This window comes from Oenanthe melanoleuca, chromosome 13 (genome assembly GCF_029582105.1).
Source record: "Oenanthe melanoleuca isolate GR-GAL-2019-014 chromosome 13, OMel1.0, whole genome shotgun sequence".
In the NCBI taxonomy this organism is placed as follows: Eukaryota; Metazoa; Chordata; class Aves; order Passeriformes; family Muscicapidae; genus Oenanthe; species Oenanthe melanoleuca.
In genome coordinates, this window is record NC_079347.1 from 4,531,465 (window position 1) to 4,752,418 (window position 220,954).

At 50.3% G+C, this 220,954-nt stretch overlaps 3 protein-coding genes across 4 annotated transcripts; 1 reads left to right on the forward strand and 2 right to left on the reverse strand.

Annotated features, from left to right (window-relative positions):
• The first annotated feature begins 4,935 nt into the window (after positions 1-4,935).
• SH3PXD2B (SH3 and PX domains 2B) lies at positions 4,936-63,855 on the forward strand. The gene is given in 14 exon segments (XM_056502632.1): positions 4,936-5,091; positions 13,937-14,017; positions 25,422-25,497; positions 32,753-32,829; positions 36,756-36,847; positions 45,217-45,242; positions 52,422-52,556; positions 53,830-53,934; positions 55,635-55,752; positions 57,582-57,808; positions 58,185-58,234; positions 58,375-58,500; positions 59,220-60,542; positions 60,544-63,855. Coding segments are annotated over 14 exon segments (2,613 nt in total). The 5' UTR covers positions 4,936-5,019; the 3' UTR covers positions 60,649-63,855.
• Positions 63,856-65,046: 1,191 nt separating this feature from the next.
• NEURL1B (neuralized E3 ubiquitin protein ligase 1B) lies at positions 65,047-185,858 on the reverse strand. Its single transcript, XM_056502643.1, is given in 6 exon segments — positions 65,047-67,590; positions 68,277-68,402; positions 69,512-70,219; positions 72,838-72,961; positions 72,963-73,399; positions 185,717-185,858. Coding segments are annotated over 6 exon segments (1,683 nt in total). The 5' UTR covers positions 185,760-185,858; the 3' UTR covers positions 65,047-67,345.
• A 20,001-nt stretch (positions 185,859-205,859) lies between these two features.
• Positions 205,860-208,602, reverse strand: DUSP1 (dual specificity phosphatase 1). Of its 2 annotated transcripts, XM_056502647.1 has the most exons (4): positions 207,976-208,602; positions 207,731-207,879; positions 207,396-207,615; positions 205,860-206,909 (listed from the first exon to the last, which is right to left on the reverse strand). In XM_056502647.1, exons 1-4 carry the CDS (start codon positions 208,343-208,345, stop codon positions 206,539-206,541), a joined length of 1,110 nt encoding a protein of 369 aa, XP_056358622.1. In that variant the 5' UTR covers positions 208,346-208,602; the 3' UTR covers positions 205,860-206,538. The 2 variants fall into 2 exon arrangements, with proteins under 2 accessions (XP_056358622.1, XP_056358621.1); XM_056502646.1 differs by having other exon boundaries at positions 207,731-208,435.
• Between the last annotated feature and the right edge of the window lie 12,352 nt (positions 208,603-220,954).

Here is a 220,954-nt window from a genome sequence, read left to right on the forward strand (position 1 = left end):
ACACCTGTGGGAGTCCAGGGTGCTCCCCTGGGTACCTCAAAACCCCCCTGGCAGGATCTCAGAGGTCCTGCCATGGTGCTCAGGATTCCTGGGAATTGCATTTAAGTCCCTGGAAAAATTTTCCAGCATCGCAGGAAGAATTACAAGTCCCAAAAAACAAGACCCTGCAGTTCTTTAGGAGCCTCTCCCGCTGCTTGGGGCAGGGACATCTTTGCCCCCAGCTGAAATTGGGGTGGAGCTGAAGCAGAGCAGCCGTTCCTGGGATGAATTCAGGCTGGGATGGTGCAGGGCTGACCCTGCTCGGTGAGCAGTGAGTATTGCACCCTGAGAGCAGAGCTCTGCTGCCTTCTGAATTAATGGCTTTAGCAGCAATCTCAGACAGAGCTTCAGTTCCCGTGTTTTGGTGGCACAGGGACCTAGAGGAGCCTTCCTGTCTCTTCCCATGGTCAGGATGAAAAAAAAAAAAAATTCATGTTTTGCCCTGTGGGTGCAGCAGGAAATCTCTGCCTCACCCCTGGGCTGCTCAGGAAAGCTCCCACCACAATCCCAAATGTTTGTTCCCTGCTCAGAGCTCCTGCCCTGCTGCTGTCATTGATTCCTCTCAAGGACACACCACGTGAAATAAGGGCAGCCTGGGCACCAGCCCACAGAGCTGGTGTGGGTTTACCCTCAGTTTTGGAAGGTTTTTGCCAGAAGCTGCCAATTTAAGCTTGGATTTCACACAGGGAACTGGCACTGCTGGCAGTGTCCCCCCCAGGTAAAAGTGCAGGGTGTGAGTTCAGCTGAGGTGCTGGAAAGGAGATGGAATTGGGAGTGGAAGGTTTAAATGAGCAGGGAGAGAAGGATGAGCAAAGCCTGAGGGTTCCTGTCTCCTTGCTCCACAAGACAGTGTGGACTGGAGTAGCTGAGCACACATAATTAATCATTTTATTTATGTACAGCAGGACTGCACTGTCTCCTGGGACACCCTGGACTCACTCAGTGTATCCCAGGGAAGCAGGAGATCTCCTGGGAATATTTAACTTCATCTGCTTGTCCTTGGCAGTGCCTGAGGGGAGCTTCAACCACGAGGATTTAACATATTTATAAGTATATATACAGTATATATATTCCAGAAATAACTGTTAACTACCATTCTGTCCTGCACTGAAAACAGAGCGACAGTAAAAATATTTTTTTTCTTTTTAAAACCAGAGCTGACAGCCCTGAGGAGTTCCTGGTGCTGCAGCATTCCCTGAGATTTAGGTCCTGTCACATCTGGGCTCCAAACTCCTCTGGGCTGCCCAAGGGCTTTTGCAGATGCTGATGAGGGAATTCCCTGGGGGAAGAAAAGCAGGGCAGGCAGGGAGAGTTTGGAGGTTTTTTGCTTTCCTCCCACGGCTCTGAGCTCCCTTGAGAGTCATCTGCACCCTCTGAAGGGTTTGTTGGTGCCCCTCTCCTGGCTGGGCTGGGGCTGGACTTTGGGAGCACAGTCCCACCCTGGACACTGGATGTGATTTCCAGGCTGGCAGGAGCTGCATGTTTGCTGCTCTTCCTCTGGATTTTGGGGGCACAGTCCCACCTGGACACTCTGGATCTGATTTCCAGGCTGGCAGGAAATGGATGTTTGCTGCTCTTCCTCTGGATTTTGGGGTTACAGTCCCACCTGGACACTCTGGATCTGATTTCCAGACTGGCAGGAGATGGATGTTTGCTGCTCTTCCTCTGGATTTTGGGGTTACAGTCCCACCTGGACACTCTGGATCTGATTTCCAGGCTGGCAGGAGATGGATGTTTGCTGCTCTTCCTCTGGATTTTGGGGTTACAGTCCCACCTGGACACTCTGGATCTGATTTCCAGGCTGGCAGGAGATGGATGTTTGCTGCTCTTCTTCTCCCTCACTAGATGGCAACACACTGGAGCTCCTGAAGGGCTCTCTGGGTTTTTTCCCTGGGTTTGGCACTCTCTGTGGCACCCCTTCCAGCAGATCTCTGCTTCTCTTTGGGGTTTCAGTACTTTTGTTGTCCTCAGGAGTTTCCCAGGGCTCCCCCATTTGAGGGCTGAGCATCCCCTGTGTGGGTTCTGTGCTCCCTGGGCAGGGTGCTGCCAGCCTGGCTGTGATGGGTGGCACCTAAACCCTGCAATTCAGGGGTCACAGCAGTGGAAAATCATTCCTGCTGCCAGCTGAGAATCAGAGAGATCCAGCCCTGGTGGAACGGGAAATCTCTGGCTGCAGGGATTTGTCCTCTCTGGGGGCAGGAGCATCACTTTTGGGTGATTTTTGTGAGGTGGCTCAGGGAAGATGGATGCATTTGTTCTGTGCACAGGGAGGACATTCAGCCCCCTGGCACAATCTCCCAATTCCAGAACTGCAGAGTGAGCAGCACTGGGCTCTCCACGGCAGGATGACTGCAGTGCTCCCTCTGCAGCCAGGGCTGGTGCTGGGCTCTGCTTCCTCATCCCACTCCCTCCCTGACACCAGCAGAGCTCAGGGGCTGCCCAGCTGTGCCCAAACAGCTGGAATCCACCCACAGCCCTGCAGAAACCCATTTGCCCACCTGAGCCTGAGGGATGGTTTCTCAGAAGTCGTTTGCCCTCTTGTTTTAAATTGCTCAGCTGATCCCGGCAGGCACAAGGGAGAGTGCACAAGCCTGACTTGTGTAGGTCCTGACCTCTCCTGTGGAGTTATTTTATCACAGTTATTTTATTTTATTTGGCTTCATGAGGCTTCCCTGCTGGTTAGGGCAGCAGGGGATGAATGTTTATCCTGAAACTCCCCCCAGCCTCACCTGCACCACCCAAGCTTTTTGTGGATTTGCTGCTGCCACATCTCTGCCAGGACTCCCAAACCCCTCATCGGGGCTCCCTGACAAATCCTTGCAGATTCCTGATGAATGACCAGGGCACAGCAGAGCCCCAGGCAGGCTCTGCCTCTCCTCAGCCATTTCTCCCCGGGAGATGATCTGGTCAGCCTGCAAAGATCACTCCCCTCATTAGACTTGTTAATTAACCACAGGAGCCATTTTGCAGCCTGAGCTGTGATTCTCTCCAAGCCCTGCTGGTTCCTGGGTGCTGCAGGGCCCAGGAGTGATGGAATCCCTTCACAGGTCAGGGGGGAAGGCAATGCTGATGCTGAAGTGCTTCTCTACCTTAATTCTTCTTGTTAGCGTGTGAAGACCAGGAATTGTTTCATTCCTCTCCTCATCAGCTTTCTCCCTTGCTCCACATCTCAGTGTACACTCCCTCTCTTACCAGCTGCTTTGGGAATTTTCCTCACCATCCTCTGGAGGATATGTGCACCTCTCAAACTTTTAAACTTCCTCTTCTCCAGCCTGGACACTCCACACAACATCAGGAGCTGCTGTTCCAGATGTTGGTGCCATCCCAGGCTCTCCATGAGCACTTCCAGCATCCCACATGAATGTGACAATGACAGAAGGAAGGGAGGATTCCACAGCTCATCTCCACATCCTCCTGCCTTCAAACCACTGGGTGTGACCTGGGGGTGACATGCAGCTGCTCCAGTAACCCCAGCAGGCACCAGGGAGGTCCCCAGTGCCCTGATGTCCCCTTCAGACAGCCCAGCAACCCTTCTGCAGCCACCCCTGCAGGGGCACTGTGCTCTGGGGCTTTGCTGAGGGGGAGGAGGATGAAGATGAGCCCTTGGGGAGGGGCAATAAAGCACTGGCAAGCTGCCTGCACCTCCATTAATTCTCTGGGGTGGCTGGAGCAAAGTTAATAGTATTAAAAAGGGCCACATTTAAGGAACCGCTAAGGAGTGAGATGAGTTGTTTATGATTAAATTAAATTCGTATGAAAACTAATGACCTGCCAGTGTAAGCCTTGAGTAACTTTATAATGCAATTAAAAGCCCAACGGGGGAGAGAGCTGTGGTTCTGGCACGTGTTGAGCTGCTGGGAGAAGGAGGCCACGGGGAAGGTGCAGAGAGGAGCCTGGGCAGTGCCCTGCCCCTCTGCGGGCACAGCTGGGTGCACTGGCTCAGCTCCTGGCTCACAGGGACACAACCGTGGGCTGGTCCAGCTTGGAAGGGACATTAAAAATCGTCCCGTTCCATGGGCAGGGACACCTTCCACATCCCAGCCTGGCCTTGGACACCTCCAGGGATGGAAGTTCCCTGGATAACCTGTGCCAGAGCCTCAGCACGCTCACGGTGAATTCCTTCCTGCTATCTAATCTTAACCTACTCCCCGTTTGGAGCCGTTCCCCCTCCTCCTGTCACTACACGCCCTTGCAAACAAAGTCTCTCACGCAGGTATGCGGCTGGGCTGCCCTGAGCGGGACAAACCTTTCCCTGCTCGTTTCTGCCTCCTTTGGGGATGGGACAAGAACCGTCCACGCCGGGGTGCAGAACGCGCACGGGGCGAGGGAGCGCACGCACAGGTAAGGGGGCACAGCGGGAGAGGTTAGGGGCGCACCCTGGGAGAGACTGGGGGCGCACCGGGGGAAGGGCTGGGGGCGCACCCTGGGAGAGACTGGGGGCGCACCGGGAGAAAGGCTCGGGGCGCACCGGGGGGAGAGGATCGGGGCGCACCGGGGGAAAAGATCGGGGCGCACCGGGGGAAAAGATCGGGGCGCACCGGGGGAGGTTGGGGCGCACCCGGGCAGGAATGAGGCGCACCGGGAGAGGATCGGGGCGCAGTGGGAGAGGATCGGGGCGCAGTGGGAGAGGGGATCGGGGAGCACCGGGGGAAGGGCTGGGGGCGCACCAGGGGAAAAGATCGGGGCGCATCGGGAGAGGTTAGGGGCGCACCCGGGTGCACCGGGCGGAGAAGCTCGGGGCGCACCGGGAGAAGTTAGGGGCGCACCGGGGCAGGAATGAGGCGCGCCGGGAGAAGCTCGGGCCGGCCGCCCCTTTAAGCCAGCGGCGCTGGGGCCGTCCCTCCGGCCGGGATAGGCCGGGCCGGGGCCGCCTCCCGCCCCCGGAGCGGGCGGCGCGGGGAGGTTCGGCCGCGCTGCAGCCTCCGGTCCCGGCGGCGAGCGCCAGAGCGTCCCCGCTCCCCGAGGGGCTCGGCAGCGGCGATGCCCAGGCGGAGCATCGCCGAGGTGAAGGTGCTGGACGTGCAGAAGCGGCGCATCCCCAACAAGCACTATGTGAGTGGCCGAGCCCGGCCCTGGGCGAACAAAGGCCGGGCGCTGCCGGCCCCGCTCCGCGCAGAGCTCCGGGAAGGGAGGACGGAGGAGGAGGAGGGCGGCAGCGCTGCTGGGGTGCCGCTCAGGGGTGTCCCGAGGGGGTCCCACCGTGCCCATGCCAGCGTGGGGATGCTCCGGGGATGCCCGCGGCCGGGGGATGCCCGGGGGATGCCCGAGGGATGCCCGGGGGATGCGGGCGGGGGTTGCGCACCCCGGTGACGCGTCCCCGCTTCTGCAGCTTTGGCACCGGGGCCGTGGGACCTGTTGGTCGCGGAGTCCCGGGGCAGAGGGACCACCCGGCTCCTGCTTTCTGCTCCCTGGATAGTGCTGGGTCCCTAGGAAAGATCCCTGTGTCCCCTGCATCCTGCGTGCTCCGCGGCATCTTCCAAACTCTTGTGGGTTTGTCTGTTTTTGAAAGTGGTTTTCTTTCTTTTCTTTTCTTTTCTTTCCTTTTTTTTTTTTTTATTTTTATTTTTTTTTATTTTTTTTTTTTTAAGATTTCAACTTCGGTGTGTTTCCAGGCACCCGTGGAGAGCTTGCGGGTGAACCCTGGCAACAGCCATAAAACAAAGACCGAAATTTCCTCCCTCCCGTTCTGCCGGGGTGACCCAGTGACACACTGCTCGTGGCACATTCGCACATGGGGGTTGTGCAGATGTGGTGTTTGCTCTGGCTGGGACCAGCTGTCAGCAGAGCCAAGGTTTCAGAGCTCTTGGGCGATCAAGGGCTTCTCCAGGTGCCCTCGGCTGGTTTGTGGCGTTGAGCAACAATTGGAGGAAAGCTGGGGGCAGGAGGGGAGGGCAGAGGGGTCTCCCCTCGCATCGGGGATGTGGCGTGGCTGCTGCCGCCACCCCTTTATCCCCCCTCCTTCCTGCTGCCTTTCCTGGAGCTTCCCCAGCCCTGGCTGAGCCCCAGATGTGCCCGTTCCGTGCCGTGCCCGTTTCTGTGCCGTGTCCCCGCGTACGTGCGGAGCTCGGTGCGCTGCTGTTTGTCTTGGATCCGCGCTTTCCCCGCCGGGCTGGGATGGGCTGGGATGGGCTGGGATGGGCTGGGATGGGCTGTGGGGCTGCTCTGCTCCCCTGCAGCCCCTCTGTGCCCGCAGGACCCGCACCCCCCGACCCGCTTTGTGCGCTCGCCGCGGAGAGCCGGGTGGAGTTGGGCACAGCGCAAATAATCCCTGTGAGGCTGCAAAACTGGGGCAGCGCTGTTTTCTGAGCGGGGTGGCGGGGCAGAGGGTGGGGACAGCGAGCAGGAGCTCCGGGAGCGCTGGCAGAGGCGCTGGGTGACAGCTGTGCAGCTGCTCCGCGGATCCCGCTGCTCCAGCCTTGCCCTGGGCTTGTCCTGGACCCAAATCCAGCTGCAGGAGCCAGCGTGGCTCGCTGAGCCCAGGGAGGGGCCGGCAGCTCGCAGGCAGCGCTGGAGTCAATGGGAGGAATCAATAGAGCCAGGCAGATCCACAAAGCCAGTTAATTATATGAAACCAAACCTTTTTTTTTTTTTTTTTTTTTTTTTCCTTCCCCTCCTCCTGCAAAGAGAGGGAGAGGCAGCAAATCATGGCTGAATCATTTGTGGCTGCTGGCACAGCACGAATCCGTGTAAAACCTTTGCCCTCTGCCTTGTCCCATCACACAGATGTGCCCTGCTCCATCCTGGGGCAGCACTCCTGTCCCTGGGGAGCTGCAGGACCAGCCTGGCTTTTCCTCCTCTTGCCTCTGTGATGCCCTGCCCTGCATCAGCCACAGGCTTCTCTGTGCTGAACAAAGCTGTGGTTGTGTTGCTCCTCAAGTTATGAATTCCACTTTCCCAGCAAAGTGAGATCAGTGTTTCAAAGTCCTCGTTTCACCTGCAGTGATGGGACCTGGCTCTATTCAGGCTGCTGGGGTTTGCTTTTCACCTGGGTAAATGATACAACAAAAATTGCATTGCCTGAGACAAAAAGTTGTTTGTTTTGCAGCTGTGCTGTGAAGCAGGAGGCACAATATCTCCCCAAACTGCAGGACAAGGACCCAGCAAGGTTTGGTGGCTGGCACAGGTGCTGAGCTGAGTGTTGGGGTTCAGCCCTCAAACTCCACTTGTGTTTTTAATCTTTTTTCCATGGGCATTACCTGGCAGGGGCATTGAGGGATGATCCTTGTGCAGCCTGTTATCCAAGAGAAAAGGGGGCTCCATCCTGCAGGCAGTGGCTGAGGTGACATTTGCAGTGCCATTTCCCCAAAATATCCCAAATCCTACGTGAAGTGATCACAGCTCAGCTGCCAGCGAGGGCTCCGGGGCCATCCTGCAAATCTGAGAGGGAAAAGCCCAAGAGTAAAGTTTAAAAATAATCATTGTGAGAGACAGAGTAGCAGACTGTCATTTTTCTGGTCTGGCCAAGTCTCTGATAAATGAATGTTTATTCAGAAAAGACCCAAAACAAAGCCATAGTTGAAACAGACTGGATTTGCCTTTAAAGGGCTTCAAGCAGGACCTTTTTATAGTATTGTGTTTGTTTTTCTCGAGTAGAAGCCCTAAAATAAAGCTTTTTCCTACTAAATCCAGATTTGGTTTTCTTTCCTTTGGGCATTTCATTTTGTTACAGCTGCAGTGTGTGTGTTTTCTATGTGTTAATAGCAATGCCATTGAATCCCATCTCCATTTCTGCCTAGCAGGAACATTTCCATAGTTATATAGGTTTAAACAGTTGTTCTGGAGCACCATCCAAAATTATATATATCCATTCAACAGCATGTTTGGGTGGGTTACATTTTTGGGAAAGCTGGATTATGTTCTCACAGGACTTCCATTCAAAGCATGGAAATGGGAAATATCCATGAAAAAGGGAAATTTAAACAAAGTGTGCAGCACACATTTATTTTGCAAGGCCGGTGAACAAGATGGCAAAACTTTAAACAAGGTGAAGATCTCATTTGTGGCAGCTGGGTTGTGAAAGTAATTAATGAACAGTGTGTGGTGGGATCTGGCTGATGAGATCTACAGCTATTTTAGAACAAATGTTTTTAAACCATGTTCAAAAAGTGAAGGTGTTACATATTTTTGATGTGGAATTTGTGATGGATTGGTGTGCGTGTCTCCTCTGCTCTTGTCCTGGTGAGGCCATTTGAGGTTTCATTCTCCTGTAGCCCAGCCCCAGCTTATCTGGAGCTGATTATGGAGTGTTTGAATGACAAGAGCTGCCAATCTGCAGCTCCAGTGGCTCTTTAGTGCCTTTTATTTCCAGAGCTGAGGTATTTCTGAGGCAATGCCCCATGGACTGTGTGTTGTGGGTGCCCAGAGCTCGGTGTCCCCTCGTACAGCTGAGTTCCTCCTGTGGATTTTCGGTGTTATTCCTACCCTGGTGAATCACTGTGGTTGTTTGGCTTCCAGAGGGGGCCAGGGGATGACTTGTCACCCCTGGGAAGGGTGACCATGCCCTTGGAATGTCCTGTGGGCTGCTGAGGAAGGAGGAGGCTGGCAGGAGTGTGAGGTCTGTGCTCTGTGCTGTCCCCACATCACCAGACTGGGAGTGACAGCGAGCCAGGGGAAGCTGCACTGTGACTCCTGCTGGCCCTGGAGGTTTGAGGCCTTTCTCAGCATCCTCAGTGCTGCATCCTGTGCCTTGTCTCATCCCATTTCCTGGCAGCTGCATGATGCTGTCCCAACAGGCAGGGTGTTTTTAGGAATTTTTTGCCTTATCCTTGCTCTGCTCCCCACACTCACCAGTCTTTCCTCCTCACCTCTCAGCAGAGTGAGGGTTCACTGGAGCACTCTTAGCTTGGTGGATTAAAACCAGCACTCAAACTCAAACTCTGCTTTGCTTTTCCTCCCAAACCAAATTTCTCAAGGCTGTTGAAAAGCTGGAATGTGGAAAGGCCAAATCCTGCCTGGCCCTTGGCTGCTGAGGCAGGAGCTGTGAGTGGGAGCTGATGCTGGGAGCAGTGATGGTTCCAGCAGTGATGATGGTTCCAGCTGTGATGGTTCCAGCTGTGATGGTGGTTCCAGCTGTGATGGTGGTTCTATCAGTGATGGTTCCAGCTGTGATGGTTCCAGCTGTGATGATGGTTCCAGCTGTGATGATGGTTCCAGCTGTGATGATGGTTCCAGCTGTGATGGTTCCAGCTGTGATGGTTCTATCAGTGATGATGGTTCTATCAGTGATGATGGTTCCAGCAGTGATGGTTCCAGCTGTGATGGTTCTATCAGTGATGATGGTTCTATCAGTGATGATGGTTCCAGCTGTGATGATGGTTCCAGCAGTGATGGTTCTATCACTGATGGTTCCAGCAGTGATGGTTCCAGCTGTGATGGTTCCAGCTGTGATGGTTCTATCACTGATGGTTCCAGCTGTGATGATGGTTCTATCAGTGATGATGGTTCCAGCTGTGATGATGGTTCCAGCTGTGATGATGGTTCCAGCTGTGATGGTTCCAGCAGTGATGGTTCTATCAGTGATGATGGTTCCAGCAGTGATGGTTCCAGCTGTGATGATGGTTCCAGCTGTGATGGTTCTATCAGTGATGGTTCCAGCTGTGATGGTTCCAGCTGTGATGGTTCCAGCTGTGATGGTTCCAGCAGTGATGGTTCTATCAGTGATGATGGTTCCAGCAGTGATGGTTCCAGCTGTGATGATGGTTCCAGCTGTGATGGTTCCATCAGTGATGATGGTTCCAGCTGTGATGGTTCCAGCTGTGAGCTGCAGCTCTGGGCCCCCCCTGCCCTCTGCCTGCCCCAGCTCTGTGACCTTCATCCCCCCAGCTTTGCTCTGGAGGGTGTCTCTGTCTCCCAGCCCCGTGGTGTCACGGTGGGAAACAGGAACCAGGAGAACCCACAAGTGTGGCCCTCGTGTGACTGGGTCTGTGTTGGTGGCTGAGGGGTCTGAGCAGGCTCTGCTGGGGTGTCCAGCCCTGTGTGGGTGCCCTTGGCACCCCAGCAGTGCAGTGGGGTGCAGGTCAGAGGATGAGCTGGAGCTGCTGCTCTGCAGTGCTGAGGATTCTCCTGCCCTGTTGCCCAGCTCCCTGCAGCCCTGCCTGCCTGTTCTGCCTCTCTCTGCCATCCCTGCTGCCCTGCAGCTGCTGCTGGAATCCTCTGTGCAGCAGGAGCCTCCTCCCAGCTGCCCAGCCCCAGAGCAGGAGGGAGGGGGTCCCACAAGCTCTCTGCTCCCTCTCCTGCCCCCAGCTTTGCCATCCCATGGCACAGCAGCCCCATCTCCCTCCCAGCCCTGCATGCCTGCAGCAGCCAGGGCTGGTGGAGAGGGGCCAAGCACAGCAGCTTGGTGCCAAGAACTTTCTTTGTTTCCAGCCACCTCCCTCTTTTTCTTTTTCTTTTTTTCTTTTTTTTTTTTTTTTTTTTTCTTTTCCTCTTACAATTTCCCCACTCCCTTCTCTGTATTCAACCCCCTCTGCCTTGGCTGGGTCACTCACTCCTTGGCTTTCTCTGCCCTTTGTGTTTCTCCTGTGGTGGCCACAGGGAGGGTCAGGCTCTCCCATCTCCCCTCGTCTCAGGGTCGGGCCAGCGTGGCTGAAATCAAAAGTCTGATGCTTGTGACTGAAGCTTTTCCTCTGGTGAAAGATGCTTTAAATATGTGGAGTTTTCCACAGAGAAGTTTATTGTGGACCCAGGACCACACAGGCTTTGGGAGGAGCTCTGCAGGACTCTGGAGACTGTTCTGTCTGGAGCTGGGGACCTTCTCTGCTGTCCCTTCCCAGTGACCATGGTGTTTTCCCCCTGCCCATGTCAGTGTGGGCACAGGGAGGCTCTGGATGCCTCAGAGGCACCAGGGAAGGCTGTGCCGTGCCAGGAGAGCTGATTTTGGGATGGCTGAGCTGCTGCTGGGCTCCAGCTGGCACAGCTGGATGCTGCCCAGCCTGGGATGGACTTGCTGCCAGGCAGAGTTCCCTCTCCACATCCTTTCCTGTGGGATTTTTGTGTTCCCCCACAGCCAGCATGCCGTGAAATCTCCATAAAAAACTTTGCTAAACTCCTGCAGGAGGAGAGAAACCCAAACTGCAGCTCTAGGCTTTCCTCACCTTCCCTCTGCCTTTTTCCTGCTCACATTTGAGCAGCCCAGGCTGCTTCCCAGTTGTGCTGGTGTGTTTATGCAAGGAGCCCAGAGTGATTCTTCTGTGAGGTCACACAGCCTCGTGTTTAAGAACGGGAAACTGGTTCTGTTATTTTGGTTTGGTTTTTTTATTTTTTTTTTTAATTTTTTTTTTCCAGTATCTGTTCTTAATTTCCTTGCCTCGAGTCAGCAGTTTGAATCAGCTCCTCTCTCTGTTCTGTGGGACTTTGTGCCTTTTTGGGAAGGGCAAAACCTGGATTTGGGAATGGCTCTGGTGCCCTCTGAGTGGAATCCACCAGGATCCACTGCTGTGTGCAGCCCCAGGGATTTCCAGCAGCCCTGGGTGGCTGGCTGCTCCCAGGGCTTGCTGCTTCAAGAGGAAAAGAAAGAAAGAAAAAAAAAAAAAAAAAAAAAAAAAAGAAATCTCTGGCTGCCCTTTTCAGATTCTCTCTGGCTTCTCCTCCCCTCTGTCCCCGTGACTCCCGTGGCTCTGGATGTGTCTGAGCTGGCTCCTGCAGCCTCCCAGAGCTCTCATCCTGCCCAGGAGGGATGTCCTGGATCTGCCTCTGCCCTCTCCTGTCACGAGTGTCAGGATCCCTCTCAGCTCAGCTCTGCCTGGCTTGGCCAGGTGCTGTTTGCATTGCTGACAGTTCAGTTCTCAGCCCCGTGCTGGGACAGACCAGGCTCTGGGATGGTTCTGACCCTTGGGGCTGTTGGAAGATCCACAAGCAGAGAGGAAATTGGATTTCTTTAGGTTTTCCAGATCCCCAACTCCCGTGGGTTTCCCCATTTCTCTCCTCTCCAGGAGCAGGTTGAGGAGATGCCCTGGAGACCTTCCTGCCCTTGGGAAGGGATGTGCTGGCCCCTGGGGATGTGCATTTCAGATGAGCCCTGAGCCCATCCCTGAGTGCAGCCCTGCTGTGCCTCCAGCTCCTGCCTCCCTTACCCTGAAGAGCTCAGAGTTATTTTGGCTGGAGAATATCCCCATCCTGATTAAAAATCCCAGTCTAATGAGCTGTTGACTCCAAATAAAGGCAGGGTAGGAATAAACAGTGAGGAGAAGTTGGCTCCTGCTGCTGCCCCAGTGCAAGGCTCTGTCCAGGCAGGCAGCCAGCAGTGATATAACCCCAGCAGAGCTGGATGTGCAGAAAACTGGGAGATCAGAGCTCCCAGCCCCCATGAGCTCATGCTGGCACGTCCTGGGGAGAGGGTGAAGGAGTTTGGACCTGTGCTAACACCAGGTTAACCCTTGGTTTGCTGGAGGGGCGCTGCACAGCTCCACAGCTGCAGCAGATGTTGGCTTGGAGAACCCATCTGTCCCTTGTGAAATCTCAGGTTCTTCGTCTCAAATGAAGAGTTTGTGAATGGAAGCAGAGCAGGGAATGGCTGCAGACTGAGGAAGCAGGTTTGGGTGGGATTTTGGGAGGGGATTCTCCCCTGGAGGTGCCCAAGGCCAGGTGTTTGATCACCCTGGGACAGTGGAAGGTGTCCCTGCCCGTGGGAGGGGGTGGCACTGGACCTTGAAGGTCCCTTCCAACCCAAGTTCAACAAAAGTGGAGCTTGAATTACAGGTTTGAACACAGGGAAGTTATTTTAGCCATAAGAACTCGATCCCTCTTGCTGCCTCATTTTCTGTCTGAATTTGGGAGGATTCCAGTGGGAAGAGTTTGTCACCCTCAGGCTGGTGGCTCAGGCTCTGAGCAGCAGAGTGAGATCTGGGGTAGATTTTCAGGGCAGGATTTGAGTAGGTTTGATAAACTCAAATAAATGAGTGTTGCTCTGTCCTGGTGTTTGAGCTTGGACACTGGTTTGGGATGTTGGTCACGTTCCAGAATCTGGAAAAAGTGGGAAAAACCTTGTGAAACTCCTGAGGGATTCTGTTTTAAATACCAAAACATCAGCTTGTATGATGCTTGATCCTTCATGCTTGATTTTGCTGGCAGAAATTCTGGCAGGTGCCTTCAGCTGGGCTTCTGAACATCTTGGTCCTTCTTCAAGGAACTGATATTGAATTTCTGGTGGAAATAAGGACTTGAGTTAGGAGAAAATAAAAAAAATAAATTCTTGATTCTGCTCAGTCAGTCTGTTGTCAATTTGAGATTTGTATCACTTGGGTGTTCCACTGGCACCTCATCAAGGGTTATCTCTGCTTTCTGTGAAAAACAAGATCAGGAATTGCCTCATTCTGTGATTTGCTTATTGTCCTTTGCAGAATTAATGATGAAATGGGCTGGGTTTGGTGTTTTGCTTTGCATTCATCACCAGTCAAAGCCTGCTCAGGAGGTCTGTGGATAACCTGCAGTGGCTGAGGATGATTTTGTGGCATTTTGAGGATCAGGATGCTGATTTCCACCCCAGCAAGTGTTAGAATCCCAGACAGGGGGAGTTTCAGACCTTTCCAAGGGCCAGGCTGGTGCAGGTGCTGCCCTTGGATCTCAACACCCAATTTGGTGCTGCAGCTGTGAATGGGGTGGCCAAGGTTCAGTTGTTAACTCCTGTGTCTGGAGGGATTTGTGCTGAGTTTTTACACAGAGCTGTCACTTCACATTCAATGTGTGCCCCTTTCAGGGCCACAGAGCTCAGTTCAGCACTGCAAATAAACACTTGGTTAAGCTGTGGGGCTCAATAATTCAGATTTTGGTGATGCTGAAGAGATCTGAAGCGTCCCCCTGGTTGTCACCCAGCTGTGGGGAGCTGCACTGGCAGCTTTTTTGGGTTGTGCTGGGGATTTTTTGGGCTCCCATCTCTGATTTCTGCCTCTGTTCCCTGCAGGTTTACATCATCAAGGTCAGCTGGTCCAATGGAGCCACAGAGGTCATTTACCGGCGGTACAGCAAGTTCTTCGACCTGCAGGTGGGGAATCTGCCTGGCAGGGGGGAGCTGAGCTCACCTGAGCTCACCTGAGCTCACCTGAGCTCCTGCTTTATCTCTGCAGCTGCTGGGGGCTTATTGAGGGGGGGTTGCTTGCTTTGGGGGAGGATTTTGTTGGAGTTAGGTCCAAATTCCATTCCTGGCTCTCCCAACTGCTGCCACTGGGAAACAATTGGATTCCCTGGAGCAGCTTCCCCACCCCCTGCCAGCCCAGAGGGCAGCAGCTGCTTTGGTACCTGAAGGGAACCAACAGGAGTGATGGAAAGAGACTTTTTACAAAAGCATGAAGTGACAGTGATGCCCTGAGCTTTAGCTTTTATACACAGGACAACAGGAATGGCTTCAAACTGGGAGAGTGGGTGGAGATCAGATATCAGGAGAGAATTCCAGGCCCTGGCACAGGTGCCCAGAGAAGCTGTGGCTGCCCCTGCATCCCTGGAAGTGCCCAAGAAGAATTGGATGGAGCTCTGGGCAAGCTGGGGTGTAAAAGATGTCCCTGCCCATGGCAGGGTGTTGGAACTAAATCATTTTTAAGGTCCCTTCCAACCCAGCCATTCCATGATTGTGATTTCATTCTCTCTGGTGCAGGAGGGAGCCAGGAGGAAGGTGGAAGTGGAGGGAGGAGGCTGGAGAGGCAGCTGGGACAGGCTGGGCTGCAGAAACCCCAGCCCTGCTCTGGGTGAGCAGCAGAGGGTGTTTTCCACCTCCTCCTTGGTGGAGATGAGCCAAGGGGTCTGGCTGGGCTTGTGAGCCAAAACCCAAACTGAGCTGCTGGAACAGAGAGCAGAGGAGAAAAAAAATGCACAAAGGGATCTCTGGGCTGGCAGCAGCTGCCAGAGGGGCTCTGGATGCCCTCCTGGGCTGTTTGGGTACCAGGGCAGGAATTTGGCACCCCAGACCCTCCCAGTGGGGCTGAGCATCCCTGGGGCTGTTGCAGAGGGGAAGGAGGAGCCAGGCACAAACTCTGCTGCAGTTCCAGCCTCCCTGGCAGTGCTGCTGGCTCTCCCAGCTCTGGGATGGGCACAGATGCTGCTCTCCTGTCCCCAGCCCCAGGAGTGCAGGGGTTAAAGCTGGGAGCAGCTGCTTGTGTAACCAAGGAAATATGAAAGTAAATAAACAAGGAGCAGCTGTTGGGCAGCAGCCAGGGCTGGAAGGAAATGGAGTTTGAGCTTCCTTCTCTGCAGCATCTCATCTCATGGTGCTCCACGGTGGTGGCCCAGCTCTCTGCTGCAAGGGGGGCAGTTTTGGGGTGCTTGGGGTGTTTTTTGGGGTGCTTTGGGTGTTTTCTGGGTGCCTCCAGCTGTGCTGTTTGCCTGGGCTGTCCTGCCTCCCCTCCATCCTGGCTGGAGCTGTGCATGTTCCTGAGGTGGGAAACATCATCACAGGAGCCAGACACTGCAAAAAACACCTTTAGAAACAGAGATAATTTATAAATGCATCTATCTGTATGTCATGGTGGAGGAGGGAAAGTTTAAAGCAGACATCTCCCCCCTTCGCTGTTCCCTGCAGCTTTTTCTTGAAAAAAAATGAAAAAAAAAAACCCAAAAAATTCTAACAACCACTCCTTTCTGGCTCTGTTGAAAGAATGAAAGGAGCTGTGGTTTCCCCCTTCCTTCCCCCTTATCACACATGCTTCCTGGTGTCCTTGTTTTAAACTTGTGCTGCAGGACAGTGGAAATTGGATGGAGAGGAGAGGAGTGAAACAGATCCTGTGAGCACAGTGGAAAAAAATGCTCTGGGTAGGATTGGTAGCAGTGACTGCTGCCATTGCTGGAGGCCTTTCTTGTGTGACTCTTGGATGATTCTATGCCAATTTTAGCTCTTCAGGCAGAAGTTTTCCATGCTGGAAATTATTCATGCCTCTGGTTATAAAAAAAAAAAAAAAAAAAGAAAAATTCCACACAGTCCCCCCCAGAAGATAAGTGTGGGACTGAAATGGTTCAGCTGCTTCTGCAAACAGCAAGAGGGGAAAATATTTTTTCCTAGGTCCAGTTCTGATGATCTTTTTGATGTGCTGGAGGAAGAATTGGAAATTTGAGTCGCAGGTGATGTCTGTGTCAAGAATCTGTCTGTTGTGTTATCCAGGGAAAATCCATCCAGGTTTATCCATCCTCCCAGCCTTGAGCAATCCCAGCACATGCATGTTTGGGTCAGATATTTGTTCATTTACTATCAGTGTTCCCAGTGGCTCTGGCTGCATTTCCATGCTCCTGTCAGAGGCTGAGCAGGGTTTGTTGTTTCCAAGCTTGGAGGGAAGGTTGGTGCACCCTCCTTGGCAGGGACCTGGAAACTTCTGGATCCAAGGGGGAGAGAGGAGCTTGGTGGGGCTGAGGAGATGCTGAAGTTCACTGTGAGTGGCTGGGGAGTTTCTCCTGATATTCCCAGAGGGGCCACAGCTGAATCATCTGTCACCTTCCATTGTGGGTAAACAATTATTGCAGGAGCAGGGCCAAGGAAAACAGGAGCAGATAAGTGCTGACAGCAGAGCCAGGGGGCAAAGTGTCCTCCCCTCCCAGGCAGGCAGGAAGGACACTGCAAACAGCCTGAGCCAGGAGTGGAGCCTGCAGTCTGATTCCAGAGAATCCCTGAGGATGGCAGAGAGCTCCAGGATCAGACCAAGCTGTGCCTGATCCTTGTCCCCAGCCCAGAGCTCTGAGTGTCACCTCCAGGAATTCCTGGGACACTCCAACCCTCCCTGGGCAGTTCCATCCCTGAGCTCCCTTTCCATGCAGAAATTCCTGCTGTTCCCTCTGCTCCTGTCCCTGTTCCCTGGGAGCACAGCCCCATCCCCCTGGATGTTTGGGACAGGTTTCCCCAAGGCTTTTCCCCTTGCAGATAAAATCCTTTCCTTCATTCCTTGTCCCAGCTGGGGCTGCAGCAGAGGGTGATGTTCTGTGGCTGCTTTTCTGCACAGAGGTTTCATTTTGAGGCCAGGGTTGGAGCAGAAATGTGCTCACTGCACAATTCAGGGACAGAAAAACTGGGAATTTGAAGCAACATTAGAATTAGCTCTGGCTCTCCCTCCCATTCCTGTCTGTCTGTGCATCCAGTGTGTTTCCCAGTCCCCTTGTTTTTCCATATGTTTAACAACTCCTTGCTGGAAACTCTCAGCTTTGACCCACCTGGAGCTGTGTCATCTTGGAGAGAGTCCTGCAGCCCTGGGGCCAGCAGCTTTGTGTGGAGCACCAGAGAATAAATAGCCTGTTGAAGTGGTGCCTGCTTGCATGGGAGAATTGGCAGCAGGCAGTGCTCTGTGCCTGCCATGTCCATGAGGAGCAGGGCCTGGCCCTTCTGGAGGGGTTCCTCACCTGCAGAGAGCACACAGGCTCCAGGGAGAGTCCCAGGGAACCAGAGGGGTTTGAAATAATCCATAATAATAATAATAATAATAATGGGCTCTGAAGACTGGAGCTGGCACACAAAGAGGAATTGTTCTCATCAGCTTGTTGCAGGCTTGAAAAATTAAAATGAGCCTCTTGCTTCCATTACTGTCATCTCAGAGCTTGCCTTCCTCTGTCTCCTTCCCTTCCTCCTCCACTTTTTTTCCTCCTCCTCCTGCATTACTTGACCCAGACTCCTGGCAGGAGTTTTCCAAGGTGAAGTGAGTGTTATCTTAATCTGGAGAGCAGAGAACAGCTGAGCAATGTGTCCCCAGCAGCACAGGGCTCCTGCAGGTGGGAATGGCAGCCTGGATTCCCTCTCCTGGTTCCTGGCAGCCTCTCTGATGGCCAAGCCCTGGGGCAGCTCAGCCAGGCTGTGGCTGCAGGGGCTGCATGGTTTTGTGTGTCCAGGGATGGTAAACACGGCTCTCTCTGGAGTTCTTTCGTAACAGGAATCTTATTTCAACACTTTGGGGTTTTTTTTTTCTTTTTTTTTTTTTTTCCTCCAGGGTTTATGGAGTTCAGCAAAATTCTGAGCAGTTGTGTGTGCAATGAGCTTTGTGGTTTCACCCTGCCACAAAAATAATTCAGCAGGGTCTTGCTCTCAGGCAGCTGGATCAGGAAGGGCAGGCCCTGTGTGACTGAGCACAGGGAGAAACCCACAGCTTCCTCCAGCCAGGGTCCTGCAGAGTGCACCCAGAGCCAGAGCTCCAACACCACAAGGGTAGGAACAGTGAATCCTGGAACTCCAGAGGAGAACAGTTTCTATTAACAGTTTCCATTAAATAAGGGCTTTTCTGTTTGCAGAAGGAAAAACCAATCTTTTTCCAGCAGGGTATCACAGACCTTCACTCTCCTCCTCTCTCTCAAAGAACATGCACAGCCCCAAGCACTTCAGCCCAGTTCAGAGCTGGCTGCTCCTTGGTTTCTCTCTCCAAATGTCTCCCATTTATAGCACTCAGCCTTTGGCAGCAGAGCTGGTGCATTCCCCAGCTGAGCCTCCCCCTGTGCCTGGCAGCCAGAGCTGTGCCTGCCCTGGCCAGAGCAGCTGGATTCCCTGAGCCAGGACACACAGCAGTGCTGCCAGTGAGCCTGCAGAGAAATCACCTTCAGTTCCTGCACCAAACCTGTGTCCAGCCCTGCTGGGAGCAGCAGCCATGGCTTGTTCCAGGCTGGGAACAGCAATTCTTGGTTCTTGGTTTATTCCAGGCTGGGAACAGCAATTCTTGGTTTATTCCAGCCTGGAATAGCACTCTATGGCTGTTGGTTCATTCCAGACTGGGATCAGCCCTCCATGGTTCATTCCAGGCTGGGATCAGCTCTCCATGGTTCATTCCAGACTGGGATCAGCTCTCCATGGTTTATTCCAGGCTGGGATCAGCTCTCCATGGTTCATTCCAGACTGGGATCAGCTCTCCATGGTTTATTCCAGTTTGGGACCAGCTCTCCATGGGTCATTCCAGTTTGGGATCAGCTCTCCATGGGTCATTCCAGTTTGGGATCAGCTCTCCATGGTTCATTCCAGGCTGGGATCAGCTCTCCTTGGCTCCTGGTTCATTCCAGACTGGGATCAGCTCTCCTTGGCTCCTGGTTCATTCCAGACTGGGATCAGCCCTCCATGGTTTATTCCAGACTGGGATCAGCCCTCCATGGTTCATTCCAGACTGGGATCAGCTCTCCATGGTTTATTCCAGGCTGGGATCAGCTCTCCATGGGTCATTCCAGACTGGGATCAGCTCTCCATGGCTCCTGGTTTATTCCAAGCTCCCCTCCCTCTCCTTTTGCTCCAAGTGCTGCTCAGTTTGTTGTGAGTCCATCTCTGCCAGTTCCCTGTGGATGTTTCCTTGTTCCCAGCTGCACCCAGGGCAAAGCAGGGCTGGCTCCTGAGCCTTTCTCTGTTCCTGCATCCCTCCCTGCTCTCCCAGCCCTGTGGGCAGCACATCCCAGGGGAAACAGCCCAGGGCTGGGCTGGGAGGGAGCCTGAGTGAAACCCATGGAGCCAAAGAGATGGGAGGGATAAAAGCCCTGAGGAGCTTTAGAGCTGGGGTGCTGACAATCCAGTGTGGATGTTTTGGATAGTGCAATGGTTAAAGGTTTTCCTGTTCCCTCTCTCCCTGAGCCAGCCATGAGCTGATGCCCTCCCACTCCCCAGCTATTTATTACTGCAAAATCTCTGGAGATTCAGCCCCTCCTTCCTCCCTGCCCTGGTGGCCCCTCTCCTGCCCCTGCCAGGCTCTGTCCCTGGGGTTCCCTCTGTCCCTGGGGTTCCCTCTGTCCCTGCCTGTGCCCTGGGGTTTTGGGGAGCTTTGGTGGCTCTGGGCTGAGGTGAGCCCCAGCCTGTCTGTGCTTTTAATCTTTTAATCAATCTAACACTTGGCTGGTGGAAAGACCTGCAGTTCATATCATGTGGATCCACAATGAGCCAGTTTCAGGCTGGTTGATGCTGCCTGGGGAGAAGCTGAGGATGGAGAGCAGTAAATCAGTGTGGAGGAGAGCTGTGGCTCAGAGGGGGGGATTTTCAGTGGAATTTCCAGGACCTGTTTCTGTTGTTAAATCCTCCTGGGACAGCTCAGGCTGCTCTGAGCACCCACCTGGGCTGGGAGACAGAAATAAGAGCTGAGCTCATTGCAGGGGGAGGTGATGGAGCTGGAGGAGTTTCCCCACACTCCTGATTCCCTCCTTTCCCATCCCTTCCAGGGGTGACATCAGGCTCTCATTTTGAGGAATACCTCTCTCAGAGAGGAGTTTGGGTGTGAAAAAGAGGATTTGAGACCCTTCTGGGGCTGATCCCCTGCCCCAAAGTGGCAGAAAAACAGTTTGGAATTCCTGGAGAGGCAGGAAGGAGGAGAAGGAGGTGAGATCTTTGTGCTGAAGGTTCAGTTCAGGTTCTTCAACTCTTCTTCACTCTTGCCCTGGGCACTGCAGAGCATCCTTGGTCTGAGGTGTCCAGCCTTGCACAGTGCAGCTGCCAGTTTGATTTGGGTATTTTTTTAGGGAATGATATTGCTGGAAAACGGAGGAAATGATTTTTAGAAAATTAAATGGTGGTTCTCCCTCCCTGTGTGGGGATTTCTGCTGGCAGCAGGCATTGCCCCTCTGCTGCCCTGGGCTGGAAACTGCCAGGGGATCCAAGATCTCAGAGTTCTCAGCCAACAGAACTTTGCAATCCCATATTTTTTTCACTGCCCTAAAGAAGTTTCTGTGCTCAGCCACATAAAGAGCTAAACCAGCTGGGAAGCTCCTCAAAAGGGGAGGAGAGTTTAAATTTGAGAAAAGAAGCTCAGTTCAGCCTGTATAAAATATTCTCTTGGTGGTTTTTTTTTTTCACTATTAATATTCTTAAGAAAAGCTTTCTCCTTGATGAGTCACTTAAAACATTAAAAAAAAAAAAGCCTTTTAATTTCAGCAGTTCAGATTGAAGCATTAATTGTAATGAATCCTCACCTGCTGATCTTTCTTCTTGGCAAATCAGCATTTTCCAGTTCTCCTCCCACCTGCCCGAAATAAAAAAAGTCCCTTGGAAGGTTCCCAGGAGCTCTGAGGTTTCCATCTGGGGGGTGACAGCTTTGCACCTGCCCACAGGTTTTTAGCAGGCAGTGAATTTGGCCAGAGGCTCCCCAGAATTTCTCTTTTTGTGTCCCTGGGGTGAGGTGACACTTGGAGGGGGACAGAAGGGGAAATAGATGGGGAAAAAAGGAAAATAGATGGGGAAAAAAGGAAAATAGATGGGGAAAAAAGAGAAATAGATGGGAAATAAGGGGAACAAGGGGAAATAATAGATTGGAAAGAAGGGGAACAGAAAGGGAAAATAGATGGGATAGAAGGGGGTCAGAAGGGGAAATAGATGTGAAAAAAAGGGGATAGAAGGGGAAATAGATGTGAAAAAAGGGAAATAGATGGGAAAGAAGGGGAACAGAAGGGGAAATAAATGGGAGAAAAGGGGACAGAAGGGAAATAGATGGTCTGCAAGAAGAGGATGGTGAGGCTGCTGTTGCTGAGCTTTTGCTCAGCTCAGACTCTGCCTCCTCCTCTGTCTCACCGTGTCTGGGCCTGCCCAGGTTTAGAGGTTGGCATTAATTCCAGGGAAGGAATGCACACTCCTCATCCTGAGCTGGGCTCAGGTCATTCTGGGCTTTTGGGGTCTCTGTGTGACCCTGAGGTGTTTCAGGGGGCTGGCTCTGGGTGTGAGGTGTGAAACTGGGTCTGCTGGGAGATGAGAGCACAGCCCTGCCCCTGCCCCCCATGAACTGGGGCAGATTTGCTGCTGCTCCTCCACTCTGTTTTCATTTCCACAACAGAAACTAAAATCTTGCATTCCCAACCTTCCTGGCCTTTGGGAAGATGCTGGTTTGGGATGTTTTGGGATGTTTTTGGGTGACCCATCTGTGCAGGTTTCCTGCTGGCTGTGACATCCCCAGCCATGGCTCTGGTGGTGGCTCTGTGGATTTTGGCACCAGGGCTGATGCAGAGGTGCATCCTGTGTGACACAGCCCCAGCTGTGCTGCAGGGATGTTCCCATGGCTCAGAGCAGCAGAGCCCCAGAGCTGCTGCTGTGTCACTGGGGTCATTCCCACAGCTGGGTTATGGTGCAGGTCCATGCTCTGCTCCTTTCTGGGACCCCAGTGCCAAACAGAGGCTGCAGTTATCAGAAATTAAATAGGAAATGGATTAGGGAAGAAGTGTAATGAGCAGAGTGACTTCCAGGGCTCAGCACCAATGGAGTGGCTTCAAACTGACAGGGAGCAGCTTTAGATGGGATTTTGGGAAGGAATTGCTCCCTGGGAGGGTGACAGGGGTGCCCAGAGCAGCTGTGGCTCTGGCAGTGCCCAGGGCCAGGCTGGAGCAGCCTGGGACGGTGGAAGGGGAGGAACTGGATGGGTTTTAAGGTCCCTTCAACCCAGACCAGTCTGGGATCCTGTGGAGCACTCAGAGCTCTCCTGCCTGGCCAGAGGATCCCCTTCCTGCCCAGTTGGGTTTGGGCTCAGTTTTCCTCAGCCCAGACCTGCAGGTGTGAAGCTGCCACGTCCCCAGAGCCCCCCCAGCTCCCTGGGCAGGTCCCAGTCCAGCTGGGGTGTCCCTGGAGTGTCCTGGGGTGCCCCTGGTCAGTCCTGGGGTGTCTCTGGAGTGTCCTGGGGTGTTCCTGGAGTGTCCTGGGGTGCCCCTGGAGTGTCCTGCCCCCCTGCAGGAGCTGTCCCAGGCACCAGTGTGTGCCTGATCACTTCACAGGAAATTTCTCCTGCACTGGCAGCTGCTGACAAGCTGTGTGGCCCTTTTTTTTTTTTAATCCCCACCAACCTCAGTTATTTCTTTTTTTTTTTTTTTTTTTTTGTTGATTGCTGAGCAATGCTTCAAGTTTTCCATGAGGATTTTCCCATTCCAGCCAGTGTGATGCCATTTCCTGGTGCTGGGAATTGCCTGAAATGCCCTGGAACTGCTCACACTGCTCAGCTGTGTCACTCCTGCTGCTCTGGGCACCCCTTGGCCATGGGATGGGATGTGACACCCCCACATTTGGGATCTGAGCCTGCTCCTTGTCAATCTTCTCTCCTTGGCTGCTCTGGGGTGTTTCACCCCCTGTTTGTTCAGCAGCCCTTGAGGATGGAGGGGAGACTGAGCACCAGGAGCCTGTGAGTGCTGCCAGAGCTCTCCTCTTCCTCTCCTCCCCTCTCCCTCTCCTCTCTCCTTTGTCCCTCCTGTCCCCAGGGGCTGCCACCCTGCAGGACCTGTGTCCCTGTCCCACCTCACTGGGATCTGTGGGACACTGGTGAGCCCAGTTTGGGCACTGGTGAGCCCAGTTTGGACCCTGGCACCACAGGGATGGCTGTGGGGAGCTGGGCAGTGTGGGTGAGCGTTCATCTCTCCCCATGGCTGTCTGTCTGTCTGTCTGTCTGTGCTTCCCCAGCCCTCCTGCTGCTCTCCTCACAGAGTCCCTGTGATTGTGCCAGACTGGGAAGCCTTTTGTTCAGCTCCTTTTCCCTTCCCCTTGGCTGCTCTGCTCTGGATGGCTGGCCTGGCTGTCAGGGGTTAGGGCAGCTCTCCATTGCTGGAGCACAGAGGAGCAGTGTGGTTTAGGCTGAGCCTCTGCCAGTCAGGCAGAGCAAACCCCAGAATCCAGGGTGGGTCAGGCTGGAAGGGACCTCAGAGGGTCCCTGGTGCCACCTCCTGCTGCAGCAGGGCCATCCCAGAGCTCAGGGCACACACATCTGGAGTATCAGGGGAGGAGAGTCCATCCCCTCTGTGCTGTCTGCTCAGGGCTGGGCACTCTCCAGGGAAATTCATCCTTCCTGAGCACCAGCTCCTGCCCATTTCTCTTGTCTCATGCCACAAATCCTCTTGGAAAGGAGAAAAATCTCTTCCCCTGGCCTGTGGAAATCAGAGCACAGCACAGCTCATCACCTGCTGCCACTGCCCTTGAGGCTGGGGGTTTGGGCAGGGATTTCTCCAGCTGGGAAATGACATGTCCTGCTCCAGGCTGGGACCCTGGGGCTCACCCTGCCTGCGTGGGGAGCTGTAAAACCCCCAGCACTGCTCCTCCAGCTCAATTTTGGGCAAAACCTTCTGCCTGCCAGCAATCCTGCTGGGCAGGGCCATTCCCCTCTCCCTGGGATCCCCTGCAGCACTCCTAATTGCTCTAATTAGGACATTATCTCAGGAGCAGCTCTCTGCCAGGGCTGTTGGTACAAAGCTGCTTTTCAGAGGCTGCCCATCCCTGGGGTTTGTTTTTCCTGTATTTTCCTGTTTAATGGGCAGGGAGTTCTCACACTCTGCCTCACTCCAGACATTCCTGGGTAAGGAGAACAGCTCACTGATAAGAGAAGATAAGATAAGATAAGATAAATGTGGATGGATGTGCCCTGGGCTGGATGCCCCACTCCTGGCTCCAGGGTGTGGGAAGCTCTCCCTGCTGCAAAGGGCTCAGTAAAAACTGGGGTACAACAACTTCCCACGCCATAAAACACCCCAAAATCCTTCAAACTCATCCACTCCAACCTTTTTATTTTTCCTTCTCTGTCACAAACACTTAAAAATAATCTTGGAAGGGGAGAAACAATAGATTAATTGTTGCTGGGGTGGTTTGTTTTTTGTTTTTTTTTTTCCCCTTCATTTTTCTGCCTGGGCTGGCTGAGAGCAGCTCTGCCATGTTTTGTGTGTGTCTGCAGCTCTCCTGGCCTGTCTGCCCATCTCCCCAGGATTCTGGCTGTTCTGTTTGGAGGGTTTGTGGAGCCTCCCCATGCCAGGACCCTCTTCTGCTGCCTCCTCCTGGGGTTTGCCACTTTCCCCATCCCTTCTCCAGAGCTGGGGCTGCTCTCCTTGGCTCCCCTTGGCTCTCCTTGGCTCCCCTTGGCTCCCCTTGGCTCTCCTTGGCTCTCCTTGGCTCTCCTTGGCTCTCCTTGGCTCTCCTTGGCTCCCCTTGGCTCCCCTTGCCTTTCAGAGCAGTGTGACCACCTGTGCTGCATCCCCATCCTGCAGAATCAGCAGGGAGCCCCAAAACCTGGGACCCTGCCTGCTCCTTGTCTCTGCTGGCACCCCTTGGCTCTGCAGCTGATTTTTTTCTCTGTTTTGTGCTTTTTGTGTGTGTGTGGTGCTCTGGGGGAGCCCCCAGCCCCAGGCTGGATTTCTGTGGATCTGTGCTCCAGGATCTGTGCTCCTGGATCTGCCTCCCAGTGTTTGAGATCCAAGCTAAAAAAAGTGCAGCTACTGCCTGTGCAGGGCTGCAGGCTGATTAGACTTTGCAGGTGCTCAGGATGCTCCAGAGCTTCCATAAATGCTGAATTATTTAGGCAGAGAGCTCCAGCAGACAGTCAGACCCATTTCAACACCCTGGGCAGAAATCCTGGGAGACCCTTGAGATCCCTGCCCTAGGGAAACCAAGGGAAGCCAATTTTCCAGAGGAGGGAATGTTTGGAGACCTGTGAGCATCTTGTGCCTCCTCTCCTGGGCAGGGTGTGCAGTGTCCTGCACTGAACCCCTGACTTGCCTCACCTCTCTTGCATTTCCTTTTCCAGATGCAGATGCTGGACAAGTTCCCCATGGAGGGAGGCCAGAAGGACCCCAAGCAAAGGATCATCCCCTTTCTGCCAGGTAGGAGAGGGGCTCAGCAAAATCCCTGCTGGCTTTGGCAGCTTTTCCCAGCCTGTGTGGGAGCACACACATATTTTAGCTTTTTTCTGAGCTACAGCGAGTTTAAAACCTTTAAAACCTCTGGGTTTGTTAGCAGCGCTCCCAGTGAGGGTTAAATTCTGAATTAGGGAATGTGAGACCAAGAACCCCACAGGGACAGCACAGAATTGCTGATTTCCCTGTCCTGTGCAGCTCCAGGGGACTCTCAGGGAGAACAATGGGATTCCAAGCTCAAAACCAGGATTTCTGTGCTGTGCCACATCCAGCAGCAGTGGATCCATGCCCACAGAACTGATGGGGTAATCTTTGTGGAGTGGGGATTGCTGGTGGTGGAAAAAAGAGCCCTGAGATGCCTTGGGAAAATAATCAGCTTCTCTTTGACCACAGAGTTGTCTTTGCCCCATCCCTGAGTAGTAAATGAGGATATATAGGAATGTCACAGCACCATAATCACTTCCAGTGGCTGTCAGGTCTGTTTAGAGCAGCCCTTTGTGCCTCCTGCCTCTTCTAGAAACACAAAGACCTTTGTGGGCTGTGCTTTCCTCTCAGTGGTGTGAAAAAAAAATAAATTAAAAAATCATTTCCACCCCTTTCTGAGCAAAATAATCTGGTCTGGGTTTGTGATTCTGGCATTGTAACATCAGCAAAAGCAAAGCTCACCTGATTTACAGCAGAAAAGCCTTTGCTGTACAAGTGATGGAAGCCAAACTGGCAAAGGGCATCACTTGGAAAAACTGGAGTTGTGCTTTGGCTGTGCTGCACTTACAGAAAATTCCCACCAAAAGGCTGCTGGTTTTGGAAGGGAAGCCTGGTGGGAGCTCTGCTGCTCCCACTCACCAATATTTGTTTCTCCTTGGTGTTGAAATAGTTTCCCTTTGCTCAGAAACAAGTCACTGGGATTTCCAGTGTGGGAAAAAGGGGGTGGAAACTGCTGGGAAATGAAGGCTGGGAGAGCTGCAGGAGCCCTGGGCTTCAGGGAAATTGAGTTTTGGGGTTGGAATCGTGGTGCCTCTGCTCTCCAGGCTCCTGGAGCAGCTCAGTGAGCCAGAGCCTCCCAGGGAGGTTCAGCAAGCTCTGCTTCTGAAAGGGAAAGAAAGTTTCACCTGGTTCTTTTAATGTTTGCTGGCTGAGCTGGAGCCTGATTCCTTCCTGGAGCAGCTCTTTGCCTTCCCAGTTTGGGATGACAACAAATTTTGTTACAGCTGGAGCCCAGCTTTGTGTCTCATCCAGGTGAGCTCAGCCTGGGACTGTTTTCCTAAAAAAAAAAACAAAAACAAACAAAAAAAAATGTTTTCCTGGTTCTGTCTCCCTAGGCTTGCTGGGGTTTTGATTGTGTCCAGCTTCTGGGAATGCTGGAGTTTGTTCCCAATCCCATTCCAGCAGGGGAGGTTTGGCTGCAGGGGTTTCCTGTGTGCTCTGCCCTCTGGGAGCCCCTTGCAGAGAGCAGCATCAGGCCTGGTGGCCACTGCAGCTCCCAAAAATGCAACCCTGGCAAACCTTGGGGTGTCCCAAGCTCAGGGGCACACCACAGCCTGGGAAGGGTTTGTCTGTCAGGTTTGTCTTTCCTGGAATGGGAAAGAGTTCCAGGGTTTCCCCACATCACAACACCCAGCCCCAGGAGCTCTCTGTGAGTGCTGCCCTTGAGGATTTGACTTTTTATGGGGAATTTCTGGAGCCTGTGGCCTCTTGAAGCAGCTCTTTGATGCTGCCAGAAAGGGCTTTTGTGAGGGCAGGTCCTTCAGCCCACTCAGCCCTTGGAAATGCAGAGCTGGGTCTGCAGAGCAGAGCTTTGGGCCAGGGCTTGTCCCTCTCTGGCTGCTGGGGTTGGGATTTTCCTGGCAGGGCTCCTGCTCTGTGCCTGGAAAGCTCTGCTGCCACACAGGGGGAGTTTGGAGCTCTCTGAGCTGGCCCTGAGCCCCTGGCAGAGCTTTGTGAGCACCCAGCCCGTGCCTGGCACCAGCTGTGCCCCTGGCACTGCTCTGCAGCAGCTGGAGAGGAGCAGAATAATTCCTGCTGGAATTCCCACCCTGCAGCCTGGGATGTGACAGCCTGGAGACCCCAGCAAAGAAGGAGCTGAGAAAACAAATGAGCTCAGCTGGGCTGTGCCAGATCCTTCAGGAAACAGCTTTTTTAGCCTTTTTTTGCCTTTTTTTCTTTCTTTTTTTTTTTTTTTTTAAGGAACGTGGAGCTTTCCAAGCTCTGTGCAGCAGATCCTGGCCAGTTTTCCTGCCCTGCTGGAAACGTGAGCCTCAGCAAGGAGGGGTTGCCTGAGGCTGAGCTCACTCTGGCTGTAAAATTGCTTTTTAGGAAGATTTAGCTGCGGACAGGAGTGAAGTCACAAGAAGGGAGCAGGAGAAAAGGGGGTTTGGGGAGGTTGTTTTTAAAAGCAGAATTAGTTCATCTTTCCTGCTCCCTTCCCAGCCCACCAACCTGCTTCCCACCCAAAAACTTGGTTTTTTTTTTCTCCCAGAACAGCTGTGGGGCTGCTTTAGCTCCCCACAAAACTCTGTGGAGGCAGTGGGGGAAAACTCACCCATTTCCCAGCTATGGTGCCTGACTTTGCTCAGCCCTGCTGCATCTTCCTTTGAGCTGGAGATGGGGAAAGGCTCCTAATTGTTCTTTCCTGCTCTAATAAGTTGAGATCTGTGCTGCAGCAGGCTGGGAGGGCACAGAGCAGATCTGAGAGTGGGATCTGCAAACCCCATCTCCCATTCCTGACCCCCCATCCCAGCAATAGCTGCCTGCTCCAGGGGCTGGGATTAATTATGTGTGCACTCAGGGCTGCCTGTTCCTCTGCAGAGAGCTTGGAACCCGTGCCAGGGCAAGTCTGGATGTGATTTGAAAGGTGCAGAGAAGTGAATTCTTTCCGAGGGGGGATCCTGCAGGGTGAAGCAGGAGGCACAGCTGCTTTTCCACTGCTGGAATTCCTGCCTTGCTGCACAGCTGGGATGGCCAGGGCTGTGTCTGGGGTTCTGGACATCCAGCCTGTGGCTCCACAGTTTTGTTCTTTGAGGTCCCTCTGCCTTTTTTACTTTTTTTTTTTTTTTTTTTTTTTTTTTGTTTGGTTTTTTTTCCCAGCTTCTTGCTCCCAGTACAACTCCAGCTCTGCCTGGAGAATTCCCACAGGAGGGAACAATTTGCAGAGCCCTGTATCCCTGTTTTTGTTTGTTTGGAGAGATTAACCCCTCCTGTGTCCTGCCTGCTCTGTCTCACACTGCTGGAGACACAAACTCCTTATCAGCCTTTCCCCCAACATTTTCTGACACTTTTCAGTCCCAGTGAGGGCCAGGCTGCATTTTTAGTTTTTTTTCCAGCCCCATTTTGGGAGCTGCTCCATCAATTTTTTGCTGTGGGTCAATCAAATCAACTTTGATTACCCACAGAGGAGTTTGGCTCTTCCACTCCTGGGAGAGCAGATCCTTGCTGGCACCAGAGGAATTTTCATGGCCAGACAGAATACCTTCTCTTTTCTTTGTGGGGATTAACAGGTTTATAAAGTCCAAAAAAAAGCAGGCAGCACATCCTGGAGCGTGGGTGCCTGCAGAGCCATTGTGTGTTAGTGCTTTATCTCAGCTGTCTTGTTCCAAAATCAACTTGTTGGACACATTCCTGGGTGATAAATGCTCAGTCCTCTCTCAGCTTTGTTTGTGTGAAGGACAGTGTGTTTTACCCACTTCCTGCTGGAGGGAATTCCTGCTGCCAGCAGGGATGGAGCCTGGCTGCTCTGGTTGCTCATGCATGACATTATCTATGTAAATAAGAAAATCTAATTATTTCTGAGCCTTGGGATTGTGGCAAGAGAGAGGAGCTGGGCAAATGGAGCCTGACCTTTGCAGCTGATGGAAAACCCCATTATCAGCAGAGCTCCCTTCAGTGTCCTGTCCTTGTTCCTGAGGCAGGAGCAGCTCTGGGAGGGCAAAAATGAGTTTGGAATCACAGAGCCAGGAAGGTTTGACCTTGGGACCTCATCCCACCCCTGCCTGGACACCTCCCACCATCCCAGGCACTTCCAGGATCTTTACAGGTTCTGGAAGCAGCCAGAAAATCCCCAGGGGATGGGGATGAGGTGCCCCTGGAGCTGCAGATGGTTCATGTGCTCCCTGCCCCTCCATCTCCTCGTTTCCCTTGTTCTGCTACCCCAGAGTGAGCTCTGGGCCAAGGAAAACACACCCAGGGCAATCTGGGAATCTGGGAATCTGGGAATCTGCATCCCCCTCACCCTGCAAGTTGCCCACTTTCCCTTCCAGGAGGAAAGTGCTTTCCTGCTCTCCCCTGCCTGTCAACTCAAGGGTTTCTATTGCTGGATTTGGCAGCACTGAAGGGGCTGCAATTATGTTAATTAGGCATTTTGATTAAAGTCAGCTTTTTGTTAGAAAATAAACTTCCTCGTTGAAAAATCCAGAGCAAATGGAGAGAGGAGCTGGATTTCCTGCTGGTTCATATGCTCCATGCCTGGGCTAATTTAAGATCACTTGTGATGAATTTATTCCCCCAAACTGTATTCTTTGTGTTATTACTCACTAGCATATGTTTGTTAAACATTTCAATATTCCCACACCCAGAGCTTATTATTTCAGCCATTTGTAACCTACCCACCCATCAGTGATTTCATTTTGGCAGAGCTGGAACCAGAGCAGCCACTCCTCAGCCCTGCCAGCAGAACTGGTGTGATCCATTCATCTTTTCAGCAATCATCATTCAGGCAGAATCCTCAGCAGCAAACACACTGGGATTGCTGAGGCAGAGGGAAAACTTGATCATTCTCTTGTCAGATGGAAAAGAATTGCTCAGGGCAAGGAATGGAGCTCCAGCCTGGGTGCTGTTCCCAGGCTCCTAACCCTCAAAACAGAAAAAAATAAATGAATAGAGGGGGATTTTGTTTTTACTCCATCACAAAGCTGCCAGATCTGGTTCTTTTTGGCACAGCTTTAGAAGGATTGCAGTGTCCCATCAGTGTCCCAGCCCAGAAATGAGGAGCAATCCTGGCCTGAGCCCATCCCTGTCACTGCAGGGCAAGGATGGGGCTGCTCTGAGTGGATTCACTGTGTGCTCCTTTTTCAGAGCATTAACTGAGCCTTGGAGGGAGGTTTGGCTCCTCCAGAAGGTTCTTGCTCTCTGCAAGCTGAAGTTGGCTCAGCTTTAGTCCCTCTCTGTTTCAACAATGCACTGGCAGCTTGCACAAGTCACCCGTGGTGCAGCTCCTGGCCAAGCCAGGGAGAAGCACAGGGGGTGACCCAGCCCTGGGTTTGAAATTGGGATAAATCACCCAGCCCTGCATCTAAAATTCTCATCAGTGACTCAGCCCTGAATTTAAAATCGGGATAAATCACCCAGCCCTGCATCTAAAATTCTGATCAATGACTCAGGGCTGGATTTAAAATTGTCAGAATCCTGTGTCCTGTTCTCAATAGCATCCAGCCCCTGGCTTCAGCCATCCCAGGGCTCCTGAGAAGACCCTCAGCCATGGTGTGAGTCTCCTGGTGCTTTTTCCCTGCTCTCGTGAGGTTTGCAAGGATGGACTGAGGGGATTTGGCTTTGATAAATGAAGGGGTTGTTGCTCTCCTTGGGTTCAGGGATGGGATTGAAAACCCAAATAAGCACAAAAAAGACTTTCCTGTGGTTTTGGAGATGCCAGGTTGAACTTGAGGGAGCTTCATCACCACCCACCCCCCAAACCATGATTTTCCAGGGGATTGTGTTGCAGAGCAGTGCCAGTTCCTGGAGCTGTGGGAAGCGGTCAGAAATCCTGCCAGTCCCAGCCCTTTTGATCAGGGATCTGTTTCACTGCCTGCTAATGGCTTTTGTCTGGTTAAAGCAGAGAAGCTGTGCTCTGAGAGAGCAGCTTGAAGCATTTAGGACTCATTAGGCTTCAAAGGAAAGAGGCCTGTACCATAAGCCAGAGGGGAGGAAAGGAGTGAGAGGATCCCATTAATGGAGAACAAAAATAAACCCCAGACAGGAAGGAAAATTCTATAGGTCTGACTCAGAGCTGCAGTCTCAACACTGTGGCTTCCAGGAGCTGCACAGGGAAAAACCCTCTGGCTTGGCTGCTGCCCACAGCAGAGCTGGACACCTGGGCAGTGCACAAGGCAGGAGCTGCCTTTGCAGGGATTTCATCCAGCCCAGGCCTGCACACCAGCAAACAGACAGGAGTCAGGCACCTGCTTTGATGGGGGATGTCACAGTGCTGGGACACCAGGGGCTGCTCCTGGTCATTGTCACACTGCTGGGACACCAGGGGATGTTCCTGATCATTGTCACACTGCTGGGACATCAGGGGATGTTCCTGATCATTGTCACACTGCTGGGACATCAGGGGCTGCTCCTGATCATTGTCACAGTGCTGGGACACCAGGGGATGCTCCTGGTCATTGTCACACTGCTGGGACACCAGGGGATGTTCCTCACCATTGTCACACTGCTGGGACACCAGGGGCTGCTCCTGATCATTGTCACACTGCTGGGACACCAGGGGATGCTCCTGATCCTTGTCACACTGGAGACAGACCAGGGGGATGCTCCTCACCATTGTTACACTGGGGACAGACCAGGGGGATGCTCCTGATCCTTGTCACACTGGAGACAGACCAGGGAGATATTCCTCACCATTGTCACACTGGGGACAGACCAGGGGGATGCTCCTCACCATTGTCACACTGGGGACAGACCAGGGGGATGCTCCTGATCCTTGTCACACTGGAGACAGACCAGGGAGATATTCCTCACCATTGTCACACTGGGGACAGACCAGGGGGATGCTCCTCACCATTGTCACACTGGGGACAGACCAGGGGGATGCTCCTCACCATTGTCACACTGGGGACACACCAGGGGGATGCATTTTGCTGAGTTTCCTCTTCTCTCTCCTGGAATGTCCTTGTCACCTTTACCTGTGCCTGATTCTGACAGGTATTTCATCTGTGTGAGGAAATGGGCTTTTTTTGGGTATTGTGCTGTGGATACTGTGAGAGCTGGGGAAAAAAAGAAGGTACTCACAGGAAAACAGGAGAGGAAGAGTTAATAGCCAAGCTAGCAGGTGGCAAACGTGTTTTGGTGAGAGCGAGTTTACCAGAGCTGTCACCTTCCTTGCACCAATGACATCCCTCCTGTCCTCAGCTCTGCAGTTTAGTCTGTAAAAGTGTGGTTGATTCTTTGATAAAATTGCTTTCTCCTGCCTGTAAGGAAGAGCTGTTGCTGTATCCCCTCTGTGTTCCAGGGAAGATCCTGTTCCGCCGCAGCCACATCCGCGACGTGGCCGTCAAGCGCCTGATCCCCATCGACGAGTACTGCAAGGTGAGGGGCTGGCAGCCTCAGGGCACGGGTGTGCCATCCCTGCCATCAGTCCTTTGGTCCAAACCCAGCCTTGGTTTGGCTTTTCTGTCCTCATGGTTCATGTGAGTGTGGCTCAGCCCCTGCTATCAATCCCTTTTTTTATTCAAACCCACCCAAAGTGGTTTAACTTTTCTATCCTTGTGCTTCATGTGAGTGTGGGTCAGCCCCTATCAATCAATTTTTTTTATTCAAACCCACCCATGGTTTAGCTTTTCTGTCCTCATGGTTCATGTGAGTGTGGCTCAGCCCCTGCTATCAATCCCTTTTTTATTCAAACCCACCCAAAGTGCTTCAGCTTTTCTCTCCTCATGCTTCATGTGAGTCTGGCTCAACCTTTACTATCAATCCCTTTTTTTGGTTCAAACCCACCCATGGTTTAACTTTTCTCTCCTCGTGGATTCATGTGAGTCTGGGTTATCCCCTGCCATAAATCCCTTTTTTAGGTTCAAACCCACCCAAAGTGCTTCAGCTTTTCTCTCCTTGTGGGTTCATATGAATGTGGGTCATCCCCTGCTATCAATCCATTTTTTAATTCAAACCCACCCAAAGTGGTTTAGTTTTTTTCTCCTCCTGGGTTCATGTGAGTCTGGGTTATCCCCTGCCATAAATCCCTTTTTTTATTCAAACCCACCCAAAGTGCTTCAGCTTTTCTCTCCTTGTGGGTTCATATGAATGTGGGTCATCCCCTACTATCAATCCCTTTTTTTACTCAAACCCACCCAAAGTTGTTTAGTTTTTCTCTCCTTGTGCTTCGTGTGAGTCTGACTCATCCCCTACTATCAATCCCTTTTTTTAATTCAAACCCACCCAAAGTGCTTCAGCTTTTCTCTCCTCCTGGGTTCCTGTGAGTGTGGGTTATCCCCTGCCATAAATCCCTTTTTTTATTCAAACCCACCCAAATTGCTTCAGCTTTTCTCTCCTCATGGTCCATGCTGGGGGCTTGGAGGGGGAAGCCCACTCCAGTTTGCACCCTGCTGCTGGGCTTTTCTTTTTTTTCTTTTTTTTTTTCCCTTCCTCTGTGCTTTTCTCCAGTTTCAAAGCAGAACCAGCTCTGGGAGGGCTGGGCAGGACCTGTGTCCATCAAGGTCCAAGGCTGTGTCCATCCCCACAGGTTTGGAGTGAAATTGTCACAATCAGGACTTGGTTTGAAGGACTCAGCTCCTCCAGCAGAGCCTTTCCTTTCCCACCTCCTGTTTCATGTAGCAGACAGCACTTGGGGCTGTGGGAAACAAACTCCAATTATTGGTTACAAAAACAGGGTAAGATGACTTGTACCTCAAAAAATTGTTGGAGCAGAGAGAAGGCTGAGACAATTTGCTCCATACTCTTGAAGGATATAAAACTGAAATGTAAGAGAAATTTTGATTTTAGGGCAGGTTTTTTTTTTTTTTGGCAGGGGAAACAAATTCCTGAAGTCCAGGATAAATTATTTTCACACAAGTGAAAATCAAGTGTGTCACATCTGGCCATGTCAAAGAGGAGCATTAGCACTTGCAGCAGCCATGGTAGGGCTGGTACCAAAAATCCAGTCTGAATGGAAATTGATTTCCAGTTGTTGGAAATATCTGCAAAGGCTGTAAAATCCATGGGAGTAGATGGGAAATGGAAGAATATCTATTCCTTAGTGAGGGAGGTGTGGCAGTGCTGTGGGATTTGGGCCCCAGCCAGACCATGGCAGTGATGCTGTGGCTGGAATAACAAGTGCAGGGATGGAGATGAATTAGGAAATGCATCTTGGCAGCTCTGCAGAGGGGCTGCAGACAGGAATCACTGCAGATGAGGGCAGAGTGATGGAGGTGTGGTACAAGGTGTGCTCTGAGGGAGCTGCTGCTGCTTGGCCCCTTTCTCCAGAGCCACTGAGCTGTGTCACACAGACAGACACGGCCATAAATTCAATTTTGGGGAAGAAAACGTCCCTCAGTGATAAAAATGCTGCAGCTGCCTCTTCCAGAGAGATGCCATTAGTGGCATAAAATATAATGAAGCCATTTGACTTAACAACTGGAACATAATGGCTGATGTTACGTGAGGCACTCAGGGAGCTGTGCTCTCCTCTGTTAATGCATCACCCAGGAGTCACCAGCTCTCCTGCCTGGCCTTGAGCTGCTGCTGTTACCAGAAAGCAGCTGGGCTGCCCAGGGGCTGCAGAGATGGCAAATCAGCAAGGAATGAGCAGAGAGAGCTGGGGGAGGAAGTTTCTGCTTTGTTGGCATCTCCTCTGAGGGATGTTGGGTGTCTTCATCCTCTCTGCAAAGGGCATGGCTGAGATTTGGGGTGGAAGCAGGAAGAGGAGCAGGAGGGGAATCACTGCTTTCACAGCTCCTGGAAAATGTGGCAATTTAAAGTAAAGAGCAGGAAAAGCAGTGAAGGAATCAGGGCAACTGGTAAAAGCAGTGAGTTGCTAAATGAGAATTTAAGCAGCCATTGGCAAGGAGAGGGAGCAGGGCCTGAAATGTCTTCCCACCTCTCCAGTTTATTCTCTTTGTGTTCCACATCTGCTGGTCTTTCTCCTAGTGTGGGATATGCCTTCCTCCTGCCTTAGGGTTTTGAGATTTTTTAGGGAGGTTGATGAAGGACTGGTGATGTTCTACCCCAGAGAGACTGGTGGCCCACTGCAAACACTGCTGCTGGGGAATGATCCTTCCTCACTGCCTGCAAGATGGATTTTTAATCGGATTTTTAATCCAAGAAGGATCCTCTGTCTGGTCCTTTCTCCCCCCTTTCTGCAGGCAGCAGGGTGGAAAGGTGACTTTGCTGTGGCTCCAACACCAAGGCCCAGAACTCTGTCCTGATGGCCACTGCTCTGGTGGCAGGGCCAGGGCTGGGACCCTCTGCAGGCTGCTTGTGGCCAGCAGGACAGCAGGGTGGGCTTGCTTCAGAACACCCTGGAAAGGAGCTGGGGGCCCTGTCTCCCTCCTTGTGTTCTCTGGGACCTTCCCCTGCTCTCAGAGGGCACAGAGCCTTCTCCAGGCCACAAAATCCCAGATTTTGGCAGGGGGGAATCACTGAGATCACGGGATGCTGGAGCTGGGGAGTGGTGCCACATGGGAATGGCATCCTTGCAAAAGCTGATATTTGAACAGCCCTTCCCTGGGCCCAAGAGCCGAGGGGGAGAGGTTTTCTGTCTGCTGTCCCATGATCCTGGCCCATCATTAGTGGTCTGACAGTCTGCTGTGCTGGCACTGGGCTGCCTGGGAGGGTTTGGGGCAGTGAGGAGCCACATCTGATCCCTGTGGTCACCCCAGGGCCCTGCAGCTGTGGCTTTGTCTCCAGGAGAGAAATGAGGGGAAGTTTGCTCTGCTCACGCTGCTGTCACGAGGCTGCTGGGCCAGCAGACAGAGGGGAGGGGGAATTGTGCAGAAAGCTGGTTATAAATCTGCTCCAGGCAGGGCTGCAGCTCTGCTGCCTGATTTTAATGCTCCCTTTTTCCTGGAACTCTCACCCTGCAGGTCCCACTGCTGGAGCTTCTTTACAGGAGATTCCTGGAAGGGAAGGAAGCAGAGGGAATTCTGCATCTCCTGCCATTGCACAGCAGCCCCCCAGCCCTGTGCTGTGTTTTTCCCTCCCCATGGCCCAGGGGAGCATTTTTGGGATGGCACTGGGAGTCTGCCACTGCCCAGCCTTTCCCAAGGATGCTCCACGCTGGGAGCTGAGCTGGGAGAGTGCAGGGACACCCCTGAGGCTCTGAGCTGGGGCTGGCTGAGCTGGGCCTGGGCAGTCTCTGCCTGTCCCTCAGTGGTGGGGGGGCTGGAGGGGCTCCCTGGGTTTGCTGTGCCTCTCACCTTTGGGGCCCCTCCTGTCCCAGGCCCTGCTCTCCCAGGGGCCCCCCCTGGCTCCTTGCACAGTTTTGGGGTTTCCCATCACCGGTGTCTCTGTTTGCTCCCCAGGCTCTGATCCAGCTGCCCCCCTACATCTCCCAGTGCGAGGAGGTGCTGCAGTTCTTCGAGACACGGCCGGATGACCTGAGCCCCCCCAAAGAGTGAGTGGGGAGGGTGGGGGACACTGGGAGGGTGTGGGAGAAACTGGGAGGGTGGGGGAGAAAATGGGAGGGTGTGGGAGAAACTGGGAGGGTGAGAAACACAAACTGGGATGGTGGTGAGACACAAACTGGGATGGTGAGAGACACAAACTGGGATGGTGAGAGACACAAACTGGGATGGTGTGAGGCACAAACTGGGATGATGATGAGGCACAAACTGGGATGATGATGAGGCACAAACTGGGATGATGATGAGGCACAAACTGGAATGGTGGTGAGACACAAACTGGGATGGTGGTGAGACACAAACTGGGATGGTGGTGAGACACAAACTGGGATGGTGGTGAGACACAAACTGGGATGGTGATGAGGCACAAACTGGGATGGTGATGAGACACAAACTGGAATGGTGGTGAGACACAAACTGGGATGGTGAGAGACACAAACTGGGATGGTGTGAGACACAAACTGGGATGGTGTGAGGCACAAACTGGGATGATGATGAGGCACAAACTGGGATGATGATGAGGCACAAACTGGGATGATGATGAGGCACAAACTGGGATGGTGTGAGGCACAAACTGGGATGGTGAGACACAAACTGGGATGGTGTGAGACACAAACTGGGATGGTGTGAGACACAAAATGGGATGGTGGTGAGACACAAACTGGGGTGGTGTGAGACACAAACTGGGATGGTGTGAGACACAAACTGGGATGGTGTGAGACACAAACTGGGATGATGATGAGGCACAAACTGGGATGGTGTGAGACACAAACTGGGATGGTGGTGAGGCACAAACTGCCTTGGACTTGCTGATATCCACTGGTGTCTCTGGTGTCCATCAGCAATTCCCTTGTGAGTCACAGCTCTGGGATTTGGAGACTTTGATGGAGAGCAGCTCCATGCAGCTCAGGGTGGGCACCTCTGCCTCCAGAGGGGGAGTGGAAACATTTCTCTGGGACCCCACTGAGTGTTGGTCTCTTCCTGAGCCCCTTTCCACTTGCAAATACCAGTCTCAGGAACATGCTCAGCCTGCCAATCCTCACTTCACACATTTAAACACCCTCTGCCTCCTTGCAAAGGCATTTTCCCCTCTCCATACCAAGGCTCCAGAGCCTCCACACAGGGAATCTTGCCTGCCTTACACAACTCTGTGGTTCTAAGTCTTGTGACTGTGAGCTGCTCTGGCCAGGAGCCTCCCATCTCCCACTAATCACGAGCATCATAAATCTGAGCAGCCTCCTCATGTCCTGCTCTGCTGCTCTCCCTGTCCCTGCTGCCTGTGGCACAGCTCAGCAGAGCCCGAGTGCTGGAGGAGGCTGATTGATTGTGAGGGGAAAGGCAATAAATTGATTTGACACCATTCTCTATTGGAAGGGTGTGGAGGTAGATAAAGGGATTTTGTTTTTCTCCCCTGAGCCTGTCAGGTCTCAGTGTGGTGCTTGGGTGGACTGCATCTTCTCCCTGGAATTCTGATTATTTTCATTCCCTCTCTTAATTCCCCCTTCCCCCATCCCTGCTTTCCTCCTTTGGCTTGGCCTGTGATCATTTCATCATTCCTCCTGCAGCTCGTGGTCACTGCTCTGAGAGCCCCAGAGCCCATTAACTAATTGCTTGCTGTCACTGATGCTCTCCTCTGTCCTGCCCAGCCATTGCTCACCACTTAACCTGGGTCATCCCTCAGGGAAGGTCATCCTCTAGGGAAGGTTATCATTCAGGGAAGGTTATCATTCAGGGAAGGTTATCATTCAGGGAAGGTCATCATTCAGGGAAGCTCATCTCTTAGAGCTCATCCTTTAGGGAGGGTCACCCTCAATGGAAGGCTCAGCTCAGGGACAAGCAAGGGACACCAGGACAAGATGATCTTGCAGGGACATCACAGAGGGGTGTATCATGGGGTGGGGCTGTTTTGGGATGTGGGGCTCTGCCTGTGCCCTGCAGGAGGAGGAGCTGCTCTGCAGCAGGAGTCAGCCTGCAGCTGAGGGAGCTTTGGCCATGGGGTGGAAGGGCAGCCTCAGTCTCACACCCACCCTCCTCTCCTTTATTTTGTGTTCTAGGCTGAGCCAGAAACGAGGCAGGGTGGGCAGGGGTGGGGAGACCTTTGTGTGCTGAGTGGGGCAGCCCTGGGAGCTGCAGCTCCCACCCATGAGTGCAGTGCCCTGTCACCTCCCTGCCTGGGCTCTGAGGCAGAGGGGCTGCCTGCAGCCCAGCCCCAGACTGTTCTTGTGCTGGGACAATCCACAGGGTCCTGGCTGCAGAATTCTGTGTGTTGGTGAGTTTTGGCCATTGCAGGGCTGGGGGGGCGAGTGGGTGATGCTGAACCCAGTGGTGGTTGTGCTGCCTCTCCTGCCTGTCCCTGTCCATGGACAATGTTCTGCTCCCTTTTCCCTTCCATGGACAATGTTCTGCTCCCTTTTCCTCTCCATGGACAATGTGCTGCTCCCTTTTCCTCTCCATGGACAATGTGCTGCTCCCTTTTCTCCTCTCCATGGACAATGTTCTGCTCCCTTTTCCCTTCCATGGACAATGTGCTGCTCCCTTTTCCTCTCCATGGACAATGTGCTGCTCCCTTTTCTCCTCTCCATGGACAATGTGCTGCTCCCTTTTCCCCTCCATGGACAATGTGCTGCTCCCTTTTCCTTCTCTTCATGGACAATGTGCTGCTCCCTTTTCCTCTCCATGGACAGTGTGCTGCTCCCTTTTCCTTCTCTCCATGGACAATGTGCTGCTCCCTTTTTCCTCCATGGACAATGTGCTGCTCCCTATTTTTCCTCCTCTCCATGGACAGTGTGCTGCTCCCTTTTCCTCTCCATGGACAATGTGCTGCTCCCCTTTTCCTTCCCTCCATGGACAGTGTGCTGCTCCCCTTTTCTCCTCCTCTCCATGGAGAATGTGTTCTTTTCTTTCTGTCCCCCTCCATAGACAATGTGCTGCTTTTCATTCTCCTCCTCTCCATGGACAATGTGCTGCTCCCCATTCTCCTCTCCATGAGGAATGTGATGCTCCCCTTTTTCCTCTCCATATAGAATGTGATGCTCCCCTTTTTCCTCTCCATATAGAATGTGCTGCTCCCTTTTTCCTCTCCATGGACAATGTGCTGCTCCCTCTCCTGCAGCACACAGAGGGACTCAGTGGGTGCCCCTGGTCCCTTTGCCCCAGCATCTCAAGGACATCCCCACCCCACTCCCAATGCCAGAGGGGTATTTATTAGCTACAATTCAAAATGCTAATGAATGAAAGTCCTTGACTGTCTCCTCTGGAGGGGCTGGGAGCCCATTCCCGAGGCCTGGAGTGCTGCCAGCTCAGCAATAACGAGATGGGAGCTGTGATAGACGCGGGGCTGGCTTTGGCCGGATGTCATCCTTCATCCAGCAGATAAATACTGTGCTCTGGGAGCTTGAGAGGGAGCCAGGCCATGAATGGAGTGGGGGAGAGGGGAAAAAAACAAAAAAACAGCAAAAAACAACAACAACAAAAAAAACAAAACCAAACCAAACCAAACAAAAAAAAAAACAAAAAACAAAACAAAAAAAACAACAAAACAAAACAAAAAAAACCCCAAACAAACAAAAAAGAAAAAAAACAACAAAAAAAACCAAAAACAAACAAAAAAAAAACCCAAAAAAAAAAAACCAAAAAGCAACAACAAAAAAAAAAAAAAAAAAAAAAAAAGGAAAAAGGAAAGAGATTTTTCTGCTGGGTGGCTGAAGGAGGGGGAACAGCACTGCTCATCCACTATCACTTCTGCTCACCCCTGCCCACGAGGGTGGCAGTGAGGGGACGTGCCTGTGGGTGCTGTTGGACCCACCCTGTGCTGTTCTGTCCGGGGTGCAGGTGGGGCTGCACCCAAGGGTGTCACCCCAGGGTGTCAAACCCTGCCAGGGACACAGCTGGCTGCAGCCCTTGGAGCTCTGCTTTAACTGCAACCCTTGGAATTCTGCTTTAACTGTATTTCTTGGAGCTCTGGTTTAGCTGCAGTTTGTGGAATTCTGGTTTAACTGCAGTTTGTGGAATTCTGGTTTAACTGCATTTTATGGAATTCTGGTTTAGCTGCAGTTCATGGAATTCTGGTTTAGCTGCAGTTCATGGAATTCTGGTTTAACTGCAGTTTGTGGAATTCTGGTTTAGCTGCAGTTCATGGAATTCTGGTTTATCTACAGTTTATGGAATTCTGGTTTAACTGCAGTTCATGGAATTCTGGTTTATCTACAGTTTATGGAATTCTGGTTTAACTGCAGTTCATGGAATTCTGGTTTAACTGCAGTTTATGGAATTCTGGTTTAACTGCAGTTCATGGAATTCTGGTTTAACTGCAGTTCATGGAATTCTGGTTTAGCTGCAGTTCATGGAATTCTGGTTTACCCACAGTGTGTGGAGCTCTGGTTTAAGCTCCAAGCCCCAGCCTGTCTCAAGTTGAGGAAAAGGCTCCAATTCTGACTTTATTCCTCTTCCTTCCACCACTGCTCCCAGCTGTAGGATGTCACACCAGGGGTGGGATGGCAGGGGAAGGTGAAGCCCTCCCTCCATCCCCTCTTTCCTCATCCCAGACTTCCCTCGTCCTCCAGGAGAGCAGAGGGGGCTGGCAGGGTTTCCACTGGTGGCTTTTGTGATGTGGCTTTTGTGACTGGAACTCCTCCACTGCTTCCAGCCCATGTGGGTCAGAGTGAGCCTGGATCCAGAGGAATTTGTGAAGAGCAGTGAGGGGAGAAGAGAAATGGTTGTGGAAAAAGAAATCTCTGGAAAGTCAGCAGTCTGGGGGATGTGGGATTTTTTCTGCTCAGCGTTGGATGGAAGCCCTGCAGCTTCAAAGAAGAGAAATCATCACATTCCTGCTCCCCTGTCTCTCAGCAGGTCTGCCCAGCACAGGATGCTGAGGTGGGAGGTTCTGTGTGCTCCCTCCCACCCTGCTGCAGCTCAGAGCTGGTTTCAACCACAGCAGAGCTGCTGGAATAAACTGGGGCAGGCTGAAGGGCTGGGCACTGAGCCACTGCTGAGTCAAAGCTTTCAGCTGGATTTCAGCTGTGGGATGTGAGGGAGCCCAGGTTAACTCTGGAGAAGCAAGGCCCTGATAGTTATTAACAATTTATTGATATTAATTGTAATATATATGTAAATACCTTATAAAAAAAAGGCCTTGTAAATTCAAGCCTTATTACTCAGCTGAGCTAATAGCTGGCCTAAAGAGGAACCCAGCAACTTTTCCTGAGAACAGCAGAAAACACTTGTTCTCATCAGGAAGAATCCTGAGACTGAAACAGTTACACCTGTGAAAACTCTCCTGAATAGTTAAAGAAAAACACACAATTTCTTAAAAGAGACATTTGCACATAGGCACCTCTTAATCAAACAGATTAACCAGTTACTGACCAGTTAGAGATAGACACAATTCTTTTGTAAAACCCTGTAAATTAGGGTGTGAAAATAACCCAAAATCTTCTTTCACTACATGAACAAGGGCATATCTCATCTCATTTCTATCTCTAACACATTCTACAGCAACAATTATTAATTATTACCAAGGTATTAATATGGCCAAGTAGGTTTTTATTAATTTCCCACAGTTACAAGTGGGATGTGGTGGGGAAGGGGCTGTTCCCAGAGGCTGGGGGTGAGAAATGAGAAACCCCTTCAATTAAAAGCACTTTCCACTGGGATTTTTGGGGAGCTGAGCAGCCCATCATGTATAAACACTTAAAAAGTTGTTGCTTTGGCCTTTGTCCCTGCTCTGGGATGGAGGGGCTGCAGGAAGCCACTCAGGAGCTTTTGCTGGTGAGCCCTGAGTTGGTTTGGATCAGGATTCCTGAGTTGGTGCTGTTGGTTTGGATCAGGATTCCTGAGTTGGTGCTGTTGGTTTGGATCAGGATTCCTGAGTTGGTGCTGTTGGTTTGGATCAGGATTCCTGAGCCCTGAGTTGGTGCTGTTGGTTTGGATCAGGATTCCTGAGTTGGTGCTGTTGGTTTGGATCAGGATTCCTGAGTTGATGCTGTTGGTTTGGATCAGGATTCCTGAGCCCTGAGTTGGTGCTGTTGGTTTGGATCAGGATTCCTGAGTTGGTGCTGTTGGTTTGGATCAGGATCCTGCTGGCTGCAGCTCTGGGGTCGTGTCCTGCTCTCCAGACAGATCCCAGCTTCTGCACCAAGTTTGTTTTGCATTTCTCCTGATTGCCACGTGCACTTTCACCAGGAGTTCAGGCAGATCCCAGAACAGCCTCCTCCTCTCTTTCTGCTAGAGCTGCCTTTCCTGGATGGCAGCAGACAGAAATCCCAGATTCCTGCAGAGTCCCTGCCTTGTGCCAGCTCCCAGGACAGAGCAGTGGCTTTTCTGAGCTCCCAGGGCAGGTTCTGAGCTTGGCCAGCTCTGCAGTGCCCTGGGGTGTGGGGACAGGGTTTCCTTTCAGTGCTGCTGGAGCATTTCCTAAACATCTCTTCTCCCAGACAAGGGCTCTCTTGTACCCCATTCCTCCCCTCCATAACCTTTGCAAACATCTCCAAGCTTGCTGCATGCTTAGGAGATGAACCCTCTTCTCCTGACAGCTATTTTGGTGGCATTACTGTATTGCAGCAGGATATTTTTTTTTACAAGAGAGGGTTTTTTTTTTTATTATTTTTTCATATGAGGGAGATGTTTTCTCAGAATGCTGACCTCAGATCCCTTTTGATGTGGCTCCTGCGTGGGTTTGCAGCAGCTGGAGTTGTTCCCCTTGTGTTGGTGCTCCAGTTCTTCACCTATTCCAGGAGCTGGCCACAAAATGTGGCCCAAAGCCACATTTGGGGACACTTTTTTCCTGTGAGTCCCACTGCAAGATGGCTTTTTCTGTGTGACAATGTCCCTGCAGCTCTGGGACCTGCCTGACCCAGCAGCCACCAAATGTACCTTAGGAAAGAGTTTAAAAACTCAACCCAGCTTGTAACAGCTCTTCTTTAGACCTTGGTTTATAATTAATGACTTTTAATTAACATTTCTTGCCTGAATTATGACCTTGCAAGTCCATGAAGAATTTCAGTGTCCCCAGCATCCTGCAGTGAGTAGTTTAGCAGGTGTCTTACAAGGCTGTTGCAAAGCAGCCTCGTGGTGTTTGGTTTTATTTCACCTCCCATTCTGCTCACTTTGCTGAGCCCCCATCTCAGCCCTTCCCACCCCTGGATCCACAGGGATGCTGCCTGGAGAAGATGCTTGAGAAACCTGACTCTCTTTTCCTAAAAAAAAAAACAAACCATGGCATGGGGGAATTATTGAATGTGCTGAGTTCTCCTTGTCAAAGTTTCTTTTCAGGGGATTCTGAGGTTCTTGAAGCACACTGAGCTGAGCTCACTGAGACTCTGGAGTGGGCTCAGAGCTTTGAGTGGGGCTCCAGTCACTCAGGAGCCCTTCAGAGTTCTGGCAGCAGCTGGAGGAGCATTCCTGGCTTTTAGCACCTCTGTGGGGCTTTTTGGTGTCCCCCTGTCACAGCTGTGCCTTATAACTTGGGAGGGGCTGGAGTTAAATGAGATTTACAGGGGAAGGCAGAGTGGTTTTTCCTTCTGCTGCTGGAGCCACGAGTTCCCAGGGAGCTCCACAGGAGGAGGAGGTTCTGCTGAGGGTTTTTTTGCTTTTGTTGCTGTTTCCTGTCTTGTCTGAGCTCCTGTCCCCTCTGAGGTGCTTGGGCTGGGGCTGCTGCTCTTCAGACCTTGCAGCTCTTTGTGTCCCTGCCAGGAACATCCCAGCAAAGTGAAATCACAGCTCCTGCTTTGCCCCCTCAGTCAGACAGAGCAGAGAGAGGAAGCAGGGGATGAGTTACAGTGATGGGTTTAGCAGAAGGAAAGGGAAAAGGGAAAAGCAGCAGTTATTGCCATCAGCAGGAGGGTGCCATTCCCACCTGCTGATCCCAGCCTGGCTTTGCTTCCCTTCCCTTTGTACCTCTGAACTGGGGGAGTTCTAATGGGGTTTATTCATTAACTCACATTTAGCTCTGCAGTTTCTCTGTTGAGAAGTCTTTGGGATGCTCAGTCCCACAGATTCCTCTCTTGGCCTCTGCACAGTCTGGTCTGTGAACTCAACAGGCTCCAGTTTCTGTAACAATGTCCTGTTTGTTTCCACTCCATCTGGGCTGCATTTTATTTCATTTTATTGCTGCTTCCATGGATGAGTGCCTGAGGTGCTGGGTGGGAGTTGCAAGGCTAGGCCAGCACCCAAACCCACTGAGGGAAGGACAAAACATCAAATTTCTGAATGAAAGGAGGGGGCAGGGGATGTTTGCAGGGTGGTGATGCCCACCTGGGGTGGTTGAGGGAGGTCAGAGGCCCCAGCAGAGCCTGGGTGGGTTTGTCACTCAGCCACCACCCCAACTGTCCCCTCGCTCTGCTGACACTCTTCTTCTCTTTTCCAGGGAGCCCATTGGAAAGAAGAGGTCAGGTAAGGACTCCTCTCCTCTCTGCTGACCCACAGCTCCTCCTGCACCCCGAGCTGAGGTCCCAGCCCAGACCAGCCCCTGCTCTGCTCCCCCTGGGGCTCCCAGCTCCATCCCCTGGGATCTCACTGCAGCCCCCATCCCAACCCCCTGAGCTCTGTGGTGCTCCCCAGGGTGGGCCAAGCTCTCAGCAGTGCCCTGCACCCCCAGCCCAGCCCATCCCTGCCTCAGTGTCCCTTTGTTCCCCATCAGGGATAATCCAGAGAACAGCCTCTCTCCTGCACAGAGGTACTAACAGCTGCCCTGCCCTGCTCTGCCTTTCTCTGGCCTCACCAGCTTGTCACCAGCTCATCACCCTTGCCAGAAGCTGTCACACCCCCTGTGGCTTTCTGTGGGGGCTGGTGGCACAGGGCTTGGGGCAGCTCCACGTGCCCCAGCTCCTGCTGAAGGGCTGTGTAGGGGCTGTGTGATGGGACAGGGGTCAGGGGTGGTGACAGACAGAGAGATCTCTATTTCTGGTCTTGAAACTTGTGGTTTATTGCACAGGGTGTGGGTAAAAAGGGCAGAAAGGGAGTGGGGGATAGTAAGAGTGCTAAGAGGTAAGAGAGCAAAGTAAGAGAGATTTTCCCATTTACAACACAACAGATCTTTTCTGTTGAATATTCTGATTTCCACTAACCAGTCTAATACAAAATGCAAATCCTATGGCATTTACATGCAGCCTATAAGAATCATGACATTACCATCATGTGTTATACTTTAAACCCTAAAAATTATTCTCTGGACCCCTTCTGCCAAGCTAGCAGGGTCTTCTCTGACCTTTGGACCATTGTTGATCAAGAGGGGATGACTTTTGGCCAGCCATCCTATTGTCTTCTAGTTGTTTAGTGGCTAAGGTTTGGTATCTCAAGGATGGCTTTCATTTCAATCTCACTTATGCTTTCCATATTCTCAAAATCTTTTGCCAGGCAATCATATTTCTGAGGTTTTCCTGATTCATCCTTCCCAGCAGCTCTGCAGAATCCCAGCAGAGCAGAGGGATGTCTGAGCTGCCTGGGGCACTGTGGGCAGTGCAGCAGGACCTTCTCCTTCCCCTGGAGCTGTGGGAGCCTGGGGAAGGAGCTTGGCTCTGTGCTGCTCAGGAGAGGGGACAGCTCTGAAAGACCCATTGTTGGTGTGGTTTGGGGTCATTTGAGCTTCCCAGAAAGGGCAGAGAGGAGTGAAGAGCCTTTGATCTGTGGGTTAAGGAGGCACCTTTCAGCTGCTGGAGCTGCAGAAGGTGTGAAAATGGTGTGAGCTTCTTTGGGGAGGAAGGTCTGGGCTTTGGAAATTCTGCTGAAATCAGTGGTGGAGAGGATTTTGGCCAGAGAACTGGCTCTGCCATCACCTGTGTGAGCAAACTCACCTGTGAGTGAGTGGATTCCTCCTGCAGGGAGGGACCAGACCTGACCCCAAAGAGCTGCAGGAGCTGGTGCTGTCCCAGTGCTTCTCTGATCTGCTGGCTGGGTGCAGATGGGAAGCTCTGCTGGTGATGGTGGCTCCTGGTTTTGGTCTGTCCTCATGGGCTGAGTGCTCTCCTCTGGGACTCACAGGGTTTTACCAGGATGGTTTAAACCTTTGCACAGCATTTTCTGCTCAGTCTCTGGCTACTCTCTCTCCAAGCAGGACATTGGGATAATTTTAAAGCTCTTACGAGACAAAAAAAAGTGAGGGTAAAATTCCATTTAAGGACCCTGCCTGTTAGAGCTGCTCTGCCTTGGGTGCTCTGGCCTCTCTAGGGTTGAGAGGAAGAGGTAGAAAATTGCACAACTCAGTTCAGTGAGGGCAAAATTCACTTTAAGGACACTGCCTGTTAGAGAAGCAGGAGTTAGTTCTCCATTGAGAAGGAAGAGTTTGGATACCATCCAAGGCAGAGGCTGCTCTGGCAGGGCAGGGTGTGCTGTTCTGCCCCTGGCAGCAGCCACCAGGGCAAGGTGTTTGTTCTCAGTAACACTGCACAGGGCTGATGCCTCGTGCCAGACGTGCTCAGAGATTCCTCTCGCTGTCTTGCATTTCCTGGCAGCAGAAAACAGAATTTGGTTCAGCTGCTGTCACCCCAACCCCTTGTATACCTTGAGGAAATCCCTGGTGGTTCATTGGGTCCTGCTTAGAGGCAGCAGATGTGCAGCAAGGCACAAAAAAAAAAAATACTCCTTCAATCCAGGATGTCCCCACAGAGGGGTCATGCAACAGCTGCTAACAAACAGAAATCACGAGGATTTTCCAAAAAGCAATTTCCCAATTGCACTCAGAGAGGGGGTGAACTGCTCTTGAGCAGAGTTGGAAGGAGCTCTGAGGTGCTGGCAGCAGCAAGCTGGGTTTGGCAGTGGGATTTGAGCAAACACTGGGCTGCAGAGTGGGGTAAAGTGCTGCTGCTGTGGTGGCCACGAGACTCAGATGACATTTGCAGTTTTGAGGAGAGCCCAGTGTGTGTGAGCACTGGAAATAAAATCAAATCAAATCTGCTTTCTTTGCTTAGCTTGCTTTCCCAGCATTTGTAATCCCACCTGGCTGGGGCTGAGCGTGGGCTCTGCACAGCTTGCAGGGGGTGGATTATTCCCCAGACTTTGGGGCTCTGCCTTGGCCACTGATTTAGGCACGTCTAAAAGTAGTCATGCCATCAGTCCCTGAGACTGTTCTGAGCGTTTCTGTTCTCTCAGCCTCTCACAGTTGCACAGAAAGCACAGATGGAGAGCCATGGGTTCGTGCAAGCCAGCCTGGAGCTGCCTCCAGTTTCTATTTGGGTGGAGCTGCCCAGGGAGGCTGCAGAGACCTCAGATGCCCCTTTGCCAGTTTGGTTTTAGCTGCTTTCTTGTGTGCCCACGTGGGATGTCCCTGCAATGGCAGAGGGACCCCAAAGTGAGGTGTTTGCTCTGAGGAGAGGCACTGGAAACACAGCAGCCACAGGGGAGCTCTGCAACTCCACTGGTGGATGGTATTTCCATGTGATTGTTTCTCAGATTCTGGAAGAATCCCTGGAGGGATGAGAGGGTTTGCAAAGAATTCAGCAGATTTTTCAGTGCCTGTTTCAGTGAGCAATGAGCAGGAGGGTCTCCCTTGCAGTGCTGATCATCCCAAACCCCTCAGGTCTGGAAGAAGAGGGGCTGGGAGCTCTGGCTCTGACCACACAGGCAGAGCAGGAAGGGACTTTACCCAAAGAATGACATTTTTGGGAGATGCATTAGGCAAAGGCTGCAGTGTGCAACAGGCTTCAAACCTGTGTCCCTAATTCAGTGCTGAGCTCTTTGTTTCCCTCTGGGAACACCAAAGCTCTGTCACAAGCTCCTCACTTTTTTCACAAAGCCAGAAGCTGGAAAGGCTGGAAACATCACAAGCAGCCCCATATCTGTGAGATTTCCTTTCCTGCTGGTTGTACATCCCAGCCTAGGGCTGGCCCTGGGATGTGCTGAGTGTCTCTCCTGCATCCAGGGTGAGCATCACTTGTGCAAGCCCAGCCCAAGGGCCTCAGTGCTCCCTGGACTCCATGGATTCCCCTTTCCTGGCCACATTTGTGTCACTGTCACAGCTGAGGATGCACAGTCTGTGCTCCTGCCTGGGCTGTCTGCAAACCTCTTCTGTGGGACAAACTCCTCCTCCCCTCCCCAGCTGCAGAGCTTTGGTGCTCTCCCATCTCCCTGGGCAGCTTTACACCATTGCTGTTTTGAGTCTGGCTGTGTGCTCAGGGTGCTGGCTGTGTGCTCAGGGTGCTGTATGTGGGCTCCTGGCTGTGTGCTCAGGATGCTGGATGTGTGCTCAGGATGCTGTTTATGTGCTCCTGGATGTGTGCTCAGGGTGCTGGGTATGTTCTCAGGGTGCTGGATGTGTGCTCAGGGTGCTGTATATGTGGTGCTGGGTGTGTTCTCAGGGTGCTGTATATGTTCTCAGGGTGCTGGTTGTGTGCTCAGGGTGCTGTTTATGTGCTCCTGGATGTGTGCTCAGGGTGCTGGGTATGTTCTCAGGATGCTGGATGTGTGCTCAGGGTGCTGTATATGTGCTCCTGGATGTGTTCTCAGGGTGCTGGTTGTGTGCTCAGGGTGCTGTATATGTGCTCCTGGGTATGTGCTCAGGGTGCTGGGTATGTTCTCAGGGTGCTGGTTGTGTGCTCAGGGTGCTGTTTATGTGCTCCTGGATGTGTGCTCAGGGTGCTGTTCCTCACTCCAGGGTGTGTTTTTTGTGGCTGAGGATGATTAGACCAGGTGAAGATGCTCCCAAAATTAACACCCACCTCTTCCTCCAGCTCAGTTTACCACTTCCCTTGCTGGTTTAATGGGTACATTGGAGGATCCAGAATTGGCTGCTGAAACTACAAATATCCTCAGAGGCACAGGTGTAATTACAGCCTGGGAGGCACAAAGGAGAGACTTACCTCTTCCTGCAGTTGTTATTCTTCTCTCAGGGGCTGGGCAGATCCTCAGATGCTTTAAGCACAAACCTTTAATTGAGCTGCTAGAACAGACAGTCCCAGCACCCACCATTCACTTTGGAGGGTTATTTTTAACTCTGCTGCCCCACCTCAGGGTTTTGGTGCTTCCATGAGCAGGAACAGATCCTGTGCACTTGGCCAGCTCACCTGGAGCTCTGCAGAGTGCTGTTTATAGCAGATGGGCACTGACAATTTCCTGCTTTTCCTTTCAATAACACTGTCCCTGCAGCCACATGCTTCATTTAAATCTTGGTTGTGGTCTGGCATTCTCAGAACCAGTTGTGACCTGTTGTGAACAGAACTTCTCCAGGAGGCAGCAGAACATCCTGGGAATCCTGATGTCAGGAAAATTAATCCACAAACAGCAGAGGTTTATGTCCAAAAAGGAGACAGAGGAGTCCTCTTTGCTTTATTCCAATAAAGGGAGAGGCCATGGGCCATTCCCCTGGGATCTCTCAGATTTTTGGAGGATGCAGCTCCTTTTTATCCCAATTTACCTCTCTCTTTCCCCATTGCTGAGGTGCAGCCTTCATGAACTACCTTCCACATATTTCACCTTAAATTGGACATTTTACCCCAAAATTCAGGAGTTCAGCCTTGTGCATCCCTTGGCTGTGTCAGGAGCCAAATTCTCTGGGATTTACAACAAACCTGCTGCCCAAAGTCAGCAGAGACACTGAGACCCCTCTCAAAGGTTAACACCCATCCCTCCACCCCCCAAATTATTTGGAAAGATATCAGCACAGATTTTTCCTCTCAGTCTCTCCTCTTATCTCTCAGTTTGTCTTTACAAACCCTTTAGTCTTTTAGTTTTTAACAACCTGGAATATCTTTGGAATAAATTTGGAGCCCCCTCCTGACTTTTCCATATCTGTGGGGTGTCTGCTCCAGGTGTGGCAAGTAAATAAGAGAATAAATTAGCCAGTCACAGTTCCTATTAGCCCAGTAATCCTTGTAGATGGTCTGTGGCTGCTGCTAGCCAAGGTCTCTCCTCCTTTCCTTCCATATGAGGAGTTCCAAATCTCCAGGGCATTAGGGATCAATTAAAAAGATCAATTTTAAAAATACTTTAATGACTCCGAGTAGCCCCGGGATCGATTTAAAAAGACTCCAATGACCTCAAGTAACCCTGATCAGAATCTCCAGTGACCTCAAATAATCCCTTTGACCTCAAGTAACCCCAGTCAGGGTGATCCTGGAGTTCTCTCAGTTATCCCATGGTTATCTCATGGTTATCCCCTGGTTATCCCGTGGTTATCCCCTGGTTATCCCATATTTATCCTTTGGTTATCCCATCGTTATCCCATGGTAATCCCATGGTTATCCTGTATTTATCCCATAGTTATCCTCTGGTTATCCCGTGGTTATCCCATGGTTATCCTGTATTTATCCCATGGTTACCCCGTAGTTACACCGTGGTTATCCCATGGTTATCCCATGGTTATCCCGTGGTTATCCCATGGTTATCCCATGGTTATCCCGTGGTTATCCCATAGTTATCCCCTGGTTATCCCATGGTTATCCTATAGTTATCCCATAGTTATCCCATGGTTATCCCGTGGTTATCCCATGGTCGTCCTGTATTTATCCCATGGTTATCCCGTGGTTATCCCATAGTTATCCCGTGGTTATCCTGTGTTTATCCCATGCTGACCCCTCCTTATCCCGCAGTGCCCCCTGCTGCCCCGTTCCCGGGATCCCGCAGCTCCGCCTCTCCTCCTCCTGGCCGCAGCAGCGCTTGGTTCCCGCTGTGTTCTGCCCCCTCTGCTCCTCCTCGGGATAGTTTTTTTTCCCTTTTTCTCCCAGGAAACTGGAGGAGATGGGCAGGGAACAGGGGGCTGAGCACAGCACAGTGAGGACAGGGGATGCTGCCCTGTCCTACAGACACCCCCAGTGGGGCTCTCCATTCAGAACCCATCCCAGGCTCTGTGTTTTGCTCAGAGTCCCCAAAACCCCAGGCAGGTGCAGGCTGCTGAGAGGTGGCGGCTGGTGGAGGTTCCTTGCATGGCTGTGGTGTGCAGCAGGTCCCACCTGGCTGCCCCCATCCCACCTGGATGTGCAGCAGGTCCCACCTGGCTGTCCCCATCCCACCTGGATGTGCAGCAGGTCTCACCTGGCTGCCCCCATCTCACCTGGATGTGCAGCAGGTCCCACCTGGCTGTCCCCATCTCACCTGGCTGTCCCCATCTCACCTGGCTGTGCAGCAGGTCTCACCTGGCTGTCCCATCTCACCTGGCTGTCCCATCTCACCTGGCTGTCCCATCTCACCTGACTGTGCAGCAGGTCCCACCTGGCTGTCCCCATCTCACCTGGCTGTCCCCATCTCACCTGGCTGTGCAGCAGGTCTCACCTGGCTGTCCCATCTCACCTGGCTGTCCCATCTCACCTGGCTGTCCCATCTCACCTGACTGTGCAGCAGGTCCCACCTGGCTGTGCAGCAGGTCTCACCTGGCTGCCCCCATCTCACCTGGCTGTCCCATCCCACCTGGCTGTGCAGCAGGTCTCACCTGGCTGTCCCCATCCCACCTGCTGTGCCCAGTCTCACCTGGCTGTGCAGCAGGTCTCACCTGGCTGTCCCATCTCACCTGGCTGTGCAGCAGGTCTCACCTGGCTGTCCCATCCCACCTGCTGTCCCATCCCACCTGGCTGTTGCCCTCTGCCCCTGTCCCCCTGGCACCCCTGGCGTGCCCTGGCCCACGGGTGGGTTCTTGTCCCCGCGCAGGAGCTGACGGCGCCTCGGCAGAGCCCCTGCTGCTGGAGCAGTATGTCGTGGTGGCCGACTACCAGAAGCAGGAGAGCTCGGAGATCAGCCTGTGCGTGGGCCAGGTGGTGGAGATCATTGAGAAGAACGAATCAGGTACAGGCAGCTGGGCTCTGCACAGGGTGTTCAGCAGTGCTGTGTTGTCTGTTTTCCTTGTGGCACTCAGCCCCACGGGCGTGGTGAGCTCAGGTGGGTGTGCAGGAAGCACCTTTGGTCTGTGAGTGTGGATAAATCTCTCCAGGGCTCATTTCCCCTCGTGCTGAGCACCCAGCGCCGTCACCTCTGCCAGTCTCTGCTTGTGCTGAAAGTTTGATGTGTCCTGAGGACAAATCACTGTCCTCTGCCACTGGTTCTAGTGACAGACAGGGACACTCGTGGCCATAAAGTCCCCTTGGTGCATTCACAATTCCTGTGGGCAGCAGCTGAGCTCTTGCTTGCTTCAAAACTTAAACTCGCTCTTAACCTCTGCAAAGGGACTGAGCCATGCTGTGGACCCTGGAGCTTGTGGAGAATTGATTCCCTAAAGCTTACAGAAGATGCTTGTAGGGGGGACTCCAACCATGAAAATAGATTTTAACATTTTGGAGAGCTGCTCCCCAGAGGAACAGTTTTACCAGCAGCTCTGTTTGAGGACGAGAGAAATAAAAGCAACCCTGAAGCAAATGAAACGATTAGCACAGCCAGCTCAAAAACTGTGAGAAATAATTTATTTAGCAAAGGTCAGCCCTGCTTTTCCCTCCCATGCAGGTAACTGATTCCCTCCCTGACAATCTAAATGACTCTCTGGGGGGGTTCTGAGGGGAATAGTCAGTCTTTATTTTCCCCCCTAAAGACACAAATTGTGCTTTTAATAGCGAGCAGCGAGGGTTGGTTTGGATTGGGCACACAGCAGGGCCCAGAATTGCTTGTGGCCTCTCTGGAGCTGCCTGGGCATCCACTGGGAGAGCTGATGTTTTAAACCCTGCATTTGCTCGTAGCTTTTCAGTTCTGCTGTTTCCACAAATGTAAAGAAGGCGAGCACAGCAGGGCTCAGCTATCGATTCACACACAGGGTATTCATCTCTGCTAATTATCCCAGGCTTGCTGACCCACACTGAGGCAAAATGAACCATGAAGGGGCAGAAAAAACCAAAAGCAAATGCAGTTGTTGGAGCCATTCAGCTCTCAGAGCCTCTCCTGGTTTTCCTGGGGAGGGAATTGTATTTTTAGATGTCATTCAGCTGTTCTCCTGTGCTTGGCTCTGTTGCTTTGGGGTCACCCCAGCTTTACAATAAATGGGTCACAGCCCCCCAGGCAGGTTTGGAAGGGAGGGAGGGAGTTTTTGGCTGGTGTGAGTCCTTGGCTGAGGCTCCTGCTGTTTTCTCCTCAGGCTGGTGGTTTGTGAGCACGTTGGAGGAGCAAGGCTGGGTGCCAGCAACCTGCCTGGAGGCCCAGGATGGAGTCCAGGATGAGTTCTCCATGCAGCCTGACGAAGGTAAGAAGCTGCTGGAGACATCTGCCCCAGTTTCCTCTGCTGGGAGCACTGCATCACCCCCCTGGATGGGGCAGGGCACGAGCCTGGGGAGGGAAAACCCAAGAGCAGAGCCTGGGGAAAGGGATGAAACCCCAGGAATGTCCTGCCTGCCCAGTGCTGCAGTGCTGGGGTATCCACTGACCTTTCTGCTCCCCCACAGAGGTGCCGCCTCCAAGGAATGCTCACCCCAGTGCCTCCTTTGGGCCCAGGGAGTTTTTTACCTGCCCTGGATGGAGGAGGAGCACAGCCCAAAATCCTTGGGCAATGCATGTGACCTCAACACATGCAGAACAAAGAGCCCACAGAGAGGGAATAGCCAGGTGCCAGCCTGTCCTTGGAGCAAATCCAAAGTGTCCCTGCAAAACACATCCTGCCTCAGCCCCTCGAGTGGGCAGCTGGGGGTGCAGGGGGCTCAGCCTGGGGAGGAGAGCAGAGTCTCTGCTCCTCTGGAGCTGCAGTGCCACCTCCTCACGTCCTCTCTTGTCCTTCTCCTGCTGCCCCTGCTGTTCCCAGTGCCATGGAGGTACTGGTCTCTGCCCAGGCACCTCGGCCGCCGCCGGACTCTTGGGGACTTGTACACCAGTGGATGGGGTCGAGGTGGAGCCCACAGAGACTTTCTGGAGCCTTGTGTGCATGTTTGTTTGCTGTGCATGTGCCCCCCCTGCTCCTCAGCCTCTCCCCTCTCAGCTGCTCCTTCTCATGTTTGGGTTTGGGCTCAGAAACTGCAGTTCCTGCAGGATTCTGCCTTAATTCCTGGGCTAACCATGAGCCCTGGGGTTGGTGCCTCAAGGTGGGCTCAGGAGGAGAAGCTCTTGCTGGATGTGATGGGACATTTTCTCTGCTTGGTCTCCTCTGCAGAAAGGGGGGTGGGAAATCAGAGCCTTCCAGAGCTGTGCCACTGCCAGAAGACAAATCCGTGGTGGGGATATAGGGATGCCCAGAGGGGTGGAATTTGGAGGCAGATTTTCCCCCAAATGGCCTTCACCCTGTTTTAGCACTCATGGGTAATTATTTCCTTGTGTTTCCTCAGAGAGGAGGCTGAGGGAGAGGGGAGGATGGATGGACCCACTTGTCTGACATGTCTGCATGGCTTTCAGGATGTTTCTCCTTCCTCCTGAAGGGAAGGACATCCCCATCCCTGCTTGCCATCCCTTGCTGTGGTGGACAGGACACCAGGCTCTTCTCCAGGCTCCCCCCATGGCTCTGGCCAGGTCCTGGGGGTTAAATGGTGAAGGTCCTGCAGATCTGCTGCTCTGGAGCAGTTTGAGGGCACCTCTGTGTGCATGGGGCTGCCCCCTCATGCCTGTGGGATTTCTCTCCCCTTACAGAGGACAGTTGCTCTTTAAAGACTCTGAGAATGAAATCTGAGCAGAAATGGATGCATGGAAGAGCTTCTGTGATGAGTTGTGAAAAGTCTTTAGTCCTAAGGGAGAAGAGAAACTGTTTCAGAGAACTTCTTGGGCCAGAGTAGCTCTCCAAAGTTTACATTTCCAAATTCATTTCACTGTCATTTCCCTTTGAATGGTCGTGTATCTCTGTGTGTTTGCACCTAAATTACCACTTGTACAATTATCATTTAAAGCACTTCATAGCCATGTTTTCAGCTGAGGCCAGGTTTCCATCAAACAGCTCCTCCCTGAAACTGCTCTTTCTTCCACCAGAAGAGAAGTACACGGTTATTTACCCCTACACTGCAAGGGACCAGGATGAAATGAACCTGGACAAAGGTGCTGTGGTGGTGGTGATCCAGAAGAACCTGGAGGGCTGGTGGAAAATCAGGTACTGGCCCAGGCACTGTGGGGTGTCCAGCCCCAAGGCAAGTCTGTGAGCAGGGGAGGGCAGAGTACCAGGAATTATTTCTCTCCATCCTGACAGATTTGATGTTCAAGCACAGCTTTGGTTGAAAATCTTTGAGATGCCCTGGTTCCCTGATGTCATGTGCTGTGCCCTCCAGCAGTGCCAAGGTGTGGGAGCATTCCTGGGGTGTCACATCCTGCTGCTGGGAAAAGCCACAGATGTCCCAGGGCAGGCTGGATCCCCTGGCTCTGGCTGGGGGCTCCTGCAGGGAATGGCCAGGTCTGGGCCAGCTCTGCTGTGCTGAGCCAGTTGTTTTCTGCTGGAAGCTCCCCTTCTCTTTCCCTTCTCTTTCTTTCCCTTCTCTTTCCCTTCTCTTTCCCTTCTCTTTCCCTTCTCTTTCCCTTCTCTTTCCCTTCTCTTTCCCTTCTCTTTCCCTTCTCTTTCCCTTCTCTTTCCCTTCTCTTTCCCTTCTCTTTCCCTTCTCTTTCCCTTCTCTTTCCCTTCTCTTTCCCTTCTCTTTCCCTTCTCTTTCCCTTCTCTTTCCCTTCTCTTTCCCTTCTCTTTCCCTTCTCTTTCCCTTCTCTTTCCCTTCCCTTCAGCAAACAGCCAGGCGTGCTCAGGGTGGGAGCACACACTGCAATTTTCCACTGAACCTGTGCTCCTGGCAGCAGCACAGCCCCACAAACACAGCCAGGGATGTTTGAGGCACAGGAGAGCTGCCCCAGGAGCTCCAAAGGCAGCTACAGGCTCAGGGGTTGGTGCCATGAGCGAGGTGAGTGCAGCCCAGCCAGCAGGGAGGGTCTCTGCCATGGCAGGGGCACTGTGGATGTGGTTTTTCAGTCAGGTCACAGGGCTGCTTTCTTTCCTGAACAGATTTAGAGCAGGGAAGGGATCCAGGCTGCCAGCAGGGAGAGGGTTTGTGCTCTCTCCAAAGACCAGGTACATCAATCCCAGCAGCAGCCCTCTGGTTCTTCCCTCTGCTTTCCCTGCCAGAGCTCTCCATTCCTGAGCTGGTGCCATTGCAGAAGTGAAAACTGGGCTTCAGATCCCTCCCAGCCCCTGGCCCTGGCTGAGCATTAATCACAAAGGAGCTCTCCTGGTGCCGTGGAGAGCCTGGCAAGCTCCTGTTGGAGCTGGCAGTGCCTGCAGCCAAGGTGTGTGCTGAGCTCTGGGCTCACATCCCTGGCATGGCTCTGTGCAGTGACACTGCTGTCTGTGGGAAATGGAAAAGGTGGAAAGCTCTCACAAAGCTGTGGGAAAGCAAATCTCAGAATGGAAGGAAGCAAAAATGCTGAAGACAAGAAATAAGTCTGTGAGCAGAGATAGGCCTTAGGAAAATGTTAAGCAAAACAATAGAAATGTGTAAGTTTAATAATGAACCTTTATCCATTGTTTTTACATGCAAGCATGATCAGAGCAAGATGTACATGCAGCTTTAATAATTGGCTTAAGCAAATGCCTGTAAGCTTTTAACTGGCTAGAAATCTTTTTAAAAAATTTTGTAACAAAGAGAATTTTGGCTGCTGTTGTCACAGTGAGGGCTTTCACCATCTCCTGTGTCTCACTCTGTAAAATGAGGCTGGTGACACTAATGGAATAAAAGCTCTAGGACTGCCAAACCTTCAGCTCCATCCCATTATTGCTATGTATATAATGTATATATTATCATAATAGCAGATCTATATAATATCATAATAACAGATCCATATAATATAATAACAGATCCATATAATATAATAATAGATCCATATAATATAATAATAACAGATCCATATAATACCATAATAACAGATCCAATTTTGCCCCCACAGGTACCAGGGCCAGGAGGGCTGGGCCCCTGCCTCCTACCTCAGGAAGGGCAATGGGGATGTGTTCCCACCCAAGCTGGGCTCGGGCTCCTCGGCTCCCTCGAGTGCCCTGGAGCTGGATGGTGTCTCCAGGCAGCAGGTGCTGGCCAGCAGGGACAAGGACGGGCTGGGGGGCCCGAGGGACGGGAGGCTGGAGAGCAGAGCCCTGGCCAGCGCCGACAGCCGACGCAGTAAGTGCTGGGCAGGGCTGGGGGGCTGAATACAGCCTCAGGTGGGCTCCAAATACAGCCTCAGGTGGGCTGTAAAAACAGCTTCAGGTGGGCTGCAAACAGAGCCCCAGGTGGGCTGCAAACAGAGCCCCAGGTGGGCTTCTAATACAGCTTCAGGTGGGCTTCTAATACAGCTTCAGGTGGGCTCCAAATCCAGCTTCAAGTGGGCTCCAAATGCAGCCCCAAGTGGGCTGCAAACAGACTCAGGTGGGCTTCAGGTTCCTTTCCCCTGGGACAGGTTTAGTCCTTGCCTTTCTGTTTTGTCTCTCACTTGTCTTTCATGAACACGTGCTCAAATGCCAGAAACTCAAGAGCATCTGGAATTCTTCTTCCACAGAGTCACCAAAGATGAGGCAGAGGCCACCTCCTCGCCGAGACCTCACCATAGTAAGTGGCAGCTGCTGTGGGAGGGCAGCAGGGGCAGGGGGGAGAGGGGAGCACTGCAGGGAGCTCTGTCCCCGTGCTTGGATGTGGTGTCACACCTGCTGGACAAACACACTGATGGCTTTTCTGTTTTCCTGCCACAGCCCCGTGGTTTGAACCTGCCTAAGCCTCCTGTCCCCCCTCAAGTGGAAGAGGAATATTACACCATTGCTGACTTCCAGACCACCATCCCTGATGGCATCAGCTTCCAGGCTGGAATGAAAGTAGAGGTGAGGCTGTCACCTTCACTTCAGGGCAGTGCTCCCATTGCCTGGGGCCTTTTCCAGACCAGGAGATCTGCTCTGGGTGCAAACCAGGCATGGTTTTGTCTCTGTTAACATTCCAGACCTGAGAGTGGGATAAATACCTGTAGGAGCTCAAGACTTTGGCCCCACACCATTCTTGGTGGCCCCCAGGTGTGAGTGCTCTGTTTGAGCAAATGGAAAACAAACCCACACCACAAACGGGGTTAGGGATGGGAGCTTTTCCTCTTAGCCCAGGTGTAAAGTTAAAAGCCCTTCCAAAATTCCTGGCACACCCTCTTTGCTGGCAGAATCCCTCCTGCAGATGGGATTTTGCTTTCTCTGTGTGTGGATGTGATTTCTGCCTCTCTAGGAGGATTTTTGCTCCAGGGCTGCCCCACTGAGCCAGTGCCCTGCTCCTAGAGCTGCAGGGAGGTTGGGCAGTGTGGGATCACAAGGGATGCTGCTGTTCCTGCTCCAACAGTGCCACGCTGTGGCCACCTCCAGCAGCCAGCACCCTGCTCCAGGAGGGACAGGGACAGCTCAGCAGCTTTTCCTCAGCCTCTTCCCTTCCCTGGCAGCCAGGACCAGCTGCCCCTCCCCTTAGGAAGCCACTCTTGGGGTTCCATGGCTTTTGGTGTGTCCCCTTCCATCGTTTCCCTCAAGTGCAGAGCAGCTGTCTGAGGTCTCCTTTTCTCCCCCGGCAGGTGATTGAGAAGAACCTGAGTGGCTGGTGGTACATCCAGATCGAGGAGAAGGAAGGTTGGGCCCCTGCCACCTTCATTGACAAGTACAAGAAAACCAGCAACGCCTCCAGGCCCAACTTCCTGGCCCCGCTGGGCACCGAGCTGGCGCAGCTGCGGCTGGGTGACACCGAGGGCAGCACCAGCGCCAGCGAGGAGGGGACAGGGCCCTGCAGGCCACTGCCAGAGGCTCCTCCCAATGGCACAGACTGTGCTGGCAGGTGGGGCAAGGACTGGAAGGGCAAGGAGGCTGCTGACAGCGGGGACCTGTCCGTGGCCGGCGGCTACGAGGAGATCCCCGAGCGCGACACGGAGGAGAAGCCCAGCCTCCCGCCCAGGAAGGAGTCCATCATTAAATCAGAGGGAGAGCTGCTGGAGAGGCAGAGACCTCCCCCCAAGCCCCCAGGCATGATTTTGCCCATGATCCCACCCAAGCAGTCGGCAGCCCCCAAGGACAGCAAGAGGCCGGAGCTCAAACCGGAGAAGGGCAAACTCTTCCAGCTGAAAAACGAGATGGGGCTGGAGTGTGGACACAAGGTGTCGGCCAAGGAGGTGAAGAAGCCAAACCTCCGGCCCACTGTCAAGCCAACCAAGCCAAAAGCTGAGCCTGTGGAGGACAAACCTGAGCCCATCACCCAGAACTTGTTCTTGAAGTCGAGGCCTCAGGTCCGGCCTAAACCCGCCGCATCCCCCCGGCCTGAGCCGCCCCCGGCCGATGACAAGCTGGACATTTGCAGCCTGAGGAGCAAGCTGAGACCTGCCAAGGGCCCAGAGAAGCCCTTGGAGCAGGACTGCCCTGCAGAGAGCTCCTTCAGCAGTGCCGTGCTCTCCTCCGAGCCCTGCGCCAGGTTTCCGGGAGTGGAGAGCAAGGCCCTGCCCAGGCTGGACAGTGCCCCCAGAGAGGCACTGCCCAAATCTCCCTTAGGGCCAGCCAGCCCCCCCTGCGCCAGGGACGCCCCCCTGCAGCGCCCCGTGGTGCCCCCTCGCAGGCCACCCCCTCCCAAAAAGCTGGGGGCTGCCGCCACCGTCCCCGCCGAGCCCCGAGCCCCCGCCGTGCCAGGCAGGCCCCTGCTGGTCCCTCCCAAAGCCAAACCCTTCCTCTCGGCCTCCCTGCAGGACGAAGCCAAAGCCAGAAGCAGCGTCAGCCCAAAGGTCATCTCCAAACCCGTGGAGAGGCCCTCAGCCATCTCCAGCCAGGACATCTCCAGGGAAGCTCTCTACGTGGCCGTGGCGGATTTTGAGGGTGACGAGGAGACCAACAGCTTCAGAGAAGGGACTTTGTTTGAAGGTTCGTGAGAAGAACAGCAGTGGCTGGTGGTTCTGCAAGGTGCTGGCTGGGGGGCCCTGCTGGGAGGGCTGGATCCCTTCCAACTACCTGAGGAAGAAGCCCTAGCTGCTCCTCAGCCTGCACAGCTGGAGGCTCCCCCTGGGCTCCCACCTGAGTATTTAATGAACAGATTAATTTATAGTTTTTCTGGAAGGCTGGCTCTAAAAGAAGAGATGATAATTGAGATGCCATGCCTCAGCTGGAGGAAGCAGCTCAGCCTCCCCTCCCCACCCCTGTGCTCCCACCCATCCTCCTCCTCACATGCCCTGAAGGACTTGGCCCCTGTCTTCTCTGTGTTTGGGAGATGGACCTCCAGGGACATTTTGCCACCTCTGTGGTGAATTGGAGAGAAATCCAGCAGCAAGCAGGTGGAGTGAAGGAAATCACAGAAGGATTTGCCTTTCCCTGAAGCTCAGGGAAGAGTTTCTTAGTCCAGGGGTGTAGCAGAGCCACGGGGAATGTGGCAAAAAGGAGGAGTGATTGCTGAGAACAGCTTCTGCAGCTCTGTCTGTGGTTAAGGGCTGTGCCTGCACAGGGATCATCCCTTGGTCCTTCCCTGCTCTACCATGACAAGTGTTAACTTCAACATCCTCCTGGTGGAAAAAAATAGGGGAAAATCCACCCTCATTTAGCAGCTCCTGTCTGTGCTGGTCCAGGACAGCTCTCAGCTTCTCCCCTGCAGTACTGCAACCAAACATCAGAGGGGTTTTGCTGGAGCTGAGGAATTCTATGCAAGGCACAGAGGACCAGAACAACCCCAAAACCCCTGGAAAAGAGATGCTTTGCTCTCCTCTCCCACACAGACTGCCCTCCTGTTGGGCTAGGAGGGGATCACCCTCGCCAGGGCCCAGGAGCTGGGTCCTTCCCTGGTGCTGATCTTACCAAGTGCAATCCAGAATGGGGCAGTTCAGCTCCTCGTCACCACCAGTTCTGAGCTGTGTCTGCTGCTCAGGGGCTGCCTGCTGTCTGTGTCACCCACCTGCCTGTCCTTGCAGCCCCCCTGGGGGCCAGGCTGGCTTGGAGGGGCTTCTGGGCAAGCAGAGCCTGGGTTTTTTCCATGCTGACATCCCTGCCTTGCCCTCAGTGCTGCTTATCCCAGCAGGAGGATGAGCTGTTGTTCCCCAGTGCTGCTTTCTTCCTTTCTGTCCTTGGCTATTTGCAGCTTCAGGGCCACGTTTCTCTCCAGAAGAGCTTTAAACCTGGATGTCTGTGGGTTTCACAGAGTCACAGAATTGTTTGGGCTGGAAGGGACCTCATCCAGTCCAGCCCCCATGCCAAGGCAGGGTCAGGTTTGGTGTTGGCCAAGCCCTGTTGCCCTTTCTGGTCTAATTACAAATGTGAGCAATGCAGCCACATTGTTTTGCTGCTGGAAATAATGACAGTTTTCCCTCTCATTTGAGGCTGGCTGAATTGAAGGAGCATTTCTCCACTCCCCCAGATGCTCACTTCCCTCTCTGTCCCATATTTTCCACCCTGGGAATGTGGAAATCTGCACACTGTGCTGCCTCTGGCCAGGGTCATTCTGGGAGGTGATGGGGCAGTTTGATCTGATAGAAAAGCCCTGACCATCCTCATATCCAGAAGCCTCAAAATGCATTTTTAGCCGTGGGAATTCAGGCACCCTGGTGTGTGGCTGATTCCTCTCCTCCCACCTGCGGTTTTCTCTGGTGGCACATCAGCCCCTGATGAGGCTGACTCACCTGAGCTGGCAAAAAGGACCGAATTTGCAGCCCAGTGCAATACCAGAGCTCCCTGCTGGCACAAGGGAGGTGTTGATGTGCTCCCAGAGAGCTGCAGGGTGGGTTGAGACAGCTCCAATCAATCCCTCCTGCTTTGGGAAGGAGTGGGGACAGGGTGAGTGAAGCCAGAGCTGCTCCACAGCCCAGTCCAGCTCCCAGGTGTGTGGGAAGGGGCTGGGGCTGGATCCCTGCTCTGGACACAGGGCTGTGTGTCCTTCCCCTGGGCACTGTGTCCTTGCTGTGCTTTGCTGAATGTCCTTTTCATCTCAGCTGTGTCTCAGAGCCCTCTGTGCCCTGGCTGTCCTCTGCTGTTTGTGTGGCCTCTCCACGAGGGCTGCTCCCCTCCCCTCCCAGCCTGAGCCTTGCAACTGGTGGTGCTCCATTTTCCTGACACAAGTACTGTATTTCTGTATTTGACAGGATCTCCCTTCCTCCCAAAGAGCTTCCAGGAGGGAGTTTTCCTCTGGGATCACCCTCAGGAGGTGCCCACACACCTCAGCCTTACCCCCTTTCCTGTCTGCCAAGTGGCCAAACTCCTGTGGGGATGATGCCAGGAGCCCCTGGGCTGGCAGGGCTTTGTCCCCCTCTGGTTTGTGCCCCAAGCCAGGCTGCCTCTCCTCCCTGCCCCTCCCTGCTACCTCCTGAGGAGGAGGAGGGTGGCCCAAAGCACCCCAAATTCTGGGGGAGCTCCCCAGCAGCCACAGCCCAGCCTCCCAGAGCAGCCCTGAGGCTGTGGCAGGGGGGCACTGCTGTGCCCAGGGCCCAGGATTTGGGGACAGGCAGGGCTGGGCACATCCTGGGTGGGCATCAGCTCCTGCCAGGCTCCCAAAGCCCCTTTGTCTGTCCATGTGTGTGTATTATGGGATATGTATAAATCTCCATTACTGGGGGTGGGTGGGGGGAGCAAAGGTAGATGTAGCTGTGTCCATGCCCTGTCTATACCTTCACCTTTAAGGGATAGATTTTTTTTATTATTATTTTTATTATTATTTGCTGGGTTTTGGGATTGTGGTTTTTTTTTTTTTTTTTTCCTCTTTTGTTTCCTTTTTTTTTTTTTTTTTTTTAAGAAATAAAAAGAAACTGCTTGACTGGTTTCAAGCACCCTGGTGAACCTGTGTGTATGGCTGGTGGAATTTTGGGGTGTCCAGGGCTGGTTTGGGGTCTGTCTGTCTGTCCATCCTGGCAGGGAGGTTCATGGGAACCCTGGCAGCTCTTTGTGTCTTCCTTGGTGCCCAAACTTATATCCCAATAAATGAGGCAGTGGAGTGTGGATGTTTAAACCAGCAGAGTTTGGTGATTTTGGGGAAGAGAGGGAGGAGGCATTGCCAGTACTGAGGGGTTCTGGGTGGACAGGGATCAGCTCTGGGGATAAAGTGAGGCAGCACAGTGTCCAAAAAGGTATTTTGGCAGAAATTATCAGGCTCCTTCAGCATCCAGGGTGAGTGAGGGGTTTGTGTGAACACCCAGCTCTGGCAGGGCGGAGTTGTGAATGAATTTTTCCACTCTACATGAAGGAAAAAGGAAAAGGAAACAGGAAAAAGAAAGAAGAAAGTGAAAAGGGAAGAGGAAAAAGGAAAAGGGGAAGAAAACAGGTAAAGGAAAAAAGAGAAAAGGAAAAAATTAAAAATAAATTGAAAATGAAGATCTGCCTTCCTGCTGTGTCTGCATTACCCAGGAGGGGGCCAGGCTGGAGCTGCCTTGCCTGAAGAGCCTTTCACCTCTGTAGCCCTGAAATCCACCCTTGTTCCCCAAATTTCCAAGGATTTGCAGGGTTAAATGAGCCAGCAAAGCCTCCCAGCCATGGAAGGAGTGAGCAGCCACTGGGCAGTGACTGCCAGGAGCAAAGCAAAGCTCAGGAAAGGTTTTAAAGTGTCTCTTTTATTACTAGTATTATTATTATTATTATTATTATTTTGCCCCTCTGGATCAGTCTTATCTCACTTTCCAAATCAAAACTGTCCCACTCTCACAGCTCAAACTCTTTGAAGCACTCCAGAGCACTCTGTACAAGCCAAAGGTTTATTTCTTTCATAAACAAGTCAAATTATATTCATGGAAAACAGGTAAATGGACGAAAGGAAAACACACAGCACTGAACACTACAGAGCACTGACATGTAGAGTGCAGCTCCCTCCCTCGTGCGATGCCCTCCCTCCCCAGGCCCCCCAAAATTTTGCTTGAAAAGCCTAATACAGAGGTCCAAAATCTGCTTCAGCTTCAACAAGAGAATACAGGTCACAGTATTGAATCATAAAGGTAACAACAAGAGAGGAACTGCCTGGGAAAGGGGGACAGGGAGAAGAGTTCCCCCCCATCTCTTTCCTTTCTTCCTTTCTTAAATTTTCAAACAAAGGTTAAGGAGGAGAGGAGGGGAAAATCCATGGAAATAAACACTTTTTCACTCATATATATATATATATATATATATATGTATGTCTATTTATATATATATATATATATATATTTATAAAGCAGGATTCTCAGTGAACACAAAATTCTATAAAACTACCATTGATCTGTGTTGGTTTTCTCCCCCCCCCCGCAATCTTTTTTTTTTTTTTTTCTTTTTAAAAGTTGCTTTAAAAAGGATAAAAAGTGCACAGACACCCTTATAAGGCACAAACAGATCTTCTGTACAAATCATATATCATTGGACTGTTTAAAAAAAATAGCAATACGAATAATAACAATGAAATCTGTAAGAGGCTACCTTTTCCTGGAAATATATTTTTTTAATTTTTTTTTTTTTTTTGAGGCCTATTTTGGAAAATTCCTGTTGCTCTTAGATAGGCAGGGCCACAAGTCCACTGCTGTCCCATCCCATCGTTTCCCTTGCTGGCCTCACTGGGTGCTGCCCCTTCTTGCAAACTGGTTTTGGCTGCTACAGCAAAAATTCAGCCTCTTCAACGTGTCCTGAACAGCTCCTGGGGTGGATTTGGTGTTTCTCCTTGCTGGCTTAAAAATACAAAACAGAGCTACACCAAAAAATAAAAAACAACCCACCCAGGCTTCACCCACCCTGCTGATGGAGGCAAAGGGCATCTGGCAAATTCCAGGTGGGAATTCCCACAGTTTTCCTTGAATTCCTCCCCGTGGAAAGGCTTCCCAGGGCTGGCACACCCCTTGGTGCTGTGCCCACTGCCCCACGTGGGGCTGGGAGCTCCCAGAGCCTGGGGTGGGGGCAGCAGAGAAGCTGCAGGTGCAGGGAAGGTGCCCAAGGTGGCAGGGAAAGGAGCAGTGGCTCTGCTGCATCAGCCAGTGGCACCAGAAAGGGCTCAGCAAAGCTCATGCCAGGCTCAGAGCTCTGGCTCCACAGCAGCCTCTCGTTGATGCACTCAATGAAAACGTTCATCAGCTCTCCAAGGGAAAATCAAAAGGTTTCTGGGTGTCCTGTGAGCACAGGCTGTGAGCTGCTGCCTGGCTGTGCCCTCCCCGATGGCAGCGTGGCACAGGGCTGTACCCAAACCCCCTGGGCAGCAGCACCAGGCACCCACAGCCCTGGGGGAGAGAGGGAACAGCCAGACATCCCTCGGGCTCCCTCTGTGCCCAGAAGCCCTGAAATGTACAGGAGTTATTGTGCCATTTTTTCCCCTTTTTCCAGACTCCAGTGTGGTAATTGGTAATTGCACCTTTCTGAAAAGCTGTTCTCACACACTTGGTCACCGAGCTGCAGTGACAGCCCCTCTCATCCTCCCATTTCCATCTCTTTTTTTCCTCTCTTTATGAGCCTGGAACAGCTGGAAATTGGCCAGGCTTGGGCTGAAGGACAGGACAGGGGCTGTGCAATGGGCAGAGGGTGGAGGTGGAGAGCAGCAGGGAGGAGGATGCTGAGCTCCTCACACCAGCTGCACAATCAGGTGCTGCCTGTAGCTGGCATTACACCCAAAACCCATTTACCTTTTAATTCAGCCTCAGAGCCTTTTTCTTTCCCCCTAAGTAAAGCCAAGTGAGAGAGTCCCTGTTTTTCTCAACAAGGTCTCATCCACAGTTGAGACCCAGCGTGCTGGGAAACCTGCAGAGGCTGGAGAAAGAACAGGTGAAATCAGCACATCCAGTCCCCAGAAATAAAGGTGAGCCTGATGGGACTGGGTCAGAAATGAATTTCTCACCAGAGCCTCCAAAAAATCCCCGTGGTGGGGCGGGAGGAAGGGCTGAGCCCTGCCATGGCAGCGGCTGCACAGGTCTGGCACAGGTGACAGCCAGGACAGGGTGACACAGCTGTCACAGGAGGGCAGAGCAAAGAGCAGGGGCTGGTCCTGGGGGTGACAAACCCCATCCCTGCAGTGTGCCATGGGTGCAGAGTGCCCAGCCAAGCAGCCCTGTGCTGCACAGGCTGCAGCTTATGGCTTCAGAAGGCAGCAGGGCAGTGCCCGAGCTGCCCCTACAGCTCCAGCCCTGCAGGGGCTGCCTGGGCTCCCCACTGCCTGCAGGGGCAGCTCCCTGGCTCTCAGCCCCCATGGGCAGAACTCCCTGTGCTGCCACAGAAAGAAAAACCTGCTTTATCTAACCCAGAGCAGCTCCTCCATGTCCCCACGAGCCTGTTCATGAGGACAGAACCCCAATAAGTGACAACCTGGCAGTGCCACTATTCGGCCTGAGCTAGTTCTCCTTGCATGATATTTCCAGATCCCTTCTGTCCACTCTGAACCCTCCTGCTGGGCTCATCCCAGTTTTGCTCCACCACAGCACAATCCCCTGGCAGCAGCAGCCCAGAGCTGTCGGGTTTTAGGGTGGGGAAACCCAGTGGCACCTGGCAACCTCCCCACGCCGAGCCGAGCCTCCCCCGCGGCAGGAGGAGGGAAAAAAGGAGCTTTAGCATGGGAAAATTTCTCATTCGCAGCTGGCTCAGCTCCTGGCTCAGCCTGACCAGCACAATCCTCAGCTTTGCTCCCTGAATTGTGCCCTACCAGTCAAATAAGGAAACACAGATAACGAGCCACTTGATAACGACTGACCAGCACGATAACCCATAAGCAGGGACGGAAAGGCGAGCGTGGCGAGCGGCGTTCCCCGTCCCGCAGCCCCTAGGGGCGGTAGATTTTAATCACATCCTTGATGACCCTCCTGCAGATGGGGCAGCAGGCGTTGAGCTGCTTCTTCAGCTTAAGACCGCAGGTGTTGCAGAGGCACATGTGTCCGCAGGTGTAGATGACCGTGTCCACCTCGCTGTCGAAGCACACGGTGCACTCGCCGTTCTTGCTGCTCGACGGCTCCGGAGGGGAGAAGACGGGAGAGATGGGGGGGCTCAGAGGGGAGCTGGGGGCAGTCACTGCGAAAGAAGGAGGTTGTTTAGGCACAGGGATGGGGCAAACACGCCTAGGTCAGTTTTTAAGGTTCTCCTCAATCGTTGCTTGGTTCTTTGGCTGAATGAATCCCATTTTATTCCAACCTGCAGCAGAGCCTGTTATCCCTTTTCTACACACGGGGCAGGTGCCACATCCACACGTTTTTTGAACGTTTGTAAGGATGGTGATTCCACCACTTCCCTGGAAGGCTTGTTCAATACCTGACCACCCTTTTCATAAAGAGATTATTCCTTATATTCAAATTAAACCATTCCTGGTGTAACTAGATGCTGTTTTATCCTGTCCCTGTTCCTTGGAGCAGAGCCCGACCCCTCTGGCTGTCCCCTCCTGTCAGGGAGTTGTGCAGAGCCACAAGGTCCCCCCTGAGCCTCCTTTTCTCCAGGCTGAGCCCCTTCCCAGCTCTCTCAGCCCCTCCTGGTGCTTCAGACCCTTCCCTGGACACACTCCAGCCCCTCCACATCTTTCATGTCACGAACTGGACACAAGCTTGGAGGTGCAGCCTCAGCAGTGCCAGCACAGGGGACAGTCCCTGCCCTGCTCCTGCTGCCACAACCAATGCACAGCCCCTCTTCAGGCCACGAACACCTTGCCAGCACTGTGTTTCCTCCCCATTCCCTCTCCTGCCCCAGGAGCTGCTGGCTGTCCTTACCCAGCGAGGACTCGGAGGCTGATGAGGACCTGTTGACGCTGAAGGCCACGTCCGAGTCGCTGTCGTACTGGGAGCCACCGGGGGATCCTGAGGGAGACACCGTCCCTGGGCTGGACTGCACCGTGCCTGGGAACACAGGGGAGAGCTGAGCCCACCCAGGGACACCCCAAACCCCGGCAAGAGCCCCCAGCCTGCTGACACCCCAAACCCCAGCCAAAACCCCCAGCCTGCTGACACCTCAAACCCTGGCCAGAGCCCCCAGCCTGCTGACACCCCAAACCCTGGCCAAAACCCCCGGCCTGCTGACACCCCAAACCCTGGCCAAAACCCCCAGCCTGCTGACACCTCAAACCCTGGCCAGAGCTCCCAGCCTGCTGACACCTCAAACCCTGGCCAGAGCCCCCAGCCTGCTGAGCTGCTCCCACCCCCTGCACAGGGGCTGCACAGAGCCAATGCTGCCCCTTGGTGACCACACAGGGCAACATTATGGATGTGACCCAGGACCTGCACTCGTTATGCCTTTGTATGATGCCTGTTCAGCTTCAGTAGAGCAAGCACTGGATTGGTAATTGGTTATCCAATATTTGCCTTTCCACTTCCCCACTCTCCCCAGCAGCAGTGGGCTCCTGCTGTCTCACTGTCAGCTGGGAAAGGCCATCGCTTTGGATGAAGAAAACCTGCTTTACAAAGTCATTAACATCTGCTTTTCTGATGGGATCCTTAACAGGAGGAAAGCAGGAAGGCTGGAGCTGGTCACCAGCAATGGATCAGGAGTGCCAGCTGACCCCTGTGCTGTGGCAGTGCTCCAGGAGCAATTACTGTCCATGCTTAAAAAGAGCTGTGCTCACAAAAATCACCATCCTTACCAAGGCAGAAATTTAATACCTGTTGGCTGCAATAGGGAGTTTATAAAGAATCCCTTCTAAAAATGAAAAACAGTAGCCCCCCACAACCAACCCTGTTTATAAAGAATCCCTTAGAAAAACAAACCCACTGCAAAACAGCAGCAACTCCCAGCCATCCCTGCCTGCTGCTTGTTCTGTCTCTCAAGTCTCATCCTTTCCTGGGGAATCCCAGAGGCTGCACACATCTCTGTGGCAGGCACCGTGTTTTGTCCCTCTTGTTTGCAAACACAAGGAGCTGCATCCTCACATCAGTGAACACTCTGAGTGCAAACCCAGGGCTCTGACCCAGGAAACCTTCCCCAAGCCAGGTGCTCCGTTGGCTGCACTTACCCAGGATTTTGAGCTGGTTGATCACACCGTGGATTGTAAAAAACACCCAGAGGGACTGGGAGGTGTCCACGCACATGAGCATGCCCCGGCTGGCGCCGTTGACCCCGTGGTGCACCTCCCCGTTGGGCAGGACCATGAAGCTGAGGATGTCACCACTGCTGAGCACAGGGAACGCCCGATAAACCACCCAGTACTCCTTACGGTCCAGGAGAAAATCCGGATCCGCTGGGAGCTCGTTTGTCCGCAAAGTGCTCGGATCACACGAGGTGATGCCGAACGACAGCGCCCCGTAGTAGGGCAGCCCGAGGTGTCCCACTTCCACAAAGAGGCTCTCCCCGATGTGCAAAGGCCGGTCAGAGAACACCAAAGTCCTATTGCTCTCCTGCCAGTTGGTGCAGGCCACCATCCTGTCCTGGGAGAAGGTGACGTCGGGGCCGCGCGTGGGGTGGAAGCGCAGGTCGGTGTCCAGGAACGCCGGCACTCCCTGGGCGTGCTGCCGCCGGCTGGGGCAGCAGGGGATGATGTGGTTGTCGCTCCCAAGTCCTGGCACCCGGCTCAGGTTTAGGTTTGCAATCTTGGCCACCACCTGGTTGTTCTCCAGCTCGTTGTTGTTGAAGTTGGCCGAGTCGTGGTTGCTCTGGGGAAGGCAGGTGCTGAGGCGGGCGGTGCTGAGCCGGGCAGTGCTCATGGTCTCTGCAAACATGCTGTCTGTGAGAGAAAGCTGCGGGTTAGTCAGGAGGAAACTGCCTGCTTTGCTGCTTGCAGTTATTATTGCAGCCTGCAGGACTCCAAAAAGGGAAAATCAGCCACTAATGAACAGCTCCTGGTGCGGAGTCACGCGTGGAGCAGGCAGAGGAGTGGCTGCATCTTGGCACCAGCCAAGGAAAAACAAGTGTTCCAAAGAATTTGTGTGATCTGGGAGTTCCCTGCACTGGGGAACTGGGAAAAGCTGCAAACCAGCATGGTCCTACAGCCTTCTGAGGAGAAGGATCTGATAGCTCTGAGGTTACGCTATATATAAAAAAAAGTCTCAATATTTTGTTGTCCCAAGGTCTTGTGCAACACAAATCTACAAGTGACAGGTGAAGGAACTGAAGGATGAATGGATATTCTTTCCACACTCCTTGTCATTGCCTTACACCTGTGGCCAAGAGAGGTCATTTCAAGCCTCATAACTCCAGGGTGTTCACAGCCCTGCAGAGGTTTTGAATGGAGAGCTTGTCACAAAAGCTACTTCCTGCAGGTGTTAGAAGGATTTCACAGCAGAAGGTTGTTTTCCCTTTTCACAGCAAAGGGAAAGTCAGGATGTTGATCTTTAATTAATTTCCCAGGTTTCCACTTGAGCCATGCCAGGCTTGGGGGTGATGTAAAGGTGTGGGAAAGTTTGGGGGTGTTCTCCTTCTACCTCCAGCCCTGCCTGGGGCAGCCTGGACACTTCACTCTGAAAGCTTTAATGCACTGACAAAAGTCAAAGCACGTGGAATTTAAGAGTCTGTGTGAATGACTCCTGGTCTTCCCAGAGATGGAGAGGGGTGAAGCAGCCCAGCACCAACACTGCCTGCTCCTTGGGGGAGAGAATCCCCAGGCTTTTGGCAAAGAAGGAAAAACACCCCAATGCACCCAGCAGCAGAGCAGAACCTGCCTCACTCAGAAGCCCAGGCAGGAGAGGCCACTGGGGTGGGCTGAGGCTGGAGCAGCTCCTCCTCAGCCAGCACAGCTTGTGTGGCAGGAAATGCTCCCACAGAGGAGTCAGACACATCCAAGCTGCATGATGGATGGCCCATCCTGGAAGTGTCCAAGGCCAGGCTGGACAGGGCTTGGAACAGCCTGGGAGAGTGGAAGGTGTCCCTGCCCATGGCAGGGGGAAGGAATGAGATGATCTCTAAGATCCCTTCCAGCCCAAACCATTCTATGATTCATGATGCTGAAAAAAGCATTTTGTGCCTGAGAACTGGAGCTGTATTTCACAATTTTCTCAACTCACAACATTTTGGGAGGACGAGGCAGAGACAAGCAAGGAGTTTGGGTCCCCTGGTGCCCCATGTGGCTGAGCATGGCCCTGACTCATGGGGCAGTTTGTTGGGTTTGGTATTGTAATAAAAAAACCTCCCATCAGAGTACAGGTGCTCTCAGCCTGGGAACTCTTGGATGCTGCAGGACTGGAGCAGGGAGCAGAAAGAGGCTGCATTTTATTTTTCAAACTCCAATTTAATGAGGAGAAAGGAGAGCTCTGGTGAAGCAGCTGCCTTGGCCAATCCAGCAAACATTCCTTCTCCTCTGTGACGAGCACCAGAGGCTGGAGTGTGTTGCAACTGCAATTACAGGACAAGCTGCTGCTGAGGTTTAATTACACATTTGAGGCACAGCAGACAGGGAAAAGCGTTGTGTATGTGTGGCATTCTCGCCTGTAAAATAATTGGCTCTGTTCAGCAGGATGTGTGATGGAGCTGCTGCCCTCTGGACTCGCCATTCCACAGTTTATCCCTGGTGCCAGCTCCATGCCAGGCTGGCAGCACCATCCCCTCAGGCAGGTACAGCTGTTTGTGGCTGTTAAAACTCCATCAGCTCCAAGGAGCCTCCAGCAAAGGGCAACTCTCTTGGATTTTAAAAGTGTTCCCTGTGGTGTAGCCCAGTTCAAACGCTCCATCTAAAGCTGAATTCATTAGAAATTTCAATGCTGTAAAAGCCATGAAAGGAAAATCATTTCATGGCCATCAGCTGGGCTTGCTAATGGGAACAGATTCATCCCCTCTTGCAGCTCTCCCTAAGGATGAGGCTGTGAATCAGCCTGGATTCCAGGGTGTGAGCCACGTCCCTGTGCCAGGGAAGGGTCACAATGCCAACACAGCCCCTCAAACTGCCAGCCTGGGTTGGACCACGGCCAAGAGCAGAGAGAGGGGTTGGGGAAGGGCTCCAGGAAACTTTTGGGTGGTGTTCCAATGGACTGGCAGTAACTGGTAGCTGGGAAAGAATAGACAGGGTCACAACTGGCCCTTTTTGTCTCCTCAGTGCCCTTGCTCCATTTTCTTCCATGCCAAAGCAGCACATCCAGCTCAGAGAAAGCTGAGTGGAGTTGCAAGTAAAGACTTCCATTTATCCCTTCCCATAATGTGCAGCATTAGGAATTTCCATCACTGCCACCTCTGGAATATATTGCTTTCTGCATCCCTACTGCTGGCAGAAGAAAAATTATTAACTAGAGGTACCAAACCAACAGCAAATTAATTTTCTTATGTGTCCCATAGAAATAATCACACAGATTATCATTTCCTAGAGGATCAGAAAGAGCACCAGAGGAGCACCCACATGCCCAAAACCACACTTACCTAGAATTTGCACTTCGTGGGTAATTCCATAGACGTCTATGAGGGCCCAAAGAGGCCCGGAGACTTTAATACCACAGTGAAACAAGATGGGCTCCTCGTCGTTAATGCTGTAGAAGACTCTGCCAGTGCCGGTCCACCCAGAAGGCCAAAATATTGTCCCTGACCGCAAACCTCTCGGGCAGAGCCTTGGCCCAGTACCCGGGGCGGGTGACGAGGTCGGGGCAGGCGTACTTTGGTATCTCCTCGGAGCTCATCTGCGAGGGGTCGTGGATGGTGAAGCCGAAGCGCAGGGCGCCGCTCCAGCCGTGGTGCACGGCCACCAGCTTGAGGCGCACCTTCTCGTACAGGTGGATGGGCCGGTTGGTGAAGGTGACGCCGTTGCAGAAGCTGTTCCTGCGCGTGGCGCGGCGCGAGTGCGCGTCCAGCCGCACGTTCTTGCCCTTGGCCTGCGAGTGGAAGCGCGGTGGCTCCGCCAGGGCCAGCACCGAGCGCCGCTCATGGCTCTGGTTGGGCAGGCTGTAGTAGGGACGGCTGGGCACCGAGCGGGGCGGGTGGCTCGTGTCTGCGGGAGGCAGAGTGAGGTTGGGAGATGGTCAGAATCCTTGCAGTGGTTTGGAAGCAAAGCCAGTGAGAGACTCCAGAGAGAAATACAGTTTAATAGAAAAAAAAAAGAAAAATAAAATACATGCAATAGTACAAAAGAAAACCACTGACAGAGTCAGAATACAACCTGACACCCCATAGTCAGGGTGGTGGTAGCAGCCCAGATGAAGTTGTCTTGTTGAAGTAGTGATCATGTAGCTCTTCTCTGGAAACCAGTGGGTAAGGGCTGCCTTGCTGCTCCAAATCTCAATTTTTATCTAAGTAGAAAATGTTTGGCTCCTCCCCCTGGCTGGAGCATCTCCCAGTGGGATGATGTAATTCTACCAGTCATGCACTGGGACTCAATGGCCATTAACAGGAGATATCTCCTGGAGGGAGGATGGGCTGTGGAAGAGATAAAGAACATTGCCCCATCTGGTTTGTAACAGCTGGCCCATTAGCAGGAGATATCCCATAGAGATAAGGATCACTGCCCCACCTGGTTTAACAGATGGTGATGGAATACAGACTTTTGGGCACATCTTTACATCAGGACAATCATCAAGCCCATGCCCTAACTCCTCATCTCAACCACAGCACCTGTCAGGAGTGTGGGAACCCTGAAACCTGGGAGTTTTGAGCTTTCTGTGCTGACACTGACCCCCAGGAGAACACTGCCTTTGACTTGAGGCCTTGGAGAAGGCTTCCAAATTTGAGTGATGGAGTTAAAATCATGGGTGTGTAGTTGAATAGAACTGTGTGGTGGCACATGGTGAAAGGTTTGGGACAAATATGGGACAAGATGGAGGGTTTTGGATGTTGTCTCTTCTTCCTTCTTTGTTCCTTCTTTTTCATGAGTTTCAAGTAGTAATTTTTGGTTGGATAGTTAGTGCTGCACTGTGGGTCACAGGTCTTTGGTTATTGGGTCAAAAGTATAAACAATAGAGGTGTTAGTTCTTTATTGGACTGTTTAGCGTTAAAAGATTTTGTAACTAGCTAGATTCACCTCAATTTTGCTCGCTTTTAGCTGGAAGTGCTGCAGAACTCTCTGTACTTTAGATAAGATTTAATAAACAACTAAGACCAAATGAGAGATTCATCTCTCTCGTGCTTTATCCTGACTCTGAGTGAAGGCAGGAGAAAATGAAGACAAGCCACAAGGTCTTGGCTCAGCTGGGTGTGACTTGCACCACTGTGCCAATGAAATGTTTCACCTTAAACCAGCGTGCTTAGCCACAACCTGCTCTTTGCTGTCCCAGCTTTCTGCAAAAATGCATCAAGTGAAGGTTGGGCAGCTTCCCTGCAGAGCTGCATAGGAAGGAACATCCTTTGTTCCCATCAGATGTTTCCTATTGCCCTCAGAAAAGCTCCGCACCTGCAGCTCTGAGTTTCCTCCTACAGTGCTGTTAGCTCTCGTGGTGGCCTGAGACAGGAGCTCTGGGGATTGTGCCTGTTAAAAACCACAGGGGCTCGAGGTGAGCACGGGTTTTAGGAGATTTTTGTGCCTCTGTGCCCTGATTTTGTAATGAGGAACAGGAACTTTTGGCCAACACAAATAATCCAAGCCATTCAGCAGCTGGAGCACCTCTGCAACACCAGACTGTTCTTCCTAAACCTTCAACCCAGCCCCTGGCTCAGATATCAGATGTAACTGGCGCATTCAGGAACTTTTCATCCTGCACAGCCTTGCCTTTACCCAGAACCTCCCATTTGAGCTCAAAGCACTTTATAAATGATGATTGTTTTCAGCTTCACAGCACCACAGATGGCACAGAAATCCTGCCATCCTCATTTTACAGATGGGAGGAGAATTGATGGGTGAGATCTTGCAGCATTTAAAGTCAATAGCAATTCTGAGACTGACTTCAAGAAAAGCAGATTCGGGGCCTAAAGTGAAGACAACCACACAGGCATGAAGCAGAAATGAAAAAATGCTCAACTTGGATCTCAAACCTCAGCTAGAAGCTCCTTGAGGTAGAAACAATGTCTTTTGCACATCCCTGAGCACACAGGGACTTGCTCCAGGTCCTGGGCTCCCACCACACTGGAATTCCAAGGAATTTGGTCTCCCCATTCCCCACCCACTCCACCTCTCCTCCTGTCTCTACACCTGGCTTGGTAGATTTTTAAAGCAAAACCAGAATGCATCCTGAATGCCCAAAGCCATCCTGTTAAATATAAAACCCCATCACATGCTCACATTCATTCTGGACTCTTTTGCCACGTTTGAAGCCTTAGCAGCCGCCTGCCAGGCCCTTCCTTCGAGCTGCTTCCTCCCTGTGTGCAACCCCAGGCTTAAGGGAAGGATTTTCTGTCGTTTTCCTGTTGGAAAAAACCCATCAGAAGATCCTGGGAGCTCAGCTGAGTGGGCTGGCAGGAGGGTTGCAGTGGTGGCAGAGTTTTTTTAGAAGCAAAACCAGAGCAGACAGGGCAGGGAGAGGCTGGGATCTGCACTCAGCAAAAAGGAGAGTTACAGCACAGGATTGGCATCTGTGACAGGAGTCAAAGGGCTATGAAGGCAAAAAGCTCCTGTTTGCAGCCAGATATAAAAACCAATCAAAGGTGTTTTGTCTCTTGGCTTGTCCTGCACGTGACAGTCGCTGTGCAGTGGTTAATCCTGTCAAACACCAGTGGAAATTAATACATCCTTGCTCTCAGCCAGCCAGGGGAGAGTGCCAGTTCCACACCAGGGCTGTGGAAAAGAGCCCTGGAGAGGATGGGGAAGGGAAAATCCTGCCCAGGTGTTCAACCCACTGCCCAGCACAGGGGGCTCCTCAGAAGGGGCATTTCTTGGTTGGTTTCCAGGAGAAATCTCCTTCCAGAGCTGGAATGCAGAAATGGCTGCTCCCAGCACAGCCACCGTGGCTCATGTGGGTGCTGCTCTGTGTGTGAGCTGCTGGAAACGCTGCTGCTGCAGAGAGAACCACGCTGGGGGCTCTGAGCCAGGAGCCAGCACAGGGCAGGGTGAAGCCTCTCCCAGCCCTGCCTCCCCACACTGCACCCCTTTTTCCATGGGGGTTCTCACGGCCTTTGTGCTCTCCAGGTGGGACCTGGGTCCAGCAGAGCTGGGATGGATCCCAAGGAGCTCCTGAAGGACTGGGTGGGCTCAGTGGGCAGAGAAACCCTCGTTTTACAACCCACTGAGCTGCTTTCTGTTTCTAAAATAGTTTAAAACAACCCCTTGTTGTCACCAGTGCCATGGCCTCAATGTCCCCACACTGGCCAGGAGGATGAAGGAGGGAAGACAGATTCTGTTCTCTCTGCTATCCCCAAAATCCCTCTTCACCAAGCACCAGCCTTCCTCCCACAGCCCCGATGGAGAAGAGGGATGTGATGCCCCTGGCACTGCACTCAGGCAGGTTCTTGTCTCAGAAGGACAGAGGTGGCAGTGCCAGTGCCAAGCACAGTGACAGGACAACGAGGACACTGGCACCCACTCCAAACACAGCTTTGGGTCCACCCTACCAGAGGGGGACTCAGGGTCTGGCGCTTTTTGTTTTGTTTTCTTTAAAAAAAAAAAACAAAAACAACAAAAAACAGGAAAGCATATTGTGGCTAAACAATAGGAAAAGCTCCCGATGGAAATGAATGGATAATTTATTTATAACGCTGTTCCTCCCCTCCATGTAAACACCTGCCTGTGGAATAAAACCTGCCATAACCCCAGGCAGGAGGCAGAGTTTTCCCACTGGAACACGCCCGGGGCTGAGCTGGGGCATGTGCTTTACTCATTAGGACACGAAAGCTCAACAGGATGTTTGTGCCTTTCAATTGTGCCTTTCAATTGCCCTCATTTGCAGCTCGGCTTCCACAGTTTGGGTCTCGCTTTGGTCCCTCTGTGATTGCTCCAAAGCCTTTCCTCTCCCGGCTGTGCATTCCCAATTTCTACCCCAAAAATGGGATAAGGTTGTGCATTATTCCCAATTCCCACCCAAAAAATGAGATGAAGGCTGTGTATTATTCCAAATTCCCACCCAAAAAATGGGATGAGGGCTGTGCTTTATTCCCAATTCCCACCCCAAAGTGGGATAAAGGTTGTGCATTATTCCCAATTCCCACCCAAAAAAATGGGATGAAGGCTGTGCATTATTCCAAATTCCCACCCAAAGCTGGGACAAAGGCTGTGCTTTCCCAATTCCCACCCAAAAAATGGGGTGAAGGCTGTGCTTTATTCCCAATTCCCACCCCAAAGTGGGATAAAGGTTGTGCATTATTCCCAATTCCCACCCCAAAGTGGGATAAAGGTTGTGCATTATTCCCAATTCCCACCCAAAAAAATGGAGACACAGCCAAGCTCGTGGCACAAGTGCCACCCTAGCCCAGGGTGCCTGGCAGGCAGTGAAGAGCTGTGAGATTCCTACAACATTTTGGAAGTCATTTCTTCTCTTCCTGCCTCTCTTCCCTGTCTAAATGAGAATAACACCATTCCTCCACCTCACAGGACTGGAAAATGCAAGGTTCTCAAACCCTTCAGCCCCTCAGCCCTGCGAGCCTGGCTGCACCATCACAAACCCACCGAGGTTCCATCTCTCTCTTTATTCTGCATTTTCCATTTTTCATCCCCACTCTCACCTGTTTCAAACATGACACTCACAGCACATCCCTCAAACACACAAGAAATACAAAAGGCAGGAAAATGGGAGTTAAAGCTGAACTGAAGGGTGAGGGATGGTCTGAGGTGGTGAAGGATGAACCCTCTTGGCAGGGCAGCATTTCCATCCTCATCCTTGTGGTGTCACATGACACCGAGGCAGATTTGGGTTATGGGGGCTTGTGCTCTCATCTGAAGCTTCACCTGCTTTCCAAAAGGTCGGCACACTCATTCCAGAGGTTGTGCTGACCTTTGGAGAGGTATTTTAACAGACATGCACTTTGCATTTCAAAAAGGTACAGCAGGCAGACCCTGGCCAAATTCCACATATTTATCATGGTTCCAGTTCTAAAAATAAACATTTTTTTTTCACCCATTTGTTCCCAGCCTTGGCTTTGCAGTGGCACTGTAATCCCACTGACAGCAGCAGACAAAATTCAGCTCCAGAGCCCTGTCTGAGCTGCTGCTCTCCAGGGCCGTGGGATGGAGGAGCCTGCTCAGCTGGGGAGTGACCTGCAGCCAGATGGATCCTGTCTTCACTTGCCCTGACAAGCCAGGCAGGAATAAAACCCCTAAAACGGGGGAGAAGGGAATGATGTTGAAGGAGAGCAGAGCTGCAGGGAGAGCAGCCTGACAGGAGGAGGAGGAGGAGAGCGCTGCCATCCTCATGCGTCACCATGGTCTGCACCAAACACCTCCCCTGGGCCCCACAGCCTTTTCCTGAGGGCTTTTCCCAATACAATCCATGGCAAAAGACCCACGGGATCAAAAAGGGGCAGTTTGGTGCCAAACAGGGCTGTGCAGTGGAGACAGAGAGGGAAAATCACTGGGACCATCCACAGCTCGCAGCTGACACAGCCCATGGTGGGGAAAGCATCTGCCCTCGGTCAGAGACAGGCTGAGAGATTCAGAGACAGGCTGAAAGGTTCAGAGATAGGCTGAAAGGTTCAGAGAAAGGCTGAAAGGTTCAGAGAAAGTCTGAAAGATTCAGAAACAGGCTGGAAGGTTCAGAGACAGGCTGGAAGGTTCAGAGACAGGCTGAGAAATTCAGAGACAGGCTGAAAGGTTCAGAAAAAGGCTGAGAGATTCAGAAAAAGGCTGAAAAGTTCAGAAAAAGGCTGAAAGGTTCAGAGACAGGCTGAAAGGTTCAGAGAAAGGCTGAAAGGTTCAGAGAAAGTCTGAAAGATTCAGAAACAGGCTGGAAGGTTCAGAGACAGGCTGGAAGGTTCAGAGACAGGCTGAGAAATTCAGAGACAGGCTGAAAGGTTCAGGGGAAAGCTGAAAGGTTCAGAAAAAGGCTGAAAGGTTCAGAGAAAGTCTGAAAGATTCAGAAACAGGCTGGAAGGTTCAGAGACAGGCTGGAAGGTTCAGAGACAGGCTGAGAGATTCAGAGAAAGGCTGAAAAGTTCAGAGACAGGCTGAAAGGTTCAGAGACAGGCTGAGAGATTCAGAGAAAGGCTGAAAGGTTCAGGGGAAGGCTGAAAGGTTCAGAGAAAGGCTGACAGATTCAGAGACAGGCTGAGAGATCCAGAGGAAGGTGGAAAGGTTCAGAGAAAGGCTGAAAGATTCAGAAAAGGACTGAAAAATTCAGAAAAAAGTTGAAAGGTTCAGAAGGGAGACTGGAAGGTTCAGAGGAGAGGCTGAAAGGTTCAGAGGAGAGGCTGAAAGGTTCAGAGGAGAGGCTGAAAACTCAGGGGAGAGGCAGCAGCATGCAGCCTAAAATCCATCCTGAGCTCCATCCTGAACTCCATCCTGAAATCCAGCCTGAGCTCCATCCTGAGCTCCATCTCTGCATCTCGTGCCCGTGAAAGGGACCCCACCCAGCACACCCAGGTTATCTTCATGGGCTCTGCTTCACCTGCAGCCCTGGAGCCCCTCCCTGCCCCAGCAGACACTCCCTGGCTGCTGCTGGCCACTGAACAAGGTGGATTTTGCTTTGTGGCAGGAAAACCCCAACAGGATGAGAAGGGAGCTGGTGGAAAACCCCAACCCCAGTGGATCCCAGCGTGCTCCAGCCAAAGCACATCCTCAGATTCCACTGCTGGAGCCACTGGGAGGCTGGAAGAGCAGGGGAGGCTGTTCCTGAGACACCAAACATCCCCAGAACACCAAACAGGATTCTGCTCCAGCACCATCTTACCTTCTGAGGACAGGAGATACAGATCTGCTCACATATAAATTTAGTGTGCTGTCTAGACATTTCTTTCTTTTTTTTTTTTAATATAAAAAAATATGTCAGAGAGCTCTGTGGGAAGCATTGGGGTGGCCAATTCTGTGCTCAATGGTGTGGATTTGGAAAGTTGGGCTACCAAATCTAACAAAAATAAAAAAAAATCTGCCTCATTTTTGAGTGTCCTGCTGGCTCAAACACTGGAAAATTCAATTAATAAAACCCCCCATGTAAATTCCTATGGTTTCCACCAGTCTGTTCTGATGTAATGTCTCCTTGCCTGCTCTTCTAACCTGAGACAAACTTCCAGGGAATCCAGAAAAGGTTCATTTGCAAGAGAGTGACACAGAGATTGAGGTGTTAAGGGGACACTGAAGAGCCTGTGATGAATTACAGGAAATGGGAAATTTTTGAAGAAGTGCTTGTGAAGGAGGGAAGGAGAAAAGACAGACAAAAGTCACTTTTTCATTAAAAGAAGCTGTGTTGTGGCACTGAGGATAACGCTCAATGCAAATATCTCATGGACATAGATCATTTCTCATTGCAGAACAGTTCAGAAAAATCTCTGGCAGAGAGCAGGGACTGACTTTAGCTCACACAACCAAGTTGTGCCTGTGTCCACAAGAAAACACTCTAATGCTTGAAATCAAATATTTGATGGTTTTTAAAAAAAAATGCTAAAATCCATTTTTTTTACAGGCAGGGCTAATGACATATTTATTCTGCACTTCTAGGTGTTTCTCCATGAAAACAGAGAGGTATTTGCCAACAGCATTAGGCAAAATCCTTTAGTTCTGATCCTTTTTCTCAAACCAGCAAAGGCAATTCCAGCAGGACCCTGCAGTAATTTCCAGGTTGTTCCACCTCCCATCTCCCACCTCCTGTGTCCCTCTGTGTCCTCAGGACAAGAGCTCCTGCTCCTTTCAACTTTCAATTGCTGCTCCTTTCAACTCCAGCCCTTTCCTTGCAGTGAGGAGCTCACACCAAGCTCAGCCACATCCCATAAAAGAGCAGAGCCCTGACAGGAAAGCCAAGACCAAGCCTTAACTCTCCTGGTTATCCCAACATCTCATGGCAGCAGCACTGAAGCCAAAGGATGGGGAGTGCAGCTGAAACTCTGCTCTGTCCCTCCCAGGAACCATCAGCTGGCTCAGGACAGAAAATAAACCATGACAGAAGCTCTGCTCTGAGGATAGGAGGTGCTGATGGCAAGTCCTCCACGACCTAGAAGAGCCCCAGAGGCTGAGCAGAGCCAGGCAGGAATATTCTCCAAAACCTTCTGCTTGGCTTTGCTTTTGGTGGTGGAAGCAATCAAATATTTCAAATAATCAAATACAAAGAAAGCCAGTGCATGACTTTGATGGAGAGGCTCAGAGCAAAGTGGGGAGTCCTGAGCTAAACCAATATTGGTGGATCAGGCTGTAAAAGCAGCTCCCAAAAAAAAAAAAAACAACTCCTGTTGGGTCTGCAAGGATGGGAACATCCACCCACACTCACCTCTGCCTCTCTGCTGTTTTTACTCTCACTCTGGGCACGCAGGAATTTTGCTGCAAAGTTGGCCCCATCTTTATTACAGGCTTTTAGTCCTCCTGCATATAAATAGCACTAAATATACACAGAAGCCAGCGATTAAGCACAGAAAAAAAAATAAATTAAAAAATCTCCTCTTCCCTGTATTATTAGGGAATCTGGGTCAATGAGTCTGCAAGTCGAGTAACAAATTCTTGGAGCTGGTTAATGAGAGGCAGGGAGGGAGGAAAGGCAGGGTTCCTGCCATAATCCTGCTCAAGTCCTGCAGTAAGTGATGAGAGCAGCTGTGTGATGGATGGGGAGCCCTGGGAACGGCACAGCTCAACACCCAGGGAGCACCCAGGGCTCCGAAAGCCAGCAAGCAAAACTCATCAGAACTTCTGGCTGCTGGCTAAAGACAAAACCACCTTGTCAGAAATGATCACCAGCCTCTCCCTGCAGCTCTGAGGGTTCTTGGGCTGTGCTCACTCATCAGCTGCATGTGCAACACTCCAGTTCCTACAGCAGTAAAGCAAACCCCTGACTTGATGTATGATGGTCCTGTAAAACTGTTGCCTTCTTTAGCAAGTGCAGCTTTGCTGGAGGAGAGCAGAGGTCTGCTCAGCTCACTACATCTTCTCAGAGTCCACCAGGGAGTTTTGGGAGGTGACCAAAAGCACGAGAAGGCTTTGAAAGCAATTCCACAAATGGTTTCTGAGGAATGCTGAGTTGGAAATGATCATCACTAGGTTGGAAGGCTGAATATTTTCCGAATCTAAATCCTCAGTGATTGTCAGTCAGGGATTAAAATACTTATTTCTGTGATTTATTGTTTTGGTTGATTTTCTAGCAATGTGCACCAGAAAGCAGAGAGAGCATTAAAATGTGCAACTGGGAAGATTGGTCTGGGAGGAATGAACACAGCTGGACACCCAGGATGGGAAGAGAGGAGCAGAGATGTGAACAAAACCCTCATGGTTCTCTGCTTAGATTTACTAAATTCCTATAGAAATAGGGTCCAAGGTGAGGCTACAGACACAGCCTAAGAGCAACCCAAGAGACTCCAAAACCATCCTGTTTTGTGAGGTTTCTCACAAAATAAACTGTGCCAGTGAGTGCTGCTGGCCCCATGGCTCTGCCTGTGTGAGCCCCATCCCTGCTCCTGGCTGATCCCTCTGCACAGCAAAGATCACAGAGTTTTCCTCAAAGATTAAAAAACTTGGCTTGGTCCCCTCACCCCCAATTCCTCCCCATTCATTTCTCACTTCCAACACAACTTCTGCCCCACAGGGAAGACAGACAGCTCAGGTTTTCAGAGCAGCTCATTGGTTCACAAGCATCATTCTGGTGTTTTTCTTTTCCAATCAGGATCTGTTGAGGAGTTCCAAGAACTTGTCCCTGCCATAGTCACTGGCACTGAGAGGATCCATGCCCTCAGCCTCCTCCTGCTGCCAGAGCAGGACCATTAATGCAAATAAACTCCCTGTTTCCATTGAGCTTTTCTCCAGGCCAGCTGCACCAAGTCATCTGCACGGGGGATTTATAAATAGTGACCATGTCATTCCAGTGGTAATGGCTTTTAATGAGATTGAAGGATGGCATGAATTCCCTTTTCATGTCCTCGGGGCTGCAGCTCCATTCCCTGCCATGGTTTCAATGCAGCACTCATGGAAAGAGCTGGGAGCTGGCACATCCTCCCCACAGCCCATCCAGGAACACAAAGAGGAAAATCATTTTGTCATCTCCCCGATGCAGGAAACCCACCCATCCCCTACAGACAGGCACTGCACCACGAGGACAGCTTGTGACACAGGGAAAATTTAAAAAAAATGAGATTTAACAAGTGATAGTGGCAATTGAGCTCCAGTTTTCCATGAAAAGCCCCAAAAGCTGTGTTTGCCTTATCCCCATCCCCCTGGATTTGGGCTGCACACAATGCCAGCCTCTCCCACCTCCCCAGACTCAGGAGTGTCATTTCCACACTCACTGCAAACAGCAGAAAACTCCCCCTGAGCACAGGAATCTCCCAGCTCCAGGGCCAGGGGGAGGAGAAGCTGCCCTGGGCTGGTGAAGGTGTTCCTTCCATGGCAGGGGGTGGAATGAGATGATCTTTAAGTCTCTTCCAACCCAAACCATTCTGGGATTCTGTAAAGGGTGAGATCAGCACCTGGAGTGATGCAGGAAGGAGATCCTGGCCATTCATTCCAACTGTTCCCAAAAAACCCTCAAGATAAAAGGAACAAATCTGCTATTTTTTCTTTGCTTCCTCACTTTTACAAGAGCCTCTTTTGTCTTTATCTCTCTTCACAGTGGTTCTAAGGGTCCTTTTTTTTTTTTTTCCTCCTCCTAATTACAACTTTTCAACACTCAAAAGAATTCAGTCAAAAAGAAAAAAACCAGTGGAGCTACTCCAGTCCAAACAGAGATGGATAAGCAGAAGGCCATCAGATTCAACAGGGCTTTAGATCTGCCCTAACAGAGCCAAAAACCCCAGGGAAAAAAAGGGGGAAAGGCCCCTAGGAAAGTGTCCCTCCCAGTAAACCCCAGTCCCAGCATTTTTTAACAGTTCCTTTTCTATTTACACACCATTTTAAACAGTGATCTGGCAGCAGGAGGGGAAAATGCTCGGGGAGGAACACATGGCTGAGGCAGCTAAATAAAGCAGAGGCCAGCTCTTCAATCACCCTATATTTTATATATACAAAGGCTGCCATTCCACTGAGCTTTTCCAAAACAACATGTAAAGAATCCAAAACAGGGCAAAGCAACGGCAATAACTGGTTATACTTAAATCAGGGGCACAGCACAGCTCTGCTCCTCTGCCAGGCTCGTTTCCCTGGTGGCACTGGTGGCACTGGTGGCACTGGGGGCTGTACTGGTGGGCTGGTGTCTCAAGCCAGCACTGTCCCAGCAGGGAGATTTCAAATAAATTAAATGCTGGCCAAAGTCTCTTTCCAAGTGATCCAAAGAGCTGATGACCTCACTCAGCTCGTGTACTGTCCAACCTGTACAATAACATCACATATTTTGTTGGCTCTGCTAGTAAATATTCAGACAAACAAGCTGTGGCTTTTTTTCTAAATACTTCAGAAAAAAAAAAATCCAAAAAAATTCAAAAGGGAAAAAAAAAAGTTCTGGTCCAGAAACACAGGAAAACATCCCACTAAAAAAAGATGCATCCTTCTTTTCCTTAGCTGAGATTTTTAGAAATGCAGATTTCTCTGCTAAGCTGTGAAGGCAATCTGAGAGGAAGGTGGTTGTGCAACACTTGGCTACTGCATGGCTCAGCTCTCAGATCCTTTTCCCTGATATTTGCAGGAATTAATAAGAGGAAACAAGACCCACTTCAAGACATTAAACTGTCCAAACAAAAAAAAACAAAAAACAATTACAGTCATACCATTACTGGACACACCATGACCTCAGCCCCTTCCTTCATCTCAACTGTCTCCAATTATTTCAACACAAGAAGGATTTGAGCAACAGAAGTTTATTTTTAAGCCTCTGTCTCAACCTTAATTCCAGGGGGGTTTGAACCCAGCACACCTAAATCAACATCAACATTTTTCTCCCTTTACTCTTTCTTTGTGCCATCACAGCCAAAATATGATAGAGGCAGGTGAACCAGAAACAATCTGGGGATGAGACACAATTCCTTGCATTGTTGACAAGCCAGAAAATGATCAAAATATTTTTATTTTTTTTTTTGTTCCCTGCCCCAGATGAAAGAATCTTTGGGGTAAAGGTGTGAATTATAGAGCAAACAATGGCTGTTGGTCCAGGCAGTATCAGGCCCAAATTTCCACCCTGATTTCTCATCTTTTTAACATGGAGTTGGATTGTTGTTCAGCAGAACTCCTTTGGTCAATACCTTCCAAAAATTCACTGCAGAGCTGCAGGTGGTTGTTATTTTTATAGCTGTATTTTGGAATTTTTTTTTTTTTGTGTTTTTAATTGATCATTTCCACCCCTAAACCCCATTGCACAGTCCAACTGCACTCCTTGGTAACTGTGCACTTGGGAGCATTAGAAATCCCACATGAAACAACAAAAGCAGCTGCCTAAACCCTCCCATTTCCACCCAGATGGTTCTTGTCTCAATTAACAGAATCAAACTAATTCAGAGCCATTCACTGGCCTTGTTTGGACTGACTTGGAAAAACACACCTATAAATCACATCTGAAGAGCTGTGAGGAGAGAAAGAATTTGTTCCTCTTCAGGCTGTTCTTTTTGTTCTTTTTTTTTTTTTTTTTTTTTTTTTTTTGATAGAACAAAATTTTACTACCAAACACAAAATACACAATTATGTGTTGACAGCTCAGAGCCTCTGTGGTTCTGGCCACAATAAAACACAACTCCACACTGTCCCTCCAGTTCTTCGAAATTCAGGGCACCCCAGGCTCCCATTTGCATCATTTTCTTGGGATTCTGAGCTGGAAAAGGAATTCCAAATGCACAGGAAGCCTGGAGTTACCACAGCAGAGCCCCACCAGGGACTTCTCTGGTCCCAAATCCATCAGACACTGAATATTTTGGGTTTCACTGCTCATGGAGCATCTTGAAATGCCAAATCAGAATTGTCAGAGCTGCAGGAAAACCAGCAAAGAATTCCAGAGTCACTGAGGGTGGAAAAGCAAGGGGAAATGCAGGAATATGAGAATAGAAAAAGGAAATGCAGGAATATGATCAGAGAAAGGAGAAAATAAGGAATATGAACACAGAAAGGGGAAATGCAGGAATGGGAACAGAAATGGGAAATGGAGGAATGAGCACAGAAATGGGAAATTCAGGAATATGAGCACAGAAAGAGGAAATGCAGGAATATGAGTACAGAAAGGGGAAATGCAGGAATGGGAACAGAAAGGAGAAATGCAGGAATATGAGCACAAAAAGGGGAAATTCAGGAATATGAGAATAGGAAGGAGAAAATAAGGAATATGAGCACAGAAAGGGAAATACAGGAATATGAGCAGAGAAAGGAGAAAATAAGGAATATGAGCACAGAAAGGGGAAATGCAGGAATGGGAACAGAAATGGGAAATGGAGGAATGAGCACAGAAATGGGAAATTCAGGAATATGAGCACAGAAAGGGGAAATGCAGGAATGGGAACAGAAAGGAGAAATGCAGGAATATGAGAATAGAAGTGGGAAATTCAGGATTATAAGCACAGAAACCTCCTCAGCACTGCCCTAGCACCATTTGCCCATCACCTGCTCTGCAGAGGAGGAAAGCAGGAACTGCTCCTCGTGTCCAAGGGAAGGAGGAGCAAGCCAGGGAGGGGAAAATTTGCTCAAACCCCAGAGGCACAGAGGGAAAACTTCTCCCTCCTTCTGGTGCAACCAGGTCACAGCATCAACCTCAGCTGAAAGGAAAATCTGAGCAAGTGCTTCAAGGCTGCTTGACGTGGTTTGGAGAGGATTCCTCCAGCCTGCCCAGAGCCTCTGGTATTCACAGGAGTGCAGTGAATTTCCAGGGCTGTAAACACTGACTGGGTAGGAATGCACACAACAAGATGCTCTGAGAAGAGTTTGGGTTGAAATGAGAAGTGGTGCTGAGCTCTCAGGGAGGAATGTCCCTCTGCTTTGGAGATGGTCAGCTGAGCTCTCCACCAGGGTGGGAGAAACAAGGAGCTCGCCCAGGGAGCTGGGAAGGAAATTCTTAATTTTGTTTTGCTTCTCAAAGTAGCTTTTATTATTTCTAAGAGCAACAGGCATTTTTGGAAGCAGCACAACCCCTCGAAATAGAACTTTGAAAAGGAGCTCCTTTTGAATCAAAATAAATTTTGAAGAAGAAAAATGTGAACACGCTCTTATTAAGTGATAAACTCCAGCTGGGAGAAATAAATAATAAGTACAAAATATTTACAAATAATTTGATTAATTAACCATCAGAGTGTCCTCATGAGCTGAGGGGAGACCCCCCACCCTGGGCTCCCAACAAAAGGGAAATAATCTTTAATTGGCATTAAAAATCTGCCCTGGAAACCATCAGATTGAGGGAGAAAAGGACTATTTTAACCAATTCATTAATTATGAATATTAAACAAATCAAGCTTTGAAGCTTAGTTCCTAAGGACTCAAACTTCCACAATTGTTCTGCTTGGGAAAATCCGACTCTCCAGACAGCATCAGTCAGTCTGATCATTATGTGGTTAAATGAGGGAGAAAAAGATGTGTTCTCTCACCTGCAAAAGCTGTGTGAGCCTTGGTGTATTTAATTTGAATTTTCCTTTCTAGATTTGACTGGTCAAGTTAAACTATAAAGATTATTCATGGAAAAGCAACAGCAGTTGGTTACTAGGATACAAAAAATCACTTAGTATGTTCCTCCAATGAATAATCCCAAGCAGAACACACACAAATTCAATAAATTATGAATTTCTCGGTCTCTCTTACATAAACATTGGGGTTGCAGAGGCATTTCTTGGAAGCCTTTAATATAAATTCATCTCTTAATGACTGTGCACTGGCAAAACAAACAGAGGGGATGGCAGAGCCCCGCAGGTGAGCTGAGTCCTTTGTCTGGTTGTGGCACTCCTGGCAGGGTGCCCAGGGCCAGCACATCCATGGCTGTCACATTTTTGGGAGCAGAGCCTGGAATTTGGCACGCTGGGTGACGTCAGCAGCAGGCTAAGCTCATTTGGAAGAAGGCAATTCTTTATTCCAGGAAAAAATAAATTAAAATAAAAATAAAAAATCCACCTTCCTGCACAATTCCGTGGATCTGAAGGGTCTTACATAAAGCACCTGTCAGGTGTCTGAAGGCACGAGGCAGAGTTCAGGCTGGAGAAGATCGCTTAAGATGATTGAGTCCGAGCTCTGAGGGAGGCAGGGAGAAGTTTGGGAATTTTCCCGAGTCCATCTGAGGCTCCCAGCCCGGCACAAGGATGGGCAAAGCACCCCGAGGCACTCTGACACCTTTGGAGCCACGCCTGGGCTCGGGAGGGTGATTTTGGGGGCTGAACAGCGTTTGGGTAGCTGATGGTGCTGGGAGTGTCTCCTCCCATCCCTCCCAAAATCCCTGGATAACACCAACCCCCGGCACAAACCGCTGCTCAGGCACTTTGTGCAAACTCCACCCGAGATGGATTCCCTTGAAATGAGCCTTGAGAAGCTTCTGTCCTCCCCACCCTCTGCCTTTGATGGAGCTGGAGCTGCCGAGGCACCCGGGAATTGCTGTTTGGTGCCAGGGTGGAGATCTGCAGCCTCCCCCCCAGGAGAGAGCCACCAAAACACCTGGAATTCTGAAACACCTGGAATTCTGAAACACCTGGAATTCTGAAACACCTGCCAGGGAGGATGATCTTTATCCCTACCAGCAACAGCCACCTGGGAAATTATTTCTGTTTTCATTCTTGGAAACTCTTTGGGTTCACAGGACAAAATAATCAAATTTTTGCTGCTGTCCTGAGGAAAGGACCCCCACGGAACAGCCCCTGAAGAGATCACAAGGGGACACAGCTTTTTGCCAGGAGCCTACAGGGATTATCAAACCCTCCTTTAGCCCTGGCAGTCCAGTTCTAATCATTCCTCATAAATTTATTCCTCATTTCCATTGCTAGCTGATGGATAACAAATAACAACAACTTGTTCTTGAATATCTCCAGTGATAGAACTGTTCTTATTTTTGGTATTCCACCAATTGCATCAGTGTTAACTGGATGAGCACATGCTCTCTTCTCCCCAGAATTCACTGCAGCCTCTTAGCTGCTCCTCCTAACAGAATTTAACTGCACCAGGGACAGATCTCGAGTAGGGGTTTGTGTCCCAAAAAAAAAAAAAAAAAAAAAAAAAAAGCTCCATCCAACCGTGTCGAGTTTAAGACCCCAAGAAAAGCAATTTTCCCTCATTAGGAATTATGCTTTCAAGCTGAGGAGATAACTTTTGAACTGCACTCCACGAATTGCAGGACATGGAGCTGAGCAGCCTGTCCCGATGAGACCACGGGAGATAACGGGCTCAGGAAAGCTGCAGCCACAGAGCCACTTATCTCTGAGCAGAGCAAGATAAACCTGAGTGAAATTATTTCATTTGTGCTGCCAAATGGGATATTCTATCTTCTATCTTTGCCTTCTCCAGGCAGGGCCTGGAGGATTTAATGTTTGAGTTATGGAGAAGGGCAAAAATCAAAAATCTTTATTCCCTCGAATTTGGAAACCTGATGGAAAACTTTTGCTTGAGGAAATTTTTTTCTTGACTGAGTGTTTTCCTTGTGTTGCCACACAGACAACAAAAATCAGAGCTTTACTTTTATGAGTCTATTTATTTCTCCCACATAACCATTAGACATTATCCTATCAGGAGTGCAATCACAGGAAAATGATAAAAATAGGAGAATCTCAAAAGTACAGAATTATCATTAGTATGTAAAAATCCACAGTAAAACCAGCAAACTTCAAAAATGAAACATGCAACTATCCAGCCAACAGCCCTACAAACACAACTCCATCCATCTTTCTCTCCTCAAAGCATCAACAGCTCTTAAAAAAATCCTAAATGTGATTTCCCAGCTGCACTTGGAAAGCTTTGAAGTGCAGTTGGTTGGTTTTGTCTGTAAGGAATCTTCCTGTGCAATTGAGGCAAGAAATCATTTTTTATCTTCTGATTTGGTTTCCTTGCAGCAGAAGGGTGCAGAAAGGATAAAAAAAACATGGTTTTGCTGGAAAAGGGGAAAGATTGGGGTCAGATGCTCTCAGCAGGAGATTTCTGAGCTGCTCCATTGCCAGAGGTCTGAAATAACCCAGGGAGAAAAAAAAACTCCTGGGTGGAAAGCAAGCCCTGCTTACACACAGCAGAGGAGGAGATCTCCCTGGACACGGAGGGGAAAACAAATTAACAAGCAAGAAATCACTTTCTCCTCCCTCCCTCCTCCCCAAAGCCCCACTTTGACTGCTCAGACACAGGAATTCATGTTTCAGCACTCAGTAATTGAGACAACAGGGCATCCAGGTCTGAAGGGAAAAGCTGGCACAGGTAACTGAAATAAAGCTTTCACTGCCAGTGATTCATTCTTTTTATCATACACAGGGAAAACAAACACAGGCACCATCAAGATAGGGAACAACACAGAGCAAACAGCATCTCCTTCCCATAAAAAAAAAGTCCCAAAAAAATCTTCCCATAGGCACAGATCTTATCTGAGGGAGCCTTGGGAAGGGCCTGGCCCTGCTGGTGCCTCTGGGGAAAAGATGGGGATGGGGAGGGTGTGGAGAAGTGGTAGGACCTCACTAAGGGCACCAAAAAAACACCAAAAATACCCAAAAAACCAGGATCTGTCCCCTCCAGGACACAGCAGATCAGTGACACCAGGGCAAGGGTGGAGAAGCTGCCTGAAGGAGAGGACAGAACAAAATATGGAAATCCTTCTGCAGCAAAACTTCCTCCAGCTGCTGCAGAGAAACTCACAGATGTGAGAAGGAGCCACTTCCCCACAGCTCCAGCTCCTTCCTCACTCCTTGGCTGCCGAGCACCCCTCTGCCCTCTGCCCTGGCTGGGGAATTTGGGTGCCAGGGAGCCCCAAATGTGGCCCAGGAGCTCCTGAGGAAGGTGCAGGTCGTGAGTCAGCCCCGCAGGGCACAGGACTGCAAACTGCTCCCAAAAACTGCCAGCAGGGCAGGGGGAGGGAGAGGAGAGGAGAGGAGAGGAGAGGAGAGGAGAGGAGAGGAGAGGAGAGGAGAGGAGAGGAGAGGAGAGGAGAGGAGAGGAGAGGAGAGGAGAGGAGAGGAGAGGAGAGGAGAGGAGAGGAGAGGAGAGGAGAGGAGAGGAGAGGAGAGGAGAGGAGAGGAGAGGAGAGGAGAGGAGAGGAGAGGAGAGGAGAGGAGAGGAGAGGAGAGGAGAGGAGAGGAGAGGAGAGGAGAGGAAAGAGGAGAGGAGAGGAAAGAGGAGAGGAGAGAAGAGAAGAGAAGAGAAGAGAAGAGAAGAGAAGAGAAGAGAAGAGAAGAGAAGAGAAGAGAAGAGAAGAGAAGAGAAGAGAAGAGAAGAGAAGAGAAGAGAAGAGAAGAGAAGAGAAGAGAAGAGAAGAGAAGAGAAGAGAAGAGAAGAGAAGAGAAGAGAAGAGAAGAGAAAAGAGAAGAGAAGAGAAGAGGAGAAGGGGAGAGAAGAGAGAAGAGAGAAGAGGAGAGAAGAGATCACACACACCTTCCCCGCAGGGAAATCCAGGTGGGATCTGTTCCAGGCAATCTCAGCAGCCCCTGGGCTCTCTCCTGCCTGGCTCTGCCCATTTTTCTCGCTCTTTCTCTCCCGAACCCACCGCATCCATCACGGTGACGTGCACGCTCCACCTTAGGAGAGCCTGCTCCTAATTTAGCAGCCGAGATAGGCTCTGTAAACAGTGGGATGCTGAGGAGGAGGAAAACGTTTCCTTTCAAGGCAAACCCTGTGTGCAGGACACCGAGTGCCCCCAAGTGCAGCTCCACAACTCCGGCACAACAGAGGTGCTGGTTTGCATTCCTAATTGAAATTAGGATGGGATGTGCGAGGAGGATCCTCACTGGGACGGGCAGAGAAACCCGGCATGAGCCTGGCACTGACTCATCCTTCTGCTGTCAAATAAACACATCCAAAGCCGCCTGCCTGCGATTAAACGCCTCGAACATCCTTAAGCACTTCCATGGGTTGTCAAATGACAGCGGCGATTTCCTCTGCCTGCGGGGAGGGCTTTGCACAGACAGACTGCGGGGTTTTGGGAGGGCGAGGTGGTGGCACACAGGAACTCCTGGCTGCAGCAATTATCCCGAGAAATGGAGAGAAATGGAAAGAAATGGAAAGAACTAGGAAGAAATAGAAAGAAATGGGAAGAAATAGAAAGAAATAGGAAGAAATAGAAAGAAATAGAAAGAAATAGGAAGAAATAGGAATAAATAGAAATAAATAGGAAGAAATAGAAAGAAATAGAAAGAAATAGAAAGAAATGGGAAGAAATAGAAAGAAATAGGAAGAAATAGGAATAAATAGAAACAAATAGGAAGGAATAGGAAGAAATAGAAAGAAATAGAAAGAAATAGGAAGAAATAGAAAGAAATAGGAAGAAATAGAACTAGGAAGAAATAGAAAGAAATAGGAAGAAATAGAAAGAAATAGAAAGAAATAGGAAGAAATAGGAAGAAATAGGAATAAATAGAAAGAAATAGGAAGAAATAGAAAGAAATAGAAATAAAAGGTGGGAAAGTGTTGTTTGCCTAGATCTCTGAGCAAAGCAATTCCCCTCTGGAGTACAAACAATAAAATTAAAAATAAGAAAATAAAAAATTTAAAAAATTAAAAAAATAAAAGAAAAGGGCACCTGCCCAGCACCAGGCAGCGCAGAGCAAAGGAAAGCTCTGGCTTTAATGACACACTTGGCACTGTGCTGAGTGTGTGACAGCCCGTGGGCACGGGGCATGACACAGCTCCATTGAGCACTGGCATCGCTGGGAGGTGATGCCTGCCTGGGCTGGAGCACAGCTCTGCCTCCAGCCTGGAGGGCCGAGGTGCCAGAGGCTGAATTGATCGTGCCAGCTGGCTGCAGCACACTTGGGGGCATGTACAGTGCTTAAAGACAGTCCTGGGTACACAGTCTAAATCCCAGAGAAGGCTGAGCAGCTTCACAGGTTTCCTTTTGAAGAGTGGAAAAGCAGAAGGCTGCTAAGAAAGCAGTGAATTAATCTTCTTCTTTTTTTTTTTTTTTTTTTTTTTTTTTTTTTCACTTCTATGACCTTTTTCCAGGAGATGCTGCATAATTAATTAACTCTTGTACCCCCGTGTGAGCCAGGGTTTCCTACCTTCCTTACATTCAAAGCAATCCTGTGATAAAGCCACTTGCTCAAAGGTCACACAGGGAGTCAAAATCAGTGTCAGACTCTCAGAACCTCAAATCCCAGCCTAAAAGATGCAGAAAAACAGGTGAAATAGGGCTGGATTAACACCTGCAGTCAGTGCTGATCAGCATTGAACCAAACCAAAAACTGGTCTGAACAGGTGCCTTTTTCACTCAAACCAGAACAACCTGAAGGGGTATTTTGTAGTTTTCTTGAAGTCAGACTGGAGCCAAATCAAACAATTTACTGAACTCTGACAATAACAAGAACTCCTCCCACAGTGCATCACTGGCAGCTGAAGGAGGAGGAGCCAGAAAACAAATCTAAACAGAAGTGCTCCTTGAAGTGAGATTTTAGCCCCTGGAGAAGGCAGGGAGATCTTTTCCCACCGCCTGGACTTTGCTCCTCATTTCTTAGAGGAAAACTGAATCAGTATTTTGAAAAGGAAGACACAGAAATGTTGTTTTTTTAACCACAAGCTGTGAATTCCTGCCAGGACCCTCCAGCCATCCCTGTTTTTCCTGGCAGATGGGAGCACCGGCTTGGTGAAGATCTAAACTCGGGATTTCTGCCTTGTTGAGAGCAGGTTAATGATTAGAAGCCTTTTCCTTAAGAATACAAAATAATTTCTTGCAACCAAGTCACTTCTGCCAGAACAAGCCCCATTCTCCCTCGTGTTTACCAGACACAAATGCCACTCATACTTGGTATTCCTTGCAGTTGTGAGGAAGGCTGTGGGAGAAGCACAGCAATCAGATCCCAGCCAGATTCTAAAAAGGGAATTTGGCTCCTTTGTTAAATACCAATGCCCCTATTTGGGTCAGGACCAACAACTGGATCCCAACTGGAAAGTTTTTGGGTGGTGAGTGCCTGCTGTGTCCCAGCAGCTGTCCAGCCTCACCCTGTCACCACGGGGACACTGCTGCTGTCCCAGCTCCTCAGAAGGGTTTCCCTGCATCAGAGGAATTCTCCCCTCTCCCAGTCCTGCCCTGCTGAGGTCCTGGCATCTTCCTGCTCCTGTTTTTTAACCATTTTCTGAGCCCTGTGTGTGCCAACCAGCCTGGAGAAAGGAGCCCCATCCATGACACCAGGGTGCTTTGTGCCTCTCTCACCCTAATTCCAGAGTGGTTCCCTGCAGAATTTCATTCTTGGTCTTCTCTAAGCACCTCCCCATTCGCTCTATAAATAAATAATAGTCTTGCCTGGAGTGTGCTGGTTCTGGCAGGTAAGTGGAAAAGACCTGTTGCCTTATCCAGCACAGCAAACCTGCTGTTGGCTACAGGAGTGTCAACAAGGCAAAGCCCAGGAAAGGAAAGCAAAGAGCCCGGCAGGCACAGAGCCATAAATCCCACGGAGCCAGCAGCCCATCACCTGCAGAGCCAGGAAAACACCAAAAACCAGCGATGGTCACCTGGGACCACGGGAGGCGAGGGCAGCAGGGAAGCAGCGACATCCAAGCGTGAATTCCCAGCCTGAGCTGGAGCTGCGGCCCCGGAGCATCCCTGAGCCGCATCCGCGTGTGTCGGTGTCACTTGGCTGTCACCAGATAAAAGCACTTCCAGCAGCACCTCGGGCCTGTTGTTAAGCGTATCTGACACATCCCTTCCAGCTCTCCCTCGTTAGCCGCAGCCTCATTACTCATTTCGCTCGGAACCGCGCTGCTAATTTGACAAAGCCCCGGCCCATTGTGCGCTAACCACCTCGGCAAACTCGGGTTCCCCGAGCTCCCGGCACAGATTCCTCCGGCACCGACAGCGTGTGCTCGTCTATCATCCCACGGAAATGGGGAGAGACGCGGATGAGGCCGGGCAGGGATTTAAAGATGCAACAAGAACGGTTTGTTCAAGCGCGTTTTGGGCAAAGTCAGGTCTAAAAATGAGCCGTCTTCAATAGGATTTCCAATTGAATTCTGCTGTTTGAGAAGAGCATTGCCATTTCTATATAAAACCTGAATTGTTGCTTGTTTGGCTTTTCCAGCAGCCAGGTCCCTCCACATTCTCTCTACATTTGATTTCATTGAAAAGGCTTTTTGTGCCTTAAGCTATTTATGGTGAACAAAACGACCACAGTGATTCTGCAGTGAATCAATTTAACACAAGTAAGCAAATTGCAGTTTGAAGATGTTCTGTTCGGTTGTTTGGGTTTTATTGAGAAGTTTCTTCGGTCCATGGGACAGAGAGCAATTCCTTTGTTTGTCAGAATGAAAGTGCCTTGCTCAGTGCAGAAAAAGGTGAATTTTGGACCAAGAAAATGAAAGTCTTAATTCTGACTGATTATCTTGGAGTAATTCTAAACAGCCCTCACATTTATAAATCGGACTTCATCCAACCATTCAGTCTTCCGGAAAAACTTTCTAATTTTCAAAAGGGCTGTTCCAAGAACAGCTCTAAACCTGCTTCCCTCCGCAGTGCCATTTGGATAATGAAAGACAAACAATCCATCCGAAATTCAATTTCATATGAAAAATTGCTGAACGGGCTCCAACCCGACAAAAGACGTTTATAAACTTCCAAATTGCAAACATCCAAAAGCTCCTCTGCAGCCACAGGTTAACAGCTCCTTGGGACTGTCATTACTCTTGTGAAAAGCGAGCTGAATTTGGGCAGGAGACGCGTTTGCAGCACCGTCCAGCCCGCAGCAGAGTGTCCTGCAGAGCTCTGCCTTGCGCAACCTGACAAATGTTTGCAAATGGACCATCCCCAGCGCGCAGTCCTCCCAGACATCCTCCACCTGGAGGGACACACTGAGGTTTTCTAGGCCATCAGAACAAATATTAGAGCTGGGAGGTCTCCATAAATCAAGCCTTTTTTTTTTTTTTTTTTTTTTTTTCTTCCTTCCTCCCATCCAACTTTTTTCCTCTTTAGCAGCTCCTTTTGAAAGCACCGCGAGGAGGGCCTGAATCACGGAGCTGCGGTGCAGCTGATGTCATCCCTTTTTTTAAATTCACGTGTGGAAGGCTGAGCATGTGGAGGCTGCTCAGGAGAGACTGTTCTAGCACCAGGCAGAAGGGCTGATACAACTCCCAGCCTTCTGGAACAGAGCTCTCAGCAAGATCCCACGGCCCAGCAGGTACAGATATTTTTTCTTCAGGAAGTTCCAGCCCGACCCAGGTAACCTCTGCTGACCCAAAGATGTTTTTCCCTGGTTTTTTTTGGTTTTTTTTTCCCTCCCTGCAGTTTTTTTTTTTTTTTTTCTGAAAAGCCAACACACAAAATAAATTTTCTCCAAGGTCATGCACTCCTCACGATGCCTTTATTTGCCAGTTGGTGAAGCATTGAAAAAAATGAAAACTTCCTTACTGTGAGAGGAGCTAATGTCCCAATTAAATGTAACAGAGAACGAGAGGAGATGCAACTAGAAATCTAATCACTGCTTCATAGCTAAACCACAAGCTTAGCAGCTTTCTTTTGTGCCCTGAAGGTCCCAGGCACCCTCTCTTTGCAAAGACAATATATGGCACATCCAAATGCAAATCTATTCCTCTCTTTATTTCTATATTCAGCTCCCTGGCTGATTACAGGCAGACGTGTATGTGTTCAATAGGTCCTCCTGCTTCTTTAAATAAGTTTAATAATACCCTTTTTATTTATGGGAGCCTGAAGTACAAAGGATGCAATGCAGGAGCTCTGCAAGAGCAGAAAAGAGAAGAAAAGCAAAGTAGCTGAAGATACAGCCTGGCAAGGGCTCAGTAATTCAACACTGTTGATTCTATAGAGACCAACTGCTTTTATTATGCACAGAGTCTCCGAGGGGGGAGAAAACCCCACAGTTACGAACTTGCAAAGGAAAAGAATCTGTGCATCTCTCGTGTGAGTGCAGAATCGGCTAAAAAGGCAGATTGAAAGCCAGGGCAGCCCCCCGAACATTTCAGACCTCACTGCATTTTCTCCCGGCGACTCCGAACAACCGAGGTCCCTCCCCATTAAAAAGTTGCATTTTAAAAAAAAACCGTAACGAGAGGGGGAAACGAACCAGAGAGCCCCTCCAAGGAGCCGGAGCGAGGGCTGGGATCAGCCCCGCTTCACCCGCGCCCCGCGCTCAGCATCCCCGACACGGCCAAAATTCCTGAACCGCCCGGCTCCTGCGGGGATTGCTGACATCCCCGGCTCCTGCGGGGATTCCTGACACGGCCCGGCTTCTCCCGGGATTGCTGGCACGCTTCTCCCGGGATTGCTGGCACCCTTCTCCCGGGATTGCTGGCACCCTTCTCCCGGGATTGCTGACACCCTTCTCCCGGGATTGCTGGCACGCTTCTCCCGGGATTGCTGACACCCTTCTCCCGGGATTGCTGACACCCTTCTCCCGGGATTGCCGGCACGCTTCTCCCGGGATTGCCGGCACGCTTCTCCCGGGATTGCTGGCACCCTTCTCCCGGGATTGCTGACACGCTTCTCCCGGGATTGCCGGCACGCTTCTCCCGGGATTGCCGGCACGCTTCTCCCGGGATTGCTGGCACCCTTCTCCCGGGATTGCTGACACCCTTCTCCCGGGATTGCTGGCACCCTTCTCCCGGGATTGCATGCACCCTTCTCCCGGGATTGCCGACACCCTTCTCCCGGGATTGCTGGCACCCTTCTCCCGGGATTGCATGCACCCTTCTCCCGGGATTGCCGGCACCCTTCTCCCGGGATCGCTGGCACCCTTCTCCCGGGATTGCTGGCACCCTTCTCCCGGGATTGCCGGCACCCTTCTCCCGGGATTGCCGGCACCCTTCTCCCGGGATTGCTGGCACCCTTCTCCCGGGATTGCTGACACGCTTCTCCCGGGATTGCTGACACCCTTCTCCCGGGATTGCTGGCACCCTTCTCCCGGGATTGCTGGCACCCTTCTCCCGGGATTGCCGGCACGCTTCTCCCGGGATTGCTGGCACGCTTCTCCCGGGATTGCTGGCACCCTTCTCCCGGCGCCGCTCGCCCGCAGCATCCCCGCGGAGGACGCGCCCCCCGCCCGCAGCCCCGCGGCCCCCGGTACCTGCCAGCGTCTTGTGCACCGTGTTGCCCATCGCTCGCTCGCTCGGCGGCGCGGCGGAGCCCGGGGCCGCCCGGAGCTCGGCAGGGCCATGGACAGCGCCCGCCTCCCGCTGCCGCTCCGCGCCCGCCCCCGCCCCGCCCCGCCGGGCCCCGCCCGGGCTGCGGGTGCTGCCCTCGTCCTGACACCGCTCCCGTTTGGGATGTGCTGCCCTCGTCCTGACACCGCTCCCGTTCGGGATGTGCTGCCCTCATCCTGACACCGCTCCCGTTCGGGATGTGCTGCCCTCATCCCTGTGCCTGTTCCTGTCCGGGATGTGCTGCCCTCATCCCTGACACCGCTCCTGTTCGGGATGTGCTGCCCTCATCCTGACACCGCTCCCGTTCGGGATGTGCTGCCCTCATCCCTGTGCCTGCTCCTGTTCGGGATGTGCTGCCCTCATCCCTGACACCGCTCCCGTTCGGGATGTGCTGCCCTCATCCCTGTGCCTGTTCGGGATGTGCTGCCCTCGTCCTGACACCGCTCCGGTTCGGGATGTGCTGCCCTCATCCCTGTGCCTGCTCCTGTCCGGGATGTGCTGCCCTCGTCCTGACACCGCTCCCGTTCGGGATGTGCTGCCCTCGTCCTGACACTGCTCCCGTTCGGGATGTGCTGCCCTCATCCCTGTGCCTGTTCCTGTTCGGGATGTGCTGCCCTCATCCCTGTGCCTGCTCCTGTCCGGGATGTGCTGCCCTCATCCCTGTGCCTGCTCCCGTTCGGGATGTGCTGCCCTCGTCCTGACACCGCTCCCGTTCGGGATGTGCTGCCCTCATCCCTGTGCCTGTTCCTGTCCGGGATGTGCTGCCCTCGTCCTGACACCGCTCCCGTTCGGGATGTGCTGCCCTCATCCCTGTGCCTGTTCCTCTCCGGGATGTGCTGCCCTCATCCTTACACCGCTCCCGTTCGGGATGTGCTGCCCTCATCCTGACACCGCTCCGGTTCGGGATGTGCTGCCCTCATCCCTGTGCCTGCTCCTCCCCGGGATGTGCTGCCCTCATCCCTGTGCCTGCTCCCGTTCGGGATGTGCTGCCCTCATCCCTGTCCCTGTCCCTCCTCGGGATGTGCTGCCCTGATCCCTGTCCCTGTCCCTGTCCCTGTCCCTGTCCCTGTTCCTGTCCGGGATGTGCTGCCCTCATCCCTGTGCCTGCTCCTCTCCGGGATGTGCTGCCCTCATCCCTGTCCTTGTCCCTGTTCCTGTCCGGGATGTGCAGCTCTCACCCCTGTCCCTGTTCCTGTTCGTATCCCTGTCCGGAATGTGCCTCCCTCATCCCTGTCCCGGTGCCTCTCCGGGATGTATAGCTCCATGGAGCACCCCCTGGCATCTGTCGGAGGATCTGCCAGCCGGCAAACACGGGCCTGGATCCCGCAGAAATCCCCGACAGACCTTTTGCCTCTCCCTCTAAAAAAAAAAAAAAAAAAAATCCTCTTTGTCCCGATCACAACCACACCTGTCCATGAGCAGCACCTTCCCGAAGGGCACCAGCTGCACCGGGAGCCGATAAACCTGAGCTCTCTGCCTCTCCGTGCCATTTCCTCGCGGGTGACCTTGGATAAGCCACTTTGCATCTCGGTGACACGGCTTCCCCACCTGGGCACCGAGGGGATTAGCAGCAGAGTTGTGTCGGCAAAGGCGCGATTAGCTGGAAGCGGTGGCACGGGGACAAAGGACACCGCAGCCCGCACCGACTGCTCAGCGTCGGCAATATCGGCTCCACGATATCCCTCCTTCGGATCTCAGACAGAAAAAACACGTTTAGAGCCCCAGTGGGGAAGAGCAAGGCTCCCTCCCTCCTCCTGGCCACACTTCTGCCCGAGGGGTGACGATGCTGAGGAGTGAGGCTGCCGAGCCTTCCTCCCCTGAGGCAGCTCCCAGAGTTTAGAATTAGCTGCTAAGACTTGAGATTTGTCAACCCCAGAGCTACAAAATGATCTGCAACCAACACCTTGGGCATGACACAGTGTTTGGGGAAAAGCCACCGTGTCCCTTAGCAGGAGTCACATCTCTGGACTGTCACATATCCTGGGACACAAAAGAAAAAGTGGGAGGAGGAGGAGAGCCAAGGCATAGTAGCTCAATAGCCTGGCAGAGATCAGCCTCTGATCTATTACAGAGGAGCTAAAATAACAAGCCTTTAATCCCTAGATCATGTTGAACAGGTCAAGTGTGGCTCGGGAGATGAGAGAGGACAGAAAAACCTAATTTCCAGCATTTTTTTCGCTATCATACGGATTTGTTAAAAATGGGATTATTGAATGAGACACCAGCAGCTGTTCTTAAAAGCGCCTGCACCCATCTGCTGTCTGCTTAGGTTAGCACATGTCTCCCACTCCCTTCGGTGCTGGAGGGCAGCGGGAGCCCAGAGCTCCTGCTTGGGGACAAGGGGAGGGCAGCAGTGTCACCGAGGGGAGAGTCCTTGTGTCACCAGACAGCGGGGAAAGGGAGGCTTGGCTAATCGCGGCTGCTTTCCCTCAGCAGGGAGTGGCAGTTTTTATTTTAGGGCTTAAATTCGCCTTCAAAAGGCGGCGGCGGCAGCAGCAGGCGGCTCTGCACAGCCGGGGGCTGCTCATGTGTGTGCCATGTGCGGGCTGGTGTCACCTCCCTGTCCCTGTCCCTGTCCCTGTCCCTGTCCCTGTCCCTGTCCCTGTCCCTGTCCCTCCTGCCACAGCCCGGCCACACCAGCCCACAGACTGCCCGTCCCAAGGGTGTCCCAGCCCTTCCTCCTCCCCAAAACGAGGTAAAAATAGACGACAATAAAATGGAAATGCACATCCTCGGGACACGGAGGCTGCCTGCAATCAACGCTCCTGGCATTGGTGACATCGAGAGTTTGGTAAAATAACCTTCTCACAGTGCACAACAACACTCCTGGGAAATGGCCCAGCAAGGAGGATTTTCACCCTCCCCAGAAAGAGAGAGTAGAAGAGAGTAGAAGAGAGTAAAAGAGAGAGTAGAAGAGCCAGGACTGGACGCTGAGCAGGGACTGAACAGCACTGCAAAGCCAGCCTGGAGAAAATCACAAACTGGCCCAACCAAGGCTGCACAGATGAAAGCTCATTAGCATTTCAAGATTCTTTCTGCTCCAGCAAGTTTTGATAACTCCTGATCAAAACACACTTCAGTAATTTTTTCTGTGTGCCTGGCACACGGCTGCTCCTCTGAAGAAATCCCCTTCCCTCTCCCCTCTCTGACCAGGGGACAGCCTGACCTGCTGTCATTTGCTCTGCTATCTGCACTCCCATAAATATAAAATTGTAATCTCACCTAAGCTCCTTCCCAGCAATTTTTACCACTAGACCTCAAACCGTTTTGCAGACAAGGTGAGTGACATTATCCTTATTTCATCAGGGATGAAACCAAGCCACAGAAATCCAGGAGATTTGTACAAGGTCACAGGCTGGCCATTGGCAGAGCCACAAAATTGAGTTGAATCCATCCTGCAGGACTGGACACTTTTAGCTGCCCACATTTTAATTGTTTCTCCCACTGCATTTTTTATTGTTCCCCATAACTTCATCTTAGTGGGATCAGTGGAGTAGGATCAGGATAATATTATGCAAAGGAAGAAGTCTTTGGGAGGTTTTCTGTATCCCACTGATGTCAGACAGCTGCTTCCCAGCTCACTGTAATCACCTCTAAATCTCACTGTGCAGGGGTGTGTGCCCAGGCCTTTCAAATATGGACCAAAAAAAAAAAAAAAAAGGAAAAGAGAGACAAATTTCTTTCTGAATCAAAAATATGATGAATTCCACTTGAGGTTTGTCTCAGACAGGGATCTGACACAAACCCTCCCATAAGCACCCACACAGGCCAAGCCTCTCACAGAGGGAAATATCAGCAGAGATATAAACACATTTGTATAAATGTGATGCTCCCAGAGATGCAAAGAACTTACAAGGAACAGCCAAATTTCCACTGATTGTTCCCAGCTCCAGGAGTATCAAATGGGCTGCATTGTCTGTAAATCCCCCGGGGGCTCCAGTTTTGGGGGCTGAAAGCTGCTGTGAGCTGGGAGGTATCACTGGGAGCAGCTGCCATTCGTGTCTCTAACAGATGGCAGCAAATGATGGCAGCCAGATAAAACCCTGAGAAACCCGGGTGTGTGTGGGGCAGGGAGCCCTCCTGCCCTCCGGGGGAGCCTCCTCCCATCCCACATCCCAGACCCCAGATCCCAGCCCCAGATCCCAGCCCCAGACCCCAGATCCCAGATCCCAGATCCCAGCCCCAGATCCCAGATCCCAGCCCCAGACCCCAGACCCCAGATCCCAGATCCCAGACCCCAGTCCCAGATCCCAGATCCCAGATCCCAGCCCCAGATCCCAGATCCCAGACCCCAGCCCCAGATCCCAGATCCCAGCCCCAGATCCCAGATCCCAGATCCCAGCCCCAGATCCCAGATCCCAGACCCCAGCCCCAGATCCCAGATCCCAGATCCCAGACCCCAGATCCCAGCCCCAGATTCCAGATCCCAGCCCCAGATCCCAGATCCCAGATCCCAGACCCCAGCCCCAGATCCCAGTCTAGGCTGGGATCACCTTCCCTGGCCAGCAGAGCCCTGCTCCCAGCTGCCTCCCAGCAAACACCAGTTCTGCTCCTGCACTCAAACTGGTGTCATTCACAGCTCCACTGAAGTCCTGGGTGATCCCAGAGTGATCCCAGAGTGATCTGTCTTTCCCAAAAACCAGAGTGCTGCTCCACAGCCTGGGCACTGCCAGCTCTCGCTCCCATTTCACACCCTGCACCCTCAGCTCTGCTTTTTTTTTATCCTTTCTCTGTGACTAAATCCGAGGAGATGCTCAGAACATCCATTTCTCTTCCAGCTCCATCTGTCTGGAGCTCTGAGGCTGCCCAAAGCATCACACCTCACCCTGAATCCTCCCCTGCTTAGCAGGAGCTCCCTGGGAATTCTCAGAGGCTGCAGATGGAAAACACCCTGGAAAAAGATATGAGGTGACTGTCCCAGCCTAAAATACCCTTCCAGGACATGTCCAAGAGAGTGCAGTTCCTCTGAATGCACATCAGTGACATTCCACACATTTTCTCCAACAGGTGCTTATCCAGCATTAAATAATTCCTTCCTCCTGACAGGAATTCATTTCCGTGGCTGCGCTGGGTGGTTTGATGCCAGCACCTTGTGCTTTCTCTCCTCCTCCTCCTCCTGGCTGAAGGGACTGTCCAGGAGAGAGCAGATTTGCCTGATAAAAGCGAATGTAACTCGTCTCACAACTCCCCAGCCTCCGCATCTCGCCTATGGAAGGAGAGTACTAATAATCCTCTCTCCTACTTGGAGACGAGAGGAAAAAACAGGAAAAAAAAAAAAAGAGAAAGCTGTTCCCTGAATTCCCATCACACACATTTAAAGAGGTATTTGTTTAGGAGGGATGCATGCACAGAGCATCCTCCAGCTCCACACAGAGCCCTCCTCACCCACGCCTGCTGAAAGCAGTTCCTTCCCTCCCCTGCTCCCAGCACCAGCACAGGATGCTCAGGGTCTCCACAGGTCACACTCACAAACTGCTTCTGAGCTGGTTTTTTTTCCCCTCTAAGAAATGAAGGGAAGCAGGAGCTTCCAGCACAACAGTAGGAAAATCTTGCAAAGAGCTTCTTGAACTGGCCTTGACTACGAAGCTGTTTCCTGATCCTTGCCCTCAGTGCCTGCTGCAGATTTGGCTGATTTACCCCAAACTGGGAGGCTAAACCACACTTTCTGGGATATAGGGCAGGGTGTTGCTGGGCCAGGGCTGGCCCACAGGATGTGGTGCAGACAGGGACGGGAAGCCTGCAGGGATGGATGGATTTTTGTGGTCAAACTTCCAAAGGAGAACCTGCCCTGGCAGAGTTCTCAGTGTGCCAGGCACTCAGGGGATGGAGAAGCCATCTCTGAGCTGAGGAACATGTGGGCATTCCCGGCAGGAAGGGATTTTACCACGGATTCCTCAGCTGCAGGAATTAAAGCCCAGTCAGAGAGAGGAAGAGGAAATGGTGAAACCACAGAGCAGCAAAGCACAGCTCAGTGTCACTCACAGCAGCCACGTCCCAAGTGGCTTGGGAAGGACAATGACAGTCCCCAAAGAGCAGCAGAGGCTGCCAGGATGGCAGTGAGGATGATGATGCAGGGAAGAGCAAGGAGAGCAGGGGCAGCAAGGGGGACACTTGTGACAGCACCTTTTCCTGGGAAAAATGTAGCCAGGCTAAATCCATTTATTCCTATAACCAGTCTAGCTCCATTTATTCCTGTAACCAGCCTAATTCCATTTATTCCTATAACCAGTCTAGCTCCATTTATTCCTGTAACCAGCCTAATTCCATTTATTCATGCTGTGGATGAACCCAGGTGCTTTCTCTCCCCCTTGCCATGGGTGTGGGGAGGAGAGGGGCTCCTGCCAGGCTGGACCAGGGCAGCTCCAGCCCTGCAGCCCAGAAGCTCCAGCCCTGCTGGGAGATGCTCCCTTGCCAGCCCCAGACGAGTGCCCTTTCCTCCTGTGGGGGTGGAGGGTGGGCTGGGCCCATGGAAGGAAGAATTTCCAGTTTAGAAACAAACAGAGGCAGTTCCTATGATTGTTAGTGGAATGTCAGCGTCTCTGGTCCCCAGCAGCACTGTCAACAAACAGGCTCACAAATGCTCCTTCAGCATCAGCCAAAATAACATCCATGAAAGCATCTATAACTCAGCATTCACTACACACAACAACAAGCTCTCCTTTTTCCTTTTAAATCCAGTCTTGTCCACGTAATTTTAACATAAAGGAACTGGCTGTGGGCTGTGTTACCAAATGAGTCATCACTTTATGTGGCAGTGTAATATGATTTAGAGGATTCTTGGCACACCAGTGTGGATTATGCATTATAATCTCTTAATTTGGGCTCTCAGTGCTGTGTGCCAGTGCCTGGAGCAGGAGGGAAGGAGCAGGAGGGAATTGCAATCTGAGCTCTGCTCCTGCTTTGCTGGGTGACCTTCACAAATTTGGTGCCCTCCTTCCTTCATCTGCAGAGCAGGAACACTCCTGTGTCTGCAGCAGGGGCAGCTAATGCTCACCCAGGAGGTTTTAAGAACATTATGTAAAAGCAGAAGGACTTTCCAGTGCAACAGGCTGATCTTGGGAAGGACTGGATCCAGTTCTGGGTGTTGGATGTGAATCCCAAGTTAAATGGGATCAGGATTTTTAGATGGTCAATAGGAATTCCTAACAGGAAACCTGGAGGTTTGCAAACTGGGACTGGAAAACAAACATAATTTCTAATAAATATTGATAAAATAAATAAACAAAACCCTTGGGGAAACTCCTCTCACACACCTTCCTTTGCACCATTCCCAAATCCATCCCATCCCAAATCCATCCCTGAATCCCTGACATCTTCCTTTGCACCATTCCCACAGGCTGGGATTAGCAGGGAGCAACATTTCCACAAGCAAGGAATGTGCATTTCATGAGACACAAACACCACATGACAAATTTAGGGAGACTGAGAAATCCTCCCCAGAAGGAAGAAGAAAATTCTGCTGAAGAAATGAAAATGAAAAAAAACCAAAGCAGGCAGACAGAACTGTTTGACCTCTCTGGGGGCAGGTGACAAGTGAGGAACACAAACAGAGGAGCTCATCTGCCCCTGCTTCGAGCTCTGCCACCTGTTACTGATTTCCCCAGGCAGGGCAAAGACTGAAAGGCCACTTTTAAATGCAGCAGTTGATAATATTTTACATTTTAGCAGCTCATGGGAAAAACAAACTGAAGCAAACCAAGACAAATCCTGCATTTACTGCCTCTGTCACCTGCTAAAAATGGGACAAACTTCTTAAATCTCCACTTAGGAGTTATTCTCTTGAAATGAAGCATTAAGAGAGGGCACAGGGCTGCTGGATAGGCAGAAAACCATCGAGGAAAAAAACATCTTTGACTTCTTGCTTGACCTTCCTGAGCTTTTCATGCACAATAGAGCAAAAAGGAGCTGACCCTTGGTGACTTGGAGTTAATTTATAAACGAGAAGCTCCGTGCCCAGGGGATGCCCATGCTCCTGTGCCAGCTACCCAGGCACAAAGCCATGGCCTGAGGGGCAAAACCATCCAAAAACCGGATGGGAAAAACAAAAAAAAAACCAGATTTTCATGGGCCAGGGGCAGAGCACAGCCCAGCAAAGCTCAGCTCAGCTGGACCTGCCTTGCCAGAGCCACACAGGGACTGTCCCCAGAGCCACCTCTGAGGAAAATGCACATGGGGTGAGCCAGGGACACAGAACCACTGAGATATTTGTGTGGGACACCCATGGGGTTTATGGAGAGAGCCCAAATGGGCACGAGATGCTCAGGATGAGATGCTCAGGGTGTTCCTCAGCCTCAGCTGGGGGTTCTCATTTGCTCCCATGGGCACTGAAGGGATTCCTGTGGGGTCTTTTCTCTGGGGGTTTCCCTATAAGAAATTCCCTCCTGGCACAGCCCCAGCTGACACAAAGCAGGATTTGGCTGAGGGGTTGAGGTTTGTCCCTCCTCCAGAACCCTCCAGTGGGACAAAATTCACCCAAATCCCAGCCAAGCCAGCCCAGAGAGCAGAGCATCCCTGAGCAGAAGGGCTGCTGGACAGGGGACAGTGACACCTCACAGCAGTGGTGCCACCAAACACCCCAGAGCTCAAACCACAATCCACACATCACCTGGGGAAAAAAAACTGGGATAAAGAGAACCCAAATCAGAAACTCACCAGACTTCCCCTCAACTGAGAGCCCACAAGAGCAGCAGAGCTGTCACCCCTCTGTGAGCTGCAGTCTCACATCAGTGCCACCTCCCCTTGGCACAGATTGTCCCTCCAGGGCTGTGGCATCAAACCCTGACCCAGAGTGAGACACTCATCCCACCCTGAGGACGGCACCAAGTGACAAAGAGACAACCTCAGCTGTGCTCTCCAGGCAGAACAAGACATGATCTCCAGATTTATACACACACATGCCCATCTATTCATCCTTTCAGCAAACACTTCATGAAGTGTGCCCTAAGCCTTTCTGAATCGAGCAATTCTCTGCTCAGACAATCAATTCCTGACTGAGACTCTGCAGGGAAAGACATCATGTTGCAGGAATGCTGCAGGAGCTGCTGCATATACTGTTTCCTTTGTTGAGAACAGCATCTTTGCCTTGGATATATTTTTTTTTTTCCTCTTCTTAGCCATTTAATTTCATGAAACGGGGCCCAGTTCCAGCAGGCAAGAAGATTTTGCTTCTCCTTTCCTGAAAGGCTGAGAAACCAGATTTAAAAAATGTGCTCAGTGGGCGTTTGGTGGGACGAATTCTCTCCCAGAGTTCGGATTTTTGAGCTAGAGCAAGAGCTGCATTACATATGGTGCCTGGTTTTTCTTCTCCAGCAGGTAGTCTAGAGATTTGCTGGATTTTTTGCCATGAAAAAAAAAAAAAAAAATCATAATAGCTGCTTAAATTTTAAAAGAAAAAAACACCCAGTAAGAGGCTTTAGGTTAGATTTTTTGACCCAAAGGCTGAGTTCAGGAATTTGGAGAAGTGCTTGTGTGCAATGAAAAGCAAATTATCCCTTGACAGCCACCCAAAGGGCAGGGTCTGGTCTGTGGGGTTCCCTGCAGCCCAGCACCAAGCTCAGGGATTTTCCCACTCCAGGGCTCACCAAGAACCATGGAAAAAATAAAAACCCTTTGGAGGAAGCAGGGTTCAGCTCTCCGAAGGGCTGTGAAAGCAGGTGGAGCTCCCTGGGATGGCAGCACTGTAACCAGGGATCCCAAACCACTGTGACCAGGGATCTGAAATCCCTGTAACCAGGGATCCCAAACCAGTGTGACCAGGGAGCCTAAACCAGTGTAATTTGGGATCCTAAACCAGTGTAACCAGAGATCCCAAACCAGTGTAATCAGGGATCCTAAAGAAGTGCAACTAGGGATCCTAAACCACTGTAATTTGGGATCCTAAATAAGCGTAACCCGGGATCTGAAATCCCTGTAACCAGGTATCCTAAACCACTGTAACCAGTGATGTTAAACCAGTGTAACCAGGGACCCTAAACCAGTGTACCAGTGACCTTAAACCACTCTAACCAAGGACCCAAAATCACTGTAATCAGGGATCCTAAACCACTGTAATCAATGATCTCAAACCACTGTAACCAGTGACCTTAAACCAGTGTAACCAGGGACCCTAAACCAGGGTAACCAAGGACCCTAAACCAGTGTAACCAGAGATCCTAAACCAGTGTAACCAGGGATTCCAAACAACTGTAATCAGTGATGTTAAACCACTGTAACCAGGGACCCAAAACCACTGTAATCAGGGATCCTAAACCACTGTAACCAGTGACATTAAACCAGCATAACCAGTGACATTAAGCCAGTGTAACCAGTGACATTAAACCAGTGTAACCAGTGACATTAAGCCAGTGTAACCAGGATCCTAAACCAGTGTAATCAGGGATCCTAAACCAGTGTAACCAGTGACATTAAACCACTGTACCAGTGACCTTAAGCCAGCATAACCAGTGACATTAAACCAGTGTAACCAGGACCCTAAACCAGTGTAACCAGGACCCTAAACCAGTGTAACCAGGACCCTAAAGCCCTGCAGGACTGGTGTGGAGCCCTGAGTGACCCCAGGCAGGTGGGATCTGAGCGAGGCCACCCCAGGGAAGAGGCAGAAGGAGCAAAAGTCCCAAGGAATGACACTGCTGTCCCTGTGCACCCTCATCAGCAAAATAAAACAATTGCCACATGTGCCACATCTGCACAACTGTCTCCAAATTAAATGTACATCCACGTTCTATAAATATCAGTAATTCTCCTATAAAGCATCAGTAATTCTTCAATTCTACTGGGATTTCTTCTTTAGCTGCCAATTTTAGAGTCTTCCCAAGAGATGTTGGCTTGAACCTTCTATCTCAGCTATTAAATAAAGACAGGATATTTTTATTAAAAAAAACCCAAAGCACCCCCTTGAGACTCAACAGTTCAGACTGGAGATAACAACCCTTGAGTCACACAACGTGGTTTTAAGGAGACTCCAATAAATCATGGAATGGCTTGGGCTGGAAGGAACCTTAAGGATCATTTTTGTTCCAACCCTGCTGTCATGGGCAGGGAAATCTCTGCTGTTATAAAATATCCCTACACCTGAATTGGCCTTTTTTTTTTATTTTTTCCTAACACAAGGTTGAGGTCTGAATCTCAATGCTTTTTCTCTGTGATTTGGAGGGGGGTACAGGATTTTTCTCCTCCTTTGAGAGAGGCAGCTGAGAGACATCAACTCCAGCAGCACAGTGGATTTGGGGATGTTTACAGAGCCACAGAAATCTGAGCTGCTCAATAGAGGGGAAATGCTGAACTCATTACAACCCCAGGCTGGGTTTGGGTTCAAAGACCTCTCAAATAATGAGGATGTTACAAAACTTAGGAGGACTTTAAATCCTTTCTTCTGAAACTGAAATTTTGGGGTGACAATCACCCTTTCCTTTTGAAAACCTCCATCCCTCCCCTTTCCACCCTGAAGGAAAGTTCCCATCCTTGCAGAGCACGTTGCCACTGAAGTGCTTTATTTAAATAAAAAAGAGGAAGCAGCATCTTTTATAGAGCATTGCAAAGGAGGAGACACCTCTCAGTTCTTGTGATACCTCTTGGTATTAAGGACAATTTGCAAGACATCATCTCCACTGCCTGGCAAGGGCTGAGCCTGCTGCCTTCCCTCTGCTCTTGGCTTCCACCAGCCCATCCATCACCTGCCTTTTTATCTGGCAATGAGCAGGAAATTATGCATGAGAGCAGCCATGTGCACCACGGGGTGTCATTTCCAGCATCCCACAGCAAACATTGTTCCTGCTGCCAGCAGGTGTTTCAATCCTTCATCTGGACTTCTATGAACAGTGCTGCTGTGTCTCCTTCCAGCTGAAAAAACCCAAACTAACCCACCCAGGGCAGCTTGCTGGGGCACCTGCAGGGCTCTGGTGGCACAGGACATGGTATGAGGGTGGTACCAAGCCCAGCTGCTCAGTCAAAAAGCCCTCAGAGCACAGCACAAAAAACCTTCCCATGGCCAGGAAAAAGCCTCTAAATGGTGTAGAGTGGCACAGACTGGTGCAGAGTGGCACAGAGTGGCACAGAGTGGCACAGAGTGGTGCAGAGTGACACAGAGTGGCACAGAGTGGCACAGAGGTGGTGCAGAGAGGTGCAGAGTGGCACAGAGTGACACAGAGTGACACAGAGTGGCACAGAGTGACACAGAGTGGTGCAGAGTGGCACAGAGGTGGCACAGACTGGCACAGAGTGACACAGAGTGGCACAGAGTGGTGCAGAGTGACACAGAGTGGCACAGAGGTGGCACAGAGTGGTGCAGAGTGACACAGAGTGACACAGAGTGACACAGAAGTGGCACAGAGTGGCACAGAGTGGTGCAGAGTGGCACAGAGGTGGCACAGACTGGCACAGAGTGACACAGAGTGACACAGAGTGGCACAGAGTGGCACAGAGGTGACACAGAGTGACACAGAGGTGGCACAGATGTGGCTGCAGCCCACTGAAGGCACTGGGAAAATCTGCTGCTGCTCCAGAGGAAATTTGGGTTAAAAGCATCAGCCTTCCCCAGGCAGGTGAGACCCTGGCACAGGTGAGACCCTGACACAGGTGGGACCCTGGTACAGGTGAGACCCTGACACAGGTGGGACCCTGGCACAGGTGGGACCCTGGCACAGGTGAGACCCTGGTACAGGTGGGACCCTGGTACAGGTGGGACCCTGGCACAGGTGAGACCCAGGCACAGGTGAGACCCTGGCACAGGTGGGACCCTGGCACAGGTGAGACCCTGGCACAGGTGAGACCCAGGCACAGGTGAGACCCTGGCACAGGTGAGACCCTGGTACAGGTGGGATCCAGGCACAGGTGGGACCCTGGCACAGGTGGGACCCTGGCACAGGTGAGACCCTGGCACAGACAATCAGGTTTTGCTGTTTTACCCCAGAGCAGCTCCCAGGGTCCCAGAGGACCCCACCTTAGGAAAGAAGAGCACTGATGGACAGCAGCACCACTTCACATGGCACAGCTCCCCTCTGCATCACCATCCTCTCCCAGCCTGGGAGAAGGTGTTGTTCCCAAAATCAGCGGGGTTTATTCCTTTATATTTATTCCTTTGTCACTGGGGTTTGCCCTGCAGCATCTCTGTGTTTCTGGGCCACACACAGTCCTGCTCAGCCTGGCCTGGTCCTGGGAAGGTCTCAGGGTTGAACTCTGCCTGGAAAGGGCTCTGGGCTCTCAGCAAACTTCACATCAGCCTCCAAAACCTCTCCACCTCTGAGCTGGGTCAGCCCCAGCAGCCACACTCCAAAACCAAAGGTCAGACCACACAGTGCATCCAGAGCACTCCCATCACAGCAGCCTGGGGTGTGCTCCAGGGTCTGCAGCCTTTTAAAGTCCCCAAAATTACAGACACAGAGTGCTGAGTCCTTCACTGAAACAAGCAAAACTTACAAGAAATGGAATAGGGGAAAAACAGGACATGGGTTTAATTTTTTTTTTAATTTTTTTTTTTTTTTTTCTGTAAAGGTTCCAGATCTGGCCAAGGAAAGTATCCCTCAGGGCTTATCAGAGCAGCCACCACAAAGGAGAACAAAGGAAACACCAATCACTTCCAGTAAATCAGAAAAGTGACAAGCTTTAACCTTCAGAGGAGAGCAGATTCCTGCAAAGGGTTTGGCTGCTCTGTCTTTGAGCTTCCTTTTCCCCAGCCCCAGTTTCCTAGCACGAGATTCCTCAAACAATAGAGACTGGCATCAAAAGAAAAAAGGGGGGGGGAATTAAAAAAGAGCCCTCATTTTACAAATGGGCTTAAAATGGAAGGACAGGACTTGTCCCTTGGGAGGAATTGGTTCCTCCTGGCAGAGCTGGGGGCTCAGGTCAAGACTTTGAGAGGTTTCCAGAGGTAAATCCAGCTGAAAGTGGATATTCTGAAAATGAGGGATTGGCCCTGGCACCTCTGACCCTGCTCTCCTTCCATGCTGCTTATCCAGAAGTCTCTGGGAATTCTGCCCAAGCTGGGATGTGCTGCTTTAAAAACCAGTGTCACCTAAATCAAGAGGAGGAAATGAAGCACCCAAACACACCTGGGACTGGCAGAACAGACAACAGGCATGGCCAAGGGCCCAGAGATTCCTTGGGAGCTGCAGATGTTAAACACAGCTGGATGACTTGCTGAAAATATAAATTCCAGGGCTTCTTTTCATGGAGGGAACTTTTTAAACCCCCACAAGTGAAATCCTTCCTGTTTTACCCACACGTTTTTCCCTCACCTAGAGGTGTCTCAAACCTTCTTGGTGGGGAGGGAGGAACCACCAGGGAGCCTCAGGATCATTTGGAAAAGCCCTGCAAGCCCAAGCTGTGCCTGATGCCCACCTTGAGCCACAGAATCACTGGGCTGGAAGAAACCTCCAAGAGCATAAAGTCCAACCCACACCCTAACACCTCAAGTAAACCAGGGCACCAAGAGCCACATCCAGTATTTTTTAAATACAACCATCTCCCCAGGCAAAGCATTCCAATATTTTATTATTCTGTCTGTAAAAATCTTCTTCCTAATATCCAGCCTGTCCCCAGCTGGGCCCTGGGTGCCACCCCACGTCCTTTAACACACTTGTGTCTCTGTTCTCCTCTTGTCCCAACTCAGACCCTGCTGTTTTATCCCACCTGGGCAGTTAATTAATCACAGGACAGGTTTGTTCTGGGGAAATCTCCCCAGCCAAGCAGAGCTGAGAAAGGGCAAGAGCTGCTCCAGGAATGTGCCCCGACCTGACCAGCAATGGGGTGTGCACAGGGCTGTCCTCAGAGCTGTGCTGGAGCCAGAACTGGAGCAGCAGGGACAGCACAGACACTGCTGCCAGCTCTTGGGCTGTTCTGGGTCAGTCAGAGCCCCCTGAGCTCTGGGGACCCTGCCTGGGACTGGGCATCCCCCCAGAACCCCTCCAACCCCTCTGGTTACAGCAAACTGCATCTCCTGGGATTTCCCCATCCCCACAGAGCCTCACTCAGCAGAGGGGAGAGCTGGTTTGCTGAAGTGGAAACTGATAAAAGCTACAGGAAAAGTCATCAGCAGAACAGCTCAGCCACAAATGCTCAGCCACAAGAGCTGAACTGGTGCCAGGACACCAAAAGCTCCTCTTTGCTTCCCTGAGAGGCTGTGGCTGTGCCCTGACAGTGCCCAGGAGTGTTCCTGGGGGGATGTGAAAAAATCATTCATTTCCCCTCCTCCAGAGAGCCAGGCCATGGTAACTGAGGTACCCCTGATGCCTGAAGTTTTAGTTTTTATATTTCCCACACTCTGCACTGCATTAGGATAAACTCTGAACTCCATAGAAAGTGTCACAAGTTCTCCTCCCAGCTCAGTCACACACAACAATCCTTTCCCAGCCCCAAAAAGTGCAAACAGAGAGAACTGAGGAGAGAATCTGGGAGGGTGGGACTGCAGAACCTGGAGCTGGGATTGGACAATGAACCCAATGTGGGAATGGACCAAAACTGATAAAAGTGTGAAACTCCTGCCTTGGGTCCATCCTGGGTGTAACCTCAGCCAGGCTCTTGCACTGCCCAAGGTGAATCCTTTTAATAAATCCCTGCTTGATTCCTTTAACTCTGTCCAGCCCCTGTTCCAGGTCAGCCTCTCCCAGGCATCCCTGAGCTCTGGTTTGGCCAGTTCTGTGTTTGAGAAGTGACTCAGAGCTCATTATCACCTCAGTGCATCCTGCCAGTGCCAAACACCCCCAGGAGAAATCCAGAAATCCTTCCCTCTGCTCTGCTCTGGCAGAACACCACACCTGGAGATGTTTTTAAGACTTTTTTTTTTTTTTTCCTGCTTTGGAGAGGAAAACATTATGGCAGTGATCCCCTTCATCAGTGCCAGGTTTGGCCCAAATCTGTTCCCAGTGATAGAGAGGCTGCAGGAGGGCAGGAAAAAACAGGAAAGGATCCTGGAATTCCCCAAGTGACTGACCCAAACACAGCTCTCCTCTCTCTGGAGCCTGACAAAACTCCCAAATCCTCATCCCCCAAAAAGCTGCAAAAAGCTCCCACCCTTTGCTTTGCAGATTTTCCCAGTCCCAAACTCAAGCTGCTCATCCTCCAAGCTCCATCACCCCCAGAATTCACCACACTGCCATTTCCTGCTGGATCCACAGCCCTTCAGGGGAAATTCATCCCAGAACCAAAGCTGGGTGCAAACCTGGCCCACACTGAATTCTTCCTGTCAAGTGGGTTTTGTGCCTGGGGTCAGTGTGGAATTAAACTGCCTGGAGTGGAACAAACCCTCAGCAACAGCCCAGGCTTACAGAGAATTTGTTAAAGCACCAAAGCAAAGAGCTGCTCCCTGCACTTTGCTTTTTCTCAGTGGTGCTGCAGGACTTGGTTCCTTCACCCAGCCCTGCTCTCTGCTCCTCACTGAGACAGTGCTGCCAAAAATTCATGAGAACGAGGTGGATTTTTCTGTCCAAACACTCAGCACCAAGGAAAAAAATTCATTCCTCAAAAATAACAAAGATTTTGTTGAAAAAGTCTGAAATGTTGTATAAAGGAAAGGATTTTCCTCAGCATTTCACTGTTGTAAAATCACTTCTGCTTCAAAAACAATCAGCTTGTTGACTCAGAGCAGAGTTAATTAATTATGTTAATGAGAACCATTCAACACCAAGCAGAATTTTCACTGCTGGAAATCTGTGATTTTTTGAGTTTTTTCTTGCCCTGTTGCTGGACAGTGTGAGAGTGAAAAGTCACTGCTCTCAAAACTCACTGCTGCTTCACTGTGGGATCACTCCCTGCACAGTTTGGGATGGGGTGAAATAATAATAATAATTTTTATTATATATTATTATATATCATTATATATAATATATAATATATATAATAAAATGTAATATATATAACTATTATATTTATATTTATATTTATATTTATATTTATATTTATATTTATATTATTATTTATATTATTATATAATATATTATATATGATATAAATTATATTATATTTCTATTATATTATAAATATATATTTTTAATATAAATTAACCTATTTATTTGTCTCCAAAGAGGACAAATTCCCAGTGAATGAGCCCTGAAGTGGCAGCACCTCCTCTGAGTGGGCAGTGTGTGCCAGGCCATGGCAATTCCCTGTCCCCAGTGCAAAGTGACAAACACTGGAGCAGGACACAGCTCCCCCAGCCCACCCTGGATCTGTCTCATTCTTCATCTTTAAAAGGGCTGGTGGCAAGAAAGAATCCTTATTAAAGGAATGTTAATTAGGAGGGGGGTGAACCAAAAAGACTCTTAAAATTATAAACTGAACAAACCAAAAAAATACCACACACAGCTGTCATTTTACACAGACAGAACTCTGGGCTGTGAGAGTTTCCAATCCCACCCTTAGAATTCCACAGTTCTATCCATATTATTTATGTGCTGATGTGATTTATCCTGGCCTGACATTATTTTTTCAATTATTTCCTTTTAAAGGCATTTTTGGGGCATGGGGCTGCAGTAAAACACAGAAAGTGAGGACAGGCCACCCGTGTCCCCAGCAGGGTCAGACCCTTCAGGAGCAGTCTTGGCTCCTTTGATGTGCCACCAACATTGCAGATAGGGCCAGGCCAGCTGCCAGGGCTGTGATTTCTAGGATGAGCATGTTCCCCAAGAATAGTCCCCTGGTCCAGAAATGAAGTGAACAGCAGGGGAAGGGCAAGGGGAGAAGCAGCAGCCCAGCCAGAATATCTGTGTGCAGTGCAAAGCAGAAGGTGCCCCAGGAAAGGGCAGAGTTTGACATCTGGTTATTTGCTCTGTGCCTGCAGACTGGAAAGCACCTGGAATTGATGGGCTGAGAGTGGCTGCTGCCCCTTCCCCTCACCTCATCCCCATCACCCAGAAGGAAAACCGAGCTGGAATTTAACCCAGGCTGCTAATGAGGAACTCTTGCCTTCCATGCTCTCATCTCTGGTGCCTTTAATTACAAGGTGGGGCCCTGAGCTCCACTTGCTCCTCCCAGGTTCAGGAAAAGTTGGAGAGAGTTAAAAGAGCTCACCTGGGACAGTTTTCCTTGTATGTGCCAAGGATTTCTCCATATCCCTGTGCCTGACAATCACAGTGTCTGCATTCCAGGCCTGGCTTAACTTTGCTCCAGTTTGTCCCTTTTGGTGTGTGGCATCACACAGCCTCTGTCCCCTGCCAAAATGTGCTTATATTCCTCCTTTTCTTACCTGAATCAATAAAATGACCCTGGGAGTCCTGTGAACCAGAGAAAGGAACTGGTCCAGTTGCAGAAAGGAGCCTCTGCTCCAGCTCACAGACAAGCCAGGAATAGTGTGGGGCTTCCAGCAAGGAGTTTATGACACAAATCTGTGCTTTAAATTGATCTGCAGGACAGCTCATGGAGCCTGCTTGGACTGGGGACTCAGCTGAGTGCAGCAGCCCTTGAAATAAAACAAACCACAGCACCTGCACTGCAGCCCAGGAAAGAGAGCTCAGCCCAAGGCCTAAAGATAGAAAGGATGTGCTTGGAAAAGGGAGCCCTAAACACATCCTGTGGTGGGCAGGATGGCGACATAACCAAAACCATCAGTCCTGTTCTTAACCTGAGCCACTCCTGCAGCTTAGAACTGGTCCTTAGTGCTAAACTGGAGCCTGTGCAGGAGGTTAGGGTTAAAACAAGGCCAGCAACCATGCCAGATCTTGATTTTATCACACTGAGAACTAAACAGATGTAATTATTCTATTCCTAGCCCAACACTAAGCTGAGCAGAGCAGTAAATGTAGATGGAGCCCTGTCCTACAAACAGATTAATATGGGCAGCAGAAGGGGGTGGTTCTAGAGAATTCAGGTTCTAGAGAATCAGGTTATTTCCCAGAAAACAGCATTACTCTCACCTGCACCAGACAGATCTGTTTTCCCTGTGCTTCCTTGCAAAAACCTCCTGCTGAGTTTTAGCCCTGTAGAGAACAGAAAATCCCATCCCCACAATCTTTGCTTCACGTGGCTTTTCCTGCTCACAGAAGGAAGATTTTCTTTGTGTCACTGCTGACAAACCCCAAACTAAAATCTAACCCAAGAAGCTTTGATCTCCCCCTCTCCCTGTTACTCAAGGCTTTGCACTGACCAGCAAACAAAACCTCTGGATGCTTGGATGGTGTTTGTCCCGTGGGAGATGTGTCAGGGCAGGACCAGCAGCCCAGGAGCTGCTGGAGACAGCAGGAGATGCCTCAGCCTCAGCCTGGGGATTGCTGGAATCATGTGCTGGAGGGTAGGAACTCCACAATGGCCAGAAGTGGTCCTGTGATACTGAAATAGTGAAACTCTCTGGGTTTGCAACAGGAAATCTATTTTGGGACCTCCAAGGAGGACTCCTTAACCTTCCCTTTTGGAAGGGATTGTTGATGATCTCACTGCGTGGCTATCAGTGTCCTGGGCCAAACACTCCTTCTGCTCTTGGCCTTCTGATCAGCTAACAAAGCAGATGCAGGAACTAATTAAAGCAGCAGAGCCTGTGTTTTCTGCTCCTTGCAGCTCTAAATTCAGTAGCTGGTACATGACACCTCGTGAGCTGATGCTTGTCTGTCTGTGATCTGAGATGAAAGAAACATTCACCAAATAATCCAGGGGGATGGGAGACTGAGCACTGTCTGCCAGGGCTGCTCCAACAGATGGAGAAACAAAACCAGGATCCCAGATTCACAGGCACTAGTTCTCAGGAATGCTCTGAGGAAAACAACCTGATCTCTGCTGGCTGGAAGGATTTCATACCTGGGATGGCATCACCTGGGATTGTAATCCTGGATTTTGCAAGAGGCCAAATTGCACAGGCCTCTTCAAGCTTTATTTATGGCAGCATATTCAATCCATATTTCATAGGATGGAAGAGACTAAAATGAAGTTGAACACAGAAAAAAGAGATTTCAGTGCCACTGGCCTGTCACTCACTTATGCTCTGGAGAAATTTTACAAGGCACAGGCAAGGGACATCATTAAAAATAAAACAAACTAATCTGTAATTTAGAAAAGAACCCTTCTCTTCCCTGAGTTATTCATTAACAAGTTAAGAATCTGTCAAGCCCTTCTTAACTATTAACAAACAGTTGTTGAGGTTGGGACATAATCCCAGGCCAAGCTGCACAATTAATGACATGAGAGGCTGAAATTAATTGCTGTCCTTGTGCAAACATCAATGTGCAGCTGCCCAAAACCTCTTGGTGCCCCAAACCTCCAGGAGGAGCTCAGAGCTTGGGGTCCTGCTCCCCACAAACACTGCAGGGGCTGTTCCCAACACACAGGAGCAAACAGATAAACACACAGGGAGGAAATTCCCAAACACCCAGTACTAAAAAATGTGTTTGGTTGGGAAAGATCATGGAATCATGGAATGGTTTGTGTTGGAAGGGACCTTAAATATTATTTAGTTCCATCCCCTGCCAGGAAGGGACACCTTCCACTGTCCCAGTATCCCAGCCTGGCCTTGGACACTTCCAGGGATGGGGGAGCCACAACTTCTCTGTGCCAGGGGCTCCCCACCCTCACAGGGAACAATTTCTCCCTAATCCCTAATCTAAACCTACTCTCTAATCTGTTTGGATACAGGAAATGTAAAACTTAACGAGCAGGAAGCCAGCAGAAATGCCAGGCATGGTAGAATAAGAAATAATGACCAGGAAACAAAATCTCTCAGCCTTAAATGGTCACAAAACTTTGTGCTTGGGAGGAAAAAACAAACAAATGGCAATGGAGAGCAGGGACTCTCCCACACCAGGTGTGCAGCCACCTTTCCACAGCACAGCTCTCAAATCAAAGCAGCAAATTTTCCATGATTGCTTCAAAAGGATTGCCTGAAGCAGATATTGAAGCTATCATGTCATGAGGAACTTTGAATAAAAATATGTTCTACACTGAAGGCAAGCATGTGGGTTTGGATCTCTGCAGGTGAACCTGGTGTCTCCTGTATTTTCATACCCTGCAGACCTCCCTCACATCAGGATACTGGAGTTTTTAGGATGAGCCCACTCCTGGCTACACAGATTTTGCTCAGTTCTCCCTGTGGCTACAATCTGAATGTTAAATTAAAATCCTCAGAGCTCACCTGCTGTGGTTCCAGAGCTGGCAAGGTCCAAACCCACCCACTGCCTGCGCTGACAAGGGATGGGGAGAGCTCCTCCCCTCCCAAAACCTGCTGTTCATATTTCCCAGGTTTTGCCCAGCTGTGCCCTGTGGAACATCCCCATGGGCAGCATTTGCAGAGATAGAAGGATCTGAGAACCTGACAATGCAAGCAGCTGGCCCAATTTCATCTCATGTTCACTTGCTGGTGTGAGAGGGAAGAAAATCTAAGTGCAATTTGCTTTTCTCCAGACATGTCTTTATAAAACAAAAGGGCTCAGCTCAGCACAAGACCTCTTTGGGCAAGGACATGGCATTTAATTTTTGTCTGTGGGCACAAAGCACGTGGCTGATGAAAATAAAAATGTTCTCTTCATCATTATCCACAAAATGCAAAGGGATCAGCACTGCTGGAAATCTCTGCTGTGACATTTCCTGCTCCCTGCCACCCTCCTGGCTATCCCTTTGGGCTGGCCCCAAATTAAATCTCAACAATATTCTCTTCCTTTTCAATAATATCTAAGGAGTTGGGAGTTTCTGTCCTGGCTGGGGGGTAGAAATGATCTTTGATGTCCTCTCCAAAGCCTGCACTAGGGGCATATCCACCCTCCTGACTGGGAAAAATCTGCTTTACTTTGTCCCTAGAAATTTCCAGCAGTGCTGCATTTGGTGACTGAGAATGTCTGTGGTAGAAAAGCTGAATTTCCACCCAGATCCAGCTGGATCTCAGAACTAATGACAAGAGTCTGGAAGGAAACCCTGCTGCAAATGTTACTGGAAGGATCTCAAGAAAACCAGATCTTTCAACACAATAAAAAACAAGCCAACTCCCAGCTGCAGGTGGAGATCAGATAAGGAAAAAAAAAATAATATTGGGAGTAGAAAAAGCCTTTACATCATCATCATCATTTTTTTTTAGTGTGGTTATCTTGGGTTTCACCTCCAAGTGGACATAATTAATTCTGTTTTCTGTCAGGATCCTTCAGCTGAGAAATGCCCAGCCACACTCCTCTGGGGAAATGGGTTTTCCTCCCCACCATCTGGAACGTGCTCTTCTCAACTAGGAACAATTACTCTTTTCCCATTGATTTCATCCCTTCCCACTTGAAAAAACATCAGCTTGAGCCACTTGCTGTCCTTCCCCAGGGGCCATGTGCCAGAGCAGCTCTGCCTCGTTCATCTCCTCCTCCAAAATCAGCATCAGCACTTCCCATCCACACTGGGACAGCCTGAAAACACAATTTAAATCAGCCAGGACACCCTGGAAACACAACTTTAAATCAGCCAGGAGACCCTGGAAACACAAGTTAAATCAGCCAGGAGACCCTGGAAAGACACTTTAAATGAGCAAGGCACCTCTGCTCTGGTCAGGGAGGGGAGCACCAGTCCCAGGACTCCTTTTTGCCTTCTGGGATGGTCAGGACAGATCTCACAATTCAGGATGCTCCCCTTGCCTCCCCTACAGACCCTACAAACTGCTGGAACCACCCAGTGGTGTTTTTCCTGGATGCTGGACCCCACACCCTCATCCAGAAGGACTTTGTGCTCATTAAGTCAGAATTTGCTGGTAGTTTCCAACAGCACGGGGTGAGCTGGGGGGCAGCAGGCAGAGCCAGGAATCACCTTGGGGCACATCTGACTGTGCTCATGAACCAGAGGGTTTACACAGCACTGAGAGCTGTGCTGGGTGACCTCAGGCCATTCCCAATGTCACTAAATTCCAATTCACTAAAACAAATCTGTTTTAGTGGATGTGATGTGGCTGGTAGCCCTGACTCACCCCCTGCACAGGATGTTTGTGAACTGCTGACTCCCTTCCAGCTCTTCTTTAACTACAAGAATTATTCACAAGGATTCCTGCCTCAGTTCACAGATCTGCACAAAGCACTTGGAAAGGTTTGCCACATCAAACCACCTTACAGTACATCATCCACCTCACAATATCAGTATCAATATCAGTATCAGTATCAGTATCAATATCAGTATCAATATCAATATCAATAACAGTGTCAATATCAGTATCAATATCAATATCAGTGTCAATATCAGCATCAATATCAATATCAGTGTCAATATCAGTATCAGTATCAATATCAGTATCAATATCAATATCAGTATCAGTATCAATATCAATATCAGTATCAATATCAATATCAGTGTCAATATCAGTATTAGTATCAATATCAGTATCAATATCAGTATCAGTATCAGTATCAATATCAGTATCAATATCAATAACAGTGTCAATATCAGTATCAATATCAGTATCAGTGTCAATATCAGTATCAATATCAATATCAGTGTCAATATCAGTATTAGTATCAATATCAGTATCAATATCAGTATCAGTATCAATATCAATATCAATATCAGTATTAGTATCAGTATCAATATCAATATCGGTATCAGTGTCACCTGGAGGAGCAGTGTTCAGATCTCAGCCCTACAAACCCCTGTCCATTCACAGAATCACAGAACACTTTAGGTTGGAAGGGAGGTTAAAGCTCATCCCATCCCACCCCAGCCATGCAAAGCTGACCCAATTTCAGACCCTCTGCTGAGAGTCCATTCCTTCATCCAGCTTGTTCTGTGTGTTATTTTTATTTGCTTTCTAATAAGAGAGACCTCCATCCATCAAAAGAATTCCCTTTTCCACAATTATTGGTCCCTAACTCCCTGCCAGCCCTCGGCAGGCGATGCTGTGGAGACTGCAGTGGCCACAGGCTGGGCTTGTGCTGGCCCCATCACACTGCAGGGCAAAGCTCTGCCTGTGGGGAGGGCTTTGGGCTCACAGCTGCAATCTGGGGACACTCCAGGTGCTCTCAGGTGGCCCCAGCAGAGCCCAGGGTGGGATAAAACTGCCCAGCCATGGATCTGTGCAAACCCCCTGGCAGGGGTTGGCACTGGATGATTTTTGATGTCCCATCCAACCCAAACCATCCCATGGTTCTGTGGTTTCAGCATCCCATGGAGGTGATGCCAGGATTTACACTGTGCTTTCAGTGACAGCAAAAGCAAAGTCCTCTCCTCCACTCCAATGCTTTGAATTACCAGTTTTCCTCAGGGGAGGAAGAAACCTTAAATTAAATTCCCTGTTAGGAAAGGGACCAAAGGAAACCTGGGTCCTGAAACCCTCTCAGTTTTTTGTGGGATGTCTTTACCCCTGTGATGGTGTTCAGATCTGAGAAAGGAAAGGGGAGGAAAAAAAAAATCTTTTAAAGACTGATTTCAAGTCAAGACCCATGATCTTGTTACCAAGGTATTTAGGATGTTAAAAAAGACAGACTTCTGTGGGTGGAAATGAGCAAAAAGATCAACTGAGCCTCCAGTTCCATGTAGCTGCCTTCAGCAGAATACAGAATGAGAGGGGGAAAATTCCCCATGAAAGAAATCCAGAAGATGAAAGGAAGCTGGCTGGGAAAGAGAATGATCATCAGAACATCATCTGCTCCCTAACAGCAGGCTGTGAAACTTCTTTTTAGGAATTGCCACAGACTAGGAAGTATCTCAAATGACCTAAAAAGAGATATAAGGATCTATGCCTATAATATATATATATATATATATATATATATACACCCAGAGATAAATCCAGAGAGGAGCCTGGATGTAAGGACAGATCCCTGCAGCCTTCAAGGCTTGGAGCCAACTCACTTCCTGCTGTGCTCAGGACTCAGGACTCCAGAGTTGCTAAAGTTGGGCAGCTCCAGATCTCCATTTTAACTTTCCTGCAGCAGCAGGACACGAGTGGGACCCGGCTGAGGAGCCACCTCTTCTCCTGGCACACAGGAGCAGCTCCTGGGATGCTCCCACAGAAAGGATGCAGGCTCAAAATTGGGAGATGATGCTTGGGTGAAACTCAGAATTAAAAGCAGAGGCAGCTCTCATCCCCTGCAAAGAGCCTCAGGTGGGTTTGGGGTGTCCCTAGCCCAGACCAGTTCAAGACTGGGGTGGCACAAGCAGCAGGCTGCACCTTGAGGCAGCTGCAAAGGCCAAAAAATTAATGGATCAAATCACACCCAGTCACAGACCCAATTTCAATGCTGGGCCATGGCCAATCCCAGCCCCTTGAAGCACAAACTGTTGTGATTTGAGGCAAAATTATGAAATGCATAAGCCCTGTGGGAAACTGCATGGAGATTTTCTGTGGTTATTAATGGCACTGGATCCACACAAGGGTTACTGACGACACTGAGCTCCTCACCACGAGATTTAGTTTGACAGGAAAAGAGGAATTACCTCAGGCTGTGCCAGGGGAGCTCAGGGTGGGCAGCAGCAGGAATTTCCCCATGGAAAGGGAGCTCAGGGATTGGAACTGCCCAGGGAGGGTTGGATCCCCATCCCTGCAGTGCCCAAGGAAGGGCTGGAGGGACACTGAGTGCTCTGGGATGGGCTCAATGGTCTGGGAGGGCTTTTCCAGCCTAAACTACTCTGGGATTCTGTGAAGGGTGCTGTGATTTCTCTCTCTCTGATCAGATCTCACAGGGAGGATCCTCCCAAACCAGCAAAGCACCTCCACCCCCAGGAGACCCTTCCTCAGCAAAGCCAGCAGCTGCACCCTCCACATCCCTCTCTGCTGCTCAGGAGAGCCTTTGCAGGGCACAGCCCCACCTCTGCTCCCCAGAGAGCCCCAAACCAGGACTCCCAGCCCCAGGGACATCCTGTCCTCACCCTCAGGGAGACACTGCAAGACAGAGTGGGCACGAGGGAAGGCACACAGGAGAGAACGTCCTCCTTGCTTTACAAATGCTGCAGTCCCCAGCTCTGACTAAAGCAGAGTCTGTTTTTCCCTTAATTCCCAACCTGACACTAACACTGACATGCTCTCCCCCTATATTTAGTGGCCACATCACCTGGCACTCCCTGCTGTGCTGTCACCAGCAGCTCTGTTACGTGGCAGAGCAGTGGAGCTTTCCTCTGTTTGGGTTATTTTTTTTCCCTTTCTCTTCCCTTCTCCCCAGAACACTCACACACATTTCTTGCAGCATAATCCTTCCTCCCTCCTGGGCAATGCCATCAGCTGTCATCCTGCATCATGTGCTTCTGCCTTCTCTGGATCACCCACACCCCCCACACCACTTTCCCCAGGTCTGTCACAGTTATTAAAACCTCATAACAAGCTGCTTTGCATTTAATCCCATCTGTCATCAGATCCTGTTTAAACACCAAGAATTACCACTTTAATGTGACTGCTTCCTAAGATATGACAGCTTTCTTCCACGGATCTCAGAGAGTTCTGCAGGAGAAGATAAGTATTCCTCAGCTCCTTTTTTTTTTTTTTTTTTTTTTCCTGGATGATAATTGAGACAAGTGGAAATAGGGCAGCCCAAAATGAACACCCCAATGCCAGGAGACACAAGAAACCCAGCTGGGATATCCCAGCCTGGGCTTGGGACTGTCACATCCAGCCTACAGCTCACAGGAGCATTTCTCTGTGAGAAGAAATTTCTTCTGTGAGAAGAAATTCCCTTTTCCCCAGCACAGGAGGGACATGGAGCTGTCGGATTCCACCAAGATGATTACAGGGAGGGAACATTTCTTCTGTAAGGAAAAGCTAAAAGAATTTTAGCTTTGAACTTGGAGAAGATATGGGAGGACCTGATTGTGATCAACAAGGGATGGGAACTGAAGGGAACCCACAAGAAAGACAGAGAGAGACTTTTCACAGAGCCTGGAGTGACAGGACAAGGGGGAATGGCTTCACACTGGCACAGAGCAGGGTTAGATTGGAATTAGGGAGAAATTCATTGCTGTGAGGGAGGTGAGGTCTGGCACAGAATGCCCAAAGTTGTTTCCACCCCTGGAAATGTCCAAGACCAGGCTGAACAGGGCTTTGAGCAAGTGGAAGGTGTCCCTGGCCATGGCTGTGAGCTGGAATGAGATTTTTTTTAAGGTTGGAATGAACCTGGTTCTCTTCATGCCCACAGAGAAGAGGTGTTACCCCACAGGAGCACTCCCATCCTGCCAGAGTCTGCCCCAAACCTGCCCCAAACCTGCAGGATCTCAGCCCCTTCAGGACCCCCAGCTCTGGGGCAGAGCACGAGGCAGGTGCTGATTGAGCCACCAACACGTTATTTTGTAAGAGAAGGAAAAAAATAATAATAATAATTGAGAAAGCACATTTGTTATTATTCATTAAATGTACTGGAGCTGCCTTATGTGCTAAATGTTCTTCCCCTGATGATCTTAGCACCTAATTAAAGGAGGCTGATGAGGCATGATAGAGGCAGTGTGTGAGCACATCCAGTGGAAAGGGGAGGCAGGGAGAGCACACAAATTACCCACTGAAACAGGGGCAGAGCACCGAGTTCTGTTGGAAAGGCAGCTCAAAACTCTCCTTCCTCCCTCTGAAACCCCCTGAAGCTCTGCTGGGGTGGCACAGCAGCAATGCCCCCCTTGCCAAACCCATTACCTGCACTGGAGAGTCCAGGGCTGATGCTCTGGTAGCTGCTGAGTGCTAAAGCTGGGAGGGTTTTAAAAGGATTTGTCCCAAAGAAACATTGGCCTGGAGCCACTTTTGGAACTGAATTGAATCAAGATTTCTGGGAGGGCTTATTTATATTTATGTGGGATGACAATCCCAAACATTGGGATACCACAGGAGAGCTGGTTCTCATGGAGTTCTCCATCCCACTTTTAGGACACTCTGCTCCAGAGTGCTCTGAAGGAGCTGCAGCTCTGTACCTCTTGGGTTTCCTCCAGAAATCCACAGGAGGAACAGGCAGAGCTCGAGTTACAACTCCAGTTCCCAAAATTCCACCCGGATGAAAAAGTCCAGGTTAAAAAACCAAGTCAGGACCTGGGGATCATAACTTCAGCCAAGGAAAGGGGTTCAGAGACATCCTTGCCCCTTCACACCAAACTTCTGCTGGTGTGTTAATCACTGTGAATCCTCCAAAAGCAAGGCACAGAAGTGTTGGAAACCCTGCAATGAAACCCTTGGCATCAGTGCCACTGGCCAGAAATCCTGTGAATAAATTCCTTGTGATTTAGCTCCTGCTCTGAGCCAGACTGGAGTTCCCAAAGGACAGTGTCTGTCAGGAGCCTGACATCAGAAATTGCACATGGTTATGAAAATGGAAACAGCTTCAAGAAAAGCCAATGTTGTTTGTTGGGCTTTTTTTATTCAGATTTCTCAAGAAATTCAGTTAAAGGCCAATGCATACGTCTGGGCTGATTCCTTCTTTATCCAAACCTGCCTGACCTAAGCATGGATCCTATTTTCAGTCACTTCAGAAGAAGGAAGCTCAAGTCCAACAGTCACATTGAAAACCACAAGACACGCTAGATCTTTGGATTCTGGTTCCTCAGCCACATCTCAAACAAGAGGCCATCCAGCCTCAACAATGTTTGGACAAACCAAATCACAGCTTGATATTTCACCAAACCATTTGATGCTTCAGCAGCAAAACCCCTCTGACTGCAAAAACTCTGGGCTGCCAAATTTCAAACAAAAAGGGGGCTGTGGATGAGCTGACAGGAGATGGGACAGGACACAACCTGTCCCTGTGGCATTTGTCCTCGGGATGGGAAGGACCCTGTCCCCTCCAGGGAGGTGGGGAAGGAGGTGGCAGCCAGCCAGGAGAAGGATTTCTTTGTGGAGAGGCTGCAGGGCAGGTTCAACCAGCTCGGGATGCTGACAGACAGACAGACAGACAGAAAGAAAGAAAGACCAGCTGGCAAATGAGTGTGGGTGGGGAGAGTCATGCTGGCCCTGTTTGCCAAAGGGGCAGGGAACAACACATGTTCTGTGCCTCAGTGGAAGGGGAAGCTCCCAGAAGCTTGCCTCATCTGCCTTTCTATTCTTAACCCTTCTCTGGCACCCTCTCAAGTCTGGGTGCTGGTGGAAGAGCTGAAAAATAATGCAGAAAATGCAGCCCTTGCTAGGCTGGCAGAGAGCAGGGCCTTTCTGCCTCTCCAGCAGCAGAAAGGCAAAGGCTGAAATGATTTTTCCAGTAAGAGCCAGTCCTAAAAGCTTGGTTTATGGAGAATTGGGGTGGATGTCACCAGGGAACAGCTGGTAGGACTGAAAGGTCTCCAGACCCTCTACTGCTGTAAATCACCTCCAGGACCAGACTTACATCAATATTTTTACCTCAGGTGTGAGGTAAAAAATCCTAAAATCCTTCTAAAATTCCCAAGTTAAGAAGGAGGCTTTCAAAGCAACAAACTTGAAAAGGATTTTAAAAGAATATTTTTATTTTTTTTTTCTTCTGGGAAACAAAAATTCTTTGTCTGCTTTCCTCTGCATCATCCCCAGGTCACTTCAGTGAGACACTGAATTTGACCCCAAGGTCTCAAATATTTGGGACAAGCTGTAAATCTGGAGCAGAGACAGGAGGTCATTGCTCTTTCCCAAATTTCCCAGCCACTCAATGAAGCTGAGAAAAAGCCATGGCAGCACTGGGGGGAAACTTCTCTGCCTTGGAGGATAATTTGTGTAGGAGCCAGACTGTCCTTCAGGGGCTGTGGTCATTCAGCCACTGGGTTCATCCCAGATCCTTTTCCAAACTGACTGGAAGTTTCCAGAATTTGTCATTCCAGCCTAAAAAAACAAGAACTGACCCCCTGCTTGGTTTTTCTGTTGGGTTTGGATTTTTTTGGATTTTCTTTCTTTTTTTTGGGGTTTTTTTTTTTTGTTTGTTTTTTTGTTTTTTTTTGTTTTTTTTGTTTTGTTTTGGGTTTTTTTGGGGTTTTGTTTTGATTTTTTTTTTTTTCCCTTGGAAAACCTCAGCTTTCTGCACAGGAGCTACCAAAGCTGGGAGGGATGGGAAGGTGGGGATGGCACTGTTAGGAAATTAATGAATACAAAAGCAATTTCATCTCCAGACCTGAAGGAAGCTCCCAACAGATCCTTTTCCTCCACTACAGATGGAAAGCAGGGAAAACCTGGCAGAGGGTTGAGGAGGTGGAGGAGCAGGAGATGGGATGCACACATGGACTCAAAAATCCACGTCAGAAGGAGCTGGAAGGAACAGAAGTGGATGGACAGGGGAAGGTAAAATAATGACCTCCCATCCTCTGGCACAACAAAAAAAAATATCTGTGACAACCCAGCAAGGCTGTGCTGGTCCTGGAAGGGAAAAACAATGTTCTGAGGAGGGTACAATTCTCTCCAGGTTCACACGTAGCAACCCTGCGAGTTTCTATAGCAACCCCGGAATTATTTTTAGCATTAGTCACATTGGAACAGCAGCAAGCCAACATGGAGCTGGGCTGGAGGGAGTTTCACCCTCTCCAAGGCTTCTTTCCTTCCCTCCAGCCCCTCTCCTGGGCTGCAGGAACCCACCCTGACACCTGCACACAAACAGCCATGGCTGGGAATAAATGTGGAAGCAGAAAATCTCTTTTTTTTTTTTCTCCTTTTGTTGGCATCCCTCCAGTCCAAAGGGACACAGGTGCAGTCCCCAGTGGCAGTGGGGCCACCCAGCCCACAGAGAATATTTCCATGGAGTTCCTGGAGCTCTTTCCAGCAATTTTTCCAACCTTCCACAAACACCAGGGAGAGCAGGGAGTGTTGGAGTTCGTAAATTAAAGGTATTTTTGAATTTTTTTAGAGAGAAATTAAAATACAGGGATTAAATTATAATTTAGTACACCTTAATCCATCCAATTATTAATTTAATCCCTACACTTTGATTTCTCTCTGAAAAATTCAGAGATACCCTTAATTTACAGACTCCCCTCCTCTTTGAACAAATGTCCTCTGTTCCAGTAAATAACCTACAAGGGAGGAACCCTGTGGCTCATTTTGCTCTTATTTAGCAGCAAGAGGGGTTGAGGATGGTTGTCACAGGTGGGACAGGGGTGCAGGAATTCATAGGAGGAGCTGAAGGCAGCTCTGAGGCACAGGAGGGTGCAGGAGGAAAGAAAAAGTGCAGAGCATCTTCCCAAGTGAAAGCAGGAGGGGAAAATGCCCTGCAGAGCTGCCTGGGAGAGGGGCACAGCTGGATCAGCTCACAGCTGGATCTCTGACCCTGCACACCATCCACAGGAGGCCAGACACAGCTGTGTCTAAAAGCTGTTCCACAGCTCCAGCCCTGGCTGTGCCAGGTGAGGAACTCCTCAGAATTTCTTGTTTTAAAAGCCCAGTACAGCACAAGTGACAGAGCAGAGCAGATCCACGGCAGACCCAGCCAAGCAAAAGCAGAAATACAAATTACAGCATCTCCTAAGGATCTGTTCTCCACCCACACACCCTCAGACAGTTCCTACTGCCACTCAGAACAACCCAAACCATTAACCACAAAAATGTGTGCTGTGCTAATTAACAATTTCCCTTGCATTCATCTTTTTTTATTTCAAAAAAATCCATTGGTGCCTCACAATTCCTGTGACCTCTGAATTTCAAGCACCTTTTTGTGGGGTTTATCCCCCACAGACTACACCAGGTTTTAAACACCCATTGAGTGAGCCAGATCTGGAGCACATCCCTGGAAAGCAATCCCTGCCCATCCTCACCTCAAGAAGATTCATTTCTGCTCAGTCCAAATGAAATTCAAGGTGAAGCACAGCTTGGAAGAGCAGGGAAAATCCTGGAAATGGCCACAGCAGCCAGCTAGGGATGGAAACAAGACTTCCACCTTTATTTTCCTTTATTTTTGTACACTTTGCTGGACAGGGACCACCTCTTTTTTTTTCTAACACCAGATGGTCCCTGGCACCTTCTCCAGAGGAGCACGATGCCCACAGGGACTGGAGTTGATCCTTTTTTTTCCCACTGGTTTATAAAATCTGTGGATTCCTCAAATATCCTGGAACTGGCAGCAAGCACAAAGGCCCCTGGGGAAAGGCCAGTGCAAGTTGATTCCCCAAAAAGGCATAATAAAAAAAAAAAACCAGAAGCTCCTCAGAGTTCATCCTTGGGAAATGACTGGGGGGAAAAGCTGCTTCACCACTTCAGTGAGAACTCGGTGTCCTCAAAAAAAGAGGAGCTTGGCTGAAACAATTTGCTCTTCAGCCTTCATCCATCTGCTAAACCACCCTGATCTTTCCCTAGGAACGCTTCAGCACGAGCCAAGGGGGCAAGGGAGATGGGAAAAGCTGGGTTTGCACTGAAAGCTCTGCCTGGAAACCACTGGATAAAGGAATATCTGCAGGAATTCACAGAATCCCAGATCACTGAGGTTGGAAAAGCTCTCCCAGCCCACGGAGTCCAAGCTGTGATCCCTCCTTGTCCCCAGCCCAGAGCTCTCAGTGCCACCTTCAGCCCTTCCTTGGGCACTCCAGGGATGGGATCCAACCCTCCCTGGGCAGTTCCATCCCTGAGCTCCCTTTCCATGGGGAAATTCCTGCTGCTGCCCACCCTGAGCTCCCCTGAGGCCGTTCCCTCTCCTCCTGTCCCTGCTCCCTGGAGCAGAATCCCATCCCCACCTCACTTCCCTTGATTTCTCCAGTGCAGGGCAGTGCAGAAGAAGAAATGAGAATTTTCTCCAGCCAGCACCTCACAGAAAGCCAAATTCAGCACAAGCCTCCTGTCCTGGGAGAAGAAAGGGCAAAAAAAAAGGCAAAGTAAGAAGCTGCACTTCTGGAGAGCTCTGCTCTCCCACTGCATCCCCACGGGATGCTGGGCTGGGGTAAGGAGCACACCAGTGCCTTGCCTGCCCTCACTCACAGAACGCTTCACTCCTCCCCAAGGAAACATAGAATTTTTCTAATTAAGCATTAAAGTGATTCAATTATGCGGAATGCTCTCTTGTGGGGCTGAAATCCATCCCAGACAAGAGTACAGCAAGGCTTTGGACAATCCTGGAGAGGTTTTGCTGATCGGGGGGGTCAAGAAACAGCACGGCTCCAAAATGGGGATTTTTTTTGGTTTTTTTCCCCTCATGAGAAGCACTGAATTGTGCTCTCTGGAAGTGTAAAAGGCAGCAGAAGAACAAGGAATGAGTATGCAGGCAGGAATGACAGACTCAGACAGGCTCCTCGAGCTGCAGAAGAGGGGCCAGGAAAAAGCTCACACGTTTTCAGCATTTCAGGCTGCTGGGGCTGAGAGTGGAGGTGCTGCCCCAGCTCCTTCCAACCCAGCATGGGCAGGAGGAGGTTGGGTTTTGGGCAACCTCACAGGGCTGCTTTTGCCAACACAACAAGCCCCAGAGCCCTGACGAGCCTGGCTAATTGGCACATCCTAGCACTGTGACTGACAGCTGTCAAGGCAACCCAGCCCAGTGTCAGCTCAGGGAAAAACATTCCACAGCACAGGAAAGCTGCATCAGTATTTTTATCCTGACAACAATCAGCACCCTACCCACAGGGCTGCTGTCTCTGTCCCAGCTCTGAGGTGCCCAGTGCAGCCCTGCCAGAGAGAGCGGTTATAAAAATAAAATAAATCATTAAAAAATCATTACAGACACTGTCTAGACCTTCCAGGCCTCCCTTCCCTCCCAGCCAGTCCTTCTGCCTTCACACACTCCAGCTGGCCTGTCCAGCTCCCTTCCTGCTCTGGGCTGATTTTGCAGGGATGCAGCTGCACCATCACCCCTGCACATCTGCAGCTCCTGAGCCAGCTGTGCCCAGCCTGGAGAGGCCCCTGGGAAGGGCAGAGCTCAGGCAGGTTTAGCCCAGCCCAGAACCTTGCCAAGAAGCTGAATAATTGGATGGGCTGAGGGAAGGGTGTGAGGTTCAACAAGGCCAAGTGCCAGGTCTGCCCTGTGGCCACTACAGGGAGAATCTTAAAAGATTTTTCAGTCTGGCTTTCTTAGGCTCAGCTGAGATTTTTCCCAAGCTAGAGCCTCTTTCTTTACTGTAAACACAAGAGAAAGAATTATAACAAAGATAAGCACCTGCTGAATCTGTGAGACAGCCTGAGACAAAGGGTCTCTTTCTCTGAGCAGTGAACTGTCTGGATTTTGTTATGCACGAAGTGTCTTATTTCAAGCCATATCTTCCTTCAATAAATTACTCTTTCTTGTTCTTTCTTGCACCATGCAAGAGAGTCCCATGTTACCGTGTCCTAGAGTAACATTTGGAGATCCCACCAAGATTTACATTTGGAGATCCCACCAAGATTTACATTTGGAGATCCCACCAAGATTTACATTTGGAGATCCCGCCAAGATCAACACTGCCCCTGGGTCACAATTCTCTGCAGCTCCAGGCTGGGAAGCTCCTGGGGGGGAAAAGGAGCTGGGGGTGCTGGTTGGACACGAGCCCAGGTGTGCCCAGGTGTGCCCAGGTGTGCCCAGGAGGGCAGTGGCACCTGGCCTGTCTCAGCAATAGTGTGGCAGCAGGAGCAGGGACTGTCCCCTGTGCTGGCACTGCTGAGGTCACACAGTGAGTGCTGGGTCCAGTTCCCTCAGTTTGGGAAGGACAGGGAGGGAATGGAGCTGGGAAGGGGCTGGAGCCCAGGAGGGGCTGAGGGAGCTGGAAAGGGGCTCAGAAGGAGAAAAGGAGGCTCAGGGGGAATTTCTGGCTTTGCACAACTCCCTGACAGGAGGGGACAGCCAGGGGGATTTGGGATCTGCTCCAGGGAACAGGGACAGGAGTCCAGGGCAGGCTCAGGGTGGAACCTGCAGGAATTTCTCCAATGCTCAGGGATTGGCAGGAGCTGCAGAATTCAAAACTGCATTTACCTGGTGAGGGTGGTGAGACACTGAACAGCTGCCCACAGAGGTGGCAGAGGTGCCCAATCCCTGGAAACATCCAGGGCCAACATGGACAGAGCTTTGGGCCTGGTCAAGTTGAAAATGTCCCTGTTCTTTCCAGGGGGTGGGACTAGATGAACTTGCAACCCAAACTATTGAAGCTGCTCAGCATTCCCAGCAGAAGGATGGATACAGAAGCTCAACCAGAAGCCAGCACCACCATGGATGCCCTTCCCAAACTCTCCCTCCACTCCTTCACTTCACTTTCATTTCAATGAAAATAAGTAATTTTTTTTTTTTTCACTCTTCCCAGCTATTTTGGGGAAAGAAGTTTCTGTTAATGGTGGGTGGTGCAATGTCCCTGTTCCCAGAGCTCCAGGGCAGCAGCTCCCAGGGGAGCAGAGCCCAGAGGGATGTGGGACAAGTGCTCAGCACTTGTGACCTTCCATGACCCAGATAATTTGTGCCCTACTTTACTTAATCCCTGGAAATCCTGGACCATAACCTCAGGACCTGCCTTCAGCACATTGTGCTAAAATTAAACCCAACTTTTTCCAATGAGGTTTACAGACCTCAGGCATGGATTTTTCTCCTCAGGAGCGTGGCAATTTAACTGTTTGCAGCCCAGAAAGGTGAAATGTGGGTGTACCTGCACAAGTGCACAAAAACCATCCCTGTGGGAACAGGGTCTGTGGCACTTCAGGTGAACAGCAAGGGTTGAGAGACACAGATTATGATGATGATCCCACCTCCAAAAATCACCTTAGATTCCTCAAATGAAAGTGTGAGGAAATGTCTAAGGGCTGTTTTTCTGAAAAGCTACCAGTGAAAAAGTCAAGGGCAGGAAAGACTGAGATTGTCACTGAGATCACTGCTGATACATCCTCTCACCTAATTCTCTGTGTGCCCATCACATATCTTGGCTCACTTCTCCAAATCTGTGCCCCCTAGGAAGGACAGAGCCTGTTTTTCCACTCACCCAGAGAAAATCTGGTGGCCAAGAAGTTCCTTTTCTCCTCCCCCCAGCAGGAAGCAGCTGCCACATTGTCAGGCAGGAGGATGCACCCTCAAAGGGAAGGGCTGTACCAGATGAACAGCCCAAACACCATTTGGCCCAGGTTCAGCTGACCTAAATTCTGCCTCATTTGCAAGCCTGTGGTCCGTGGGAAGACCCACAGCTTTCAGCAGCATCTGCCAGCAGCAAACATCACACAAAGGTGGAAATTAGGGCATCTGAATCTGGGCCAGTGCTCTGCAGTCCTCAGAGCCCACCCTGGGTTGTGGTCCTGGCTTGGATGGGGGAACCAGAACTCAAATCATTCACCACCCTGAGCAGCCAGGGTGGGTTTTGCTTCTTATGTTGGGCTGAGCAAGAATTGCAGAGGGAGAGAGGAAGGGGAAGGGGAAAAGGGAAAAGGGAAAAGGGAAAAGGGAAAAGGGAAAAGGGAAAAGGGAAAAGGGAAAAGGGAAAAGGGAAAAGGGAAAAGGGAAAAGGGAAAAGGGAAAAGGGAGCCCATCAGCACTGGGAAAATAACACCAAAAACGTGGTGTGGGGGAAAATCCAGACTGAAACTTGGAGAAGTCACACTTTGCTCATCACATTCCCTGCCCATGGTCTTGAGTGTCCCTGCTGCAAGGCTGCTCACCCCAGCACTGCTGCAGCTGTGCATGCAGATGTGCAGCACAGGCAGGTCCCCGAGGGGTGGCCCAGCAGGACACACGAGCACTGCCTGGGCACAGCCCTCGTGGCCATGCTCCCCTCTCCTGCTGTGTTACTGTGGGATGGAGCCCTGGAAACCTCAGCTGGAAAAGCAGGAGCCACAATTCCACCAGCAAAGCGTTTCCCCATTCATTATTCATCCACTCCTTTTTCCTGCCACTTCACCACATTTCAGTCATTTGCAGCAAAGCAAATCAATCATTTGCATCACTTACTGTTTGCTCCATCCTACACACAGCTAAAAAAGACAAGGGCTCTCCTTGAGTGAGGACAGCACGCTACTCCAGCGAGGCTGACAAGAACAGGATCTCTCTGGCTCATCTCCTGCCACTCTCTGACAGCAATTTAGAAAGGTCTGTTTGACAGTCATTTCCTCTTTACATTCTTATTCTGCTTAGACTGTGAAACTACCAGTGCAGAAACAAAACCACTCAGGAAAAGACAACCAGCCCTGGGAATCAGGTGCCTCTCCTTTTACCAGCAGAGGTTCTTGGAATCATTTTTGAGTCGAAGCAGGGGAGGCCACGGGCTCCATGGCACTCTGCATTCCTCCTGGGCATCCTCCTCCTCCCCTAAGTGCCACTTCTGAGTGCAGTGTGTCTGTCCCTCCTGCTTGGGGCACCAGGAAGCTGCTGCACTTCTTTTGGGGTGTTTTCCAGTTTTTGGGCTCGCTGCTCAGGGTGCTGATGCATTCCACAGATTCTCCCTGCTGCAGAGTCCTTCTGGAGCTTTATTATTCCTGAGATGTCCCCTCCTGCAATCCTTTACCCTCTCTAAGCCACTCTGCTGCTGAGCTGCCAGAGGATTTACTTCCATACGTGTCTCCTCCTTGGAACAGTCCCAAAATCTGTGTCAGTCATGATCACACTCAAATTCCACATCAGGCAGCTTTCCTCACCTGCCTGGAAATGTTATTATTTCAGCTTGCTGCCATCAGGAGACAGATTGGAATCAATTTTAGATCAAGCTGTTTAAAATACCCCGTCCTCCTTTTCAAAGCTGACTCAGTGCAGGCCACACACACCCCCTGGAGCAGCCTGAACATCATGGGCATAAACCCTCTACAGGTAAAAATCCTCCTCTACAGGCTGAACCTACAGAAGTGAAAAATTCAGCCCTTGAGCTGGGATGTTTCAACCAGGAGAAGAATTCCAACAGAGGAAGGAGATGGCTGAAATGCCCAGAAAATATAAAATCAGGGATTTGATGGCAGGAGAGGGAGCCTTGCAGCAGGTCAGATGTGCTGCAGGCACTGTCTGAATGCAGGTGGAGCATTCAGGAGAAACCAGGTGAGGCTGAGGTGAGCAGGAAATCCCTTCTGAGAATGCAAAAATCATTTTCATCCCTGTGCCTGCCTAGCCCAGCCCAGCACACACTGAATTCCTAACCCACACTGATGAACACATGCTCCCCACTGGAGGGAGAGTCCCTCAGCAGCACCAGGACCTTTGCTGCATCTTTTGTGACACCCTTGGGGATGAAAATCCTCTGCCCACACCCCTCAAGAAGCAGCTCTATCAGACATCTCTCTATCTATAGCTGCAGAGGTTGTCAGATTAATCCTGGCCCTTTTCTAAAATCCACCCACTCTATTTTCCCTTCAGAGACTTGTGTGTGGCTGCAAATCCTGTGTGTGTTTCTGAAAATCTCATGTCTTCCTGCAAATATTCTGTGTTCCTGCAAATCCTGTGTGTTCCTGCAAACCCCATGTGTGGCTGCAAATATTCTGTGTTCCTGAAAATCTTATGTGTGATGCAATTCCTGTGTGTAGCTTCAGATCTCATGTATTCATGCAAGTCTCCTGTGTTCCTGCAAATTTCACATGTGGCTGCAAATCTCATGTTTTCCTGCAAATCTCATGTGTGATGCAAATCCTGTGTGTTCCTGCAATTCCTGTGTGCTCCTGCGAGTTCACACCCCTGGGACACGAGCTGGGAAAGGATTTGACCCCACTGACACCTCTCACCTGTGCAGGACACCAGCACCAGGGACAGGCTGGGGACCTTCCCTTGGGCTGGCATTTCTTATCCCAGCACAGCCAGAAAATATCTTGGAGACCCATAAAGAAACAACAGGGATGAGATGAATAACAGGAGAGCTGGCAATGAGGAGAGAAAGCACCTTTAACACACACAGGAGAGGATGACAGCAGAGGATATTTTCTTCACTTTTTTTAACTTCAAGGCAAGCTGAAGATATTTCATATTCCATCCTTTCTTTGCCCTTTTCAATAAAAATATTCTGGGTTGCTCTCTCATCAGAGCACAGAGAATTGAGGGGACAGCACCAGTTTGTGCTCTCTGCCCAGGAGAAGCAAAGAGGGAAGAAAAGCTTTTAAGAACCTGCCCATTTCCAGGCTGCCTTTGTGTGCTGGCAGCAAGGGCACGGGGGTCAGCACATCCATTCTAACCCAGTCACCCCAGTGGGGCTCAGGGGGCAGTGACCCATCTGTGGGACTGTGGCATTGCTCCAACACAACCCAGGGCTCAGCTGAGATTCCTCACCAGCCTGGCTCCCCTTGCTGCAGCACCAGGAGAGAAAGGAGCTGCTCATCACCCAGGAAACCCCACACAGGAAACCTGGACCCTGCTGGGGGCTGCTCCATGGCCACCAAACCACAGTTTGCAGGATCTACTGCTGTGTCCAAGCCCAGGAAAAACACCAGTCTGTTCTCTGGCATGTGAGAGATGTGCTGGTGAGACACAAAGGGGTCACTTTGGTCCCTGAGATGTTTTCTCCCATTTTCCTTGCCAGTATGGGGAGACTGGGGAGCCTAAATATCCAGGAAATATTCGGAGACATGCAGAGTTTCTAGAGGCTGTTACTATCCCCAGATCCAGGCATGAAGAACAGGCTGTTTCTGACTCTGAGTAACAAATTGTTGCCCATGTCCTCCTCCCTGCCAACAGCTCATTCTGATTTTCTGCATCCATTTTACATCACCCACCTCCCTTGTCCTCTGCTCAGGCCCAGAGAGATCCCAGCACAAACCAGTGCATTATTTCTCTGCTTAACCTTAAGAGTTTCTTAATTCCCTGTTTATGTTGAGAGGGACCCAGCAGTGTCCCCAAGGAGGGGGTGGCAGATGAGCAGAAAAAAGCACAAAAAGCAGGACAGGGAGCAACCAGAGGCAGCAAATTCCCTTCCTCAAGGTGTTTTTCACTCTCAGCTTCTTCCCTTGGCCTCACCACCAGCTCCTTGCATCCCAGGCCATGGTTCCCCATCCCCTCCCTGCCATTGCATGTTGTTTTCCCAACTTCTCCCTGCAATTTACTCCAAACATTCCTCACAAATTTTTTCCCCCCTTCAGAAGGCATGAGGAAAACACAAGTAGAGAAGCAGAGAAACGAAATCTAAACAAATCCAGGGCACTTCAGTGTGAACTTGGGATCACTGACACTCTGATTGATCCCTGCAGCCTCCACCCTCCCAGCTGCAAACGCTTTGGGGCAGCCTCCTTTTTTTTATTCTGCTCTTGGCACATTCCTGGCGAGTGACTGGAGCCTGAAGTGGGCAGAGACGTGGATTTTATGAGGAACCTCCATCTCCCACGTTCCACAGGAGCCTGGGTGGCTGTGTTTGAACACCAGGAGCTGATGGTGAACGGAGGGCAGGGCAGCTCACACACACCCTCTGCAGCCAACCAAAGCCCTTGGGGGCTGCAAAGAACAAGCCCAGCCCCAAAATTCATTCCCAGCTCACACACACCCAGGACTAACCCTCAGCAGCCCCTGAGCCTGTCCCAGCCCATCCCTGTGGGCTCTGTCCCACCTGAGCTTGGCCAGGGTCGCACTGTCAGTCAGACCTTATGTCTGTAATGTCACAGCACAGCACTCTGATGGGACACAGCCCCTCCCCAGCTGTCCCCAGCTGTCCCTGTGCCCCCTGTTCCATGCCCCACATCCCCTCTGACTGTCCCACCCCTTCCCCATCCTCTCATCTCTCCCAGCTCTCACCATTCTCTGCTTTTTCCTTTTTCCTGGCACTTGGACAAGAACACCTCAGCGTTGACTTGCAGCATTTCTTGGTTTGTTCCTCGCTAGAGCTGCCAGTGCTGTCCCACTGACCCACATTGCACAGTTATTTCTGTTGGGCACAGCATCCTTTTCCAGAAACAAATGCTGCTTTCCCCCTGTGATCTCAAAACTGATGGTTCTCCCTGGGTGATATCAACTTTATGAGTTACTTACACAACCTCTCCAGCATGTCAGATGGGGAAAAAACCAAAAAAACTGACAGAAGAGTGAAAAAAAAGAGTATTTAAGTGATAAAAACCATCCCCAGCTCAGAGTGCAGCCACTCTTCCCTGTTCTGGCTCTTCCCACTGTGCTACAGAGGGTGGCCAAGCACCAGCAAGTGCAACCTGGAGCTGTTCCAGAGCTCAACATGACAAATTATGCCCTTAACGAGGGGGCCAGAGGACAATGGTGAACTTGTGACATGCCAGACCCTAAGCAGCTCTGACAGGACAATAGAAAAATCCAGAAATAGAGAAGGAGAATTGCTGGGCTGCTTTCAATGGGTGAAAAAAGTGACAGAAGGTTCTGAGCCAAAAGAGAGAGGAAGTCTGGATTTAGGAGAAGCTTTGAAAGGAGCTGACAGGAGAAGAAGCCTTGATACAGCTCCAGCCTCAGCCAGGGCTGGAAAAGCCAAAACTGGTGTGGAACATCTGCCTGAAATCCTCCCTGGTGAGCAGAATGGTTGGGAATCCCATTTCAGATAGTGGTGTTATCTAAAAGTTGATTTTTGTATTGTTTTTGTAGCACAGAGAAACAGGAGGGCCACTGCAAAACCTCATCCCAAAGAAAATAATATATCCCTCCTCATCCCAGAGAATCTGTGCTCAGTGCCACTTTTTACATCACTTTGCCTGCAAAGCCAAGATGATCAAGAAGAATTTGAATCCAGATCTGTTCGAGAGAAAAAAATAAAATTCATCAACTTCTATAAAAATCTAAACCAAAATAGATCCCACATAGAGGATATTTTTAAGATTTAACTTGCAAGAATTCAGGCAGAGAGAACTGAATTAACAAAGGAAGGTTCCCAGGAGGCACAGAGCACCCAAAATCACCAAAAAAACAACCAAACTCACAGGTCTTAAATTTATCCTACACATCAGCCTGTGCATTAGGCTCCATTTGACATCCAGGAAAATCTCCAGCATCCAAATCCAAGTGCATTAAAGGCAAAGCTGTGAAACACCTCCAGTCTGAGCACACCCACTGGATGGAACCAGCAGCAGGGAGGAATTCTGAGTAAGAGAATTCCTGTCACTGTGAGGGGCTCCAAATTTGGGGAGATAAATCCACCCTGTGATGCACCTTGTGTTCACCTCCAGGTCAAATCAGTCAATAGTCCTTGATCTGTGGCCTGGTATTCAATTTGCTCAGGTGATTTTGGGGAGTTAAAAGGTTTTGGGATACCTTGGAGAGGAAAAAAAAAAATAAAAATACACAGACAAATGTGATTTCATCAGATCCTTGGCACAGCCAGCTCAGCTCTTCCTTGGGGAAGGGAGCTCAGAACCCCACAAATCCCAAAAATGTGAGATTTTCTGTCACAGCCTCTTCCTACGGTGTGGGAAATGGAAAAGGTAAAAAACTCTCAAAAGCCTGTGTGAAATCAAAACTCAGAATAGAAAATACAGATATGCAAAAACAAGAAACAACCAGGTTTAAGCTGTATAGAGATAGGCCTTAGAAAATGCATTAAGAAAGATAATAGAAAAATATAATTTTAATAATGAAGTTTTATCAATTTTTTAAGCTAACAACAAGCAAACATGGTTAACAGCAAGGTGTACATGTAATTTCAGTAACAAATACCTATAAACTTTTAACCATGTCCTGTTTACTACAAATCTTTTTTAAAAAATTTTTTAAAAAATTTTGGCTGCTGTTATTATGGCAAAAGCCTTCACCATCTCCTGTGTCTCACCCTGTAATGATAATAAAAACTCTAAGACTGCTTTACCTACAGCCCTGTCCCATTATTAATATAATTATATATATATTATTATAGTATATAGTATATAGTATATAGTATATAGTATATAGTATATAGTATTTATCATATAATATATAATATAGAATATAGAATATAGAATATAGAATATAGAATAATATATTTTATTGACTATTGTATTTCTATATTATTGTATATCATGTGTTATATTAATAAATAAAAATTGATTGTATATTATCTAAATAAATATATATTAATAATATATTTAATATGAATGTCAGCACTAAGTGAGTGTGAAATCCCTTTGCAGAGAGAGGATTCTGAGCTGGCCCCTGCAGTGCTGCATTTGGGGGAGCCCCCTAAAACTCAGCTGTGCTCATCCCCACCCTGACACCCCAGGGAAGGGGATGAAGCTGTGCCAGGGGAGGTTTGGGCTGGATTTTGGGAGGGGACACCTCTCCCAGGATGCTCAGGGTGGGGTTGCTGGATTTGGGTGATCCCAAAATTCCCCCTGGGAATTCTCTGTGATCCTGAGAGCCAGCCCAGCTGCTGGGGGTCCCCAGGAGGCTCCAGGGCCACCCCACCTCCTCAGGAAATGCTGGCCATATTTCCCAGCTCAGTAAACTTGAACCCTCAGCACGAGGGAGAGAAAGAGGCAGCTCCCACCGGGCTTGGGGTGAATTCTTGGCACTGCTTGTGTTTCCTTTAGTGAGTTATCTTTACAGCCAGGAAGTGGCTCTTTCCATCTGGACAGTGTCATTCTCCTGGCTGGTTCTGCCTAAATGTTAACAAAACCCTGCTGCTGCCTTTATTTCCCCTCCTCAGGGATACTTGGAATTTTTATTTTTCTTCATAACCGCTGAAGAGTCCATATTTCACAGAGTCACAGGACTAACAGCAAAAGAAAATCACACTGGGCCCCAAGGTTATCTGTTTAGCCTAAAAAAAAAAAAAATGCAGGCATAATGCAAAACACAAAGGCAGAGCTGCACAAGAAATTTGCAGGGTCTTAGGGGATGAAAGTCTCATTTAGCAAATAGATTTCCCAGAGAGATCCCAGGAGGGAAAGCAGACATAAGGAGATCTAAACATATTTGCATGATGTGAAGGTCCTGCTAGGAACAGGCATTTCTAGTTCAAAGTGAGATGGAAAGAGGCTCATGGGCAGAAAAAAGGAAAACCATGGCTGAGCTGGCTTGGGAGAGCAAAAACCACGAGGACAGGATGAGAGGAAATGTCCTCAAGCTCAGGAAGAATTTCTCCATGGGAAGGGTGCTCAGGGGTTGGAGGTGCTCAGGGAGGTTTGGATTTGGGTCCCCACGCCTGGATGTCCAGGGAAGGGTTGCCTCAGGGGGTCACACAAAGAGCCAAAGTGCTGGGAAAAGTCAATAAAAGCTGCTCTGGTTCAGGTCCCATCAGGTGCTGCCTTTGGCAGAAGCATCTGTGAGGAGTTTTCATCTCCCCCGGGCTGGCTGTCAAAGGGTTCTCATCACCCTGGGGAAACAGTGACTCTGGACATGGATTTGGGGAGGGACCCTCAGGTTACAAAATCACATTTTCCTCAGCCTTTCCTGCTCTGTCCATGTATTTTACAACAGAGCTCTGCAAACCAGGAATGTTTTCCTCTGTCCCCTGCAACAGGGCCAGGGACAGAACCAGTTTGCAAGTGGTGAATACCCCAAAAGTATCTTATTTTCAAACACCCCAAAAGCATTTTATTCTCTCCTCATGACTGAACAGAAAAAAAAAGGAAGAATCACAGATGGGTTGGGAGCACCTTAAAGCCCATCCAGTGCCAAACCCCCAAACACTTCCACTATTCCAGGCTGCTCCCAGCCTGTCCTTGGGCACTGCCAGGGATCCCCAGCTGCTCTGGGCACCCTGGGCAGGGTCTGCCCACCCTCCCCATAAAGATTTGTTATCTAATATCTCATCCAAACCCTTCTCTTTGAGTTTGAAATGCTAATATGGCTCAGATGCAAAGTTTTGTTTGCCCCTGAGCAGAACATTTTTGGGGACTTTGGCAGAGGATTTGACTCCAGCACAGCTGGAGTTCCTCTTTCAAGAGCTCACCCACACAAACTCACACCTGCTGGAACCTTCCCTGTGGATGTTGGTGAGAATCAGGGGGGAAAAAAAAGCAGTTTGGGGTTTTTCTGTGCTATTTAAAGGAAAACAGAAAAGAAAAAATTAATAAGAAATATTAACACTTGGTGCTGTAGACAGGAGGAGTGTAAGGAACACGTTTTGGTAAAATCATGTTTGCAAGAAGTGGACCAATGAGATAAATTCTATCCTTGGTTCTGCAAACCAGTCTAGAAAAATGTGTCTATTTCTACAATAAATTGCTTCTTCTGCTTTCTGGAGGAATCCTCTATTCTTGCTGTGTTCTTCCACCACTTCCTACAGCAAAAATTCCCTTTGTAATATCCCCAAATCGTCTGTTAGTGTTAAATATTAAATTCTGCAGCTTTAAAACCAGTTTTAAAAGTAAAAGAGAAAAGAAAAAAGTGCAGAGTTATTATCAAAACCTGTACTTGCTCCCCTGCATGCTCCACTGTGTTGTCTGTAGTAAATGGCAAAAAAAAAAATCTTTCTTTCTGCTTTTAGTTCATTTTCTGGCTAGCTGAAGCAAAAAAAGTTCCCCCAAACTGTTCTTTTCCTTTTTACTTAAAATAGTTCAAACCTGCTCTAAACTAAAAACCCAAAAAACCACCAGAAACTCACACCTATGACCCACCAGGCCTGGGCTGGGCCAAAAAAACTAAAAACAAACTGAAAACACCAGGCTGAAACCCACAAAAGAGACTCCTCTGAGTTTGTCAACTCCTTCAGAGTTTTACTGTTTAGTATTGTTCATTTTTGTGCTAAAAAGTGCTTTATCAATTAAATAAACAGGTTTTTTCCCCCACTTTTCTCTAAGAAAATATTTTTTCCCAAGGCAGTTAAAAGCCCCCATTCAGAAGTTTCCTCCCAAATTTGCCCTAAACCAAAAAACCCTCCCAGAGGAAATTGCATTTCCATGCTGTGGCATCTCCTCAACCCTCTGGATTTGAGTTAAACATCACTCATCAACCCCCAGATTTAATTCAGCTGTTCCAGCCCCAAAACATTTGAGAAATGTCAAGAAATGTCCACTGTAGATCGAATTTGGGAAGTTTAGTTTAGCCATACTCCAGCTACATATTTTTTTCTGTGGAAAAATGACTCATCAGGGGCAAAAATATCTATTTTTAAGTCAAGTTCAGCATTTCTACAAAAAAAACTCAGTTCAAGGCAGGACCTGGAGGGCAGGTGGTTGCTATGCAACTCCTGAGAGAGGACAGCAAGTGAGAAAGGTGTTTCCACAGATTTAAGATCTTGCTAAAGTTGAGCCTGTCTCATAAAATACTAAAACTCACTGTTTCTATTTAATAATTATAAAAATCTGGCAAATAAACCCAAATAACAAAGGGATGATGTTTGTTAGAGCAAAGAGCCAGGATGTTTAACTAGGAAAATTCTGTCTTTATGGAGAAAATATCTGTATTTTCACAAGATAAGAGCTGTGCTTTTCTAAAGGAAAATAATCCTAAAAGGCCAAGAGGAGTTTCTTGCCAAGTTGGAACATTCTGCAATCCCATCCCAGCACAGGGCAGCCCTCACTGCTCTCTCTCCATCAGCCAGAGACTCACAGGAAGCTGCTCTGAGAATCAGAGGTAACTCAGCAGGATTTGGGAGATATAAGAGGAATAGAAAAAAAATAAAAGAAAAAAAAAAAACTAAGGGAAAAAGAAAAAGTAAAGAAGAAAAAAAGAAAAACAAAAAAAGAAAACAAAAAAAGAAAGAGGAAAAAAGAAGGAATGAAGGAAGAGAGAGAGGGAGAAAGAGGGAAAGGGAAGAAATGGAAGAAAGGGAAGAAAGGGGGGGAGAGAGAGAGAGAGAGAGAAAGAGAGAGAAAGAGAGAGAGAGAGAGAGAGAGAGAGAGAAAGAGAGAGAAAGAAAGAGAGAAAGAGAAAGAGAGAGAGAGAGAGAAAGAGAGAGCCAGAGAAAGAGAGAGAGAGAGAAAGAGAGAGAGAGAGAGAGAGAAAGAGAGAGAAAGAGAGAGAAAGAGAGAGAAAGAGAGAGAAAGAGAGAGAAAGAGAGAGAAGAGAGAGAAGAGAGAGAAAGAGAGAGAAAGAGAGAGAAAGAGAGAGAAAGAGAGAGAAAGAGAGAGAAAGAGAGAGAAAGAGAGAGAAAGAGAGAGAAAGAGAGAGAAAGAGAGAGAAAGAGAGAAAGAAAAGATTCCATAATATCCCATAAATATTGCCCAGCTGACTGCAGCCCATGGACAGCTCTGCAGACACTGCTCTGAACTCAGGACAAGGTGTTTCCATGCTCATCACTGTCAGCTCAGGGTCAAAACCAGATTTATTCATCCCTGGGCATTTCTGTGGGATCTCCCACGCCAGTCCAAGCTCTTGAATCGCTTTTCTTCCCCCCTGCCATGAATCAGAGCTATCTCCTCTGTCCTCTCAGCAGTCAGGCACAGCGTGGCAGCTGGACACTGACAGTCACCAGAAGGAATTCAGGCTGATTTGGGGACTGCCTGACCCATATTTTTCACATCCTGAAGCAACACACCCCTCCCCTCCTTGAGAAAAACTATCAGCAAAAGAGAAACTAATTCCAGCTACAGCTTTTTAGCTCTTCAAGAAGCATCCCCACATTGATCCTAGTGACAGCCTGAATGGATGGGCAGTGAGAAAGGTGTTGATGGGATGAAAAATGGCTCAGAAATGGCAGAAACTTTTGGTATTATCACTTCATGAGATGAGTGATGCTTCTGCAGCAGTGGGAAGGTGCTGCTGAGCTGATGCAGGATGTTTAACCCGTGGAGAGCTCTGCTGGTTCCTGATCATCCTCCAGTGTATTGGGTTTAGCTGCACCACTGAGTTAGAGACTTGTCTTCATTTTCTTCTGCCTTCACTCAGAGCCAGGATAAAAACACAAAGGAGATGAATTTCTCATGTTCGGGTTTGGTTGTTTATTAAATCTTATCTCAAGTTCAGAGTTCAGCAGCACTTCCAGCTACCAGCTAAAAGTGAGCAAAATGGAGCTGAACTGAGCTGGTTACATGATCTTCTAAAGCTAAACAGTCCAATAAAGAACTAACACCTGTATTATTTATACTTTTGACCCAATAACAAAAGACCTGTGACCTGCAGTGCAGCACTAACCATCCAACCAAAAATCATGAAGAAGGAGGAAGATAGAAAGACACAACACCCAAAATCTTCCATCTTGTCCCATACCTATAACTATATAAAACCCCAAATTCCAAACCTTGCAGTATGTGAAATTACTTCCATTTAGCTACACACCCATGATTTTAACTCCATGACTGAAATTTTGGAATCTTTCTCCAAGGCCCCAAGTCCAAAGCAGTGTTCTGCTGATGGTCAGTGTCAGGCAACACAGAAAGCTCAAAACTCCCAGGATTTTGGGTTCCAACAGCCAGGACAGCCCAAGCTCTTTAACCCTTTCTATTCCTTTCTATCTTTAATCTTTCCTTCACCTTTCCATTCCTCTCACTCCACCCTGCTGGAGCAGCTCTTGGCAGGAGCTGTTCTGCAGCCCTGAGCAATCCCAGCCCTTTGCAGCTTCCTCCTGCAGCACAAAGGGAGGCAGAGGCTGGCAGGGGCCAGGCTGGCACACACAGCCCCTCTGTGTTCCCTTATCAGGGGTTTTATCCCCACAGGAGAAGCCAGAAATAGCAGCTGTGCTTTAAATCAGGGCAAATGTTTGAAATCACAGCATGGAGATGAACACCAGCAGCAATGGCAGCAAGCCCCAAGCCCAAGAGACAATTTGAAGCCTCAGATTCCCAGGGAATTTGGGCACCTCCCAGTCCAGCCCACTGGGCATTGCTGGGTTTTGGTCCCTGAACAAGGGGCCAAGTGGCCTCTCGTTATTTGGGTGATGGTGACTGGAACCTTTTGTGCCAGACACTGGAGACACACCCTCTGCTCTGCCATAAACAAGGATTTGGAACTAAAATGCAATTTTCCAGGACAGGAAATAGCGGGGGAGGAGGAAGAATAGGACAAAAAATTAGGAATGGCAACACAGAGACGTGATTCCTTTCTTTTAGGAAAGGCAACACAGAGATGTGGTTCCTTTCTTTTGTCCAGTGTTTGCCCTGAAGTTCCCAGCAGAATAAGCCAGCACCAATTCCCAGGTCAGGACACAAAGCTGAGGCTCTTTTCTGCTGCCCTGGAAATGTTAACAGAGCTGGGGAATATTCTCCATGCAGAAAATATCAAAGCAGCCAACCCACAGATCTGAGCATCAGCAGCCACACTTGGCAGCAGAGGAGGAAACCACCACATGCAATTATGGCAGGTAATCTTATTTTCAAGTTGGAAATAATTTGTCCTGGGATGGAAGATGGGCACCACAAGCACTTACCCAGCAAACCACAAACAGCAAGGGACTGCTGCAGGGAGGGAAGGGAGAGTATAATAATCTTATTTCTGTTCAGCAAACCACACCACTCACTAATATTCCCACATATTTCAGGATGTCAATGCAAGGGAGCTGCACTATTTTTTTTTTTTTCCCAGAGAAAACACAGAGGAAAGTGAGACAACTCCATCCAGCCTGGAATCCAGCTCTGATAGCTGCTCCCAGATGGGTTCCCAAGCCTCCCAACAGGATGCTGTTGTGCATTATCAGCAAGGCACAACTTTCCATGTACATTAATGAGAAACACTGCTGTGCTACCAATTTGTCTGGCTTGGTCTTGGCAGAATTTCTAGGCTGGAAATCCCATAGTTCACATAACTGGTCTGTTCACCCCACTGCTTAATCTGTCTTCACTTGGGGAGATGAACTCCACATATAAACATGCAGTGCTGGATATAAACAGCCCCCAGGCCAGGGGATGACAAGAATTAAGCATTGCTCTGTGTGTATTTGTGTGTGTGTGGGGCTGGGAAGGAGTCTCTGGATTCCTGGTTATTATAAAATTCTAAATTGTAAATGCAGAGCTCTCCAAAGCTCAGGCTGGGCTGCAGCCTCAGAGATGAGTCCTGAGCAGGGAGGGGCTGAGGGGTTGGTTAATTTGGAGATTTTGCTCTCTCTGAACCAAAATTAGGGGAAAACACCTAAACCCAAGTGATTTCTGGAATAGAAGATTAAGAGAGGGCCCAGGAGGCTGTGCTGGCTGGTGGGGTAAGGGGTGAGCATCCTGTGAGAGGGAGATCTCCTCCTCCAAATCTCTCTGGTGCTCAACAGCCTGCAGAAAACACCCCCCCAGCACTTCCCCACACATGGGGCCCAGGCTGTGTCTTGTAATGAAATTACAACAGGGAAGATCATGTTTTCCTGCTTATTCTTCACAGAATTTGTGAGCTTAATGAAAAAAACTCTGATTCCTCAAGGTTTTCTCATGCTGTTTCAGTTGGTGGTTCAGTCCTTTTTTGGATGTTAAGGCTGACTTCTGTCCAAAAAGGTCAGAAATTACCAATGGAGGGGGAAACAAAACAAAACAAAACAAAACAAAACAACAACAGAAAGTCTGTTAAAACCTTCAAAGTGGGGAGGGAATTCCCACAGCAAAACCCCCTGGGCTGGCAGGAGGTGGCAGGGGGATGCTGTGAGTACCAGCAGCAGCTCTGGACCCTGAGCATCTCTCTGGGAGAGGTTCAAGCCCAGAAATAAGAAATTATTCAGGAAAATGTGTGGCTAAGACACCCATGGCCAAAGCTCTGCACAGCTCCTGCCACATCCCCCCAGCTCACTTTAACTCAGGGCAGGGGAGCCCTTGGAGCTCACCCACATTTTTTTCCTGAATAAATACTGGGAAGGGAAATGAAAGGAAGGGGAAACTACAAAAGTGACAATTTTAAAAAACCCCATCTTTTGAAGGAGAGGTTATTACCAGCATCCACTGCACCAGCACAGCTCCTGGGAGAAAAGGGGTGGGCAGAAAACATTGATCTCCAGCTGATTACTGTTCTGGGGAACAGAGAACACACCAAGAAAAGAGGAAAAAAATTTAAATTTTTTAAAGTTTTTAAATCCACAGCCTACCCCATGTCACTGCATGTTGCATTTTGCTGCTCTGAGTCTCTGCTGGCTGTGACCACATAAATTCCCCCCAGAGGAATGAATGGAGTTGGGGATGTGTTTATCCTGCATCCAGCTCCTCACTGAGCTCTGTGCCTCCTTCCCAAGCATCACACCACCCCCAACACACCAGGAGGAGAAAGAGGAGCCAGGAGATGACAGAGTCAATAAATGAGACATACATGTCCCCCTGTACTCATCTCCCTCTCCCTTGCTGAGAGGAATGGGAGCTGTGCTGTTACCCAAGCCCAGCCCCACGACAAGGAGGAGGATGCTGCAGGATCTGGGATCTGAGGAAGGCAGAGTGCCTTGAACCTCTCTCCAAAAACCAGACAGCTGCCCTGGCTCCCAGTGTGTCACTGCAGCCTCAGCAGAGCCACTTCTGCCAGTAAATCCAGCACACAGCCACAAATCCAGCACCAGCTCTGTCTCTGAAGGCTCCAAGGGGAAGGAGCTGAGCCCCCTCTGCCTCTCCCCCTCTGCTAGAAAGAGAAAAGCTGCAAGAATGAGCTCTGCAGAATGACCCCTGAGGGCTCCTGAAGCAAGGACTCTGGATGTGTCCCAGCTGTGCTGGAAGCACCAAGGTGAAGGATGTTTTTGGAGGAGGTCTCTCCCAGTCAGAAGGATTATTACAGTTGTGCTTATAGAATCATAAACCATAAAAATCACAGAATCCAGGATCAGTGAGGTTGGAAAGGCCCTCCCAGACCATCCAGTCCCACCTGTGCCCCATCCCCACTCAGCCCAGAGCTCTCAGTGCCACCTCCAGGAATTCCTTGGACACTCCAGGGATGGGGATCCAACCCTCCCTGGGCAGTTCCATCCCTGAGCTCCCTTTCCATGGGGAAATTCCTGCTGCTGCCCACCCTGAGCTCCCCTGCCCAGCCTGAGGCTGTCCCCTCCTGTCAGGGAGTTGTGCAGAGCCAGAAATTCCCCCTGAGCCTCCTTTTCTCCTTCTGAGCCCCTTTCCACTCCCTCAGCCCCTCCTGTGCTCCAGCCCCTTCCCAGCTCCATTCCCTTCCCTGGACACACTCCAGCCCCTCCTGGGGGGACCTGCAAGGAGATGGGCACAAGGATTTGTTCACAGTCTGAAGAATTCTTTTGCTGGTAATTCAGGAACTGATAGAAGCTCTCAGCTAAAGAATGCAGCATTTTTCCCCCCCAGAATTTGAGCATTCTTAACAGAATTTACTGTCCCAAATTTTAAAAGCAGATAGGAGCCTACAAAAGAGAAAGGACATGGTTCTTCTTGATCTATGAACAGGCAGGGAAGAAAGTTTGCTTCACAAATCACATTTTAATGGCCTGGGAAGCAGAAAATTTCAGAGACCACACAGCCCCCTCCTTTTACACAGCACATGACAAGGCACCAGACCAATGCTTGGTTGTCTCTTGTACAATTACAGTGTCTCAACACAAAACTCAGTATAAACATGAAAATTCAGAGCCCTAAACCAATAAACCAGGGCCCTGCCACGTTTCTTACCATGCCCAGCACCTGAAAGCCTGTAAGGCAGAGGGAGGGATCTGAGAATTGCTGGTATCAATCACAATCAATTCATTACCAAGAGGCTCCAAAAGCCTTCACCAAAACACAAATGCAATAAAGGGAACCTGGAGATGACAGAGAAAAGAAAAGGGCCAGGACTGGTCTGTTCTGTTCATCTGATCTGGCCAGGATACACCACAGGAAACCTCTCCTGGTCCTAATAAAAGATGAATTTACTGGCACGTTGCAGAGACAAGCTGGGCTCGGTTTGTTTAAACTCTGCTCACAAAGACAAGGCCTAAACATCAGCAATTTTCTTGCCAGAGCCCAGAGCGTGCTGGAGAAGTTGAAGATGAAGTAGCTGAGCCCAGAGGCCACAGGCTGACAAAATCCACCTCGTTCCCTAGGAAGCACACTGGGCTTAAGGAGCTGGCTTTAGATCAGGCAGCACTGCTTGAGTCAGACCTTTCCAGAGCCCCGAGCAGGGGAGGCAGCCCAGGCTTCCTGCACAAGCCAAAAATCCAATTCTCCAACCTCAGCAGCCCAGCCACTGGGGGAAAGTGGAGTTTGTGCCCCGAGGAGTGATAGTGCTTCCAAAGGAAGATGTAGAAATAAATCAGCCCAAATCAAGAGTCCCGTTGCCAGCTCGTGTGAGCTGAGCTCAGCCACTGGAGCTGCCTCAGCCCAACAGGAGGGTTTAATTCAGATCCATCCCTCAGCTCTGGGTGCAGCCTGTCCCATCTGGAGCACAAACAGTGCCTGGTGCAGCCTGCCTGGCTCCTTCCAGCACATCCCAGCTCTGTTCCACCCCACTCCTGCCACCAGAGGAGAAGGCAGCAGCTGCTGTAGCAGCACACAGGCACCCTGCAAGTAGGAGAAGCTGTAAAATGGGGAAGAAACTACAGTTTTTTCCTCTCCAGACTAAAAAATAAATCCCTTAAATTTGTCCAGAGCACCAAGGCCTTACAGCTACCCCAAGGAGAGATGCCAGGGGCTTGAAGTGCTGTTCTGTACTTGTTATCTGACTGTTTGTACCTTCCAGCAGGGACTGCACACAACCCCAAAACAACAGATAACCACTGTGCCAGGCACCTGGATGTGCTAATCACAGAAATTTGGGGCAGATTTGGCATTCCTACCTTGCAGGGTGCTGCCCTTCCCCCTCTGTGCTTCTCTCCTCAGCGACATCGAGCCGTACATCCCAGATCCTGCCTCAGCTGCCAGCACAGGAGCCAAGAAATCCCCCAGCACACCCAGACCCACTCCCCAAGGAGAAACTGGGGCTCGGGGAGCAGGTCCTGGCTCTGCTTTGAGCTCTGGGACACTGAAGCAGCTGAGCAGGGAACCCAACCCCAGGAGCAGGAATGGCATCGAGCCCCTGGGAGAGCTGCAGGTCCTGGCTGCCAGGAGGGCACAGAGGGATGGATTTCAGCTGGGCCAGGTGGCTAAGGGGGCAGAATGTGAGGCAGGGCTCTGGGGAGCAGATCCTGCACGGGGGCACCATCAATTATGCACACAGGTGCCCAGCTGGTGTAGCCTGACCCACCCATGGGGTTATTCCTTCATCTCATCAACTCCAGCTGCCTGATGGTTCAGGTCCCTCCTCTGAGCAAATTTCATCTGTTTGTCTGAAAACATTTGGTAAGTGCAGTGAGGTTTAGAGAAGCAGAACTTCCACTTTACAAGCAGGGGAGTGGAGGCACCTTTTTTCCACAAGAAACTCTCACCAATTCCCAAAATCCCACAGAGCCAGGACCCAGGGAATCCCCACGAGCCCCTGCTCAGGGTCAGGAGCAGAGGAGCCACCTGGGACCCACAGAGCAGTTCTGGGATGAATCTGCTTTAAACCACAGCAGAGAATTCACCCAGACTCTGATCAGTGGGGAACAGGGGATGCAGATGTTTGTCAGAACAGAGAAGGTGTGACACAGCAGCCTTGGAGAAGGAATGTTTCCTCAGTACAGAGGTTTTCCTCTCAAGGCTGTAAGGATCCCAAAATTTCATACTGGACCCCAAAATGTCACACTGGCAGCACCCAGCCTTTTGTTGAGGGTGAGGGGCAGGAGGAGCTTTTGGTGCCTTTGGGGACCAGGGAGAGCAGAGACATCCCTCAGTCACCCTGAGGAACTTGGACTGAAGTCACTCAAGTCTCATTGGAGCTGTGTGGGAACAAGGAGCTTTAATTCAATTTCCCAGTACAAACACAGATCCAGCACAGAGGAGAGGTTTGCAATCCCCACCAGAGCATTTCAGCTGCAAGGAGAATTCCCTGCAGCTTTTCCATCAGGCCATTAAGAAACTCCTTATCCTAACACTGAACAAATGCTGTTTCTGCAATGGCTGTGCTATGAGTAACAATAATTCCACTTTTTAAAAACAAACCACTTTCCAGCTGTACTTAGAGACACTCCTCAAGAACCAGACTTCAGGATCCAATCCCAGATCCAATTCCCTCTGACCTGAGACAGTTCACCTCAAGCAAGGCCTTTACAGGTCTCATTTGCTTTGAAAGCAAATTATCCAAGGATTGTCTGTCTGGAAAGGTATCTAAACACCAATTATTAAGCACAAGATTATTTTGACACCAGCTTTTAAGAACAGTTTTAGATGTCAGTGAAAAAAAAGCTGAGAAAATGTTGGGGGGGGTGTTAAGAAAAATCTTAATTAAGACACTTAAAAGCATAACTAATTTTTTTTTCTCTAATTAGCACAGACATAAGTACCAGGCAGAGGAGCAGTGAGGCAAAGAAATTAAAAAGGGAGAGCAACAAGCACATGGAAAAAAATCCTAAAGGACAAAAAAATAAAACAAAATAAAATAAAAACTTATCCAGAGGTGGCTGCAATGTTGCAGAAACACTGGGAGTGTTCTGCCTCATGTCCTTGTCTGGGGGCAGGTCCTGCTGCTGCTTTGCTGAGATTGGATTGATTTCAGCACAGCCCTGGACAGTGGATGCTGCTTGCTGCTCCAGTCCTGCCCTTTGATAAATGACCATCCTGGAGTGCATGTCCCCAAAATAAGCACCATCATTAATGGCTGGAGTGCATGTCCCCCAAAATGAGCACCATCATTAATGGCTGGAGTGCATGTCCCCCAAAATGAGCACCATCATTAATGGGCTGGAGTGCATGTCCCCCAAAATGAACACCATGAATAATGGCTGGGCTGGAGTGCATGTCCCCAAAATGAACACCATCATTAATGGCTGGAGTGCATGTCCCCCAAAATGAGCACCATCATTAATGGGCTGGAGTGCATGTCCCCCAAAATGAACACCATATAATGGCTGGGCTGGAGTGCATGTCCCCAAAATGAACACCATCATTAATGGCTGGGCTGGAGTGCATGTCCCCAAAATGAGCACCTTCATTAATGGCTGGGCTGGAGTGCATGTCCCCAAAATGAGCACCATCATTAATGACCATCCTGGAGTGCATGTCCCCCAAAATGAGCACCATCATTAATGACCATCCTGGAGTGCATGTCCCCAAAATGAGCACCTTCATTAATGGCTGGGCTACCTGGGGCTGCAGTCTCTGGGTTTGGTTTTTTTTTCCAATCTCTGGGGTTTTGCTTCTCAGACTAGAAGAAGTGGCTCTGCTGTTCTGGGTGCCCCAGCACCCCCTCTATAAAACCCCAATAAAACCCCAAAACCCCTCTCCACTCTCCTCCAGCCCTTACTCCCATAACAGTTACAGAGATGTCACAGCTAAAATGTGGCAAATCCATCAAATTAAGGGGGAAAAAAAAGGAATCAGTGTGTTTTTCTGCTCTAATCCCACCATTTCACACCCTCTCCCTCCACCTGCCCAACAAACCACCAGCAAGGCTTTTCACCCTCACTTTAATTTTCTGATTTCCCACCCTGCCACTCTTGTGCTGCTTTCCCCCCTGGGACTGGGGCAGCAATCAGCAGAATTCTGCAGCAATCTGTAATTAACTGCAAGCACTCTGACAGGGGCTGCAGTTTGGGCTGTTGAGGCAGACACTGTGAAATCAGGGTTCCAAATCCCTGCTCTGGGAGCTGGCAGGGCTGGGAGCAGAGCAGGGGGTTTAAATCAGCCTCTGAAGCAGAGGATGGCTCTGCACAGCCTGGAATGCTCCAGCTAAAAGGGTTTTTCACTTTCCCAGTGTAACCCACTGCTGCTGGAGCAGAATTAAACCCATGAGAGCTCTCCAGAATGCCAGCCACCCCCAGGTAAGGACAGGATCTCTGCACATCAGCACATGGAGGTAGAGCAGGGAGTGTGTGGCTGCCTCTGATTCTCCTGCTACTACACAGCACAAAACTTAATTAAAATTGTAGCACCCTCCCAAAAAAACAAAACAAAAAAAACCCCACCAAATAAAATAATTTAAGTTTTTTTTATTATTTTGTCTTAATTAAGCATTTAATCATAGCTTATTTATTTTAACCCCATTTATTTTCAAGATTTAGGACCCTAAGATCCTTTGGAGAGAAGCATTCTGCTGCCTGTTAACCCTTCACCACCAAGTAAAGAAATAAATAAAAGCCATAAAATGACTTCTAAGAGTTCCAAAGCTGGTGAATGATCCAAGGGAAGACACTCCTTTGAAAAAGTCTCCTCTGGCCTCACAGTCTTGGATTAAAACCTCATCCAAATAATATCACTATCAAGACAGAAGATGCTTTTATCTGCAGCCAAGCCCCATATCAATAGATACACTGCTCAGGGAGTTATGCCAAGGCTAGTTAGTTGCTTATTTATGTTTTTCATCTCTCACAGCTTCCAAGTGCTCCACAAAAGCCTTTAAGAGCTCCCAGCATCATTCTGGGGAAGAAATTCAGCTGCAAGGGACACACATTGCCCAAATTCACATCCTAAGGAAGGAGCAGATCCAGAGAGCAAACTAAGAAATGGCCAAGTAAAATAAAAGTCTTCATTTCTCTTACATGTGCTAGACAACCTTACCATGGAGCCCTTGAGATTAATTAGCTACAGTTGCTAATAATTTATAGCCACTTAGAGAAACTTGAGAGACCTCACATGCCTAACACTTGCTCAAAAAAAAATAATAATAATAATGAGGAAAACGCCCAACTCCTGTAGCTTCAGGAGAATTAATTTTGAGAAGCACAACTGCCCAAAGCTGCTGCTGGCTGCAGCTGGACAAAACTGTCATGGAGATCTACATGAAAAATCACATTTATCCAGCAATTATTTCTAGAATTATAGGAATGGGTTGGAAAAGATCTTAAAGGGACATTTTCCACTGTCCCAGGGTGCTCCAGCCTGGCCTTGGGCAGTGCCAGGGATCCAGGGGCAGCCACAGCTGCCACTCTCACAGGGAACAATTCCTGCCCAATACCCAACCCAAATTTCCTTTCTTTCTGTTTGAACCCACTCCTGCTTAGTTTTAAACAGGATGAATATTTAGCTGAGACGGAAACTGCACTTGTCTTGGTGAGGTCTTTTCCTTTTCAGTGAATATTTCATGGATGAAATTTTCTTTTCTAAGTGCTAAGGATGAGACTTGGAAGAATTATGTCAGGAATTAAGGGGTGTGGATCTCACATACAGGTGAGAGGCTGGAGCAGTGACTTGAATATCCACAGACAGCAACTCAAAACAAATGATGGATATGATGATGGACTGGGTTTTGTGAGAGGTTTTATTGCAGACAAGTAAAAAAAAAAAAATTAAAGAAAAAAAAAGTGGTGCTCCCACTCCCCTTTTAATTGATAACCAAACCCTGATGGGAGCTGGTTCTCAATAAAACAGCACGTGGCAAAACTCATTGCAGCAGAGGAAAATAACCCAGCTTCTCCTCTGCCACTGCCTCAGAGGCAGCTGAGCATTTGGAATATCAGTCCTTACACATGATGTGGAGTGGCTGGGGCTGGTTTATTGTTATTTATCTTGTTTAGAATCTTATTTAGAACGATGAGATCTTTCTAAACCACCCCCACCCCTCCTCACCCCTGAAAAAAATACAACAAAAAAAAAAAAAAGAAAAAAAAAAGAAAAAAAAAAAAAAAAAGGAGATGGGGAAGGAAAGGAGACAAAGGCAAAAGGAATGGAGGTGGAGGAGGGCTGAAAGGAAACATCCATTTCACAGAGCTCCCATCAGAGCAGAGCTGCAGAGAGGACAAAAAGCTGATATGAAAAACCATCAAAGCCTTTTCATGAGAGGGACCTTCTCTCCCTGCCTTTCCCTGGGGATGCAGGAGCTCATCCCAGCCTGCAGAGCTGTGCCAGGGGGCTTGGGGTTATTTTTGAGATGGAGCCATTCTGGCCCTGCTGACTCACTGCCTTGTAATGATGGGAGTGTGTTGTTTGATCTGCTCAGACACAGTGGCCAAATCAAATTGTGGTTTTTTTTTTAAAAAAAAGGGATCCTGAGAGGGGAAAAAAGCTATTTCACAGAAAATGACAAGAAGAAAAGAAGGTTCATTGGAGCAGGGTCTCACACTGACACACAAGCACAGTGCCAGTTCTTGCTGTTGTTTTAACCTCCCTTTTCCACCAGCTCCTCATCCTTTGTGTCCTTCACAGAGCTGGTCCAGGGTAATGACTGGACAGCAGAGAACTGGGATAAACTGGGACAGCCTAAATAGAAAATAAAGCAAATTAAGACCAATCTCTGAAACACTTCCTGCCCCTCCAGCTCTGTCCCCACAGGGATTTTGTGAGCTGTGTTTGTCCTCGTTGTCCTTCCCAGCTCTTCTGCTTGGCTGGATTTCCCTGGGCTGCTTTTCCTGGACAGAAATGGCAGTGGCAGACAGCTGGGGAGCCCCCAGGATGTGCTGGGGTGCAGATGCCAAGGCAGGAGCCAGCACTGCTGCTCTGAGAACCTCCAAATGCAATTCCTGAGTTAGAAACAACTGTGACCCCAAAGGCACTTCAGCCACAGCCTGACTTGAAGGTTGATTTTCTAACACATGAAGGAGCCACTCAGTGTCTCAGAGACCACAGCAGAATCCCCCAGAGCTGAGTCCAACTCAGGAGTTTTCACTTTTTTCACTCTTCTTCCCTTACACAAAGAAGCCAAGCAGAGCTGCCCTGGTTTCTGCTCCATATAAATCATATGGCCAGGGAGTGGGGATCACTTTGACAATGAATTAACATTTCTGGGTTGCTATTTCTGTCCCTTTGTTTGCCCAGACACAAAGGCTCAGCCCTCTGTAGCTCCCAGATCACAATGTCTACATTGCATGAGATCATGCTTGTGCTTTTGGATGTGTCTTTTTAATTTTTTTTTTTAACAGCTCTCTCTGAATTCCCCCAACTCAGCATTTTCCTTCCTCTTGCTCTCAGTTGATCAAACAATATCAACTGGAGCCCAGGAGTTGTGCAGATACAGTTTCCTGGTGTTTTTAATAATGTGCTTTGCTCCATTTGGTGATTTTGGGGAAGTACCTGACAAATCAGAGGCAGTGGAGCAGAGCTGGGCACAGGAGGAGCAGAAAGAGGTGACAGTGACAGGAGGGACAAGTGGGACTTCATCTGGGCAAAGTCCTGCCTTAGTTCATCACAATCTCCCCAGAGAGAGGGAAACCAAAAAAACCTGATTATCAACCCAGGCAAGGGAGAACATCACCAGGCTGGGAATCATGGACTGGTTTGGGTTGGAAGGGACCTCAAAGCTCACCCAGGGACACCTTCACTGCCCCAGGGGCAGCCACAGCTTCTCTGGGCTCCCTGTGCCAGCCCTGCCACCCTCACAGCGGAGGATTCCTTCCCAATATCCCATCCAAACCCACTTTCTGTCAGTCTAAAGCCATTCCCCTGTCACTACTCTTATAAAAATGATACAGAATAGAGTATACAGGAATTATTTGCCTTCTAAAGAGAAATAATCTGTTCCATATAGCTTTGGCAAAGGGGGACAGGGGTGCAGGGACAAGCACGTGGGCCCTGGAGCCCACAGGGTCAGGAGAGGAGCTCTGAGCCTCCGGGGACCCTGGCTGGAGGATTCTGCCTGTTCACCCCCAGCCCCTGGAAACCAGGGGACAAATGAACATGCCAGAGATCCCAGACAGAGCTGAGACTGTTTGGGATGGCCTGAGGCTGCTCAGGAGGCTCTCCCCGTGCTGACACTGCAGAGGGGCGAGGCAGAGAGCCAGAAGGATACTTAGGGTGCAGCAAAACCCAGGGAAACAGATTTTACAGAGACAGACACTCATTCACTCAGTCAGAAACAAATCTCCAATTTCCTGATCTCCCCCCACAGCTGGAATTTCCAAGAGGAAGGAGGATCAGAGAGCCCTGAAGGAGCAGAAATCTCCTCTCTCCATGCCAGCTCACATCCTCCCCATAGGACCATAAATTCCATATCCCCCAAACAGGAAAGCAGTCAATCAGGAGAGCTAATTAACAGTGTGCTTTACAAAGAGAGACTCCCTGAAGCCCACTTCTCTCATCAGCATCCCTGCCCTCTTTAACGAGCAGGAAGGCAGGAGCTGGCAGCCCCAGGTCCCAGCAGAGGGACAGGGTGGCTGCCACAACCTGCTGGGACACACAAGCCCAGCCCAGCTGTCCCACAACAACAACAAAAAAAAGAGCTATAAAAAGAGCTGATAAGATTTGAAACAACTGCTACCAATAACCTTCAGCTTTTTGGCTGACAGACATCTTGGGTTTGCTTTCATTTCTTTAATTGATATCTTATTAAATTCCCTATAAATAGAGAGGGGAAAGAGCATGGTGCTGGCAGCAAGATGGCCAAAGGGAGAAAAGAGAGGAATTCAGGAGGGAAATGAGTCATGTCCAGCTTTCCACAGACACCAGCCTGGCATGGGGACAGTGGCGCCACAGGAACCTTCTCTGGGGGATTTGGCACCAGTGCCACCAGCTCAGCCCAGGTCCTGCTTGTGCTGGGATGCCAAAAACCCTTCAGAGAGCACAGAGCAGCCCCACAGCTCTGTCTGAGGGAGGGCTGGCCCCTGCTGCACATCCCACGTCACTGGTGCTGCCAGGACTCCAGCTGACCTGGGAGACACAGAACATCTGCACACCGAACATCTGCACCCCGAACATCTGCACACCAAACATCTGCACCCAACACTGCACCCTCCAGCAAAATTCCCTCCTTCTCCCCGAGGAGAAAGGCAAGGCTGAGGTGCCCTGTGCTGTGCTGGTCACACCAGGACGTGGGGAGCCTTCTCCAAAATAACCAGCTCCTGGTTCTCAGGACACCCTGCTGTCACCACATCACCTCCCAAAAAAACTCCCATCACATCAGCCCCATGCTCTGGACTGGCCACTCACAAGGAGGAAAGAGAGATCTCATCTCATTCACACCTTGTCCAAGACAATGGGGCTGATCTCTGAATTTAAGTGCACAAAGCTGCTTTATCCCCATTTTTGAGGTGGGGAAGCAAAGCAGAGCAGGAATAAGTGATGGAACCAAGCCCACACTGGAAGCAGGAGGCAGAAAAGGGAAAAAGGGACAGTCCCAGATCAGAGCATCCTTCCCCTGTCCCCAGGCAGTGCAGGATCTGAGCAGCTTCCCAAGCAAGGACAGCCATGGGATGCACCTGAATTGCTCCTCCAGGGCCAGCAGCCCTGCCTGAGCCCCTGCCCAGGGTTTGCTCAGTGCCACCTCTGATTCCTCGAGGGCAAGACTCCCCCAAAGGCACTGCCAGAGCTTCCCGACCTCCACAGGGTGTTGAGAACAAAAAGACAAATAAATAAACCAGGATTTTGCTTTGTTCCTTTGCAAGAGCAACTCTTGTGCAGCAGCTGCCCTGCCCTGAGGGCTGCAGGCAGAGAAACCCCCGTGCCATCATGTCCCAACAGCAGTAATTACTTTCTCCCTGTAATTAATCACAAAGTTTATGATACTTCTTGAGAAAGCTGCCCATAAATAACCCCATGGGGCATGAACTGACTGCAGGGCACTTTTATTTTCACTACCCATTGTTAGGACCTTTGTCAGGTCCAGGAGAGGGCTGGGGTTTTACAGTCAGTAAAACTGATAACCACGTGAAAAACTTGAGAGCTTTTTCCCAAATCATGCACTTGGAACTAGTTGCTGCAAATTAACATTTCCATTAAAGCTGCACTCCAAATTAAAAGTGGGAAATGAGCAACACTGTGCCAGTTTGAGGTGGAGATGTGAGGCAGAGCAGGAAGCTGAGTGACCCCAGCATGGACACACAATCATGAGGTAAAGGATGCTCTAAAAGTCTGCACAAAACTAAGCAGTATTCTTATTTAAAAAAAGAAAACACCCAGTCATAGAATTGTGCTAAAAAATAAATAAATAAATTACTGACTACTCAGTGCCTCAACAAGTTTGGGACAAGGTGAGCTCCCCTTGTGCCTTCAGCTGTGGCTGCCCCTGGATCTGCCCAAGGCCAGGCTGGAGAGGTTTGGAGCAGCCTGGGACAGAGGGAGGGGTCCCTGGTTGGACCCAGGTGATCTTCAAGGTCCCTCCCAGCCCAATCCATCCCATTCCATCCCCCAGTGCCATCCTGCACCAGGCTCCACCTGGCAGCACTCACTTGTCTTGTCCCTGACAGGGATTTATTGCTGAGCCAAAAATCCCACTGGGAATTCTCTCTCTGAGCCAAACACAACAAGAGCCCTCAGACAGCCCCTGACCTCCTCCTGCTGCTCCTATATGATAAATTCCAAACTGCTGTGGTTTGTTTTGTCAGGAATGAAAGTAATCCTTGCCCAGCTCTCCAGGGCTCACGGTGCCACCTCCAAACAAACACTTCACTCTCTGGCCAGGAGCTTTGCTAGCACAGCTCCACGTGCTGGGCTGTGCCCAGGGTTTGAATACAGGCTGGAGTCACAGAAATTGTCTTTTCAACCATTCTGTGTGTGGGTGCATTCAAACCATCCCCCCCAGCAGCACTGAACAGCCAGCAGCTGCTCCAAGGGCATCCACATCCAAAAACACACAAGAGTGCTTGGATCTCCTTGGTGCCCTATGGAGAAAACAAAAAAAAACCAAAAAGCCAAAAACCAAAACCAAAAAACAAAACAAAACAAAACAAAAAAAAACCACCAAAACAAACCAACCAAACAAACAAAAAAAAACACCCACACATTAAAAAAAAACTAAGAGAGAGAGAAAAAAAAAAGGGTGAATGAAATTTTAAAAATTAAGCAAGAGAAAAGCTTTTATCCAAGGATTTTCCTCCATGTACAGCCTGCTGTCTTAATGATCCTGACATTGTTTTGCACCCGTGCAGAAACTCCTTGTGCTCCAGAGAAGTCAGATCTCACTCTGTGCCTGTGGGCATTAACTCAGGTTATCTCAACCCTCTTTTTGCCCCACCCACATCCATCCCTGTCCTTACCTCCTGCACAGACAGGGATGTGCTCTTCCACATCACTTATCTGCCAATTTCCATTTTCAATCAGATGTCTCCCAGCATTCCCAAACTGTTACCCTGGGTTTCTTTGCCTGACACGTTGTAAAAATAACCCAGACTGCAAAGCTTGTTTACAGGAGCCTGTGGAAACTTCCAGCTCACAATAATTAACTTCCAATCAAATTTTATGCTACATTAAATAAAAAAAAAAAATAGAGGGCAGTTTGGGGAAATGCTCCAAAATCCACTGGTGGGAGACAGTGCCCTCTGGGAACAAATTAGTGACATCTATTAATGGGAGAATCCTGGGGGATTAGGAGAACTAACAAAAGTAATAATAATTAACATTAGTCACATGAAACATAATTGACTTGCAAGCACTTCTGACATGATTTTTCTAATAAAGATGCTGGAGAATGATCAGAGTTGGCTGGGGAGTTTATCAGCACAGGCAGCAGGATCAGCTGAGCACAGAGAGTGATTCACCCCGAGGAAGTGAAGATTCACTCATCCTTCCCAGCAGGGCAAAGGAAATTTTCAGCAGTCGGTTCTTGGCTGCTCCTTCATCCTTCCCAGCCCAGCCTGGGCAGGGGGACCCTGGGGGGACCCTTGAGGGCCTGAGCACGGAGCTGCCTGCCAGGAGTTCCCTTTTCAGAGCTCCACACTCACCAATTTGTGCCCGTGGAAGAGCCAGACCCTGAACCCTGCTCTGGGTTGGGTTTATCCTGCCTTGAAGTGGTGTTTACCTCTGAGGAAACTCCACTTTGCACGTGAGGTTGGACACAGCTCCAAGCTGAGCTCTGGAATGCAAACCTCCTCCTCTGGGTTAAGTGCCTTTTCCACAAAACCTTGCTGCAAACAGCAGCTTGCTCCTGATTTCTCCAGCCCTGAAGATGGTCACATACTGCTCCTCATTGGAAAAGGAACACAAACCATTCCTTCCTGTCCTGTAAAGCCACAGACACCATCAGAACCAACTTCTACACAGAGTAAACTTCACTTTTGGAGCAGTTTTTCCCACTGTCCCACCTGCTGTCATGTCTGTCCCTGCTGACCTACCCAAAACACACCCACTGGTGTCCACAAAGCCTCAGCAGCCCCCAGGTTCCTACTCACTCATTTATTAGTGTCCCTTTCTCCTATGGGGCATTAGGACTGTTCCTTACAACTCCCCTGTGCCCAGAGTCATCCAGTTCCAAACCCCCTGCCATGGCAGGGACACCTCCCACTGTCCCAGGCTGCTCCCAGCCCCACCCAGCCTGGCCTTGGACATTCCCAGGGATGCAGGGGCAGCCACAGCTGCTCTGGGCACCCTGTGCCAGGGTCTCCCCACCCTCACAGGGGAGAATTTTTTTTCCCCAATATCCAGTCTAAACCCACTCTCAGCTGGAAACCATTCCCCTTTTCCTGTCACTTACAGAGAGTCCCTCTCCATCTCTCCTGCAGGTTTGTTTTTTTTTAGCATCCCTGCATCACCCTGCTGCCCTTGCCAGCCCAAAAGGAGCCTGGGTGAGCCCTGCTGGCTGCTCTGTGCCTGGTGACCTCAGCAGGGGCTGCCACTGCCACCAGCAGCAGCTCCAGCATCAGTGGCTCTGTCCCCAGTGAGCAGCAGCTGCAATAACTGCAATAATAATAAGAATAACTGCAATAATAATAATAATAACTGCAATAATAATAATAGCTGCAATAATAATAATGGCTGCAATAATAATAATAAATAGCTGCAATAACGAGGATGGCTTTGATCCTCATCTGTCCCTCCCTGAGGAACAATGCAGCCTTTCAGCACTCCCACTTCATTGGGAATTAATGTCCCCAGCGTGTCACACACCCTGTCCCCTGCCTGGCTGATGGCCTTTGTCTCACACCCCAGCCCAAACCCTCAGCAGCAGCTCCCAGGAGGTTTGGGGAGGACGTTCCCACCCAGCTGTGCCTCTGTGCCCCTGGCCAGCCTCAGGGACTGGGAGGTTTGGGCTTCCCAGTCCTGGCAAAACTCTGCTCACACACCCCAGAGAGACACAGGTTTATGGAGGAGCCAGACCTCATTTTTCCACCCTGAACCCTCCTGTCCCTCTCTCTCTGCCAGCAAACACCAGGGGGTTTTGTCCCCCCTGGAGCAGATGTTTCATTGCTTTTGTTGGTGTGAGAGGCAGGCCAGGCCCTGGCAAGGCCCAGAGATGCTGAGCTGCCCCCTGACAGAGAGCATCTGCAGCCAGGATTCAGCCAGGAGGTGGGGAAGGGCACATCCAGCCAGAAAACACAGCCCTCCCTTTCTAATTGCTTTGTGCTAACACCAAACATGCTTTTCCCAGCATTTCCAAGAGGTGGGAGAGTGCCTGGGGTGCTCAGCTCCTCCTGTTTGCTGGGCTGGGGGGCAGAAGGGTTAACAGAAATTAAAGGGGACACTGGGGTGGCAGCAGAACCCACACACGCTCCTGTCCCTGCCTGTGACACTCCTGAGGCTGCAGCATCCTCTGGGATTCCCACCAGCCTCCTCCACTTCTCCTTCCCCACCCCACGTTCCCAGGGGTCCCCAGAGATGGATCTCAGGCTGGTTTTGGGGACAAGGCTGATAAAAGCTGCCTGACACCACCAGAAGGGGAAGGAAGGCAAGAGAGCTTGCAGTGACCCAGCTCCTGTGGGTGATCCTTTCCCCAGGGCAACATCTGGAGCAACAGCTGCCTGCTCCCTCCTGGTGGAGGTCTGGAAGTGTTTAACACCAAAAACTCAGCTCTTCTGTACCCTACCCTTTTCCCAAGGAATTCACAGCAAGGATATTTGAAGTAGCAAGTCCAGAGGAACTGCTGACTGTTGCTAACTCTCCACTAAATTATTTTTTTTTTACTGCCAAGGTCTCATTTTACAGTCAACTGTTGTTTTTCTTGTGGTGGATAAATGATCTGTTGACATCCTCGGGGCAGAGAAAGTTCCCAGTGGGCAGCTCTTCCTTAGAGACTGCAACAGAACCACCCTGACATGGCATATTTAATATTTGTAAGGTTGGAAAGAAGTGTGAAGAAAACAAGCAACACTACTTTTAAAAATGCAGTAATTTTCAGGCTTCATAACAAAGCAGAACAGCAAACAAGTCACCCAACAAGTCACCTTTAGGCTACAGCCATCTATTTTTAATGACAAGGCTCAGATAAATTTTTTATCAGTGTTGTCTCAGTGTAATCATCAGATTACAAATGCTGCTGGAGACCAGGGGCAGGAGGAGCTGGAGGAGATCCCAGGTGCCCAGGATAAGGTGTGTCCCTGCAGGATGAGGGATGTTCTGCTGGGTGTGGCTCCCAAACCCTGGCAGTGCCTGCAGGGCTCCCAAATTCCCAGGGATGGTTTGTGATGGTGATGATGCCTTCAGTTTAATTTTTATATTTCCAGGCTCTGCACTGCATTAGGATAAACTCTGAACTCCATAGAAAGTGTCACAAGTTCTCCTCCCAGCTCAGTCACACACAACAATCCTTTCCCAGCCCCAAAAAGTGCAAACAGAGAGAACTGAGGAGAGAATCTGGGAGGGTGGGACTGCAGAACTGGAGCTGGGATTGGACAATGAACCCAATGTGGGAATGGACCAAAACTGATAAAAATGTGAAACTCCTGCCTTGGGTCCATCCTGGGTGTAACCTCAGCCAGGCTCTTGCACTGCCCAAGGTGAATCCTTTTAATAAATCCCTGCTTGATTCCTTTAACTGCTCCAGCCCCTGTCCCAGGCAGCCTCTCTGGGCAGCACAGGCACTGCTGACCACACGGGATTTGTGTCACTCCTTGGCTCCATCCATGAGCAGGGAGCACAAAGCTGAGCTTGGGAAGGTCACTGCACCTGGGAGGGACCCCTGCCAGAAGCACTGGCCTGTCTGGGCTGCCTCCCTTGCTGTTCACAGCATTCCCAGACACAGATTCCCCCACGGACACGCTCCCAGCTCCCAAACTCCCCTGGCCTGTGCCTGAGCCACACACACTGGCAGGGTGAGGTCCCCAGAGCCACCCAGGGCGATGTCACTCGAGGAGATGTCCACTTCCTGCCTCCCCATCTTCATTATTTACAGGCACTGACAAATTCTCTTCTCCATGGAGCTGGGCCAAAAGCAGCAGACGGCTGCTCCTTCCCCCTGCTGAGGGCCCAGAGCCCAGCACACAGGGAAGGCATTACAGCTATGTAACCTGGGGTCACATTTCACCCTGGACTCAATTACCAAGGGTTAAAAATGGAACAAGGCTTGACTTTCCCATAGGAAAGTTGCTCTCTGTTGCTCAGTGACACTTGCACAGAAAGCAGCATCCTCCCCAGCTCTGCTTCAGAGGGAGTTTCTCCCTGCTGGCAGCTCCTCTCCAGGCCACCACATCCTGCTCACACTGAGCATCCCAGGGTGCCTGCTCCTGCTGGGGGGGAGCCTTCACACCCCAGCACCAAAAACAGCCCGAGCATCACAGCCCTCCCATCAAAACCCCCTCCCACACAAACAGGCTCCCTGCAGAAAATGGAGATGATTTCTGCTGGGAAAGAGGATTCAGGAGAAATGCATCTCCAGAGGCAGGGCCAGAGCTCCTGTGCAGATTCCTGCTGGCATCCCAGTGGTGGGGATGTGAAAATCAGGAGGGGGTGTGAAAATCAGGAGGGGGTGTGAAAATCAGCCCTTTTGGGGCACTGCCAGCATCATCACCAAGCTGCTCTCAGCCCTGGAGCAGCGTGGTCCATGCAAGGTTTGTGTCCCACATGCAGAGCAGCACAAGGAAGCACAAACACCTCGGGTTTTCTGTGCACTGCTCATTTACCCCCCAGTGCTGCTCCTCCTGCACCAGCCAGGGCTCCCCTAAAAGCTTCAGGCAGCCTGAATGGGAGACAAATGAAGGAGAAGCTCCAGCAGCACAGCCCTTGGGAGGGCTGGGGGGCTCTGGATCTGCTCCTGCACAATGCCTGGGCAGGAAAAATTATCTGCTGGGAGAAGGAAGAGCCCAGCCCAGGCTGATGGGTCTCATTTAGACACCCTGCTGTTCACCCCATGCCCTCCTTGCCCATCACTCCCTCACTTTGTGAGTGTCAGGGCTGGGACAGTCCCTCCCTGCAGAGGTGCTGGGACACCCTGCCTGTCACCTGAACACCCCACAGAAGAAAGAAGGGGCAGCACAGGGCTGTGCTGGGCAGGGGTTGGTGTCCCCTTTGCCCCCAGGGGAGGATGGTGGCCAGTCTCACCCACTGCAGGTGGCCAAGGGCTTTCATTGGGGTCACATCTCCAAAAAGATCTCAGCACCCAACACAGGAGGTGTCTGCAAAGCTGGGCCCCAGGGTGCAAACCCAGAACACTCCAGAAAACACAGGGTACAAACCCAGCACCCAGAACACTCCAGAAAACACAGGGTACAAATCCAGAACACTCCAGGAAACACAGGGTACAAACCCAGAACACTCAGGGTACAAACCCAGAACACTCCAGAAAACACAGGGTACAAACCCAGCACCCAGAACACTCCAGAAAACACAGCCAGCCCTGTCTATTCTCTCTCCCACACGCTCTGCAGCACATATCACCTCCACCACAGCAAGGGACAGACACACATCAATGATCCTCTCTCATTTCTCTTGCTGAAAGCTGCTGGCTGCAGATCTGGCAGCCAGGGAGCTGTGGCACAGCTCACAGAGCTGCTCCAGAGGGGAGCACACAACCCCAGCCCTGCCCTCTGCCCTGTGGCAGACCAGCCTCATTTCTATAGCTCATTAAAGAGGGATAAAATAACCTTTAAAGGTTGCTTTCATGTGAAACGAGTCTAAAACCAAACAATGACTTGGCAAAGAGTGAATTGGATTTTTAAAAGCGATGCGTTTTACTGGAAATCTTATTTTTTCCCCTTCCCTTTTTTCTCCTTTTGAGCCTGATGGTGGATTATTTTTCCTTGACACAATCCCGCCTCCGCTGTGATAGATGACGGCACATTCAGCAGTGCTCAGCCAAAACTTTTTATCTCCATATGGAAGATGGATGGACGAGCACTCTGAAGCCCTCATCAATTCCTTCAAGAACAAACAAGGATCCAGCCCAATCCCCCTCCCAGGTTTGTTTAAAATGCAGGGAGCACAGGGCAGGTCCTATAAAGCTCCATCCATCTGGCACCATTTCCAGTGTTTGTGAAGCCAAAGGCAACGTGCACTGGGGAGCTTTGTGCTGGGGGCCAGCACTGCCTGCACCTTCCTCTGTGGGGCTGAGGAGATTTCCCAGCTCCCTGAGCAGGGATCACACACAGCTCCTCGAGCAAAGAGGTGGGAAAAGCCAGAGAAGAGCCAAGTGGCTTTTGGGGAAAAAAAAAATAAAAATCAGGCAGTGCATCACTGCAGCCAATCCTTTGTAGGGATGGACAGGGCAGGAGAGCAAAGCAGAGCAGATCATGGAATGGGTTGGGTTGGAAGGGACCTTAAAGATTATCTGCTTGCAACCCTTTTCACCAGCCAGGAACTGAGGCCCTGGAGCAGCTCTGGGATTTGCAGGGTGCTCCCAGCACGGGTGGCTTCCTGCACCACCCCAGGCTGAGGTGAGGAGCAGCAGGTGATGCTCAGGGCTCCAGGTGAGTCAAGGAAAATGGGAAATCCAGCAGCATCACAGCTCCTTCTTTCCTGTCTTTGCTTCTCACCAGAGATGAGCCTCAAGCCTCCAAACATCAACTCTGAATTGTGTGGGAGTGTCACACCCCACAGAACCTGCTCCCAAATCCCTGACCACTCACAGTGCCCAACAAGCACAAAGAGCAGAGCTTTGGGGTGACTTTCCCTGCATGATGTTAGCAGAATTCCTGCTGGGAGAGCAAAAACCAGGAGCAGGCAGGGCAGAAATGGCAGCACAGGAGGGACACAGGAGGTGCAGGGGGCTGAGGGTTGTCCAGCTGTGAGGAAAACGTCACAGCCACATCTTGGCACGGGGTGCAGCAGCAACAGCCATCACACAAAACAACACATGCACCACAGCCCTCCCACACCTCATTAATTATGGCTGGGGCTCCCAGCACCACGTGCCAGAAAAGTTACCTAACCAGCAATAAAAACTCCTTTGGCCCCATCTCTGGTACAAAAGCCAACACTCCTCATCCCATAAAATACAAAAAAAGCCCCCAGATGTTTATAAACCTCTGTTGGGCAGCTGAGTGCAAATGTTGTTTAGCAGTGGGGATCAGGCAGCTGACAGCAGATGCTGTCCTGGGGCAGCAGGATGATGCTCCCCAGCTTCCCTCTGCAGCACAGCAGTGTCCTGCAGCCACCACCACCTCCTGTCACTCCAGCCCACTGACCAGCAGCTGTCCAGCATGAAGGAAGCAGGTTAGATTAGCTTTAGGTGGGATTTTGGGAAGGGATTGTCCCCTGGGAGGGTGGGGAGACTCTGGCACAGGTGCCCAGAGCAGCTGTGGGTGCCCCATCCCTGGAAGTGCCAAAGGTCAGGCTGGACATTGGGGTTTGGAGCAGCCTGGGACAGTGGGAGGTGTGGGATTTAACTGGGAAGGAGCAGAATTTAACTGGTCTTTAAGGTCCCTCCCAAAGCCAAACCATTCCATCCACTCTAATTCCATGGATGGATGGAGAGAGGATGGATGGATGGAGAGAGGATGGATGGATAGATGGATGGATGGATGGATGGATGGATAGATGATGAATGAATCCATGGATGGATGGATGGATGGATGGACACACAGGTCAGTGGAAGATGCTGCCCACACACAGCACACCCACAGGGACCCCATGGTGAGTTTTTGGCACCCACAGGGCTGCTGCTGTCCCCAGCCCCTGCAGGGCTGCTCTGAGCTCAGCTGAGGCTCACACAGAGGAGCCCCACGGGATCTCCCAGTGACAAACACCCTCCAGCTCCGTGGCAGGGACCAGGCCAAGTGAACACAGAGTGTATTTATTGCTCCTAGGAAATGCTTTCATTGCCCCCTCCTCCTCCATGTTCAATTCAGCAGAGCTGGGAACGCTCCCTGCATGCTGCTAACCATGGGAAGTGAACACACTGCTAGCTTGGACAGATCATTATCCCTTCATGCACGGGGCTGAGGAAGGGGGTGGCAGGCTATAATGACGCTAATTAAGTCCTTAAGTGTCTTGGTAAAAAGCAGGTAAGGCTTCAGCAGAAGGCAGAATATTCCATTAGGGCAGGCTTCACCGTAGACACAATGCTGCATAATGGGATCCTGTAATTATGCCTGCACTGCAGAGACTTTTAAAAAAAGGAACCCTGTTTTACATTCTCAAATGCAAACAGCATGAAATGATGTTGCTTAGAAACCTTTACACTCCTACAGTGTGTGCAAAAAAGTTATTCCAGACATCTGTATTTAAAATAAAATTTAAAAACAATCCTACTGCACACACTCACATGGATCTTGGCTTCACGTCGAGTGATGAAGCCTATGAAATGTCAGAGGAAATTTAAATTAAAGGAAAAAAAACGACACATGCATTTAAAATACTTGAGCAGCTTGTTAAGTCATTTCAGGTTATGTCTGGTACTGTTCCTCCTCACCCCTTCACACTGAGCTGCATCTCCCTGCACTGATTGTGCCATTTGTACCAATCCAGCCTGAGAGGCTCATAATTATTGCCAGAGCCATGCTGACCTCAAATACCTGGGAAATATTTTCTTTTCTAGAGAAAAGAAAATTCTGGTCTCACTCCAGAACAGGCACACACAGAGCTGAGCACTGTCCAGCTGCTGGAGCACAGGAAATGTGACAATTCCACGGACAGGTCACAGCACAGAGCCTGCTGCTGGCTGCTTCTGCAGGGCTCACCCCAGGCTGAGAGGGGCAGAGGGACACCAGAATTTCCATGTCCCACAGGGATGGCAGCAGGGAAAGCTCTGCCCCAGCCCCAGCAGGCAGGAGGGATGGAGCACAAATCCCAACCCCAGCCAGGGCTGCCACTGCCTCTCCCCCTCTCTGACAAGGTCACCTCTGTGTGCCTGGCAGCAGCGTGGCTGGTGGATGTGGCACAGCAGGGCACAAGGGAGAGCCAGGGATGTGACAGAGCTGGCACAGAGCCACCTGTGCCAGCCAGCTGTGCCTGGCACCCCCAGGGCACCCAGCTGCTGCCCTCTCCCCCTCCCAAACACAGGTTTGCAGTCTCTGTTTGTCCCTCCCTGCTGGCAGAGGGGTGTGGGCACAAGGGATGGAGCCTGGGTGCCCTCATCAGCAGAGAGAGGTGGAAAACCCAAGGGAGGAGCAAAAGTGGAAATTCCTACAGGGAAAGTCTCTGCTGATGGGAGATAGGGATCAGCAGCTGTGCCTCTGGTGCAGTGACCAGATTCAGGGTGGCCTGAACAATGCCAGGGAGGGTCAGGTCAGATTTTGGGCAAGGTTCTTTCCCCAGAGGGTGCTGGCACTGCCCAAGGAATGCCAGAGCTCCAGGAGAGCTTGGACACCACTCCAGGGATGCATGGGGTGGCATTTTTGGGGTGTCTGTGCAGGTCCAGGAGTTGGATCCTTTTGGATCTCCTCCAACTCAGAGGATTCAATAATTCTACAAACTCCACATGAAGCAGCTTTTTTCAGCCCTGCTCTCTGAGGTCTTCCCCAAGATTCTCTCAGCACTCCAGACTAGTGGCCAGAACACATTTGTCTTCAAACCACCCTTCAGAAATGCCACTTTTCCCTGTGTCCACCACAAAGAGCCTCCTCACAAGAGCAGATTAACTATTTTAAATTCTAAATGGTAGAGAAAGCACCTTGTCTGCACACAGTTCTCTGCTGTCACCTGGGGAGGTCCATCGGAGCATCCCTGGGAATTCCAGCTCACACCCTTGGCCCCTGCAGGTGTTTCAGCTCCTGCCAGGGAGCTCTGGCTGGTGGGGCAGGTATCTACAAGATGCTTCACAGATACCAAGGATCCAAAGCTGGAGCCTCACTCCCCAAATTCCTCTGCACTGCTCTGGGGCAGGAAGCATTGCTCACACCTGGATGCAACGACTCAATTGAGCACTAAGATGCTTTAAAGGCTTCGAGTAGAAGAGGCATGAAAAGGGTGAGAATCTGTGCATCACCCAGGAGGCAGAGGCTGGAGGCAAATCCCCACCTCACTCACGCTGCTCTGACTGCAGGCAGCTTCAGGGGCACATCCTTCCTGGGGGAACGGCTCAGATCCTCCTCTGGGGCAGGAGACAACCTCTGCACAGGCACATTTCTTCTTCTAGCCTTGATTGCTGCTAAAAATAATTGGTAGGAGCCAAAGGCTCAGCCTGTGCTCACCACTGCTCAGTGCAGGGTGAGCCCAGATCAGAACAAACCAGCTGCATGTGCAGGATGCTGCTGCTGGGCCAGGCTGGGGCGTGGGGGAGCCCTCAGACACCCAGAGCTAAAGGGCAGGGCAGTGCACACGGGCAGAATGCACGGATGGAGCCTCCAGTGAGTGGGAGAGAACAGGAACAGGAGTGGAAAGTGGAGATAAGGAGCTGGGTGTCCCCACGTGAGAGGCTGGAAATGTTGTGAGTTGTGAAACAATGAGAGATCCACACATCAGCCATCTCCACCCTGGTGTCTGCAGTCACCTGAAAATTCAGATTGTGCTCCCCAAACCTTCTGCTCGTTATCCAAGGTTCAAACCACAGCAGCTACAAAGTTGTTTTTCCTGATCCCTCTAGGGTGAGAGCAAACAGTTAAAGGACAAGCCCAAAGCCTGAAAGGTACCACTGCCAAATAAAACATCCTGGCAGCTTCTGCCCATGCTCCAGAACAAACCTCAGAACAGCAAGGAGATCCTGTTCCTCTGTGCACTTCTAACTGGAGGGGCCACAGCACATCTGATTTTCTTATGGGTAACTCAGCAAAGTACAGGCTCCATCTGGCTGCCCTCTGCATGGATAATGGATATTTTACAGGGGGTGAACAGCCAAGAGAAATAAAGCAAAAGCCTAAAATTGCTCTTTGAGATGGGAAGTCAGACAAGCAGCACCTGCAGAGCCCACGGGATCCCTTCACCTCCTGCCCCAAGAACCCAGGACTGTAAAACCTTTGAAGCTATTTCTGCTGTGCCTCTTTAAAAAAAGCCAATTCTAAAGGCTTGAATCACCACCCACAGCAATGCAGAACATTCCCACAAAGAGTTAAAACACAGGAAACCTGTTGATTAATTTACAGGCAACAAGCTGCACTACTGAAGCCCCAGGGACCTTAATCAAGCTGTTTGCTGCTTGCCAGACCAAAGCAGGAAGATGGGCAGAGCTGTCAGGATGGATTAGTGTTTGCCCACTGGCAACCCTGCTCCTGAATGGGACAAACACACACACAGAGGTCTTTTCCAGCCTGAGCCATTCCCTGATTCTCTGGAGGGGAAATGATGTGCCTGGAGCTCCCAACCTACACAGGGCTTGGGTTTGTGTCTTGGGTTTTACCCCCATTGTTTGCAATTCCTTCTGAAAAGGAGCCATTTCTTCTTTTTTTGTTATTATTTTTAAAAAGATCCCATCCTTCTCCATTCAGTAAATTTTCCTGGCTATATTCCAGGAGAGCTGAAGTGAAGTTGTTTATAACTGACCCCATTTTGAAGGGTTTGGGTGACACACATTGGGGCCAGGACACTTTGCAAATTCAGCTGAAGTTGAAAAGGGACAATTTCCTTTCATTGTGACAACAAGGCTTCAACAGGTACCTTTTTCTCCCTGAACCATTTACAGTTCTGACCATGGGGTTAATGCAGCAGAACCCAAACAAACCCTCTGCCTTCCCATCTTCTAACCAACAGCAAGGAACCCAAGTGGAATCAGTGCTGGAATAAGTCAGAATTACAGATCTGAACTCTGGTCATCTGCAGGGAAACTTTTCACCCTTTAAGAAACTAAACTTTACTTAATCTGGCAATCTTTATCCTGTGAGCTGCCAGGCAGCCTCTGCCTTGGGGTTCCAGTTTAACAGGCCAAGAGGATGTGGGGAGCTTGGAAAACACCTGACTCCACACAGGAACCAGCAGAGAAAGCCAAACACTGATTTTATTTTGCTAAAGCTTAACAGGCCAAACCAAAGGAGCAGAGAATTGCTCAGCTCTGAGTCTTGCTCACATCAGGTGTGTTTGAACAAGGCCATTTCCCCCACCAGGTTTCTGCTGCTCCAGCCAGCAGGAATGAAATATCCCTTGGGAATGTGCTACAGATCCACTCAGCACAGCTCTGATAATTCACACCAGCCAAAAATCACCTTGTCCTGCCCTTACAGCTGCCCTGGACATCACAGGGGACACGAGCTGCTGCTGACACCTCAGTTCTTGCACCCAGGAAGGGATGAAGGGGATGGTGAGCACTGAGAAAATGCACATGCAGCTGAGGATTAGCAAAAGCAATTATGCAAAACAAGTAGTGGAAATAATGATTCACCAGGAGCTGGATCAGATGTGGAGCCCAGCCCTGCACTCAGTGGATGTGGTGATGGCAGGGAGGATTCCAGGCCTACAAAAGTCATTTTTAAAGCTATTTAAATGCACAGAAGACCCAGTGGTAGTTTTTTCAACACCAATTTTGTCAACTACAATTTTATCTACTCTGCTACCACTGGCAAATGTCTGTGGCATCCTTGTCACCCCTTTCTTTGAGTCAAGAAGAAACACTGAACACATGGGGGCCAGAGGGGAAGGGCTGTGTGAGCTGGCAGCAGGCTGAGTGAGGGGCTCAGTCCCTCTGAACCCTGAATAAAGCAGCACAGAATGTTTCCTAGCAGATCCCAGAACACTCCCAGTGCTCTTTAGAGAACACTGACAGTGTCACAGCACCCCTGGGAATAGCTGGGAAATGTGGAGGAACAGAAATGCACAATTTTGGTCAAGGTGAAGAGCTCTTCTCAGTCCTCTCAGTCACTCCCTCCTCCTCCTCCTGCTGAGGGAAACTCCAGGCATTGCCCCAGCACAGCCAAATTCCACAGCAGCTCCAGTTGAGGGATTTTCTCTGGGCAGAGTCACCAACACCAGGCCTGGAGAGACCCCAATAACCAGGATGAGACAATATTTCCATTGCTGTCTCTGGGAGCAGATTAGACCTGGAAAAAGGCTGGAAAAGGCACAGAACCCTGCCAGGGGCTGAGCACCATCAGACCTGGGTCAGTTCTTGTCACAGCAGCAGAGCAGAACGACCTTGCTGTGTCAGCTCTCCATCTGCAAAGCTTCAGCTTCAAACATCACAATCACAAAGTCAAAGTGTCAAGTGAGTCACTGCCATAAAGATGAAATAAGAAAGCTCAGCTCCAATCCCTCCATCCCACTCCAGGCTCAGCAGCCAAGACTTTCCCCCATCAGCTGCAAACTTCCTGCCTTGCCAGTGAAATCACAAGCAAAAAAAAAAAAAAGTTTTTATATTTTTTTTTCCCCCTCGGTGCTCAAAGGCTGTGCAGCAGTTGGATTCCCACAGGCTGGAATTTCAGCACCCCTCAGCCATCCCAAATCCCTGCCAGGAGCCAGGCTGACACACAGCACCTGCCTGGGCTGGGAATTATTGCTGGTGCCCTGGCTTGGGAGAGCTGCTGAGCAAGGGCTCACATGGACTCAGATTTTTGAGGTGGTAGAAAATGGGTAGAACAGAACAGGGACTGATGAGTAAACTGCACCCAAAATTTGGCTCCTTGGAGCTCCCTCACCACCTTGACAGAGCTGAGGGTCTAAGCAGGGTCTCAGCCAGTTTATAATCCATGTTTGCACTCCCCTGGGTGCAAAACTGCCAGGGAGAACATCTGGGGAGAGAAGAAAAACATCCTTGAGGGGGTTCACAGCCCACAGGGAGCACAAGAATGGACCCTGAGCAGGTTCAGTGTCAGGGCAGCAGCACCCAACATCCCAGCCAAGCAGTGCAGGGTCCCACACAGCTTCTGGCTGCTGCCAAAAAGCAAAATTTGCCCCTCCTGTGGTCCCCAAGGCTGGGAGGGGGCCATGGGAGAGGCAGAACCACTGACCCATCTATAGTCCCAAGGGTCCCACAACCCCAGGACAGCCTCTGCCAAAGACAGGAAAAGAATCAAAGGCAACACTGGGATGCAATTCCCAGCAAAAAGGCAGAATAGAGACAGCACAGGCATCACAAGACAGATAAAGATGATTCAGGGAAGACAAAAATCAGGAGGGAAAGGAAACTCGGTGTTCAGAACTCAGACCACACCAAAGAAAGTAAATAGACAAAATACCCATATTTTTTTCTTCACTTACTGTAGCAGAAAAATGATATGAAAATAAAGAATATAATCTTCCTGAAGCCACTGGAGCATGGCTATAAATTACAGCTGCCAACAAAATCAAACCTGGAGATCACTAGCAGGAGAATTTCAGATGACTCTGTGGGTCACCTCGATCTCCAGCAGTCACAGAAGGAAAAAAAAGTGCAGAGGAATTAAATTATTTATGTCAGTCAAGCTTATCTGTCAGAGGGATCCACCTTTCCTAGCACAGCACATCTCTGGGATTAATGATCAGGCACTATCTGGAGCTGGGCAGAAGAAGAAAAACCAAAGTGGTTTGGTTACTGGGGAGGAAAAAAAAAATAAACAAGATGTATCAGCCAGCTCAGCTGACAAACACTGAATTTCAGAGGAATTTCTCCCTGAAGTAGGAAAATGATATTTATATTAACTAAAAAATTAAGCACTGAAGGACAGCAAGAACAAGAGCTCTGCTGAAATGTGAACAACAGTGGTGCCAATGCCTGTAAACTAATTAAGATGTTAATTAAAACCAGAGCACTTTCCCATCTGGGGCTCCCAGCAGAGCCTGAACAAGTCTCACTGGGGAAAGGGGATGGGTGGGTGAAGATGCCAGAGCACTGAGTGACAGCAGAGGGGTTTGTGCCCAGTCTGCTGGGGACCTTCACAACAAAAACAAAAACTAAAAAAACAAAACTAAAAAAAAAAAAAAAAAAAACAAAAACAAAACAAAACAAAAAAAAATTAAAAAAAAATGCATCAAAGAACTCAGGGAGGAGAAATAACCCAGGACTCCCCCACCCCAAAACACCAACTCCCCTGGGAGATCACATTTATCAACCCAGAAAACAGGCTGGGCTAGCAGAGGTTAAAATTCCCTCTTTTATACAAATTATTGCCAAAGGAAAGCTGAGAAAAGTTCAGAGGAGCAGCTGTGGGTGGTGGTGGCTGCTGCTGAGGTTCACCCACGCTCTGTGTGAGCCCAAAAATGGGTGAGAGCAAAGTGGAAATCAACTCAGAGATGTGGAATAAGGTTTGGGAATGGAGCAGGACCTCAAAGTGATGAAAAGAAACCACGGACCTTAAAAAGGCAGAGCAAGGAGGTGACAGTCCCAGGTTTCACTTTCTCCTTTCTGAGAAAGTTCCCGACTAGGAAAAAAAAAAAAAAAAAAAGATAAAAATAAAGATAATAAAGATAAAAAGATAAATGGAATGAAGGTTTGGAAAGTCAGCATTTGCCAGTTTGTGCTGGGTGATGCTGACTCAGCATTCCCGGATGGACCCCGAGCAGGTGTCTGGAAGGAGGGGGACAAAAATTGCATTTGAGGGAAAGCATTGTGTGTTTATCTCTGCAGCCCTTCAGAATGTTTATTTTGCTTTGGGTGTGGACAGACTTGTTGGAGGAAACGATTTAAAAGACACCACATAATGGCACAAAAGCACATTGCGTGGCAACAATCCTGCCGTAAAATCCATCCCACAAAAACCCCAAAGGCTCAGCCCAGCCCGGGGGTTGTCACCTTGGTTTTGGTGGCCCTGAGGGACACCTGGCTTAACTCCCGTCCCAGGGGGGGACAGGAGATGCTGGCAGCACAGTTGTGGTCACAGCTCCATCAGGGGGTGGCAGAGCCACCAGCCAAGGACAAGGTGACTCCTGAGCTGAGCTGGGGATGTCACCACCCCCAAAATACCCACAGGACCCTCTGTCCTCAGGCACAAGGGGTCTGGAGAACCAGGAGAAGGTGCCAACCTGGCATCAGTGCCCTGGCCAGCAGCACAATTATCCCAAAAAACCAGGATGATCCCCTTTAGGAAAGATGCTGATAACGAGATTTCCATAAGGGCACTTTGCTGCTGCCCTGAGGATGGTCCCACAAGGATTTGCTCCCAGTTTGGGAGGCAGGGACTCATTATCCCACCTGGAATTTTACCTCAGGCTTGCCACCATCCCCTGGAGCATCTGAGACTGGTTGGGGTGCACAAAGGATTCCTGCAGCACCAGCAGGGCTAAGGAAAGCTCCCTCCCAAACCTCTCTGCTGTGACAAAGGTGGGTGGAGGGGAAGGCAAAGGGTCATTTTTGGTTTCCACTGGCACCAATTACGCCTCTGGCACGTCGATGGAAATTTTTTTGTTTTTCCACCATCAAGATAGTGAGGTTGGGCTTTTTATTTTTAAATAAACAAAGGCTGTAATGGGCAGTCTGTGCTGGGGCATGTCTGGAGCCTCCAGCTTATCAGAACTGTCATGGGACACTGAATTTCTGTTCATTTTATCTGGGGAAAAAAAAAAAAATAAAATGAAAAAGAAATGATTGAAGCCCACAGGCCAAAGGGGTGGAGGGAGGTCTCCCTTCTCTCCAGCAGATGCTGGATTTAGCATCCAGCTTTGCCTGGGAGCAGACACAGCAATTAGCAACCAAACAGCTGCTGCTGCCACCTCCAGCTCTGCTGGGGCTCCAGCACTGGTGAGCAATTAGAGGTTCCCATCAGAGCCCCCACACCATCTCCAGAGGTGCATCTGCAGTCCTGGGAGCAGCCCCTGCCCAGGGCTGGTTTCAGTCCCTGCTCGTGCTCTGAAGCCCTTGGCTGGTTCAATGTCCAGCCTGGGGCTCCCTGGAGCCCAGCCCTGCTCAGACCTGGTGGCATCCAGGGACAAAGGGGCTCAGGGCACCCCGTGGCACATCGGGGCAGGGAGGGATGCCCTGGCAGAGGAGGGCACCAGGTCCTGCCTGATTTCCCTCTCCCAGCCTCACTCCCCCCATTTCCACATTACTGGGGGAGCAAAGGTGCTTGACAGCTGCAAAAAGAGCAGATAACTCTGCCTGCCATGCCTGTGTTTGCGTAAAAGCTGCTGGTTTATGAGGAACAGCTTAGTCAAAGCACACAAAGAAACACCCTGAAATATTTTTTGAAGAGGGTTGGTTTTTGTTCTGGGTTGTTTTTTTTTTTTTTTATTGCTTCGAGAAGCAAAAGGTTAGCTACAGAAATAGAGAGAACAAAGCAGCTTAACAAACAACTGCTTCTTGTTTTTCTGTTTTTGCGTGGCCTCTCCCAAGCCCTGCTCAGCCCCAGCTGCTCCCCACACCCAGCAGACCCAGCAAGGAGCACCCAAAACTCCCAAAAACATTCAGCTGGGAAGGGGCAAAGCCTCCCAGAGGACTTTCCCCAGCCTGGGCAGCTCAGTTTGGGTTTGTTCCTCCTCATCAGAGTGAAGGGAAGGAGAGAAGTGGGAGATCCTCCCTCCTGCTCAGCCTCTCCAGTTTCCAGCTGCTCCTCCTGACACCAAAAACTTCAATGGCACAAATCCTGCTCTGGCCCTGCCCAGGTTTGGTCTGTCCTCATGCAGGTGTGGATATCAGCTAAACCTGGATTTAGCATCCCTGCTATCAGCAGGAACATCCTAAAATCAGCTCTGGCCATAACACAGACCCAGCTCAGCCCCAAGGCTGTGACAACCCAGGCATTCCCCAGGAAATGCTGGGGTTATTCTTACCCTGTGGCATTTGTCTCAGCTCCATTAACCTTCAGCAAATTAAAGATAGAGGGAAATAAAAAATCATAAATTAGCAGCAGCTCTCAGGTCCTGAGTAACCTGTTTTCCCAGTTTCCAACACTGTTCCCAAAACAAACCACATTTTCCCAGTTTGGATAAAGAGAGAAAAAACTGTCCCTGCAGCATCTCACCACCTTCAGCTCCTGTCTGCAAGGCACAGGAGAGGAAAAGGAGGAGAAAGTTCCATATCTCCCAAAATTAAAGTGTTTTTTCCTGGCCAAACGAAGGGAGTGGCTTTGCTGGTGGCTCCAAAGGGGAAGCCCATCCCTTGGGAATGCCTGAGCTGGGACCCAGAGCCATCCCTGGATGCAGCTGAGGCACAGAGGGCTGGGCTCCTTCAGAGGGTTTGATGGTTTGGATTTATTGGCATGGGAGTGCCACATGCAGGAGAAGAGAGGCACACACATTGCTGGGAGCTGGGCTCTCCCACTCAGGGCTCGAGAGAAAAACAAAACAGGTTTGACAGAGAGCAAATTAATTCAGCATGAAGAAGCTCTGAAAAAAATCAAAAATTATCTTTGACACACGAAAAATAGATAAATCCTCCCAGAAGATTACTTTAACAAGGCCAAAAATCCATCACAGGAAGGAGGCACAGATAAGGCTTTCAAATGGATGGGATGTTTTTATAGCCACAGGCAGCACAGTTCAGAGATGACAGCAGGGATCTTAGCCAGGACTCCTGAACTGCCTCAGGATTTGGGGGATTGCTGCAAGCAGGAGAGAAATCATCCACAGCAGGTGGTGCAAACTGCAGGTGAGCTCAGGTACCAGCTCGGGCCTCAGTTTCCCTTTCCCAAGCCAGGACAGGGGGGCAGCCCCACAGCTGGGGGGTCTCTCAAGCCCTTCCATGCTCTGCAGGGTGATATTTGAGAGTGCTGTGCCCTGAAAATACAATATTAAAGCAGCCACAGCAATCTGGGTGTTGTGGGCATCGTTCCCATCCCCAGCTCTCCAGCACAGACCCCAATAACTTCCTCTCCCTCCTTTGTCATGCTCTGCCTTCCTGGTCTGAGATTTCACCCTTGAGGGGCACATCAGAGCTGCTTTTCAAAGCACTAAGATTGTCTTGAAACTTCTCAAATTCACACACAAACACTTGAGCCTTTGAAAAGCACACAAGTACTTGTATCCCCCTCCAAAAAAATAAGTAACAACAGAAAATTATTCTCAGTAAATCTCTACAGATTTTTCTTTGTATGAGCTCCTCCCAAAATCCTGCTCAGTTTTCAGCCTGCACAGACCCTCCCCAGCTGGTGCAGGTCCAGATTCCAGCCAGGTTCCCCATCTCCCACCAGTGCAGCACAGCCCTGCTGGATGTCACCTCCAGCACATCCCTCTGTGCCCTCCTTTCCTCCTGGGCCATTTCCAGCCTCCCTCCCATGCCCTGTCCTCCCTGCTGCAGCAGTTCCCTTCAGCCCATCAGCTGCTTTTATTGTGCTCCTTCCCTTGCCAGAACAAGCACGTCCCAGCTGAGCAGCCCCTGAGGGCTCTGGAGCTGCTCTCAAGCTGGGCACACCTTGTGACACCTCACATTTGTATTTATGGCTCTCCAAACGTTTCACACGGATCCTCCTGCCCTCTTTATCCACCCAAGGACACTGAGGGGTGAAAGATCCAGGATGCAAGACAGAACAGAGCCACGAAGGGAAGATAATGCCTCGATCTCAGAGCAAAAAGAGCAGCCAGGTATGGGCCAGACAGGTTATTCTGCTCCATAACTGCATCCACTGCCTGTGTATGACACCCCTCATTGCTTCACAGAAATCCCAGTTACCCTGCTCAGCCCAAGCCTGCACCACGGTGACCTTTGCATGTGTTCCAAACTGTACTTCCCCAGCCCCTCGTCTGTGTTTTGCACAGACACAATGACACAAAAGAGGCAGAGCCTGCCAGCCAAGCCCTGCAAAGAAGGTGGCTTTAAATAGCCCCTTTGTCTTGCTTTTCCTTGCTGAAATATTGCACATTATTTAGGACCCGGTTTTAGTTTTATCAGGGACCCAGAAATAGAGACAATGGAGGGCTGGGTGAATTTTTTGGGTTGTGTTAAGACCTAAAGTTTCTCATTCCTTTCTAGCCTCACCCCTCACTGCAGGATTTGTAGCTGCACCCCAAGAACTATTCCCTGAAGGGTTCTCAGACCCACAGGAATGATCCCAGCCAGGAAGGGAAGGGGAGCCCAGAGAAGGTGGGAGGTGTGTGAGAAACCTCACCTCTGCAAATTGAGGGCAGAATTCTAAAAGCAAAGCTTCTGCCCTTGATGGGGAAAAGCCAGCAACTTCAGCAGGCTCCAGGCTGGTACTCAGATGAGGTCAGAAATTAAAAGGTGTCTCGACACTAAATTAATGGGCAAACTGTCAAGAGAGCAACAGGAGTTATAAACATTTATGTTCCAGTTCAAGGCATTTATAACTGCATGGTTTGAGTGCCAAACATGAAAACTGGAGTCCTTGCTGGGCAGGGCACGTGGATGCTCCTTTTTAGGTGTGTGCAGCAGCCCAGAGATGATAAAATGCTTGAACGGGGTGTTAGGGGTGAACACACACCCACAGGACATTCCCATCTCTCCTCAGGGCTGTAATTATTGTATTCCCCTCCTCAGGACAGCCCCCTGCCCTGGGAGGTTTGTATCTTTGTGTTTGCCCCAAAGCAATGCAAAGGTGCCTCCAGCAAACTAAAACCCATCCAGATCTGAAAAAAAAAAAAAAAAAAAAGAATGACTACCAAGCATCAGCTTCTCCTGAGCATCAGATTGGAGCTCTGAGCAAGCTGGTCTAGTGGGAGGTGTCTGTCCATGGAAGGGAACAGGATGAGCTTTAAGGTCCCTTCCAACCCAAACCATTCTGGGATTCCACGGATGAGACTGCAGGGAATCCCCCACAGCCAAATTTCTGGGATGATTTCACATCATGCATGGAGATGGAAACACAACCACGTACTCTCTTATCACCTCCATGATAAATCCACATAAATGCTGCTCTTTAATCAGTAAAAAAATCCATCTGAGACAATAATTTCCATCCCAGGTGAGCTGAGCTTGGTGCAGCCCCCAGCACTTTGGGGAGTGCAGAATTTCAGCTGTGCAGCAGCAATTTGTTAATGAGAGAGCAGATTCTGTGGGGTGAAAAAAATCAAAGTGTCTCTGAGCAAACCGTGAGGGGAGTGAATGTGCTGCTTCCCCCCCAGCCTGCCTGGAGCTTTGCTCACGGCTCTGAATCCGTGCAGGATGGGCAATTCAGGAATTCCATGCGGGAATTCACTGTGCTCTGGAATATTTTGGCTCCAGTGACTCAGGGTGAGGAGCACAGCAGCAAAGACTAAACACGGGCGGAGAATTTCCCAGCTGCAGGAATTAAAAGCCAAGAGAAGCTCACACCTGAATGCCCAGGGCAGAGGCAGCTCCGGTGCCCAGGGGAGGGATGGGCTGGGCTCAGGTGAGCTGAGCTCAGAGGTGCCGGTGCCAGGCTCCACTCTGTCCTTTCCCGAGGCTCTGGCGCCATCTAAGCCCAGAGTTGGGATCCTTCATCCTCCCCTTTCAGGGCAGAGGGAAAACAAAACCGTGCGGTAATAAATTCCTTTTGCTTCTCCAGCACGGGGTCTGCCGGAAAACTTCCTACAGAAGGAGAAATCTGGGAGCTAAAAGCCGAGAAAAATCCAGGAACGGCACTTTGGGAGAAACCCAAGCGCTGAGAAAGGTCGGATCCACCAAAAAGTGACCCAGCACAGCCGTGTGTGCTCTCTGTGCTCACCTGGAACGCTCCCAGCTCTGCAATTTGGTTTTACACTCCGAGACCATTAACAGAGTTCAGCCAGGGAATGATTATCTAATACAGCCATAAGCCCGCCTGAATTATGCAAATAAACCTTTCAGCGACTTTTGACCTTGTTGAGCTGCACAAGGTGCAAATAATTCAGAGTTTTTCCCCCGCTGAGAGAGTTCCTGATTGTTCAGGAGGATGCACACTTCTCCTGGAGTGAGAAGTCACCCTCAGCTGTGTCCCCCTCCGAGCTTTTCTCTCCTGGGACCAGCTGCTGCTTAGTTATTTGCTTTTCTTTTGATCCCTTAAGCAACCAACTTCACAGTGTCCTTTTCCTGGCATTTATTCAGCTTTGCTATTTTTTTATTATTTCTCAGTGAAGTACAGAGTAGCAGCACCGACTTTTTATCCTCGGCTGCCCTCCAGTGACAATGTCCACCCTGGAGCCCCACCCGAGCCAGGACCAGGGGACACGGGGACCTGCACAGCTCACCAGGCTGCAGAACCTCACCTATAACAGGTGTACACATCAATATTTCTAAATCAGTGACAACTCCAGCTTTAAGGATTTACCGATTTTACAATCCCACATTCTCGCTTTCTACCAAAACATTAACGATCTTTCTTTTAGCCCTTGACAATTAATTCCATCTTGGTTCAAATTCTCCAGTCCAATATTAGAAGTTTCATCAAATGCATTTATTTATCTTTACTGTTAAGCAAACGGGAGCAGGAGCAGCTGTTGACACAATGTATTATTGAGGTCGGACTTACCTAACAGTTCATTAACTTCCAAAATGTTATCTCCAACTCTGTTTTGCAAAACTGGCTTTATACTCAAAGACTGGATGTTTAGATTTCAAAACACAAACCAACATCAGGGAGCAGAGTTATTCATCAGTTAGAAATAATCTCGCATTACAGAGCAAACATGTAAATCTGATGGGGGCTGACAACCCAAAACTAAACAGCAGAAGCAGCTCCTGGGAAGGAGAAATACAAGAAAGGAGAGAATAACTAACTACAGCAGGGTTTAAAAAGCACCCAAAGCACTCACTTGGTAGGAACAGCCAGCTCTCAATCCCCTGGGGTTCAGTAAAACCCCCCAGCACAGCAGAGACCCTCCCCTGAGGCACACACACCTCTGAGCCCAGAGATGCTCCACACGCCTGGGAGCAGCAGCCAGCAGGAAACAAGGATCAGGTTTGATTTGTTTGGTTTTTTGGTTTGTTCTTTTGGTTTTGGGGTTTTTTTCTGTCCATTTTCTGCTCAATTCCTGCTAGGAAAAGTGTTTGCTACAGGTGAGGACACCCCAGTCTCACTTTGCATTGACCCACATTCCATTTTCTCCTGCTGGAGCATCGCCGGGAGCCCGCTCTGGATTTCTGCCAATGAATTTGCCACTCGGGGCAATGCAACCTCCTGCTCCAAAGGTTCCTGGCACAGCTCCAGGGGGACTTTTCCCTCCCTCCATACCACACACACCTGTACGGAGGGAGGCTCAGGCAGGAGCATCCAGCAGCACATCACACTGCTGAGTAAATGACAACACCCTCATCCTGCCAGCAGCAAAATATTTTGGGTTCCCCCAGAGGAAGAGAAAACAAAACTAAGGACTTTGTGAAAGAAATCATTAAATCAGACCATGCTGTAAATGCCTAAAGAAATTGATCGAGTTTCTGACGTGGGAAGAATGACAACGTTTTGCTGAAAACCGAAATTGCAGCCGGTCACACACATCCAAAAAAAAAAAAAAGCAAAACAAAACCAAAACTGTTCTGCAGTTTTTGCAAATCCCAAAGGCCCCGGGCCAAGGAGAGGTTAACAAGAAGCAAGTTGAGGCTTGCAGGACCTCAGTGCTCTAAGGCACCCCCAGGAACCGAGATGCTGCTTCGCCTCAGCCCGCACGTTACCCAATGCTTTTCTTATTCCCAGCCAGGATTATTTGTATTCCAGAGCGCTGGCATCTTGTGCCGGTTGGCTGAGCTCAGTTATCAGCTCCCTTCAAATCCAGCCAACCAGGCTGGCGGCTGTTGGACTTCTTGGACACGAAAAAAAAGACGCATAAAAGGCAACAAGAACCTGACACCCGGCGGCGCGGCCGGCTCCAAGCCGTTTGTTTTCCCAGGTCTGTTCTCCCGGAGCTGGGATTGGCAGGAGATTTTGGAGCGCAGCGCTTTGAATTGCGGCGGGCGGGTTTGGCAGGGCTGCAGCGCGGGCAGCAGCTGCGAGGGATGAAAGTACATTCACGGCCTCAGCTTTGGTTTAGAGGGGGACAAAAAGCCCCCAAAGCCTCTCGGAGGTGTGTGGGGCGCTCCCAGCACAGGTGAGCAGAGGGTTTAGACCTGCGGCACCTGCGCTGAGCGCGGTCCCAGCGCTGACATGTCACCTGTCACCACCTCCCATAGAGCCGCTGATGCTGCTGTCGCATCCTCCCCACCCTGGTTTGTGTTCAGCGCTGAACGGGGCATTTCCCATCGCGGAGGGGGAGCGGGACGGAGCAGGAGCGGAGCGGAGCGCACTTACCGGGAGCGGCGGCGCCGCGCGGGACGGACTCGGCGTTGCCCATGGGCGGACGGAGCGGGGCCGGCGGGGTCTGTGCGGGGTCGGGAGGGTCTGTGCGGGGCACTGCGGGTCCCAGGACACGCTCGGGCAGCTCCGTGCTCTCCCTGCGATTCGAAGCTGCCGCCCCGCCCCGCCCCGCGCCGGCACCGCCAACCGCGGGACACGGGCGGGACACGGGCGGAGCGGACCGGCACCGGCTCGGCTCTCATAGGCTCGGAACGGGGCGCTTCGAGCCGTTCCAGGCTCATTCGGGTCGGGTGGGCTCAGCCCGAGCCCGTCCAGCCGCAGGAGGAGGTGCCCACCCCGCTGTCATCCCGCGATCCCAAATATTCCCATCCCTGCGCCCGCACCGCCCGCGAGCAGTGGAATTAACCCAACGCCCCCTGACACGCAGAATTGTTCAGGAAAAGGCTTCAAACCACAGCCCGCGGCACAGCAGTGCCCTTGCTGTCACCTGTCACCTGTCCCGGGGCACAGGAAAGGTCAGGAGCCAATGTCACAGAACAGGGTCAGGATTTCTTCCCAATCCCAAGCAGCGTGTGGTCCTGTCGTGCCACAGAGCTGGGAGATTTCCAGCTGGGATGAGTCCTGCTGCCTTCTGTTCCCCATTATCTCATTTACTCTTCTATTTGGCGCGGGACTGATGTGGACTTAGAAGGAAGTAAAAGAGCAAATTAGAAGGGTTGAAATTCCAAAGTGTTTCTACTGTCACAGCAGCCCAGCCACCCCTGGGAACAAGAGAAAGAAGGAAAAGGACAGTGGGGAGGCCACCGGCTTCCTCCTCCACAGCTGCATCCAGAACATCATCACCGGGTGCCAGCAGCTTTGAATTGCTGAAATAGAGAAGAAGACACATCCCGCCCTGAAAACCATGGACAAAATAATGGGAACATGATGTGCAGACGAGTGTGCTCATGCACGGAGCCTGGGAAAGGGCTGAGTTTGGTAAAAAAGGAACCACGATGCTTTTGCAGGAGCGCTGCTGCCCTCCCAGAGCCCACAGCACAGCCCAGGGTTAGCCCGGCTGAGGAAGGGATGTCCCGCTGGAGTGCGAGCAGGGGTGACAGTGACATGTGAATACTCCTTATCTGGCTGCTAATGCACTTTTTATCTCCTCCCTCAGGTGCCAGGGCTGTGACAAGACTCTCGAACGACCTTCAGAGCCGCCTCCGGAGCTGACAGTGCTGCCCTCACACATGGCAATTTATTGTCCCTCATCCCCAGGTTCGGGGGCTTTAGTGTGGCTTGGGTTTCTGATAATAACCCTGAAACAGCAATCCCAATCCAGCACAGCCTGGACGAGACTGAAGTCACACCTCATCAGGGGCTCCAATTTCTGTGACAGTGAAAAGGTGGAGTTGTACCTGGGGAGGGTCAGGTTGGATTTTGGGAAAGGTTCTTCCCCCAGAGAGTTCTGGGCACTGCCCAGGCTCCAGGGAATGGGCACAGGCTCGAGGCTGCCAGAGCTCCAGGAGAGTTTGGACACTTCAGGGATGCCCAGGGTGAAATTTTGGGGCTGTGCAGAGCCAAGGGTTGGACAGGATATTCTGGGATAAGAACAGCAGCACAAGGCAGAAGTGCTGAGTGTTCCCAGTGGATCCTGAGCAGGCTGGGACTGGTGGCAGATGGGAGCTGCAGCCGGTGCTACAAAAAATCAGAGAAATCAGTGCCTGTCTCAAAGGCAAAGGGAGGAGGCACCGAGCTCTGTTTGCTCCCAGAAAACACTAAAACACTCAGACGCACTCACATTCCTGAGGAGGGCGAGTAGCACACGGGGCAGCTTTCCCAGCCTCTAATAACAGGGAAGTCGCTTCCACCTGAGCAGGTGCAGTGGGAACCTGAGTGCAGAGGCAGCAGGTGCAGAGCTGCTGCTGCCAGGGCAGGGCAGGGCAGGGCCCGGGGCAGGAGCTGCAAAATCCCTGCAGGACAAACCCGTGCAGGATAAACCCTGCAGGACAAATCCTGCTGGACAAATACTGCAGGACAAACCCTGCTGAACAAGCCCCTGCAGGACAATTCCTTCTGGACAAACCCTGCAGGACAAACACTGCAGCAAAACCCTGCAGGACAAATCCTGCTGAACAAACCCTGCAGGAAAAACCCTGCAGGACAAATCCTGCAGAACAAATCCTGCAGCACAAACCCGTGCAGGACAAATCCTGCTGAACAAACCCTGCAGGACAAATCCTGCTGAACAAACCCTGCAGCAAAACCCTGCAGGACAAACCCGTGCAGGACAAATCCTGCTGAACAAATCCTGCAGCAAAACCCGTGCAGGACAAACCCATGCAGGACAAACCCGTGCAGGACAAACCCTGCTGCACAAACTCTGCAGAACAAACCCTGCAGCACCTGCACCCCCCTGTCCTTTTTCTGCAGCTGGGCCACAATCTCAGCCCTGCCCTCCAGACAACAACTTCCCAACCTATCAGAGCAGCCTCCTTTTATCTCCATGTTCTCCCACCGCTGCTCCAGCAGCCACCAGGCTGTCCCCAGCAGGAGGAGGAGCCCCAGGCAGGTCACTTCATGTCACTGAGTCACAGAGATATAACCCAGAGGGGACCCCAGGGGAGTTGTGTGGCACTTTCCCATTTAAATCCACTGCCTGGCCCCTTGGGACAGGGCTCTCAGGAGGCACTGCCCAGCTGCTGGCACAGCACAGAGGTTCAGAAGATGATGTCCTGGCAGAGGTTGTCTGTTTTCTTGGGCAGTTGTTGGCAAATGTTTAATCCCTCCCTGCAGCTTCCCCCATAAAAGAAGGATAGCACCACTCAGGGAGGGTTAGATGGCTGGTATGTAAAACTGGCCTGAATTGTTTGACAGTGTCTTGAGCAGGGAAAGGGTTATCAAGCATCACATCCCCCAAAATAGCCCCTGCATTATCCTGGACTCTTCCTGTGTCAGGGTCATGCTCTGGACAAAAGCCCAATTAGGTTAAATTTTCATAAAGTATTTTCCACATCTAAAATATCACAGAGAACACACATTTCCCAAGGATATTTAGAGCCAAAATGCATCCATCCTGACCTGAAGAAAGGCTTTTTTATTCCAGGCAATCTGGCTGGCAATAACCACGGTAATGATTTTTTAAAATCAGAAACATCTGTCTCTGCTGAGAAATGAGCTGAGCTTCACCCACTCACTCCATGCCAAGACCACCAAGAATCTGTCAGGCAGGACTAACCCTCAACATGTGTCATTGGCCTGGAACCAAAACCCTGTAGCAAAGAGAGGTTTAACTCCCTTAAGCTCTCCCCCTCAGCTCTAGGGACAGAGGATTTGCACTGAGAGGTGGCTGCCACATCTGCACGGGGCAGATTTCCCAGAAGAAATGGGGAGGAAGATGCTGGTTTGCATTCCTGTTCTCTCCTCTGCCTTGCTCTGAAGGCTCTGGAAGGATAACCCAGCACATGGAGCATGCAGAAATGAGAGCAGTCCTTGCAGAGGAGGTTGCCCAGGGCACATCTGAGCTTATGGAGATGATCTCACAATTCCCTGGCCCCTTGTGCTGCCAGAGATGCTTGGGAAGGTGCAGGAGACACCCTGCACGGAGCAGTGTGCAGCAGCAGGGATCAAACCCTTGCTAACACAGTGATATTTTTAATTCTGCCAGTCTGATCCTCAAAAAAACCCATCTCTTCCTTCCCAAAACTCAGATAAATGCAGTAAGAGCAATGACAATCAGCTGCTCTTGTAGTTTTATCAGCAGATCTCAAAGCATTTCACAAACCTCAGTCCCCAAACTGGAGAGAGCTCAGTCCCCAGGGAAGAGGAGGAATCAGGTTTCATCAGTGGCTGTCCTGGTACAACCCCCCCCATTTCCCAGTGCTCAGACTGGGTTTGTATCCCACACCTTCAGGGTATGGTTTAAAAACCCTAGATGGTTTTTAAAGCCCATTCCAACCCAACCCACCTCATGATTCTTTGGTCTCACCCAAAATTTGGATGCTCTGAGTGTCTCCCCCTTCACTCTGACAATGCTACTGAAGAGTAAAGAGTTTCATTTTAGTCAGTTCACATTTTTCAGTGCACTACTCTGTAAAGGGCCACTTACAAAATATAAAAACTTTGTTCTTTCTGTGCAGAACAGCTGAGTGATGTGCCAGATCAGCACAGCTGATCCGAGTGAGGCTCCCTCCAGCATCACTTCAATCCTGACCTTGGATGACTTTGCCAGCCAATGTTCTTCCCCTACTTTTCCAGCATTTTCTCTCTCTCTTTAAAAATCAGGTAACAACAACACTGAATTCTCCCCTTGGGACGCTGAGGGAATTAAACAGGCAAATATTGCTAAGAAAATAAATGCCTGAGACCGTTCCCTCTTCTCCTGTCCCTGTTCCCTGGAGCAGATCCCGACCCCTCTGGCTGCTGCCTCATGTTCAGCCCCCAGGTTCTTTTCCAGGTCCTTTTCCAGGCTCTTTTCCCCAGGGTTTCCAGCCTCTGCTCTCCGGGAGCTGCAGGATTCCCCCGCTAGAGGGGAGCTTCTCCCCACGAACAGCCCGGGCTGCAGCGCCGGGAGCGCTCCGAGAGGGATTCACAAGGCTTGGTTCTCACAAAAAAAAATTTATCCTGGCGAGCATTGTCAGACAAGAGGAGGAGTTTTTAATCGGTTTAGTCGAGTTCTGGTGGTTCCACGCACACCCCCAGCCCTGCTGGTACCTCGCAGTTTGTCTCTGGAGGGGAATCACGATGCTCTGGCTGCACAAAAACGATGGAGCAGCAGCTGAAAAAGGGTGACATCCTTCCAGCGAGCTTGTGCAGGGTATTTCTCAGACAAAGCTGAACGCTTTCATGTCATCAGAGCGCTTTGGAAGATGCCGAACCCTCCGGGGAAGGTTCTGGCATTGGAGTAAGCACAGACCCGGCAGCAGGGAGAGGATGCTGTGCAGACATCCCTCACCTGCTGCCTCCTGTGAACAACCTCCCCGGGCCTGAGAGGGCACAAAAACCCTGCTGAGACCACAGCACACCCGGCAGACACCTAAATGTCACCCGGGAAGGGCACGGGAAACCAAAAGAAAAAGCAAACCCGCGTGAAATGAGATCACCGGCAGCTCCCAGAGATCCGTCCCCCCCAGCAGAGGGCACAGACACACGGACACAGACAGACAGAAGTCGCTGTAATTACGGACACGCTTAATGAAGTGGCACCCGACACCTCCCAGCTCGGGGGTTTATAGGGCTGAGCACACGGGGTGATGCTTCCCTGTCCCTTTTCACCCCACAGCTCCTTCAAGGCTGGACATGCCCATTTCTGGCTGGGAATTTTGTGTTAAGTGGATGCAGGCACTGCCCTGGGGACTCTCTGCACTCCCTGCAGCCTGAACACAGCAAGAGACGCTCCTTGGACCTGTTCATCCAATTCCCTCACCCACAGAAAATCTGGTTTTCCCACAGCCCCCACTATTGTGGCCTCACAATATCCAGGAACTCACGGCTGAGTGTCCCAGGTCCTTAAATTCAGCCTGGAAAAAGATTTCTGTGCAGGAAAACAGATCCTTCCAGAAAACACAATGACCAAGGTAGCCTTATTTAAACTCCTGGCAGATATTTATTTACTCATTTTGCCACAGCTATTTTAGAGATTGTCATATGAGATGGAAACTTAAAAAAAAAAAAAAAAAAAAAAAACCAAAAAATTCTGGCTATTGTGACAGCTAAGCTGGACAAGATGAATCTCTCTGATTGTGACTCTCATTACCACAAGTTAAATCACACTTGAGTTAAATCTCAACTACTTTTCTGCCAGACCAAAAATCCAGGTGTGACATTTTCTCATTGTAGGTAGAAAATATGTTGTTTATTACACAAGATACATCCCTCAGTGCCACAGAAGGGTGGGTGGTGCTGCAGGTCTCAGGGCTAAGAGTCAGCCAGTTTGAAATGGGGCTGGAAGTCCAGATGTGTGAGGTGTCTGAGGGCAGCTTCTGCTTTGGCTTAGCATGAGTCACTCCATCACTCCCATAAGTCACAGGATTTAGTGGATTCTAGTTTCAAATGGAAACAAATGGTGGAAAATGTGCTGAGGAATATTTCAGAGTGAGTGGAAGCTGATAAAAGCACTGACATTTGGTGCCTGGGGCCTGCCAGGGTTACTCAAGCAACCTGAACCTGACTTCTTGCCATCCCTCTCTCCCCTTCATTGATTCCTGGGTGATTTTTAACAGGTTACCCCATGACTCAGTCCTCTCTGTCTTTTGTGTAGAGGTGCTGGAGACTCAGCTCCTTGATAAGGCACAGCAGGTTCTGCAGCAGATGTGACTTTAGTGTGAATAATCCTGAGCTCACCGTGGCCGCCGCTGACGCAACGTCTCGCTGGGTGACATCCCAGTGACATCGTGCTCCTGGCACACCAGGCACTGCCAGGCCACCAGCCCCACCTTCCTGAGACCCCTCCACACCCACACAGCCCCCTGGGGTGCCGGAATTTGGGGTGAAAAGAGCCACCTGGGTTGGTTTTTTCCTCCTCTAACAGGCTCCAGATGGCCGGTTAAGGTCCCATCACACTCTGGAGGTGCAGGTCACTGAGTCACAGCCTGGTTTTCTCCTCCCTGCATCCAGGATTTCGCTGTGAAAGCCTTGAGGTGTCCAAGCTGTTTCCCAAAGTCCTGGGAGCACACAGCTCCAAGAGCTCTTCAGTGACAAAAGTGACACAGAGGCTGGGACAAAGCACAGCTGGGACAAACCTGCCCCAGGGCTCCTGCTTTACCCAGAAAATGCCAGAAAAGTCCAGAAAAAAGACCAAGCAGCAAATAAAGTCAGCACTATGGGCTACACATAACCTGCCAAGAGCTGGCTCGGTGTGGGGAGGGGAAGTGCAGGAGGTAGCACGGCCAAGGTATGTGGGAGGAGGCACAGAAGGAAAGCTGATCCATCCTCCTCCTCCTCCTCTGCACAGCTTCAAAATACGAGACCCGGCAGTCACAGGGGAGGCTCCGAATGTCCAGCCAGCCCAGGAGCACCGGGAGGACTCGGCTGTGTCTGCAGCTCCCAGCAAACCTCAGAATGTGTGGCCAGGAGGGTCAGGAGAGAGTAATTGTGCAAGTTCTGCAAGGACTACCTGGGTTTTTTTTTCTGTTACTAATTCTAAGAGCATTAACCTCAGCTCCTGCTCAATCCTGGACCTGATCAGGGCTCTCTTTACCTCCCTCCCTCTCTGGCCACGTTGTTCCCACCCCCAGCAGAGGCAGGACCTGCTCTGAGCAGAGGATCCAGAGGGAGTGCTGCCTTCCCTGACCCACTCTCCATCTCCCACTGCTCTCTGCCACCCAAAACACCGCTCAGGTTTCTCCCAGAAGGTTGTACAGAGGATGAGCAGCTCCCTGTGCCAAGCCTGCACACAGCCAGGACCTGTCCCACCGTTGTGACCCCAGTTCCCTTGTTCTGCAAGGAGCACTGGTGCCACTGGGCTGGCAGGGCTGCAAGGCAAGGTCCTGCCCAGGGAGGGCTGGGGGTCAGCAGGGTGGTGCTGCTCACACAAGGACTTGTCCTTCTCTCACAGATGTGGGCCAGAGTCCCCTCTGAGCTCCCTCAGGTCAGGATTTGATCAGGATCACAGACACTTAACCGGGCCCACTGCAGAGACAGACGTGACACAGATGGGGGTTTGCACATCCCTGGAGCTCCCTGCAGCTTTTCCCTTTCTTCTGAAGTGGATTCCAGGACTTAAAACCCCTTCAAGGCCAGGCTGGCTGGAGCTCTGAGCCATCTGGTCCAGTGAAGATGTCCCTGTGACAGGGGGGTTGGAATGAGATGATTTTAGGGTCCCTTCCATCCCAAACCCTTGTGTGGCTGTGACCCCCTCCTGGGGCAGGAACTCACCCCTGGCCCTTCTGGGGGCTCAGCAGAGCCGTGCCCAGGTGCAGAGCTGGCAGGGGAGGAGCAGGGCAGGACAGGCAGCCCCAGGGCTCAGTCCCAGCCAGGCTCCCACAGCCCAGCCCGCAGCAGCTCTGCCTGGAACACTCCCTGATGAAAGGGCTGGCATTTTTCACAGCATCCACAACAATCCCTTCACAGGGATCCATTTCCTGGAAGCTTTGCCTTTTTCTGTGCTGTGAAGCCCAGGCAAGCCTGAAAAACCCGTTTGGGTTTGTTTCATGTTGATTTTGTGTTATTTTTTCCCCCCTGTGCGCGGGTGCCAGCGCTGCTGTGCTGTTGCTATGTTTTGTGGTGGTTAAGCACAGCCAGTGCCAGCCCTGACGTGAACCCTGAGGATCTGGAAGGGGCCAAACCAGCCCCACAGCCCTGCAGGGACAGCATGGGGCCACCCCTGCCCCACAGCCCCCTCCTCACACCCCCAGGAAGAGAGAAACTATTCAGCAGCTCCACATTTTAAATTGAGCCAAACTTGTCAGGGAAGGTTGTGGCCAACAGTGACACCAAAACAGCTGGAGTCCAGCTCAGAAACTTCCCAAGGGAATTTTTGGACTCTCCAAGCTGAGGTTGGGATAAGGTGGGTGCAGCAAGATGGGGTTTGGGATCTGCTCCCAGGGAACAGGGGCAGGAGGAGAGGGAACAGCCTCAGGCTCAGGGTGGGCAGCAGCAGGAATTTCCCCATGGAAAGGGAGCTCAGGGATGGAACTGCCAAGGGAGGGTTGGATCCCCATCCCTGGAGGTGTCACTGGGTGCTCTGGGCTGGGACAGGGTGGGATCAGGCACAGCTTGGTCTTGGAGCTCTTTTCCCACCAAAATGATTCTGGAATTCTCTGAGTCTGGCAGCACTGTGGGTGGAGAGCATTCCCAAGGGTCTGGTGACCTGTGGGGACCCAAACCCCGTCACCCAAAGCACTCAGGGCTGTGTTTGCTGTCCCACAACACAAACCCCCAAACTGGCTGGGGCTGATGCAGAGGAGGGTGCTGGGCTGAGCCCCCAGACCCTCCTCACCCCACTGCCAGCACTGTGGGATGTCTGGGGCAGGAGGAAGGGGCTGGGGTGCTCCCCCCAGCCCCCTGTGTGTCAGCAGAGCCCCAGGGCTGCTGCTGGGATTGCAAAACCCTCCCTGCACCGTGTTTGAGGCTGGTTTTTGCCAGCGTTACCAGGGTGCAGCAGTGACTAATTCTCTCCGAACTTTCAGTTTCAGCCTCAACCACTGCATTTCAGAGGGATCTGGTGTGTGTTGTGTGGGTAAAAATCCCTCAGACAGCTCAGGGCTGTGGCTATCTAGGGCAGAAATACCCAGATCCAGAGATCAGCCTCATCACCCTGGTGCTTCAAGGAGGTGGCAGAGCCAGACCTGGCTGAGCCAGACCTGGCTGAGCCAGACCCCACGAGGTAGATGGGGCAGGGATGAGCACACTCTCCCCTCTCTGACTTTCCTACAGCTGCTGAGGCACTGCTGGCCAAAAAAAAAAAAAAAAAAAAAAAAAAAAAAAAAAGAAAATATCTGTGTTCTTGCAAAGGAAATTAAAAATGCTGCAAAAATGAGAATATTTGCAGACTGAAAGCTGAGCAAAATGCAGCGAGCAGCAGATTAAGTAATTTCTATAAAAGCAATCTCTGGACATTCATTAGACCTTAACCAGCAATGAAGGAGCAGCAAGAGGGGTGAAGGAACAAGGACATGGATGTTTTTACTTGTGGGGAACCTGTGTTCCTGTGTCTCCCTCCTGCTTTCCAGGAGCCCTCAGGAATCCTTGGGGCTCCGTCCTGCACATTCTGGAAAAGTACAGCTGCTGGGAGAAGGCTCTGGGGCAGGGAGGGGGGGTTTGCTTCCACCCCTGGCGTGTGAAAAGGAATATGGGCTTGGAAAAGTGCCATGGAAATGGTTTTCAATAACAGCCCCTGGAGACGGGGAGCGGGGAGGGGACGGGCCCCGCAGAGCTATGGCAGGAATGTCCCCTCAGGAACTCACTGTTCCTTCCTGCAGCACCGACGTCAGCGCGGGCAGCAGGGCTCACACAGCCCCGGAGCTGCAGGGATGCTGCGTGGCAGCCCCACGGACACGGGGGGAGTGGGAAATGCGTGGATCCAGGCACCCTGGAGCGGGTGGTGAGAGGCCAGGGGTGTCACACTGCTCTCTGAGACGTGGCCAAAGGGTTTGTAAAACCCCCGTGGGTCATGGGGGGGTTCCCAGCACGGCCAGCACCTCCAAGGGTGGCCCTGGCTGTGGGTGAGCATCTCCTCCACCTTCATGTGAGAGGAGAATCCAACACCCAGCAGGTTCTGCTGCACCCTGGCAGAGGGGCTGGGTGGGCACTGCTCTGACACGGGCACTTTGTGTGTGGGGGCAGCAGGAGGAGGCTGAGGGGTCCCACACACCCCCCATGTGCAGGGGAAGAGTGAGCCAGCCATGAGGATCCCAGAATCACTGAAGATCAAACCCATCCCTGAGCACTGCATGCCACATCCAGCCCTTCCTTGAACAGCTCCAGGCATGGGGACTCCAAACCTCCCTGGGCAGCCCCTTCCCCTTCCTTTCCATGCAGAAATTCCTCCTGATGTCCAGCCTGAGCCTCTCCTGGCACAGCTTCAGGCCATTTCCTATTGTCCCTACTTGTTCCCTGGCAGAAGAGCCTGACTCCCACCTGGCTGGGAGGGATGAAGCCACCCCTGAGCCTCCTCTTCTCCAGGCTGAGGGCTGCTGGCACAGGCAGCACCTGCTGATCTGCAGAGCTGTGCACCCACACAGTGCCCAGCACAGCACAGCCATCACTTTTTATAACCATGAGCTCCAGCCCTCTCCTGAACTCTGCAGCACGAGGGAACAGCAGTTCCTAGAGCTCAGGAGAGGATGAACAGATCACAGCAGCCACCAGGCAAGGGGACAGGCAGCACAGCCCCTCTGCAAACACTGGCTGTGACAAGTGACAGCTCAGCTGCCACCACACTCCGTGCAAAGCCATTTCTCATCTCTTCAGCCACCTCTCAGAGACCCTGGCTGCAGGGAAGGAGGGTGAGGAAATTGAGATCCCCAGGACTGGTGATTTGGTAGAAAGCCAGGTTAAAAGAGGAACAGCCCAGAGCAACTGGTGCCACTTCTGACACTGCGATATTTCATCTCCACTTATGTCATGGTGGGAAGGGCAAAACAAAGGGGAATCAGCACCTCTTCTCCAAGGGTTAAACTGTGGTCCTGAGTGGAACCTGGGAAGGGGAAATGCAGCAACAAGCCAGCCAAAGCTGGTGAGTGGCCTGGGCAAGCAGCAGGACAGATTTCAGGCTCTCCACCGACATCAAACAGCTCTGCAGCTTCTCCTGCACCCACAGCTGCTCCTCCCCACTGCATTTCTGTGCCTCCCCCTTCCACAGGGAACAAAGTCTCCAAAGCTGGGAGTGCTGTGGCACCACAGGCAGCATCTGCCCATGGAAAAGAAGTGTCCCAGATTGTTGTAAGAGAGGAGAAATCCATCTGCAGCACTGCACAGCTCAGCATGGACCAGTTTTTTTCCCAGAAAACAGTGCTCAGAAACAGAGCTCTCTCCCTGAAGGACCCCAGCTGGACATGAGTGCCTGGCTCTAGGTGAAAACACAAGACAGAAACATTTCACCAGTCCCAAAACCACTAAAAGAACATCACCAAGGAAAAGCTGTCAGCTTTGGAAATACAGCTATTTCCACTTTGAATTTATGGCTGAGGAAAAGCCCTTCCTGGTACATGGGTGGGTGGAGGTAAGAGAACAGCAAGTTTCAGGAACTGGACTTGGATTAGCACCGTGATTAGTGTCACATTTTTTGTGCCACTTGTCATTGCAGTGCAGGTCCTTAGAAGGCACTGAAAAAATTAAGAACAGCATTAAGCCTTAAAGAAAACTTTTACATCCTTTTCTATCTTCTCAGAAGCCTTTGTGTCACCACCAGCCCACCTGTGTGTCAGAAGAGGAAACACTTCAGACTTCCAGTCTCAGATGTTGCACTGGCAGAACCCACAGCCATGAGCAGTCCAATCCATGGCCCAGCACATCCCTTCCTGCCTGGGGAGTAGATTCCTGCAGTGAACAGCTGCTCCTGGAGGCAGGAGCAGAGCTGTCCTTTGCTACCCCACAATGTCACATCCCCTCTCCAAAGCAGCCTGCAGTGCTATTGGGGCATTTTGGTAGCACTACAAGGCCTGCAGTAAACCATCAACTCCTTTTGATTCTTTTCAGGAATTTCTTTAGGCCCTGGTGAACAAATGGCATTCTGCTCCTCCTGAGATCTGGAGTGAGAAACGGGTCCAAAACTGGTGAAAGCAACCAGCGAGTTTCCAGCTCTGCATTTATCATCCCTCTCCATCCCTCACAGCCTCATTAAAAGTTTTGGAATCTCAAACTTGCCCAGCAGCCCATTTCAAACAAATGCAAAGCCCTGCAGCATCCTCAACAAACCCCAGCTGTAAACCAAGCCCAGGCCTTTGTGATTCCTGATCCATGAGCAAACCATTGGCAAGGAGCACTGGAGAGCAGAGCTCTCCCTCTGGACAAGACTTCACGTCCACCAGCTCTCCCTGCTTTTTCTCCTGCCTCTCTTCCAGTTGTGCCCAGCTGTTTCTCCCTCTCTCTCTGCCTCCAAACCCATGAGTTTCATATTAAAAAAATCCCCGCACCCCCCACCCAGGAAGATCATTTTGCACCAGAAATAGAGCGCTATACTTGGGATGCAGCCCGGGCGCATTAAAAATAGCGGCTGGCGGTGCCAGGCGGGGCTGTGCCAGCTGCCAGGACAGACAGACAGGGTGCCAGGGGCAGGTCCTCCCCTCTCCAGGCCATAAATGACCATAGTGATGCCCAGCAAGCCAATTGCCAGCGGGGACAGCAGCGTGGGCTGAGCGCTGCCGGCTCGCTGCCCTCCCCGGGACCCCTCTCTCTCCACGCTCCACATTCCTGCGGCTCATGGGAGGCATTAACACCAGATAAAAGTACAGAGGAGCCCAAATGGAGCATCCTGACGTCAGCCATCCCCGAAAGGCTGGAAGGGAAGCTGTAAACAGAGGAACAAAAGGAGTTATAAACACCCATCCCCACTGGCGCCTGCAGACACGCGTTTAAAGCGCCGAGAGAAACGAGGAAAGGTGCTGAAATTTGGGGATGCTCAGCTCTGCGATGTCCCTGAGGGAGGAAAACCTAACAGAGTCGGAAGAGCGAAAGAAGAGACTGAAATTATTTCTTTTTTTTTTTCCTCCTTGCGAGCAGCTTTGTTCCCTCCAGTTCCTCCCCGTCAGGAGGAAAGGGTGGGAGCTATTGTTCGATCCCGCTGTTCAGCTGGCTCCTCCAGGCAACCACAAACCCTCCGCCTCTAAGTGACGCAACACAGGCTCCACCAAGCTCCAGCAGCCAAAAAAGCTTCAATTTTGCCCAGCCCGACTGTTCCGCTCACCCTGTGCTCACCTCAGTGGGTGCTACAGATGCATTTATGCACCTTGGAAAGCCCTGAGCACTCGGGGTCCTCATTCTCAGCCATCAGCGGGGACTGAAGGTGTTTCCAGGGGTCATCCAAAGGTGTTTCCAGGGGTCATCTAAAGGTGTTTCCAGTGGCCATCTAAAGGTGTTTCCAGGGGTCATCCAAAGGTGTTTCCAGGGGTCATCCAAAGGTGCCAGGTGTGACCCACCCAGAGCTGGGAGAGGGAGAAGTGGCCATCACACAGACACGGTTACAGGAGCACAGAATGGCCTGGGATGGGAAAAAATCATCTCATCCCATCTCCTGCCATGGCAGGGACACCTTCCACTATCCCAGGGTGTTCAGAGCTCCATCCAGCCTGGCCTTGGACACTTCAGGGATCCAGGGGCAGCCACAGCTTCTCTGGGCATCCCCATCCTCGCAGAGAACATTATTTTCTGTATAACTGAGCTGAATTTGCCCTCCAGGCTGGCACCCAGACATCAGGCAGAGCCCTGCTCTCCCAGCAAAGCCCAGTGACACGGGGAAATGCCACATGTGCCCAGACAGCCCCGAGTTCACAGCCGATGCTATCGCAGCTGACACGTGGAGGACTGCAGGCTTTGTTTTAACAACAAAGCCCAAGAAAACATCCTGTAATGTAACATTGAAACCAGCACCTACGTGATCAAAATAGAAAGACTCCCCAGCCACGGAGTTTGTGCCCTTTGTTTACATCATGATGTAGATCTGATGGCAATGAGAGCTGGGCACTTCAAATCACTGAAAGGCAGCAGAGATCCCATTTTCTGTCCTGTATTTTATATTCAGGGTGGATTCTTGCAACCACTGAATATCCTGAGCTGGAAGGGACCACAGGAATCATCCAGTCCAACCTGCACAGCCCCAAAATTCCACCCTGGGCATCCCTGGAGCGGTGTCCAAGCTCTCTTGGAGCTCTGGCATTCCCTGGGCAGTGCCCAAAACCCTCTGGGGGAAGAACCTTTCCCAAAATCCACCCTAAACCTCCCTGACACAGCTCCAGTTGTTCCCTGGCTCTGTCACAGAGAGAAGACTGGACATGCTCTTGGGACAGCAAACAATTGTTATAATTTTGAACTTTTTAATAATAATCATGTAAGTTATCACCCCAAAATTTTTAGGCAATTTTTAAGTTATCACTCAAAAAATCCCTGAAATACATCTCCACAATCATCAAGATTTCATTGCAGAAGACAAGAAAGGACAGGAGTTACCAGTTGGTCTGCAAGTACAGAGTATCAGGAAAGACTGTTAGAGTTAATGCACATCTGCAGTTTATATCCTCCCTAAATTAGAAAAACCTGCCATTAAAACCACATGGAGCTATGACCCAGCTGCCAATTAACAAAACCTTAACAAGATTTGAGAGAAGAACAAGATACTGATGTGTGAAAATTTTTTAGATCATATTTTGACAAGAATTTTGAGATTATACTGAAAATAAAGCACATCTTCCCAGTGTGTAAAAGCCCTGAAAAAAAGCCTTCATTAACCATCTCTACCACAACTGCTGGAGAACAAAAAAAAAAAAACTATAGGCCACGTTTAAAAATAAACTCCCAGAGGACTCTGATATGACTTAGTTACCTTCTAACTCAGTAACCAGTTGACTACAAATTAACAGGTTCTTACTATACAATGTATTTTTTTTTTAATCACAGTCTGTCTCAGAGCCAAATCTAACTCCCACCTGTACTCAAATAATAAACTACAGTGTCATTTTTAGATTTCTAATATCTGAGATAATTTAATTTGAAAGTTTTTTTGTTTTGTTTTGTTCTCCAGCAGTTGTGGTAGAGATGGTTAATGAAGGCTTTTTTTCAGGGCTTTTACACACTGGGAAGATGTGCTTTATTTTCAGTATAATCTCAAAATTCTTGTCAAAATATGATCTAAAAAATTTTCACACATCAGTATCTTGTTCTTCTCTCAAATCTTGTTAAGGTTTTGTTAATTGGCAGCTGGGTCATAGCTCCATGTGGTTTTAATGGCAGGTTTTTCTAATTCAGGGAGGATATAAACTGCAGATGTGCATTAACTCTAACAGTCTTTCCTGATACTTTCCAACCCCAAAGCACAGCACAGCAGGCTGAGAGCCCACCTGGAGCCCAGGTGAGAGCAATGCCACATTTGTCTTTACAAACAAGCTGTAGACCTGCTGGTAGATAAGTTTAGCACTGAGAGATAAAAGAAACAATGGGAGGGATTTCACTGACTGATGAATGGAAAAAGAGATTTGCCTTTACAAACAAACTGTAGGTTTGCTGATAAATGGAATTGGATATTGGAAGATGAAAGAAGCAATGGGGAAAAACTATGAATTCTACAAGAACTAAAAATGAAAAGGGAGGGTTGTACATCAGAGGGGAATCTCAGGTATCAGGTGTTTGGGAAGTCTGTGCCTCTCAAGTACCTCAGCAATGGGGAAAGAGAGAGGGAAATTGGGATAAAAAGGAGGCTGAGTCCTCCAAAAATCTGAGAGATCCCAGGGCAATGGCCCATGGCCTCTCCCTTTATTCCAATAAAGCAAAAGGATTCCTCTATCTCCTTTTTGGGCATAAACCTCTGGTGTTTGTGGATTAATTCCTGACACCAGCACAGCTGCCCACGGTGTCTGAGCTCACCCCTCCCCTGCCAGGGGAAGCCCAGGGCGAGTCAGCAGGAAACGCATGCAAATGCTGCAGCTGAGAACCCGCTCAGGAAACCCCCAGCCCGACCTCCCCGGGTCTCTCAGCCACTTTTTGGGGCTCAGCACAGCCAGGCTGGCACTGCCAGGGGGGACAGCAGCCAGGCAGGGCAGCTGCAAAACCCTGGGAATGAAAACTCCCACGGTGAAGGGAAAAAAATCCTCCACACCTGGAGGATAGGCTGCCCACACCATACAAAGACAAGAAGCAAAGCTGCTTTCTGGCCTGGTTTGGGCTGTTTTTCTCACAGTAACAGAGCCAGCTCCCTCTGTGCCAGACTAGCAGTGTCAGCTCCAGGTAGGACCTTGGCACTGCTCCCCAGACAGGCACAGGTTTGTACAACTGCACCTCCAAAGTGGGAAACAGCTCTCAAATCCAGGAATTCCTCACTCAGCTGCTTCCCTGGGGTACCTGGGTTCATCCCTCACAGGTTGTGCTCAGAGTCACAGCAACACCAGAAAATTCTGCCCATCCCCAGTCTCTCCTTTAATACCTGGGTCCCATTTAACCTTTCACACCCTCGATGGGGGCTAACAGGACCCTCCTGGGCCAGGCCACTCCTGGATTGCCAGTCCCCATCAGCTGTGGCCTCTGTAGTAGACAGAGAAGCCACACACAGCACAAATCTCAGAGCTAATTTGTTCTTTCAGCAGGAATGGATTTGAGGCTGTGTTTTAATTGTTTTCCCAAGCTCCCTTGGATGGGAGCAGATTTGGGGAAGCCAAAGCCCTGGGCAGAGTCTGGCTGGCTGCACTGAGAGTCTGTCACTGACACTGCTGTTGGACCAACAAAAGGATCAGAAAGAGGTTTAGATGGGTTTGAGGTGTGATTTCTCACCCCACTGTGACAGTCACACACCACCACCTTTTCTCCTTCCCCATCCTGGGGAGTGGGCTGGACTTAAACATCACCTCCAAACAACTCTCAGTGTCCTTTCTGCTACCCTGGAGCCAGGCAGAGGAAAAATCCCAGGTGGTAACCAGGCCAGCCTGTGTGTGATCTGGATGTGATGTTCTTTTTTTTTTTTTCAATGCAATGGCATCACACATCCTTGTGGCCCTGCAAGTCTGATCCTGGGGTGACTAATCCAGGATAGTCCCTAAGCCTGAGTACACCCTGCACCTCTCCAGTGCTGATTACAACAGGCAAAAGCTTTGAGAGCAGGGGATTACCCAAGACACATCTAATCTGGAGCTCTGGGTCTGTTTGCCATGTGATAACCGGGGAGGCTGTGTCCCCTGAGTTTGCACCTCGCTGGGGGATCACACAGGGCTCCCGTGGTGTGTCCCTGAGTGGGGGACAGGGGCCCCCCCGGGCTGTGGGGACACATCTGTGGGTGCTGTGCTAAGTGCTGGTATGACTTGTGCTCAGTTTGGGGCGTTTTGGTGGCATTTTGGGGACCCCAAGGGCTCGTGTGTGTGTCCCCATGGCTGCTCTGCAGGGCACACAATGGCCATTGTTTGCCTTCGGGGCGGGTGAGCAGCCTCTGGCTCGGGAGGAACAAAGCCCGGAGCCAGTTCCTGCAAACACAAAACATGCCTTTTTATCACTTCGTGACAAATTGGTTTGTCAGCAGCAGGAAGTGATGTTACTGCCGTCCTCACCGAGGGGAAACTCCTCGTGGTTTCCATGGGGATGTATGCAACTGGAGAGCTGCACATTTATCCAAACTGAAAGCCCCACACACGCCTGCTGAGTGCCAGGGTTCAGGGGTCTGGGTACCACGGGATGGTCCCAGCTGAGTCCTGCTAGAACAGGGGGACAGCCAGCTCATGTTGGAGGCAGAGAAATGGGAATTTAAAGCCCCAAACCGGGGTGAACTGTGTAACTTGGTATTCCAACCAAACAAAGCAGCAGAGCTGGGAGAATAAAGGGTGGGAAGTAAAGATTCTTTCACAAAGTTCAGCCTGGCTGTGGCACCAAGGCATCCTTCTCCTCTGGCTCTCACCTTGCCTTCTCCATCACTGCCAGCAAACCCCAGCTGATCCCATCCATCTCCCCAAAACCGTCCCACATTTCTTAGTCTCTCTCTGACCCCTCTCTCCCCCGTGTCCCCCCCTTAACACCGGGAGCAGTTTGGGATCTGGGCGCCATCCCATCCCACAGAAACCTTGCAGGAGTCTGAGACTGGGCAGCGTCAGGGTCGGATTACGGGGAAGAGCAGAAGGATCCCGATAAAGCCTTGGGAAAGGGCATCGGATGTCAGAGCAGGGAGCGCTGCCCCGGCTGGCTGCTCACAGCAGGCTTTGTGCTGAAGCAGCTCTCTTTTGCACCCCTCTGTCAGGTGCCTGCTTAGGTTATAAAAGCTGATCTGCTGCCAGGTAATGAGTTTCATTGTTCCAAGAAACACATAAACAAGCTCCCGCGGCTGTCAGGGAGCGGATTTCTGTTTGAATTGCGATTAACAGGCAGGATTTTTTTTATCGGTTGCACGGCCAGGGCTGCCAAGGTTGTATTTTTCCACTGAACGAGCTCTGCTTTGCTTTGAAGGTGAAAGTTTGTTCCACCCTTTACTGCAGGTGTAAAAAGGCTCACGTATTCAGAGACACTCTTGAATATTTAATCAGGACGGCAATGGCAGGTTCGACATGCTAAAGCATTTTCCATGGACAAAGGGGTTTTGCAGGATTTGCAGCACGGGACAGGTTTGGGGGAGGATATTCGCTTTGAGGTTCTGATGCAGTTCAGGAAGATCTGAGTTTCTAACTTCACTTCCAGTGCCCTGGGATCTCTCCTGTTTTAGCTGCTCCATTTTTCCCCTCCCTTGGTGTCGGGTTGAAAGCCGGTGAGGGCTGACGCGCGGCGCTGACGACAGAGCTGCTTCGAGGGGCAGCTCACGTGGAAGAACTTCAGAGGCAGCAGTGCATCATCCCGTCCTTCAAGGGCACCTTCTCCCACCAGAACAGTCCTGGATTTTAGCACCATTCACACCCCAGGGAACTTGCAGAACTGCAGCAGCAGTTTGTGGTGCTTTGCTCGCCTTGCTGTGTGATGACAGCACAGCTGCTTTGTGCTCACCAAAACATTTGCCTGTACACTAAATATCACAATTGTTCAAATCCCTTGTTTTTACAATCATAATCTGCTGTGGTACCCGAGCAAAACTATTTTTTGATGGGGCAAAAGTTGGATCTGACTCTTTGAACATCAGATATGCAAGAACTCCCTTCTGGAGCGAGTACGGGAAACTCAGAGCCCTGCTGCTCTCTCAGCATCCCTCTCCCTGCCCAGGAAATGAAGCTTCCAGCTGCATCCCACAGCCATCAGGGATGGGGAGTGACAGCAGGGATGCTGTCCTGCCCCACAGAGCCCATGAGAGGTGCTGTTCTGCCCCAGGACCCAGCATTCACCCTGCTCCTGCACACAGAGCTGCTGTTGGAGCTCCCCTGCCTGGCTTTGGCTGTGCTACACCAACTCTGCTCATTGCCTCCACAGGAACACCAGATCCAAGTCACTCTAGTGATAATCTCCAGCAGGAAAGAATTTATTTGGGTCTGGGTAAGGAAATCAGTGAGTTGCTGGTTACCTGATCCCTTGTCATGCCCTGATTTGTTTACAGACACAGCCCAGCCAGGCAAATACCTCACTCCAGGCATCAGAGGCAGTTTGAGCTGCAAAAAGGATTTAAGATGGGACAGAAAAAGAAAAACACTCTTGAGTTTGTGCCAAGCCTTTGAGATCTGTTACTAACAGGTTAATTTTTAGACTTAACCTTTCAAGTATTAAAAGTAAACAGGGAATAAGTAAGCTTATTCCTCCTTCTTAGGAGAAGGACTATTTTAAATTCACTGTAGCCCAGTGGCCAAGGCTCAGCTGGTTCAAACTGTTACAGCCATCAGGGCAGCCAAATCCACTCCCAGCTGAGAAGCCAGCCTTGGCTCCCTGCCACTGCACAAATTACATGGGGACAAAGAAAAGCTCAGGTTAAGAACCTGCAGTAGTTTCTAGTCAATTATGTTGTTTAAACCCATTTTTCTCAGTCAACACCCGAGGCCAGAAGAGTTGAAAATTACAGCTCTTCACCCTCCACGTGAGTTTTGGGACTGTGAAATGCAGTATTTTAAAGAATATGTAATCCAGATGAAAAGAAATATCATAATTTATTCCATTTGTATAAAAAAAGTTATAATCATGTAACAAAACTATGTCTTCATAAGAAGAAATATATTATTTCACATCATAAATAAACCAGCAAACATACAACCCTTGGCAACTCAAAAAAAAGCACTCGCCTGGTGCTTTCATGTCAGTGCTTGGGAAACAAGAAGAGCTGACAGATATACACACACAGGATTATAGTACCAAAAAATACTGAGGTATTTGGTTTCTCTAGAAATGAAACTTTAAGTTTGTGAAGGAAAAAAAAACAACAAAAAACCCAACAACAACGCACTAATGTAAAAATAAATAAATAGGACTGTCATACAAAAGGAGACAGCATCAGTGTTGCTTAAAGTGTCCAGGAATGGGAATACTGGTGAGCATGCTACTAAACATGGAGCAGGCTTAGGACAGACAGAAAACAAGGAGGGACAGCTCAGGAAGAGCCAGTGTCCTTTGATCTCTGTGCAGACATCCAGACATTTGCTTGAGAAGGCAGAAACACCTGGTTTCTCTGGCTTTGGGTGAGCTCCTCTCCACTGACACCTCCCTGGGACACACGAATGACTCCCCACAAAACACAAGGGCCACTGTCCCTGTAGTTATTGCACTTCTGAGACAGCAAGTCTGAGTCCTGGCCACGTTCTTCAGCTGCTCCTTCAGCAGCTGGGGGAAGTAGTGATGGGGCTCTGAAGGTAGTTTAAAGCACTGGACGTGGTGTGAACCGGGATGGAGACGGGGAAGTTGAAGACGGTGGTGGTGGATGCCCCTCTGTCCAACACTGCCATGGCGGGGCTCCCGGCCTCTGCCGAGCAGTTGGGGGCAAGGACCTGCGACTCAAACTGCAGCAGCTGCCCCATGAAGCTGAAATTCGGGGAGATGATGCTTCTCCTCTGCTTGACAAACTCGAAGGCTTCGTCCAGTTTGACTCTGTTGGTCCTCATGAGGTAAGCGAGGCAGATGGTGGCCGAGCGGGAAATGCCAGCCTGGCAGTGCACAAAGACCCTTCCTCCCTCTTTCTTCACAGAGTCTGAAAGAATCAAAGCACACGGTTAGCAAACAAGTCTCACGGCTTCCAGAGGTGGGAAAAGCACAGACTGCTGCTTTACATTGCTTTAATCCATCCCTTCCTTAGCCTAATAGGTACACCCGGAGCTTTTGAGACAAAGGGAGTCTTTGTCCTGGGGAAAGGAGCTATTTTCACTCTGGGCTCCAATTCCAATTATACTAATAGCCCCTCCAGGTCACTTTAGCAGTCTTGCAAGATTACTTTAATACTGATCCGCTTAAATTCACTCTTTTCTGCAAGACCAGTGCCTCTTGAATCAAGATTTTAAATAGCTTTACGAAGCTAAGATTAAGCCTGTGAGTGGAATTAAACTAATGGAAATGTTCCCCGAGTGTATTTTCCTAGTGGAATGTTATACCCCAATCTCAGGTAGAGGTTTTACTGGGGAACAACCATGCCAAAAAATCACTTCCCAGGGGACATTAGCCCAGAAAAAGCGCCATTTACCGATGAAATCGATCGCCTCGTTGAACCAGGAGCTGATATCTGCCTTGTGGTTGTCCTCCACGGGGATACTTTTATACTGGTAGTGCCCTTCGAAGTGGTTGGGGCAGTTGGCCGAGACATTGATGAGCGCAGTGATGCCCAAAGCGTCCAGCATGTCCTTGCGGGAGGCGTGATAGGCGCTTCCCAAGTACAGGAACGGCAGGATTTCCACGGGCCCGCCCTGCGAACAGAGAGAAGGGCGGCGGTGAGCCCCGGCCGGAGCTCGGCGGCGGCGCTCCCCGCCCGGCGCGGGGCCGGTCCCGCTCCCGGCTCCGCCCGCTCCCCCCGGCGCTCACCTGGTCGTAGAGCGGGGTCCCGCAGGAGCTGCAGCCCGAATCGGCGCTGCCGGGCGCGGGGCTGGCGCTCAGGGGCAGGCTGAGCCCGGCAGGAGCGGCCGGCTTGGTGCACAGCTCGGAGCAGGCGGAGGAAAAAGCTTCGTAACCTCCTGCGGGGGGAGAGGAGCGCGGGGTGAGCGCCGCACGGCCGGGGGAAGAGCGGGGCTGCCCGGCCCGGCTCCCCCGGCCCCTCCGCGGCCACTCACCCTTGAGGAAGCAGATGCGGGCACCGCGGGCTTCCCTGCAGAGGGTGCCGAGCGCCAGCAGCACGGTGCTGTCGCGCTTGGGCGCCTCCAGGTCGGCGCTGCGCTCGTCCAGCAGCACCACGCTGTGGAAGAGCCCCTGGCGCAGGCGGGCGCGGAGCTCCTCGTTGGGCACGACGTGCTCCAGGGCCAGGGCGCCCTTGGCGCGGCGCCGCACGATGGTGCTCAGGCGGACGTTGCAGGAGCCGCGGATGTGCGCGGCGTTGAAGGAGAAGAAGGAGCGGCAGTCGAGGACGAGGCACTGCGAGGCGCGCTCCTGCAGCAGCCCGCGCAGAGCCTCGCAGTCCAGCGCGCACACCCGCAGGTTCACCATGGCTGGGCAGCGGAGGGAGGGCGGTGAGGGCAGGGCAGAGCGCGGAGGTGCCGCTGTCCCCGCGTGTCCCGGTGTCCCGGCCGCGCTCGGCCGCTCCCGCCCTTATATCGGGGCCGCGCCGGCGGGACGGCGTTTTCTCAATGGGGCCGCGTCACGTGGTGTCAATGGAGGGGCGTGGCCGCTGCCCCGGGTGACGTCAGCCTGGCCGCGCGCCAGCGCGGGCGCGCCCGGCCCCTGGCTGGAGTGACGTCATGGGCCGCGGGCACGGGGGCGCGCACGCGCGCGTGTGTGAACCCCCCCCCCATACACACATCTGTACACATCTGTACACAGCTGTACACAGCTGTACACGCACAGACCTGTGCGGACACACGTACTACACACAACCCCCCATATAAATATATACATACACAAATATATATAAAAAATATATAAGTAAATAGAAATATATATAAAAAGCATAAGTATATATATAAATATATATAAATATATATAAATAGATATAGAAATAGATATAGAAATATAGATAGAAATACATAAATATATATAAACAACCCCCGATTTAATACATCTAAATATATAAATGCATATAAACATATAAAATATATAAACGTATAAACATATAAATATTTAAATATAAAAATATACAAATATTTGAATATATAAATATATAAACATGTAACACATTGCATTTAAATATATAAATATATATACTATAAAAATATAAATATATATAGATATATAAAACCCATTTTAATATAAATATAAAAATGTATAAATATATATACACATACACACACGTGTATTTTTATCTATATGTGTATGTATAAGTGTGTGTATGTATACGTGCCTCTTTCTATGTATCTGTGTATATGTGTGTCTATATATTTATAAATATGTGTGTATATACCTCTGTATATATATATGTATATATGTGTGTATATATATCTATATGAGGATGTGCTTAGTGGTGGACTCAAAACGGGATTTAACTCGGGGTTTAGAGTGGGGTTTAAGGGTTGTACTCAATTATCTCAGGGGTGTTTTCCAAGCTGAATGATTCTGTGTTTGCACACTGGAGCACTCGGGCTGGGTCCCCTCCCTGCCAGCTGTCCCTGTCCTCTGCCCCACATCAATGGGCAGGATTTATCCTTCCACCCCCAGCAAGGACTGTTCCCTCCTGGAATAATCCAGGGTGTGATTATTCTCCTAAAATACATGTATAAAGGAGCGAGCATACACATACATACATTTGTATTCATGCATAGGCATATCTACATGCACAGACAAACCCACACACAAATAAATACGTGTACACATATATTTGTCTATATATTTATAACGTAAACACATATTTGAGAGTCGTTCCCATCATGTTTCATGGATATGGAAAAAAACGCAGCAGACCCATTTAAAATTCGCTTTTCCCCACTGAGAACTCCCCCAGGGGTGGGGGCTGCCCAGTAACCGGCAGGGCACTGGTGGGAGGTCTCTTTTTTTTTCCCCCCTTTTCGGTGCATCAGCACTTCCCAAAAGTTTTTTTTTTCGGGTTTTTTTTTCCGTGGATGACTGGCTTCCACCGAGCCGCTCGGCTGTTTCTTACTCAGGGCTTCCAGTCAGCGCTGCTGCCACTTCCCCTGCTCTGCTCTGCTCCGTGTGTCCCCTCGGTGTGACCCCTCTGTGTCCCCTCTGTCCCAGCCCTTTCTCCCCCAATTCCTCTTCCCCCCGCACTGCCCAGCTGCTCCTTCCTCGCCCCATTCTGCAGTTTTGTGTTTTCACTTCCCCCCTCCAGCTGCTCCTTTTGGAGGAGATCTCTGCACCCACCCACCTCTCACTCCAGGGCTCTTCTCTCCTGTCCCACCAGGATCCCACCCATCACTCCTTTCATTTTCATTTTCTTTCCATCACTCTTCACTTTTTTGTCTCCCCCAATGTCCTTTGACCACCTCAGGCCAGCTGGGCTCTGTGTCCAACTGAGATCTCCAGGGTTTTCCAGGTTCCCAAGGGGTCCAGGAGGAGAGGAATGGACAAGGGCACAGGTGGGTGAGTGCCAGCCCTGGCTCACCCACGGGATTGTCTCTGCTCTGCTGAGCAGTGCCTTTTTCTGCCAGAACTGCAGCCTCAAAGTGAATCTGTTATTTCAACACGTTCCTTTAAAATAAACACAGGATTGCACTTCTCATTCCATTTATTTATTGTTGTTCCTTTAGCAGTGGGCTGGAAGCAGCGTGTGGGGAGGAACACTCACACATTTGGGTGCTGGGAAATGACTCCTCTCCATCACACCAGCACCCACTGGCAGGGGGACCCTGCAGCACCCACCAGCTGGGCAGGTGACACAAATCCCACCACAGGGACCTCACCCCTGGTGGCAGCAGACCCAGCTGTCCTCCTTGGCTGTGCTCACCTCCGAAGATGTGATATCACTGTGACAGCAAGCTCTGGTGGCCTGGCACATCATCTGTCCCACACCAGCCTGCCCAGATTGCTCTGAGGAGATGAACAGCAGGAATTCTCCCTGATGGATTCCTTGCCAGCTTCTTGCAGCAGCAGCCAGCACGGCAGATGGCCACAAGACAGGGCTGGACCCATCATTCTTCCTGGAGGAAATGGACTCAGGCACAGAGCAGTCTGTGGGTCTGTACCCAGGAATCGCTGCACTTTGCTCCTTTGGATGTGATGTGTGAGTGATTTTAAGGACTCTCCTGGCAGGAGTATGGGAGAGACAAGGACCCTGTCCAGCCACAGTGGAGAATCCCTGTGGGATTAGGAACTGGGGACATCCTTTGAATAATGAAATCACAGAATGGTTTGGGCTGGAAGGGGAAAAAAAAGCATTTATTCCACCCCCTGCCTGGCTCACAGGCATCCCTGTGCCCCTGACAGGCTTTTCTCTCCTCATCCTAAACCCTTCTCAGTGTCCCACAAATTTAAACACAGAAATACTTTTTTCCCCGAGCCTGGCATCTTCAATTTTCCCAAATTTAAAGAAATTTCCAGGCCTGCAACCTGCCCAGCCAAGGGACAATGTGCTGTCCACGACATCCACTTTTCTCATCATGATGTTCACCAGCACCACGCAAATATTGAATATGGGCCAGGCACCTCGGCTGCTCTGAGCCAGTGCAGGGATGACACCCCTGCCCTTGCACAAAGGGAATTTACCTCCACAACAATGATAATTGCTTTTCGACGCACTTATGTAACTGTGAGACTTTTGAATCTGGTCTTGTTTATACCCGGTGTAAATCAGGAAGAAAAAAATTAATCACATGTGGCAGTGTGTACTTAATCACTCACAATCCTGGGCTGGCTATTTCCTTGCTTTATTTTTGTTTTCTTTTCTTAAATAAACCTGCCGTAAAAATGCAAGAAAGCAGAATACAGAAACAGGCCTGAAGTGGCTTTTAGCAGCTCATAACGATTTGAATGACTTGCTAAAGGGTTCGTTTTCCTGCCCTAACAAAAGCCAGGAAACACAAAATTAACCCCTTCCTCCAAAACAATCCCTGTTTGCGCTGGGGCCACGATGCCTTTGTGAGGGCAAGAATAGAAACATGAGCAGGGAGCGTGGGGGTGGGAGGTGACGCTTTTCTGGGAGCAGATGGGGCTTAAACAGTTCCCTGTTCCTCTGCCAAAACATGTCCGAGGACATGAGGACATGAGGACATGAGGACATGGGGACATGGGGACATGGAGACATGAGTGTGAGCATTAAGGACTTTTTGGGAAAATGACTTCATGGTACTTTGGTCATGGGTTATGGGGATTTTTTTTGGTCTCAGCAGAACCTGAGACCAGTCCTGGCTCCTCCAGGGACCAGGGGTCTCCCAGTGCAGCCTGGCTGATGGTTTTTTTTGGAGATGACAGAGCTGCAGAGAGCTTCTGCTCTGCCTGACAGCGATGCCAGGTTGTCCCAGCTTGGTGACAAGTGATGATAACCCCTGTCCTGGAACGGGCCCATTGCACAAACCAGTTACCCAGTCACACTGGTTATTCAGGCTTTTTAACCAGTCACCCATGGCCAAAATCAAATGGAACCACTCCAGAATTACGGCACCACTGGAACAGACCCCAGCCTGGATCTCGCTGCCTTTTCAGTGCAAGTTTTGCCTGAATAAAGATATGAAGTATCAAGCCCCAACACTTGAGACACAGGACAAAAATGCATGTGGGAACATTTGGAAACCGTGCTGAATGCATTTCTTCAGCGTGTGTAACATTTTCTCTGAATTCAGTTTCACAACCCAGCATTTCCTTTTGTAAATATTTGGACAGATTTTACAGAGGCACAGTTTCATAAGAAACAGAAGGGAAAAGAAAAGAAACATACATAGGGAGAGAAAGAAATAAAAAGAAGGAAGGAAGCAAGCAAGTAAGGAGGGAAGGAAAGATGGAGAGAAAGAAAGAGAAAGAAAGGGAAACAAAAAAAGGATTCGGAGATGAAAGGTCACAACACACAGAACACTAACAATATAGAATTACTGATGACTCACACTACAATGAAAACACTGGGTTTTATGCATTTACATCCCAAGATTTAACCCTTTGGCCAGGGTTTGGCTGAGCTCAGACTGCCTCAAATCATTTTTCTCAGAGAAGGGGGAATAGGGTGGCAGGAGGATAAGCCCTAACAGCACAAAAACCAGCTCAGGTTTTGGGGTCTCTCTCCTGGAGAGAGACTGGCTGGAAAACCTGGTACATTTATTTCTGTGGGCCATGAGTGGAAAGAGTTGGTGTAGGAGCTCAGGTATTTCAACCAGGGACACATCTGGATCCTGATGGACTTTGGGGAATATGGAAAACCCTTTCTCCCATCCCTGCCTGAGGAAATCTCAGTTCCAGCTGCTCTGGCACAGCAGCACTGGGTGCCAGTCCTGCACAGAGTGGGCTCTGCCTGGACCCCAGGCTCCTCACCACGAGCTGCTGTGAGCCCCCATCCCTTCCTGACACTGCAGGCAGCATCCCAAACCCTCCAAACCACGAGGATCCCAGAGCTGCAGCTGGGCTTTGCCACCAGCTCCGCCAGCAGCCACCCCTGTGTGTCCCTGTCCCCACCAAATGATTGTCACTGAAATTTCCACTGTGGACAGTGCCCATCCCAATTCTGCAAGGCTCGAGTGACCCTGTCCCCACCAAATGATTGTCACTGGAATTTTCAATGTGGACAGTCCCCATCCCAGCTCTGCAAGGCTCGTGTGTCCCTGTCCCCACCAAATGATTGTCACTGAAATTTTTAATGTGGACAGTCCCCATCCCAATTCTGCAAGGCTCATGTGTCCCTGTCCCCACCGAATGATTGTCACTGAAATTTTCAATGTGGACAGTCCCCATCCCAGCTCTGCAAGGCTCGAGTAACCCTGTCCCCAGAAAATTATTGTCACTGGAATTTTCAATGTGGACAGTGCCCATCCCAACTCTGCAAGGCTCCGTTCTGCTGGAGCAGCTCTGCAAGTCCCAAGTTCTGCTTTCTCCTGCAGTGACTCACGGAGCTGCCTCGGGCGAGTTGCTTAGTGCTGCGTTTTAACATGATTACAGGCATTGCAGAGCCAGCCTGGGATACCTCGGATTTGATATTCAAAATCGTTAAATACCTGCCTGCAAAGGAAAATCTCTGGGAATTAGTGGCACTGATACACTTCACAGCTCTGGGATCAGCTTAGTAGGGCAAATGGTTTAGGCAATTTAATCTCACATTTAATTGCCTCTATTAATCTGCTATGAATCATGCCTTGCACTAGGCATAAGGGTATTTATTCAATAAAATCGCTGCATTTGTAAAGTTCTCCTACTTCAAGATGAAAGGCATTAGATACACAATAAAATATACTTATGGGAAATTATTCTTCCTATTGCCGGAGCGGGTATTTTCTCAATAACATCTCCCGATGGCTGGTAGGGCAAGGCAAGGCTTCAGTGGGAGGAGGCTGAATTTGAATAGAAAACAAATGACGTAGCTCGCACCAAGGAGCAGGGAGAGGCGTGTTCTCCTCCCCAGAACATGAGCCTTGGGTTCACTGCCTGGCAGGTGATGTCAGCGTTTTGTGGGCGCAGTGACTCTGTAAGAGCTTCAGATTCCCAGAACCATCCACTCTCATAGACTGAGATAAGAGCTGCTGAGGCACTGCCGTTTGCAGGTTGTTCTTCTGTTCTTCTTATCTTTCCAGTGGGGTGGAGGCGTCATAAACAGACGTGGCACACGAGGGGATGATGTTGAGCCTGGGATTACTCTGCCCATTAGGACAGAACAGAACTGGAAGGGTTAGAGCTGGAGTTTGGCAGCTTTTCCCTGTGCTGGAGCCACCACAAACCTGTTCTCCACTCCTTGTAGCTCCATCTCTTCCCACCAGGGAAGGATCTGTAAAGCCAGTGTGACCTGCTGCTGTGAGAAAGAATTTCACACATAACAACTTCTCCCAACTCACAAATAACTTTAGGTGGATAAAGCTTGGGATAATACAGGACTGAAATCTGCAGAGCTGATGGAAAGTCAATTCTTTCTCCTCCTGAAGTCCTGTGCTAAGTGCAGGAATCAAGGAAATCCTCCTGCTGTACTTCCACTGCTCATCTGTGCCACTTCTGCCATCCTCCAGGTCTGAATCTGCCCCACATCTAATGGTGTTAAAAGGGGTTATTTGCTGAGGGGACAGAAAGGGAGGGAGGATGTAACAGCAAAAGCAACTGGAAACTGTCCGAAATAAAGCGAGGTTTCTGTTATCAAAAAACACAATTCCTGCATTCCTGGACTATGGAGTAACTCAGTGTGGGGACTCAAGAGTGACCCTTCATGAGAGCATGTAAAAAATAAAGAAACTTGTGAGGAAAGCAAGGCACAAAGACATTCCAGTGGATATTACACTGCACACGCTCCAGCTGAGTCCCTTTGTCACCCTTGTTTCTTTTTCTGTCCTTTCTTAATCTGAGCTTCCAAGGTGTTTATAACCAATTGTGGTGTTTAAACCATAACTGTTAAAAAATCCCCCCGTGCTGGTAAATACAGAACTGCTTATTCATTCAGTGCCCTGCCGTTTGTGACAATGTTTGCAAAATGACACGATTCCCTCATGTGATGGAGGGAGGTGATGTGTGTGTAATAGTGGTCAGTGAAAACACAGCATTACTCATAGGGGAGAAGAACACTTGGCTGTTTGGGCTTTGCAAACCTTCAGGCTGTGGAAAAAGCCAAACTTTGGCCCACGGTGTTGTTTCCAGGAGAGGGGTGAGTCAGCTCTCTGCCACTCCAGGGGGACAGGCTGTGGGATCCAGGAGAGGGATCTGATGATCCATTTCTTTGTCCCTGAAATGCTGTGCCATGGCCACTCCTGACCCTCCCACGTTGCTCATGGGCCACTTGATAAAAGCCAGGCTGAGCTGATGTCACAGCCTGGCTGTGAAAGCTCCAGGTGAGCCCAGTTTCGTGCTGTCCTCTCCAGTGTTGGACAAACTGTTTCTTGGTGGGGATGGATGAGGAGTGAGGTCACGCAGCAGCACTGGCTCAAATGAATTTGCCCAAACATGGGATGTTTCTCCTGAAGGGTGGCCACATGTGTGGACAGATGCCCTGTGGCTTTTGGAGCCTGTCCCCAGCTGTGATTTCACCTCGGCCGCTGCTCAAAATCCAGAGCTCTGTTTAGAGAGAGGCCCAGCCCAAGGGATGCTCACTGAACACACTTCTGAGAGTTTCATAAGCTGCTGTGCTGTAAAGAACTCCATTCCCTTTAAAATCCAAAAAAAAAACCAGCCATAAAAGGATGTAGGGAACCCTAAAATGGAAATGGTTGAAACTGGGGGAGACTTTCCTTTGAGTGTGGCATCTCCTGGGGGGCACGAGCAGCCAGAGAATCCCATGATAGTGCTAAGCTCACCTGGATCACCCCAGGCTCACCTGGATGGTCCCAGACTTATCTGGATGGTCCTAAGCTCACCTGGATCATCCCAGCTTTACCTGGATGGTCCCAGACTCACCTGGATCACCCCAGGCTCACCTGGATGGTCCCAACCTCACTTGGATGGTCCCAGCCCCACCTGGATCACCCCAGGCTCACCTGGAGGGTCCCAACCTCACTTGGACCATCCCAACCTCACCTGGATCACCCCAGGCTCACCTGGAGGGTCCTAAACTCACCTGGATGGTCCCAGCCCACCTGAATCATCCCAGGCTCTCCTGGAGGGGGACCCTGGGTCTGGTGAGGCTGGCAGTGACAGAAGGAAGGCAAGAGATGCTCTCTGAGTTTAAAACTGACCTCACCACTGAGAAGCACATGGAAATCAAGGACAGAAATCCAAGTGTTTTCCCAAGGCCTGGCACAGTTATTTCCTTGTGTGTTTATGTATCTTACAGCCATCTCTGAGAATGCCCTCGTGTAATCAGGTCAATCAATAATTAACACTGCCATCCCCCAGTTAATGGGTTGAGCCAGGCACAACCATAACCAGGCTGGAGGAAAAAACAAAATTGAATTGAATAACTGAATAAAATAAGGGACTTCTGTTAAATACTAAAAAACCCAAAAAACTTTATACTGGGTATGTTTGAGCACATTTATTTGAACAGAGCCCCTGACTTGAACACACAGGATTTCAAAAATGTGTGAAATGTGAGCCAGGGGCTGAACTTCTCCATTTGGCCTCTGATCAATTTAATAACTCAAGGCAGTTTTTTCCTCTTTTTTTCCTGGCTGTCCAGCTCAGGTTCAGCTCACGTGCCAGGTTCACCTGTGGGATGTGCCTCATCGATCAGCAATCACTTTTGTTTCTTCCTCATTTTTTTTTTTTTCTTGAAAAAGAGGAACAAGAAGTGAAAATAGCTGAAGGAGTGAGGCACATTCTCAAATGGTAAATACAAGAGGAACATGAATCATCCCCTTATAGAAATGACGAGAAAGGATGAAAAAGGTAACGGTTTGGGAGAAGCAAGTTATGTTCTACGTGGCTGATTCAGCTCTCTGGAGTGAAAATGAATCATCAGAATATTTAAATCATATTACCAGTATTAACACACACAAAACCCCCAAGCCCAGGAAACCTTTGTTATGAAATAAATTTGATAACAGGCGACAAAAGAACAAAGGAGCTCTTGCTAAAACCCGCGCTCGGTTCTGCTGCGTGTCCCAGCCCACAGAACCTCGGAAAATCAGAGTTTGCTGCAATTACCATCACAATGCCTCGCTTAAAGCAGAGCTCTGAGGAGCCTCACAGCCCCAAACCCTTCAGAAAAGCCCAGACAGACTCTCCTGTACCTTCCAGAGCTTTTACAGCGGGGCAGTGACACGAAGTTTTGAGAAGAAAGGAATTACCCACTGGAGAGTGCCTTTTGTAGGGTAATTACTGCTGAGGAAGGATTCATTACCCCTGAGCAGCACAGTGTGAGTGGATGAGACAGCCAGCAGCTCACAGACCTGAGGAGGAGGTTTGACACCAGAGCTTCTCTTATCTAATTGAACCCCAGCCCAAGTTACAGCATTAATGAAGCTGTAACACATCAGATTTCAGGCAGGCTCCAGGTGGAGATAACAGAAAGGTCAAAGGATGGTTTTAAATCCCTTTATTTTCCTTCCACTGGTCTGGCTCAGCTTGGCTTGGCTGGGACAAAAAGTGACCCAGTGTCTGGGGATGTTTTCTTTGCATAGGAAACATCCAGTACCAGGATATATCACAGCAGAGGCAGCACAGCAAACCACAGGACTCCTGACATAATGAGCTGCAAAGGTTTTCTAGTGAGGTATCTTGTTGAGAAAAAAAAAAAGTACATTTGTGTAAAAGTTTGTCACATTTAAATTTCTCAATACCAAAAGAAACACTTCTGTTCAACAGCTGGAATCCCCAGAGGGATCAAGATGAGGTAGAAATCCATCTCCAGCTGATTTCTGGTTTGTTTTTCAGTCTAAATCCTGTAGCTTCTATCTCAAATCTCCAATTTTATCATTCAACACTGGCACTAAGGAACAAAAGCTTTCATTCTCTGCCAGTGAGCAGAGAACCCTAACGAAGATTAGCCAAAAAATCCTGAGCAGCTATTTTTAACAAAAAAAAAAAAACAAACCCTTTTTGCTAAAGGAATGCATATTCCTGAAGTAAACATGGACAGGAAAGGCAGAAAGGGAGACTGACAGGCAGGGAGACAAACGCTGCTCCACAGAGAAGCCTCTGAAACATCTGGAATGTTGCAGTGAAAGGTTATTTACCAGGAACGTCAGCCAGGCCCAGGGCAGATGGTTCTCATTAGTCTGAGATCAAGAGACCAGCAAGGCTAAAAATATGTGTTTGCTTTTTTAGCAACTGGACTTGGTTTTCTGGGCTTCAAAAATAATAATCACCCTTACGCAACTGGTGTAACTTAGAAGTATTTTCTTGGAATATTGTTTGGCACGCTGGTTGGGATGCAGGCTCTGCCATTGCTATTACTCACACAGCCCTTCCCCCTGAGGCTTTGCTGATGGATCTTTTACTTAGAAACAGGAGGATGGCACATTACGCCGAAAAAAGATGACTTTTGTTTATAAAGTGACAAAATATCTGAGTTTATGCTCTGGGCCAGGCTCTTGCTTGGAGTAAATGAGTGCAGCTTCCCTGGAATCCACTGGAATATTGGGTGGGGGGATGTGGGGGCCAGAGAGCCACTGGCAACAGCACATTCCATGCCAGGCACTGCACCTGGGGCAGGTTGGGAGTGCTTGTGGTTTTCTTGGGAATCTGTTTGGAACTAGCTGGTTGGAATAAAAGGAAAATATTGAGTTACATTGGCTCAGTGAGAGGGGGAGCAATTCCAAGGGGAGGGGTGAGGCTCTGATTTCTGCTGATGGTTTATGAGGCCAGCTCCCCAGAAATCCACCTGCCCTGGAGGCACTTAAATAAGATAAGCAGCTCTTGCATTACCCATCATAACACATTTTGTGCTGAAGGCTCTGACTGTCAGCCAGCTGAGCACGGGGGGAGGGAAATGTCATTCCACAAAGAATGGTTCTGAGCTCCTCAATGGGCTTCTACAGCTTCCATGCAGGTTTTGAAACCATGGGTTTAGTGGAAGGGAAAAGAAGGGGAGGGGAAATGTGAATGAACAATTCTCAACTAAAAGATTTGAGCTCTCAGTGGAAATACTAAAGAAAATTGTTCACATCTTTCTGAAAAAACAGGTTTTTGGAAGAATGGGGTTGATAAAATGGTTCCCACTGCCATGGGCTGTCCAGTTGTGACCAATCCAAATCAGAGGAAAGGCACAGGGGCTACTGGAACCTGGTACTAAATCCAGGATTTTTGCTTGGGAAACAGAATTTGGGAGGACACAGACCTTTAGTTTTCAGCCTGGGTACAGCAAGGTAGTGTGACCAGCAGCAGAAAGCTGATCAGATGATAGATGAGTGCACTCTGTCACTTAGCTTTGAATCACTTCCTTTTTTTCATTTGTTTTCTTGCGGTCAGTACTGCCAGAAAAAATAATATTTTGAAGGGGAAAAGTGTGATCACTGTTCCCTCATGGGATTTCAGTTTGTGAAGGATGATTTCTCAGAGAGCTGGCTGCAGTGGGAGATGCTCTGAGGTCTGTCCTCCTGGGCAGGAGATCTACAAAAATGACTTTGTGGGCTTTTATTAGAGTTTTTGGGGTTTGGGTTTGGGGTTTGGGCTTTTTTCTGAGCAGGGGAGTAGAAAAAACACCCCTGGTGAATTTCTGTCAGTGAGGAACAGTCCAAGCAGGCTGCAATGAGAGCAGGAACTCTCTTATCTCCTTTGGAAAACAGGGACAAAAACAATGGATAGAAACTGATACACCTGAACATGAGGAAGATTTTTTTTTCCTGTGCAGCGCCCAGCCCTGAACAGAAAGCAGAGAGGGGATGGAGTCTCCCTCACTGGGGATGTTCCAGAACCAATTCAGCATCAAACTCACCTCAGGAAAAGAGCAGAAGAAATGCAAAAAAAAGGTGAAAGTCAGAGCTAGCGTGGTCAGAATGAGTAAACAATCCCCAAAGTGACAAATTCCACTCTCATACACTAAACTTTTTTTTTTCAGCTCAGCACTGAGCATTTCTTGAAATAACATCATCCCCTGTCCAGGGCTGTGCTCTGCTCAGCAGGGCTGTCAGCTTGGCAAGTGGGCGACCTTCTGTGTAATGTATAATTCAAGTATCCAATACACAAATGATTGCAGCAGAGGCAGAGAACATGCAAATTATGTCCCACATCCTGCTGTTAGTCATCCTCGGGGGGGGAACTCACCCCTCCAGAGCCAGGATCCCAGAACACACTGTATGTTTGTTAATCCTCACTTTTTAAAGTGTTTCAACAGCAGCAGCAACCACACAGCCCTCCTCTTGAAAATGACTGGAACCCAAAACTCCTGGAGTAAAAGACTCAGCCCTTTCCCCAAAAATAGCAAATGAATTATCCCTATTTCATTTTACTGCTGCAGAACAGTTAGAGGTATTAATTTAAAATATGATAACAAATTACACAGAATCTTCCATCAAAGGGGATCAAAGCACTTTGCATATTAATTACATTTTGGAGTAAGTCTCTGAGCTAAGCTTTATTACAGGAGATAGTGAGTTCTAGGGATTCATCTGGGTGAGAGGAAATCAGGACACCTGGGATTTACTGCCTGTGACGTGCAGC

Bases quoted from the DNA above. Each gene is read 5' to 3' on its own strand.
- DUSP1 (XM_056502646.1), bottom strand. From the start codon at position 208,345: ATGGTGAACCTGCGGGTGTGCGCGCTGGACTGCGAGGCTCTGCGCGGG. The intron at 207,616-207,730 runs GTGAGCGCCGGG...CTCTGTTCGCAG, and splicing joins GGACCCCGCTCTACGACCAG to GGCGGGCCCGTGGAAATCCT. The intron at 206,910-207,395 runs GTAAATGGCGCT...TGATTCTTTCAG, and splicing joins CGAGGCGATCGATTTCATCG to ACTCTGTGAAGAAAGAGGGA.